The sequence below is a fragment of the Melitaea cinxia genome, chromosome 9 (genome assembly GCF_905220565.1).
Source record: "Melitaea cinxia chromosome 9, ilMelCinx1.1, whole genome shotgun sequence".
Taxonomy (NCBI): domain Eukaryota; kingdom Metazoa; phylum Arthropoda; class Insecta; order Lepidoptera; family Nymphalidae; genus Melitaea; species Melitaea cinxia.
Window position 1 is genome coordinate 8,733,508 of NC_059402.1, and position 243,793 is coordinate 8,977,300.

Sequence of the window (243,793 nt, forward strand, 5' to 3'; positions counted from 1 at the left end):
AAAGTCTTGTGCAGACTTGTGTGTGATATTGAAAATAAAATATTGTCATGAACGGTTTGAAGCCAATGAAAACGAAAATTACACATGTAAATAGAAATATTGTTTTTATATTTCTTCATTATTTTAATTATGTTATATTTGTTATTTAAAAAAAAATTAATGATCAGTAACAAAACAGAAAAAAAATCCAAAATATTGGTAATTTAACTAATTAATCCTTATAGTGAAAATAATTTATATTGATTTAAAATATGAATTGTAATAATACACATACATTAAAAGGTAGTCCTAGTATGAAAACGCCCTACAACTTGGATCGGTGGTTCAATGAAATTGAATGGATCCGAACTTACGACCCTCTACCAGTATAATATTTCAAGTAAAAAACGTGCTTCTAATATTTAATTAATATTCCGACTTCGTAGTTTTAAACTGGCGAAAAAGTTTTATAACTTTTTTTATCAAAGTAGACGACGGTTTCACTTGCTTTGACATTTACTGTTATTTATATTTTAAGCTTAGAAGATAAAACGAAAAGATTCTGCACGATATACTTGAAACAAAACTGTAACAGGTGGAGTTATACACATTGAAAATATTACATTTTTTTTTAAATTTTGGTGAATACTCCATAATCGATACTGAAGCTAAATACGTATTTTTTTCATTACATGATAAATCAACAAATATAATAAAATTGTGATAATTTAAAAATACAAAATCAAATTGCGTGTCACCGCTGTCATGTAGCTTAACCACACCTTTGACCAATTAAATCGTAGTAAATTAGTATACCGTGTTTGAAATGCCCAATTAAAGGAAGTCATGGAGATTTATTTTATTAAAATTAAATGAAAGTACCATACAAGTTTTCTATCTTAATTAAATAAAAGTATCAATATTAAAAACTTTTATACCAGATATCTATCTCATATTCTAGTTTTATTCAGTTCGATATGCAAAAATGTTCTATACAACAATAGTACCCGTCGAGCGACATCTAACTATTAAAAATGTTTTAAAGGTTCAATAGAAGAACGCGAGCGTAATTCTATTGAAGATTTAACTTCAGTTTGAAGTTCTTAGTTCTTGAATCCTTCTCATAGTATCATGGCGGCATTGTCCCGTACACAATGGGACTTGTATGTGTAAAACTGAGTGAAATACTAGAATGGTCGGCTATTGCATCTAGGATATTTGTCATGTTGCCTAGTGCATGCCTCTTATAGCGCAAACCTGGCCTAGTGTGAGTAAAGGGATCTCGGAAAACATTCCCTGAGCATTCTTTCTTTTGAATTGGTACAACTTAAATTAGTTGCATTTTCTTCTTGGCGGGGCATGTTATAAACTTTTGTTCGCGGATCACGGAAGCAGCCGTATATTAAAATTACTTTTCTGCTTGTTATTTGGAAATTTTTAGTCATTTTAATTACATTATTTTGTTACATTACTTAGCATAACGTCTGTTTTTCGATCTTCCTTTATTTTTTACGATATTTGTTTATTTATTTGTGACAACAGCAAAAACTATTACAAAATTACAAGTTATAAATCTTGCGATAAAAGAACTTAGAACATAACTATTCTTCACGATATCATTAATGTTTCGTTTGTGTAAAATAACTTCATAGATTATTATTATCTCGCATTAATACCTAAACGTAAAATAACAAAACAGCTAGTTAACAAAGGTATTTTAAATATGTTTTTAGTGGATACACGGTACGTCCTAAGATAAACCAGGCTGATAAATTCACTCTTTACAGGCCCTTGAGCGAGTAAGATAAGGCCCGAAGGAATGCAACTAGTTCAATAAATAGCTTATAAATCAGGGAACAGAACAGTTACAAGTTGTGGTAATTAATAACTATTGGTTACACGTAATTACTGCTTAAGCGAAACAATTTAATTCTCAAAGTAATACTAAGACATTGACTTTAGTTGTTGAGATCATTAAGTACTATTGCAAAGATCTCTTTCGATTTTAATCATATGAAGTACAAACCCTTTTATTTTTAATTTTCTAGTGAATGTTTTCTAGTTGGATCGCGGTTCAGTCTAGATATAATTTAGATGAGCGTAGAGATACTACCTAGGTTGTGCGAGGGGTCTATTAAGAACCCTTCAGTGTAGCACCCTGCACCAAAGAGCCATACTTCACAGCTTTGTAATCGCTTTCTAAAAATATCTCAGAAAAAAATCCATTGTTTTTAAATATCTACAAATATATAACTGTTCGAGGAATTATACGTGACTCAGAGTTAGTTTTTTTTTGTTGTTGATTACTTATCATTAATATATTAACGAATTTTATTACAACTTTTGTCGAAGGTTTATCTCATTGCTTAATGACAAGTAAGTGAAGCGACAAAATTCTAGAGATAAGAAAGTGATTGTTGTCTCATTAGTGAAGCGAGTCGACGGAAAGGACGATGAGTAGTTGTATGATTTATCTTATCGATACCAGTTAGTTTACTGAAGATAAACATTGAAAACATGCTTACTGAGTGTCTTCTGATTATTCGCGTGCAGGGATATTCCGGTATGGGTTATTTACCTTTATAAAACGGTACTTATCGAATCAAAATAACGGTAAGAGAATCATTCGGTAACCGAATCATATCGGTAATACAGTATCGAAATAAACCGGTAGTAGGCATAACGTTCGCGTCGTAAGTTTAAGCGGGCAATTCCCGTTCTTGTAGTTGCGCTGCGCTAGCTCGGATTGCGGTCCGAACGTACACCATATCTCTATCTCATTCGCTCCCGTGTGTTGCTTGATTTTACTTAAAACTTATTTATTTGTGATAGACGACAGGCCCCGGGCGTGGCGCGAGCAAGTTTTCATCTCTTTTTCGCGTTAATGTTTACATTGCATATAACGAATAATCCAAAACAAAAAACTTAATTACTTTCATAGTTAAAGAAGCCAGTCTTATGAAAAACCAAGCATTATCAATAAAAGCAAAGAAACATTACAGATTCTTCATTTCAAACGATGGCTCACAGATTTTGTCTCCCTCTGTTACTTCTCCGAATCATTTAAAACCGAAATACATAACGTTATATTTCGGTATTACAGTTTAATCGGTAATCGTTTTATTACGGTTTTGGAACCGAAATAAAACGGTAACCTTTTCAATCGGTAACCGATTCATACGGTAACCGTTTCAAACGGTTACCTTTATGAATCGGTTTGGCGAACCCTGTTCGCGTGAATGTTTTTCAAAATATGTAGACACTTTGCCTACATACCATGCGTCTATCTTAATATTGAAAGTATATAATATGTTATATACATTTGTTTTTAGACATTGAGGACACCATAGACACACTTATACGTCTAATTATGTAAAATAGATTTAAATTATGCCAAAATATGACAACGTATTCAATACGATTGTAAAGTGCCCAATTTGTTTTGACCTCGCATGATCATCATATATGATATATTTTTGCATCGTCATATTTGTTTGGCTTTCCAGTATTAAAAATAAAACAAAATTTCTCAATTTTTTTCATTATTAATGTTTTTATCGTGTAATGTGGATTGGTTTTGTTATAGTTAACAAAAAATAAGAAAATAAGGTGATTTAAAAATATGACAATAAAAAATGTTATAATACATATTTAGTTTTATCGAGTTATACAAAACTTTTACTGCTTGTAAAGTAATTATTCCTTAATCGCCATTGTAACTAGTTTCCATCCAAGAGTAAGGTTAATACTTCGATTACTACGCTTTGGAGATATGAGAAAATAATTAAATAAGATGGTGTTTGTATGCGAATGTAATTTTAACGAGCAAAATTTAAAATGCAATTTAAAGTTTTCCCTTCAAACAAGTTGCTTGCATTCCCTTGAAGGCGGAATCTTTTGCTGTACTTCTGTGGTTAGTCTGTTCAGACTTTTCTTCTTTGTTAGCTTTCGTAAAACTCTCAGAACTAATTGGCTTCGAATGCTTAAGAATACGTAAATAAGGGTGAAAAATAAAATTCCTTTAGGAAATCTCCTTTATCAGTAACTTGCAAAAGTGAATTGCTAAGTGCCCGTTAATAATGTATTTGTAGTAAAGTGTTCCTTGTAAAGAATGTTAACCTCAAAAACATTTTATAATTTAAAATGAGCAAAATTACAGTACTTTTCGTTTAAATTATTACGATATCCATAACAATTTTAATTTTGTATTACGCAATTTAAAACACGTTTATGAGTATAACATCACGATAATTTCCATTCGATAAACACGATTGCCTTACATTCCAGTAAATCACAAATCGTAAACGTAAAGGCGCATGGAATGTAGTAGGAGATGAAGCAAAAAGGTAGTTTTAACGGTTCTTATCAAGTATTCAATAGTCGCTCAACGATTATGACGTAGTTAATATTAATTGTTATGATATAGCTTAGTAATTACATATTGTATTAATTTCTTAAATCAATAATTATTATTCTTATTTATAATTATATTCGTTTAACATTATAAATGTAAGTTAATCAATAATTAGCTTTGATTTGACACATCGATAAAATTGTATAAAAAGGGTAGATAATCATTTTAAGCATTCATTATTATTCGACTTGTTAACAACGTTACGCTGTTCAAAAATATAGACAGATTGTGGTAATCGCCTTGGCTATTTTAATTTAGAAACCCACCAGTGTTTTACATCTCAGAAGTGGGATTGTGCCCAAAAATGTCTGGACCTTACTTAGATGGTTTGGGCCAGCGCAAACGAAAAAATAATGAATCAAGCAGCTCGGAAGATGAAAACAGTGATTTTTTTTTCTCTGACGGTGATTGTAAAAAGAAACTGTACAAAAAACGACACGTTGCTCCCAGTGATGCGGAAGTGATCCCTAAATTTCGACCGGAGGACACTAATAGCAATATTATAGGTTGGCTGCACAAAATAGATCAATTGGGCGACGTTTATGGCTGGGATCACACCGATCGAACATTTATTATGCAATTACGACTACGTGGCTCCGCCCGAGAATGGTACGACGATCTCGATAATTATGACCTGACATGGGATGAATGGAAGGAGATGCTGCAGACTGCCTTTCCACGATCGACTGATTACGTGGACAAATTAGAACGGATGTTGGCGAGGACAAAAGAAGACAAAGAGACTATGACGAAGTATTATCATGAGAAATTGTCTTTAGTTAAGAGATGTAACATCACCGGCGAAGATGCTATCTCGTGTATAATTCGTGGACTACCTTATGAACTGAGAGCCAACGCTAAAGCATATACTTGTAATACTCCTGAACAATTATATTATGGCTATTTATCATCATTAGAAAATTTCAAACGAATGGAAACACAAACTGTGCGGAAATCGACGTGGAAAAGAGGAACCAATAATGGTGCGCTAGGTTCAACATCAAGCCATCAGCTCCAGCCGAAGATATGCTACATGTGTCGGCGGCCGGGTCACGAAGCACGAGACTGTAGACAACAACAGCACTGCGAAAAATGTCGCCGTAACGGACATACTACTGCAGCCTGTTGGTTTGGTGCTGGGACATCGCGACCGCAATTAAATCAGGTTAGTCAGGTGTTTCATATTACTTACGATATTTATGCTGATATTTACAAACGAATAGTGATAGTAAATGGGCGACAGTTAAGAGCATTCATAGACACTGGCAGTAAAATTAATTTGCTTTGTATGTCACAAGCTAAGAACTTACAAATTAAAATTAATCCAAGCACCACTGTTATGAAAGGTTTCGGAGGAGCCTGCGTAAACTCACTCGGTTCGTGTTACTTAAGTATTTTAATAGATAATGTCCAATTGAATGGAATTGTTGAATTAACTAATTATATAACATCGGATATTGATTTATTAATTGGACAAACAATGATTAATAGTAAAAACGTTAGTTTAGTCACTTCTGATTCATCTATATGTTTCGTTCAAAGTAACTTTGTGCAGGATCTGTTTACGAACATTAATCTACAGGCATCTGATTTTGTTGTGAAGTTTCCAGTTTATTTGAAAGATAAAGTTGTAATACCAAAATATAATCAATTATATGTAGAAGTTTACGTTGACTGCTTTAAGAATATTGGAAAAGAGCACACATTTTTAACAAATACAGTATGGATGCAGTTAGGAAATGTTTCTTATATGATATCATCAGCTGTTATTAAACAATTTAGTTCTCATTTGAAAGTTGTCAATTTAGGAAATACAGATATAGTATGGGAGGCTCATAGACTGATAGCTAGAGCGGAGTTGGTAACGATACCAATTTGCGATGAGGGATCTAGAATACTGGCTATAGAAAGTTCAGAAACTACCGACATGCGAATTAACTTATCTGACATTAAGAAAGGTCAGCTTAGTGATTTGGAAAATAAACAATTATTATCACTTTTAAATAGGTATAGTCACTCATTTGCTAGAAGTACAAAAGATTTAGGTTGCACCGATCTTATTAAGATGCACATCCATACAATTAGTAACCAACCTGTTTGTCGTAAGCCCTATAGATTATCGCATAAAGAAAACGAAATTGTTAACGGAAAAATCAAGGATTTATTAGAGGCAGGTATCATAAGGGAGTCAATTTCAGATTATGCTAGCCCCGTAGTCCTGGTTAAGAAGAAGGGTGGGGATTATAGACTTTGTGTTGACTATAGAGCGTTAAATGCTAATACTATTAAAGATCGATATCCCTTACCACATATCGACGATCAGGTCAATAAGCTGTCGGGTAAATTGTTTTTCACAACCCTTGACCTTGCTCAAGGGTATTACCAAATCAGCCTACACGAAGAGTCTATACCGAAGACTGCATTTGTCACTTCATCGGGTCAGTATGAATTTTTGAAGATGCCCTTCGGTTTAGCCAATGCCCCAGCTGTATTCTCTCGATTAATACAAATGACACTAGGCAGAGTGGATCAAAATATAGCTCTTTATCTTGATGACGTGATGTTGCCAACAAGTACTGTACAGGAAGGCTTAGTACTATTAGAAAAGGTTCTTCAATTATTAACACAGGCAAATTTAAAATTAAATCTTGGTAAATGTTCTTTTCTAAAGCGTACAGCAACGTACTTAGGTCACGAAATCTCAGCCGGAACTATACAGCCAGGGCAAGCTAAAATAAAATGTGTAGCAGATTATAACAGGCCACGTAACGTACATGAGATTAGACAGTTTGTGGGTTTAACGTCATATTTTAGGAAATTCGTTCAAAATTTTGCCCAAATTGCTCGCCCTCTTACTTTACTCACAAAAAAGGATGTTAAATGGTATTGGGGTCCAGACCAAGAAAATGCATTTCAAACTCTTAAGCAACGGTTGATTGAAAAGCCAGTTCTAGCTATTTATAACTCTGATGCAAAGACAGAATTACATACCGACGCTAGCAAAGTAGGTTTAGGCGGGATTTTAATGCAGTATCAAACTGATAATAGTTTAAAACCAATAGCTTATTTTAGTAGGGTAACAAGTAACGAAGAGAAACTCTATCATAGCTATGAACTCGAAACACTCGCTGTTGTTGAATCTCTTAAACGGTTTCGAATTTATTTAACAGGTATTAAAGTTAAAGTTGTAACAGATTGCTCAGCTTTGAGAACGACTCTTGTAAAACGTGATTTGATTCCACGAATAGCTCGTTGGTGGCTTACGATACAAGAATTTGATCTTGAAATTGAATATAGGCCAGGCGAGCGCATGAGGCACGTGGATGCGCTGAGTAGAAATCCCGTGACTTATACGATATGTATGATTGATAACTCCGACTGGTTGATGACTTTACAATTGCAAGATGATAATATTAAAAGCATTATTTCTAGACTTCATGATAATTCTGATACAAAGTTATCCGCAAATTACATTGTTAAAGACGATATACTATATAGAAAAACTGTTGCAGGTGAGCGATTTGTGATCCCTAAACTAGCCAAATACGGTCTGCTACAAAAACTTCACGATCAAATAGGTCATCCCGGTTTCGAAAAATGTGAAAGTGCCATTAAAGCTCAGTTTTGGTTTGAAGGTATGACAAGATTTATAAGAAAATATGTAAACTCTTGTTTACAATGCGCGTTTAATAAGGGTAACTACGGTAGATTAGAAGGTGAATTACACCCAATTAACAAGCCAGCCATACCTATGCATACGTTGCATGCGGATCACTTAGGTCCTTTTGCTAAAACTCGTAAGGGTAACACTTATATTCTAGTAGTTATCGACGCTTTTACTAAATTTGTATTCGCCCGACCTGCCAAAAATTGTAGTTCAGTAGAGACGATTAGGTTATTAAAAGATATCATTATGCAGTTTGGTTATCCAGTTCGAATAATTACAGATAGGGGCAAAGCTTTTACGAGTAGATATTTTAAGCAATTCTCCGAAGAAAATCAATTTAGACACGTTTTAAATGCGATTGCCAGTCCTCGCTCAAATGGACAAGTTGAACGAGTTAATCGCACATTGCTTAATGGTCTCAATACTATGTCAGAAAGCGAATGCACATGGGACAATAAGTTAAACGATATTGTCTGGGGAATAAATAATACACCAAATGCGACAACTAATTTTTCGCCATTCAATCTTATGTTTGGTCACAAAAACTCTAGATATCCATCCTTTCCTTCAAATGCACCCACAAACTCTGAAACCCAACAAAATGAACTTCAGGCTAATAGAGAAACTGCTAAGCTTCGTATCGACAGAAACATGACTACTATGAAAAGACAATTCGATAAAAATCATAAGAAGTGTCTCAAATATACCGTAGGCCAATTAGTTCTCTGGAAAGGTGGTGTAACTAGGGATGTAGCTACTGGCGTTACTAAAAAGTTAAACGGGCTTTACACAGGCCCCTATAAAGTATATAAAGCGGAGAGCTCATTAGACCGATATACGATTTCGAGTATTAAGGGCATGAAAGGTTACAAAAAATTCAGTGCTGTTGTTCGTGGAGATACCTTAAGACCATACAAACCAACCATGTCCGAAGATGATAGTTCAGGCAGTGACCGAGAAGTAGATAGAGACGATTTGATTGATCTTCTTGAAAGTTAATTAAGATTTAGAATAATATAATTTTCTTTCTACTATATTAGATTAGTTACAGGTTGTTACAAGTGTGTGACTCTTCATTAGTTGTACTATAATTACAGTAAAAAATATATACATGTGTTTAGCGTTACGGTTTATTAGTTGATTAAGTTGCAAGAGTATGTACAGTATATAATTGTTTTCATATATTATTTACTACTCAATATACATATTTACAAATGATGAGACTTCTTTTTCAAACCAATTACCTTATGATGATTGCTATTTGACGAGTCCATATACGATTTAGTAAAGACTGCTGTGTGATCAAGTCTAAATAAATAGAGACGGCTATGTGATCAAGTCTATATGTATGTTATATATACTGACAGCTTTGTGATCAAGTCAATATAAGTTTATAGTACTGTGTGATCAAGATTAAATAAACTGAGACGGCTATGTGATCAAGTCTATATGTATATTATATATACTGACAGCTTTGTGATCAAGTCAATATAAGTTTATAGTACTGTGTGATCAAGATTAAATAAACTGAGACGGCTATGTGATCAAGTCTATATGTATATTATATATACTGACAGCTTTGTGATCAAGTCAATATAAGTATATACTAATGTGTGATTAAGATTAAATAAACAGAGACGGCTATGTGATCAAGTCTACATATACTCGTATAACAACAGCATTGTGATCAATTCAAAAAGTACTGTGTGATCAAGATTAAATAAACAGAGACGGTTATGTGATCAAGTCTATATGTATATTATATATAATGACAGCTTTGTGATCAAGTCAATATAAATAATATATACTAATGTGTGATCAGTTCTACATTAATAATGACGGGTATATGATCGATATCAATCCATATAGTATAGTAGATACTATAATAGAGATAACTTATACGAGTATAATCAAGTCTAATTAAGGAAAATATGTTATCTTAACATATATAAACCAACTACTAGCTGTGTGACGCAATAATTTATTAGATAATACATTCAAAAATAAATACGTTTAAAACTGTGGTTATTACAAACGACATATTACTGCCGTACAATATTTTCGTTCCAGAATTTGGGGATCAGCACTGGAGAACAGCAAAACAAGGACCGTGGGACACGGCCTACACAGGATGGCCGAGTCTTATCAAGTATTCAATAGTCGCTCAACGATTATGACGTAGTTAATATTAATTGTTATGATATAGCTTAGTAATTACATATTGTATTAATTTCTTAAATCAATAATTATTATTCTTATTTATAATTATATTCGTTTAACATTATAAATGTAAGTTAATCAATAATTAGCTTTGATTTGACACATCGATAAAATTGTATAAAAAGGGTAGATAATCATTTTAAGCATTCATTATTATTCGACTTGTTAACAACGTTACGCTGTTCAAAAATATAGACAGATTGTGGTAATCGCCTTGGCTATTTTAATTTAGAAACCCACCAGTGTTTTACACGGTACTAAATCATATCTTGGATTGAAGTCTGGGCTAGGTAATGCAAGTCTCGCATGTGTTCTAATTGTGGCATGCGGCCACTGACGTAACGGGTTAGAAGACGGTTGAGTGACCGCAGAGTACGTACTAATCGCAATCCCGGAAAGTAATCAGTTGTACGACACAGACAGTAGTACAAAGTTGTACGTTATATGACTAGCCCGTCGGCGCAGTTTATACTTTGTACTGCTTTATGCTGCACGGGTTGCGAGTTCGATTCCCGCCTGAGTCTGAGTGTTATATTTGTATTTTTTATTATTATTATATATGTATTATTTCTATGTATATTTATCAAAAAAAAAATAGCTATAATAGTCGGCTGTTACCTTATACTAAGCATTAAGTTGCTTACCATAGGAACGATCGTATGTGGTCGTCTGATATTATAAGATATTGTACATAACTCAATATTTTCTTACTTCTTTAAAACATATTTCCATTATTTCTTGTCTAACCAACTTTTAATTTTGTTGTTTTACAACTTTGTTTATTTCAATAACGTCAAAATTTTTTTTACTGAATACGATTATATAATGATTTTTTTAAAGTTGTCATTGAGCGCCTGAAGTTAATATTTTTTACGTAAGATTGTTTTATAAACTTTAACAAAGCGATTAAAACGTTTAACTTCGAATTGTGTTCGAATTTGTTAATTGCGAAAAAAAAAAGTTGCTAAATATCATTGAAATGAACTAATATGATATATTTATTATATGTCTGTTTAGTGACCATCTGTTACAAACGGTCTCATTGTCATATATCTGTCTCGGGAAATGTTTGGAGCTAAATCCGTTAAATTTGTTGTCGGTGGATAATTTCCCTTATTCGTTATCAGATAATTATAACAACAACCAGTACGTGCTCTCCTAGTCATGGTGGAGAAATCAACAAGGATAAATGTCCAGAGCAAATCGAATCTTTGTTTAAAGCAAAATATCTTATCCGAACAGGAATCGAAGTGGAGTTACCAACTGTTGCCTAAATACTTTTTATAAAACGATTTATCAAAGTGACTACTTGAATAAACCCGCAATAAACGCCTACTTATGAGTAGAATATTAAAGCTTTTTATTTCATAATTCAAAATTTCACCGTTATTAATTTACTGTAAATAATACTAGCAATTAAATTCTTATCAAAAATTTAATAAACCCAAACGTCATAGTAGTCATTCAAATTTTTTACTGAAATAAACACACTGACAAACTAAAAATGATATCTATACAAATAAAAAAAATTGGAGTGTCTGTTTGTAATATTAAAATGACAGCTTTTTACTAAATGCATATGGATATATACACGGTAAATATACCAATACAACATTTTTTTAAATTTTTGTCTGTCTGTCTGTCTGTTTGTTCAGACTTATCTTTGAAACGGCTGGGTCGATTTGGACGAGACTTTCACTGGCAGATAGCTGATGTAATAAGGAGTAACTTAGGCTACTTTTATCTTAGAAATTTATTTATTTTATGACTCTGCGAACTGAGCAATAACTTTTTTATTAAATTCCACGCGGATGAAGTCGCGAGCACAGCCAGTAATAAAATAATCCACATTAGCTTCAATGCAAAGTATTAACATTCGAACAACGCAAAAAGAGTCGTTAAAAATTCGTGTAGGTGGATTCGTTAAGCAAATCTCGACTCGTAATCGGTTTTTCATCATGAATATGGTGTAAGGCTGATTAAATTTCGTTTTCGTTCTCTGTGCACAGTTAATCTTAATGAGCTTACGGCGAATGCATTCTGTGATATAATTTAGCCTCTGTGAACATAGATATGCAGGTGATTTTATTAGTAAAAACTAGCTGCTGCCCGCGACGTCGTCTGCGTGAACGCTATAAAGCACCAAAAATACCTACGATTATACCTTTTAAAATAACATTCATTTACCCGTTTCTTCTTTACATTTCATATCTACAGAACATGCAGTCATAAAAGGAGACTGTATTTTGTAAAATTAATCTTCAAAAAGTGCTTATTTTCAGCCTGCTTTGAATAAATGACTTAATCCTAAAAACTACAAATTTTGGCTTCGATATAGATTGTAGATCACACCCCAAGTAAAACTCTTAAAAAACTATTCAATGTACAGTTTTGACTTTCCTACCATTTTATTATATGTATAGATGTTAATTATTTTTGGTTCGTAATCTTTTACATTTTTTACATACTAAATTGACCAATTACGGTAAAAAATAGAATAGTGGTAGTTTTTCGTTACTAGGTATATTTCATATCGTATCTAATACAATATTATAATTGAAACTCTGTTTCGAACATTTTTCGCATGCATGTGCGATAAATAGGTACTTTTAAGAAGAGTGCATTAAGGGCGTTATGAACAAAATGTCGAAGTATAATCAACTAATTACTATTGATACAAATCGATAATTTCACTAGTAAATATTGTAGGAGACCCTCTCCTGCTCGCCCTGTAGTTTGGTATAATAATATTTTTTCAGTGCATTTTCACAACTTTTCTGGCAAGCACATTAACGTGACATCAGATTGTCGGCTATAACGATGCTATTAAGATTAAAAAAAAATAAAAATTAATTGTGCTACATTCCTTTTACTTTCACACTTTTTATGGACAATTTTTTGTCTGAAATAAATGATTATTATTATTATTATTATTTCACGTTAAAATAACTCAGTACATTTAATAAAATTGTGATAGTGCGATTTGAATCCGTGTTGCAAAAGACGAGTTCGTAGTCATAACCGCAGGGCCAGATAAAACATTAACTGCTTTATTGAAACTGTGGTTACGTACATATATGCAGCAATTGTAATTTTATCATAGAAACAAAGTGAAAATACCTAAAAATATGTATCGAATCATTTATATTAACTATTTATATTTCAAAATAGCTGTGCCTGCGACTTCGTTCGCGTGGAATTTAACAAAAAGTTATGGTTCTATTCGCGGAGTTATAAATTAAATAAATTTCTAAAACATAATTGTATTTGCTCGCAAACGAAAAAAAACCGACTTCAATTACATCGACAAGTAATACAACGTAGATCGACGAAAAAATAGTCAAGTAACTACGCGTTATCAAAGACTACTCAAAAAGTAGTTATCAGATCTCGATAGAATTTAAATGTGACCACATGATAAACACCAGCTTTCGATTAAATTAAAAATTATCAAAATCGATACATCCAGTAAAAATTATGCGGATTTTCGAGAGTTTCCCTCGATTTCTTCATGGTACCAAACTAGGGATATCTCCTTTCCAACAAAAAATAATTAGCAAAATCGGTATATCTAGTAAAAAGTAATGTGGTATAATACAACGTAGGTCGACGAAAAAGCGTCAAGTAAAACCGCATTATTAGATATAGCTCGAAAAGTAGTAGTTAGATCTCAAATAAATTTAAATGGGACCAAATGATACACACTACCTTTTGATTTAATTTTTTTTAATCAAAATCGGTCCACCTAGTCAAAAGTTCTGAAGTCACATACATAAAAAAATACAGTCGAATTGAGAACCTCCTCCTTTTTTGGAAGTCGGTTAAAAAGTAGCCTAAGTTACTCCTTACTATATCAGTTATAAATGACCAGCTCTCTGCCACTTCAACTTGCTAATTCTGTGTGCTATGTCGGTTACTTTCGTTCTCTCGCGGATAGTCTCATTTCTAATCCTATTTTTGAGAAAAACCCCAAGCATAGCCCATTCTATTGCACGTTGAGCGACTTTAAGCTTGTGGACCAGTCCCTTCGTCAGTGTCCAAGTCTCAGCTCCGTATGTTAACACAGGCAGGACGCATTGCTCGAAGACTTTTGTCTTCAAGCATTGCGGAATCTTCGAAGTGAAGACTCGACGAAGCCTGCCAAACGCCACCCAGCCCAACCGAATCCTCCTATCGACCTCCTTCTCGAAGTTGTTGCGGCCTAGTTTGATAGTATGGCCTAGGTAAATATAATCCTGAACAACTTCGAGAAGAGTACTATACACCGATACTGGTCTCGGTATGACTTGGTTGTTAAACATAACTTTCGTTTTGTCCAAGTTCATACGGAGACCGACACGTTGGGAAGCCTCGCTTAGGCCGATAGTTTGGCAGTGGGCTGGTCATTTGTGTCGCAGAACCGATGGCCGTTGGAGCAGACGGGCCCTGGAGTGGAGACCGCGTCTTGGCCACGCGGACATGATTTATACCAAAACTATCTGTAATACAAACTCAAAAATTATGAAACTAATTCTAAAAACTATTTTACTAGGAGAATGCTACGTAATCACTGTTTTTTATAGGCTAATTTTTAACAGACCTTCATTTTTACCTTTGAAAACACTATTTTTTTAAATTCAATTATACAATAGATGTAAACTTTAGGAAAAATTAATAAAAAAATGATAAAGAGTGTTATAATACAAATCAAAAATGTAATGATGGAACGCGGTAGATTTGCTACAGAACAATGTCCATCGCACAATCAGTGGATAAAAGGAAATATTGTCTTGCAAGTGAAACATCATTTTTCGATAAAATTCAAATTAATAAGAAGTACCTACCTACATACAGCATGGGCACATATTAATATTTTTATAAATTGAAACTATAATATTTGCACATAAGCACATAAGAAGTAATCTCGCTCATAATAAAGACGAGGACAAGACAAGACATTTTTGTTATAACTTTTGCCAAAAGTAAAAAGCTGAAAACCTTAAAAAAAACACACACACACACACACGTTTAAAAAGAAACGATTTTCTTTTAATCCAATATAACAGACTACTCCGTGGGGACAGATAACGCGTGTTTTTGTTTCAAGTGATACATTGTAGTCTGACATGGGTAACATTATGCTAAACTTTTTTATTGAGAGACACTCATAAACCAGGTTGGCGTTTTATTCAGACCGCCACAGAGTAAACGAATTACTACAGAAAATTAAATTTTCCGACAGCAATATGTCACATCTTTGTGTACATTTGTGAAACTACAATGCACATGCACTTCCACCCAGATCGCGAAAGCGTTTAGACGTGCTTTCTGTGCTCCTCAGTTTTATTTATATAACATTCACTTCGTTCACCGTCGATTTCGACTTCGATGTCGACCGCGGCAACGATCACGTCAACTACGAACTTACACAAACTTATACGGTAATCTACAAAAAATGCAGCGTCAAACAAGAAGCTCATTTACTAGCAACAATTTGAAGCATACATATTTTGATACAGATGTCTCTAAGCTAGAATAACAGTCATGCTCGCCGCAGCCATTTACCAGTCAACGGACTAAGAGACGAAGAGACACTTGTGAAGAACATAATTATAGATATTTTTAAAGAGGAAATGCGAGAGATGTTTTCTTGTGTAACCAAAACTTAGTATTGAATAAATTTATCCAACAAACTAATACAGAGATTGAGAAATCTATAAAGCTTTTATCTGCTCAATATGGTGATAACATTAGTAAGAGAATTTTTAGAAAGGGAACGCAAGCATAATTTACTACAAATTACAATACTTTAAACAAAACGAAAGGATCACGAAAAAATCTAAAATCCACTGCTGTTGAAATCAGGAACATACCGATGAATAACAGTAAAGACTCCAAGTCCGATGAAGAAAATTGTGACAGATTGAACAGAAGTTGACATTAACAAATTGGGAAATTATAAATGACTATATGTTGTGTCAATTTTTAATGAAGATCCCATTCTATTAATTATGTTAGCTACGTTTACCAGATTTGTATTATTTATAATGTGCAAATTGTCTTCTTTTTAAAATTATTGATAATTTTGGCATAGGTACTACGTATCATGTTCATAAACTCATCACAATCACTGTCTAAAATGGCGGACCTAAAGGAGGAAGCACCTCTTTACCAAGAGGTCGTAGAGGTGGAGGAGAGCGGCTAGTGAAGTCTGGAGGATCCAGAGGTGAGCGAGGAGCTCGAGGCGGCAATTCGGGTCTTTCTACGAAGCTGAGTTGAAAGAAGAGACGGTACGGTTACGTTCCGCTCGGCACATTTTTGATCGGGCACGGCTATCCGCTATCTGTGCCGAGTGCAGGGGCGGGATCGGACGTCGGAGTATCATCACTCCGACGGATCGGACGTCGTTGCCGAGGACATGGCAGAGCACACGCGCGCGATCTGTCCAGCGTGGAACAAGGAACGCGTTGCCTTGATGACTGTCATCGGGCAGGATATCTCACTGCCGGCTTTGAGTGTCATCAGCAATGAGGAGAATTGGAACGCTGTTTTCACCTTCTGCAGTGACGTTATGCGGCGGAAGGAAGTGGCAAAACGGAATTGAGAACAAAATCCGAACTTGCTATCTATTCGTCTTGGATGGTGCGGTCAGCGACGCAGGGCTTACCTGGCCAATCTGCCATCGTAATGATGGATGGGACCTTAATGTTCGAGGAGACCTCTCCGAAGTTGCTTATTACGACGGGCTCTAGTATGGACGAACGCCGGCGAAACGACTAGAAGAAGGATCATCCCAGGGGTATTAGTCGATGCAAGTCCGACATGCCTGAGCTGGAAGCTTCCATAACTGATTTCCTCTGGATCAACAAAAAAAAGGAAGTCGTTTTTCCAGTTAATAAAAAAGACAAAATTTAACAAAACCGGAATTATACTGGCAGATAAATTCAAATTGTATACACAATTGATAAAGGCCTAATGATCGGAATAATTTTATTTTTAATCAGTAAAGATAATACGTCTTATCAAAAAGTAATAAGCAATGCATAGACGCAACACAGATGCATCAGAAGTGGCATTCCGTTCCGGTACCGCTACGGCGACCGCGTACAACTAGGCTTCCGAGAAATCCTACTTCATTTACCTCGCCTCTTTTCACCTCGGTATGCGACTTGAAATTACAGTTTGATTGTTGTACGCAGCTTAGTATCTCTTGATAATAGCGGGTTATTACCTATTGAACAAAAACACGCAGTTTCGTGTAATCACAGTGAATTCATTTTTTTAACTAGATAACGTAAGGTGCAATACGTAAGAGAAAATATTTTTTATAATTTATGTAGATTTTTTTTATTTACTTAATCTGCAGAGAGTTATATAGACTTTATATTTCTACTAGCCCGAAGAAAAGCAGTGTTTCAATACCTTGTCGTTCATAAAAAAGTCATACAAGAATGATTCATAGAAGAATAGGATAGATTTTGAAAGACAAATATTTATATTCATACAACTTTCAGACAAATCTTTCGTGTGCGTTAGAGTATAAACAGAAACATAGGCGTAGCGTGCATTTCATATAGACAGAAAGGCACTGCCTACCTTGTCATGTTACTAAAAATGATATATAAAACATGAACATTATATATTTTTGAAAAAGACATAAACCATAATCCGCTTCAATTGAAAAACCCGCCATCATATAGGTATGCGATATCAGTGCTTCGCGCGAATCGAGGACGGGCCTTTTATGAATCTTTTGCCTACAATCGCTAACAAAATGTTAGCAATGACAGTAGGACATTATATAATCCTACAATTTTATAATGTCGCGCATCATATGGAATACGAACAAAGTATTGTGTTTTTAACATTGGTCGGTTTAACAATGACAGTAGGCACAGCCTAAGAATAACCTGTCAAATCAAATTGTCTTGAATTCGAAATATGACAAGGTAAAACATAAAGAATTCGATACGGTTTTTACCAATAATTATGATTTTTGACACGGTCGCATAATCGTATCCGCCATCCGAATTATTTCACAGAGTAATATTATGACAATTCATGAATTCACTTTGAATTTTTCGTTTGTGCGTTCTTGTTTTTAGCGACAATATTAATATATTAGTGATGAATAAGTGTACTTGTGAAATATGTAACGGAGATGTATGTTTGATGAAAGTAAATAGTGCATCCAAATTCAACACGTTCGATTTTACGGATAAATTAAAAATTGTTCAGGCCTATCGATATAAATAATACTGACGATATAATTTTTCATTTATTAATAAATAAACAAGTACTTTCATTAAGCATACAATTTCGTAACTAATTAATAGTGTTCAATCAATGATTTCCTATGTTTGACACAAATGAAAACATCAGAGTGCCGGTCTTATGAGGTCACAGTCTATCCTGTAACTGATTTGTTTGATAAGTATCTGTTGGTTGCTGTACGTGTATTTGTATGCCTGCATTATTATAAGTATAAATGCACTTTACGTTTCCAATAATTTACTTGTCTGTTCTTAAAATTATCTAAAAGTCTCTATTCCCAACGAAATTGAAATAAATTAAGAAAAAATAAGTAAAGTAGGTGCAGTGTGGCTGATCATATTTTTTTGACTGCCTACCCTGTCTAAAAACTTTATGCATGCCATTGAACATATGTATATATTTACATGAAATATTTGGTCTTATCTACATATATAATATATAAAAATGAATATTTTCCTATATGTCCTTTATAGAATCATAAACTATGCATTTGATCATGTCCCCGAGTAGAAATTTTTTCGTCTTCCTTAGAAGGACTGGACCGGGCATGTCTGATCTGGACGGGATAAGGTATATAACGCAGAAGATATGTCTCGACCTGATCAGGATAAGATGAGATTTCCTGATCGGGTCCAGATCAGAAAATCTCATCTCATCCTGATCGGCCAGTTCGGTCCGGTCCTTTTAAAAAACACGAATGTATATTTTTGAAAAAATTGTTTAATAAAAAAAAAAGCGAATTGATATTATAAATATGTTACTTAACATTATTTGTGTCCGTTTATTTTTGCCAAAGCATTATTTGTTTATGTTTTTACTTTAAATATCAATTACTTTTATTTATTTTTATATTATTAATTAACTATTGTTTTTAATTAAATTTTATTTATTAATTACTAATTAACTACTTCTTACTACTTACGACTGCTCCACTGTGTCGAAATGGACTCCCTGCTACTGTCATGATAACTGTATATGTACTAAGTGCGCTTAAAAACATTGATAGGGCGATTCAGTCTCAGTTCGCGTAATTTATTTCAGGCTATCCTGATCTGGACAGGACCGGGTACTGATCCAGTATGCCTTACCATACTTGATAATATTTTACATCAGGCTACCCTGATCTGGACCGGACCGGGTCCTGATCCAGTATGCCTTACCATACTTGATAATATTTTACATCAGGCTGTCCTTATCTGGACCGGACCGGGTCCTGATAGAGCTTGCCGGATCTGGCATGCCTCATTCTATCCTAATCCGGTCCAGATACATGATCTAGTTGAGCCTGACCTTTTTTCTAGTCGGGTCATGATCTTCAGCATAGTGTTTTGTGCAAAGGTTACAAATGTCAGAGGAGGTTTGGCAGGAGGTTTAGAGGATGTCAGAGAAAAAAAAAACTAAAAAAAACGTAGCAACGCGCGCAATGGACAGCTAGTTGTTTATATATGGGATTCAAATTACAAAGTACCAAATATATAGTTTAAAAAAGGCTTGTAATATTTTTTCATTTCGTTTCGTCACAGTCATCTGGTGGCTTTACTCGAAACATTTATACAAATGTAGAAGAACCTCATTTTTCCAACCTTTTATGGCATTAAGGCCCTAAGCGATTTACTGCTTCACTTTATTCGGATAATATCCTTAATAAAATTCGTACATATCAACAACGAGCTGCTGTGCCGGCGGCTTCAAACGCGTGAACATTAAATGTTTAAAGTTTCTGACTACCTACTACTTTATGATTTTATGATTAAATAAATATTACATGATTGTATATATTCCATTTAAAAATTCGGTTAGGATGTGACCTATACACAAAAAGAATGGTTAAGTAAAACTCGAGAGCTGTTGACTTTTGGAAATTAAAAAATTGATATTTTATAGTAACAAATGTATTTAGATTTAGAAAAGTTACAGAAAATAATTGATCAAGTTTAATTTCAAATCGCAGTCGCAGATGATGGCCCCTATACAGCTAATATATCTGATTTTACATATACTTTAGGCTGTTAGGCAGTTTGTATATAACATTGTTACATAAAAAATTCTAATTTTAAGATTCAAGCATTATGTTCTGAGAGACATTCTTAGAAAAACTAATAATATGTAAATTGAAAGGTAGTATTAATTAAGATTAGCACCTAATCATTATATCACAATATTTCAGTTCAAAATATCTCTGAAACTTAATCATTTTCATATATTTATAAGAAATAGAAATAAGATATGTATTGTCATAAATATAAAGTATAATATTTTTACTATAAACCAAAGTCAAAATATATTAAATTCAAGTAGGTTGTGCGTCCTCTATACGTGCGCTCGCAAACCGTGCGCAATCTCCAACCGATTTGCCACTCGACGGTGCGTCGAGCTTTACACTTTAAGTACTTAGCGCGGTAGGTGCGAGTAGTGACAGGTTCTTGACCTACTTATTTGTTTTGAAAATATCATTTTAACACCAACCCTTATGACGTTCTATATCGTTGTTTCAATTATACCGCGTTTTTTTTTTCAAAATTATGAAATAATAAAAGGAAATTAAGGAAATTGATTTAAACAAAAGTCTCATTAATTCATTTGTAGACGTAACTTTAAAGTATAATATATAACAATTATACTACTTTTTTACTTTAGGGCTTCGTCATAATTATTTTGAATTAAGATTCTTGGCTTTCCCTAGATCTTAGATAGTACAGAGATTTTCGCCAATGTCCGATAATAACTTAGAGCAAAATTAAACTACCGGCTGTTTGCTGTTCAAATTCCTAAGTTTTTGTAAGCTCGGAGATGTCGAAGCATCATATTGTCACGTTAAGACAAAGATACTGTTCAACATGTAGCAAAAGACGTTACATGTAGTAATTTTTTCATTAACATTTACCTGCGGTAGGTATTTCTTCGTGTCATTGTATAGCATGTGTGTGTTTTTGTCTTAATCCTCTTATTGAAACTGGTATAATTGTAGTAATAACAATGCGAAATTTGAAAAGAACACAAACAAAACTACATAAAAGTAACAAAAAAGTTTTTTGCGATAGCGAAAACGATTTTTTGCAGCTTCAGAACAAATAAATTTTATCCCTAGAACAACAGATGACAGAACAATGCAGTTAAATACCACGTTTAATGGTAAATTCGAACTCCAAAAGTAGGTAAGTCCATAAATAGAATACCGGAAGAATAACCAATGTGATAATCAAAACTTTGATTTTTTTACTAAATTTGACTTTTATAAAAAGGAGAAATAATAATTTTTATATTTTTAAATATTATTTAATCCCCAAATAACTTCAAAAATAATAATACTTTTAAATTCTATAAAATATAATTGAAAACCTCACAACAAGCCTTGTCGATAAATTTGACAGTTATATAATATGATAGCTTGTAACTGATGTAAAGACAATAAAGTATAAGTTTTGGCGAGAAATCTTAAATAGGCTTAAAGGCATATACAAAAACACACAATAGCAGTTACTTCTATTGAAATCATATTGTGACTATTTTGTACTCATACTATGCAGAGAGTACATATAGATATATACCAAAAATATTATTTATTTGGCTCGTGATGTCGTCTACTTAGTAAGGACCCGTTTTACGTTGTTTTAATGATAACCATGTTCTCTTAGAGCGTCGGTGATCATTAATAATTAATAATTTACTAAAATAGTTTGTATTTAATAGAAACTTATTATTACTTTAGGAAATCGTTACACTATAATTGTGTTTTCTCGCAAATGATAAAAAACCGACTTCAATTACGCTGATCAGTAATACAACGTAGATAGACGAAAAATTATGTGGTGTCATGGGACACCAGGTAGGAACGAAGTTCCTTCGGATAGTATAGAAGCAACACAATTTGAAAAAAAAAATGTTGAATTTTATATATATTTTCTAGTTCTTGATTTTTTTTTTTTTAATTTTGTTGATTGGTTTTTAATTAAGTACATAAAAGTATTTAGGAAATTTAGTATTTTAGAAAATAACAAATATCGTAAAATAAAATAAATCAAACAAAATAATAATAATAATAATTCAAACTATTAAGTGAAATAAAAAAAGATGTGTTTTTATTTCTTTTTGTCGACAGTATAAAATTACATATTTAAAAAAAGTTTACTAGTAATATTTTAGTTTTACAAACGTCATATTATACAGTCGTGTGACTGATATTTGACTTCCGTTATATATTTTTCTTACGGTTTTAGTATCACATTTTTTTCAGTTCGGTCGCCCAGCCAAATGTCAAGCCTGCCGTAAGGAACTTCGTTCCAAATAGTCAAGTAAAAACGCATTATTAGGTATAACTCGAAAAGTACTTGTCAGATCATTTTTTCAGATTAAATCTAATTGGGACCACATGACAAGCACCATCTTTCAATTAAAAAAATAATCAGAATCAATCCAAACTTGAACTATCGAAATCGGTCCACTCACGATTCGATGATTGAAGTTCTGAGTTAACATGCATTAAAAATACAATCAATTGAGAATCTCCTTCTTTTTTGGAAGTCGGTTAAAAAGTAACATTTTATTAAAATTTTACTCGAGGGGTAGTATACTAAGAAAAGATCGGATGTGCTTATAAAACTTATATCATAACAGTCTAACTTTATTTCTACAATTTAATCATCTTAGTTATGTCAACAGCGAAGTCTATAAACTCTCTCTCTATAATCTCGAGATTGTTGTTAGGGTGACAGCGTACTGAGTAGACAACATTTACGTAGTTGTGAATCTAGTCTGCTAAGTTTGCTGAATTTAAAGACAATTAAAAGATGGAAATATTATTTCTATTATTAATTTTTATTTAAGAAAGAGTGTATAATATATATTTCATATAAAAGTGTGTGTGTTCAATTCAAACACGGCAGACTGCAGAAGTGAAACTTCTGAAAAGTAAGCCTACGAGATATTTTTTCACCGAGAATGTAAAATACTCTGCAATGTACTCTTATCTTATTCTAATCGAGTTTCAAATTATAACTATTCTAAAAAAAAAAACCCTAAAAAAAGGTAAAAAACCAATTTAGTGTTAATGTTAGAAACACTCAAAAAGATTTTAGACAAACTTATAACCTATTGGTCGTTACATTTAAAGGCTTACAACACTGCGAAACAACCGCTATGACTAACAACTGGATACAAGAAATAACTGAATACGCTTGGCTTATTTAATTATGATAAAGGTATTTTTTATTTAGACAAACAATTTACCAACATACCATAAAAGTTATTTGTTGAAAACGCTCCATTTCAAAAAATGTCACATATTTCTGCTATTTATGTACAAAATAAAGCTTTTAGAGCGTTTCAAAGTTTGATACCCTCAAGGTTTTGGCTGTAAAAGTGCTGTAAAATAGATAAGCAATTTACAATCGCACCTTTGCAACATACTCGTATAGGCTATCTTTATTACGCTGCCAACTATTTTGAGGTGTTTATGTAACACTTGATAGTTAGTTATTACTTTTATTCCACTTATCTACTCGTACCTGCTTACCATAAAGCAAAATAAGCGCCGCTAAACAGACCCATTAACATATTTCTAACCCTCCTACGCCTGTTTATTATAAGTAACGTACATATGTATATATGTGTATATATCATGTATTTTAATGAACAGTTTGGCATTGTTATTAAGCCTTTATGACAGCAAGTCGATACTTTTATCGAGGGGCTAATATTATACTGTTTCATTTTGTTTTCTGTGCCATAGATTATTACTTTAGTAGCGTGTAATCACGATAATACGCTGTATCGAAAAGTCGACGAACTTGTCAGTTAACGATAAAATGGTATCATAATTATCTATTTTAATCATCTAAATTACTGGGATTACAAATGCTTCTTAGAAAAACAGCTTTGATGGTACACGCTTCGCTTTTTAACTCTGGTATTGTATAGTTAATTGTGAAGGGCCATTATGAGAGTTTGATAAAAAAATATTACTACTATTTGCGTCATTAAATAAAGTTTTTATAGTATTTAGTTACTCGCTACTTTACTCTTTTTTATTTAACATTAAAATTAATGACTTAAGTTTTATTACTGTCCTGTTGAATTTAAACATATTTCATTTGCATGTTTGTGTAAAAACGTAACATAAAAAGTACATAAATCATTTTTACTACAAAACCTTACCCAATAATTATTCATGGCAGAATACATAATCATGGTTTTTACTATGACATCCGACAAATGGTTTCAGATTTGGCGAAACGATTTCAATGATTCAAAACGTCATACGAACCATCCAACCCCCTCAGTTTTATAAAGATTTACGAGAAGTCTGAAAAGCACATTTTTAGAGTGGCACTTCGCTTAGTGGATATGTGTGTTCGTGAAACAGGTCGGTAAATAGTCTGCTGATTTAACGTGGCCAGGGAACGTTACGCAAATCAGGAGATAGGAGTTGAGGAACAGTATCAATAACGAAGTACCTAAATGAATTTCTCTGACATATTCTAATATACAATATTGCTTATCTTATAAGTAAGCTTTGATTTTGACTTATGACATGATAAAAGTTAAATTTCCCAAAAGGAAACGAGAAATGTTTTATTATTCGACTAAAGCCGCTTGCTAAATATTGACTGAAGACGTAATTTATTTATGTCGACTTACTCTAAATTCCTTGAGTATTCCTTTTATTCCAATAAAAATCATTCTTTTGAATATTTTGTTTTGATACCTTTTATGACAAGAGCGAAGATTGCCTATTTAAAGGAAAATATACACATAATATATATTCCTAAGAAACCCCTTTAACGCTATTTAATAAGGTATACATTTTAATACACATACAAATATGCATATTTATATCATAAAATATGACTAAAGAGAAAAAAATCTACGCCTAACTTTATCTTTGCTTAAGATCAAATATACGTAGACATATTGCTACATAGACGGTTTAGTTTGAAGTAAAAAATTAATTTATTTATTTTGTAATTAAAATTTAGAGGAATAACAAATTATGAAAAACCATCTAAATAATAAATATTGTAGCTACAAACTTGGTTTAAAAATTGTTTGCTTCAAAATGTTAATTTAATTACGACAAAAACTGAAATAAAAACAAAGCTGCAGCTCAAAAAAAAATTAAAAAAACGTAAAACTACATTTGTTTAAACGGGTCAATATTATTTTAAATACACGCTTCAGTGCTATTTTTCGGGCATTGGGTGTGACATGCGGTGGTTGTATGGGAATGAAGGCAAAAACCACGGAGATCTAAACCGGACCGCCTGTCACTACCAACTGCAGATAATATCGCAGAATCCAATTTCGTGGTTTTGTTATCACCGTTAACGCAAATTTAAATCATTTTTCTTTTTTGTAAGCCTTCCATTATACTTAGTTATAAAATTTTATATCTATATAATCAATCTATTATTTCAAAGTCTATTTTGTATTTTTATATGATCCTGTAATATACAATTTTACAAGTAACAGTAAATATATATTAACGAATACAAGAATTTTTTGTATTTATAGGGCTTTTGTTTACTATATATAAACAGGCTTAATTATAATCCATATGCGATTTAACGGGCATATACTCGCTACCACTGCCAAGTAGTGCTATCATTTGATAATACAGTAACTTGGTAATAAGATTTGAGAAATGAGCGGCGTGTCAGCGACACGCTATGGAGCTTGATGAATGATTCCGTAATGCAACAGATCCTTATCTTATAATGAAAAACGTTTAACGTGCCGCGTTTAAACAATATAATCGCAATTATCTACATTGTTTCAAGCCCATTTATAGAGCTCAATTGAAGTTTTCTTACTTTATAACTAGTGGTTTTATCGTAGGTACAAAGGTAATTTACTAGTGCGATTTGTATTACGATTAATTTTACTATAAATACCTCTAAAACATGGACCTTTTCAATATTTTATTCTTAAAAAGTATTTAGTGACTTGGTATAACAATAATAAAAATAAACAGTTTGCATTTAAAATTTAGAGTGAGCGATATGTGTAATGTCCGTAACGGTAAAAATAGATGATTCAATAAAATATATTATATTATACTCATTATGATGGTAATCATGAGTCAGAACGAGAGCTTAATTAACTAGAGTCTGCGAAACTATCACGGAACACCGCGGTCATCTTAATGAATTTCATTTTGATTAAAATCTCTCGACTTACATAGTTACTGTAAAATGCGGGTAGAATATAATTTCAGTTTTATACGTTTCAACACTTACTGAAACAAATTCGATTAATATTCATTGATAAGTATAAAAAAGTCTCTAATACTTACTTAGAATTAGATGTCAATCAATTTATAATAACCTTATTTATTTGTTAAAAAAAAACTACAGCTACTTGTATTACACATGTTAAGACAATTATTCCCAGTTGGATATAAATTACGAATCTCTGGACTAAAATGAATCAGACTACTCGCTGGTAAATATCATGGAGCTAAATTGTTTAAAAAGTTTTAGGGCTACTTTCTTGGTCTTGGTTAGTTCAAAAATATTTTGACAAGATATAATTTAGGACGTGTGACGAGTAAAACGTAAATTAGGATATATCTAGTTACGCTGATGTTAACTTTTGCGCAACCATTTGCGCTTGATACTGTCTCTGATATGTAGGCTGCATGGCAGACCATAACCTTTACTCCAGGAACAAGAGAGTTAATTTATCAGATATTACACATACGTCAAACTATCGATAGAAAACTATTGAAACTATATTTAATATTATTAAACATATATAAAAGATTTTACAATATAATTAATACATACAGTGTTCCAAAATTAATTCGTGTAGACTGCAATTTCATTTAGCAATTTAGGGCTAAATTTCCCATGCAATATCGCACATAACCGCCGCTCATGAAACATTATGTGGGCATACAAAGGCATTAGATATTTAACCTCGCCGTGCTTGGCTACAAAGCGCCATTCTTGTCCGGATTATAATGAGTTACATTGTCGCTACCCGCTACCCGCTACCCGCTACCTGCATACTGCGGCAATTGATGTCCTTTGTAACAAGCGCTGATTTACGTAGCTTTAGCGTATTCAGTCTTAAGATATTTGTTTATTAATTATATTTTTCTTTTACAAATGAATAATAGTAGCTGAGTAAAATTATGAATTAAAAAAGCATTTGTATGATGTATTGTGACGTTACATGAAAAAAGTTTTTTATTATTGTTACTCATAATACGTGAAGTGTTAAATTATAACTAATTTTTTCTTGTATATAGGTATAATAATAATTATTTTTTTCCTGCGTTGAATTTATATATTTACTTACTAATTAAATACTTTGTAACAAAATACAATAAACGATAATTACATTGAAAAACGTTTAATGCTAACAATATTTACCAACCAAAATTGGTGACTTAAGAGAAGGTTTATCTAGAATTTTTTAAATGTTAGTATTTTTAATTTTTCGTCACCATTACGATTTTTATGAAATAATTATGTTTGCTCGCATACTAAAAAAAACAACTTCAATTATATCGACAGCTAACATAACGCAACTAGACGAAAAAATAGTCAAGTAAATACACGTTATCAAAGATTACTCAAAAACTACCAAATTTAAGGCGACCAAAATGTATAACACAACCTAACGTGAACATGTACATACGTAAATACGCACGTAACTAAAAGTCGACGATCGTCGACGAAAAAAATTCAATTAAACGCATAATAAATTCAAATTAACGCATTATTAGATATAACTCGCAGAGTACTTGTCAGATCTCAATTAAATTTAAATTGGACCACATGACACGCAACACCTTTCGATAAAAAAAAAACATCGAATTCGGTTCACCCAGTCAAAGTTCTGAAGTAATTTACGTAAAAAAATACAATCGAATGGAGAATCTCCTCTTTTTTTGGAAGTCGGTTAATAAATTACAATGGATAGAGTACAAGGATTAACAAATACATATGTCGCCAGAACCAGAAGAGTCTGGACAAAATTCTGACTATGAGACATATATCTGTCTATTTATAGGAGCCGGAATTGGCAAAATAAGCTTTCCTCATAACCCGATCCTTTTTCTTAATAGAAAACGAGAGTTTTAGGATTCAAAGACCCATTAATCGGATATTTATTCGGATTTAATACAATATAAAATGTAGGGAAAAACGGTTTTAAACGTAAAAAGTAAACTATTTAACTACTGTCTTTCGATTGGGATTCCATAATTTTTTAACTTTACCTTAATACATATATTATATTTATATACATATTTATTAGTATATTAGTATATGCACAGCGATCGTAAGAGAAATTATACTAATCACTTGTTATGGCCTTTTTTATTATTATATATGATCCGATTCGACATCCGATGTTTTTACAATAAAACTTATTAATCATAAATAAATCTGTAATAAAGTAGAAACAAAAAAGATACTATTTTAACTCAATGCCAAAATAATATATTTCTAGGTCGAGGCTTTGAGTATTTTACTAGGGAGAAAAACTAAATTATTGATAACAATTTTAATATTTAAAACACATGTGATTAAAAATTGACTAAAGATTAAATATCATACATAAGATTAAATAAATGCCCCACGAGAAAAAAACATGAAACGAAAATGAAATATTTAAAATCCGACACTTCTGTTAAATAAGTGTAATAAACTAATAATATATGAAACAAAATTCTTTGAATCGATTATCTTCTTTTTTTAACGTCGGTTAAAATGAATTACGTTTTACAAGTGAAGGTCAAATGTTGTACAGAATCCTTAAGAAATTAAAGTGCGAAATGTCTTCGGCGTTGAACGACGTCATATAGTTTTTATGGATGCCTCTTTATGTTACAATGTTCAGGTTTGAATGACATTTAACATTAAGGTTTCAAAGAAACTCACATTAATATGTCAAAAGAAGACATTGTTTTAGTATAATTAGCGAGGTTCACACTATTTGTTTCGTAAAATTTGCTTTAGGAAAGTAGTCTAGTCAACAAATTAAAAAACGAGTTAAATGTTGACAAAGTTACTAAAAATTTGATCCATAGCTCATTCATCATCGTTAAAAATTAAGTTACAAAATAATTGTGTTTGCAGGCAAACGAAAAAAAACCGACTTCAATTATATCGACAACTAATACAACGTAGGTAGACGAATAAATAGTCAAGTAAATACGCATTATCAAAGATCATTCCAAAAGTTGTAATCAGATCTCGATGAAATTTAAATGTGACCACATGATATAAACATCGGCTTTCGATTAAATTAAAAATCATCAAAAAAAATTTTATCATCAAAAGTTTTTAATTTGACTTATTTCGCTTTTGACGATATTCCTAATAATTTCGGAACACCTGTAAAAAAGTAGGCAATTATCTAAATACCGATGTTTACTTTATTAATTTTGTATTTGTTGTTGTACTTCTTGTTGGTGTTGACTTATGAATAAATAAATAAACAAAATAAATAAATCGGTACACCCAGTAAAAAGTTATGCGGATTTTCGAGAGTTTCCCTCGATTTCGCTGGGATCCCATCATGACATCCTGGTTTCCTTAACATGGTACTACACCAGGGATATCTCCTTTCCAACAAAAAAAGAATGATCAAAATCGGTTCATAAACGACGAAGTTATCCCCGAACATACATAAAATATCTCTAATATATAAAATTCTCGTGTCGCGGTGTTTGTAGTTGAACTCCTCCGAAAGGGCTTTACCGATTCTTATGAAATTTTGTGCATATCGGGTAGGTCTGAGAATCGAACAACATCTATTTTTCATATCTCTTAGTTGTAGGGGGGGGGGAGATTAGGGGGTTTAATAAGATATATGGCAAAACAACGTTTGCGGGAACAGCTAGTATATATATATATCCTTAAAGAGGGGGACAATTCCAATTTTCATAAACGTGTTAAATAGTTGTATTATTCCTTAATTAAACCAGATTTTAATAGCATAAATTTTTGTATTTGTAAATTTCATTTAATAAAATAATTTATTCGTCATTTTTCATCAAAAGATTTATTTTATAAAATCACAAATATTTACTTGAAATTATTTTAATTATAGTGATATAATATGTTAACTCTATAGCATCGTCAATGAATCACTCGACATTCGTAGCTGTGTTACATCGCTATATAGTAAGTGATACTTGAGATAGAATTATTTTGCGGTAAATCGTTTCACTATTAAAGCGATGGAAGGACCAATATCACGGCGTTTTGCAAAAGGATAAAAAGGGAAATAAAGTAACTTGTGTGGCGGGTTGGTTGCAAGATGCAGAAATCTGTGCGAGGCATGGGCGTGGGTGAACCGGTCTAGACGAGATGAACTTTAAGGATCGGACAAAATAAAATAAACCTCGATGCTTCGCGACAGCGACCCGGGACGCTGTTCTTAATATCCAATTCTTTGCAAAGGTTTGCGTGGAAAACCATAAATCTTCGTGCATTATATATTAGCCTATTATTAAGGCAGATAGGTCGTATAATCATCAATTGTTATAATGCAATTATTTATGAAATCACCCCAGCACGACAAAAAAGATGTAAAATTTCGAAGAATTGATGTTATTTCATTATGATAGCGCGGTTCCTTAGTAATTTTAATTCTGGTTTGTTTTTGTTTATACATGTAGGTACTACACTACAATCTAAAGACCTATTATTAAAATGTAATTAAACAGATGTTTACGTTAGCGATTGTTTCATTAAAATCATTATTGTATTAATATTACCCAAATTTTACAATAGGGACATTATAAATTTTATTTTTAGTCCAAATTTAGATTAGAACTTGAAATATACAATATAATTATGTTAATTTTAATATGCATTGTTTTTATCACATACTTCTAACAGATGTCACGTATCGGGGTAGTTATTTTATAACTAATTTATAATCGTTAATAGCGCTACAAATTCTTAGTCTTCTTTAAACTCCCGAGAGAAAACCTTTAATTTACCTTGAGTGGACACAATTGGAAGAAAACACAAGAGAGGGCGTCGCGCCGGATTAGATTAGCGCAGATAAGATTAGTGGCGTCGCAAGCGCGCCGCAGCAGCCGCCGCGCGCCGTCTGCCATGTGAACCTGCTAATTGCAAGTACCTACCCGAGCACTCGGAATTACCCGCATAGCGGCCAAATGCGACATTTCTCTATGTGTGTTCCTCTAGATCGCAATCGCTACGAAATGAGTACCGCGGGTCTGCGACCGTGCGACGACGTAGATCGACCATACCTTGGCCCTCGATGAATATTTACGAAGGCGATGCTCGAGCCGAGTTTTGCGGGCCGGACTCGGGCGGGGCTGCACCCTAATGCAATGATTCATATTATTCGGTTTGCGGGCGAGTTGAACGTCTTCCATTATTGTCATTCATCGGAGGAAGTGGGCGGCGAGGGGCGGCGCGGGTGCCGGCGGCGGCCCCCGCGCGCTACGCCGGCACTCAGTCGCTCGCCGACACTCTCGCTATTAGTACGCGAGAGCCGCGATGCACGTAGTCTACGCTTGACGCATTCGGTCCGTGTGTGTGTGCCCTCTCGTGATCCGAGGCCGGAGCCCGATCGAGCCACGTGCAGTGCACCCGGATCCGCATCCAGTGCCACTCGGCAGCTTACAAGCTGCTTCAGGAGCAGTAAACGTTCACGGTGCGGTGCAAGTGAACTCAGCAACTCGTACGCCGCAGGCGACGGCTCAGCTGACCGGCGCGCCTACTGCCTGCGAACGCACGGTGAGTGCGATCGATCACTGCATGCACGCGCCCAGAACCACTTTTTGTGTCTATTTCGAGTAGCTCGAGTTAATTTACTACTCGATAAAACTACAAATTTTATAGATTGAGATTACCTACCACAGCCATTTAAAAAAAAAATGACGACTACTTTTTTTGCGATAATGTGAACTAAATCCTCGTTGTTAATCATCCTAAAGTGTGGAAAAACATCTTTTTACGACAATGAGTGTGTACTGCTGAAAGAAAAACATTTTTTATTTGGTTTAAAATATGCAGTGAAGTGGTTACTTAACGTCAATTTACTGCTCCCCTCCCATAACGTTTTCATTCGTAGTAGGTGTCAGCTGATTTCCTGTCGGTTACCGGCTCGAACTCTTGCGCAAAAAGTATGCTACGTACGCCACTGCCGATGGCTCTACCTCCGATTCTATGGTGATCTATTACAACTGAAGCACAAATATAATTTTAAGTAATTAAAATTTTGTATTAGTGCAAAATTTAAGGAAGTTTTAAAAGAAAATCCTTTAAGAAAACCCAACAGAAGCCAAAAGTATATTTTTCCTGATCTCGATAAGTGGCGATCTGAGTCTGTTGTTATCTCTTATCATTATGCTCTTGCGAAGGTCGCGCTGATAAAAGGCATTGGTAGTCACGGATTCGAATGAAAGCTTTCTCAAAAGTAAAATTAGACTTTTTAATAAAATAGAAAATGTTCATTACTACGTATAAATAAAAAAAAACTTAAAAAATTAAATTTTATTAAGTTAAAATATTACTAAATAAATACTACTTCTTATTTGTATTTCTTTTAATAAAAAAAAATTGATGAAAAATGTTAATGTTGTAAAAGTTTTCTATATTGTCACCAATTCAAAACAAATCCACGTCACAAATTCTTCCACACAAGATCACAAGTTGGATATCTCGCAGACATCTGACTGATTCCTATTTTACATACCCTATTCCTATTTATTTATCTTTACTCAAAATTTATAATCTAAAATATAGAATTCTCAACAGAAGTGCTAATTTCGTTTTTGTCTACTTTTGTTTTACACTTTGACTCGTTAACTTAAAAATATTAAAACTACCCACTTTTTTATTGAATAGACTTTAAAATCGTAGAAATGCTAACGTATACGGAAGTACTCTCTTACTCTCTTCCGGTACATTCACGCGATCGAAGTATATACCTAGTACGTGGTAAGATCTTACGCGTTTTGTTTTAAAACTTTTCTGATATGTTTTCATATAGATATCATAAATGTGTGTATTTTTGTTTACCGTGTAATTTGAAGCTTAACATAGGCCATATTTCTTTTGGCGAATTGCTAAAACTGCATCTCTAAAAATAGTTCCATTTCAAGCTTTTATCTCTATTCTGTTTTACTTACGAGTATATCATACACAATTAGTAATGACACATATCAGTAAGTGCGTCAGACAAACAGAGTTAAATGACAGAGGACAAAAGTCATATTTACTAAAGTTTATTAAAATTACAATTGATGTAATTAATGACATTTTACTAACATCAATAACGCTGATATTATACTTAAAGCGTCTTTATGTAATAAATATTTTTACGTGTTTTAAATATTCAAATTAATATTATATAAACAGACAACATAAAAAATTACATGATGAATTTGTAATTAATTACACAGTAAGTAATTTTAAAATTATTTGTAAAGAATCCAAGCATTCTCTGAGTTTTGTTACTCAAATCATTATTTATGAATTAGACACAAAAAAGTATAGTTATTTCTTTTATACTCCGAGATACAATTCCACGTCCTGATATAAGTAGCTAATGGGTCAAGCCATTGTCGGAGGTTATTCAGCGCCGAAGAATGCGTCCGGCGCATTAGAGCAAATAGACTACCATATCTTGGATACAAAAGAGTATTGACACTGTCAGATAAGCATATCTCAGTGTACACTGTTCACTAATGTTGTAGGTATCGGGCTGGTTTACACTCATTGTTCCGTTATCGTATACGGTTAGCGCATTTATAGGACCGATAAGCAAATAAATGCACTCTTGCTGGCCGTGTCTCGCTGTCAGACAGTATTAGCTATTTAAGTTTTATTTATGTATGTCGTATACATATATTAGCGAAAACATGCGATATTTCGTTAGTAGAATTTTATTCTGAAATACTACATGTCGACGTTCAGTATACAGCATTATAACTGCGTGTAAAATAAATGACCGTTACAGACATTATTCGCGAGCATTTTATCACGACTAACTCGTGGAATACGAAATAAAGTAATTTCATTATACTTATTCAAGCTTGAATAATTTTTAAAGCCATTACTAACAAGCAAGTACTAACAAGCAAGTACTAACAAGCAAGTACTAACATTCAAGTACTAATATTGAAATCTGGCGCACGATTTTTTGCGACTTACCCAGATAAAACGTCGCGACTTGGCAGTGTGTTTCTTTGTGTCTATAAATATTTGAGAGCACATTTACACCGTCTGTAAAGCGCATTGTCAAAGTGCATGCGATTTTATCCGTCGTTCGACGGTCAGTTCGTTCACTCAGGCGTCCAGTCTATATTTAGTGGGCGTCGGTGCCGCGAGCCGGCGGAATGCAGGCGCGCGCCCGAACGCTGACCTACCACAACTTAGCTCTGATACAGTTTCGGCGCACGCACAGCCTTCAATACAGGATCAACCTGCTCCAAATTGTCTTTACGTACATGAATGCCAATGATCTCACTTTACTTCTCACGTTATGGACGTGCCAGCTTTATTGTACTTTTTTGTTATACAAAATGCGGAACTTGAATAAAAAAATTTCATCGGATTAACAAACACTGTTTATAATAAAATATAATTTAATGTATCATAAACATAATTCTTCTTCGTTTGAATCTTTACACAGGGCATCTACCTTTTTCAGTGCAAAATAAAACTAGCTAGTTACGTTACGCTATACGAGTGTAAATGATGTCTAGATTCAATAAAAACTTGTTTTTAATAACACAATTGATATTTTTGTTACATTTGACTGTGACTAATTAAATACTAAATGACAAGGAAAAGGTTTTAATTTGTAGAGATTGTTAAATTAAATATTTATTATATGTGTGTTAAAGCGGAAAATCAGTAATTTTATAATTATGTGTGAGATAATATATGGTATGTGGTATAATTATAAGTAAACTATTTTGCAGTTTATTTAATAAATTATTACTAACCGACTTCGAAAAAGGCTCTGACGAGTAGTTTTTGAGTTATTTCTAATGATGCGTACTTAATTGATTTCGTTAACGGTTCTGATTTTATTTCTCGTCGATGTAAATTGAAGTGGTTCTTTTTTTTTAAACAATCACAATTATTTTTTTAAGTATTATCATTGTTTAGTACGAAATAGGTAAATAACTTAAAAACAGTTAAGGCGTAATCTCCGTTAGTATTTTTTTATTTATTTAGAAGCTTTCCCAGGACATGAATTGATTCTGAAAAGGCAATTGTGACATTGATGAGTAAAAAGACAAAAGTCTTATTGTCAGCAAAAAAGAAAACATTAGTAAATACTTAATGTAAATAGTCAGTTCAGTCAGTTCAGCCTATTGCAGTCCACTACTGGACATAGACCTTACCAAGTTCGCGCCAGACATCCCGGTTTTCGCAATCCACATCCAGCCCACACCGGCAATCTTACGTAGATCGTCTATCAACGGGCCGGAGGACGCCCCACACTGCGTTTGCCAAGACGCGGTCTCCACTCTAGGACCCGTCTACTCCAACGGCCATCGGTCTTGCGACACAGATGACCAGCCCACTGCCACTTCAACTTGCTAATTCTGTGGCCTATGTCGGTTATTTTCATTCTCTCGCGGATAGTCTCATTTCTCTCTTCTCATCTTTGAGAGAGACCCCAAGCATAGCACGTTCCATTGCACGTTGAGCGACTTAAAACTTGTGGACCAGTCCCTTCGTCAGTGTCCAAGTCTCAGCTCCGTGTTAACACTGGCAGGACACATTGCTCGAAGACTATTGTCTTGTGTGTAATGTTACAAGATTTTTATTAATTTTATTATTTTTATACTAGCGACCCGGCCCGGCTTCGCACTGGTGCAAGGCTGATACCAAATATACTACAGAATGTCTTTATTTATAGTGTGAAGCTAGCTTATAACATGTTTATTAACATAATAACAACAACATTCAAATATGCGTCGTTAGATTACACGTTGTTACAGAATGCTTTGAAGAAATAAAGGTTCACTGCTCGTTCCCCGTAGGTGATTGCGTGATAATATGTAGCCTATATGTTGACGCGACTTCTTAATAATATTGGTGCCAAATTTGAAGTAAATCCATGCAGTACTTTTTGAATTTATCCCGGACATACATACAAACAAACAGACAAAAATTCTAAAAACTATATTTTTGGCTTCGGTATCGATTGTAGATCACACCCCAAGTATTCTTTAAAAAAAATATTCAATGTACAGTTTTGACTTTCCTACCATTTTATTATATGTATAATAGATGTTATAGTATTCACTTATATTTGTTGAAAACTTTTCGTATAAAACAGAGCATAAGTTTTAGCACTAACTTAAAGATATTCTAGGAAAAAATGACATCGGTATAGATTTTTCATTATTTTTTTCATATATTTTTTAACACAACAAAGTAAACATTAATAAAGACCTCACATTTGGTAACATTCATGAACTCGTAGTAATCGCTGTTACAAATTACAATAAAAAAAAAAAAAAATTAAGAAAAATAAAATAAAATTGATATTTATCCAAATAAATTGCATATTATTTCATAATTAAGATTTTCTGCTTTTGCTTCACAATTCAACTAGATGTCACTTACGGTTCCACTCGCTTTTAGTTTAAGAAATCATAAAGTATTAGCCTAAAGCTTTTCACCATTATTAATAGAAATTATAATATCTGACATATTTAAGCCAAAACAATTTAAGTATAAATCTTTAAAATAAGCAACTTTATGGTAAAGGTTATTATAAATAGTATGCATACCATTTATTACAGAGATGTACGTCAAAAATTTGTACAAAAAACCTGCCATGTCTGACCTTTATGACTAAGAGTGAGCATTTATGTTGATAATTTTATGAAGGTATGTAAATAAGAATTTATCGTACGACATTCGTAGTCGTGTCGTAGCGATTCTGTCGCGACGTGTAAATACCACTGACAGCACTCTGATACCGTGATATGTGTTCGCCGTTTCTAATACGTTATGGCGTATACGTTACGTTATGGCCTTTAAGCGTTTTCCTATTCCCTTTGAGTTATCATTTTCTTACTCCACTTAGTTTTATTCTATTAAACCAGTAGTTCATACTAAAAGCTAATATATTTTATTTATCAGATCATTTATGATCTTAATGCTCCTCTGTATGTGGGTAGGCGTATAATGTGGTTTATTGATTTGATATTTTATTTTATTTTATATCTTTGAATATCCTAACCTTAGGTTCTGTTTTTCTGTTGATTTCACCCACATACTATGAGGCTTTATTTCTTCGATGAACCAGCATTCTTACGCAAAAGGGATTAGTAAAATCGGATCAAGTTGACCAAGAGACTAGAAAATTCAACCGCGTGAACAAATTCGTTCCCGTTATTATTTACCGTTGTTAATTTTCGAAATTAAATTACTATTATATGATAAATTAAAATAAAAGAAAATATTCCAAAAAAGTAAATTAATACAAATGTCAAATTTCTAAGTAACTTAATTTTTATCTATCGTAATAATAAATAAAAATGTATGTGTAAACACATAAAAACGACTAAGTTTACTTAGCTGGTAATTAGTAATTTTCAACTCATAACAATGAAAAGGTTTCAACAACATGATTAAAAACCAAGCGGATACGAAACATAATTTTTAAGATCCAGACCTAAATAAACCACTAGTGTCTATGTATGGCTGAAACAAGGTGCGTTGGTCGCAGTGGCGCCGGCTCGGTCAGACATTGCTATTAGATCTCAGATTGATCGATGCTTCGTCGCCTGCCGTATCGAATAGACGTCTTATTTTATTGGCACTAACTGCGTATAGTGACGTAATGGCCACGTCATGTACTAAGGTTTTTATATATAAGGTTTCCCGTCTGCTAAGCATAATTAAAGTCGTGTCTGTCTCTTATTTGATATGGACGCCCGGCAACCCTGGCCTACATGTTGAAGAGGCAGCTCGCGAAAGATTTTCAATCAACTGACTTCCGAAAGATTAATATTCCGATCTCATAGCCAAATAATTATTTTATATGTGTATATTCAGTATTGTATTACTTTGTAACAGTTTCGATAAATATAATCGAATATCGTATTGTTTTCACTTTCATTTATTGAAGAATCTACCTTGACGTCACGATTAGAAAACGTAAGTAATTCTTTATCACCGTTTATCGGAGTTATTTGCTTTTTTACGATAAAATAAGAGGTACTCCACGAACCGAACTGATAATACTTTTGTATTGGTAACTAAGGTGTTTTAAATAATTCTACGTGATAGAAGACATATTTATGATAGGAACGGATCCTATTATTTCCATTGTCTAACCAAAAGTGAACATTATTCGATCGAAAAATATGTTTAGTATTAAGAAAGTGATTCATTATCGTCTTTATATAAGAAATTACAACCATAATTGTTAATTACTCACATAACAAATTAATAGTCAGCGATAAAGCTACTATCACTATCATAAATGTGTTTAATTTGCCTTGTTTGAGGGCAGCCCGATAAGAGTGTGTATTGGCGTCGTGACATTAAGAATTTTTAAGCAAGTAAAAATCAAAAAATTAAAAATTAATTAAAATAATAACTTTTCTGTAAACTAATCCATTGAAAAACTAAGATATTTGCAAAACGGTTCTAAGTTTTTAAGACAGCAGACATATCATTAATCTTCCAATCAATTGTGACTAGAACGAAACATCCGATGAAACAATGGCATAATAATAAAGCATACTCGTATAGAACCTACGCAATTTGCAATTACTTGAAATTACAGAATCTCTTTCCCTCATTTCATTTTATTTGGACTCGTGCTTTGATGTTGATTCGCATTGCTAGTGACTTTATAGGTGAAGCGCGGTCGTGTGCACGCCACTTTACGACCAGTAAAATGCACTTTAATGTTCTTAGCGAGAATCGACTCTCGGTTCCTTTGCATTCAAATCTAGTACAATAGCACTAAACAGTTATATAACCTTGTAATGTAGACGTACATTATCTACTAAATTTATTTAAATGTATAAAGCCTTTAGACATTTTTTAAATGTTGAATGTCTTACTTTCGAAGCGCATTTTCATCGCTGCAGTTTTTTTTTCCATATAATAGCGGGATAGATTTTTATGAGAAGTAGTTTTATTTCTTCCTTTAATAAAAGCTTTGAATCTTTATCACGAACCTCAGAGATGTATTAAATGTTTACAGAAGTTTCTTTAAGTTTTCTGTACAATCTTTTCTTGTGAAAATATACTTAAATCTTATCGGAAGACTGTACTTATATTCAAAGAGATAAAAATTAATATTATGTATGTATAATCATTGCGAATGTTCTATGGTTATTTTGTGTATTAACTAAACTACCCTCGCGGTGTCAACCACATTTTTTAACTATATCTCAGCTCCAATGGCTTTTTTAAATGTATATAGTTTTATAGCCTTTACTTTTCTTCATAAACAAATTTTTAACAGCTAGATGTTTGTTTGTAATTGGTTCGTAAGATCCTTGAATGCATTCATTTAATTAATAGAAATAATTTTGCATTAATTAAATCAGTATATAGTAAATCAGTAATAGTATAATCAGTGTCATATAAAATATAACATAGGATCGATAAATTAAAAATAAAATAAAATTGACAAGTCGACGCACACAAATAAAAATCATTTAGATAATTGTTTAATCTTGTATGAAGACCACGTGTCGCTAGTGTTTGATTACAAATATTTATACATTAATATAAATTAAAATTAACACAGCCGGCACCGAAAAATGTACATTGATTTCATTTTTATTACTACATATATCTTACTAAATTGTTTAGTACTTTTGTTTAAATTTATTAAAAAAAATTATTGCTTAAATATAAACCATTTTTCGAACTGGTATAATCTCTTAACACTTACATTTAGGTTACGTTAGTTTTTATAGGAAACTTATGTACTTGTGATGCAAACTATAAATAATGTAGAAGACACATATGTCGTAGAATATATAATAAAATTAAGCAAAACATGTATTTCAACAAACATAATAAATAATTAATTTTAAAACTATTACGTGCTATTATCGTCGAAGGTATTTTGAAAACATAAGCGAAGGTATGAATATTCATTATGAATATTTATTATTTACGTAAACACGCTAAAGTTCAAATATCTGACGTTCAAAATAAATTTGATAAGACAATATGTGTACCTACTTTACTTAAAAGTATTTAACTTTCATCAATAATATATTGAAATATTTAATACATTTTCTATTTCAATAAATATTAATAATAATAATAAATATTCTTTAATGTACACCAAAGAAAAATACAATATATTAAGATTAGTCTTAGCTTTGTACAACAGGCGACCTTATCGAATAAAAAGCGATCTCTACCAGGGAACCGTGTTGCGGAGGATATTATGACCAGTGAACACAGACAGAAATAGGTGTACTTATAACATAGAATAATATATAACATAAATATTCTACAACGAATGTCTGTATGCTCACTCAAATATGGCGATTTTTGTAAATAAAAATTTTCATTAGAGATGTAATCTTAAACTAGTTATATCATTACATTACTTATCAACAGTTGTAATTTATCGAGTTATTATAATTATTGATTAAATTATTTTTGATAGCCAGATACACCATATAAAAATGTACGTGTATAATAAAACAAAACTAATATATCAGATCTTTATTTGAATAGATCTGATGCATTAAGAAGTTATTATGTAATGTTGCTACATCAAAAATAATATTTTAATAGATAAAATCTACGCTCGTTAATCGTCGCTCTACAGAATAGCCCATCTAATGAATATGTACATGTGTTATCACTTCATAGTAAAAAAAATATGTATATTATTTAACAAGACATATGTATATGTGTAAGTACGTGAACCAATATGTGTATTTAACTGTGTACAATATCCGGTACTTCATTAGCTATTTAATAATAGTGGTAAAAGTAAATACTCTTACCATAGGTTGTGAAATTAATTATTTGCACTTTTCACTCGCTAAAGATCGTTGACACCAAATCAGTAAGTGATCGGAGATAAATATTATCATATTTGTTCAAATCTTAGACATACGTACGTGGTTAATCACATACCTATATGTATTTACCAGGGATTAATGGGTTTTATTCATTATTTGTATAACCCCAATGTACTAAATAGCTAACTCCTACGTATTATGTACTTACTATAAAACTGTCGAGAGAAGTTCAATTCAATGTTAATGCTTGTCTTGTTTTCTATTAACTTTGAAAATCTAGGACTAAAACGAATAATATTAGTTGCAACAGTTATATAAAGCCTAAATTTCATAAACTTTGCATAATGTTGCAGCCTGTAATATCCCACTGCTGGGCATAGGCCTCTTTCTCTATGTAGGAGAAGGATCAGAATTTAATCTATCACGCTGCTTCAATGCGACCGCACCCGCAACAGCCACGTACCAGTGCTGTGACCATTGCACCGACGCTTCGTCATACTTTGCATAATAACACATTATTTTCATATGATATATTTAAATAGAATCGTATTTTTTTTTCTAAAAGTAAATTAAATGCAGAAGATACATATTTTTCTTTCATGTAGTTATTAGTATTAAAATTATGTAAGGATTTATTATCTGTATAGCGTAGGCAGGCACCCGTCACGCAGCGCGTGTATGTACTGATAACGGCCTCAGTTCGATGTCATTGTTTTGTTAACAAACCTCTTCTATACAAGGCTTTTGCTATTATTCTATATTGAAATTAGAGAAAAATATTATTAGTCCATACCTTACAATCTATACACTCATAGGTACGTTTGATATTTTCTAACAATCTGGTCCAATAACCTGTCTTTATTTTGTTTACTATAAATAGAGTTTTCAGTCTTTCTAGTGAAGAAAATTATAGCTAGTTACTTTTAAATCGCCCTCTATGTCGTCTAAGTCCAGTTTTTGTCAGAAAAATAGAACTCAATACATATATAGGTAGAAAAAGAAAATAGGTTCTAATAAAAATGATAACATCATCATTGACCTTAGTTCCTCTATTGCATAAGATTTAGACAGTGTCAGACAGACACTGTGTCGCCTAGGACACTCTTCAGGAAAACGCAGAGTTGCCTAAGCTTTGCTCCACCCTCTCGATCTCACTGGCTAGGCCCACAAAAAAATAATCAAAAATAGCTTTATTCAAATAGCCTTCAAAAACACCTTCGAATCATGTAGAATCATCATCAGTTGTAACTTTTCTAACTGCGAATGCTACGGAGCTAAGTCTACCATTCAAAGATGACAATGGGATGGGAACTCCACTGAAATTCTGAATCCAAATTTATCCCTAAGAAAACTGAAGTATCATTGACAATAAGCCTTAGCGTTATTTGTTTCTACATTACAATTCGGATACTTAACATTGGGCAACGCAAACAGAACACACTTGATTTTCTTGGCGTTCAAAACTAAGTTGTTTATTTTAAACCATCTTGAATTTGCGATAAAGAATTGTTGACCTCGTCATAATTAAATACAGAACCTTTTTACTGTATACTTTAAAATTAAGTGATGATTTATCAGCAAATAACAGTATATCACAAATATCCTTAACATAAAATGGCAGACCATTTTTATATATATTAAAAAAAGAAAAGGACCTAGAATCGATCCCTGTGGAACGCTCATTTTTAGCGCAAATCTAGAAGATTTCGTCCCATTAATTTATACACATTGAATTTCATTAGTTATATACGAAGCTATGAGAGAGAGTTTTACCATTAACACCCTGATACTCAAGTTTACTTAATAAAATCCCGTGGTTCACGCAATCAAACGCTTTTGATAAATCACAATATACTCCAATAGCATTTTGTGACCTCTCCCAACCGTCTCATATATGCTTGAGAAGTGCCACATTAAAAGTTTTAATTAAGGGAGGCATTATCCCATTCTCCCTTTTTAAAAAGTGATAAGTAAAACTTTGCTATATTTTAACAAATCTGGAAAAGATCCCACTTTAATAGAATTGTTAAGATATAGATCATGTGTTGTTTTAACGTTAAGACTCAAATGATTTTATATCTTAAGAATCAACCTGCGAGAATGAAAATCAACATTAAATTTGCTAACGCTATTTTTAAGATGTTGATTAGAATTCGTTGAAGATGAATTCAGTAGAGGAGTTAAATTAATGGGTATTTAATCGAAAAAAAAAAGTTCTAGAACTATCTTTTATAATCCTTTAAACGTCAAACGAATCCGTGACTCACGACACGTGCAATAAGTTCTGTGCAGACTTGATGACCTTCTACGCTAAGTCGTTTTATTTTTTTTATCAGTTTCGTTTATTTTGTCATGTTATGGTTTTAACATTCTTAAACCCTGTTTTTTCGGGTAGTGTAAAAAGGGATTAAAGTCTAGTCTATTTTATTATTTACTAACAAATGAATATCTTATTGCGAACCCAATTTAGAATAATACGTTTTCTAATAATAGCAAATTTAAAACACAATGCGTTCGTATTGTCTCTCGATCAGGTACATGGCTAGCCTTAAACAAACTGTTTGCATCCACAACGAAGGCCTTACAGAAACATTTGTTCACAGTATACACAAGCCTTGCGAGTTAAGAATAAAACAATTGATAAACGTGACTTTAACAAGTTCCAGTTAACATCATCGGATATGCGCTCTATCAATTTTGTTTTCTTTGTTGAAAATCTCAAAGGAAAAAATTAAGAAAAAATTTACTTACAATGCAAAGCTTAACAAATATTTATTTCCATATAATTATGGTATTAGGACGGACGACTTATTTTTTGTCAAGACTGGAAATTTACATTTTAAATTGTCAGTAATGTTGACAACAATACCCCATGGCTTTGCTGTCGGCATTCTTGCCAACGCTTCCCAGTAATAAGATTTACCTCATAATTTGTAAAAAATATCTATAAATATAGGTTACCTACCTTAGAACAAACGACGATTTTGCATTAAAAGTTTGTTTTATTTTACATGTATAGTGGAATATAACATTAACAGATAATATTTGCGACGAGTATCGATCGCTCCATTATAAGCGTAGATAAGAACAATTCTTTTATATATGATTAAATAGCTATGTTGATTCTCGTGTTGCTAACTCAATAGTGACCTTCGACTAAAGCTTTATATAATATACGTGCAACGATAAATTAATATAAAAGTTTTTATTTTAGTCAAAAAAGAACAAACGATGCGAACATTTAAATTAATACTTTTCGCTATATTTTAATTTTATAGCTTGAAGTGTCACATATTCAGTAGAGTCAGAAGCACGTTGCTTTTTGTATTCTCCTGTTATATTGTCAACAATGTTTACATAATATTTTAATAAGATATTATTACAATAATGATATCATCGAGATAACTCAGCTTCTTATCAACGCTATAAATCAAGTCGTCACAACAGTCATATGTATCGTACTTGGTTACAAAGAAAATTGATATGAAAAATTTCGATACTTTTTTTACAAAACGTTACTTGCATTCTTACCCGTACTGGGCTTTGATTAGAAATGCCACGAATTATAGCCGAATAAACGTGGTACATCTATTTTCGTAATTGTCAGAATGGGTAGCGTTAATAATTATAATACTGAGGACAAATTTAGTATAAAAGTAAAGTTAGTTCCATTATCACAGACATCGGAGCTTCGTTTTATAAATCTGACATCTGTATATGTACGTGTATGTAGTATCGTAGTTTCTCAAAAGATAAAGAAATTTTCATTTGCTTTTTATTAGAACTAGATGTGCCCCGCGGTTTCACCCACGTTAATTTAAGAAAAAAAAGAGGCACTAAAATATTATATACCCTATAGCCTTTTTCAATAAATAGGCTATCTAACACTGAAAGAATTTTTCAAATCGGACCAGTAGTTCCTGAGATTAGCGCGTTCTAGCAAACAAACGAAAAAACAAACACTCTTATATTTATAATATTAGTATAGATAATAATAAAATACTATACCTACGTATATTATTTTATTTATATATTATCTAAATGTTTGATAAATAATCATCGGTATTCATTTATTAAAGTAAACAGAAACAGAAACAGACAGGTTTGAATAATTCTAGATTTGGTATTCTGTTTTATGAATGATTTTGTAATAGTCTAATGTCCTTGATCTAAACATTAATATCAATTGAATGCAAAAACAAAAATTATATTAGTTACACAAAAGTAATTAGAAAATGAAAATTCATTGTCTAATTATTAACTTTAAGTAGTAAGCTTACATTTATTAATCAGTTTCTTGCTAAATAGGATCATGTATGTAAATACAATTAATCGATTGCGTTATTCATTGTCAAGTTCATTTTGGTCTAATTATTTTATTTATTAATTTTATACTTTATTGTTCACCACAAATATATTACAAACAAAGCAAAAAGATAGTTACAAACAGTGAAGTACAATGGGCGGACTTATGCCTAATTAGCCATTTCTTCCAGACAACCCAGGTTCATCATTCTGGTCTAAAGTGTAAGTGTTCTTTATTGCATTTAAAAATGTTGTACTGTTATTCATATACAAATTTAGTTAGCAACGGTAAACGGCATATAATAAATAGTTAGATTATATGAAACAAATTACTGTTATCGTTGTTCAAAGTAGGAGAAAAATAGAGTTTTAACAACTTTGTAAGACATTTTACTACAGTGATGTATTGCGTGCTATATAATACGTGTCATCTGTTTATAAGAGGTATAGGTACCCTATAGGAAAACACAATTGACATGTTTTTATTCGAGATTCATTCAAAAAACATACAATAAAGAATATTAAAGGATTTCTGTGTACTCCAAACTACAAGACACAATGATTAACAGACAAAAACGTAGTATTAAGTAAAGGAAATTAAAACATAAACAAACAACAACAAATGCATTTTATACGGTAAATAACAAACATTTGAGCGATCCAAGCGTAATGCGTATATGCATAATTGTGTTTCCTCGCAAACGGAAAAAAACCGACTTTAATTACATCAACAAGTAACAACGTAGACGGTAGACGAAAAATAGTTAAGTAAATACGCGTTATCAAAGATTACTCGAAAAGTAGTTATTAGATCTCGATCAATTTAAATGGTTGGTTCCGCAATACAAGCATCAGCATCGATTAAAACAAGAACCATCAAAATCGGTACACCTAGTGAGAAGTTATAAGGTACAATACAACGTGAGTCGACGAACAGTCAAGTAAATACGCATTTATGATATAACTCGAACAGTACTTGTTAGATCACAATTTATTATAAATGGGACTACATGACACGCACCACCTTTCGACTGTTACAAAAATCATCGAAATCGGTCCACCCAGTCAAATGTTCTGAGGTAATATTCATTTTAAAAAATACAGTCGAATTGAGAACCTCCTCCTTTTTTGGAAGTCGGTTAAAAATACGGGAAGTTGCCTTTATCCCGCTCGATCAACACGTTCACAAACAAATCTTTGATGTATACAGTAAATTTACTTCCGCATATTAATTAGAATAATAATTATGTGGTGAGCAAAATATAACTTTTTTTTATTAGTTACACGTACTCCTATAAAACCTGCAGTACTTTAATAAAATTCAGATTTGTTTATGTTATTTTTTTTTAATTTAACATAATTAATAGAAAAATAAAATCATTTAATTTTAGAACAAGACAAGAGAAACCATTAGTAATAATAATTACGTTTGTTTAAACTTATTAATGTTTTGGGTATAATATTGTTTTAATTTGTATTTGACCGTTACTTAACATGTTTCGAAAATTTACTGGCAGTTTATTATAAATTTTTGGTATCAAGTAATTACATGTTGATGCCGTAAAAATTCGTAGTTTTAGCTTTTGTGACCATATTTTTCTGATAGGTCTACCTAGTGCCAATTTTAGCATCTAAAGGTATAAGAAACTGAAAATTGTACTTGACTTTAACAAGCTTGCAAGCACTGTAAGCTGAAAAATTTAGGATTATGGTATTGTAAGATAATAGATATGGTAGATATCCGGTAATAAAATGAAAAATAAAAATTAATTACTTTGAAAGCATAAAAAAATATATTAAGCTGCTTACTGAATATTCGTAAAATAAAAGGATTTCAATAAATAGGTAGATGTTGTTCTTTCTATAACAAATATATTCATAACAATGCAACAAGCTTGGTACCTTCAAGTTAGATTAGCTAGTCTGTCGGTCCTTTATTGTTTTTTTTTTTTTAAATGCCTGGCTTGAATTGGGATTTTAAATCTTTAAAGAATACAACAATAGTTAAGGAAGTTCCATTTTTTTGTCTAATGAAGATTTTTACTGTCTAATGATTTGGCGTTAGGGTATTCATTTTAACTAAAGACACCTTGCGTCGTAGCCAATTTCAAAAGGCTTTGTGAGTCTTTTGAAAGGTGACGTGCACCTCGAGAGGCGGGGAGCTAATGGTCCAATCCGCGGCGTCGATAATTGAGTCCATTAGACATCGCCTGCAGGTGCCTCCAGTGTTAACTTATATACCATCGCACGCTTCGTTATAATAATACCCACACGCTTACAACACATAAGTACTTCCTGACTTCCTCAAGTCTGTCAATGTTACAGCATCCGCAATATTCATAAATTACAGCTTCATTAGCGACACATTAATATATAGGTAAATATTAAAATATATAAAATTATTCATTTTACATAGTAAAATCATCATTAACTATAAGTAGCCGAATAATAATTAAACATATAAATTGGCACAAAACATTTTTCCCACGACCAGAAGGTTAAATGAAAAGCTGAGTTTAAAATTCACCTCATCATTGGTAAGGAAGAACAACTAGAAATAACCTGCATGTGTCGTGATTCTTAATACACTATCTTTTACATTAAAAATGAATTGTTTATTAAGAATTCATGATTCCAAAATAGAATTTTTCGACAGTTTATTTTTTAAACTTTGTAAACTAAATAAACCATCTAATGTCATACATACAGCAGCTCCATATTACGTATTTAAATTAAGCGATAGCGTTACAGAACTATGTAGGTGGCAATGTTTTACTGTAATTAAACGTAATTTTGTTATGTTTCCAGGTACGTACTAGACTTCTCCATATTCCCGAGCTACATAATACGTTATTTTGTAAGTAATAATTGTTTAAAACACAGACACACAACATTGTTGTCTAAAAATAACAAATCAGCGACTTTGTTTGTTCAGATAAAATGTTTAGTGTCAATATAACTATTATAAATGTAGTTGTTACAAAATGTATTATGGAAATCGATACCTTCGTAATATTGTTTTAAGATTTATGTTGTTACAACATTGCGAAAGTATCGATTATAAGTATTAAAATATAATTAATCGAGTGCTCGTAAAGAAACACTGACAATGCAATACGATGGTGTCAGTATAAAGTAGACGTCGATAGTGGAATCTTCAATTAAATCAGAGGGTTCATAACGTTGGCGGCTCCCGCCCGCATTATCATGACAGAAAGCCAATCACGGACCAGCTTAGGACGACCGATGTACTAACATAAATGGTTTTAGGTGCTCACCCACACACATAAGAATTAATTTGATGAACTCATAGTTGGGTACAAGTGCAAACTATTGAGTATTAATTCCATTATTGTTCACGAAACGCCGATACCCAATTTGATCACTCACTTCAGCCTATCGCAGTCCACTGCTGGACATAGGCCTCCCCAAGTTCGCGCCACACATCCCGGTCTTCCGCAATCCTCATCCAGCCTACACCGGCAATCTTACGTAGATCGTCGGTCCAACGGGCCGGAGGACGTCCCACACTGCGTTTGCCAAGACGCGGTCTCCACTCTAGGACCCGTCTACTCCAACGGCCATCGGTCCTGCGACACAGATGACCAGCCCACTGCCACTTCAACTTGCTAATTCTGTGGGCTATGTCGGTTACTTTCGTTCTCTCGCGGATAGTCTCATTTCTAATCCTGTCTTTGAGAGAGACCCCAAGCATAGCCCGTTCCATTGCACGTTGAGCGACTTTAAACTTGTGGACCAGTCCCTTGGTCAGTGTCCACGTCTCGGCTCCGTATGTTAACACAGGCAGGACGCATTGCTCGAAAACTTTTGTCTTCAAGCATTGCGGAATCTTCGAAGTGAAGACTCGACGGAGTCTGCCAAACGCCGCCCAGCCCAACCGAATCCTCCTATCGGCCTCCTTCTCGAAGTTGTTGCGGCCTAGTTGGATAGTATGGCCTAGGTAAATATAATCCTGAACAACTTCGAGAAGGGTACCATCGACCGATACCGGTATCGGTATGACTTGGTTGTTAAACATAACTTTCGTCTTATCCAAGTTCATACAGAGACCGACACGTCGGGAGGACTCGTTTAGGCCGGCAGGCATTTGGCCTAACTCATCCAGCGTCTCCGCAAAGATGACAATATCGTCGGCGAAACGAAGGTGAGAGATGAATTCACCGTTGACGTTGATGCCCCGTTCCCCCCAATCCAAGGTCTTAAAAACATCCTCTAGCGCAGTGGTAAACAGTTTCGGTGATATTACATCCCCCTGTCTTACCCCGCGCCGGAGGGAAATAGGTCTTGTTCTTTGGTCATTGACATGAACGGTCATCGTCGCCGCGTCGTACATAGATTTTAGTACCTCGATATATCGCCAGTCGATATGACATCTCTGCAGAGAGTCCAGGACAGCCCAGGTCTCGACGGAGTCGAAGGCTTTCTCGTAGTCCACAAATGCCATACACAGCGGTTGATTATATTCTTCCGTCTTTTGGATAATCTGCCGAACAGTATGGATGTGGTCCACGGTGCTGTAGCCATTTCGAAACCCAGCCTGCTCTGGTGGTTGGAATTCGTCGAGTCTTCTGGCGAGACGATTCGTAACAACCCTCGAAAACAGCTTATAGACGTGGCTCAGAAGTGAGATCGGTCTGTAATTCTTTAACAGAGCCTTATCGCCTCTCTTAAAGAACAGCACCACCACACTCCTGGACCACGCCTCCGGCGTGGTACCTCGGTGGATGACGGCGTTAAATAGTCTTGCCAAGGCTTTCAGGACAGGTCGCCCTGCGGCTTTAAGGAGTTCAGTGGTAACTCCGTCATCCCCCGGGGCCCTTCCGTTTTTAAGCTGCCCGAGCGCTGCACCAATCTCATCCTCTTCGAAGTCCGAGATACACTCCGAATAATGGCGCAACAATGGTGCCCGTGGATCTTCGGTGTCCCAAGTCGCAGGCTTGCGTGCGCTCGACGAGTACAGCTGTCCATAAAAATTCTCAACCTCTTCTCGGACCTGAGGGCGAGAGCAGACGGTTCTGCCATCTGCTGTTTTAAGCTTCGCAAGAAGGCTTCTCCCCAATGGTCTTTGGAAAACTTTGGACCCCCTATTCTGCTCAATCAGAGTAGCAATCTCTCTCGTATTTGAGCAGCGGAGGTCTCGGCGAATAATTTTCCGTACCCTCTTGGAAAGAGCCCTCTGTTCTGGCGAAGCAGCCGGCAACTCGCGCCTCTGCCGCATCAGATCCAAGGCTTCGGGAGAAAGTTTGGACTGCTTCGTTGGCTTTGTTGGTGGAAAGTGCCTGCGACCCAGTGTACACACCGTCTTCACCACGTTGTCGGTTATCTCGTCCACGTCGCTAGTAGTTTCCAGCGAATCGAATCGGTTTTGGAGTTCCAACTGAAACTGCTCGGAGCCACATAGTATTTGGGGCAGCGTAGGTCGGAGAGTAGATTTCATCAAGCGGGTCCGCTCCTTTCGGAGACATATATTCAGAGTGCCCCGTACTAGCCGGTGGTCGCTGCCGGTGTTAAACCTGTTAACCACTGAGACATCTCTGAATATATGCCTTTTATCCGCTATGATGAAATCTATCTCGTTCCTCGTCACAGTATCGGGGCTTTGCCATGTCCACCTCCTTTGGGGCTTCTTCTCAAAAAATGAGTTCATCAAGAAGAGCCCCTCCGATTCGAGGAAGTTGACAAGCGTCTGCCCCCTGTGATTCCTGTGCCCCAATCCGTGTGGTCCGATGCTCGATCCGTCGCGGCCTTGTACTCCCACTTTAGCGTTGAAATCTCCCATAACAACGCTGTAGAAGGTCGAAGTAGTGCCATGTATGGCCCTTGTAATATCTTCATACAAGGCTTCGACTTCATCGTCAGAGTGTGCCGAGGTCGGCGCATATACCTGTATCACTTTCAGGGAGTGGTGTACCTGTCGGTGAGCTTAAGTACAAGGTACGCTACCCGGGTCGACACACTACTGACTTCCACAACGTTGTTAGTGAGAGTCTTGTGAACCAGAAAACCGACGCCACCTTGGGAAAGCCCATCACCTTCACGGAAGTAGACCAAGTGCCCGGAGTCCAGGATCATCGTGTCCTCTCCCTCTCTTCGGACTTCAGACAACCCCAGTATGCTCCACTTAATGTGACTAAGTTCTACCTCAAGTTCGGTGAGGTGATGGTCCAACCGTAGCGTGCGTCCATTATACGTAGCCAGGAATATTTTTCTATGGCAGCCTCCCGTACCCCGGTGATTCTTGGCACCCTCTACCCCACCGTTACCACGGCCGCTGCCGTAGCCGGGAATAGTGGGGCTGCCGGGAACTGAGGGCCTTATTTTTAAGTTCGAACTCATGGGGGTTTTTGCCCATAGTCACCACGCTGGGCAGGCGGGTTGGTGACCGCAGGGCTGACTTTGTCGCACCGAAGACGCTGCTGCCCGTCCTCGGTCTGTGCATTTAAAAAGCCAGCAGTTGGATGGCTATCCCGCCATCGGTCGGCCTTTTAAGTTCCAAGGTGGTAGTGGAACTGTGCTATCCCTTAGTCGCCTCTTACGACACCCACGGGAAGAGATGGGGTGGCTAAATTCTTTAGTGCCGTAACCACACAGCACAATTGATACCAATTGCACCCAATTTGATAACATCGCAAATATATCTACTGATTTTGTACTTTTTGAACTTAACAAGTAATCAAAGGTTCAAACTATCAATTTTTCACATCATTTCACATTTTGACATCTGACAAGAACTTTATCTAATACTATTAAACGAGCAATTCTTGTATACATATATATAATCTAAATCTTGGAAACGGCTTCAACGATTTTCATGAAATTTAGTATGCAGGGAATTTCGGGAGTAATAAATCGATATAGCTAGGATTCATTTTTAGAAAATGTCGTTTTATCCCTGTTTTTTAAGCAATGAAAAAATGGCTTCAATATCGTTAGAATACGAAAGTAAATTTCGCAATCGTCAATAAAATTGTAATAGCTCAGGTGGGAAATCGGCCGGCCGGGAGCGACCGAGAAGACCATAGTTCAAATACCTATGTCTCCAGTTCGATTTTTTTTTCCTTTTTGCAAAATTGCACTCATGATTGTTTATTTAAATAACCAGTTCATATTTTTTATTATTATGTCGGTAAAGTCGGAAAATATTATTCATATTTTATTAATATGTAATTCGTATTTAAATATGATTTCCAAAATAACAAGATTTACTAAAAATACCGAGCTAAGCTCGGTCACTCAGGTACTGTTAATTGTACGCAGTCGAATGAAGTTTCAGTCGGCATTTGGATCCCTGAGCTCTCGTTTTTGCAGAGTGATTGCAGAATTGTATCGATCTACAAGAATGAATACTATTGTTTAAACATATGAATAATTTTGTACACAATGTGAATCAACATAATCGATAACGATAAAAGCGATATTATTGTATAAATAATATTTGCTAGTTAAGTAACTTCGATATGAGTCACACCATTATTTCTCCGTAAGAGAAATTCCCATCGCGATAAACATAAAGGTTTTGTTAATGTTCATCCAATATAAGTACACACTAATGTGTAATACAGTAGGTAGTAGACTTACTGGCATGATGTGTATATTTGACTGCAGCTCACTTAATCTCCACTCGATCTTATGGTGTAAATATTGCCAGGCAACTGAGAGCTATGTAATGTCTTAAACGACAACACATGATACATCATATTAATGAAGACCTTAATCGTATTAGCTACTGGGCTGAGTGTTTTGGTCTTGTCGTCAACCCCGAAAAATCACAGGCACTGATTGTTGGTAGCCGTTATATGCACTCTTGCCTATCCACTTATAATGTTCCTACTGTGACGTACAATGGCGTACCTATTAATTATGTCGATACGGCGAAAAATCTAGGTCTTCATTTTAGTCGCGACTTGTCTTGGTCCAAACATATCAGTGAAATATCTAAAAAAGTACATTATTCATTTCATTCACTAAAAAATCTCCAATACTTTCTTCCCATTAAAACTAAAACTATTCTTGTTCAATCACTTTTACTTCCTCTCCTTGACTATGCTGATGCTTGTTATCTAGATGCTACTGAAGAACAACTCAATAAACTAGAGAGACTACAGAACTCATGCATTCGTTTTATTTTTGGACTTCGTAAGTTTGACCACGTCTCTAAGTTTCGAAGTGAGCTCAAATGGCTTCCCATTAGGCTTCGCAGGAATACTCATATTCTTTGTCTCCTTTATAACATTTTATTTAATCCCTTGTCACCTAATTACCTTCGCGAGCGTTTTGAATTTTTACATCCTCCTGGTTCCTCGTGCCGATCCAACGTACAACTACTGTTGCGTATTCCTTCACACTCTTCTGGTTTCTATACTAATTCCTATACTGTCCACGCAGCTAGGCTGTGGAATTCATTGCCGTCATCAATTCGCACTTGCACGTCTATATATACATTTAAGAAAAAATTAAAAGAGCATTATCTTTCCTTATCATAATTTTAACTATGTGGGTATAATATATTTATATTTGAATATTATTATTTTGTGTGTCAGCTATATGTATTTTTTGTATGAGTATATATGTATATGGACTGTGTGAGTATATGTTTGCGCGTGTGCATGTCCATATGTGTCTGTATGTGTGTGTGTGTATGTGTGTATATATATGTATGTGTGTGTGTGCGCGCGTATATGTGTGTATATATATATCAATTATTTAATATTTTCTTTTGTACGTCTGTCTACCTACTTTAATTTCTGTCTGTAATCGTTCCTTTTTGGGTGTGCTGGAAGAAATCTCTCACAGGGATAAGCACACCCATTATACGTGAGTCTCCATGACAAAATATTGTGTATAATCTTGTACGTATAAAAAATTGTTAAATAAATAAATACATATACACATTAAGGTTAATGTGCAGCGGTTCAGCAAACACATTGGATGGTCGAATATAAGCCAATAATCATGTTCAGACACGTTTTGTGAAAAATAACATAATCTTATCATGTTATACACGTTTTATAAATGATACCGATTAAATTATGTGAATGTTAAGAACGTGTCGTACATTTATCTGCCGCGTTTCTTTATAGAAAAAAGTAATTGCAATTTTTTATACATTAAAATTACCTGTTTGTTTTCCCCTAATGTAATTTAAATTTTATGTTTGTGTAATGCTCTTTTTATTTAAAAATAAAAATCAAAGGCTTGCACCTAGTCTAACGCGTGTATCCTTTATTAAATAATATCAAATGTGCTTTTTATTTTAACACAGCACGTAATAGTACATTGCAAAAGAATATTGTTTTTACAAAAGTGCACTGTCACCAGTCGCGTGTGGTCTTCGCTCGAGCCGCACGTAGCGCACCCCTACAAAACTCTCCACTAATTAAGAACTTTGCCGCCGATGTAAATTAAAATGTCAGCGGATAAATTCTTGTCGTTGAATTGCAAGACCCATTTGTAATGATAATTTTCGAGCACGATTGCAGTTATTTATTTCCTTATAAATCTTCATGTAGACAGTCGATTCCGTTTTATCGTTTTTAGTTTAACGATTTAAGTTTTCACGTTAGACCTATTGTTATTTGAAGATTTTATGTAATTCATTATAAATAACTATCGAATAATAAAACATGCTTGAATAAGATTTTAGTAATGCTTGAATAACTTAGTCGACCAGTATTAATTGATAAAGATTCGTTTCAAAGATTAACGTGAAATAATTGAAATCAAGATAATATCTCTATTGTTTTCTTCAGCTAATGTTTATTAATCTACAAAAGTGTTTAATGAATCAGCAAGAGGAACGGTAATGAAACTGTTCGTGATAGGTTCCAATACGGGCTATCGTCCACATGATTAATTAGGCGGAACATCTGTATTATTTCCAATGCGGTTTGCTGCTTAAGAATTCGTTGTACCTAAACATATATCTTATTTTCCTCGATGCGATAGTCATTTATAGCACTGTATAGTGATAGAAGCACAGACTTAGAATTTATGCATTCGAAAGTTGTGAATGCGTGCCGATTAGTAGAAAACCGAAACACCTCAACCTTCAAAACTTCGTTCCTTGCTTTGAATGATTAATAAATTAGTAGTTTTATTTATTGTGAAAACTAAGTTTACTTAAGTGTAACATTAAAACTTCTACTAATGCTGACTTTGCATGTGACAAACAACTCTTACAATTATGAGAACTGTCGAGGTGTACATTAAGTTTAGTATACTTTTATGCATATATATACAAATTTCACGCGTTTACGCCTCTTAAGACTTAATGGCTTAAGACTTACTATAACACCTGCAAAAACCAAAATTTGACAGAAACTCTTCTGTCAAAACTGGCCTAGCCCTACCAGATATTTACTTGAAGAAATAGAAAGTTAGTGAAGTTAAACACTGCTTTTAATTTACAAAGGAGAGACGCTCAATTGTGTACATAAATGTGGTTTATCAAAATCGCTCCACCCAGTAAAAAGTTACGAGGTATAAAATACAACTAAGGTCGACGAAAAAATCGTCAACCAAATACGCATTATTAGCGATAACTCAAAAAATACTCATCAGATCTCGATCAAATTTAAATGGGACCACACGACAATCCCCAGTTTTAGACTTAAAAAAAGAATCATCGAAATCGGTACACATAGTAAAAAGTTATGAGGTATATAACTATAACACATAAATAATACAGTCGAATTGAAAACCCCTTCCTTTTTTAACGTCGGTTAAGAATAAGGTAAAAAACACAAATCAAATTATTGTTAAAGTAAGCTTTATCATCTTCTGCTACTAGAGTCGTATTTATATGCAGGTAATTGTTTGGAAAATTGAGGTCATAGCCGCGGGGATACAACAAAAAACTTCAAACCCATGTTGCAATTAGGCGTAAATTACACGTCCATAGAATATTGCAGGATCAGTTATTAGCATAGCGTTTGTAAATTTATGGCGATGTGGCATTTCCTATTACCTATGCGGTTGGGAGGAATGCTCGGCGCCGGTGAATCATCGAGGGCGGCTGAGGTCACGTCGTTCCGAGATGCCGTCATTACGATCGGGCGTGAAAATGTACTTTGGTTTTAGTGCGTAATTGTTGCATTGCACCGTCCAAAGTGCAAGCTGCTCGTTACAGGCATACATTTACATTATGAATTGTACTCGTATTAGTAGTTCCGCATACACAATGTAGCCCATAGCAAAATATTTATTATTTTAATAAACACAAAATATTTTTCCTTTGGAATAATTATGTAAGTAAGACGTCATAGAATAGCCTTAATATAATCGAAATTTCACGTTCTGGAAAAAATGAAAAAACGGTAAAAGAAAACAAAATTGCTTCTTTATTCCATGCAAAATGCTATGGCGAAATACTAGTGAAATGGCTTTTGTGTTTAAAACTTCAAAAAGTAAAAGATAAAACTATATACCATACTGCAAAGACTACAAATTAACTGTTTACAACGAACTCGTAACGAAACCTTTTCCGAAAGTAAAAAAAAAATTTCAAACGATAGTTCTATATTATAATTTTGCATTACATTATTACGCCGATTATGTTTTTTTTAACAATTTGTTCAATCAAAATTACTATAAAGAGAAAAATACCAACACTAACCATATATGTATGTAAAAAATTCGTTTTAGCATTTATACATGCCAAACTAAAATATTAATTATACAACTCGCGCTGAAGTAATATTTGTCCAGTCGTAATTTGTAGAATATTTAACGCAAGCAATTTTGTTCTTTACGAGTTTAATCATAAAAGTATTAATAGGACAGTCCTATAAAGTCGATATGTCGGGGGCGTTTATTGGCTAGAATTAGGCGCATCCCGGCTGTTGAACGAAATAACTATTCGTCCTACGCGATTGAGACACAAAAAATATGGCTATTAGTTTTACAGATCAAGGATACTATACTGTCTAAGTATCAGTTAATTCTGCGGGAATTGGCCGTATTGTAGAATCCGATCCATCAAAAAGATTAAGATAATTATCTTGTACTATAAATGCTCGTCCGATCTGATAAATAACTACACCAATAATAAGGATTTCCTTATTACGGGCGCAGTTTTTCATAGCTAGTATACCTACTTTATCGCACGAGCAATTCCAATTTGCAATCCTTTGTTGCACATATTAATTATAATTAAACGTAATTATTAAAACCAACGTTTTCAGACTTAAATTAAAAGAAAAAGTAACAATCAAACATCTTTAGTTTTTCTTACAATTTGTAACGCTCAAGTACAAGTTTCCAAACAGCTGTCATAAAATTTATGTTTTCAATTGCATCTTGATAAAGCTCAGCGCATTATTTTTGTGAGTATCCGACAGTGGTCTGTTAACGATTCATTCATCGCTGGCCATCTGGTCATGTGAACACACTTGTTCGTTCGTGCCCTTAAAAGCGTAGAAAGAACCGTCTGCAACTGCACTAAGGGAATAAATAAGAAATTCAAATTACTTAGTCCGTATATCTTTTCTCAGAGATTGGCTTTGATTTATGTACGTAGTTTATACCATGTGATGTGCTTTAGAGCCTAAATATCAATATCATCCCCATACATTAAACACGCTGAATCATTGACATAATCATGTAGTATATATAAAGTATATTACTGGTGAACTAACCGCAGATTTTTCTTGATAATTGTTTTATTTACTGTCTTATGTAATACAATGAGCAATTTCGAATACTAAGCTGATGTTTGGTGTCACGTATTACATATTATTTATGTTCGCGTGGATCGAGTGCACGTCAGCGTTGCCTGTTATTTGCCGGCCTCAATTGCTACTTTGTGCTGCCGCCGCATGTCATCTCGTCACTTCCTTGCTCATTGAAACATCTATAAATAGCTTCGCTGTAAATCTAAATGGTTCGATTCCTTTATACAAAACTGCTATCTTAAATTTAATGTAACGTTATCCTTGTTCGAAACTAAGTTTAGTTCAAAACAACGGTATTTCAAAACTTGATTTCAACTTTTCACGTTACGGTAGCGTACTGTAACTTTCCTTACCTGAATATTTATATTTTATGCCGAATTATAATAGGAACAAATCAGAGTTTAAACTTATAAGAATTATAACGATATTATTTTATGTAAGTGTAAGCAAATGTATGTACATATAGTTTATATTACAATGTTTATTGCATATATGCATAAATTGGAGTATTTTGTATCAAGATGCAAAAGCCGAGTTAGTTTTAAAGCATACATTTTTCATGTCCATCGTCGTTCAAATTCCACGGCGTAATCCTTTCTTCGAAGCGATAGAGTAAATCGGATCGGCAGAATCGATACCTGCTAGTGCTCGCTGATACACAATATGTAAATGTTTATCTCATGTACCGACCGCTTCCCAGATTAATTCAATCGGATGCGCTTGGCGGATATATCGACCCCAGCTCGGACCTTTTGGGAAATGGTGTGATCATTGGTTCCCGTTCGGATAGCGATTACTAACCACTTGATTTATGAGTTTTGTTTTCTTTTTGTTCTTTTCGCGAACGATGCGTATGGGAAATTGAAAATTTGGTTATTGTCAGGTTTACTATTGTTGTTTTTTTTTTGGAGAATATTTCATTTAAGTAGTACTATAAATATATTATTTAATTTAGTACCTATATTGTTTTCTTTTGAATTATAAGTCGGTATAAGCTATTACTTTTATTTTACTTAATCTTCAATTACGTGTCTTACTATTTCAAATCAGTAAATAACATATAAAGGAAATTAATTTTCTCTAAAAGATTGTTCTGTAAACGTAACCGCAAATAAACGGATTTCATTTCGCCACTTCAATGGGGAGATTTGCGTCAACAAATTTCTTGTAATACACTTATATAGATAAATCAGAGCCATCGTTTTTAAAGTCTCTCAGAGCGAGAAGATTTACTCGGCGTTATGATTCGGAGGAACAATTTCCCGACGGGACAGAGAGCCTCATTTCCTGAGTTCACGAGCCGGGCCACTGCGATGCTCCAAAATATTATTTTAAGCTTCCGCGAACATCTCTCAACGCACGACACCCGTTCGAGCTTTGTACATATTCAAATTTTCATCTCGCTTTGTGTTCTCTAATAAAATACTTACTTACTCTTACAATACTGTGAACTGTAGATTCGATAGATTTCTTTTGTATTTTAACGAAGTTTCATTTTGCGATGCGTCTTTGTTTCATGTTAACTAGATATTTAAATGTTTAAATTTATGTTTATGAATAACATTTGTCTATCTTGCCGACATTGTAATAAAAAAATGTGAACTCTTTTTTAAATATACTTGGATACGAATTAGATGCGTTGATAAAGGGCTCCTTATAATAGTTTTTTTTTTCACAAAAGAAGGTACTAGAAAAAAAAAAGAGGAAAAAAAAATGGACCCGAACTGTGATCTCATTTCCAGTTGTCTTCAAGAAGATGCGGTCACATTTTAATTTAAGTATTTTTGTTATCAGAATATATATTTATATATCAAATTGCTAAAAATAGTTTTATGAAAATCGTAAATTATTAAACAAAATGACATAGATTTTTCATTACAAATTATAAAATGCAAAACAGAAATTACTCGGCATTGACATTTCGACATACCTTAAAAAAATAAATCGACGTACTGCGTATTTGACCTTAAATTTGTAGACAGTATTCAATCAGATATAATTCAGTTTTCCTTGCATTGCATAGTTCTAATTTGCTTTGAAATGTGGGTAAAACTACGTGAATATTATATATATATATACTTTTCATCATCATCATCATCATCTTCCTGCCCTTATCCCACTTATGTAGGGTCGGCACAACATGTTTTCCTCTTCCATTCCTCTCTATTATTCGTCACTTCAGTGCTTACTCCTTTCTTTCTCATATCCTCACTCACACAATCCATCCATCGCTTTTTCGGTCTGCCGATCGCTCTTCGTCCTTCGACATTCATCCCTAACATTCTTTTACCGACATAGCGGTCATCCCTCCTCATTACATGCCCATACCACGCTAACCTATTGCTCCTTATTTTCTCTGTCACAGGTGCTACTTTCAAACTTCCCCTTCAAACAAATATATATATACTTTTACAAAAATAATATTTAATTTTTTTTAAGTTTTAATTTGTAAAATGACGATTCGAAAGTGCTCTTGGAGCCTATTTGAATAAAGTTATTTTTGATTTTAACATTTTAAACTAGAGACAGTCTCTATTGACAAAACCATTAGATGTATTAAGTACTACAAAATAAAAGTAATAACTTAAACATCGTTTTTGTTTAAAAACTAGACAATAGAATATATTCTTTTCATTAAAAGACACCCTACTTTTAATGAACAACGTAACGTTCAAACCTTTTTTATGATATTTAATGGAAAGATGAGAAGATTTTATGCAATCAAACGACACGTTGGCGCAACGGTCACAGCACTGGTTTGTGGCTGTTGCGTTGGAGGTTGCGGCCTCGATCATGACAAACATTTGTATTAGCCATACAGATGTTTACCGTGGTCTGGGTGCTTGTGCAGTCCTTGTGGGTCTCCCCACCGTGCCTCGGAGAGCATGTTAAGCCGCTGGTTCCGGTTGTTATCGTGTACACCTGATAGCGATTGTTACTCAGGGAACATATCCCCCAACCCGCATTGGAGCAGCGTGGTGGATTAAGCTCTGATCCTTCTGCTACATGGCTTACATAGAGAAAGAGGCCTATGCCCAGCTGTGGGATATTACAGGCTGTTGATTTATGCAATTAAAAGTAAATTTGTAGAATCTGTAGAACTAGATAGAAAACAATAGTCTACGTAAATAAAATTACTCTTCGAAAGTCAAAAATCTTAGTTCTGTTTTCGTGAATGTGTGAAATTATATACGTATATGGATTAGTCGGAGTAAAAAGGATACCTCTTTGTGGAACCTTTCCATAAAGAGTATTTATGTAGCTACGAGATACGGAAGCAGTTCAATTAAGGTTGGTATTTAAGGTTGCCATCGGCGAGCTCTGATTGCACTGCTCTACCCCCACCGTGCCCCACCTCTCCGGAGACTGCCTCCTTTTAATTTTCAAATACAACAAATACTTTCGCTTCCCGAAGACGCCTTTACTTTCATTACGAAATGTAAAGGTGTGCTGTGAACGACGTTTTTATTAATGACGCTAATTTCTTACGTAGTTGTTCCGTTTGGTGATGAATACCGTCTGTTTTTTTTTTAAATTACAAATCCCAACATGACTTATGAAACAAAACGGAGTGAACTACTACTGAGAATACGTAATTTGTGTCTGATTTTGAGATTAGGAAAATTATACGAGTTTATGTTTAGTTATTCTATGGAAATAATAGAAGAAAATATATTTTTGTGTGATATATTTTTCTAAGGTCGATTTTATTAAAGATTGGTATTCAATAAAGAATCTTCTTATTAATTTAAAGTAGTACAGAATTAAACATCCACACACGTATAAAGTGTATGTGATATTGTCAGTCTATACTACATTACCATGTACAGTTATACACGTGTTTCGTTTCGTTTAACGCATAAACCCTATTCGAATGTATTTCAATAGCCGCTTACATTGGTTACCATCACAATATCCTATGACGTTAGTCATAAAAGTTTGTTTCGATATAAAACGAAGATTACAATAGCCGAGTCCTATTTAAGACCTGTTCGAATTTAAAATTAGAGTATTTTTTTCGCTTTGTTTGTACAAACCTCTTTACAAAACTTTTAATGCATAAAACTAAATAATTTTAAGACCGGCATTATCATTTTAACTAAATAAACATAAACGTACTTCACTAAAGCCGTTGAGAATTTTTGCATCTGCAACTGATTTTTTTTTACCAGAAATGTTTTTATGCAAAATAATGACAATGGTTACACTCGCATTATGACGACCATTATTTTCGCGGGAATAGTTGTCAGTAATGACAAAATGGCGGGCGCTGTGGCGAAATATTATGATATTCGAAACTCATAATGTTAAGAATGGTTGGGAATGTAAATCTAAATTATCTGTAACAGAAAACTTATCCGACCTTTTTAAACTGTAACTGGCTATATTGGTACTTCGCAAAGTTTTGCCAGCTGGAGAAAAACATCCTATAAAGGAGAAGGGTAGGAATCTTTAAAATCTTTTCGGCCATGCTGTTACACCGCGGGTAATCCAATTTAATTATTTGTTTTAGAATTGTTGCCGAAACTTGAAGATTTTTACAATAATATATTTCACTGTAGACCACCAAAAAACGAGATATTTTTAAAGACAAATTTATTTCACATTTTAGCAGCATTCGGATTAGAATCTGTCACCGTTGGGTATTCAAAAATTAAAAAAGGTTTTTATTTGGAACCAATAGCAATAAATAGATTATTAAGTTCTACTAGCTATATCCGTGTGAATAATTCGCACTAAATAATTATAATAATTTTCACTTTACAAAATTACAAATAATTGTTGCAAACGATGAAAAACCGACTTCAATTATATTGACAAGTAATACAACGTAGGTAGACGAAAAAATAGTCAAGCAAATACGCATTATCAAAGATTACTCCAAAAGTTGTAATCAGATCTCAATGAAATTTAAATGTGATCACATGATAAACATCGGCTTCCGATTAAATTAAAAATCATTAAAATCGGCACACCCAGTAAAAATTTATGCGGATTTTCAAGAGTTTCTCTCGATTTCTCTGGGATCCCATCATCAGATCCTGGTTTCCGTATCATGGTACCAAAAAAGGGATATCTCCTTTCCAACAAAAAAAAAGAATTATCAAAATCGGTTCATAAATGACGGAGTTATCCCCGAACATACATAAAAAATATATATTATATCGGTCGAATTGAGTAACCTCCTCTTTTTTTGAAGTCGGTTAAAAAAGTATACACCCGTGAGTTGAAATTGTAACAAAAATTTACTGACCGTCAATCATGGCGACATTGTTACAAATTAAAGCCATCATATATATAATTTTAATATTTAAATGATTTACAAAAAAATCAATAATATTTTTTTTTTGTGGATGCCGGTAGAACATGCAATTATCTATAAAATGATATATAATTGATGTGGAGTAATTGTGAGGTTTTTTCTAAAAAGGGAGGCAAACATCTAAACCTTACATATTAATTATATGATACTCTGGGTTGCTTCGGCTCTTAAGAGGATAATACACATATAGAACTAGATCGGCAAACAAGCGTACAGCTCACCTCATAGTAAGCGATATTACCGCAGCTTATAGACGTCTGCAACAACAGAAGCATCGCAAGCGCGTTGCCGAATCTATATCTCTAATATCCCCAATCCCCTCAGGAGCTGTGACCTTACTCGTCAACAGAAACACAACACTACTTGAAAACAGTGTTATTTAGCTGTGATCTTCTGTAAGGTTGAGGTACTACCCCGGTCGGGCTGCTCCATATTTTGAGTAGGAAATTTTCTGCTGTGCTCTACCTCAGTTACATACATTAGAATAATTTGTTAACTATTTTCAAACCATTTCTCTTTCATACCGATGCATATAATAAAAAACATTTTAAAATATAATAAAATATATATATAATAAATAATATATATATAATAAATAAAATATATTTATGCGGTATAGTTTTATTAGTGTTGTAACTGAGTTATTAATTTTGTCTATATATTTACATTACATAAGAAAAACGAAAACAGTGACTGTTATTGTAGCATGTTTGCGGAGAAAACTGAAAAAACTCAGGCCGGATTATATAAAAATACACACAACTTTTATGAATGTGATTTATGTAATGGATTTTCATACGCTTTCAGTGTAACAACCCACTGCTGGGCATAGGCCTCTTTCTTCATGCAGAATAAAGATTGGAGCATAATCCACACTCCACTCCACTCCACACTATAATAATATTAGTACAAATATAGATAGAAGCCTGCACACAAGTCTCATCTCCGGTTGTTTTACTCGACGATATTCAGCGGACACTCTTCAATACTTCTCGGAGCTCCCACAAGGAAGCCGGTAACTGGAAACGGCATTTGTATTTACGTCTTCCGAGGACATCGACGCTGATTAAATTACTTCCAACTCTGAAATAAAATGCAAATACAAAAATAATGTTAAGTTATTTCAGATCTCAAATTATTTATAAGTAAGGTAAAAAAAGTATAAAAAGTTTAAAAATAATAATAATTAATTAAGCTATAAAAAGTTAGACAACTATTTTTGAATTTAAGTTCAGTTATAAAATTATATGAAAAATGTTTCCATTTGAAAATATAACAATTACAGCATTGAAAATGAGCTACAATTATACACCTAACTATAAATGTATATATGCAAGGTATATTTTAAGATTAATAACACATACTATTATTAACCTTAAAGATATTGTTAAAAAGTTTTAATTAAGATTATTTCGAATGCCTATTCGAGTCACTATGCACATAGCATCATACGTGTATGTTTACTTTAACCTCTCAAAAAGTATGTTTTTACGTTTCAATACCACGAAGGCAAATATTAAAAAGTTCGGAAATTTATACAGTCGCTATATTGAATAAAAAAATTATACCTCAAGAAAATAACATAAAATTCTTTCTCGATTATAGGTATCTTTTTATTTAGATTTTTACGATTATTCTATTTTAGTTTAGAATTAAAATTAAACCTGAAGCAGACCAAAAAATTATAATATTAATCTGTATTAAATAACCACTAGGCGCCGTTTGCGGTTTCACAGGCGAAGTTTGTGCTCACTATTCAAGCGCTCTCTGACTCTTATTTTTAACTTGTATAAATGTGATAAAATTGGTTTAGAATGTTCGAATTTAATCTATTAAAAAAATACAATAACATTTTTTATTTTTGTGTCCAATAAGATATTACTTTAGTAGAAACAGCTAAGTTCATCATATCGAATTGTTCATCACCAGAAATGCACATACAACATTAACCCCGTTGTCAAAACCTTCGCAGCTCGTGATCGCGCTATTTCACATGATTCTCGCCTTCAGTAATTCGCTGGTATGTTATTACATGCTCGACAGTTCATTTGCGCTGTTAGGAGATAAGGCTCCTGTTTCTTGAAATTTATTGCGTTGTAAATCCGCTCGACGCGACGGCACCGATGACTTGCATTTCGTCCCTAGCTTTCAAACGTTTCCAGTGCTTTCAGAGGGGGACATTAATTAATTTTGCCATGTTCGTACGTTCGATTTGAGTGACTCTGTTCTTTAGCCCTTTTTGTTCGGTCTTTGAGGCATGGTGTTAGCGGTCTTTTTGCATTTACTCTTTTAGGCAAATTGAATTTGGAATATGAATCTTAATTTTTTAATTTGAAACTATTTTTTAAATAAACAAATGTACTAATTTAAGGCCTCCTCTCGTGTATAAACGATATTCGGCTTACAAACGATATTTCATTCGAAAATATATATATAACTTTCATTTTAAATTAATTTTATCGAATACAAATTACAATTCATCAAATTTATAGCAAAATTTAAATTGTAACTCGTTTACCATCACTAATTTCTATATTATGCTTACTCATATTATGATGGAGCTTATTCGTCTAATGTACCCTTCCCTTGTCTTTTGTGCTGAAATCTGAGTGGTGCGATTATCCGTGACTTGCACTTCACTTTAGTAAGTTAATTGTGTCCGTCCACAACCCACGAACATAAATACTTGTTCTACAAAACTTAAATTAAGCATCCAAACAAGTTTGTAGTCTACAAAATTACATATAATTTGTCTCTCGGATTCATATTATTACTAATAATTCATCATTCCATATCTTAAACTATCTACTTACAAAATTTTGATATTTCAAGGCCCGTTATTATTATCCAGGTCGCAATCTGGGACACAATAACACATTGAACAGCGAAACTTAAGTAGGTACGCAAATATAAAACATGATTATTTTTACGTATGTGACGCTAATAGTTAAACCTTCTGCTTATAATTAAAAACCAGTAAGCACTTTAAAGATAGTAAAAAACAATAAGTTAATTTGCAAGGTAAATCTGTTTTATTAATTCTTCGTACACATAGTGGCGGCGGAATGAAGCCGACCGCCATTTTTCTGCGGACGAGATTTAAATATGGAATTCCGGTGTGCGAGCGGGAGAGACGCGTGCCATTGACCTTGCGCCAGGGCCGCGCACGCGCCGCCCGCCTGCGCCCGCGCCCTGCGCCTCTACGCTGCACTAAGCACAACGACGTATTGTCTTCATTATCATATTCTTTCATATTTTTATTTTGCAATGTATATGCATAAATATTATATTTTACGCATTATTGCAAAAAATACAGAATGTATAATACATTAAAATCTCAAAGCAGCTGTAATTGCAAACAGTCAAGCGACAGGCATCATATCAACACGTGAAACACGCGTCTCACGTCAGTAAAAGGCTCTTGAGCAAAGAGACCGCAAGATACGAATAAACTCATCTGAAGGACACTACACATTTCACCGTTGTGAGCTACGTGCGCGTGACGTTAGCGGTTCGCGGCGAAAGCTCGCTCATTAGACTTGTTCACATCACAAGCAACCAAACGACTGCGCAACACTGGCTGGGAGCTTAATTAGGGAAAATGTTTACATCTGTACGCACGAAACCTGCCTAAACGCCGCTGTTTAATGAAGTATAATAATTAAAACAATTAATCCATTCACGCACCACTAATGCTAAATGTCCCTGAAACATTTTATAATAGGTATTTAGTAATATTTCAGAACGTATAACAGATAAAAATTCCGCTTACTCAGTAACAAAGAAGCGAAGAACGTATTTAATTGCAGCGCACGTGATTTAAGTAAAAAGGACGTTCAAAGACTTCTAAGTTTCTTTGCAGTTAAGTTATACCTAATATTTCACCTATCACGTCTAGACGGTATAAATTGTGCTTTAAAAGAGGGAACTAACAATCCGACTAATCGTACTTGTAAGTCTACTGGCAAAACGTTTTTAGAAAATAAATCATTGGTAGCGTTGAATTAAGTCTATTCTGTTCCCCTCGCTGCGATGCTGATTAGATAAAAAATATCATTATTTATTATTTGTTTTTTTATATCTTATTAATCACTACCCTTTTAATTGTAATCATAAGTATTCCAGCGGCTGAAAATACTTTTTGTGAAAAAATTGTGCGTATTTATAATAATATATACGAACAAACCACACTACATTAAGCAATTGAAATTGATATCATTTGAAACCCAAGCACATCTAAAAAAGTCAACGAGAGACCACTTAGCGTGTAACCATAATAAATATAACTATTGTTATTTGTTTCTATTAATTGGTAAACACGCAATATTGATTGTTTATCATCCAAATATACACTATCAAATTACAAATAAATTAATAAGAGGCTAAATGCTCCATAAATAATAACAATAACTTTCTAAGAAGCGGATCGCCATAAAGAAAAGTATATTTGGTTATCTTATCCTTATATTATATTGTTACTTGAGATGGCGTCTGATCGGCGTCTTGTTGTTAATACTTCTAAGTATGATCGATAACTCAATTTTTTGTTGTATTATAAAATTAAGTAAAACACTTAGATGTACATCCCACGTAGTTTTACCTACGTTACTAATTATTTTCCATTTTTATGCACTTTTTTGAAATATCAATATCATTTCCCTAGCAATAAGAAGAAAAAAATAAAAATAATTTTAGCAGTCGACCATCAGGGATTTTTAACTTCCGAATATGTCATACAATTAAAAAAAAAACATATATTAAAGTAACATTACGATATACCTTTAATACAACGATGAATCAATAATTTAATACCACCTATAAAAGTTACCAATAAATGTTTATGAATAACAGAGTGGTGTTTCCAATCGACATTCCATGTATTATTACCACCAATTATGGCCACTTACGATTAATCAAGACTTTTGTTCAATAATCGTCAATGGACAACGATTTTCTTGAAGGGAACTAAAGAGTGAAGATCATAAATACATTGCCAAGATTCACTACTATCTTAAATGTTTTTTATTAACGCTTTTTTATACACAGACCCTCTTCCCCATATACGGGTGAGAAGAATAATGCAGGAAATACGAGTATAACAATTATTAACACTGATTGAACACTCCATTGTCGGTTTATTCCGTCAATTACTGTTACAAACCTTAAAATATTAAATATGATTATGGTATTAAGTAGCCGTTTTGTTATGAATAACAATAGAACATTTTGTCTGTTTTGTTATCGACTTCCTCGCGCCTCAGTTTTCAGTCACATTGTTATTCTAAATAAGATGTGATAATTTATTGTTTTTGTTATTGTATTTCAGATATCGTAATTTTTGTCCTTGATTTTTTTTTTCGCTATGCTGTCTCGTATCAATCGAAAATAATTACGGCATGTTTAATGTTTTAAATCTTATCTTGTAGTGCTTTCAATATAGGTATACATTTTGTTAAAGGCATATCTGTATTATGCTAGCTGTATCGTGATTTCTTTTGTCTTTGAATGTTAACAGTGAGTGTGAATTGCAATTGGAGATTTTTAGAATAATTAAAAGCTTTAAAGACATAAAATTATCACTTGAGCTTCTATATATATTTTATCGTTTTAAGTTTGCAAAGTAAGTATTTTACTATCCAAGATATCCAAGATATTTTTGTTGTTTTTTTGTGTATGTGTCTGTGTGTTTGTGTGTGTTTTTTATCTATTTGTATCAATGTAGTAATCTCTCAATAGTCCTGTATTAATTTAAAATATTTCAAAAAAAATTCAAAGACGCTACAAATTATGTAATAGGGAAAGTATCCATTATTGCTAAAACGTCAACTTGGTTGAAACTGAACGGAGCGACAATAATTTTAATAAAACAGTTGATCGCAATGGTTCAAATAATTTCCGCACGTATTTCGTCTAATGTCACTGTTTTTAAAAAATACGGTTTTCTATGTTCCGTATTTCAAAATCATTAATATGCAGACCGGCACACTGCACAAAACGTGGATCAGGCTAGTGTGTTTCAGCTTTTGTATGAGTCATCTAAAAAAAAGACAAAATTGTGAGGTGAATATTGTATTCTAGTTAGAAGTTTTCAAATATGCATAAAATACTTTTTTAAATTCTTCCGTATTAAGACTTCTTTTATATGATTTAAATACATAATATGAATACGCTAGTTTTACCTTGCACAATGTTAAAAAATGTTAATCTATGTATTGGACAGTCGTTGACGACCTATGCCAAACATTTTGTCAGTTGATGACACACTTATTCTTAATGCTAAAAGAGCAATGACATTTGAAATGTCAAATTGAATTAGTACATACCGTCATTTTAAGTAACGTAAAAATAGTTTATTTCATTACAAGTGTGGAAAGGCTGAAATTGCAAAGAGTCCCGACAAATGTCTACACGAGCCGAGGCGCAGCCGAAGGCGAGGATTGACAGTCGGAACAAGTTGCAATGACGGTTCCGCACGTGTACTGAACGACTATTTTTAATACAGTTGCGAAAAAATGAAGCAATTTGATAAAATAATAAAAAGAAAATTTCTGAAAAATGGCGCCAACCGTAGAATATAAGCAGTTTTTTTTTTCTTCACCCATTCTGGCAGGCAAAGGGAACTATGCCCATACAGCCAAGTCTTCAGTAGAAGTTTTTTATTGATATGAAATGAAAATGAAATTTAATGAGATGAAATGAAATGAAACCTAACCAAACTCATTCAATCAAATCATTAAATCTGATATTGAAACAAATTAGTAGCTTCTTTTTAGAAATATACGTATTTGCATGAATCATAAAAACTTCTATGAATTTTTTTAGTAAAAACTTCATGGTTGGTTTTTCTTTTTAATAGACATTATTTTGACAGTTGGGAAAGAGAACGCACGAATTCGGGAAAGGTAAAAAAAAGCACGAGTATGTAATAGCCCACATCCCGAACGCTATACGTCCCTGCAATACGCCACTTTTGAGCAACTGTATTAAAATAATTATTTTTACAGAATTAACATATAAAAGTTATAATAAATAATATATATAAATAAGTTAATGTACATTTCGAATTTATTAAGTAAAATTGTTAGTATAATTATTTTTCACGAAAAAATAAACAACTCAACCTAACCTAATACTAGGGCAACTTTAAGTGCTATTATTAAGGGATGCTGTTGTGAACTTTTGTAATATTAGAGCTCTCCACATCACAGAGTATTTAAAAAAAAAATCGGTTCCTATATTTTTTGTAAAATTAAAACATTTATGATCTTTTAATATCGTAAGATGCCTATACGAAACAAACTATAACTATAACTATGTATGTACGTTGAAAACAAAATATGTAAGTACTTTAAAACAGTTGTATAACTTGTTGTATAGATAGACATAATATAAAACTTTATATTTGTCACTTCCGCTATAAGGATTTGATAAAGCGTCGTACATTAAAAGTCAACCATTACGATGTAATTTTATCCGGCCGGATAATACGAGTCAGGATCGGAGCGACGTCAAAACAGCAATATTACGTTACCATATTGGGGGTAAATGCGCCTAATGTGGCCTGGCTCGAGTTACGCGACACGCGCGGCGACGTGCGGACATGTGCCGTATACAACAGTTCCGGTGTACCGCCTCGGGCAACCCGTTCCGAGACTGATGACCGCAAGATAACGGAACGCACCACGAGCCCTTCCTGCACACACCTCAGGAACCACCGTTCATATCAGCAATCTCTCGCATTAACATTGTCGCCGTAGGGCCCTTGAATATATGAAATTGCTACTCATTACTTCAATCAATCGTAAAATATGTTTATTTCCATATAAGTACGCAGAACACTGATTTATTTATTAATTTTTGACGTTAGTAAAAAATGGATGTTGGCAAAACTTGTATTTTTTGTTTACGCCCCATGGGTTTTCTTTGTATCCGTCGCTGGTACCTGTTTCCGTCAAGGCCACGTCTGATTCCACAAATCATGAGATCACTGAATTCGCATATTATTATCGGTTTTTATGCTCAAAGAGGATGTTGTGAAAAAGTGCAAAACAAGCAACGGATTCGAGGTACGGTGGAAGACTATTCAGAAAAAATTAACTGTCGGTTCGAAGCTCGTACGACAAGACACCTGCGCGCCAGACGGACAAAAAAAATCCAAACAATCTGGTAGCACTAGCAAATTGCATTTCAAAGAGAAAAAAATTGCAAACTTTCATTATATCAACTGTGAATCGAGTGTAATACTATACAATCAAGTTTCACGACTCGCGACTTGAAGGTTAACTCAGTAATGACATTATAGTATCATTTTTTTTTTCTTTGTCTGCAAACAAGTTTATAGAACTGATAAAAATAGCTTCGATTGCTCTTGACTTAGTGAGATCACATCGAGTAGGTCGATTATTGTGATAACTTTTAAAACATCGTCGTTTCTACGTAAAATATTTTCTTTTACGAGAAATATTTCAGAATTAATTCGCCACAGTTTTGTTATTAAAAATGTGCAATCCGAACGGGTACGCCACATATGGTTACAGCCCGCGGCGTATGCGAGGTACGTCGGCGCGGTCGACATTCATGCACCAAAGTGTAAGACTATTCACGAGTAAATTGAAAACGCCTGGTGGAATTCGAATTTAGTTTCTTTTGTACGACAGTAAGGGTGATGAATTAAACATTATCATTTCAAAGACCATACACAGTGCAACTGCGATGCAACTCCGTGTGTAACATTGATATGTCGAAAGTTGTATAATTTTAAGTTTTTCAATCGTTTAAGATGTAATCGATCATGACCAAACATAGCTATCTGATTATTTTATTGAGTCGAATTGTTTACCGTTCGCGACTCGATCTATAAATAATATTAAGTTTTAACAAACTACTTATCTATCATGACATGTTTTGACGAAGTAATATATGACACAAGTTAGGTTGGCACTCTTGAGTTCGACACCCGAAGACGAATGACGTAGGAGCAATTTACTGATACGAGTTATATCTTAAAATTTTATTTTTATAGATGATTTATAATAATATAATTAAAAATGTGGATGTACAAGCGTAGAAAAAGTGTTCATGGAGTGAAATGATAATTTTTCGCAGCCGGACACTGTGTTACTTTCAACTAGCAGGAATGCGGCCACTGACCAGCTTCTCATGCGCTCGCGCCGCACCCGTCTGCCTCGTGTCTGTTCCCCCACTAGTCACAGATTAAACAATACATTAGCACATTAAATATACTACAACGGCATATTATTTCTAGCTGAACACGATGTAGGTGATTTGATCTGTGTTTGTATTTTGGACTTTTAAACCTGGCACATAACCAGGTTTTACAACAACCTGGTGTTTATATTAAAACATTTTTTTACTTTAAATAGTACATATAATATGAAATTTCTAGAAACTGCTTATAAACAATTCAAATTCAATAAATAGACGTCACAATAGTATAGGGAATACGCACACTAACTATACAATTAAGTATAATGAGATGACACATCGAACAAATGATTCAAATGTACCGCAGGACAGGAATATTTACATATTGTGCTTTCGTATTCGCCAATCGTGTCTAGCAGCGAATACTTGACGAAATTCGCAATTCCAATTATACAATTGCCGGACACATCTTGTACTTGCATACCTTTTATCTGTTAAGCTTGAGAATAAAACGCACAAACAACTCTATTTCCTAGTCTGGAATTCCTACATACAACTAACATTAATTTAATGTACACAATACTTGATCAAACAGTATAATTGAGCGTGCCTCTTTAATTCACGTAAACGTATATGAAAATAACTATATGTTGACGTAGTTTATGAAGCTACATTCGCGTGTCGGATCACGTTATATGTAGGCTACGACGTCGTATGGATAACTTTCGACAGTCATTGAATGAAGAGTTCAATGACCGGCCAACGAAACGTTCGAATTTGCATGTGTCAATGACACAATGCAGCGACGTTACGCCGCTCGCCGCGACTTATACTTTTCCTTTCAGCTGACGTTCCCGAGGAACACTTTTCGCGGTGACCTCGTGACACAGCCTAACCAACTCGATACGATGTTTTTTACGCTCGAGAAATCGTGTAGCCTTCTACTACTAATAACAAAATAACGTTTTTTATATTAATATTTTGAATAATTTATTTTATCTTAAACTCGATATTACTTAAGCACAATAATTTAGCCAATAATTATAGCCTTTTTAGTCAATTATTATAATTAGTACCTGGGTGTCCGAGCTTAGCTTGGTTTTTTTAGTAAATCGTTTGTTTTGGAAATCATTTTTAAATACGAATTACATATTAATAAAATATGAATAATATTTTTCGATTTTACGGACATATTAATAAAAATTATGAACGGGCTATTTAATATATAATAAAAAATAACGATATAAGTTATTTTATATTTATTTCCAAAATCGCTCTTTAACTATAAAAAGAGTAATACATATTAAAAAGGCGAATTTGAAATAAATTAGATATTCCGAAAATCGTCTAAAAGTTGGACCGGTAAAGTATTAATAGCAAGCAAAGAGTTAGGCAAGAATCTTCCGGCCATCAGACACGTCGCCTCGGAACGTGCGAAATTCAATAAGTAAAGAACTTGCAGCACCTGTAAGTTATTACATTCTTCTGGCGATGCCTGCCATTTCCTCTTAAATTTGTCTTAACTTTCTATACCAAAGATTTTTCAATTCAACTTTTACGATTCCTTTAATTATAATGGAGAAGTAAAAGTTTTGCAAGGAAACATTTTCAAAAATAACAATTGTATTTAAATTTCGGTAGACTTAGCTACGTTTTCATCTCCATAGTTAAATTTAAATTTATTCCATATCATCTTTAATTTTATTATTTGACTTAAATTATAAATAATGCTAACATTGAAAATAATAAAAGATATTTTATAATATCTCAAATTAAATTATATTTGTTTTGAAGAAGCAACAGGATATAATCAAATACATATAACCGCGTGCACACGTGTTCTTAACGCGAACATCAAAGGTACATGTAATGTAACAAATGTTCGACTAGAAAATTTAAAGATACTACCAAAGAACACCGACGAAAATTTACAGATGATTGCCGTACATTTTTGTCACTGTATAAGTAAAGTCCAATATAAGAATGATTTAAGTTTACAAGAATACGAAGAGCTGCCTGCACCCCGTTATAGCTCAATGATATTTGTCAGGAAAAATTGGACACTGAGATTAAAAGATTTATTTTTCTGCAAATTCACTGTGAAGTGAATGTCAAGCAATTAGAAATAATATCGTGCAGTTGAAAAATTCAATCCTCGATATTATTTCTAATTTGCTCGTACTTATTCGTATGCTTACATAGAAACAATTAGTGTCGGAACTTACAAACCTTTACCTACTTTACAGTTTATACGTATTTTTTAAAGCGCAGTACATAATAAAGAATTTATTATAATTGTTATCACATTCTGTAAGATACGCACAAGTACCGTATCCGGCGATTTTCGTACCGCCATATATTATTTGAGTACATTATTATATTGATTTTTTTTATACAAACCTTTTTTACGAACCTTGTTCAGACGATACTGAACACAAAGAAAAATAAGAACTATCCAATTTATCCTACTAATATTATTATTTAGATATATAATTGATTTTTTGATATTTATTTGAATAAAGCTGATTTTGATTTTGATTTTATAGATAGAATAAAATGAAGACAAATATTATTGCAATTACAATTGGTAAGCTGTAACCGTATTAAATCAACAGTTCCATGCGAGTACATCACGAGCCTTGCACGAATGAGACAACAGAGTCCCTGGTGGGCGTTTGATTTTAATTGCAAATGTTGGATTATCATATTATATGCTTAATGTGCTTAGAGATGCGAACCAAAGCTAAGAGTCCTTACTGCAATGATGAGAAAATTATTAAATAATATAAACAGGTATAATTCTGATAGCCGTATTGTCTAATGACAAAATAAATGAATATTTGCAAATAATATTCGTGAGATATATATTATACGCAACATAAGACACATCGTTGTTTTATTATAAAAAGCTCATTTATAAGTAAATTAAAATATACTAATATAATTGCAAGCGTTATTTTAATAATACTACATTAATATTATAGTAGAAATAAAATTAATATTTATTAGAATTTTCAATTTTGGAGCTTGTTTGTTGTGTGTTTGATATGTGCTCTTTATAGGTATAGCATTACTGCATATAAATAAATTCCAAGGGCTAAAAATCATGATTGAATAAAACACATATCGCACTGCATATACTCTACCCTTTTTGTCAAGTTGCTATAAATATAAAAAAAAACTGTAACACGATCTATTTTATACATTAAAAAAATTCTTAAAAGTTTCATTATTATTGACTACTACACTTATACTATTTATATATATTTAACTTTAATTTTAATAACTTTACCTTAAGCCAGACTGTCACCATGAATATAACAGCGATTTTCAATTGCTAACTAAATATTCTACAAGAGACAGACTTTACTTTGTACTCTATTATGAAGGATGTGTAGGCCTTTAAATCGTACAAAGGACATGACAACTTAGATACCATGATGGACTTTGAAAGGCAAATAGACACAGGGAACGCTCTTCATAATACCCGATGTGCACTGAAGCAGAAATTACTATTTCCATTAGTATTATTTTTCAGCCAATCAGTAATTCTGAAATATAGTATAGTAATAATTGTGTTTGCTCGCAAACGAAAAAAAAATAGTCAAGCAACTACGCGTTATCAAAGATTACTCAAAAAGTAGTTATCAGATCTCGATAAAATTTATATGTGACCACATGATAAACATCAGCTTTCGATTAAATTAAAAATTATCAAAATCGGTACACCCAGTAAAAAGTTATTACGGATTTTCGAGAGTTTCCCTCAATTTCTCGGGGATCCCATCATCAGATCCTGGTTTCCTTATCACGGTACCAAACTAGAGATATCCCCTTTCCAACAAAAAAAGAATTATCAAAATCGGTACATCCAGTAGAAAGTTATGCGGTATAATACAACGTAGGTCGACGAAAAAAGCGTCAAGTAAAAACGCATTATTAGATATAACTCGAAAAGTAGTTGTTAGATCTCAAATAAATTTAAATGGGACCAATTGGCACATACCACCTTTCGATTAAAACAAAATTTGTCGAAATCGGTCTACCCGGTCAAAAGTTCTGATGTAACATACATAAAAAAAAAACAGTCGAATTGAGAACCTCCTCCTTTTTTGGAAGTCGGTTAAAAATACAATTAATGTACTGATTTGGTGGGATGGATAATATATGGGAATACTTTAGAGAAAATAACAATATTTTAGCTTCAAAAAGGGAAAAGACGGTCTTATGACTAATAGTGATCAGTCATACAGACAACCTCGCTAATATATAGGAGTAGGTATGTACATGTATTCAAATGTTCACACATTTATGACAATTTAGTGCTGTTTTTAAATTTACTCTGTTCCGTTGACGTTTTGTATCGGTGGTTTTAATTATGTGTACGTAATTGTAAAGTAAATATTGTGTTTGCTACTTTAATATGTAATTAGGTTGCGAGGCGGTTTTTCAAAAACAAATACAATTAAACCGTTACATGCGTGGGTAAAATACAAATTGAGTAATGATTTGAAAGTGTCATTCGCAGGCTTCGTTTTAATGATTGCACACATGTTTATTCTGATCGTTAACTAAACTGCCTTTTGTCCACAGCTTCACCGGTTATTTATTGAAAAACAAATTTAGCCATACCATTAAAGTATATTTGTTTATTATAATTGCATTTTTGTTATAAAAGAGAAAGATGACAGTCATTCTTAGTTTAGTAATAATGTCCTAAAAATTCTAAATATAAAACTTTTTTCTATTTTATTTTACTATATTTTAAAAAAACAACACTAATTAAAATTGTTGTTTATGTAGAAAAATAATTAAGATAAAACTTACGGTTACTTGCCGTTCTTTTTGTAACAATTCACTGGTTTTTATCTTGTTTTTACACAAATTAATGAAGATATGTACAATATAACTAACTGACTATATATAAACACAATCATGACAACATTACGTTTTCATACATTGTGTACATATTCGTTAGCAATACGATTATGGCGCCGCACCGTTTTACAGGATTATTTATGAAGTGAAATATTAGTGATAAAGATTTAATTTATATCGAGAGACCGAACTCCAATCTGTAATATATTAAAATATAATTAAAAAACGAATTCAATTTTAATTGCAATTAAAAGATAAGATATTTTTTTTCATTAACTTCTTACGGTACGAATTACCAGCTGACCGTATCGTAACGGGTTTTATCATCTGCCGAATTTTTTAATGACTAATTACAACAAATTCACTTAAATATCTGATCCTTTATCGCAGTCCAATTAGTATGCATTTAATTCATAACTTTAAACATTTAAATACGCTTCTTAAGTTTATCATAACGACCGGAAGAGAGATAAGAAGTTTGCACTTAAGTTTTATCTTACTGTCGATGCCAATATCCGAGTAGGTACATTCATATTAAACATATTATTCACACTGAGAAAATGATTTATTCACAGTTTAGTCGTAAAAAATAAATAATATAATATAAAAATAAGTGGTATCTGGGGCTTGTATACTTTTGATATTTCTATAACAAAAATATTTGTTAAAATGTTTGTTATTATTATTATAATTATTATTATTATAGGAAGCTGCATTTTTCAGAAGAAAAGTGTAATACAAAATATCACATTATTAGTGCAAGTAGCTAAACAGTTTTATAAAATTACCATTTTGTAGGATATAACTTTAAAAAATTAAAGCTCGACGATGCCCCCAACTCGACGCGACCTAATTACAAAAAGTCGTGATATTAAAAATATTTTCCGAGCAGCGAAGACTTTGACTCTTTGATTATTCGCCGCAGTTACTCCGCGAGGATTACCTGAGACTCTCGGGTTTTCATAAGAGATTCTTTATGTACCAGCCAACACTTTTTAATATTTTTTAAACTAGTTTTGCGTACTACTTTGTTTAAAATTTTATAAGTCAATACTAATGAAATTATATTCATATACTATCTTGTTTTGTAATTTCATTGTATTATTTTACTAATAAATGTAAAATAATTAGATTATTTGAATTGTAATGAGTATGTAGATATGTCATTTTATGAGTATAATATAGATGAAGAAATCAAATAATAAAAAATGTACATTATTCATTTATATTATATTTTATTTTTTATTTTGATCAACTATGTATACATTTGGAACATAGCAAAAAATAGATATATTTTTATAAAAAACTATTTAATACTCATAAATGTGTGGAACGGTGCATTCTAAATAAAAAAAGATGTGTCTTTAGCCACACCATCGTAAAGTTTAAATTAATTTTTCCGGTTGATATTTTAATGTATAAATAGACTAGACATAGATTTGCCATTTTAGTATACGCTGAACGAAGTATTAAAAAAAATACATGATGAATTCTGTGTATTTTTATTTGCATACATTTACTACCATTCACCATTCAGTTCATTTCTAACATTAGTTTTTAATTTTTTTTAACAGAAAAAATAACAATAGTTTACTAAACATACATATTTTGTTTTTAAATTAAAATACAGCTATTTTTGCTGCTGAATTTTTTGAGCTGATTTTTTTCTCGGCTCAAATAAAAAAATACTTCTACACTAGACCTCATATGAATCAAGATTCAAAAACGTTTTGTTGAACGAGTTCTGAAAATGTCACGAAGATGAAAATAGTTGTGTGTTCTGAAACTTAGCACCGACAAAGAATATCCATTAAATGGTTTAAACTTTCTTGCTTTCAGAAGTTCTATTTTAAACAAAAGTTCAGTTTTAGAATAAAGATTTTGAACAAAAAAATTGTTTTAGCAATTTCATACCCGCAATTTTAAAAAGTTATTCTGTAGCCGTTTTTAAATGTGATTAATAAATAGTAATATATTTAATTTTTTTTATTTATTTATAGTTTAGTTTAACTTTTTACTTTGTGCATGTTATGTGGTTAGAAACATTTTTGTATTTACTATTTAATCGTTTAATTTTTTCATTTATTGTTTCAGGTAAGCTACACAATAATAATATCAAAAACTTCATGAGGTAAACGCCTAACTTCAGATAACAGGTAATAATAAGATAATAGCAGCCTGTCCAAAGTGATATTTTTATACAAATGGGTTTAGTTTGGACAAACGATGAAATATATGTTTAATAATGTGCAATAAAGGATGAAAGGATGAAATAGTATCGAGAATCTCCCTCTTATTGAAGCTATATTAAATGTTTCACTTACTTTTTAAAAAATAAATGAAATAACATGTTTGCTGAAAATTTCTCTTCATAATTCCTTGTTTTTAAAAAGGTCAGTCTCTGGAAATCGAAACTCTTGTATGAACGAATAAATTAAAAACATCTTACTAGACGAAGTAGTATTTAAAATTGAGTTTTATGGCTAGTTTATCTATGATTGTTTGATATTCTCGTACACCACTGCAATTATTATTAAGGGCTATCCAGGCTTCACTGCTGATTTCGACATCTACATTACAGATACAAGCATTTTCTTTCAGTACCTATAAGGTTTCGTAATAAGTTTCGTTTTCCAGGATTTCCGCAGAAATCAAAACAATGTAGTAACACTGTGATATTGCTTAAAATTTAACAAAGAGGTGGTTTATAGTTAGTAGACGTCCGCTAAGAAAAGATTTTTCGATAAGGCCGGATTAAATAGGTCTAAGGGCTCGAGCAAGTTTATATGTCAGTCCTTCATTTTTTGTGCTACAAGCTTGAAATTAGGTGGCAAGATTTTTTTAACGTAAGTAAATATCTTCTAAGAATGGATTTTGTGACAGGGTCAACTTAAGATAGTCTAAAAGCTCGATCAATTTTGTATGAAAGTCTTTCATTTTTTTTGTGCTACAGGCTTGAAATTTAACAGGGAGATAGTTAATAGTTAGTGGAAGTTCACTGAAAATGGGTTTATCTATAGGGCCGGATTAAAGAGAAAAAAAAAAAACAAAAAGAACAAATTTTTACAAAAGTCCTATATTTATGTGCTGTGAATTAAAAATTTGACAGAGAGGTAGTTAATTGTTAGTAGAAGTCTACCAAAAAAAAAATTGATGACAGACAGGGCCGCACTAAAGAGGTCCGAGAGGTTCCGAAAGATGTTTGTAATATACAATTTTTTTTTGCGAGTAGCTTAAAATTTAACAGAGATAATAACTTAGCAGACTTCCACTAAGAACGAATTTTGCGATAGGATAGGATGAAGGCGGTCTAAAGGCTCTCGCAATTTTGTATGAAAGTCCTGCAGTTTTTGTGCTAGAGACATGAAATTTAGCGAAGAGATAGTTAATAGTTAGTAGACGTCTACTAAGAAGGAATTTTGCGATAGAATCGCATTAAGAAAATCTAGGAGCTCTCCAAAAAAATTTTAAATGTCCTAAAATTTTGTCCTGTAAACTCAATAAATTAACACAAGTACTTAATAATAGGTAAACGTCCGTTACTTTGTGCTAGGACTGGAATAACTTAGTTTAAGGACTTTCACAAGTTTGTATGACAGTTCTTCATTTTATTGTGGTACAAACATTACAAGTTATGTCCACTAAGAACACATTTTGAAAAATTATACTTGCTCTGCGAGCCTGGAAGTTAAAACCAAAAGCTTAAGTTTAGTTTAGTTTGAAATCCTTAGGAATTTTCTCTTATGTAGTTATATTATACTATTTACATATAATATTATACTATTTATAATTAACTAGCTGGGCTCCACGGTTTCACCCACGTTGATTTAAGGAAAAAAATGGCCTTCCTTCTTCTTAAAGCATACCTAACCTTTTTAAATTTTTTGTTTTGGATGCCGGTAGCGCAAGCAATTAAATGATAATATGTAATTTATGTGGAGTAATTGTGAAGTTCTTTCAAAAAAGAGAGGCAAACATTGTAATCTTAGCATATTAATATATGATTTAATGTTATAGAACGCAGCATTGTAAAAACCTTTTATAAAATAATTTTAATGTCACTTAATTGGAAAAATTTATGGTTTAGTTATTGCAACGTTAAACAGAACGCCAGCATAACGTTAGCATTATTTAAACCAGAAAAGTAATTATAGAGTACACGTATAGAGTGAATCCCAAACGCGCCTAATCTGAAAACATTTCAATTTTAAATTATGCTCACGAATCGTGTGAACAGCGTTGTCTTATTCGGGAAAATAGCAGTTCTATTCGTAGTTATTCTTGTGAGCATATATAAATGGTCAAAGATAATTACCGCTAAGAGAATTTGTAAGAGAGCGGAAAATAATTACTTAAGTAATTTAGAGTACCGTCAACGTTAAGAGAATATTCTCAATAAAATGTGCTTTTAGAAATGTTTAACATTATTCATTTTAACTTTTAATATTTCATAGCGTAAAATCATCTATGAAAAATATTTAGTAATGAAAAAAAAAACTTCCGAATTAGTTAGTTACCGATGTTACTTTTTCTTAGGTGATATAAATTTAAACCATATGTTTTAAAATGTATTGCTTTCATGCAACTATTACATAAGTAATAATTTCTGCATTCCTAGTAAGTTATATACACACACATATCGCGCTGTGTTTCTTCCGCGATTTTCTTAGATTTATGCTCTTGTAGTCAAGAAGTTTAATTAAAAGCACCAGTGCGTGCCCTCTTTATTTATACTCGTCAAATTAATTATTACTTTAATGAAAGGTAAACTAAGCGCACATAAAGAAATGCGTGACGGGCGTGATTTCTCATTATGATTTAATATAAAAAACTGAATATTTTTAAAATAAAGTGATTTATTCACTGAAACCTGCAATATGTAGCTTGAAGTAAATATTTCGTAACTGAAAAGGGGTGCTCGGCGGATCCGGATATATTAATTGCGTTAGATGATGATTGTACACGCATCCGCGCGGAAATTAGAATCATTCGACTATAATACTCGCAACACGCTCCACTCCGATCCGACCGCCTACTCCGGACGTTTCTTCGTATACAGTTGAAGGTACTAAAGATTTTATTACAAAACAAGTCTCGTCTGACACAAAATATTACTTTTAAATCCTAAAGAAAAACAACAGGATTTAGAATTATTGTAACATTTAATGGCACCGTTGTTAACAGACATAAAATTTAGAGGCTTTAACGTCTCCGAGACCCGCAATAAACTGTTCGTCCGCTGTGCGATGTTTTAAAATTTTTCTCTCGGCGGTATTTTGAATTCGGCAGTACCCGCGGCGGACGCATCATTTCGCAATTAGGACTAGATGCGGTGTCGTCGGCGGGAGCGGGCAACGTGCGCTCCATCAAATATTAAACTCGGTCTGTAACAGAACGCGAACAAATTCAGCGGCACATTTAATATTTTACCCAACACGGGTTTCTGAAGACGGAGTGTTCTCTTGTTTTGTGGGATTTAAGTTTTCTTTTACTGCTACTAAGGGAAGCTTCGATTTAAACTGATCCACGAGATAAAGATTTAATGTTTGTTCTTCTTACTGAGATTTTACTTATAACATGGTTAAAGTGCAAAACGTATTGGCATTTTAATATTCAATTCTAATAAGTTGATTACGACTTGTTAATACACGGTGTATCGTTTATTAATGTATATATGTATTATTGTCGCGACAATAAAGGAGGTTATATATGCCACGCTCTAAATTATGTAGATGGCGCCCCCTTAAAATTAATTTAAGTGTTCTCACAAAGGAACCATTCTAAACAACGACGAAATGCAAAATGTGACGCGAAGCTTTCGCTAATGTGTGCGACTGAAATGAAATTGCAAAACCGTGCGCTTGTGTTCGGCAGAGGCTTACCAAAAATTATTTTAATACATATGATTAAAAAAAAAATTTTTTTACAGCAAGCAAGTATCTTTCTGTCTGATCGTAATTTATGTTTAGGAGATAATCTTTGTAATCTTTGTGTAAATTTTTTGTTTGTAAATTCGTTAAATAGTAAAAAACGTAATAATAGCATCTTGAAATATTTATGAATTATTTGCCAATTTCAAATATTAACACTGTTAATACAATTTTTTAATTTTACAAACATACTATTATGCTCAATTACCTACAGGAAATACGGATTCAAGTAAACGATATTGTGTTCTACATGTGAAAAGAAACGAAACGCGTTATTATTTTTGTATCATCGTTTTTAATTACCTTATATTTTAAGCATTATAGAAAGCTAAAAATTGTCAGAAATTGTATAAAGATGTATAATATGGTGTCGCAATTTTATTCTTGCACATAAATTTCTACTTAGGTATATGCCGAATACATTTAATAAAATTGATTCATGGTTTAAAACTAAATGCAATTTAAAAAAAAAACATTAAATAATTTTATCATTATAATTGAAAGTGCCAGTATATATTGTTTATTTATTAATTTCTATATATAACTATCGCTCTATTTACCTAATAAAAATTCAAAAAAATGCCTGCAAATAATTTTGCTATTTATTATATGCTATTTATTATATTCATATAGAAGTCTACTCAACAAGTAATATTTTTGACAAACTCACAGGCATACTTACTAGAATTCACTCAATGCGAATAAACATTTTTCTTAATTAGTAGTTTTATAAAGATTGAGTGACAAGGTACTTAATTATAGGGCTTCTGCAATAATAACGCAACATGCATTTAAACAGTGTAGTACTCTCATGTTGATAGTCTCTATAATTTATACGTCGTAGCTACCGTTTTGTATCTTTCCCTTTTATTATTTACGAAGTATGAAATGTTTACCACGTAAAGCCATTAACATCATGAAGATGGTTACAATGAAGCGAAATATGTACCGTTGATGTATTTGAATCTGGTTTTTTTTCTTAACAGTAAACCAACATGATTTTCCAGTTTTATTTAAGTTTAAATAAAATGACTTCTTGGAAACCAAGTGATTGCATATACATAAATAGAATCATCATTTAGCAAGCTAAGTCATTGTCAAACTTTATTTTTATACTTCTAATAAATTTTCCCTCTTTTGACGTCAAATACGTACACGCCTGCAAGGCTCCATATCGTTTAGCAACTTATACTGAAATTGAATTTTCGCACAATTCTCGTCAAAGACTGAAATTTCATAGCAGGCAAACGACGCGAGTTGTTTTCCTTTACGCCCGGACTGTTTTGAATTCCTGTGTCAATTAAACGGCTGTTTGTAAACACAGATGACAACGATCGATTTCACAGAAACCGCCTTCCTCGACCTCTGACTGTGAGCTTCTTTGAAATAGACTCTTTTATACGTATATGGACAAACGCTTACACTACATCTAATAAATACCGAGTGTTATATGACTTAAAACATAAATGTAATGTTTTTTTTTTATTTAGCAATAATAATACCGTTTACATTTCATTACTATATAAATAAAATATAATTCAGTGAGTCGGTTTAATGTATAATATCATTTAGTTTTAACCAATAATATTTAATCTTATTTTTAATAACATATATCAAATCCTTCAAGTTATTGTAATTTGTTTCTTTTATTATTTGTTAGTTGTAAGTTTCTGTTTATCCATTTTTAAACTACGAAAAAGAGAAAATGCATAATTTTAGTGATGAAAATAGACTTAAAATTTAGACGTAATTTTAATGTAATAATTAAGTATTAAAAAGTAAAAAATGAAAGATATAGGCATCAGATTTAACACGATGACTAATATTTTTGGGGTACATAACTTTTATGTGTTCAATTACTTAGTCATAACGAGCCGATAATAGAACCAACTAACTGGATTCATTTACAAATATTAATGTTCCTAACGGAAAGTTTTTATTAAAAATTAAGTAAAGATTTTATCGAACATTTAAGACATGAAGTCGACAACACTCAAATAAATATCATTTGTTGTTTTTTTACAGTCAAATTATAATCTGTATATTATTATTAATAATATTTTAATACGATTTTTCCTCAAATCAATGCGCGTGAAACCGCTGGGCTCAGCTATTCTAGACATATGATGTAAATGTAAATACTTAATATGTGCTGGTAAAAACCAACGTGTATATTTACAGATACTCACCGTTGTGGTACTTGTGGTTACATATAAGAACACGCTAGTCTGATTGAATTATTTCCGTATTTATATTTCACGAAGAAATAGTATATTACTTATCGTTTTGTTAGATATTTAATATCTAAACATCACTGACATATATTCTCCTACGCATTCTATTAAACTGTTAACATTACGTTGTTACGATAAGATATAAACGTGTATTCGTTAAAATTTTGTACGAGATAATATATTTTTTTTATTTCGTTGAGTAAGTTCCCTTTTATTATTTTGTATCATCTATTGTTTAAATTCATTATTGGCGGACAAAGGACGGCGGACGTCTACGTCAACTCGTTTAGCTATCAGCTACGTGGCGATCAGGGAAAGCCGGCATCCGCCAACAGAACCCATAGCACTGATTAACCACAGATGCTCGAGTAATTTGTGCCCGTCTCTCGTTAATTGCGGGAAATAGGCAGATTAATTGTTTTCCTTTCGCCTGCTGACTTTTCCCGTTATAAGCTAATTTAGCTCAACCTTATCTTTTTATAATGGGCACATCCTTTACCGCATAAGTATATAAAATAATCATAACAATGATTTATTTAGTATTCAATATTTAAAACAATATTGCTACAACATTATATTCAGACGCATAACTGATGTTCTCATTTGTAAATATGTCTGTGTCTCAGTGTTAATCATGAGTTGAATATATTCACATTTCACAGTCATCGATTGCGACGTGTGAGGAATAAGATAACATCTTCTACAAATACTTAATTAACGTCCACGCATTAATTAACTCAAACGCATCATTAAAAGTTTTATCTCAATTACTAGAGGTTCCTGTGCATCTTTAATATTAGTGGTTGATATAAAACTTTTGATATGTTCGTGAAGTACATCGTGTGTACTTGTTTCCACGAAACAATTGTGTGTTCTTATTCTTCTTGTATTAAAATCGTTTCAGCTTGCAAATAAGTTTACAAAACTTATATACTGTTCTATAGGGGAGGTTGGTGCAGTGATAAATATAACTGCAAGTCATAGCTTTAAAAATATATGTTGCAGAGCGCATTTGTCTTGTCGATTTATTTATAGGGGCGAGGGCCGAGGGCGCGGGCGACGACCGGCGCCGGAGCAAGGCCGCGTGCCCGTCTGCCGTTGGCCGCCCAAACTTTTTTTTTTACATTTTACAGCGTTAATTTATGCGTATTGAATAGATAACAAAAATAGCGTTTTCCAGACAAAAGAGTAAAAAAAAACTTGATAACACGGTTGTTCGCACCTTGTTTTTTGTTTTTTATGTAAAATAAAATGTTTAAATGTCATTTTTATCTTTTTGCTTTATTGAAAGCAAATTTATTGATAAGGTTGCTTTAAAAAGTACTCAAAAAGACTCACTAAAAAAGCATAACTCTTGGGGTCTTAATATGGAATACGTAAATTTTTCCAATGTTCAGAGATAAGCTTAATTTTAACCGTGAGAAATAAATTGATCCACTTATGTTACAATCAACAATTGCTAGTACTTTTTTATTTAAATTTTTTAAAACATTGAAGAAAAAATCGCATTAATGTCCCTCTTATCACGTACTAAATCAACTTTAGAATTTACGAAGCGATTTCATAATGTATTTTATACGACTTTAAAATTTAATTACCTTTTATTTATGTCTTTGATAAACTTTATTGATTAATGTTTATTTGGGTTTTTCAACAGAATTGAGTTTCTATTCTATTCTATTATTTGACACTATTCTTCCTTCGTTGTAATCCATAGTTTTTTTTTTTTTGGTATCGCAGGGGAACCCATTTACGAGTGATATCCAGGACGCCCGGGTAGGCACTGAGACCGTATGTCAGCCTCAGCCATTGGGGATGCAATACCGACAAATCCATAGTGTGGTAATCTAGTCTGTCTTATTTGAAGATATTATAAACTTAGTGTTGAAGGAATTATAAAATATTTGCAATTTTTTTGAATTTTGTCGTTAATAACACCAATTCAATCGTTATTACAATATCGAAATAAACAGAGATAACAAAAATTGTGCATTAACAGATATATTGCAGAAGTACCTATTGTAGAAAAATAAAATCTCATTTGAAATTTACTATGAAACATTGTATACCCAAAGTTTTATGAGCAGTATGTATACTTGATAAATATATAATACTAATAATAATAAAAATGGCGGAACGCTATTTTTTGTTGATCTAATTAATCGATTATTTCGGACAGTTTGATAATTATTATAAATAATGGTCATTATGGAAATTTTCCTTCACATAATATTAATTTTAATATAATATTGTCTTCGCATTTATACACTACACATTCGGAACATGTGTTCTGTTTAACCTCACATTCTGCGCTCGATGTTCGATCAGAGTGGACGTATCGTTGATTTTTGTTCCATGTTAGTCATTCAAAAATAAGTCATATTCCGTGTGCATTGTGGTGTATTATTATAAACTGACTAATTCACGACCTATATCAAAGAATAAACAAGGCCCAGAGGTGTTAAAGGTCTTAAAATGCTTCGCTCACCGAACAAGCAATACTGCTCTGACCCAGACATCAGTAGCTTATCCGAACCACACAATATAACAGTTCGGAAGCGTAAGCACGATGACGATTATTCGGAGGAACTGAAGCATCTAACATCGAATATAGCAAATAAATTGGATACTTGGAAAGCTGAAATCCAGAATAACATCTCACAAATCAAAAAGGATTTAGAATCAGTACTAAAGACTGATTTTGATAAACTCAACACATCTTTCTCTGAAGTGAAATCGGAAATAAGTTGTGTTCGTCTAGAATACCAGGAGATTAAAAAGTCAATGCAATCTCTTAAGTTGAAACAAGAAGAAACGATTGAAAAGGTTGAAGATCTGGAAAAATCGGTGCAGTTCCATAGTGACCAATACGATGACCTAAATAAAAAAGTGGAGTTACTAGAAAATAATAAAATTAATATAGAATCCCTCGAATCTAGAATCAAATTTTTGGAGAATGAGCACAAGCTATTAAAAATAGAGCTGAACTCCAACTACCAAAGAGATCGTCTTCTGAATCTGGAGGTCTTCGGTGTCGTTGAGACAAGAAATGAGAATTTACCAGACTTAATTCTGTCAATTGCAAAGCATGCCTGCGTGAAAATCGACTCTGATGACATTCTAGAAGTAAACCGTATTACCCCCAAAAACAAAGTTCAGGGACGCCCCAGAAATATTATAGTTAAGATGAAATCTCGTCTCCTAAAAGAAAATATAATTTCTGGTATTCGTAAAAAACATATAATGAATCAGGATCTTGGTATAGTCGGTAATACCAGCAGGGTTTACGTTAATGAGCACCTTACTCAGTTCAATAAGATTTTATTTAAGAAATGCAGAGAGGCGGCTAATCACAAGAGCTACCAGTACGTTTGGACAAAAAACGGAAGAATATTTGTGAGACGAAACGACACCTCGCCTGTTGTACAAATAAAGCAAGAAGAAGATATTGCAAGAATTGTTTAATGTTTAGTAAGACTACTTATTATGTTAACCTTTTATATATTCAATTTTTTATACTATTACTAAAAATATTCTTAATTGTTATAATTTTTTGTCGCAATCAGTTACTACAAAGTTGCCTCTCTATTGATACATATTCTTTGATATTTTATAAACTTAAGTCTTTGACTGGAATGACTTGCATTTTGTATACATTGGTGATGCGACTAATGCAGGTGCGACGTTTTGCTCGCAAAATTCAAAATCGCAACTTTAACTACGCGTACATAATTGCACTGTTTGACTTATATTTAATATTTACTATATGCTTATATGTAATTTATTTTAACTCTAACATAATAATTAAACGTAATATAAAAATCATATGTACTTACCTCATTAATATACATTATCGAAATATTTTATTTATCTATATTAAAACTATATTGAAATACATCAAAACAATATTTATATACATCCAAACTAGATCTTATTATTTTTATTTTATTATACACCTACATTACATTGATTACGGAATAATGAAATTACAACAACTTACTAATATCGCAACCTCTTTTGCTGAACGTATCATGATAGTCCGGCTTGTTATATGTTTTGCACACTACCCTACAAGTTTCTTTATCGTGTTTCTGGCTTTTGTTCACAGTCGTCGACGAATTACTTTGTTTTTACATATTTCTTATGCGTTTGAATACCTCTGTGATAGCTGCGACATCCGTCATTTCAAAGTGTTTGGTCAATGTAATCTATTCAATATATTTTTACTGTTTAATATAAAATTATGGAACAACGCTGTATTAATTGAATTAAGCAATTGTTTTGAGATATATATCGGGTGTGTTAACGATTCTGATTATTTTATATGTCTTGTACTTCTATATTTAGTTTTTCTGTTATAAATGGCTACTAAAAATTTGAATATCTATTACCAGAATGTTCGAGGTCTTAGAACTAAGTGTAATGAACTGCGACTAAGTGTTCTGAATAATAATTATGACGTAATAATACTGACGGAATCTTGGCTGCATGGCGGCATTTTTGACACCGAATTATGTGATGATAGATATGATGTTTTTAGGGCGGACCGAGACCTAAAGGCCAGTGGTAAGTGTACCGGCGGAGGAGTAGTAATATTAATACGGCGTTCACTCTGTGCTAAAGCTCACAACCTCGACGTGTCGCTTGCAAATGCAGAAATATTATGGGTTACTGTGCCGTCCCGTACTTGCGCCTCTAAATTTGACTTACATTTTTGCGCTGTTTACGTTCCCCCTGATTTGCGTGAAATCTCATTAAATTTAAAAATATTTACAAATATATTTAGAACATCAATTGAGCGTTGTCCTAATGATAATTATATACTAGCAGGCGATTTTAATTTGCCTTGCCTGTCGTGGAATGCTAATAGTTATTCATTATTAAAAAAGGGTGCAACTGAAGTCCAGGAGGCGGGCTTAGAACTAGTGCAAAACTTAAGCTATTATGGATTTAAACAATATAACTTTCTTAAAAATCACGCTGGGAATACATTAGATCTCGTTTTTTCAAATTTACCCGTAATTGTTAAACCAGAATCTATGCCACTCCTTAAAGAGGACTGTGCACACCCTTCATTTAGTTTTACCGTTTTAGACGTAAATATTATTCCTTTACGAGAAGCTCCTACGTTAATACGTAACTTTAAAAAAGCGAATTATGAAGATATTAATAAATACTTGCTACAACATGACTGGCACGCTCTCTTAAGTACAGGTACTATTGATGAAGCGACTGAAGACATGTACAAAATTATTAATAGGTCTGTGGATTTGTATGTACCATATAGTCGTAAGTCTGGTAATCGCTGCTATCCCAAATGGTATTCGCCTGCATTAATACGTATAATTAAAGACAAGACAAAAGCTCATTCACGGTGGAAAAAATATGGAAATAGGTTGGATTACGATGAATTTTCTTTATTAAGATCAAGAGAACGGCGCGTACAAAAAGATTGCTTTAAGAACTTTACGTCGAATTGCGAAATTAACATTAAAAGTAATCCTAAAACGTTTTGGACTTTTGTAAAAGCTACGAGGGGTGGTTCAACTTATCCTAAGAATTTTAATTTGGAAGGTGTAGAATATACGGCTGGTCAGGACATATGTAACGCATTTAGTAGGTTTTTTCAGAATGTATTTGGTAAGCCTTCTAAAAGCTATCTACTCCCATCTGAGAACCCCTTATGTATTAATAACATTGTCTCTCGTGCTCAAACATCATTAATTACTACTAAAAAAATGCTAAAATCCTTAAACATAAGTAAGGGAGCTGGCAGTGATGGCTTGCCTGCGGTATTTTGGTCACGATGTGCTAAATCACTAGCTCTCCCATTAACTATACTTTTTAATCGTTCTCTTCGTGAGGGTATTGTCCCAAACGTATGGAAATGCGCTCATATAGTACCTGTACATAAAAAGGGATCGCGTATGGATATTAAAAACTACAGAGGAATTTCGATTCTGAATACTGCAGCAAAATTACTCGAAAAAATCGTGTATAATTCTATCTATGGTACGCTGTCTCAATCGATTCCCTTAGAGCAGCATGGTTTTATGGTAGGACGTTCCACTACTACTAATTTAGCATGTTTTTCAAGCTTTGTTTTAGAAAAAATGGACAAGGGGGGACAGGTTGACGTGATCTACACTGATTTTGAGAAGGCTTTTGATCGTGTGGATCACGTGATCCTGTTACATAAATTACAAATTCTGGGTATCCACGGGGACTTACTTCGGTGGGTAAAGTCATATTTGACTAATCGTTCTCAGGCGGTAGTCATGGCTGGATATCGCTCAAATTACGTCAACATTCCAACAGGTGTTCCGCAGGGCTCACATTTAGGACCACTATTCTACAATGCATATTTGTTTGATATTGGTTCAAGTTTGAAGCATTGTAACTATCTTATGTACGCTGATGACAAAAAGATTTTTTATGTAATTAATACCATACAGGATTGTTTATCGTTGCAATGCGACCTTAATAATTTATATAACTTTTATACAGATAATAATATAACAGTCAATGCTGGCAAGTGTGAATGCATCTCATTTACGCGGAAACAAAAGCCTATTCTATATAGCTATCATTTTAATGGCGAACAAATTAACAGGAAACAAAGTTTGAGAGATTTGGGGGTCTACTTTGATCAAAAAATGATACTATCAGATCATATAGAAAATATAGTAATGAAAGCATATAAAAACCTGGGATTTGTTCTTCGCGTGTGTAAACCGTTTACAAATATATCAGCTATTAAGTGTGTTTATTTTGCTTATGTACGAAGCATTTTAGAGTATGCTAGCCCTATATGGTCACCTCAATACCGCATTTATCTTAACCGCCTAGAACATATACAAAAAAAATTCATAAAACATTTAAACTTTCGGTGTCGTAAATTTTGTGAGAGTTATGAAGATGGTTGCGCGGAACATGAAATGCTTTCGTTGGAGCAGAGACGTATTCTTTTGGATATGGGTCTGCTCTATGACATAATAAATAGTAAGCTTGATTGCCCACACCTAGTATCTAAAATAGGTTTCCGAGTTCCTAAATATCGTACCCGTAATACATCTATGTTAGAAGTTCCTCAACATTCTTCGAATTATTTAAAAAACTCGCTGTTACTGAGACTCCCTCATACGTATAACACATTATTTAAAAACGTCGACATCTTCACAAAGTCTAAAAGGATATTTAAAACCAATATAATAAAAATACTATCTGAGTCACCGTAACAATGTATAAACTATAAGTATATATTATGTATCTGTATATGTATGATGTGTAGCTCTCTTTGTATATGCCTCTTTTACTATGTATTTATATATGTATATTGTTAAGTGTAAGTTAACTGCATCTCTTATAAGCATTTTTTGTGTATCAGAATGTACTGATTGTGACTGTTGTTTTCTTTTTTGTCAACGATATCTCCACAATTTGTTAACTTTAGGGAAACCTGTTATTGGCTTGATTTTTTGTAATATGCTTTATGATATGAATAGTGTATAAGAAGCTGTTGGTTTTCTGAATAAATAAATAAATAAATAAATAAATAAACCAAAGAGATTACTGTGCACACCTCGCAACCAACGAGGGATGTAACAGGATTACATGTAATACAGTATCTCTCACATATGTATGTGCTGAAATTGTTATAATTCTAATATATATATCGACATTTTAACCGTGATTTAATAAAACTTCTAAACACCCCTTTAAATTAATATCATTTCGTAGCTAGCATGTTACTGTTTTTTAATAAAAGTATTCTAGGTGTTTAACTTCATTAACGCCTTTACTGATCCCAACTATATGATCTTGACTCGATCAAAGGTTTTCCTGTGATATATATTTTGTCGTGTTAAATTACTTGAATTTATTTGAGATTCATTATCAAAACTATTTACCAAATGAAAACTCTATTTATAAATTTGTGCTGAATAAAAATGAGAGACATAATTTATTGTGCAAGCGTTTGTGTTATTACAATCTCTAATTGTACGCGTCAGACACAGCAATAACTATACATAAGCCGGAGCTCAGTCTGTTAACTTTATTGAATTACTGGGACAGTTGAGAGAAACGGTCTGATCATCTTAAATATGAAAAGCGACGCGTCGAAATGCCGTGATATAAACGTGATTCGTATGTCTAAATGTTAAGTTTCATTTAAACAAATAACCAGAATAATTTAAAGATTAACAAAAATTATTCTTACTAAAACTTTAAAACCTATTTATTAACTAGCTCTGTGTGGCTACGGTACTAAAGAATTTAGCCACCCCCTCTCTTCCCGTGGGTGTCGTAAGAGGCGACTAAGGGATAACACAGTTCCACTACCACATTGGAACTTAAAAAGCCGACCGGTGGCGGGATAACCATCCAACTGCTAGCTTTGAAATACACAGGCCGAAGACGGGCAGCAGCGTCTTCGGTGCGACAAAGCCAGCACTGCGGTCACCAACCCGCCTGCCCAGCGTGGTGACTATGGGCAAAACACATGAGTTCACGCTATTTTTGGCGTAAACTTATGGAGGCCTATGTCCAGCAGTGGACTGTGATAGGCTGTAATGATGATGATGATGAACTAGCTCTGCCCGCGACTTCGTCCGCGTGGAATTTGACAAAAAAGTTATTGTTCAGTTCGCAGAGTTATAAAATATATTTTTTTAATAAAAGTAACCTAAGTTACTCCTTATTACATCAGCTATCTGCCAGTGAAATTACCGTCAAAATCCGTCCAGCTGTTTCAGAGATTATCTGGAACAAACAGACAGACGACAGACAGACAGAGAAAACTTGCAAAAATGTTATTTTAGTATATGTACCGTGTATACATCCATATGCATTTGGTAAAAAGCCGTTATTTTAATATTACAAAAAGACACTTCAATTTTTATTTAACTAATAACTCTAAGCTACACAAAAGAAACATTATAGTCTAGTGTTGTACGTATTTTTTATAGAACAATAGTTTATAAAACATTTTCAATCCAACACATAAACATACTAAAGCCAATTTTGAATAGGATAAGAAGATGGTTGAAATGTAAATTGAAAAAGTCTTTTCAATATAAAGTATTAACAACATCACATGCTCTGAATATCGAGAATGCACGAGATCCGCTTAATTTTGATTTAAAACTCGTCTGGAGGTTAAACGTACCGCGTAAAACGATTAAGAGACTTCCATTTCGTACTCGATTTTTACTTTATTTACCTTCGGTTGGATTTCCTCCGTAGTCGCTTGGTAAACGAACTCCAAAATTCTGAATCAGACTTGATTGAATCGCAGCCGTGCCCGCGGGATCCGAGTTATTTTCCAACCTATTTCATGCCACGTCTACAAGCGACACATCGTAGTCCTCGTGTTTGTACCCTCTCGAGAAATTCTTTCCACTTCATTTATTTGTTTGGATACCCGCTACTTTTCCTTTTCGAGTCATTATTATATTTGTTTTGTTTTTTATTGCTCTTTCGATTCAGCCTGTAATATCCCACTGCTAGGGCATAGGCCTCTTTCTCCATCAAGGAAAAGGATGGTAGCTTAATCCACCACGCTGCTTCATGCTTGTTTTGAGATAGTTTATGTATTAAAGTTTATGCTGCCACATGAGATTTCATTTAATAAAATCAAACCAGCAATATGTGTATTGAATAATGCGTAGTACTAGTACTGATGATATGAACTTTCCGACATCAAGGAAATCTAATCTACGACCAATCTAGGAAATGTTGATCCAGGAATCCCTCGCGAGATAATCATCATAATAAAAGCGGCCGTTCTGTCCGTGCAGTTGTTTCGTTGCTCGGACAATGGCGAACGGCGAGCGTACGTTCAATGCGCCCCCTCGTCATCAATCAAACTGTCTGCCCACCCCCACGCACCCTTACCTCGAGCCCTAAAGGTATAAACTAGTGTTAGAACACGCATTCAGTATTTGCATTGTAAATAATACAAATGCGTATAGTAGGAATTGCAAAAAATAAAATGTTTTTGATGTGCTTACAATATTGCTATGGAAGTAAAATAACTTTAAATATTTTGTGATAGACTTCTTTAAAATATCATGTAGATAAAAAAACATATTTTCTCTAGAGGAAAAACGCATTTATTACAACAGGTAAATATCGGGCAAGTCGTTCAGAAGAATAACATTTAAGTAAAAAATAATAAACTACAAGCCGACTACGGAGAAAAAGTATTAGACAAGCCATTATTTCACTCATTGAATTGTATTTAATGCCGTATGTGGTCCTTCGTTCTAAGAAGTAAGAAGTATTAGTTGGTTTTCAAAGAAGGTTCCAATGTTATATGAAAGGTTTATTATTTTAAAAAACGTTAATAGTAAGTATTAAAATACAGTTACAATTATCGGACAGGATTTAGATTAGAATTGATCTCGTGCTCGACGTAACGACACAAATTCTGAACATACAAATATTTACAATAGACCAGCGTTGCGGATTCACAACGTACAAATCCCATTGATTTAAACCATTGAAATATTTATTCTCTTTCTATACGTCACTATTTTAGTCGCGTTTTGTTTTTGTACCTGTTTGATTGATTGACGTTTATGTTTAGTGCTTTGCTTCTGTTACGATTAACGTGATACTTAGTCGCTTTCTAGATAAAGGGTTAACTAATAATACCTACTATTTCTATGGTCTTTAAAATGTTATTAAGCTAGTAACCTCAACTGCACCAATCAATCTCCTTTAGATCTTCTCTATTCTATGTGACATTTACAAAATCAACTTAAATAAATATATATTTGTGTGCTGTGTGGCTACGGCACTAAAGAATTTAGCCACCCCCTCTCTTCCCGTGGGTGTCGTAAGAGGCGACTAAGGGATAACAAGGTTCCACAACCACCTTGGAACTTAAGAAGCCGACCGATGGCGGGATAACCATCCAACTGCTGGCTTTAAAATACACAGGCCGAAGACAGGCAGCAGCGTCTTCGGTGCGACAAAGCCAGTACTGCGGTCACCAACCCGCCTGCCCAGCGTGGTGACTATGTGCAAAACACATGAGTTCACGTTATTTTTGGCGTAAACTTGTGGAGGCCTATGTCCAGCAGTGGACTGTATAGGCTATAATGATGATATTTGTAAAAGAATTACTATTATTTTAAAATGGTATAGTATGTATTGTATATAAATTAAAACTATATGTTTTTAAAATTAATATGTTAAAATATATCTTTTATTTATGCCATTAGTTAAGATTACCTTTAATTCTATCAGGTACCTAAACCACACACGCGATGCATATTTTGTATTAAGGCCATTTCCAAGATATAATAATTCCAATTGCTCGCCTCGCTCTAATCGCTTCCGAGAATGATCTCAGACCTGAGACTAGGTAAATAAATAACTTAAAACTTTTTAGGGATTAGATTCAAACAACATTCAAGACTCTATACGAAAAGATAACAATAGTTTATTAAACATTTAACAACAAATATCAATCCTTACAAAACTGCGTCTTCTTACATATAAAATACTCGTGTCACAGTGTTAGTTAAATTTTTATTTTTATTTATACAAAATATTATACATATTTACAATCACAACTTAAGAACTAAATATTTACAGATAGTTTTGGTATAAATCATGTCCGCGTGGAATTGTGCCAAGTATGCTGGCAGCATTTCCCCGTTGAATCGCTATGTCGATTCTCTGGGCATAAAATGCACCTGCCCTCTTGTCACCAGTGGAGGCAATAAGGCGAGGAATTATCTCATTTAAAAAATTTTTAGCACTGCTACTCCAAGGTCCAAGTGTCTCGACTGCAAACGGCACAAAGATGATTTGGAATTAGTGACGAATATTTGTGCCGTTTATTCGTTTCAGCTTTTTCCGCAGCGGCTCCCGCTTTTAAGGCTGTTTCCCTGACATGAGACGGAGCAAGTGTGTTAACGCAGGTTGCGTCCCACAAAAGCGCCTGTCCCCTTTCCCAGGGAACCAACGTCAATCCATCAGGCTTCTTGTCATCATTGCGACTAATTCCAGTAGGCTCGATAAGAGCAGGAACGTCGATGGTAGCAAGAACTCTTTTTATGGTATCATTTAGGGAACCGTGGCGGAAAAACCTACTTGAAGTCTTGTTACAGGAAAGGCCGTGCAGTCCGAAAGAATCGACCTCTTTTCCGCACAGACAAAGCACAGTGGAGCTCCTAACCGGAGACCGAGAGCAATTCTAAAAAAAAGTGTCCCAAGATTTTTTGACGGCATTGCGTGTAACCTGACTCTTTATTTGACACAGCTAAAAGCCTGGCACGGTTTTTGTCACTTGTAAGATTTTGCGTCAAACTTATATAAGTATTGTGAACTATTGGCATATCCCAAAGTTTTTGTTTTGTAACGTCCTTCGGGATATCGCCATTAGGACACATTAACTTCCACTTTTCTATTGCATCTGTAGCATCTGTAATTTGGACTGAATTATATTTTAAGATGTCAGAACATAAACCCTTGATACTATGCACAGATGCAAGAAACGCATGAAGAGCGACACTAGAAATTTTTCTCACGCCGATGCCACCATCTCTAATTGGTAAAGTAGCTTGGGTCCACGAATTTTCATCAAAAGATAAATTTAGAATTTTTTCTAATAAATTTTTAAAATGACATCAAGTTTTCGGTCATTCCAGGAAATTTCCAAATTGGGCTTGCGCGTAAAATATACATTAATTTGGGACAAATAGACAATATTTTAATATAGTGTAGGCAATATGAGAATTTAGAGTGCCCAATTTGTTTGTGTTTTCAACGAATATTTTAATTTTACTATCCAAAATTGGATGTATGCCTTCATCAAAAAATGGTGCACCTAGAAGACAAAGTGTACTTCTTTGAAGTATTTTTAAATTAGGAGCAATTTTATTAAATAATTCTGTTCCCAAATTAATTTTGGAAAGTGGTGGGAGATCTGTGAAAAAAAATTCACATTTTGAAAAATTTAATTTGAGACTATACTTATATGTTGTAAGTAAAAATTTACAAAATTTTAGTTATATTAATTATAATATATTTATACCATTTATTTCAACAATTTTCGTTTTGTGATTTCTCAAGAAAGACCACCACATATAGTTTTGACAGTCCTCTCTTAATGTTAAATTTACATTACCTAAAGAAAGAAGTGGGTAGTCTGGAAGAGATCACTATCTAGTGATAAGACCGCCCGTTGCATGCAACGTAATTTTTTTTTCCCTTTAAGCTTTATTCTTATGTAATTGTTATATGTTACTGTATGCAATAAAGTTATTTATTATTATTATTATTAGAATCCTGAAGAGACCGAAACAGATGGAAATCTGGGGGTGCAATATCGGGGTAAATGGTGGATGCATTAAGCTTTCCAGTCATACTCTCTCAATTTTTGTTGAGTAGCTAATACGTAAAATACGTTAATACGCTAAATACGTATGTGGTCGGGTGTTGTCATGATGAAAGATCACACCTTTTCTGTTGATCGATTCTGGGAGCATATTCTCAATTTCTTGCTTAAGTCTCATCAACTGCTGAAAGTAGAAATCCGAATCATTGGTTTTTCCCAGAGGTATAAGCTCAATGAATGATGCCCTTCCAATCCCACCATACACTTAACATCATCTTAATGCGTGTCAACCCGGGTTTAAACCTTTGACTACGATCCTTTTCGTACGTTCTTATCGTAGATGATCTACTTTTCGTCTCTACTGTCCAACCCCTCAAAAAATATTTCGATATTATTACGTCTTAAGAGAGACTTGCAAGCGAGTATACGGTCCGTAAGATTTCTTTCAGTCAGTTCATGTGACACCCATATATGGAGCTTTTTTGTTTATCCAGCCCTTTTCAAATGAATCAAAATTGTTTCATGGTTAATCCACAGATCTTTATCTCGTAACTACTCAAATGTCGATCTAGATCAACTTTTTCAAAAATGTCCTCACGTTTATCCGTAACTAGACGATCGGAGCGAAATACATATTTAACGTCAAAATTTCCCTTAATTTTAGCTTAAAAACGTCACAATTTCTTTTCGCAGTTTGAGTCGCATTTTTCCCTGTTTTAAAGTAAAACCTAAAAATATACCGAATTTCTTCACTAGATTCACCCATTTTGGTGGACAGAAAAACAAATGAAAAGTGGCGGGAAACTGTTTTTAACTTTTTAATTTCATTTTTAAAATGTCACCTTTTTATGGTATTAAATTACAGCCAGCCAGTTACAAACAATACAACCATAATTATTTATTATATCAACATATTTAACAAAAAATTTGAAGAATTTATAAAATATTTTCGCTACACTATGTAGTCACTGACTTGTGATAAAACCTTCATGAATTAAATAATCGCTTTACTTAACCATCCACTAAGCCTCATGTAATGAAATTATCGTCAGTAGAAAAAAATAAACAAAGGCCGCCATTGCAAATTTATTACAAATCTTGAAAAATTATGTATTTCTATAATGTGTGGTTTAAATATTAAAAAATAAATAACTACAGACCAATTAAAAACCAAATACAAATTTCATACATTAAATATGTAATATTATAAAGCTAACAAAATTGTTATTCTCATTTTGCTTGATTTTTTTTGCTCTAATTTTTAAATTGTTTTAGTCTTATATAATATTATATATTAAAATAGTAGAGTCAAAATTTGTCGACTTAAAACAACATAACTAGCCGGTAGAATCGTCGTAGCAATCAAAATGTCAACTAATGTAACAAGTATTAAAATTCAAAGTGGTTGAAACGGCAGGGAAAGTCTATATTTTAAACGTAGACTAGAACTTTTGTTTTCAAACAGAGCGCCGCGTCGCCTGACACGTCGAGTCTGACAGGACGTCACCCCCTATATAATCTGACTCGAACAATACATAAATACTATAACGTATATACATTTATTCATTACATTCATATTGATATTTCTTTTCACTCAGCTGATTCTAATTTTAAATAACAGTAAACAAAAAAAACTTGATTTCGTAGAACAATATTGAATTTAATAAATACCGTTTAACAGCTAAGATAAGAGGAAAAAAACAAATATCAATTTTATGCTTGCGAATTAAAATTCGTATATATCATTGTTATTTTACAGTCACGAACATTCAGAGATCTCAACCTAAGGGAATATAAAGGACAGGAAGCTTTAAAGTAAAAACAGAATTTTATTTCTTCCATGAAAATATGCTAATGATCGTAAAAATTCTTGTGCTTTATGCCAAACGGAAAATCCAGTGGGATATTTGCCCTTGTACAAATTGCACAATTCACATCAATACAAGAAAAAACTATTCCAATAAAAATCATAAAAGTCTCCGTCCTGAAACATTAGATATAAACCGGAAACAATAAAAATAGACAGTTCAAAACTTGTTTCTATTATCAAATATGTAGTTTCATTTAAAATAAGTTGGCTTTACTCGTGAGGATTCTATGTGTGCGCAATGGCGGGTCGAACTAATCGACAGTTGACAGCGACGACTGATTGTGGATGGGGGCGGAACCAGCCAACTGATATGACTAGAGGCATTCATAGTAATAGATTCATAATATTAATATTTTTTTATTTAAACTAGTTTTGTATAGAAAGGTGTGTGTACGTTTGATTAAACTCATTGATATAACTGAAACATTCAATTTAAATATATACAATTTTAGTTTGTTTCGACATATCCTTATTTTATAAATTTATATATATAATCATAAAATATTGTATATATAAACAGTTGGCATAGACAAATTGTCGTAGACGATATTTTATAACAATAAATAACTGAGATTTATGTTCGGTCTATTAATAATATAACATAAAAGAAGTTTCGTAGTTAATAACTGTATGAAAAGTAATTTTACTGAAGCTATCCATTTCCTACATGCAATAAAGACGTCGGCTGCAACCGCAGCCAAAAATGTTTTCGCTCGGCAAATGTCTGCAGTGTACTTAGCCGAATAAAATGGCATATTATCATTCTTTATTGCCTTCACTAAATTAATATAGATAGCTCTATATGGCCGTCAAAATATTTTGCCAAATTGATATTCACATTTTTAAAGCGAGTAAAAAACGGTTGGCTTGAAATTAAGCTTTACAATCTTATGTTATGTACATTGTACGTACATAATTTTGAGTAATAAATTTTATTTCTCGCAACTTTCATAAACTTAATATGCCTACTTCAACAAGTTTCAGGATGAAAATATATGTACAATGGAAAATAATATGAGACGTGTGTCGATAGTAATTGGTATGTAATATGACACCACAATAGTCGGACGCGACTCGATGCGGGGGCGTACGATTAGAAATCGATAAAGTATGCGTCATTTCACTATGTTATTGTTACTCCATCCATTGTGATATGACCCTAGTTATCTTTTGTAACCTTAAGTTCGTCGCTAATCCCAAACGAAGGGGATTACAACATTTCCCAGCAGACTTTTTCAACAGATGTAAAAGTAACAATAGCGATAGAGAGTACACGAACATATTATAAACAGATATATATTTTTAAATAATTGCGTGCTTGCAATATTTCAAAATTAGTAATTAATACACACAAATTAAATTAAAGTGTCTGTTTGTGATTTCAAAATAACTGTTTTTTTTTCATGTGCATATATGTAGATATTTACACGATACTATATCAAAATAAGGTCAAATGGCAACATATACTTTTTATCCCATAATTCTCACCGGATCAAGATCACGCTGTAAAAAAAAAGTAATGAGTGCTTAAATCTGCCACGCGAACGAAATCGCGGGTACAGCTAGTATTTAAAATACTTGAAGCGAATTTAATATATTATTGTTACAAAAAAGTTTTATGATGTTAAACAATGATTGTTAGAATTTTTGTCTGTTTGTCTGTGCGTTTGTGCACACTAATCGGAGAGACGTCTTAACCGACTTAGGTGTGGTTTTCTCTAATATATTGTGGTAAGCTTCACTTAACATTTAGCGTTTATTTCATGTCAATCGGTTCATAAATAAAAATTTTATACCAATTTAAAGAATCACGATTAACATATAAATATACAAACGACGATGTTTACAATCCAAAAAATAAATAAACCAAAAGATATATCCAAAAAATGCTGTCCAAAGTCACCATTCCACGCGGACGAAGTCGTGGGAACAGCTAGTTATAAATAAACTTTTTATTACACCAAACTTAATTATTAAAAAGTAGAAGAAAACTGATAAAATATTAAGACCAAGGTATCACAAGCCAAAGCTTTATACGAGAAGAAAACATAGAAGAAATGCTAATACCAATTGTTTACATTCATGTTTCATTGAAGTATTATTGCCAGGCAATCTTTTCTATTCCCATGTTCACAATAAGGAAAGGGTACCGAATTTGACTACAAAGGGTCCTGCCGTACTCCAATAATCTGGCGTCTAGACTTTAGACTGCACTCGACGCTACCGCTTACAATATTCATCGATTTAAAAGTCGTTGCAAGATAGAGACTACCTACGTTATTGTTTGTTTGAAAAGTTAAAAATATTTCTTCGCAATATTTATCTTGAATAATAGTAGAAGTACAGTATTCTGATACTATCGTTTATGAATACACAGTATGAACGAAAGTCTCATGAGAACATCTTAATAACTGTCTGAGAATACTAATCTCAAGATTACAAAACGACTATAATGGAGCTGGAGCTCTCATCATTAGTGTAACTTTCAAGTAAAATAAAGTCACATTAAAAATTAATTTGTACTAAATACAAATTGTAATAGATGATAAAACGGATATAAAGTATAAACTCATATTGTATTACATTTGTTTTGCCAGAACGATGAACTTTATTTAGCGTTAAATATCACCATCCGTTTTAGTACAGCTAGGTATTATAGTCTATATTTCTTTGAAATCAGTATCATAATAAATTACGAGTGCGTCGTTGTCCTCGTTATATTCACCTGTGGAGCTAACAGCCTCAACAGACGTTTATCGATCATAAAGAATTTCACAAACAATCTGACTAATGTATGATTCACGATGCACGTTCCTATATTTGTATAAACAGGTAATTATAATCGTTATCTCATGTTTCTTGTTATTGAATGATTAGGAATATAAAGCTAAGTTCTTGCACGCGATAGAAACCTTTTCCAGTTATTTAGATTATAAAAAAGATTAAATAAATTAAAAAAGTTATTCGCTTTTCTAAATGTAATTCAAATTTCAATACTGATAAGTAAATTCTTATTTTAGTAAGACATTGTCGTCTGCAGCGCGTCTGCCGTGTGCCACTGTTAACCGCATTACCGACGTCCTAATAGTTCGCATGATGCGGTAATGACCTCAATAGCGAGGTAGAGCATGAAATATGCGACGCCGTCATACAATGTACAATGCTTGCTATATTGTTCATATAATGTATCATCCGTTGCCAGCCTGCCATCAGTTATAAAAAAAAAAGTTATTGGCGCACAATGTGCCCATTGTGTTGCAAAAACGGGATTGATGCCAGAAAAGAAGTTAAAAATTAAGAATCGCCAAAATGTCGAAATTGATACGTCATAAACAATCATGGAATTAAAATGCTACGGTAATTCCTTCACTACTAAAGTGATCAAACTTTGGAATTCCCTGCCCAAAATAAGATCCGTCAAGCAGAGTCTATAAATATTTTTAAGAATCGTTTGAACAAATACTACTCAACTCTTACATAGTTTTAAATATATGTATTCTATTGGTATATTGTTTTTATTTGTATGTTTGTATAAATATATTTTGTCTGTATTTACATATGTATGTATATGTTTATGTAGGTATATACCGTTTAAATGTATGAATATGTTATATATGTATGTTTAGTATTATAAATTGATTTAATTATGTGTGACGGTCACGGCCATGGATTGTACCTGTTGCGCTGGCGGTTGCAGGTTCGATCCCCGCACATGACAAACATTTGTTTTGGCCATACAGGTGTTTGCCGTGGTCTGGGTGTTTGTGCAGTACTTGTGGGTCTCACCGCCACCATGCCTCGGAGAGCTTATTAAGCCGTAGGTCTCGGTTGTTATCATGTACACCTGATAGCGATCGTTATTCATAGTAGGGAATATATCCGCCAACCCGCATTGGAACAGCGTGGTGGATTAAGCTCTGATCCTTCTCCTACGTGGGGAAAGAGACCTACGCCCAGTAGTGGGATATTACAGGCTGAAGCAGAAGCAGATGTAAGATAAACTTGCGTTGTTGATTGCGCACATTTACCGACATATTTTTCCTATACTACTTCTATTACAGGTTGCCTGGAAGAGATCCTATAAGCGATAAGGCCGCCTTTGCATACATTATTTGTTTTTGTATCACATTGTTCTAAAATGTATCTTCTTTTTTTTGTGTGCAATAAAGCTTAATAAATAAAAGTAATTAAAATAAATAAACAAATGGAATTAAAAATTAATGTAAATGTCATTTACTTATTTACATTACATTATTATTTTTTTGCATTATTGCAATAGATTCTGTACATTTCTGTCTTTGGTTAAATATTACTAGGTACGAGTGTGTCACATTTGCCCTTTACTATTTGTAAAAGCTTTACATATGTTCTAAACGAGTTATGTGTTACAGTTTAATATGATCATTTTACGTACATAACTCAACAATAAAGCTCTGACGAAGAGTTTTTATTGTCCTTTGTAAAAGCCGTTTTTTATAGTTTACTCAGACATTGCAGCATTACTTTCACGAGCGACCAATAAATTTGTAACTAAACCCGCAATGTATTTAGTATGTAAAGTTGATTCGTTGCTCTCTCCGGAAAATCGGGACTAGGTATTGACATTTCTGTGTACATGTGTGTTTGAGACTGCAAAGTTTGCTGACCTTTACTCGGACGTCTAATAAAACATTGGATTTCTATTTTTTTTTCAGATTTTAAACTACATTAAAATTTTAAAAATTCATTTAACAAGTCTACATATTTTAAACGACATTTGTGGAAATTTCAAGGACAAATGGTCATATGTTTTATTTTTAACCGACTTCCAAAAAAGGAGGAGGTTCTCAATCCGACTGTATTTTTTTTTTTTTTTTTTATGTATGTTACACCAGAACTTTTGACTGGGTAGACCGATTTCGACAAATTTTGTTTTAATCGAAAGGTGGTGTGTGCCAATTGGTCCCATTTAAATTTATTTGAGATCTAACAACTACTTTTCGAGTTATATCTAATAATGCGTTTTTACTTGACGCTTTTTTCGTCGACCTACGTTGTATTATACAGCATAACTTTCTACTGGATGTACCGATTTTGATAATTCTTTTTTTGTTGGAAAGGGGATATCCCTAGTTTGGTACCGTGATAAGGAAACCAGGATCTGATGATGGGATCCCAGAGAAATCGAGGGAAACTCTCGAAAATCCGTAATAACTTTTTACTGGGTGTACCGATTTTGATAATTTTTAATTTAATCGAAAGCTGATGTTTATCATGTGGTCACATATAAATTTTATCGAGATCTGATAACTACTTTTTGAGTAATCTTTGATAACGCGTAGTTGCTTGACTATTTTGTCGTCTATCTACGTTGTATTACTTGTCGATGTAATTGAAGTCGGTTTTTTTTTCGTTTGCGAGCAAACACAATTATTTATTTTTTTAATTCAAAATTAACCTCCAAAGACTCTAAAATGCCCATGCCTTTTATTAAATCATCATCATGCATTTTAATATCGATGATTTATTGCTCAAACTACAAAACAATAGTCCTGTGACTACCTAGTAAAGCTAGGAGCTAGCTAGCTCCACGCTAACGGTTTTTTTTAATTATTATGTATACATACACTAACACTCATACATGCACACAGACATACAAACATACTTAATATACATTTATAGATGCATAGAATTAATTATCATTTCTACATATATACATACCTCTACCTACAATTTTGTGTAATTTCTATGTACGAATACATCACATACTCCACTGGTGTCTGGTGTCCATTTCATAGGCTTGGACCCCACGCATACCCTTAGCATCTTGAACAAATCCCTTGCCAGCGACACATCGCGCTTGTAGGTGTTTTTTTTTTAGGTTGTGGCCCAGTATGGTCTTTGTCGAGGCACCCACTGCTTGGCTAATGAACATCCTGATTGCGTCGTTAACGTCGTCAGTGTAGTAGACACAGGTGTTAGTGGATCTTGTCACAGCTACTACCGCATGACCATACCGCACTGTCGTGGATATTTCGCCTCTCGGTCTTTGTCTGGACGATGACGACGTCGCGGCAGCCCTCGTGCTTTATGAATGGTCAAATGCAAGGCCAAATGGTCATATAGGTATTTCAAAAGTAAAGGTAATATTAATTTTCTGTAGTTCCCCTTTGTTTACAAAACACAGCGTAAAAACAATACAGCCAACGGGATATGTGCGTATAAAATATAGAGTAACTGATCAAACCAACCAAAGCTATAAAGTCAAAGTTTGATGTCTATATGATAAATTGGGAAGCTATAAAACGTCTGTCTGCGTCTGGTCGGATAGGAATCGTTTGCTTGTGTGCAAATGAACCGGCGCGGCGTATGCCGAAGGACGCGGCCGCATTCCGCACCCACCACTACACTCGAGATGACACACATACCGACACGGGTCACTTTGAATGTGTGAGTGTGCACTCTGTGGCGACGCATTCACTCTAAAGTACATAAGGCATTTTTGCATTATGCCTGAGTTTGGACGTTAGCGTACCACTGTTATGAAATTCCTTATTACCGAGCAACACATAGTTAGCTACTTTGGACCAGTTATGTGGTCAGAAGCATGTTACGATTTTACCGTTAGCTGTCTCTGTGTGTGTTTCAATTTAAAATTTAATCTAGCTATAATAAAGCCTAATATGTACGACGAGCGAATATTTCAACAGACGACGGTACGTTATAACTCAAAAGCAGCAATTGTTTAATTACGCAGCGGGTAGGTACTGGCAGGCGCTAATCTCGCGGGCAGCCACCGACGAAGCGATTCGCATACAAATGTGCCGCCCGCTCGAGCAAAAACTGCTGAATAATAACCCCTCTCTGTTCTAGCTCTCACACGAGCTTTATACCGCACAAATGATACAGTCATGGTATGCACATTTCGCAAGCAAATCGAGCGACAGCACCGCTTTCGTTTAATTTTGTTTCATACTTTTACAGAAAAATTTAATATATGCGTTCTCTAGCCATTTACGTTGTGTACAAGTGCAATACACCGCTCATGTAGTTGGCATGTGCCAACTGCGTCACTGCTGCTATCGGTTGACATCATGTCACAGCACCATATTCAAAGATAATACGTATTCAATAATTCCAATTTTAACATTATAAAAGACACTACACCACACACGTATAAATTTTGAAAATGTAGAATCGCATTTATTTGTTACGTAAGCGTAATACTCGAGAAAAGCGCCGTTATTCACGATGTACTTTCAAGTCGTTGTAGCGTGAAGAAAATGTCTATTAAACAGTGCGCACTTGAATGCAATAATTGCCTCACGTATTCGCAAGTATGAAAGTCGCGGGCCTCGGTTCATACCAATCGCTAATTGTGCACGCATGTTGTTATTCATTACGAGTATTCACATGAGAAAAACATCCTTATACAAATGTTAAATTAGTCATTTATATCGATATCGATTTTTTATCTTACTTTTTCATTAAAATGAAATACTTTAGTTTAAAAAAATTTTGACGTTTAATTGTTTAATTGCCTTATGTATTTGACAAAAAGGAGAAGGAAAAAATGAAAATTGTTAATTATATAAGTCAGTATTAATGAGCAATAAGTAAATAAATAGTGGCAAGATTGTTCATGATCAAAATCATTTTCTTGGGCGCCACATGATTTCCGGCTATGACAAGCGCAACATAGCAAATTTAATAACGATACCTGTTCAACGTCAGAGATTAAACGTTACAAATTACTTACATTGTTGACAGACTAACAATTTGTGGGCGGTATTTGGAATTCGGGGAAGACAACTGAGCTCGTCATCACGGCTTTGTTTGCAGCTATGAACTGACAATCAGGGGGGTGGGGAGAGGAGGTGACAGTGTAGTTCAAATGTCTAAAGGCGCCTTCTAATTTGCTGAGTGGCACGAATTGATCTCATCTACGGTAATCGCCGTGCCAATTTCGTTTTCTTAGCGTAGCTTGTTAATATCTATACAAATATTATAAAGAAAATTGTCTAAGAAAGTTAAAGCCCATAAAAGGTTTTACTTATTACCTATCCTGTTTTATATAAAGCGAAAAACTAGCCAATCATGATACTTATACATTTAAAATTTTTAAATTTCTTAACGTGTTATTAAGACTAAGCTATTTTTAACAAGTAATTGTGAACCAAAATCAGCTAATTCATAACAATTTACTTTTTTGTGTAGAATTAGTATACCTATATAGTATAAAAATATATACTGGTTGGTATATAGAAATTAAAATATATACTGGTTTTTTTTTATACAACTAGGTTGGAAAAGAAGCGTACGGCTCACCTGATGGTAAGCGATTACTGTAGCTTATAGACGCCTGCAACACCAGAAGCATCGCAAGCGTGTTGCCGACCCTACCCCAATCCCCCCGGAGCTCTGGTCACCTTACTCACCAACAGGAACACAACACAAAACAGTAGTTTTGATCTTCTGTGCCCTAGCTCGGTTAAGTTTTACTTTTATTTCGTTTTAATCGATCAATTCATTGATTAAACATTAAAACATGTTTTATGTTTGCATGTTGCATACACTCCTGACGTTTTTTTCCACTACTAAAAGTTGGCTGGAAGAAATTACTGCGCTGACAATGAGACAGCCTCTCGTAATATTTCTCTATTAAACATGTTACTCTGAACTGGTTTTTTGATGTGCAATAAAGATTTATTGTTGTTGTTACTTACAACATAAAATATATTATTTAAAATAGGTTGAAACTAAAAAAACGTTAAACTAATATTTCAAAGTCTGACGTGATAAAACTTTTGGATATTAAATTGTAGATAAAATTAACAAATGCCGTATTCAATAAAACGCAAACGAGTCTTTAGGTAATAGAAAAAAAAATGTTTAATATACCAGACATGGGCGGCAACAAAACAATGTGAATATTATTATTAATTCAAACACAATAGCGTTGAAAATTATCCGTTTAAGCAGCACAGTACATACATATTTCATGTGTACAAAACTGATATTTTATACCTACCTATCTAAAGATTGTTATCAGTTAGAACTAATAAATGTGCACAAAAACAAGTTGAATTATTTTAATAATTACAGAAGATACAAAATTTTGTTATCTATATTTATATTTTTCTAGTTATAGTACAATATGTATAATAAGATAAACAGTATGCTTTACACATACATACATTTACGTACACTACATATGTTTAAATATTTCAAAGTGATATGGTAATTTTAAATATTTCAAACCGAGCCTGATGTCGATGGCGAAGTTTATCCAATCGACGATCTCCCCAAAACGAGGCAAAAAACCGCCCCACTTGTCCCCCAATCAGGTCGATACAAGAGAGCGGCAAATTAAGGCGTTGGAAAGGTTCACCAAGGACGAAAGTTCGAAGCACCCGGAGGCGCCACCAACTGTTCGAACAAGGGCCGATATGGGGCAAGTAACACCACCAAAACTTCGACCAGCGTCCACACCATCTGAACACGCGCAAAATGCCCTTACCGAGTTCCTGGCCATAACAAAGGCAAACCGAGAGGTGAACCTGGCCACATGCAATAAGATCATGCAGACCTACCAGTACAACAACCTAAAGTTACTGGAGGTGGAACTCGAAGAAGCCGAAGCAGCCATTTACAACAACGACACTCGACAGATACTCAAAGGAAATATGTCGGGGAGGTATATGGCTGCATATAACATCACAGCAGGCTTCGTGAGCGCGGTCGAGTCTGAGGGGCAGGAACAAGAGCCTCAGATCTTCAATACACCACCAGGGGACCCGGTGGTGGTAGTGGCCAGATGCACGAGAGTAATGCTGGATGATCGGATACTCCGGATGGCTCAAACCATCACGGGGGACCGTGACGCCGATGATTCTTCCGTGGTCTGGGGGCTACCTTCACTGGAATGGATAAATGGGGTTCCAGGATGTGGCAAGACAACTCGCATAGTCGGGGAATTCGATGAGGACGAGGAAGTCGTCATTACGACCACAGTCGAGGCTGCCAAAGAACTTAAGGAGAAGCTGGCACACCGCTATGGCGTTAAAGCCAAATCTAAGGTGCGCACTATGGCCTCCGTACTGGTCAATGGTTTTCGAGGGGGCGCAAAAATCAGCCGTCTTACGGTAGATGAAGCCCTCATGAACCACTTCGGGGCCATAGTGATGGCAGCCCGACTATCAGGGGCCAAGAAGGTGGTCCTCATCGGAGATATTAACCAGCTGCCGTACATCGACAGGGAAAACCTGTTCAAGATGCGGTACAGCAGACCAACCCTGATAACAGGCATATCGTGGGAGCTGTCTTGTACGCACCGAAACCCCAAGGATGTCGCCTTCGCCATCAGCGAGCTCTACAAAGATATTTATAGCTCAAGCCCAATAATCCGTTCCCTGCGCGTGGAAAGCTTCACGGGCGCGCAAATCTCTGCAAGACAGAACTGGACCCTATACCTGGTCTTCACGCAGGAAGAGAAGGAGTTGCTGGTTGCTGGTTGCTGGACCGGGGATACGGGAAAGGGGAGGGGTCGCGTGTCTTGACTATCCACGAGGCGCAGGGCCAGACGAGTGAGAGTGTCATCGTCATCCAGACGAGGAGTGGGAGGCTGCGAATACATGACAGCGTTTCGCACGCGATAGTCGCGGTGACTAGACACACCAAGGCCTGTGTCTACTACACCGACTACAGAGATGACGCGATCTGTCGTTTCGTCGGGAGGGCGGCGGAGGCTACGGAAAAAGACATCCTCGAGCATAGTCTCAAGATGGCGATTCATAATAGAGACACCGCCGTCGTTGAGAGTATTCTCGAGATGTCAAAATAAAATTGGAATAGGTTGCTTGGCTTGGGAGTACTCCTCGTTGGTAGTAATATAGATAATATTAAAAATATATATATATTTAAGAAAACTATTATCACGCATGTAAATAATGTTTAGCTAGATATAAGTATAGTATTATAAGGAAATAATAAAAAAAAAAAAAAAAAAAAAAAAAAAAAAATGTACCATAGATTAGATTAAGAACCGGTCGGTGGACTCACGTCTCTTTTGGAGACATTAAAAACAAACATAGTCTGACTTGAACAGCGATGTTATTGACTAACGCCTACCTTGAAATAGAGAAAAAAAATAAAAATAAAAATTTGCATGTATTAGAGTAAAAAAGGACATGGGTTCATAAGCCCGTGGATGTATGACTTGTTAAAAAAAAAAAAAAAAAAAAAAAATATTTCAAAGTATGAAACCATTGAAAAGTTTTTATATAAATAGATTATATGATAAGTATATTAGAATTGGTTTTGTTTAAGTATGTTTGGTTTTCCCCTCGTTACAGGAAAGACCCAAATTCATCTCACTATTGTTTCCCCTTTAAATAAAACGCGAGCTCATCGAGATGTTTATAGTTTTTTTACATCAGTAAAGGTCGTGAAAGTGAATAAACGGTCATACAAGATACTTTTACCAGACATATAAGTAAAAGGGACCCTTAATTATGTCTTAAATGTCATTTTTTTAAACATTTCAAGGTACCGCGTTATGTGATGACACACATCATTTTTACGTGCCATCAATTTGGCGTATTAGTAAAATTGTATGCATTTAAGCAATGTTGTATATTCACAACACTTAATTTAGTGTGTGTAAAAGCGTTGTCGGGATTCTCATTAAAATGGCAAGATTTTAACTCGTAGATTAAATAATGCCATAAAGATCTCGAGTCTCTTAAATTTTATTTACTTATTAATACATATAAATTAATATTAACTTGAACATGTTAATAACAATCTTTATGACATACATATTATTAATTGTGCATATAACCAAATTTTTTTATACGTATAACATTACTGATATCAAAGATGTATACGTGTATCGTGAAAAGCCTGCATAGAATTTGCAAAATTACAAATTGCATTTAATGTTCTCACGGGTGCTTTAGGCTTTTAAGACTGACATTGTACGACCATTCAACTGATCAGATGTAAAAAGTGTGACAAAAATCGGCCAGACCAAGGAAGTTCAATTCTCATTTCACAAATTATAATTATACTATCACTTCAGCCTATCGCAATCCACTGCTGGACATAGGCCTCCACAATTTCGTGCCAAAAATGGCGTGAATTCATGTGCGTTTCCCATAGTCACCACGCTGGGCAGGCGGGTTGGTGACCGATAAAATATACTAACCTTTGATAAATTAATAATGCCAAATTCGAAACTACTATGTACCGGTTTGTATTTTTTTGATGCTGCTGAGAAGAATCAGAACTTAATGAGTCCAGATACCTTCAAAAAACCTTACTATATTGTATGTGTCGTTATGCAGACACGTGGATACTCCACGTGCTATACACATTTGTCAATGGTTCACGTCGTGAGACGTGTCGTGGTTTTTTTGGGCTTTTTTATTGCATCGTATTATCTAGCCGTTAAAGTGTCGACGTTAAGTGCTCTTCCGTATCCGTCCTTATAAAAATATTAACTCATAAATTATATGAAAAATATATTCATTTAAATTTATTTATTTTTTCTTTTTTGAAGTATAAATAACTAGCGACCCGCACCGGCTTCGCGTGGTTCCAAAAACTATAAGTGTTCCTCAGCTATATTACGCACGTCTTATACATATAAATCTTCCTCTGGAATCACTCTATTTGCTAAAGAAAACCGCATCAAAATCCGTTGCATTGTTTTAAAGATCTAAGGATACAGACAGCGGGTAGTGACTTTGTTTTATACTATGTAATGATAACAAATTATTTTACATTATCGCTAACATATACACACATAGTGCGGTACAAAAAACATTAATAAAATAGGTATATTTTAACGACGCGTTAGCACAACGCTCACAGCCCTGGCTTACGGCCTTTGCACAGGCGGTTGAGGGTTCGACCCCGTCCATGTATGTCACAGATTTGGACACTGGAGTAGAAATTTCAGGACGTTCGACTCCTAACTTCGTTCCTTCAAATGGGAAGTTCTGTAACAGATCACATTCCGCGTGAAAAAAAAATCCCACCCCATTTGACTGTATAAATAGACGAGCTACTTTGATAGACTCGTACCGCATGATGCCTTTCTTAAGCGCGTAAGCACGGCTATACTTAATTTACAATAAAAACACTACGCGAAAAACGATTCGTTTCCATATGAATATTTCCATATTCTTTAATTGTAGTACTGTTGGTATTAGCATTTCACTTTATCAACGTTTTCTACGGCTAAGAAAACTTGTATCGGACGTTTATGCAGAAGTACGTTGCCAAAGTTTATGTTGAGTGTCGGGCGTTATTTATCAATTTATTACATTTTCTCCTGTAACTAGTAATAGTTGGCATCAGAGCTATTTTCGAAGGTACTGCCGACAGTGAAATTTCTACTCCAGTGTCCTAATCTGTGACAGACTTGAAGAGAACTAGTCGATAGCGTGGTAAAACTTTATTTGTCCTAATTTTTTTTTACAAGGATAAATTTAGAACACACATTACACTACTACACTTGGGTAATTTATACGTTAACAATTTTATTTGTAATAAATAAAGCGGTTCGGTATAAGTGGTGTAACTTTATCATACTTAGAAGAAAAACTAAATTACCTTAAATGATTAAGCGATTCAGCCAGTAATATTCCACTGCTAACCATAGGCCGCTTTCTCCATATAGGAGAAGGACCGGAGCTTAATCCGCCACGCTACTTCACTGCTTGTTAGCGGATAAATTAGCTCACATTTTTTTAAATTTATTTATTTGGAAATTCATCTTCTAAATTTTTTATATTAATATAGACAACAGCAAATAAAACAAGTTTATGATAAATCTAATAATAGGTTATGAAGTTCTTCATTTCGTAATATTTATAATGCAACGTTTAATGTAGCCGCTCCCGTCTCTACTTAATTTGATAGCTGTATTTTTTCCGAGAACCTCGAATCGATCTTAGACATGTGTTAACCTAACCATAATCTGTTGTATTTCTCCTCCAAAAGATCTAATTACACATTCAATTGATCAGGAGGACATGAGACTACGCTTTTTAACATTCTTTAAATACAATCTATTAGTTACAACATTTATGAAATGAAATCGTAAAAAGTTTTAATGTAATATGTTGTTGTAGCATATATTTTAAGACGTATTGTTATAATACTTACTCTATAGTTAATTTACATTTTTTGTAATTAATATGATAAAGTTACTAAATAAAACATCTTTTTTACATGCTACACTTTAAACTCTCCACACTACTCGACCCTGTTTGGTGCGTAAATCTATCACATATAATTAAAAATAACACCTTATTTTTATCACGCTGCAATGAATTATCGGTGAAATATAATTATCCATATTTGGTACTGATTCCACCAGATGTTTTCGTACTAAGTACTTTTTTATAAAGTCGTAAGGTAATTACGAGATTACTCTGATCTTTAAACCGTAAATGAATTGTATAAATATCATACCATATACACGTCATCGAACTTAAAGTATCATTGGCTCGGATAGGCGGAGCATGTCGTGACTTAGCTGGTTATATAAAATATGTAGTTGGCATGAATCATTCCAATTTAAACGACACTGGCCTATTTTATACATCCCAAGCCAGTGCTAAGGCCGCGTCGCTTGATGCAAAAGTGCCTCTGGGCAAAACTATACGAGTGGAAACCATATGCTTATTATATTTTACAATAATATAAATAATAACACAATTCACATGCATGTACATGTGTATATTTACTTATATCGAAAGTGTTCCCATTTTGGCATTAAACCTAACAAAGAAACCTGATTAGTTTGATCACTTATCGAATGTAACGGTTATTTGTAACAAAAATTACTGATGATCATTAGAATTTCTAGAGGTTTAGATCTAAACCTATCTAGCTCAGACCTATCGTCCTTGAGATACAAAACGGAGCGTCTTAAGGCGCGTCGCCGAGACTTTGTCGCGACCTATCGTCGCCACTCTTCCCACTAGACATAAAACTAAATTTCCTTCGAGAAAATGTTGTATTCCGTACCAATAGATGACGAGTGACTTCGAAATCTAACTTTCTGGTATATTTTTTTCTTTAACCTAAATAACATTACGTAAAAGATAGTCCTGTTTTCAAGTAATCACTTCAATCATTAGAATATCGCAACGATCGCGAATTATTCAGTCGATATTTACGATATTTTACTCATATTTGAAAACGTTTAACTAATTTTCATAAATTTAATATACTTATTTAAACAAACGAAAGATAGTTTAAAATAATGTTATAAGGTAAGGATTAATACAAAATACAATGTTACAAGCCAAGAAAATGTACAATCGTTGAGGTTATAAGTACAATTAGATATAATTGGCTTAATCATAGCGGCCGCCTTAACGCTCTTGGAGCGTACGTTCACTTTTAAGAAAGTACTAAAAGAAAATTTTAAGGAAAACTACTGACTAACTTAGCATTAAGTATATTAGATTGCTTTTATTAGTAATTTCAAGTTTTTACCTCATTTTAGTATTAAATGATCACGTTTTAACATTTCAAATGATTACCTGAAATCAACATGAGTGGAAGCCTCAAGGAAACTTCGCTGCAGCAATCATTAGGAATCTATATTTTACCCTAAGTCCTTGGACCGCACGCCCACGCCCGCTAAGCGGATTGTCGACTTATCGTTCGACAGCTTTACTCACCTATTTTTTACATTAGCAAAAAATAGAAAAAATAAGGAAGCTATTTATGTGGAAAAAATAAAAACACCGGCGTTGATCCCTCAGGTTTCCCGGACGGTTCTTGGAATTCCGTGACTCAAATAATTAAATTCGAAGCTGGGGTCGTCGGGTGAAATTATACATTGTTAATACCACTATAAATCTCATTTTCGGTGGACGCACTCGCCGGGAATAATAAATATTAAATAAACTAAACGTTGTAATTCATATCGCTCGACTGTTAAGTGAGTTGAAAGATTTAAAAGTTATTTACTTGACTTGTTGTATTCAAGAAATGATTGTACACATTGCTGTAAGTTCATAGTTCCATTAATAAAATATTTCCAAGTCACTGGTTATTAAAGACTTGGATTTATTAAAGTCTTATCAGATCCTTTCGTGAAAGTTATGACCTTATAATGCAGCGGTTGTGTTTAATAGGAAATTACTGCACTAAAGATGAAGCAAAGTCCATTTATGATGACGAGGTAGGCCAGACGATTGCGAAAATTTTCAAGACACGCTTCGTTACGGCTGTCGGAGTTCTAGATGCCTAGATGCCAATCTCTCATAGTCATATGTCTACGTCAGAGTGAACGTGACGCAACATATTAAAGGCCGTGGAAATCGAACATCTTTTTAAGGCCTCATTCCCATTTCTGTATTATAAGAGAAGGATCGTTTGCTTCAACTTTTTCGATGTTTTTTGTAAGATATAACCGATTGTGTAGGAAAAAAAAGTAATTTTTTGTTTCATATAGTGTATAAATCCTAAAGCTGATTATACTGATGGAAAGGGCCACACAATCGTTCCATTTATTAAATGTTACAGTGCTTTTCTTAGTATCACGGCATCTTAAGACACCTTTTAAACGAAGTACACGTTAAAGCTTTCCTGTAGTCTATTTTTAACCTTTTAAACAGTCGCGATTGTATACCAACTCTTAAGAGTTTATAAGCTATTCACGCACGTCCTACTAAAGTTTTTAAGTAGATAAATACTTAAAACATGGTTTTTAGGTTTTATCTTTAAAATAATTTAAGATCGTACAATTTAAATGTTTTGCAGTATTAGGTATTTTATTCATGTATTCATTAGAAAAAGTATTCCAACTAAAAATATGTAGATTCAAAGAGACGTGGGTATTCACTTAGATCACCTACCTAAATCCCTTTTGGTTAATTTAGGCGTAACGTATCTATGACGCACGCCTGAATCTCTGACTAGACGTCCCTTGCGATTTTACCTGTGTTAAAGTTCGACGTCAACCAGGTCGTTTGAAAACTTCGCAGTTGCTTACATACGTACAATATGATCGAACTGCTAAAAACAGGCTTTTGAGAGTGATTTATTTCCATTTTTTTTTCTAAATCTCAAAATCGATCCTAAGAAACAAACTCTTTTACCTAATAAAATTATATTGGTCTCTCGGAATCGGACGAGGACAGTACCTGTTCATATCCTTTATAAGTATATTTTTAAGAAAAGTTTTTTTTATGTACATATACACGAATAAATGATGGTAGGATAATATTTCTTAGAATTTAAATTGTTTTTACCACGTTTAAGATTAAGTTATGCGGTTTTTCTACTTAAAACTTTTTATATGGTTGAAAATAGTTTCATATAAATAATTAGGTACTATATGCATTTTTTTTAACTCATTTAGTTTTTTTTTTCGCCTATAGGTGAATATCCACTGTCATAAATATACATCACAAGATGTATATTTATAACACCTAGTACCTTATAAACCTATTTTCTATTGTAGCTTTATTCCATTCCTTTGTTCATTTTGTTGCACCTTGTCGGCTAATAAAATACATACTTACATTCTTATTTTATTAGACGCAATATTCAAACTTTGTTACCAAATGTTTTCAAAGAAAGTTAAATTACAAATAATCCTTCCGTATACAAACTTTTTTTATCAACTTTATCTATTGAATTATACTTAATATACTCGTATGATAGTAATTTATATTAAAATTTTATTTGAGCAACAATCGAATATAGTTCTAATTTAGAGAATACATTTCGTATTTCAGAGTAGCGTCGGTTGTCGTTCGGCAAGCGGCGCGGGCGGCGCGGTGACGGTCGCGGGCGCGAGCGCGTGCGCGGCGCGCATGGCGAGCGCGGGCGCGCAGTTCCGCGGCGGCACGCAGCAGTGGTCGGCGGCCTACACGCCGCAGCCCTGCCGCTACCCGCCGCCGCAGCCGCAGCCCTACGCGGCGGCGCCGAGCCCCTACGCGCAACACCAGGTACACATTTTTAAAAACGTCTATAGTAACCGTACACAAGTCTGCGTTACAATATTAAGTAGCAATATATCAGGATTAAAATATATCAGCCGTAAAATGCTTTATTTTTAGAATATGTATAGTAGCCGTACCAACTTTGCCTTACAAATATATTAGCAATAAGATGCTTTAAGCAACTTCACTCAGATGCTTTCTATACAGTTTAGTTATGCTTTCAGGAAGTAAATTAATCAAAGTTGTATTTCATAGTAAGTTAAAGAGTTAATAAACTTATTGTTAAGAGTTTTAGGATTCATTTTCCTCAATTCATAAGCTATTAACAAAATATGACTTTTTATACATATGTACCTAAAATAACCACTTACTAGTGCATACCTACATTCTATGTAAACTTTGTTACTACAATTGCTGATATTTCAAGCAGCTATCAGCTCAAATTTTCTTTGTTTTAATATTAATAAATGACTTATACGGTTAATAATATAAAAAACTAGACTGATTCATCTTTTGTTACAGATATAAAGTTAAATTTTAGATATATAAGCCTTATAATTTTGATTTTGACAACATAAACGGCCTTAATAAAAATTATGTCATTGAATTATTATGTGTAGTAGTAAATTACATTGCTTATTACATTTTAATGACGGATCTGTAAATTAATATATTTTTGATGTCTATAACAACTAAGTGACATTCATTGACGACGCGTTGGCGCAGTGGTTACAACACCTGGCTATTGCTATAGCATTCTTAACATTCGCAGATTCCATCTCCGCACATTAAATATTTTTATACATGCTATGTTTGTTGTGATTTGGAAACTAATAATTATATCTATATATGCTTCTGGACCCTCGACACAGGATTCACATCCTACTTGAAGCCGTCGAGTGTGAAGCGTTTATTAATTATAGACGACAACGTGTTAATAAGAATCGATAAGATCTCCCTCACATCTAAATTTTAAATTATCTCAAGAATTTAACACAATGAGTCGCATTTTATGCATACTTGCATTCAATCACAGTGTTTGCATTCTACACAAACACCTTTTTAGTCACTCGTGTTACTCATTAATTTGTGAAATGTATGCTCGACAGGAAAGCTTCTCTGTGGTTTCGCTTAGCGTCCTATCAATCTCTATATTCCCACGATACATAGTGGAAAGTGGGAGCTTAACTAATAAACTATGCGAATAGCTATAAGTTAATTTATAGCCAACCACAATTAATGTCAAACTCGGCGTGAACTCCACTGTCCGGTATTATTATGCAATATATCAAAACGTTAACAAATACATTTATCCTGGGACTAGGATTTGACTATTTATTCATTAGAGTAACGATAGAGACTATCTTGATAAACGGTAGTCTATTGCAGTATAAAACATTTCGAAAATATGCTTGATTTGTGTAAATCGGATGATAAGTAAGCAAATATAAAAAAAAAAATCTTCAAATAAAATTAAAACTTAGTAGACGAATATCTGTTTCGCTCGAGTTGGTGTTTATGGTTACCGCAGAGGAGTCTTTTAATCGTTGCGTGATATCCTGCCTACATACCTTCTTGAATATTTAAAGTGCCTATTTGGGCATTCTAAAACAAAAAATCATATTAAATAATGACCCGAATAGATCCTCATATATATATAAAAAAAAGAAACAAACGAACTCTATAACTTTTCGGTATTCATAGTTTCATACAGATAATCCACTAGGTTTGAGGATGTGTACTAAGACAGGCTAAATGATTTATTCATTTATACTTATAAACAATTTACTGCAAGGCGTTGTATCTTGAAGTGAAATTCGAAATTACTTTAATTTAGTCAGACTTGGAGCAAGTAATTAAGAGGGAAGTTCTCTCCATCAATTCGGCTAACCGCGTCTGCTGAACCCTCATACAAAACATAAACATTAACAATATAACGTGATTAATGTTCGTCGGAGCACTTAATGTCTGTATCATGATTTGCATAAAACTAGTTAATGCACAAGTTAGACTTAATAATAAAGTCCACACAGCAACACTAAGTGTCACCGGAACTCATTCGATGGAAGCGTGAGACTTCGAATATTGAGAACGTACCATCGTTACTTACATTTCAATATAGTCTAAAAAGGTTTAATAAAAACAGAGTAAAAGTATGTTTAATAAAATATATTAAGTGATTAAAAAATAACACTTTATTAAAAATATTATACTTTTTAAATTATTATTATTTTGTTTTTCAAACGAATATGTTAATTTGTTCTCCTAAGATCTTTTCAAAGCACGCGTAATTAAACTATAGTTTTTTAATTTTAATCCAGCTATCTTTAATCCCAATGTTAGAGTTTATAAGATCTTAAGAACGGATTTTTACACCTATTACGATTTTTTTTGTATAAAAAATATTCTACCCATTTATAGAGCTTTTTTATACAGCTAGCTTTTTTCAAATGGGTCAAAACTGTTTTATGGTCAATTCACTGATCTTCAGCTATATCGTAACTAAATGTCGATCTAGCTCCACTTTTTCCAAAAATATCGTCACGTTTATTCCCAAATGGGCGACCATAGCAAAATGCATATTTGACATCAAAATTTCCTGACTGAAAACGTGTAAATCAATTTTGTGCTACTCTTAGTGACACTGCTTTAGGCCCATAAACGTCACAAATATTTTTCGCGGCTTGAGTCACATTTTTCCCTTTATTTAAGTAAAACTTTAAAATGTACCGAATTTCTTCGTTGCATTCACCCATTTTGGCGGTACTGAAATAAATGAAAAGTGGCGGTAAACTGTTTTTTACTTTTTCATTTAATTTTTAAAATGTCACCTTTTCATGGTATCAAAACCAGGCAATTACAAACAATATAACCAAAAAGATTTTATTGCAACTTTTTACTCGAAAATACGAAAAGACTCCAACCTATTTACATATTATATTTGAAGCTCAGATTTGAAGTATGTAATTATTATTACAAATGGATTTTTGACACTCGCATCTTTGTAATGCATTGAAATATGTTGGTTGATGCACATCTACGAATCTCATTATTTCGCTTAGAATTTATAAACTTCTCTTAAATTTAAAAGTTAAATATTAATTTCTACGTAACTTTATAGTACATTGTGCGTAAAATCATTTGGTAACATGAAAATATTGTAGTAAAAAAGACAACAGTTCAACGTGTTCTAGAACATAAAAACATTCACGTTTATAAAATTTAAGTAAAAAATAAATATATAACAGAAATAAAAAATATCAAATTTTCATATCTCATAAGAGTAACACGCTGAAGCTCCTTATTTACACAACCCCATTCGGGTTAAGTGGAAATGAGAAGGCAACAAGCGTTATTACTGGCTACTTCAGTACACGGTTCTGATGGGCAATCCCCTATAAACGGTAATGCTAGGCTACGGACCGTGAATGCTTTTACAGAGTGTGAATAAAATACGAAAAAATCAGAATTATACTGATACGGGAATCTAATTTAATTTTTAAAACGTCATTTCAACCATTATTTTTCAGTATGGAAAATATAAAATCTAAAGATTTTTTTTAATTCGAAAATTTAAGACTTTTCTAAGGAAATGAAAAGGCTTCTGTAAATGTAGTAACGTTCATGTTCGTCTAGAAAGAAGTCCAACAACAAATTGACTTTTACTTTGTTTATGTATTTGTTTGGACACAACTGATATAGCACCAAAATATTAAAAATAAAACCTTGACACGTGTTCATATTTCAACTGAGAGACGAATAAATAAAGTATAAAGAGATAAATAACGAGACGTAAAGGTCGAACAGAAGGGGAACCGTACATCACTAGTGATTAAAATACTCGGGTTTCGAGCTTTCGTTAACGTATATCTGTGGTGAGTAATTACAGTACATTGATCATTGTCACAGTGCATCGAACGATTTGAGCGGCGAGACAGACCTGACAGGCGCTCCGCCCTCGCCGAGTTTACGAACCAACGCCGACATAAACCAGATGTCGCACACGAACAGTATTCCACTGCACCCCTTCCTCCCCTTCGCAAGAATCTCGTAAAAGGAATTTCTCGCATCCTTATCGCTTTCTGAAATAAAATGTAGCGCCCCGCATCGTACGTGTTTTATTACGAACCGTCTCCTTCAGGATTTATCTCTTGGCCGAGCGTCGCTGAACTCTTTTTAGCGTTCCGCGCTATAGTGCTTAATCCGGAAGTAACACTGCGTTTTATTATAGTGCACGAAAGACCTCTATGACTTTTATTAGAACTTATTCAAGGATTAGTTTATTTGTATTTATATACCTATATGTCGCTATTAGGGAAAAAACACCAATACAATAAATTAAAAGTATGCGGTACATAAAAAAGTTTATTTTTTGTAATACTGTGTTTTGTACAAATCATATAAACCTTTTCACTTTACTGTACTGTTTAATTAAAACTTTAATTAAAAACAAAGAATTTTTGCGAAAAAAAAAAACAACTGTTAGTCATTAAATATTACAAAAATTATGCTAAGCTAAAAGAATTATAATACGATTATGCTTTAAATATGTAGAGTACATATTTTTTCAACTTATATTAAAGTCTTATCATGTATAAATAGAATTTACTTCGAATAACACCGTCGCCCCCGCAATTCTTCATTAACAATGTTATCACGATATAATACATAGGCTCAGGAAACATCTTTCAAAGTTTTTTTTATCATTTTCCGTCTCTCACGTAGCAGCCTTAGCAAACTTATTCAATACTCTCCATTTATTGCCGTAAACTTTTGATGAAAGAATCATATATAAGTAACAAATAAGCGATAACTTATAACTGCTATCTATTAAACAGGAACACCAACTAAAACTATTTTATAGTAAGTCGTGAAATTTGTTCCGGCGATAGCATGATTGTATTACAGCGATAAAATTTGTCTTACAATAATCTTAAATCTTCCTCAATACTCGTATAGTTACAATGCTCCTCCGAAACGGCTGGACCGATTTTTATGAAATTTTGTGTGCATATCGGATAGGTCTGAAAATCGGCCAACATCTATTTTTCATATCCCTAAGTTATAAGGGATTAGGGGGATTAAGAGCATATATGGCAAAACAACGTTTGTGGGGTCAGCTAGTAACTATATATAACAGTAATTCCCTCGGAAGGTTTTAAATCCATCAATTTAAAATGTTTGTTTCTTTTGGTTTTTGTGTCGGTCTGTTCATCGGCTCTATGCTACAACTTCAGTATACAGTAAACACTCGCTTTTTAACCGTTTAAACGCTTGAGATAGTTTATTTATAGTATACCGACTTAGAGCTGAGTTAATTTTACAACCAGGACGATTTCAAACTACTTTTAAAGTAATGTTTTTGTATTAAGAATGACAATACTCAGGATTGATTTTATAACTTAGATTGTGAGATGTGACTCTTAATAATTATTAACAGTATCTGGAAAAAAAAGTGAAACCCATATTATATTCATATATTAACTCCATAACCTGCATTAGTAGCATATATTTTTTACAATTTATTAATTACAATACCAGCAATGAGTAACTACTAAACAAATAAGAATATTACTCGCGTTCTTAAATAAATGGACTGAATTATTTTAAAGCAATTGCCCAACTAGGAATTTGATTAGGCCGGATAGTTTTAATAGTGGTTAAGTATCTGTGACCACCTGAGTAATAGCTACTATATGTCAACCGTCAGAACTGTTACAACGTGCAGCTTGTTAGATTCATCGTGCCCTCTCCCGAACGTGACTACCTCAAATGGATAATACGTTTTTGGTAAAAGGGATCAAAGTTTTTTTTTTCATAAAATGATGAGACGTGTTCACAATGACATACCTAATCCGTATTAAAGAAACGAAAAAAATCTTTAGCAGATAACGTATCGGTATTTTTTGAGAGATCGACAGTTAAATAATGCATTAGCTGTTCGCGTCACATTTATCGAATCATTTATTCCATATATATCGAATTATATAGATATCGAATCATTGTCCGTCATTTGTTGGTATTATATATCCAACCACACAGTCAGCGTTCCGCAGGGATTTATTTCTATTTACGAAAAAATTTTGTAGTTATACGAGTATGAATGAAATTATAAAAAAAATCGACGATTTGACGATCGAATGAATTCTAATTTTTTTTATCATCTCATAAATTTTATTTTTAACCGGCTTCCAAAAATGAGGAGATTCTCAATTCAATTGCTTTTTTTATGTATGTTACCTCAGACCTTTTGACTGGGTGGACCGATTTCGATGATTTTTTTTTAATCGAAAGGTGTTGCTTGTCATGACTGGCCCCATTTAAATTTGAAATTTGACGAGAACATTTCTAGCTATCTAATAATGCGTATTTACTTGACTATTTTTTCGTCAACCTACATTGTATTATACCGCACAACTTTTCACTGGGTTTACCGATTTTGAGGATTCTTTCTTTAAACGAAAGCTAATGCTTGTCATGTCTCATTTAGATCTGATTACTACTTATCTTAATTGTCGATGTAATTGAAGTCTGTTTTTTTTTTTTTGTTTAAGACAACTCAATTATTGCGTTGTATAATTTAAATCTATTTTTATATTTTATTGAGTAATCCCGTAACAAGCTCTTACGAGTTTGTTGACTGGTAAATTACAGTTTATTTTAGTACAATGAGGCGGGGTTTTATGCCATATGTGCAACCCTCCGAACTATGAGTGAAAATATAAATAGGCAAGGCTTTCTGATATCTGTCATTCAAAGAATTAGATTGATTTCTGCCATGACGAATGCTAAAGTCCATTCTCCCTCTTAAGGTGACCCTCGTCCCTCGAGTGCGGTAATTTTTTCTCATTTGTAGTTTTTCAAGATAGTTTCTAGATAATTCAATGTGACAATTTGCTAATGTGTTTAAAATATATATTTATTCATTGAACGTTATAATTTTACGTAAGGCTAATATTCTTCAAAATATGTTTCATATTCTAGATTAGGGTTGGATCCGATTTTACCAAAATGGTTTTTGTGGGATAAAGAGTTGATTCTCTTAAATTATCATAATATCCGAAGGATCCTCGCCAGCTGTCGATATTTATATTCTTACGTCGAGTAACTTATGCATGTTTCGCGTTCAAAATTTTGTTATTTCCTTTTTGTGTTCATTGTGGTAAGGTAGGTATTATTATAATATGATGCGTTATTTATTTATATATTTGATTCATAAATACCTACATTAATTAATTTATCTATATACCTTTTTATTTACTATTAGAACCGTACCGCTTTTAGGAGGATCGTGTTAGGCTTTATGTCAATGATAAACAAATCTTGCGTTCCATGCATTGTTCTTATGGGCGTTTTTTTTACATTAGCTAGAGACCACTTAGAAATTGTTTTCCAAGTGCCACATAGATTATGCCAGTAACAACTCCCGTTATAAATAATTTTTATTAATGTCTTAGTACATATAAGTTACTCCATAAGTGAATTAAACATTTTTGTAAGTAAATAAAGAGTTCTATGTAAAGAAGTCAGAAATAAAACGTATAAGATTCAAATATTAGAAACATTTATAATGACAAATAAAGTGCATTGTATAGACACACAAATAGCTTCGTACAAGGCTCGTAATAGTCAACGCAGAATAGATTTACCGATACTCCGATTGATTCAACGATAAAACAAATGGAGCGCTCAATTTAAATAGATTGAATGGGATTTATGTTTCACTTCGTCAAGCTTCCTGTAAATAGCGGGCCGTTCCTGTCTGTGTTTATTCAACAAAATTTCATGGAACTCGTTAAAAACGGCTGTTTCGCACTGATTCCGTTTTCCTAATTAAATTGGAACGAAATGGTCAATTTTGAGCACAGATATGAACGACGGATTTAATGCAGCGTGGTCGCGTGACGGCCATGTGACGTCGCGCACCACACGCACGCGCTGCGCTATCGAGCCAGGCCAACTGTTGAGTCCGGTCTCCCCATCCTCCCCGACTCGCGTGACGTCATCGCCTCCGCTTTCAATGTGTTCATAATAAATGTTGTAAAGTGCATAATTGGAATCCTGATAAAAATATCCCGTTGAAACTATTATTAAATATTAAGTTCAATATGGAAATAAAATATACGCAAGACTGAACGACTTCACAGTTAATAAAATTATATCTACCTATATAATTTGTATTTATAGATCTTAATTTTGTAATACCGTTTCCGAATATATCTTACGATTCCACTAATTATTTACAACAATAAAATATATTAACTATAATTTTATTTACATCAAACCTTAAGTGATTATCAGTTAGCCGTACTGCTTATATGTAGGTATACGTGCTAGAATGGTATCAGTGTATCTCGTTGTTTAAAGGCGGATTTATATTGTGTATATTGTGTCACATCAGAACAGAATCGGTATCATACATTTTATATGACAATATTTACATTTATGTGTTGTGTCATGTCGTGATGGCATCTGATGTGTCGCATCAGAACCGATCCCGATTCACGTCAGATAAGCGGGTTGCGGGGGTTGCTAAAACGGCGCCATCACGACACGTCAGATTAATGTGAACAGTGATGTGTTATGAAGCATCAGCGTCGCTTGTTTATTTACGTGATTTGTAAATATAGTTTATTAATAATAGTTTATTTGGCACTTAAAAATGGATGACTTAATTGAAATTGTACGACAATATAATGTTATTTATAATATAAAATATAAGCAATATAATATATTTATATACTTATAATATTTGTCTATTGATTGGATGAATCCAAAATCTCCTTCACTTTCTTCATTTTTTTCAAAGAGTTGCAAGCATTAAAAATTGAATGTCTTTTTCAAAATCTGAATCAGAATCCGATGACTCATAGAAGAACATTTCAAACGTTTGACCTTTTCTAGAGCTGCGGCTGTATTGATTCAAAATATCGTTCTGATGCGTCAGAACACGACATAATAATGTAAACACTAGCCATCACGTCATGACACGACACGACACGACAGTCAAATATAAATCCACCTTAAGGGTACCTCTGTCTAATTGAACCTTGCATACTACATTAGTACATTAGACACGGAGACAATCATAACAATTAATGATCATAAGATTATACTGAGTTTCTTGCAAGTATCTCTTTCTAAGTAACTTGGCATCATAACATTTAAACAATACAGTTAAGATAAAATATTAAATTCGTTTTTTTTTCACAAATCAACTTATACATCATTAGCAGACATTTGATATTCTGTATTGTAACATGTATGTACAATGTCCTACTAATAATATGTACAATAAAAGACTCCTATGAACCACAAGGGCTGATCCGTCACGCGACTTTACTGTGAATAGACAGACATACAAGTCTCCTTACAATATTGACACTGAGCAAGAGCTGAAATTTAAAGGAAATTATGCACTTGAAAACTAGGTGATGATAGCCTGTATTTTAACTTGAAGCTGTGTGTGTTCCATTCACGTGCTCTTTCCACTGGTTCATCTCGGCCCATTTGATATTTTCCGTGAAATTTCTTCACTATTACCGTAATATTCGTAAAAAAAATCGTCAATCGCTTATGGTCTATTCCTAATAACGAGATTAGCGATTTTGCCTACAATAGATAGAATTTCGACGAAAGGTACTATTCCTTTTGACGACCAATTATAGAAGCAGGTTGTAATCTATTATGTCTAGCTTTTCTCATTCTATTAATTGAGAGCATCACCATTTTGTTTTACTGGACAGTGAACTATAATTATAATTGTACAATTTTTAGCACACTAGGTTTCATGGAATAATGATACACACGCGCGTACATGTAATACCTATAGTTTTAAAAAGATCCATTCATTTCACCCAGTATCTTAATTCCATACGCAAATTCACTTAAACTCGTGAATTAGTCTTCATTTCCCAACATTCTCCCTAAGTAAACGGTGATAAAACCCTTCAAGAGAGCCAAGAGCTCTTCTACGAGCCTTGTTGCAAGCCCTAGCTATATCCTAGCACCCCACACTTAAAAATACACTACAGACTCCTGACTACAATGGCTCTCAAATTTTAACTTCTTTTTTTTTAATAGCTCGTAAACAGGCTTAAAGTAAAATGAGCTAAAGGTGAGAAAGTCTAACACAAATTGTTACTGCAGACGGTTTAGTAACGTAACAAATGCACAAAATACAACCTAATAGGCTATTGTATTTTTAATCTTCAACTTGATCAGTGACAATCAAAAATGAAACTATCACAATTCTTTTGAACGATATTTAAATTCAAATATTCAATTTCCAATCGTATTTCGAGGTAGACGAGCAGAGATTTTTATTTCCATTTAACTTACTATTGTGCTCTTGACATCTATTTGAATTATATGTAACCGCATATTAATGACGAATAAAAGATATAAAACATTTGTATATATATACCTAAGTACAATTAAAATTATTTTTACATCTCCTATTTTTCTTTAAAAAGCAAATAATAATTTTGTACTGTTTTGTATCCATACTCTTCCCGGTACTTTTTCCTAAATTAATGTTGTTTAAAGTTGCCTGGCAGAGATCGCTACAAGCGATAAAGCAGCTTTTGCATATTTATACGTAATATATATTTGTATTTATTTTTAAATTCTATATTTTATTTGTGTAATAAAGTTATAAGAAATATATTTACGTATCTTATAACACGTATAGGTAATATTGAAATAAGATAAGGATTTTGCTTGCCAATAAATTAATATAAGTTATTTGAGTTTACACTGCAAGACCACGGTACGAGGGAATTCTCGTTAAATACTTTTCAAAGATTTATCCTTATAAGCCGCGGCGTAATATATTAAGGATTTCTGAGAAGACGCGCTTACCAATATTTTTTGAATGTGTCCCATCAAAACTTTGCGAAGTAATGATTGGTTGTGTCGTCGTCACTCCTTTCGTCTGCACATTAATGGCACACGAAAAGCAAATGACTATTATGCAGATTATAGTATAGTAGATATTAAAATGATCTAGTCGAAAATTACTCATAAATAAACACCAACACTGAGTTGACCAAGTGTGTGGCATGATTCATCTAAAACATAAAACCTTTAAGCACTTAATACAGTCAAATTGTCACAATTACAGGTGAATAAATAACGTGAGAATTATCTATACAAATAAATAAAATTACAGTGTCTGTTTTTAATATTGAAAAAAACACACGGTACACGGTACATATCCAAAATAACATTTTTTACAATTTTTGTCTGTCTGTCTCTGTCGGGGGCACAGATAGTATATTATATATGATTATGTATCAGATATACTATGTGTAGTCAAAAAAGCTACTTGATATTATTATATAACTAGCTGACCTGGCAAACTTCGTATCGCCTTATTTTTTTCTTAAATATAACAATTACATATATCAAAACAAAATATACCCTATCTTTCAAGTTGGATCAAACTGCACACGGTGTGCAAATTTGATTAAAATCGGTTAAGTAGTTTAAGAGTTCATCGCGGACAAACATTGTGACACGAGATTTATATATATTATATATAACAAATGAAATACATAAGTTGATTCATATTAAATAATTATAAATACGGAAATCAGTGTTTTCAAATATTTTTCTGGTACACAAGGAACATATCGAAGTCACGAACAATACATCGTGTATCTACTACAAATTCGCTTACATGGGTTATCGCTCCGTGTCTCTTCGTATAAACGACACCACATTTTATGGGTTTAATATGTTAACTTAATGCAAATATCTACAACATGTAGAAATGTACCTCCATAGATACTAATGGTGCGAATAAATTTTCTGTTACAATGTACGTTTCACAGTTAACCCGTTTAGCTGCGATCGATCGTGACTTCTGGAGGAAACTCATGCGAGATATTTAAATTATAGTGCATGTTTTCTTTACATTTACTTTCTAGTATTTTATACAACGCTTTAGTGCAAATTTATTTCGCCTTATCTTCGATTCGATTTTTTTTATAATTTCCTTTTGTTGTTTTAATAGCATAAATGTTTTGTTAGCATCAATTATATATTAAAATTTATTAGTAAAACAAGTAGATGCACAGTTAATTTGAGTACCGCAGTATTTCCTGCACTGTGGTTAGAATGCCGACTAGTTAACCTCATGTAACTGTTTCCCCGTAAATGAGTGTGGCTCGACCACGTGCAATCCATACCGTAATCCGTTGACTTCTCCTGACTTGGTCTGTCCGACGTACGAGTCGATTAAGGACGCGTGCTTGGAATCGACATGCGTTCATTACCCGTCCCTATTCATTACCAGCGAACTAAATAACTAACGACTTGATCCTCTACACGTTTCTAACGAAGCAATCATTTGCGATAAAAATCGACAATACTCTTTGTATTCTTTATTAAAAAAAAGTCGGTACTATTGGTAAAGTCATCATCATTCGTTTTAAACATTATACGTCATATTTATAATTTCAAAAATAAGTCAATAAATATCACATTCTGGGACACACGACGTAAAACGTAATGTAGACTTTATTTTTGCAGTTCACGAGTACAACCATGACGGGCGGCTGCGGAGCAACGGGCTCTCGGGTGCCTACAGCGGCGTCGCCGGCTAACACGGCGTCGAGTTCCTCGTCCAATTCGGCTGGCGGGACCCGCTCCACTAGCCTTAGCACGGCGCCCCCGCCTCCCGCCTCGTCCGCATCCACGACTGGTGCTTCCGGCGAGCAACTCAGCCGCACCAACCTGTACATTCGCGGTCTCAGCCAAAACACCACCGATAAGGACCTCGTTCAAATGTGCCAAATGTAAGTCAAAATTTAAATTTTAAGTACTCGCTAAGAGTAAAATTAAGTAAAATTTTTAAATTATCCTATTTTAATTGTTAAATCCTTCAATTTCAGGTATGGCAACATTATTTCAACAAAAGCAATATTGGATAAAAATACGAATAAATGTAAAGGTAATCAACATTCATATGCATTCCTTCTTCTTACACTATCATAGATATCCTTCTATACCACGACATTACTTCTGATATTTAACTGAGCATAGCTTTCACGTATGTATTGTTTTATCTTAGAATTATGTATTTATCTATTGAGATATTCGTACATATTCCATAGGGAGTAATAATTTTGTAACTGAATTTATATTAATATTTTCTAGAATACCATATACCTTCATTAAACTAATTCATCTATGGTGAGAATTTTTCCAATTTATGCACGAACACTAGTTTCAGTCTAAGCATTACTTATGATATATTCTTGTTTAAGATTACTTATTTATCATGTATCGATGTATTTAGTTCATCATTATTAAACAACATCACCATATCGCACTTCGGCACGGACGAGATTAAATTCTGATGTTTTTTTTTTTTGTTTTTATAAGAAACGCACGTACCTATTTCACAGTGTTGTTCTTTTCTCACCTCTCATTGCTCAAATTCAAAGTAAGCTAAATTCATTAGAATAACATTAAATTTTTTCCTCTAACTAGTTGTTGTAAATTGTAATTGTTTCAATTAGACATCCTTTTATATGAAGCATGAATCACCGGTTTCATGGACGTATTTCATTTTACCCATTTCCACCTATACTATACACGCATATTATTTTTATTTTCGCAGGTTACGGTTTTGTAGATTTTGAAACAATCGCATCAGCGGAGGCTGCTGTTAAAGGATTACAAGCCAAAGGTGTTCAGGCCCAGATGGCTAAAGTGGGTATCTGGTTCCTGCGTAGACTGAACCGTGTACGTTGTGCATGCAAGTAATACTATTATGACTAACCGCCTGCTCCCTATCCGCTCATCCAATATCACGACACTTGTCGAAAATTGTCGATTAATTATCAACCATACAGAGTAATTAAAATTTGTACCAAATAACCTATATATTTTTTATACGGCTTCCCATTTTATTCATATCAATAACAAAAGACATATTTAATACGAACTCACATAAATATTAAAAATAAGATAATAAAGAAAATAAAGAACTTATTTTACATCTGTTTAAAAATAAATTGGGCTTAGAAGAAAAAACTCATAAAATAAGAAAGTTTTTATTATGATTTCAATTTTAATGATATCCTTCGTCGGTAATGGATTATCGTGTCCCAAAGAACCTCTCAAGTCCAGTCCTTTAATCCGCCTACCCTTACTTATAGCTTTAGTATTTACCCCATTTACTATTAAACAAATGCTATAATATCTAAATATTTTAAAGCCGTGTTGTTTTATAAATATACTGTAATTGTTTTGCTAGATTTGAATTACCTTTGCATATAGTAGCAACAATGTCCTGTTTCGTATTTGGAAATCAATATATTTAGATACCGTGTAAGTCACATATTGACTCTAGATGTTTGGATCCTGTTTAGCTTGACGTAGGACCAGAGTTCAGATCATTGACATTAAACGGGCGTTAATAATATCACAGGAGTTGATTTAAAAAGTATATAATCATTCATTTATCAGTTTAATTTGGGGATCATCACGTGATAATATGGTATCGACATATTCTCAAAGAGAACCGTGTGACATTAACGTGTTGTAAGTATTTACAAACCCTTTAAATGGTACGCAGATTCAGCGCAAATATAACGCTTACTTACTTCAAACATTGTTTCATCCTGTTAATTCTATACTATTATCGTTTGCTTCAGCGTTATAACAATGTATTTCGCTACTGGGCTCTGGGTATTTCTATGCTTTCAATATTAAATTAGTGTGTATGCGACTATAACAAGCTTCATAAACTCTATGCTGATGTATATGCCCATGTCGTTGATAACACCTACATAATAATAATAATATAGCATATTAGATCCAATCCGCTGATTTACGTCACAGCTGGCTTAAGTGTCTAGATAATCTACGCTAGCTTCAAGCTAATATCAATTTACTCTGAAGTAACCTTGGATTTCTGAGGATTTACTAACTAAACGTGAAAGAATATTAGATTCATAGTATTTTCTAGAAAAATTACTCTTTTAAAATTTTATTACGTACAACTTTTTAAAAGATTTTTTTCCATTATATTCATATTTAAATGATTTTATATAGATTATAAATTGACATTAAATTAAAAGTAGCAGCTGTATAAAACTAATAATTAAAAAAAAAAGATTCTTAATCCAAGAATAGGTAATCACGGTGCCAGTCATTTGGAACATTTGCTTGAATATGTTTCGTGCGTTTTACAGCAACAGGAACAAGACCCCACCAACCTCTACATGGCTAACTTGCCACCGCACTTTAAGGAAAACGATGTGGACCAACTTTTGGCTAAGTTTGGTCAAGTGGTGTCTACGCGGATTCTTAGAGATACCCATGGTCATAGCAAAGGAGTTGGCTTTGCAAGAATGGAGTCTAGAGAAAAATGCGAGCAGATTATCCAAGTGAGACATACATATGTAGATGTTTTAATAAAATAAAAACTTACAACACCAATACTTATACCGTAACGTTTACAAGATATTTTTATATAGTTAAAAATGTTTTTCTTTTACAGATGTTTAATGGAAACCCAATACCAGGCGCTAAAGAGCCTTTGCTAGTAAAGTTTGCTGATGGTGGCAATAAGAAAAAGGCTTTATACAATAAGCAAAATGATAATGGCGGCCGAGCATGGCGAGACAATAACGAATCAATCACTCAGGTATAAAAATAGAATTTTATTTCCCATTTATTGTATTGTTTTTCACCACAGATAGCTTTCGACAAATTATTATCTACATTTAAGCTAATGATTTCGAAACTAAAAAAAAGTACCAAATTTTGAATCCGAGAATAGGTCAATCTTGTAACCGGTAAACAGTCACACACTCGCAATCTTGAAATTTCATTGAGGTAATAGGACACTACAGAAAAATCCTGCTTAAAATTTAGAGTAGCCCGACTAGGGACATACTCTTAATCTTACAGAAGATCAGAGCTAAATAACACTGCTCTCAAGGAGTGTTGTGTTCCTGTGGTGAGTAAAGTAGCCAGTGCTCCTGGGGATGGTCGTGGGTAGGGTCGGCAACGCATTTGTACTGCTTCTGATGTTGCAAAAACCTTTAAGCCATGGTAATCGCCTATAGTGTTGATAGATGGATGAATGGAATTGCTTATCACCAGGTAAGCCGTACGCTTGTTAGCTGATCTAGTTTTATAAGAAAATAAATCTTTAAGAGTCGACCATTAATCATCTCATCCTTGTGATATTTCGTGATTGTTAGGGGCTGTGATGAGAAATCATGTGTATTTAACAACCACATATCCTTGACGTCTGTCTTGAATTTGTATCACAATGCTTAATTATCCAAAATTTTATCAGAATGTATCTGTATTGAGAGATAATATTCTGAAAATTTCAATATACTTTGCACAAAAAAACAGACGTGATTTGTGGATATTGAAGGGGGGATAGTCTACAACCATACCACAAACGTACAAAAAAAGTAAGTTAATAGACGACTACTAAGCTACTGTTAAAAGTAGCTTGACTAGCTTTCGACAAATTTTACTTGCCTTCTTAATATCGGACGTATTCATGGACTATGAGAAAGCCTGTCGAGACCTGGGCTGTCCTGGGTTCTCTGGAACTTGGACAAACGAAAATTATGTTTAACAACCAAGTCATATCGATCCCGATATCGGGCGATGATACCCTTCTCGAAGTTGTTCGGGATTATGTTTACCTAGGCCATACCATCCAACTAGGCAGCAATAACTTGAGAAGAAGGTCGATAGGAGAATTTGGTTGAACTGGGTGGCGTCTGGAAGGCTTCGTCGAGTCTTCACTTCGAAGATTCCGCAATGCTTAAAAACAAAAGCCTTCGAGCAATGCGCCTGAAACGAGCATTTCCTGCCTGTTTTAATATACGGAGCCGAGACGTGGACACTGACGAAGGGACTGGCCCAAAAGTTTAAAGTCGCTTAATGTGCAATGGAACGGGCTATGCTTGGGATCTCTATCAAAGATAGGATCAGCAATAAGACTATCCGCGAGAGAACGAAAGTAACCGACATAACCCTTAGAATTAGCAAGTTAAAGTGGCAGTGGGCTGGTCACCTGTGTCGCTGGCCGCTGGAGCAGATGTGTCCTGAAGTGAAGACCGCATGTTGGCAAACGCAGTGTGGGATGCCCTCCAGCCCGCTGGACTGACGATCAACGTAAGATTGCCTGAGGCGCCTTGGTGAGGATTGCGGAAAACTGAGATGTCTGGCGTGAACATGGAATGCCTATGTCCAGCAGGGGACTACGATAGGCTGAACTGACTGTTTGCTGACACGAGCTTGGGGAAGTGTATACCTATGTTATACTCGAAATCTTTAAACGTCGATCTTGTTGCAGGCGATGAGCGTAACCGGTGTGTACGCAAGCGGAGCTGGCGCGGGCGGGGAATGTGCGAGCGTGTACCGCGGCGGCGTGTACGGTGTGGCGGCCTTCCACCCGCAGCTGCACCACCACCACGCCGCGCACCCGGCCGCCTGGCTGGCGCCCTACGCCGCGCTCATCCCGCCCGCGCACCCCGCGCACCACGCGCCGCACGCGCCGCACGCGCCGCACCCCGCGCACATACCCATCGACACTGTGCCTAGCCAATACGTTAGTTGCCTATCTTATATGCATATATTCTATCAAATATACATAATTATATTGACGGCGAGCCGTGACGTTGACGTGTAAATTAAATTATTATTCTATATTATTTATAAAAAAATTGACTTCTCTGAATAAAACCATCTTGTGGAAGTAGCGTCAATCAGCCTTACCGGTTTTGAAATTAGCCGGATAAACTGAGTGTCAATAGAGAAACTAAAAAAAAGACTGACTGACTGAAGTATTATATTATGAAATCAGTCAGTCAAAATGATATAATTATTAGGCATTTCAATTTTCTTTACATGTACAAATATAATAAACACAAATATACAAATATTTAATATAGCGAATGAACCAATAAATAATATAATATTCCGGCCGCATTACATGAACAAATGAAAATCAGTCAGCACAAACAAAAAAACAAACGACTGAAGGTTTTCTCTGTTTTCCAGGTAAACTGGGACAGCTTAAGGCCGGAAAATGAGTTATACGTGAGTGTTAAAACACACCAATAAGATCGCGCAAACCGCTTAACGCAATTTAAACTGAGCTGTTCAATCGCTTGTTTCGTACTATATGGATTGAAATGAAGACGAACGTTTTGTTTTTCAGTACTTCACATCGCACCCGTACCAGTACTTCACGGGGCCGACTCCACCCATCATCCAGATGCCGATGGAGAGCGAGCACGCGTCGACCGCGGCGTCACCCGACGAGGCCTACCAGCCGTACCCGCCCCCAAAGTAGACCATAAGCCATGCTTCAACAATTCATACTGTACACGAGCCAAAAAATCAAAGCAACTGTGACTTTTACAATGTTAATTTGTTTTAGTTTTAATTTGCGGCCGTTATAGACTTCATCGAAAGCTACGCTATTTTTGACACGACGTCTCGTGTCGTAAGCGCTCGTAGTTGATAAGCCCAATTTTTCTTGGCACTATTGCCTCGATTATTTATGTTTTCTGGTAGGCTTCTTTAAGACCCCCTTGGCTTTACGCAGGACATGCGATTCGCTGTGATGTTTTGATGAGGTCTTTTGACGGTTCGAGGAGAGGAATTTGATATATAGATATAGCTTCAATTTTAAATGTGTTTTTACATTATAATTTTATTATTGTTTTATGAAAATTTTAATGTAAGATTTTAGGGGCAGGCTTTCAACATGTTGACACGATTATTTAAGATAGTTAGGTATTTATTTTAGCATAGTTTAATTTGATTGAATTTTAAAAAATTTAAACTTATTCTCGAAAAGAAAATTTTATTATTTTTTTAACATAAAAGTAATATATAATCTTGCAGAATAATTTAAAATGATATTGAACAAACTATGTGCAATCCGGATTATTAATACCTATATTATACAATGAGTAGATTTTATAATTTCTTTGTAACGAAATCATGATTTTCCTGGTTTATAATGGTAGTAGGAGGAAAGCATTATCTGCGCGGTTTAGCGTAAGGAAGAGAACAGAAAAGGTCATATCATATGGAAAAAAATTTATATTCTACCAAATTGTAAAGTATGAAGGAACGACTTATATGTTATGATAAAAAAAGGTTTATCGTTTAGACGTCGTGCAAATGATTATTCCGAAGATTAAAAATCTTTCGAGAAATTTGTATTTTTAAAATACAAAAAAGATATCGCGATATAACAAGAAAGAGGCCGTAACAGCTATTATGTATATTAACTTCTTGCTAAGACATTAAATAGATGGCATAGGTATTTTTGACCACCACGTGGGACGAAGGTCGTGATTATTATATGTATTTGTTTAAAATGTGTTTGGCATGGTGCTTTAGTCGTTTTATTTGGAAATGATACTATACATATAAACTATACAGTATTATCTACATTATTCATTCATACTGGTGCAGTCTTCCAAGAATCGCAAGTACCTATTTTTAAAGCATTTTTTAACAATCTATCGGTTCATAATTTCGTTTAAATATTGTAACAAATTCGAGCGTCGGTATATCTATGCCACACATGGCGCTTTTAAGGTTATAGCATACATCAAATATAAATCATCTCATTTCACTCATCCTGAGATAACCACTGCTCGCTGCTCACCATTGTTGTACGCGTTTCTGTCGCAAATGTCACTTCCGTTTAAAAAAGGAATTTAGAAATGTATTTTCGTAATGAAGATTTTTATTTTTATCTCAATTCATAATAAATAGAAACGTCGTTGCCAAACCCAACTACAGACTGAATTTATGTATACCGTAACCTCCAGATAGTTATTTCTTGATCCATGTTTTGATTCATACTCAAATAGTGTCCTGGGGAACGAACGCAATAGTGGTGTTAACCGTACGAGTGCGATAGCCGAGCAGTCGGCGGCGGCGCGGCGCTGATGATATGATACTATGGCAACATTAGCAATAAGCAGTTGTATGTAAAGTCTATTTATACATTTTACGAGTCTATACAAATTTTTGTACGTTAAAACTCATGTTTGAAATACGTGAATAATGAAGTGATCCTTTTTTGAGAATCATGTACTGAATCAACTGTAGTTGTTATTTTTAGGCGGTCGGCACATTCCACTAGAAAACATCAAATAAAAATTCCACGATTGATTTCCACATTATAAATTGTGACGGATTCGAAATCCAACGTATAAACGCCGTTTTGGCGTAAACGAGCACACATTTTGTACCATCACGTAGGTTTTGGGTACACTTTATGACTTTATATAAAATTTGATATTTTTATATTGAATATATATAAATTATACATGAATATGTATACATGTATATACATTGTTGATGGGTACGAGTAAAAGCCTACTATATCGCAACTGTTTAATTCTATTTTGGCACGTCAAGAATTTCATCAGAACCAAAGTATACAAATCATTAAAATCGAGTAAGAAGTAGGGAAATATTTATACAACCCAGGGACTGAAGACTAGTTAAATGTTTGATATATTAACTGTATTTTAACTGACGATTAAGCGATATCTTCTTTATTCAAAACCTGTGAACAGACTTATATTAAAACAATACAGGAACTGAATTAGATGGCGAGACAGGTTTTGAATGAACGACGTAGACTTTGAACGAATTAGTAGATTTGTTATTTGTTTCAATAATTTTCAGGAATAGACTGAGATCAAATAGTCGTCGAAAAAAAATTATAAAGTAGTTTTTGAAAATTAGTAACAACACAATAGATTTTTTAATTCTTACCATTAGTATACCTACGATCTACCTACGTGTCTAATTTTTCATAGAACACAATTCAACAAAATCGTCTTTGTCTTGGAAAAGGGGATCTATAAAGTAATTATTACTATAATATATTAACGGACATTTCATCCTTTCAAAAAGTAGATTGGAACAAAGTAAATACCTAATACAGAATAAAATTTTCTTATGGGAGTTAATCTAACTAAAATTACTGTAACTTAACAATGGACAGAGCATGTAGGAACTCCACAGATCAGATTTATACTCGTATAATTTCTGGTCAAGCCAAATATTTTGAACTGACTAATACCGCCTTAATTCTTGTAATTCTTGAAAAATATGACTACTGAAGTGCGATGTAGGTAAATGTTACAGATGTCGCAGGTGTGGTACTTAGATAAGTAAATCGGTCGTTTAGTGTTCGTGTACACTGTGGCTTCCTGTAAAAGCAGTCTTCCGATAGATATTTCCGCTTTGCATTTATAAACAGATTCGACGTATAAATTATTTTACTACTTTCGAACCCGACCCTTACTTTTAAAGTTACATTTGGTTAAGTCGTAAACGACTGTAAAATGTTCCCATCCACTCCAGTATCCATTTATAAAGACTATTATTTCATTCCAGAAAACAGATTAATATTCCCCAGATATAATAATGTTAAGATAATACAAATCACAGAGTATAGGTGACTAGTAGTGTATAGTGTGTATAGTTTAACACCGTCAAAAGCAAAAATTCGAGTGAATTATTTTTCTAATGCTTCCTTCAATATAAGCAATAATCTTCATTTGATAGTAGTGCCTTCAGCTTCGTATAAAATAATGCACAGAAAACGATACAATATGGCAGTTTGCATGTGCTTTACATGATATTTTTACAGGTAATAAGAGGACTTACCGTATTCATAAACGTAGTAATAATGTTAAACTGGTTAAAATATTTTGTATGACGACTCAAAGGAAATAATGTGGCTGTCTAATCGTTGCATTTTTTCACACATGATGTAAAGATTAAATTCTGAAGATAAAATCGTAGATGTTCCTAGTTAGATTCACTTCAACATACTTGACATGTGTGATCAACGTTACAATGAGATTATCGATGAGGATTTGTTATTTTATATCGTGAGAGCTACTCAAACTGAAGCACAAAATGCATATTGAGGAACCCATTCCTAAATAACAAAACTGCGATACAACTGAAGTAAATCATGTCGATGAACAGAAGTGTTAAGTAAATGTTTTTAAAAATAAGTCATTTAGTTTTAAGCGAATGTTGAAATGTTATGAAACCGTGAATAGACAAGCTAAGGGAGTGAAGATGATTTGAAGGATAGCTTAGGGTTTAGGCTTAACTATAGATAGGTTACTTTAGCAAAAAAAAATGTTTTGACGCTAAGATAGATATAATAGAGACCTAGCATACTTCAGGGAGCGAGGCGCGCTGGCGCCCTAAGCCGACTCTAGGGTAGTTTCCTTTGTTAGTTTATTAAATAATTTAATTTGAATGGACTGAGGTCGGTGTCGACGCGGACGCGCCCCGCTCCCGTAGCGTAAGAGAACTAAGAACATTAGGAACATAAAATTCAGATAAGTTTCAGTTGAACAAGTTTGCTTTCACCTCTTTTGTTATGTAGTTGACTAAGTGTAAAGAAAGAAAATTAAAAAAATCTGTGGAAAGTGTCGATACGAATGTATTTGTCCAATGTGTATTAATATAGTGTGGTGTTCTACCCAGCAGACTAGTCTAGATAGTAGAATAGTTTAGATAAAAATTTAGTTAGGTAGCCTAGGAATACGAAATGCAAAAAATAAAAATTCATAAAATGTAAAAAAAAGATGAAATTGTTGGTAAGAAAGAATATTTTTAAGGGACATGTTGCTTCGTTGTGTTATGGTGTGAGATTTGGCATAACTATGATAATAGTGTAAAGCATTTCTCTCAGAGAAAACACATAGAAGAAAGTTATGTATCTATTTTGTTACAAAGTGTTTGCAAGTTTCTATATTGTGCTATGAGCATTTTATGTGACCCGCATTATTTATAGTTATGCTGAATGGAGACTAAAATAATATATAAATAACAAAAAAAAAATACAAAATGGTACTAAGAAGCGTGTTTTATTGTGACGAGTCATGTTCCTTTGCATTGAACATATTTTGTAAGAGCAAATGATTGAAATAAAACAAGCAAAACCAAATTTCGTACATCATTTTATTTTTTTATCCTTTTCAATAACTTCAGACAAAATCACCTTAACATCCCTATTAGTTATTTCCGGTTAGGCTTAATTCATAATTATAATATATGTATATTTCCCACAACTTCTATCTATTATAATTATCACTCAGCCTGGTGGTCAATTTTATACAAAATATAATCTATGCATATCTAATTAACTATTCAATACTTGCTGCGGTTTAATTGTTTTATATTTCATCTATTAATATATCTTGTCTTTGTTGGTAATCAATTAGGTATTCGTATTATTTATGGAATTTAATTGAATTAAAGATATATGTATTTTGTCACAATGGAGAAAGCATTGATATTTTTAGAGGTATTATAATATAATCAATGAATAAAACAAGATTAAAATAAAAATAGCTTTATTAAAAGTCATACAATGAAACGCTCAATATTCCTCTCATACTGACAAATGTAAGACAAATCTGCAAAATGTTACAAATTTGATGACTATCCAACTAATGTTGGAAATTCAATATAATATGTCAAACAACATTATAGAATTACAGACTACAGGTGAAATTTTTCTACTGAGTATCATAAAAATACAATTCGCTATCCACAAAACTAAAAATGTGTTATGTGTGAATTAATTGATTGCATTTTGGACGAACATTTGTCTAAGTTTAGAATGAATGTGGAAAGTTGTAAAATAAATAATATTACATCATGCATTTCCTGTAGCATGCTTGGATTTAAATATTCTTAGAGTATTGTCACATGAGCCAGTCACAAGGAACGTAGGGTTTGACCAATCACAACACAGAACTTTATCTTCGTGTCCGCTTAAATCATACAAAGGTGTTTTTGGACTGAAAAAAAAAATTAATTGTTAGCTCTTAAGTTCACTTTTTCACTTGCTTGTCAAAAAAATATATGAAATGTTATATACAACAATTTCCCTACATCTATTATCAAATAAAGTACCTAGGTGACCGAGCTCGGTATTTTTAGTAAAAAAATATGAACTGTTTATTTAAAAAAAATCATGAGTGTAATTTAAAAAAAAAAAAGGAAAAATAATCGATCTGGAGACATGAGATTTTGAACCGTGGTCTTCTCGGTCGATCCTGACCGGCTAACTTCCCACCTAAGCTATAACAACTATATTGACAATTGCGAAATTTACCTTCGCATTCTAAAGATATTGTAGCCATTTTTTCATCGCCTAAAAACAGGGATAAAACGACATTTTCTAAAAACGAATCTTAGCTATATCGATTTATCGCCCCTGAAATCCCCTGCATACTAAATTTCATGAAAATCGTTGGAGCCGTTTCCGACATTCAGATTTGATATATATATACAAGAATTGCTCGTTTAATAGTATTAGATATGTATGTGTATTCAAATAAACAGTTCATGAGTTTAACATAGACACATATTTATGTGTTTAAACAAAGATTAATCTCTAAAAAAAACTTTATAATATGGCTAAAAAATGACAGTGTTTTCTTTCTCAAGTTTCTTATGTCAGCTAGTTATCATTTATTTTTGTGAGACATACCTCCTTGTCTCCCATAGTTTGACCAATCCGTCATAACCAGCAGAAAGGAATAGTGTGTCTCGAGTCTTAGACCACCTCACTGATTGAACCCATCCCGTGTGTGACGTGAATGTCGTCTTTACAATACTATCTGTAAAAAATAAACTTCATTATTTGAATTTCTCTTTACAAATCGATGTTTATTTTTATCAATGAAAAATTAATCCCTAAATGTGTTGCTAAACGCAAAACTCGATTACAGCCAATTTTTTTCTTAGTTTTCTTATACTTTTTCGGTCAGTTTTTATGGAATGAACAATAAGAAAATTTTCTGCAAATAGGAAAATATTTGAAAAAAAATCAATGAATAATTTAATTTTATATGTTTGACAATTTGCAGGAACGGACAACATCTGTCGGATCAGCAAGTAATAAATGATGAAAATTCTGTGTTGGGGGTCCAGTCCCAAACAAATACACAAGCACAAACGTCCACTAACAGCAAACACTTGAACAGCATATACAAACATTTGCCAAGCTCAGGGATTGAACCCACAACAGCCTTTTTTGTTTCACATACATACTACATGTACATTAGGTAGTAAAACAAAAACAATAAATAAATTACCTGTGGACCTAGGGTCGTAAAGACGAATATGTCTGTCTGCTGATGCTGTTATGAGGCTACTGGTCAATGGAGACCAATCAACATCGAAGAATGCTTTATTGCCTACAAAAAATATTTAAAATACTGAAGATTAATTGTTTATAAATATACAGTCTATAATTTCATGACATGACATGACAACACAATTTAAGGTGTATTGTTAAAGATAATAATGATGAATGAAAGATGCAGATTATAATTAAACATCCTTGAGCAATCACTACTTTAGTAATCAATTGATAAATTGATGATGATGATGACGAGTGATGATAAATAATCACTAAATTCTATCAAACTGCAAATCACGATTTACTTAAATATTATTTCTTTTCTTTTAATTTATACGATAGTTTTATTTAAAAAAAAACACATTTTCATTCTTTTTGAAGTCTAGAATCACAAATATAAATGAATAACAGTAATAACTTTAAAAAAAAACTTAGGGAATGGTGGTCTAGAAATTTCGATTTTTTTTTTTTTTTTTTCTTATTTCGAAAGTATAGAATTTCAAAAGTATACAGTTAAAATTTGGTAACGATATTTTCAGTCTTTCATATTGTAAAATCTATTTAAAAGGTCAGCGCCAAAGCAATTGGTCGGTGGTTCGGTTTCTTTACCTGAGCTGTAGTAAAGGGAAATATTTCAGTTTTGAGAGTTGACAAAACTGAAGAAATTGAAGACTCCGAAAGGACTGAGGATATACTATATGGTACTGGAATATCTGATTAATCGTAAGTATACGTTCAAATCTCATTTTCTTGAGAATTTCCGTGAATAAAATTTTAAATGCGTTTATCTCAAAACAAAAAACTACTCAGTCGATTCGTTTCAAATTTTAATATGTCATTTAATACATTAACAGCTATCGCAGGACGAAAAATAAAATCTGCGTTGAATATTTTTGTGTTTTTACATGCAAAACGTGATTAAATAATTGTGTTTGCTCGCAAACGAAAAAAAAACCGACTTCAATTACATCGACGAGTAATACAACGTAGATCGACGAAAAAATAGTCAAGTAACTACGCGTTATCAAAGATTACTCAAAAAGTAGTTATCAGATTACTATATAATTTATATGTGACCACATGACAAACATCAGCTTTCGATTAAATTAAAAATTATTAAAATCGGTACACCCAGTAAAAAGTTATTGCGGATTTTCAAGAGTTTCCCTCGATTTCTCTGGGATCCCATCATCAGATCCTGGTTTCCTTATCATGGTACTAAACTAGGGATATCTCCTTTCCAACAAAAAAAGAATTATCAAAATCGGTACATCCAGTAAAAAGTTATGCGGTATAATACAACGTAGGTCGACGAAAAAAGCGTCAAGTAAAAACGCATTATTAGATATAGCTCGAAAAGTAGTTGTTAGATTTCAAATAAATTTAAATGGGACCAATAGGCACACACCACCTTTCGATTAAAAGAAAATTTGTCGAAATCGCTCCACCCAGTCAAAAGTTCTGATGTAACATACATAAAAAAAAAAAAAAAAAAAAAAAAAAAAAAAAAATACAGTCGAATTGAGAACCTCCTCCTTTTTTGGAAGTCGGTTAAAAATAGAAATTTACAAACTGAAAATTTCAACAACGCGCCATTCCTTAAAGAAAGTTTATTTTTCATTTTTCGTCCAGCTATAAGTTTATAATGATCAAAAATCCGTTTTTTTTTTTTTTATTTCATACTCATAGAAGAGCTAAATTTTCGCGCGCCGCCAGATTTTTTAATAAAATAGTCCCTTCAAAGTTTCAAAAGTTTTGTAAAAACTCATGTAATGCTGAGCTTCTAGACCACCGGGTCCCCTTTATTTCAGACGGTTGACCACCTCTATCATAGGTTATTATCATGAAAAAAAAATGCAAGTTATAAAACTTACCTGCTATTTCTTGCTTGATCCCTCCAAGTTCACAATCCCATATTTTAAGTAGGTGGTCCCACCCACTAGACACGACAGTGTTGAAATCCATCCATTGTACTCCTGATACTGCTTCTCTATGACCTTTTAGCACTGTTGATGGTTCCTAAAATAGAAAAAAAAATATAATTCAATTGTTAGCTGGTATCACTGTCAATAAAGAGTCATCATCATCACTTCAGCCTATCGCAGTCCACTGCTGGACATAGGCCTAAACAAGTTCGCGCCGAAAATGGCGTGAACTCATGTGTGCTGCCCATAGTCACCACGCTGGGCAGGCTGGTTGGTTTTCGAATGACTGGCTTTGTCGCACCAAAAACGCAATATAGTGTGTGTATCTAATGTCATGCCCATAGACACATTACATAATAAATTGTAGCATTTCGAATGATTGACATGTTGACGCAGTAATCACTGGCTATTTTGCTGACAATTGTGACGTTTTTGATTCCCGCTCATAAGAAACTAATTTATAAATACAAGGACCATGTCATCTTGTGTTTCTAGACCTTCAAAACATAATTATTATCTACTAAGGCCAGATATTGAGTGTGTCATCTAGTAATATTTGACTATGTTGTAGGCCTCTTTGTCCGTGCAGATCTGTGCCTGATTGTTGAATATTAAGCATTTATTACTTATTGACAAATAATTTTTGCAAAAATTCCCGAAAAACAACTTTTTTTTTATTACAAGACAATAATAATAATACGATTTATTTTACTTTTAAAATATTGGTATTTCACATAGCACCAACTTACTCTTGTATTTCCTTGTTCTGGCTTTTGCTTTTTTTTTGCTGGCACATTATCTTCATCAGAAAGACCTTAAAAAAAATCCGATTTTAAAAATATTCATCAGCAGTAAACTTTCTTATTAAACTTATAATATTTAATGTGTATGTACATCATTCGGCTATTAAACATAAGCATTAAGTTGCCTATCTTACCAGACACGATATGTTAAACATTAAAAAAAATCTAATGATAAAGACACTTAGTTTAAACAAATCACTTTGGGAAGTTCTAAAGAAAAATTTAGATGAACTTGTAAGAATTTACTCTCTTTGATAACTTTGAGAAACACAGAAAACTTAGAGAAAACTGCATACATGACAGTATAATAACAAAAATATTAATATAAAAATAAAACCACATACTTGTACTCCAAAGGCAGATATTGTTGTCCCAACTGCCCGTAGCGAAACATTTCGAATCTGCAGATACTGCCAAACATTCAACACCCTTGTCGTGCCCACGACAAGTAACCACACATTCCACTGAGTTACTGGATACATTCCATACCCACAACATTGCTGACTGGTCATGGGAACCACTAAAAGAATTAAATTACACATGCATATATATATATCCACATTCATTTAATTTTTAATAAAATTGATTTAAATCTTCAACTACTGAATTAATTCGAACTTTTCTTCAGACTATGTAATTAGTGCTGTTACTTCAGACAAATGTATTGTCAGCCTAATTTGAAAACTTATTAATATTATGAAATTTACCTTGCAAATACTGCCTGATTTCCATTAAAAGATACCCAAGAAATTGCTTTTACTGGTGATGTGTGGCCTGGTATAGCAAGTTTGTGTTGTCCTTTTGTGTTCCAAATATGAATGCTGTTATCATAGCTCCCAGATAATATCCTAAAATAATATTTAATATTACATACTGCTTTAAATAACACATGCTGTTTCATATAATAACATTCCTATAAATAACAATATAATAGCATTATTATACAATATAATAACATTATGTAATGTATTGTTGCGTGAAATATGAACATTGCTGAGTGGTCACGGCATTAAGAATATAGCCACCCCCTCTCTTCACGTGGATGTCCTAAGAGGCGACTAAGGGGTAACACAGTTCCACTAGCACCTTGGAACTTAAAAAGCCAACCAATGGCGGGATAACCATCCAACTACTGGCTTTGAAATACACAGGCCGAAGACGGGCAGCAGCATCTTCGGTGCAACAAAGCCAGGTCTGCAGTCACCAACCCGCCTGCCCAGCGTGGTGACTATGGGCAAAACACATGAGTTCACTCCATTTTTGGCGTGAACTCGTGGACGCCTACGTTCGGCAGTGGACTGTATTAGGCTGAAGTGATGAAATATGAACAATTTATTATTCATAGAGTGTAACTTTATAAAGTTCATATATAACATTGTGATATACGTTTTTAAAGAATAAACTTACCAGTTACCATGTGTATGAACTGCTGACACCCAATCATCATGCATTAAACAATCCTGAGGACTCGGAGCGGGAAAGCGTTCTAGATACTCTATTTCTAGAGTGTCTTCTGTTGAAAGGCCCTTGTCTTGCAGACACTCTGAGATTGACGTAACTAATAACTCGCCACATATTAGAAAATCGAATTCTACTTTATTTTCTATTGATGGTTTGCTTTCTTTTAAAAGTCCATTGAGAAGCTTGTTTAATTCTAAAGGTTGTACATTACTTTGTATGGCATATGGACTGTCTGATACTGCATATCTGTAATTAATAGAACGCATGAATTGGTTATAGTACTAACACCGGTAACTCATGTTAATTTATAAATTAATAAAAGTACTCACTGTTCCTGTTTAGTTATAAATCGTACTTGCAGCTGTGCTTCACCTGTATCACCTGCCATGATAATAAATAGTTTATACACTACAATAACAATAGCTTTATATTTAAAATAGGTGTTGTAATATTAAATTTGTGAAATTATTCGTAACACATGTGTTAACCAGACAACCACAATACAAACGAAAGTGACATTTATCTGACAAATGATTAACATTGACTCAGTGCTGCCAAAAGAACGAAAAACTAAAGAAAAATACATGATAGATCAATACAATTCACCGGTTTATAATTTATACACTAAAAAAAGATAAAGATCTTTCTGATTCTTAAATTATTCAACATAGTAACTAGAGCAAAACAAATAAAGCTAGAATCGCAAAAGTGGGTAAAAAAGGTGAAAAATATTTTACAACAAACTTTTAAATACGTATTTAAGGCAGGGCTTAGAAAGTTGGAATACCGTTAAAAATTCGGTAACGTTAATTTTTCTCGACAGACATAACACCATTTATGAAATAACGATATATCTATTATACTGGTATATTTTTTACCGGTATTAGCTCATATAATGATATAACATTGTATTTAACATTATATATTAATACCTAATGCTGTGTGGTTACGGCAGTAAAGAATATAGCCACCCCCCCCCCTCTTCCTGTGGGTGCTGTAAAAGGCGACTACGGGATAACACAATTCCACTACGACCTTGGAAATTAAAAATCCGACCGATGGCGGAAGTACCATCCAACTGCTGGCTTTCAAATACACAGGCCGAAGATGGCTAGCAGCGTCTTCGGTGCAATAAAACCAGCCCTGAGGTCACCAACCCGCCTACGCAGCGTGGTGACTATGAGCAAAACACATGAGTTCGTGCCATTTTTGGCGTGAACTTGAGGAGGCTTTTTTGCGGACTATTTGGCGCCCCTTTGTGATAGCGCCCGGGGTATGATGACCCACCCATCACTACGCCAGTGGTCTGTACTGGTTTTCAAATTAATACTGCACGGGCCTTTAGTATGCACTTTTGACTTTTATTTTGCAAAACAATGATAAGATAGAATATATATAAAGGAATATATTCCTTTGAGTTTGTATATTTGTATAGTACCTTTTTTTATAGCAGTAGTAATATGTATTGTTTTATAAAGAGATTTTTGACACTTCTTAATAGTCACATATAAAAGAAATATTTAATTTTAATTTTATGTATAGGAATTGGTAAATAGCTTTAAATGTCGTTTCTTTGTTTTTTCAAGTAGGTTAAGGGTTTTTATGATTAATTTTGTATCATAATGTATACAGTAAAATTGTATAGTAAAATCTTTGTTTTTTCAGAGCAACACATTGTATAATTTTCCAATTCCAATTTTAAGTAATCAACTAAAGTCTTGTATATATATACGAAATAAGCTACTGTTCGTTGTGTATTATTTGTATCGAAACAAGCTTTATTTACCAGTATTTTATAATGGTAATTGGTAAAGTTCCGGGCATGGCTTGGAAGCCTTATTACCAAAGTATCAATGGTTAATGCCCAAAACGCCATCGACCACGTCCGCTGAAATTGCCGTTCTACTAATGTAATAAACACCGTCTGCGTCGTAGCCCGTAGGCGAATTTTATAGATAGAACGCATATTTAGGAGTGGGCGCGATGTGGTCGCGAGTAGTGACGTCATCTATGACGTCGAGTGACGACCACGGGCTTTAGGTAACGATAACGATACAGAGGATGTTGTGATCGTTGCGGACGTTCTGTGGAACGCATCCAATTGCCTGCATTCTGTCAAGAATTTGTCAAGTGTTAAATTATTATTTTGATTGAGTGAATTTGAGGTTATGTCATGTGTACAGTATTTACAATTTTGTAAAATATTAATACGTTTGTGGTTTTTAAATTAATAAATAATATTTAAAATGGTTAATATTAAAAATCGGATTAATAGGAAAGGTCGGAGTATCATTGAAAAGCGACCTGTGTTTTCACCGGATGGAGAGTATGTATAGTTGTATACCATAAAATTTAAGATCAAATTAAAATATAAGCTACATTGTATTTATACCTCAAAATTTTTTAATCTATTATATGTACGCTTTTTTCAGATCTGTTGTAATAATCGTAGAAAACTTAGTTCGAGTATACAATGTTCAAACAGGTGATTGTGTTCGTACACTTGAAACCGACGTATCTATTAATGCAATAGTAACTGTCGAGTTTCCAGAAGATGAGGATTACAATTTGTATGGATGCTCTGACAACGGACATATCACTACATGGACTTGGAAACAGGGTGTGGTTCTTCGGGAGACAGTGAGTTGAACAACAAGCTTATAAAAGCTTCAAAAACTGACAATTATAACCTATTGTAAATCAGAAAACTTCTTTTGAGCTTTTTTTCTGATTTTTTTTTTTTTTTTTTTTTTTACCTTCAGTTACCGACCCTCATTTTTATATTACTACACTATTTGAAGTGTCGTTTTTAATAAAATCTATATTAAAAATTTGTTAAAAGTATATATAACCTTAATTATAAATTGATAAACATGAAATCTAAAGAGGACAAAAATACATTTTATAAACTTTAAATAGCAAAAATATAAAAATTGCACAAACTAGGAACATAGTTTAGAGTCTTTGAAAAAACTTAGTAAGTCCTCCGAAACGGCTTGACAGGTTCTCATGAAATTTTGTGTGCATATTGGGTAGATCTGAGAATCCAACAACATCTATTTTTCATCCCCCTAAATGTTAAGGGTAGTCCACCCCTAATTTTTTTTTTAATTTTAGATAAATTATTTATTTTTTATTTTATTATGATTTGGCATTAAAAAATACATGCAACCCTAAATTCCCCCTAAATCTTAAGGTTAGCCCACCCCTAATTTTTTTTTAATTTTAGATAAATTATTATTTTTTTATTTTATTATGATTTGGCGTTGAAAAATACATACAACCCTAAATTTTCACCCTTGTACCACCAACCCCTATTTTCAAATAGCGTTTAGCGGCAAGACAACGTTTGCCGAGTCAGCTAGTATATATATATATATATTTTTTTTTTTTTTTTTTGATATCGCAGGGTAACCCATTTACGGGTGATATCCAGGATGCCCGGGTAGGCATTCCTAGACCGTATGTCGGCTTAGCACTTGGGGGTGCACTACCGACCAAAACCCCTGCGGGAGCCTTCAGCCGCTTTAATTGGAGGGTCCCGGAACTGCAGGCAACAGGATCCCTCCAGCGACAGGCTGGCCTCGGCGAAAAGACCAGACTTCTCCTCCATGGGACTGTCCGGCTCACCTCTGTACAATCCCGACGACGCCATGTCTAGCAGGACCGGGTTCCCATCCCGGCCCGACATGGGCACAGGGGCGTTACTGGAGACGCATTAAGTAGCGCCTCCTACGCACCCCCGTTCGTCGCCTGCGGACGGAGGCCTCGTCGGCGGCCCCCTCTCTCATCCGCTCGTCGTTCTCCTTCTGGGACATTACTGTCTCGCAGAAGGAGACCATCGCCTTCCAGGACTCGTCGTCACCGAGCATCGCGGTGATAACGCTCGGTAGTGACAAGTCCCCTCCGAGGACTGTCGTCAGATCGCGACGTAGCGCCGCCCATCTCGGGCACACCTCGAGGGTGTGCTGGGCAGAGTCCACCGCCGCGCCACAATCGTGACATTCAGTCGTCGGCTCCCTTTGGGCCGTCCGACACAAGTATTCACCAAAGCAGCCGTGCCCGGTGAGAACCTGCGTCAGACGGAAGGTGAGGGGTTTGCGCTTACGGCGCATCCACCGCTCAAGGACCGGGCGCAAGGCAGCCGTTACGCGAGTGCCATACGGCTGCTCCAACAGGTCCTCCCCCCACCTCCGCATTAATGCTTCTTGCCCCATCCGGCGCACCCGTAGGATCCCGTCCAACGTGAGGTTCTCACCGAGAGCCCTCCTACCCGAGACGTATGAGTAGGTCTCGGCAAGGACCTCCGCCACGAGCTCCCACGGGGGGTCGCCAGCTAGAGCAGTAGCTGCAGCCCACGATACCGTACGATACCCCCGAATCACCCTCACCGCGATGATCTTCTGCGCCGACCGCAGTGCGGCCTTATTCTTCGCAGTGAGGCGATCCGCCCAAACCGGGGCACCGTACGTCGCCATACTCCGGCAGACTCCGGAATATAGCTGCCTGCAGGCAGCGCTGGGTCCTCCGAGGTTCGGGAGGAGTCTGCCCAGTGCACTCGCCACCTTCACGACCTTCGGTCCCACCATAGCGAAGTGTGGACCGAAGGTCCACCCTCCGTCAAGGATGAGCCCCAAATATTTCATTTGGGAGCTCATCCGGACTCTCCCCTCTCCGATCTGCAGGGTAGCCCCCGGTGGGGGTCCCTTGCGTCCGGTCCCGCGAAAGAGGAGGGCTTCGGTCTTTTCAATTCTGACACGAAGCCCCAAACTCTTTATGCGGCTGATCACGAGGTCGAGTCCGACCTCAGCCAGCCGCGCCACCTCCTTATAGTCTCGTCCCCGGGAGTAAACGAGAGTGTCATCCGCGTAGCAAATGACACCCATCCCGGGGAGGAGACGGCCTCGCAGGACCCAGTCGTATCCGATGTCCCACAGGATCGGGCCCAGCACCGATCCCTGTGGGACACCACAGCCGACCCGCCGCCACTCCACGGACCCCGACCGATGTTCGAGGCCTACTTTGCGATCGGAGAGGTACGCCTCCAGCAGCCTCCCTAGATACGGGGGTACTCCGAAGAATTTGAGTGCCTCCCGAATCACTGCATGCGGGAGGCTGTTGAAGGCGTTCGCGATGTCCAACGACACCGCGAGCACCACCTCCCTCTTGTGTTCCGCTTCACCCGTCACCGCCCGTAGGCGTTTGAGGGCGTCGATGGTCGACCGGCGCGCTCGAAACCCGAATTGGGATTCCGAGAGTCCGGGTCCCGAGCCCTCCTCCAGGTGCTGAACGAGCCGGGAAGCCACTATTCTCTCCAAGAGTTTCCCAGCTTCGTTCAGCAACACCACCGGTCGCACCGACGAAGCCGAGTCCGGGGTCCGCCCTGCCTTAGGAAGTAGGCAAAGCCGACCCTCCTTCCAGGCCCCCGGGAACTGGCCAGACCGCAGGCAGCGGTCAAACAGTTCCCGGAGGCTATCGCCGAGGTGCCCGAGAGCGATCCCAAGTACTCTCCCGTGCACCCCGTCTGGACCCGGCGCCCTCTTCTTACTCTGAAGGCGGGACAGAGCTGCCTCCATTTCAGCCTCTGTGACGGGTGGCGGAACACTCTCCTCCTCGTCCGGCGTCTGCCGAGCCATCCTGGGGGGCATGAAACCCTCGGGTTCGTCGGGAAAGAGTTCCCCGACGATCCTTCCCAGATATATATATATATATTTTATATATGTTCAGGAATAACTTCATCGTTTCTGAACCGTTTTTGATAATTCTTTTTTTGTTGGAAAGGAGATATCCCTGGTGTCGTACCATGATAAGGAAACCAGGATCAGATGATGGGATCCCAGAGGAAACGTGGGAAAACATCAAAAATCCGCATAACTTTTTACTGGGGTTAACGATTTTAATGATTTTTAATTTAATCGAAAGCCAATGTTTATTATGTGGTCACATTTAAATTTCATCAAGATCTGATTACAACATTTGCAATAATATTTGATAATGCATATTTACTTGACTATTTTTTTGTCTACCTACGTTGTATTACTTGTTGATGTAATTGAAGTCAGTTTTTTTGTTTGCCTGCAAACACATTTATTCTTTTACAACCAATTCCTGATGTACTGACATGTGCCATCAAAAAAGAAGAAACAAAATAAGCATTTCACAAAAAACATAAATTCTTCTTCTTCTTCTTTTTTTTATATGTACCACACGGTACATATAAAAAAAGAAGAATACATCCATATTCATTTATTATTATTATTATTCTTGAAATGGCTCCCTTGCGGATTTGCCAATATCAGAGTATTTAAACTTTGCTTTATTTGGAGTTATAGTGGGAGTACAAGTTCGGTTCCAATTCCCGCACAAGTTTACCTGAAAGAAAAGTTAACTTGCCTAAGACAAAAACACACAAAGATATATAAAAATACAATAGTAAATATATACTTGGAATAGTTAACTTTTGTTAGATATCTCCATCCCGTTATAGTTTTATATTGTTAGTTTCAATGAAAGTGCATAAAGAAGTAATAAACGGGGAGAAAACACACATTAATAAGGATTTTAGGTCAGTAGGACGTGGAATCTCAGGGGGAAGAGCATCATACAAAGAGAATCGTAATTTAGGACAAGAAAAAAATATATGTTCTGGGGTGCCTTCGTCTAAACCACATTCACAAATAGAGGAGTCTTTGATTCGTATTTTGGCCAGGAATACAGGTGTACACGAGTGGCCCAACCTTAGACGACATATAGTTGAGGTAACGGCTTTGCTTGCATCGCGATATTTAAAGAACCACGGCTTGACTAATATTGATTCCTGGATGCTAGCATAGTACTTCCCTTTAATGAGGCTACTACGGGACCAATATTCACCCCAGTCTGAGAGCATGCGGGTTTTGGAAAGGGTCATGAGATCATAACAGTAAACCCTATATTGACACAATATTCCATATGTAGTGGCTTCCTTCGCATAGTAATCTGCATCTTCATTCCCTTTAATACCTGAGTGACCAGGAATCCATACCAGTTTGACATGGATCCCCTTTAAGTGACACTTAAAGAGCAAATGCTTTATCTTTAGGACTAAATAGAATTTGACTTTCGATTTAAATTGATTAGAAAGGATGGCTTGAAGTGAGCATTGGGAATCCGAGAGTATAACAGATTTATCTAAATGGTGCGACTCTATGTAGGATACTGCTTCAAAAATAGCCAAAAGTTCACCAGTAAAAACAGAAGAATGTGGAGGCAATTTAAAATTTAGCACCACAATAAATTTCGGAATCCACACTGCTGACCCAATACATCCCTCCTGGGTTAATTTTGAGGCATCTGTAAATACATGTATCCAGTCCTTACAAATTTCATTAATTTTATAATTAAACTGGAAGTTAGCGAGGGAGGAACCTTTTTCTATACCAAGATTTAATACAACTTCGGGGACGCTAGTGATGGCTTCATATGGGATCTTATATAAGGGATTAAGCTTACACTGATAAATTGGACAGGGAAGACTGGTCAATTTAAGGAAAGATTTGATTAAACATGGCAGCTCCTTGTGTCTCCAGTAATTAGAAGAAGAAGTAAGTTCAGATAGGATAGATAATTTTGGAATAAGAGGATGAGAAGAATACTGATATGCTTTGAAAAGAAAACGGTCAGAAAGGTATTGTCTCCGAAACTGAAGAGGAGGCTCCCCACATTCAATCTGAAGAGCGTTGATTGGTGAGGATCTCATGGCACCAATAATTATTCGTAGCGACTTTGACTGAATCTTATCAAATAATTTTAAGCTAGTTTTATTACTGTTTTGAAGTAAAAACGATCCATAGTCCAAGTGGCTGCGAACCAGGGCGTTGTACACCAGTTTTTGGGTGTATGGATGTGAACCCCACCAGACACCAGAGAGCGAACGCATAATATTAATGTTTTTTTCACATTTTTTTACCTTCAAATTAATGCGAGTTGATCCTGACATTTTCGAATCTAGTACAACTCCCAAAAATTTTACACAATCCTTAACCGGGAAAGCTTGTCCGTTAAAAGTGACACTTATATTTGGAGTAGTTCTACAACGAGAAAACACCACAACACTACTTTTCTCAATAGAAATTGACATGCCATGGTTATCAAGCCAATCTGTTAAGTAAAATACAGCTCTGTTTATTCGTTCAACAGAGTCCGAGAGACTCTCAGAGGAAATATATAAAGCCAGATCATCCGCGTACTGAAGAATATTACAGAAACTAAGAACAGAGAGATCTAAATCGTGTGTGTATATACTATACAGAAGAGGACTGAGAACGGAGCCTTGAGGGAGTCCTCTCCATATCAATCTAGGAGATAGATCCAGATTACGCGTAGAAATAAGGAGGGAGCGACAAGAGAGATAATTGAAAATGAAATTTACTATCCTCACTGGGATACTCAGATTGAGCATTTTTTGCCTGAGTACCGGAAGTAGTACATTATCGTATGCGGAAGAAATGTCCAAGAATAATCCTATGAGGGTCTCACGTCTGGAGAAGGCGATCTGGATATCAGTAACTAAGGTCGTGAGACTATCCATTGTTCCCAGGCCTTTGCGAAATCCAAACTGACTTTTTGAAAGAATGCCTCTGCTTTCCATTAGCCATTCTAGTCTATTTTTAATGAGGTGTTCTAATATCTTGGCAAGCGTACATGAAAGAGCGATAGGGCGGTATCCACAGGGATCGGTAGAGAGTTTTCCCGGCTTAAGAATTGGCAAAATTACTTGAATTTTCCATTCCTCGGGAGGAGTTCCAGTCAAATAAATGGCATTAATAACATCCAAGACAATTTTTTTAGTTGATGGACCACTTTTAACAAAAAAGGAATATGGTATGCCATCAACCCCAGGGGAGGAGTCTTCAAGGGACCCTAGTACCAACTGAAATTCCTCCCAAGAAAATGGGGAATCAAAACTTTCTGAAGTAGAAAGGGGAATAGAGGAAAAAGATTCAGATTCTTCTAAGGAAGGAACATAAGGAGGAGCCAGTCTTTGTGCAAAGGAGTTTAGCCACAGTGATGGATCATTTGATATAGGGACATTGGATGAGAATGATCCACAGAATTTTCTTATATTTTTCCATACTAAAGAAGGAGAGGATGATGGAGATAGAATTTCACAAAAGTGTCTCCAACTAAGTTTTTTCTTTTGTAAAAATAATCTGGTTGTTGCGGCAGCTACATTTTTATATTTCATAAAGTTTTCTAGAGTCATAGAAGCTGAATATATCCGTTCTGCCTCTTTTCTACTCTTGCATGCTTTTGAACACTCACTATCCCACCAGGGTGGGGAGGAAATCCTTGTACTCCCTACATTTTGAGGTATACACAAGTTGGCACTCCTGAGCAGACAATTTTTAAAATTATTATAAAGAGAGTGAACATTATAAATATTTATGGGGGGAAAGTTTTGGGTTTCAGCATCAGTAGTTGAGTAAAAAAGTGACCAATCTGCCTTAGATAATTTGTATTTCAATCTGGGAGAGTTGGGTAAAGAAACAGGTAATGATGACAATGAAATGGAAATAACAATCGGGAAGTGATCACTTCCAAATGTATTTTGGAGGATGTTCCAAGTAAGATGAGAAGACAGGGATGGAGTGCATATGGATAAATCTACTGCACTCTTTGGATTTTGAGCGGGGGAAACTCTACGAGTAGGAGATCCATCATTAAGAATCACCAAATTTAAATTATCTATAAAATCAAGAAAGGAGGAAGAAAGTTGGTCACAGTAATAGGAACCCCAGCTAGTATGGTGAACATTAAAATCACCTAAATAAAAATGGGAGGAGGAACAGAGGAAATAATAGTTTCAAGCTCAAACAGAACAGTCACATTTGGATCAGAAATGTACACAGAAAGAAAAGATATATTCATAGCGCGGACAGCAACTATGTTTAGTCCTACACTATGGGAAGGAAGAGAGATATAAGAATAAGTGGTATTACCGGAAACCAAAATGGCAACACCACCTTTACCATCATCTCTATCGTCCCTGAAACATGAGTATCCCCGGACCCCAAAATGAGACCCAGGTCTTAACCATGTCTCCTGAACGGCAAAGACAAGTGGTTTATAATAATTAGCAAAATAAATGAGATCTTGTTTTTTATTTCTAATGCTACGACTGTTCCACTGAATCACATTGTGCGCCATTGCTTTGTGACAAGGAAATTAAGTTGGATAATGTGGTCATGAGGTTGTTCGGTAGACCGGTGTCACTAAACCGGGAGACTAAGTTAATGACTATAGAGAGTAATTGTTCAATGAGATTATCGTTTGATGAAATATTGTTGGGATTTGATGTATTACTGTCAGGGTATGCTAAACCGTTTTGGGTATTAGTTTGGGGGGTATGAATTATATCATAGTGTGCCTGTCTGTCATAACCTGGGAGTGGAGGAGGAATTGGGCGACGAGGAGAAAATGTAGTTTTGCGATAAGAAGTAGTAGTGGGAGTGGGTCTAATTTGTCTGTCAGGAGTTGAAGGAGGTGAAGAAATAGATGAGAGTCTAGTTACATCAGCAAATGATTTTTTAACTTGTGGAAATCTGGCAGATGCTTCCAAATAGGAAATGGATTCTTGGGACATCACTACTTTAATTGATTTCTGCCTTAAGTGTTCTGGACATAAAGGGTCATTTGCTGGATGATTTCCTGAGCAAAATAAACATGTTGGGGTTTGAGTGCAACTTTCTCCATCATGCATTTGACCACATTTGAAACATCTAGGTTTGGATCGACACTGGGATTTGATATGACCAAACCGGCAACAATAATTGCACTGTATAGTGGGAAGTACATAGGTTTCCACAGGAAGGGAGTTGAAGAAAAGATAAACATGTTTAGGAAGCCTTTGTCCAGAGAATGTTATGACAACAGATTGGGTAGGTATCCAAACAGGAGTGTTATCATTAAATGTTTTTCTACTTAGTCTCCGGGCTCGAATAACCTTACCATATCCATCAGGGACAACCAACTGTGACACAACATCTTCCATTGACCACTCAGTAGGAATGGTGCGAACTACTCCCATACGTGAGACACTATACATGGGGATAGAAGTTACATATCCTCCTGATGATAATACTGACAGTTCAAGGAAAGAGTTTGCATCTGAAGCAGTTTTGAATTGAACTGATAATCTGTTCCTTCCTACACGTTTAATACCATCCAGCATAATGTTTTGAATATTATTTTTAAATAAAAAATGTCCAAATTGTATTGGTCTTAGTATTGTACCAGAATTGGGTTCTTGCTCTATTTTAGAAATATGCACTACAAAGGGTCCAATATCCTCTGTAGAATATTTATTTTTCTCCTTGTCAAATTCAGGATTTGTGAAACTAAGTTGGACGGAAGGTGTGACATTATGAGGGTTTATTACAGTTTTTTTTGGATTTTGTGATGCTAAGGTGTCAGAATTTGGACGTTTGCGCCTATTTTCTGTATCCACCTCCATGTTGGATGTAGATGTTATAGGTGGAACATAACCTCCACCAGGATCTGGAGGTTCGTCATCCATTATTATAAATAAAACTACAAAATACTTACGTTAAAACAACACACACAAAACCTTCACCAGGACAACAACACAAATAGGCAATTTAACCGATAACAAGATAACTAAAATTGAAAAGAAAACGCAACTGAGTTAAAGCACTTGTATACAACACTCAACCCAAAAGCAAAGTCCCCCATATTCATTTAGTAAAAAGTGGGTATTTTAATATTACAAACAGACACTTAAATTTTATTTATTTGTATACATGTTTTATTTCTGAACTATCAAATGCCTTTTTTTTTCAGAAACTACAAATACCTGAAAATACACAAGTCATTACATTCAACTTGATAGATAGCAATGAATGTTTTGTGATAGCTATTGATGATCATCGCCACTTACACCTTGGTACATACTCCGTTAAACACGGAGGCCTACTTTATAAATACACTGAACTAAAGATTAAATATCATGATATTTTAAGTGTGGCCCTCGGCTGGTGTAATGGTGACAAATTTGCTGCTATCACTAATGGAACTATGATGCTTTTTGTCCAAAACCTAAATCAACCACATTTAAAATTACAGTAAGGCCAATTTTATATTTAAACTACCAGTGCCCGCGACTTCGTCCACGTGGAATTTAACAAAAAAATTATTGTTAAGTTTGCAGAATTATAAAAAAAAATTAATTTCTAAAATAAAAGTAGCTTAAGTAACGCCTTATTATATCAGCTATCTGCTAGCGGAAGTTCCGTTAAAATCGGTGTAGCCGTTTCAGAGATTAGCCGTAACAAACAGACAGATAGACAAACAAAAATTATAAAAAATGCTATTTTGGTATATGTACCATGTATTTTAATATTACAAACAGACACTCCAATTTTATTTTTTTGTATAAATATTATTATTACATTTAAAAACATTATAGTATTCTACTTCTCTAATGTTAATAATAATTATATTGACTAGCTTGTTGGCGCAGTTTGTAGTTGGTCTACTTTCTGTTCCGTGTGGGTTGTGGGTGCGATTCCCGCCTGAGTCTAGGTGTAATATTTGTATTTATATAATTATATATGTAAAATATAATATAATATAAGTATTTAGCTATATCAGCCGGCTGTTACCTACAATACAAGCATTAAGTTGCTTACCATAGGAACAGACGACCGTGTGTGTATGTTATAAGATATTTATAAGAATTATATTGAATTTTTTTAATATAAATTTTATTAATAAATATAAATTTTAATTTTTAAAATGACATGATTCAAAAATTCTTTTAAAGTAAACGTAAATTTTAAACACTTGTAATATTGATATTATAAAAGACTATTTATTTGTACAGGTTGATGAATCATAACAAATTTAGAATATTGTCTGTAGCCGCTCATCATAGAGAAAGTACAATTGCCATAACAGATACAATTGGCAGAGTAACTGTTATCAGAGGAAATTTGTATGATCACAAAAGTATTGCCAGGGAAGTCTTACATTGGCACTTTTTGCCACCTATGGCTGTTTGCTTTTCTGTTCAAGGTATGGTATAATAATCAGTAAACACATACTATTCTAAAATCTATTATAGGGTGTATGATAAAGATATATATCTGCTAATGTCAAGATAAAAAGTAGCCTCTCTGTTATTCTGATTTTCCACTTTTCTACCTAGTAGTTACCTTATAGTTTCATTACAATCAGTTAAGGAGATTTTCTATGAAAGCTTAACAAATGTCTATTAATCTATTATATCATCTCACAAACTATCGTATTTTTATTATTACTGTGTTGTAATATAAATAAAATCTAAAATATATGCCTCATGTTAACTTTTTCATTTATGTATTGTATACTTTCTGTATTGTATACTTTCTGTATTGTAGTTTTTTTTTTTCTTATATCTGTTTATTATAAATTTTCTTTAATTTTTAGGAAATTACGTTATTTCCGGAGGCATGGAGAAAGTATTAGTAAAATGGACATTAGGGCACTTGGCAAACAAAACGAATGAGAAAGCCTTTATTCCTCGGTTGCCAGGCATGATAAGATTTATTACAGCAAACAGTTCTCACATTGCTATTACACTTTCAAACAACTGTAAGTATACTAATAGTAAAAGAATTTTACGGAGGTCTATTTTAAAGAAAGTACAGAATCTAAAATAAAATTGACGTTCTTACCTATTTAAGAAAATTTGATTTTTGACTAATATCATAAAATTAACTTTATTATTACCTTTCTTTTACCAAAACTACCTTCATCTCTCAACTTCTTTTGCTGAAAATTTAATCGGCACAGGCATTAAGTTACCTTATTTAAATACAGACAGTTGTGTGTTTATATTAAAAAATGTATATATGTATATACTAGATGATCCAGCCACGCGTCGCTGTAGCTCATTAGTTATAATAGATTAAATATCAAACAAACATTATAATTCAGATGAATAATATGTGAAGTCAAACTGTTCGTGATATGATTTGTCAAATATATAATAAACATGAAAATATTATATAAATTCTATATTCAAAGGCGCCATCCATAATCTAGAAATAAAAATACGGCGCCATCTACCGGATATAATCTGTGCAACTTATATGCAAAACCGCCATCTTATAGAGAAATAGAAATACGGTGCCATCTACCGGATATCTGTGCAACTTAGATGCCAAACCGCCATCTATTAGAATTTTGTAGAAGTAACTGATAAATACACACTAAAGTCGTATAATAAACATTTAATTTGCAATAACAATTATTAAGATCAATAATTGAGATAAACACTACCCTATCTCCCAATTTAGACCAAATTACAGATGCTTAGAAAATGTTATAAAAATTGATTCAGTAGTTTCGGAGTTTATCACGAACATATATCGTGACACGAAATTTTTATATATATATTTATATATATATAAGATTTATGGTATTAACTAAACATTGAATATAATATTTTAGCTGTGGTGATTGCAACTGCACAAATGCGTGTAATAACAACGATACTCGAATGCGGAGGTTTGTCTCCAATAACAAAGGCACTTGGAGGCGCCCTCGTTTACCACAGACCACTATCAGCATTATTGATGCCTGGTAGAACAGGTCATTTACAACTTTACTCTACTTCAACTGATAAAGTATTTTATAATGTAAGTATATTTATCTATACTAATTGTATTAAATTTTAGCTAAATGGTTTATTTACTTATTTAAAAAAATAAAAACAAAATGTGCTAGGCTAATGAAAAATTGCTAATTTAACTTCCATCTTATTAAGTAAAATTAAGCAATGAAATATAGAAGTGGAGAAGCAAACATAAAATGTAACAGGAATAAAATCTCTATTCTCATATATAACTTAAAGTAGTATTTTACTAATATATAAATAATTTTCTTACAGATTGATATCACACAAATGAATAATATACCACCGGAAAGACAAAACTTATTACCATTAGAAACTGAAGTCACGTGTGCAGCCATAAGCGCAGATGGTTCATGGCTTGTGACGTCAGAGTATAGGAATGATGGTGTAAATTATCCAGAAGAAAAATTAAAGTTTTGGGCCGCACAAACAAACGACACATCACCCTTCAAATTAAACACTTGCGTTAATCTCTCACATGGTGGTTGCAATGTTGTGGCGTTAGCTCTAAACAATAAAGGTGAATTTTGCGTATCATCGGGCACTGATCAGAAATTCAGAATATGGAAACGCGATAGTACTTCACAGAAACATAGAAAAAAAGTAGTTTGGGGCTGCCTCACTGCCTGCTACTACTCATCCGGACTTGCTCACTTTCTTTCTAATCCTGTCCTCAATAATTTCAAGACCAGTGAAATGTTGACGCCCGGAAAAGTTGAAGATTTACCTTATATGAAAGGGTCTGGCAGTAAAAACGATATTATAAAGAAAATTATGAATATACATAAAGAAACAAAACTTGTCAATCCAAATGTAATAGACAGACATTTCGTTAAGGATGACGAGTTTGCCATGGGTGGTGTAGCTATATCTCAAGACGGTTCACTAATAGCTGCTTGGTTTGGCAGTAAACTTACTTTATGGGATACGCATTTGTGTAACTTGCGAACAACACTATCGCATCCTGCTTTACGTCCTAGGGGTATTCATGTTCAGTTTGGAAATAATGACGCTGCACATTACGTAAGTTGATTGAAATCTTGTACTTAATAAAATGAAATTAAAATTAAGTAATTATAAGGAAACCTTGATTCTGTGCAGATACAAAAATACTCTCATTCACTCTCTTCTCATACTCTTTAAGCTTGGTACAGACTATGAACAACAAAGAAATATATTTCTTGGATTTAAGAAATACTCACATACCCACAATTGCAAACAATATTGCGTAACGCATCTCAGAAATGGAAAATAAATAGTCAAATAAAATTATACTTAAAAGAGATCCAAAATTTTGTTTTATAAGTTGTTCAGAAATATATTTATTTTCAGTTGGTATGCACAACTGCTAATTGTGTAGCTGTATGGAGCCTTCTGTCCTTAACTATAAAATGGATGGTACAGATAAAAACAACGTGCTTAGTGTCGGATCCATTCTCAAATAAAATGGCGATGGTCACTAGACACAATGATGGTGAGTTTATTTGTATTTTTGAACTCAAAGTATATATCAAAAATAACTAAACCGTTATAAAATAATAAATAAAAATAAATAAATAAAAATTACTTATCGCATTTGATATTAAATTTACTGATGAAAGTTATGAACAGAATGTGAGTGACGTCGCATTTTTTTTTTTTTTTATGTCACTAGGTCGGCAAACAAGCGTACGGCTCACCTGATGGTAAGCGATTACCGTAGCTTATAGACAACTGCGACACCAGAAGCATCGCAAGCGCGTTGCCGACCCAATCCCCAATCCCCCCCTGGAGCTCTGGTCACCTTACTCACCAACAGGAACACAATACTGCTTGAAAACAGTATTATTTTGCTGTGATCTTCTGTAAGGTCGAGGTACTACCCCAGTCGGGCTGCTCCATATTTTGAGCAGGAAATTCCTGCTGTGCCCTACCTCAGTTACACATTGGCATTGGCACAACAGTCATAGCTCTAGTTTGTGGCTGCTGCGCTGGCGGTTGTGGGTTCAAACTAGTGATGTGATAGATCGTCAAAGATTTAGTGTTATTATCCCCGGATACGGACGGATAGGGATATGGATCTTTATTTACTCACTCAATCGATGTCGGCGCGTGACTTTGAAACGATAGTTGATGTCATGCCCGCCGCAACTACAGGCAGGACAGGTTTCGACTTGCATTGCGCGCATATTACTTTTGTTTAGCAATCAGGTCCAGGAAACGTCGCGCATCTCACCGTATACGTATCCGTACGGATACGTATGGATACGGATATGAACTTCGTTTCTCCCGCGGATATCCGCGAATACCATAATATATCACCAATTCAATTCCCGCACATGGCAAACATTTTTATTGGCCATACAGTTGTTTGCCGTGGTCTGAGCGTTTGTGCTTGTGTATAGTGTGTGTATTTTCGAACCCCCGACGCAGGAGATAATCCTAGTGGGGGCCGTTGAGTGTGAGGCGCTTAGAATATAATAATATAATCTTGACAATGTGTCGGCTATGATCATAGCATTCAGCTATTGCACTAGCGGTCGGTGCTGCGATGTTATAAGCAAATGGCAATTATTTGTATAGACCATACAGACGTATGCCATGACCAGGCTCATAATGATGTGGATATTAATCTATAAATTGATAAAATTTAAAAATAGTTTTTTTTTTTTTTTAATATGTACGATTTTTATTTTTGTGCTACCCACACATTAGGAATTCTAAACAGTTTTGAATATCATATCAAAAATTGACCGCTCCAGCGGGGTTCGAACCCGCGTCTCCGACTGACCGTGTCGGCGCTCTAGCCAATTAAGCTATGGAACGATGTACCCGCTAGAGCGAAATTTTTGATATGATGATTTTTATTTTCGGTTTAAGCGAACCGTGGCGCCCGTCGCTCTAGCGGGTACATCGTTCCATAGCTTAATTGGCTAGAGCGCCGACACGGTCAGTCGGAGACGCGGGTTCGAACCCCGCTGGAGCGGTCAATTTTTGATATGATATTCAAAACTGTTCAAAAATAGTTGTTTTTTGCAGTATATGTATTTACGCCACAGTCTTCGAAGCCACTGTTAGTTCAGAAGAATTTAATAAATCCTAAAACAGGAGTCTTTAAGCAGTGTACATTTGGTTCATCAACTGGAGAAGATGTTAGACTTTACGTCATGAGAAATGATTCGGTAAGTTAGATTTATATTGGGTATAATTTTAAAATTTTATATTGCTCCTAACATATAATTAATACATTGCATTAATATACATTATAACAACATTATATTAATAGTAATATAAATTAAAATAGTAATAATAATAATACTTATAATAATTAATGTGTATAGTGTAGATAAAACTTGACTTAAAACAAGAAATTAAAATACTCGACATATATTTTCATGTATCTAACATCTATACATATAATAAAATGGTAGGAAAGTCAAAACTGTACATTGAATATTTTTTTAAAAGAATACATGGGGTGTGATCTACAATCGATACTGAAGCCAAAAATACAGTTTTTAGAATTTTTGTCTGTTTGTCTGTATGTATGTCTGGGATAAACTCAAAAAGTAATGCATGGATTTACTTCAAATTTGGCACGAATATAACAAATTATCACGCTATCACCTACGGGGAACGAGCAGTGAACCTTTATTTCTTCAACGCATTCTGTAACAACGTGTAAATCTAACGACGCATATTTGAATGTTGTTATTATGTTAATAACCATGTCATAACCTAGCTTCACACTATAAATAAAGACATTCTGTAGTATATTTTGTATCAGCATTGCACCCGTGCGAAGCCGGGGCGGGTCGCTAGTATTGAATATCTCTTGACTTTTACATACACTTAACGTTTCTATGTCTACCCAAGCTGAGGGCTCAATACTACTTGACTCACTTTTAACAATATTTACCCTTCTCTAGATGACCTGTATTATTTTTTTAATCCTACTGATGGGTTAACGTAGGTTTCATGTAGTAATTTAGAACTTTGTTAACTATCAGTATTTAATCAGCTGATTAACATCTCGGCATATGTGCCTCAGTGTTGTCACCTGTAAGTTTAAAAAACGCTTAACTATGTGAGCTATATTTGAATATCGCTCGAATAATTGTGTTTGCTCGCAAACGAAAAAAAAAACCGACTTCAATTACATCGACAAGTAATACAACGTAGATCGACGAAAAAATTGTCAAGCAACTACGCGTTATCAAAGATTACTCAAAAAGCAGTTATCAGATCTCGATAAAATTTATATGTGACCACATGATAAACACCAGCTTTCGATTAAATTAAAAATTATCAAAATCGGTACACCCAGTAAAAAGTTATTACGGATTTTCGAGAGTTTCCCTCGATTCCTCTGGGATCCCATCATCAGATCCTGCTTTCCTTATCACGGTACCAAACTAGAGATATCCCCTTTCCAAAAAAAAAGAATTATCAAAATCGGTACATCCAGTAGAAAGTTATGCGGTATAATACAACGTAGGTCGACGAAAAAAGCGTCAAGTAAAAACGCATTATTAGATATAACTCGAAAAGTAGTTGTCAGATCTCAAATAAATTTAAATGGGACCAATTGGCACACACCACCTTTCGATTAAAACAAAATTTGACGAAATCGGTCTACCCGGTCAAAAGTTCTGATGTAACATACATAAATAAAAAAAAAAAAAAAAAAAAATACAGTCGAATTGAGAACCTCCTCCTTTTTTGGAAGTCGGTTAAAAAGCGTGAGATTTTTCTTGAGGATATTGACTAAGCGAAGTAAACATAAGACCACGACCCTCTCCCCTCGCCCCAGTGACCAAGCGTGGTACTTTGGACCTCCCCTCACTGAACGGATCAAGTGGAATTTTTCAGGAGCATTTTCCACTAACATATTTTTTTTTTTTAACTTAGATAGGTTGACAAACAAGTGTACGACTCAACTGATGGTAAGCGATTACCGTAACTTTTAGACGCCTGCAAAACCAGAAATATTGCAAGCGCGTTGCCGGCCCTATCCCCAATCCCCTCGGAGCTCTGGTCATCTTAATCACGAACAGGAACGCAATACTGCTTGAAAGTAGTACTATTTAGCTGTGGGTCGAAGTAAGGTCGAAGTACTACCCCAGTCGGGCTCCAGGTTTTGAGCAGGAATTTTCCTGATGTGCCCGACCTCAGTTGAAATTCAATCAATCAATCATTACAGTCTATATAGTCCACTGCTGGACATAGGCCTCCACAAGTTTACGCCATAAATAACGTGAACTCACGTGTTTTGCCCATAGTCACCACGCTGGGCAGGCGGGTTTGTGACCGCAGTACTGGCTTTGTCGCACCGAAGACGCTGCTGCCCGTCTTCGGCCCGTGTATTTCAAAGCCAGCAGTTGGATGGTTATCCCGCCACCGGTCGGCTATTTAAGTTCCAAGGTGGTTGGGGAACCTTGTTATCCCTTAGTCGCCTCTTACGACACCCACGGGACGAGAGGGGGTGGCTAAATTCGTTAGTGCCGTAGCCACACAGCAGCTGAAATTGATTAAGCTTAAAAAAAACATTTTTTCTATCACCAGGAAATCTACTGCCTCGAACCGGAGAAGTCGGAGGAGGGCAGCCTCGAGGCGATATCTCGCCGCAGCGCGCCCGCGTCTAAATTCGGCGCGCTGCTGGCGGAGCGGCGCGCGGAGGGCGTGCGCGAGGACCGCGGCGCCGAGCGCTCGACCGCCGGCCGCGGCGAAGGCGGGGCGCGCGCCGTCGCTCAGGTACAGCTCTGTTTGTATACGGCAATGCTTCAAGATTCTTTAAAGTGTTTTAAGGAGAGCACCCCAAGATCAAGGCGAACACCCCAAGATTAAGACGAACACCCCAAGGGCAATGAGACCCTGGCCCAAATAGGGCCAAAATAATGTGATCCTGGAGGTGAACCTCCGGAGAAGAAAGCCCGAGTAAAGAGGGCAACCTCGAGGCCCGTACCCAGACAGACCCTCGGGCCTGTCAGGAAGACCCACACACACAATCTTTAAAGTGATAACTTCTTATGGGTGTCGTAAGAGGCGACTGAGGGATAACACAGTTCCGCTACCACCTTGGAACTTAAATAGCCGACCGGTGGCTGGATAACCATCCAATTGCTGGCTTTGAAATACATAGGCCGATGACGGGCAGCAGCGTCTTCGGTGCGACAAAGCCAGTACTGCGGTCACCAACCCGCCTGCCCAGCGTGGTGACTATGGGCAAAACACATGAGTTCACGTTATTTGTGGCGTAAACTTGTGGAGGCCTATGTCCAGCAGTGGACTGTATAGGCTGTAATAATGATGAACTTCTTATGGGAAGGTAAACCGCTTCGTTACGTCACGCGTTGCGGCGCCAGTCTGTCTGGCTTCCCTTTCTTTCATGCATACGGCAGAGGTAGGCCGGCTCCTCCTCTCTCACTTTAACCCACAGCATCAACCGTTTTCGGACATACCCTTCCCCCTCTCTCTACTCAGTGTTTAATGTGAGATAGCCATTACTCTTGACAGTGAGTATATAACGTTAAATTATATCTTAAATTAGTTTAAGTTATCACTTCTGTCGAGCGTCCCGAGACGCACATGTGTCTTTGTCACACTTGGTCACATTTATGAGACCCCCCCCCCTCTACCTAGTGTGATGTCACATATTTTGCAAATTCTACGTATCAGTTTCGAAATTAATTTTCTAATGTTATTATCTTCTAATATATAAAATTCTCGTGTCGCGGTGTTTGTAGTTAAACTCCTCCGAAACGGCTTGACCAATTCTCATGAAATTTTCTGTGCATATCGGGTAGGTCTGAGATTCGAACAACATCTATTTTTCATACCCGTAAATGTTAAGGGTAGTCCACCCCTATTTTTTCTTTAATTTTTAGATAAATTATTCATTATTTATTTTTTTATTATACAACACTAGCTGACCTGGCAAACTTCGTATCGCCTTATTTTTTTTTCTTAAATATAATAATTACATATATCAAAATAAAATATACCCTATAGTTCAAGTTGGATCAAACTGCACACGGTGTGCAAATTTGATTAAAATCCGTTAAGTAGTTTTAGAGTTCATCGCGGACAAACATTGTGACACGAGATTTATATATATTAAGATTAAAAAATACATACATCCCTAAATTTTCAACCCTCTACGATCAACCCCTATATTTTATTTGTTAATTATAAACTTTAATTTCGTCATGACTTAGAATAAAAAAAATTATATATACTCTTAATTTTCCACCTCTCTACGATCAACCCCTATTTTTCCATCGCAATTTTTATTATTTATTATTTTTAATAATTTCCTTTAATTTTGATTTTTTCTCTCAATTCAATTTGATCTCCTGCCTTCGCCGGTCGATAACTGATCAACTATCGATCGATTAGTTATCCCCGCTAGATGTCTACCGTTGTCACCTCTCATCCAGCAAATATTACGGAGTAGGGCTGAGAATGATACTTTCATTGTCTACAACGCTTTCGATTATGAGTAAATCCCCGCACACTTACAGTATATAGTTTATTGGCAAAACAACGTTTGCCGGGTCAGCTAGTTCTTCAATAAACTCAACATCAATCAAACAGGTATGGAATTTTATAAATCACTAGCGACCCGTCCCGAATTTGCACGGCTGAAATAATGCTAATACTTAAATATACTTACTACAGAATGTCTTCGTTGTATACAACGTTCACAGCTTTTTTCGTATTAGACTATACAAACATGTTTTTTTTAGAGATTACTCTTGAATTGATATATTATGGTTTTAGTCTAATCCTATTCAACTTAATTGTACTTACTATTAATGCGGCTTAACAATTAACCTTAATACCGACTAAAGTACGAACATAAAATTTCGAAAAAATTGTCGCGCCGCGCCGTCGGGCGCCTCCGCCGGTACTTCTGCAACCGCTATGTCCCTGTATTTCAAATCGGTAATATCTTCGAATATTCATTTAAATTACATGCTGTTAAGCCCATATTGATCTATATTAAACGCACAATGCATTTATAGTACTTAATTGGATAAGGATTATTGCTGTATTGCTTAAAATCGCTTAGTAAATATGCCGTTATTTCTCGTAAAATTTTAAGGTTAAAAAATTGTTATTATGGGTTATCCCTAAGAGATACCATACCATCGCGGACTATTTTGTAGACCTTTTTAAAATGCACAATACTGTAGTACATTATTTCGATCTATCTAGTAGGGTTCAGCCAGCGTTTGCAATGTAAGCGTAATAAATGTGTTTATTTACGACATCACATTAGAATTCTCTACGATTATCAGTATTTCTCTACTATATTATGCATTTATTATACATATAAACTTCCTTTTGCATCACTCTATCATCACATCTATTAAAAAAACCTGCATCACAACCCGTTGCGTAGTTTTAGTTCTAAGCATACATAGGGACAGACAGACATCAGGAAACGACTTTGTTTTATACTATGTAGTGATTATCGAAATAAAAGATCGGCTCTTAACATAATTATACAGTGTTAATAAGCGCAGCGGTCACAGCACTGGCTGTCGCACTGGCAGTCGCGGGTTCGATCCCCGCTCACGACAGACATTTGTATTCGCCATATAGACGTTTGTTGTGGTTTGGGCGTTTATTCTTGTGTATTGTGTGTGTTTCCGGACATGACATAATGTATCTTGTATCAAGCATTATAATACTATATACTAATCAACAACCCAAAACAAACAAACAAACTGAAAACAAACGAAAAAGGAACTGAGTCCGTGAATATCTTTAAAATAATACGGCTTGAATGAGCCAGTTTTAATCAGACAACTGAGGTAGTACTGGATCAAATATCGTAAATAAGGTGAAATCAAGACAAGCATTCGCTGTAATCACGTGCTCCCATTCTGACAACACCAGTATCTTGTATCGCGGACAACACTGTTATATAATGACCTCGTTACTTGTATGAACGAGGATTTGCTTATATCATCAATGGAATATTTATTTTAACTATATATGTGTATCACTTTAAGCAACTTCATTGTTTGAGTGTATAATAAATTATTATCTTTGTTAAATTAGTTAAAAATCAAAATATAAACTAAATTATATTATTCTTGAATCATCGTTTTAAAACAATATGTTGTAATTTTGTTTTCTATGAAATTCCATTAAAGTTTTATCCATTAGAGCAAAAAATTATAATCAACGGTAATTACTAGTAATATTGCTTTTAGTTATCTTCTAAATGTTCTTAAAGTAATATCAGAATAATCGTTTGTTCAACCTGTCTACTGACCGATGATCATCATACTCGTAGGTCCGCCAATACCCGCACAAAAGCATGCAAAAATCCTGTAATCATTAAGATTTATCAATTGCCAACTTTTTAATTTGAAACGTAACGTGTAACCCATGATATTCTAAGAAAGCGGTCTCCAATTAAAACTCAACCGCACTTCATCTTTGCTTTTCATTAAACAAGATTGTAGTCAAGTACAAGCATATTACGCATAAAAAATCAACTACTTTAAACGGAGTCATATTTGTATAATTGAAAATCCACTAAACTAGAAAGATTTCACTGTGATAAATATTGTTAAGTTTAAAATTTAGCCCAAAAGTCATTTAACAATTCTAAAAATGAAAGAAAATTTTAAAAACCAGTATTATTGTTACAGTTCTTATCAGCGGCTCCACACATGATCCCGCCAGTGAGTCTTCTATGCCCCTTGTTCCTCCAACAAATATCCGGCTACGAAGAAATTGAGGAAACTGAGGAAGGCGATAATATCATGGAAGTCGATCCTCAAAGCACCGACGAAGAAGACGAGGAAATCAAATCAAATCAAACACCAAAATCTGTGCAACTTTGGGCGCCGAATTATGATGAAATTAAGGAGAAACGATTGAAAAAAATCCTCAAAGAACCCTTACTAGATTTAAATTCATCGTCATCGGTGTTTGGTGTTTAATTTTGTAAATAAAAAAATTAAGTAATACTATTAAGTCTTTTATTTAACACAAAACCATTTAGGTAAAAAATTATAAAGTACGCAATAAACATACGGAAATAAAAAATTTTAAAATATATATATTTAATTTAATGCCGAAAATGCCTCACATAATTTTAGAATAGAGCTAATTAACTTCAATCTGCTAGGACGATTTTTACCAAACACCAACAACAAGAAACCTCTACACCTAAAAAGAACCTCAACGAAATCAGTCCATCCGTTCATCAGCTATGATGGCACGACAGACGTGATATGTTTGACGCCAATCGTCAAACTAATAACACAAAGCATGGACTAACCAAAAGTGAGCCGTGATTTTTCTGTTGTGTGCCTACTAAACAGGTACCTAAGTACCTATATGTATTTCAAGCGCTGCTAAGCGCTTTGATGTGAATTGTTTAAATCTGCTTCATGGCGTATGCTGTATCAATCAAAAATGCTTCATGGCGTATGCTGTACTCCTAAATAAATATTTTTTAGATATAGGTACATATGTCAAATCACTATAGTCGGAATCAAGCTCCTCCCGAAACTCCTTGCTAGTGCAGGTGACGACTCACATCCTATCGACCTTAAAGACGAATGTTAAAACGCCATATTTGCCATAGGTATTTGGTAACTAATTGGCTCAAATACAAAAACAAGCTAATAAACACAATGCAAATAAACATAACACGCACACAAAAGAAAGTGTTTTTGCTAGGAATCAAGGATCAAAAACCTCTATTATTATTATTCTTTAAAAGATAATGTGAAAACATTGCGGCTTTATATTTTATACAGATAGAGACAACAAAAGATAGTACAAGTAACTGTTGATCATTCTTGTATAAATATACTTGTAGTGAACTAGTCTCGACGTACAATGGAATTTTTCAATGCAAATGATATAGCACTGGAATTTGGAAAGTAAATAATTTAAGTTGGACGGTCAAGGACTACTCTGATAAACTAGTTGGCTACCTCGGAGAACACTTAACTTTAACAGTTTATTTTGAAACCGAAAATAATCCGAGAGATATGAAATTTTTCATCAAATGCATCCCAAGGTTTGACAAGTGGAAAGCTAATGATTTAAGAGAAGCAACGTTTTTTAATAAGGATAATGTCATGTTAAGTAGTTTGTTCAAAAATTTTCAAGATGCTGTTGGTAAGTCATCACATCTTCATCATCATCACTTCTGCCTATCGCAGTCCGCTGCTGGACATAGGCCATGCTGGAAAATGACGTGAGCTTACGTGTGTTGCCCATAGTCACCACGCTAAGCTGGTGGGTGGGTGACCGCAAGGCTGGCTTTGGCGCACCGAAGACGCTGCTGCCCGTCTTCGGCTTAGCAACATTCATTTTTATTTATATAGATAGATTAAACATTAAAATTGCTATTATAGAGTAAGTAAGTAGGTAGTAAGTAACAAAATCCCATTTGCCATAACAATCATTTGTACATTTTAGGTCATAAAAAGTGGCGTCCTAAGCTTTTACATATTAAAGAAGAGCTTTTTGTGTTTGAAGATGTAACGCAAATTGGTTACACTATGCCAAATAATGTTAATACTTTATGTTACGACGAAACTATCGCAACTGTGACCGCATTAGCGCAATTCCATGCTCAATCGTTTATTTATGAAGAAAAAAAAGCATGGAATTAAAAAGACCATACAGAATTTAGGGGGGACTATAGGGAGTACTTATGTGAACCAAAGAAAGGTCAATCATGGCGCGATACAGGAATGAAGGCTGTCATAGATTTTCTTAAAGTTTTCTCACGATTCAAATTACAACCAGATTTTATAAAACTAATCGAAGAAATAGTACCCAATCTTTTTACCACTGCAGAAGAACAAATGAAACCCAACCCAAAGGCTCGAAATGTAGTTATCCATCGAGATATATGGTCAAATAATATTTTTTTTAAAAGCAAGAAAATGAAAAGATTCACGCACTTCTAATTGATTACCAAACTGTCCTTTACAGTGCACCAATGCTAGATTTGTCGTCACTGCTTTATTTCAATACCACTAAATCATTTAGAAATCAATATACTAAAAGAATTATAGAATATTACTATAATGTTCTTAGTACAGAATGAAAATTGGTAAATATAGAAATACAGTTTATTATAGATAAAAATAGTATTATGAAATCCTACGAAGAAAGTCTTGTTTTTGCATTAACACAAGCGGCTTTAATAGTGCCAATAACAGCTATCACAAATGAAAAAAGAAAACAATATTTCAATAATCCTGAAACAGCTTATAAAATTAATTGTATATCTCGTAGTCAGGAATTTATAGAACTAGCTCGAGAAAACGTTGTGTACAAGAAAAGAGTTATAGAGCTCTTGGACGAGATTGTAGAAAGATTTTTTACATTTTCAATAAAATATTGTACGTATTTTATCTTATCGTCTTACATTTTATTTAGTTCGTTTATTACTCTTATTTTTTTTTTCGTTTACATTTTGATAAAAACCACCAAAATACACATTAAACGACTGCAACAGTGGCTCTCAACCAGCTTAGGTTTTCGCGTAATGTGTGAAATTAATATTATCTGTTTTGTGATTAAAAATATTTTTATATTACTAGTGTGGACAATTAACCATTCTAAACGAAAACTTCATATCTTTTATAGATTCATATTATTTTGTGATATTTTCTTGTTTCTCTGGCTGTCGTAATCACAGAACTATTTTAGAAGGTAAAAAAAAATTAACATCATATACACGGCTTCCCAGAATAGTTGGATAATCCTGCACATGCGTGTGCGGGGGGGGGGGAGGTTGGTTACAACACCAAAAAAATCTATCTCAAGCAGTTTGCGGTCTATGCCATTTTTTGTAAAATTTAGAAAAATCCCAGTTTTTAGCACATTTATGGGCATTACGTCCCGTCTATTTGAGCCGTATATAGTTTTTATTTTCTTTAACGTCGTTTAAGTCGCTGAACATAAATTTTATTTTTGAAGTTTACTTAACTGCTAAGTTTGACCACCTGTGGTGTAAAAAAATATATCGGAGTTGTGTTAGCTAACCACTTAAAAATAGCCTACTTCATATGGATTCTAAAACAGTACCACCGTATATATATATCATATTTTATTAATTATATACATATTATTTGCAGGTATTTTTTTGAGTTTTTATTAGATAAATAGAGCTGTCGACCCTAAGAATTAGACTTTACCATCTGCTCGACTTATTCAGATAAATTCTAAACTGTGTGAGGGAAACAAACAGTGCTTAGAAATAATGCGAGTAAAAGGAACGAAAAATTTCCTTTGTATGTTATTGGATTCGTGTTTGGTTATTGTTCTATCTCCGTAGGTAGTTAGAAAATTTTGAAAATTCGAATTGGAAAATTCCTCTGAGTTGAATAGCTTATTTAAAAAGGAAGGTTAGGTATGCTTTAAGAAGAAAGGCAATTTTTTCCTCAAAATAACGCGGGTGAAACCGCGAGGCCTAGATAGTAATATATATTTAACACATAAAACTTTGAGAACTACTGATCTAAGACATTAATGCAGTAAACTATATAACAAAAGTAATTACGGTTATCAAAGTCTCATATTTTAAACAATCTCTTGATGTTATTTATTCATTTTATTTAATGGTTGTCTATCATTGTTAACACATTAAAGATATCACTGGAGAAATTATTTAATATAATGGAAAATATTCAAATAAAGGATAACAGAGGTAAAAGTGATCCATGCTCATGTAGCTTTATAACGCAAGATGTGATAAAAAAACTTGTTGAACAGTGTGTAAAAAAGCATGCGAGTATAAAAAACTACATAATATTAACTGCAAGTGATAAAATGTTAGGTTTTTTATCGGATTATTTCAAGCTTCAAGTCCAAGTAAATACAGGTGATAATAAAAATACTTCGCTATACTTTTTCGTAAAAGCCGTATCAAAATCAAATGAAGCAAAAGCCGCAATGGTAAATGATATGAACTTGTTCGAAAAAGAAATCACTTTTTACACCGTGATAAAGAACAAATTAAAATCACCTGGTAAGGTTTATGTTAATTTCTCTTAACCATATTAACCTAAAATTTTATTTATTTCTAATTATTGTTTGAAAATTGCAGGTATCAATCCTTGGAGTCCAAATCTAGTTTTATCATTTAAAGAAGCAATGATATTTGAAGATTTATGTTTTCTTCAATATAAAACGCGAGACAAATTTAAAACTTTTGACAAAGAGCATACCTTGCTCGCTTTGGAAACATTAGCAAGGTTTCACGCTGCTTCAATAAATTACGAAGAGAAAAAAAGACATAGCCTAGGTAAGAGCTATTGCATAAACGATGAATATAAGGACAATCTAAATGAAGGTGGATACCGAGAATCAGACCCATGGTTTACACAGTGCATGAAAGGTGCGCTAGAAACCGTCAAATTATTTTCCAAATATGGCGCTGATAAGAAATACCTTAGTTTAATAGAAAACCGTTGGTGCGACATTTGGAAAAGGGCTCTCCATCTTGCTGATTTTTCGTTAAGTTACAGAAACGTAATATGTCATCGAGATTTATGGAATAACAATATTTTATTTAGATATAAAAAACATGGTACAGAATTAGTACCTGATGACTGTTTATTTGTTGATTTTCAAGCAGTCAGATGTCAGCCCCCAGCTGGTGATGTTATGTTACTCCTTTACTGTAATTTAAAACCTAAATTCCGCGAAGAAAATATGTCTATTTTTATAAATCATTACTACAATGTAATGAAAAATATTCTGGGTAGTAATGGTATATTAATCGAAAACATTTTAACAATCGAAGATTTTCGTAAATCTTGTGCTGAACAAAGATTATGGGGCCTTGTAGTGAGTGCGTGTCTCGTACCACAATTTTGGATCGACGATGAACTTAATACAAAAATATTCAGCGTCACATCTAACTTTCAAGAAATAATGACAAAAGACAAGACGTCATTTATTAAGAAGATGATGGAAGAAAGTACTGATTACAAAGACAAAGTTTTACCTATTCTAGAAGAAATTGTCGAACAATATTGTCTTTAGTGGACTATGAAGAGATAGATATACCAACATTAAAGTGTACGTAAATTGAGTTCATTTAAGTACTTTAGGTTGACATTCTAATTCACAACAAATATAGAATCAAACTTATACTTATCTCAGCATCGTAATTGATAAAAGATTTCACATAGACCTCACATAGACCTTGTCTGCTCAAAATTAAGATCTCTACTTAGTAGATTGTGTATGTATATTAAAACATAAGCTCCCATATACAATTTGTAGAATACTTTTTCTAGCCCTGGCTCAATCTGTTATCAGTAATGAACTAAGTAGCTACGGTAGGACCTATAAAACTCTTTTAAATAATATATTAATTGTGTGTAGTTACATCTATTAAAAACCATTATCCCAAAATTTAAATAAAAAGTAGCTTGAATTTAAATGATATTTTTTTTAAATATTGCAATGTTATTGATGCATTTACGTTGTTTAAATTCAATGTCCTAAATAAATTTAATGATCCTTCTTTATTAATCAAAAATTGTAGACACAATACTTTAAGAAAAATTCAACACTCAAAATTATTGTTATACCGAATGTTAAATACCATTATACCCGCATTCGTTAATGAACTTCCCGAAGATCTACAAGACTTATACCTGGACGAACGCAAATATAGAAGATCACTAAAAGAACATTTATTAAAAAATGTAAGCGTTTAATAGTCACAAAACTTGGGTCATTACATTAGTTATTGGTATAGATAATATGGTACGGTACGGTATAAATATATTATGATATGGTAGGGTAATGGCACCAGTGGTCAGCCTCATAACAACTTTTTGAAGTTTGGAAAGCTGGCATTTTTACAGGATTCGTCGGATAATGAAACATAGTACATGATTGGATTAATTGTTTATTATAGTTTTTAAACAACATATGTCAAAAACAACCTTTCTCTTTATAAAATATATATATAAATTCAAACAAAATATGGCACTTTTTGCCAGTGGTCAGCCTCTAAAATCCAGTAATCAGCCTTGATGAACCCAGTGTTCAGCCCTTATAACTATGAATAAGCATGAGATCAAAATGAGTATTATTTATATCAAAATCAACAATACTATTTATGTCTCTCTTATATCTTATAGCTAAATTATCAGTACAAAAAAAATCTCACCTGAACGAAATATTATTGCAAGTAAACAATCACAGTACTTATTTGTGTTCTTATTTTCTAGAACTTAATCATTAAAACATCAATATTTATTTCTAAAATAATCAACGACATTAGTATCTATGCATACTTATATACTATGTAAATATTTCTTTTAGGTTTAATACGCATAACACGAAAGAAAAAATGTCACTAGCAAATCTACTAATAGTACCTAGTAAAATCTATTTACAATCAAATAATCACAGCCAAAATCTTACTATTTTTATATGTCTCAACTGTCTTATATATCAACGAAGATATCTATCTTGTACTCATATCTATCTAATCATCTGAACTGTTACTTGTAATTAAGATATTCATTATTTCCCGGTACCCTACACACTCAGATTTTTTACCACACTTTTTTTTATTTTCTTTGGATAGGGTTTCGTCAGTAGGAACTGAATCACTATCTGATGAAATGAGGCAAAACAGACGAAATATCTATTTTCCTTTTCCTTGTTGACTTTTTATTTATTTTACTAGTGCTCACGCTTACTTTTTGACTTCGTTTGGCTGCTATTTTTTCTGCGTGTTCTTTTTTTATCATTTCCCGTTTTAACTTTCTTTCTAAGATAGAGCAATCACTTTTCCAGTTTTGGGGCAAATCATAAAACTTGTTTCATCACCATTAAATATTCTCATAGGATCATCCAATATATCCAGAGCATCGTCTTTTTTTAAGAACTCTGTCAAGTCTTGAAACCACTTTCTTATATATTCTTCTGTTATTACTACTCGTCCCTTAGAAATTTCTTCAGCTGTTCGTATAAATAAGGAAGGGTTTCTTCGAAAAAAGCATTTAAGCCATTTTTTTCCTAGTCTGTCATTTACGAAAGGATGGGGTCTTCCATCGGCCTTTACTATTGCTTGGACCGTATTTAATAAATTGTCAGTCTTTAAAGGAAACCCACATTTTGTTCATTTTGAACACAAATCTACCAGTGCAGCTTCTTCTGCTTTATTTAAAATGGAATCTGGACCCATTTTTCTTGGGCCTTCTGGGACACGTAGATGGAGCCGATCTTGCAGTGTGCCTCCAAGAATTCCAAACGTTCTACTAGCCTCCCTTATCGGCATTCCGTTTCGTATTGCTTCGATGGTGGAAGAGAGCTTCTCTGGAGGATAAATTTGTCTTGGCGGCATTTTGGGCGAAAAATATCTTCTCAATTACTGAAATACAAACTACCTAAATACATTTTATAACCATTTGAGATAAAACTAAAATGTAGTCTATCGGGGCTGAATACTGGATCAGCAACACCTAGTGGCCAGCCGCGTAAAAATAAAATGTTTAATGCGGCTGACCACTGGGTTTTTTGTGGAATATGAAAGAACATGCCTAACTAAATTTGAAAATTTTAATTTAACGGTTCTAATGACGCCTTTTCTCGCAATTTTAAAAATAATTCAAGAACCCAGTGAACAGCCCCGGGGGGCCGACCATTGGATCTTTTATAAAAAAGTAGTACCCAATGGTCAGCCCCTACAATATTTACGTAAATCAGCGATATTTTTATTCAAATTTAATATAATTCAATACGTGAAGTTATCCACAATATCAAATTGCATAAAAGACTATCACATTTAATAATAAAACATGTTTTTTTTTACCTTTTAAGAGAACACCACGCGAAGTAAAAAATATGGCGGACATGACACTACTGCTCTTTTCAACCGCCGTCACCTGTAAGAAGAAGTTTAATTCTCCCCCCTGATCCCCTAACGCACCTATCGTGTGACATATTATTCAATGAGGAATCAAAGTTTCTATTTAGGTACACGTGATTCGTTTATTCTAATTTTAGCAATATTTATGACCAATAAACGACGCAAAAGGCTGACCACTGGTTCCTGGCTGGCCACTGGTGCTGTTACCCTATGCGACGCGGCGGCTTTTTCAGATAAGCTCATGTGAGTTTTCGTGGCAGACTTATAAATAAGTATTAAGTTTTTTAACAAATAAATATATAGTTTATTAATAAATTATTTTTTTATGTACTTAAACATTTTATTTAATATATTAACAGCTCTTAACACATAACAAGTAAATTATGATTAAACAACGTTATCTATAACAATAGTTATGTGCACAAAGTAACTAACACCTATTTTACAAATAATCCAACCATTTATTTATTTTAATTGCTTTTTCATGTTATTCAAAGCAAAGTTAGAATTTAACTTAAATTTATTATCTTCAATGAGTCGGTTTCCATACTTTCTATGCCACTGATCCTCATTTCGTTGACTGTAGATGTCGCAGAATGGTCTCAGAAGTAAAATATAAATCAACTCTACAAAACTTAAAATACTTGCGCCAAGAAATAAACCGCCAGTTCCACCTGTTGACACTAGATAGTAAAATAAAAGATACGATTTAAAATTTGAAAACAAGTCTACTTTTAATAGTACAAGTAAATTTTACACTTGTTTTATTCACAGTTTTTTAAATTAATAAAAAAAACGAGTATGCTTTAGACCACCTGATTGAAGTACAACAGGCTTGCTTTGTGTTTTAGATATACAAAACGTAGGCTATGAAAAAAAGAGAGAAAGAAAATGTGTGCTCGCACCTCTCTCTTTTTTTTATGTATGTTACTTCAGAACTTTTGACTGGGTGGACCGATTTCGACAATTTTTTTTTAATCGAAAGGTGGTGTGTGTCCTTTAGTTCCACTTCAATTTATTTGAGATCTAACAACAATTTTTCGCGTTATATCTAATAATGCGTTTTTACTTGACTATTTTTTAGTCGACCTACGTTGTATTATACCGCATAACTTTTTACTGGGTGTACCGATTTTGATGATTTTTAATTTAAACGAAAGCTGATGTTTATTGTGTGGTTATATTTAGTAATATGTTATCTTTTTGAGTAATCTTTGATAACGCGTATTTACTTCACTATATTTTCGTCTCCCAACGTTGTATTACTTGTCGATGTAATCGAAGTCGGTTTTTTTCGGTTCGGTCGGATCTGAAAGAGTAAACTCCAGTCGTGCGTCGAACCTGACATACACATACACACACGAAAGAAATTTGTTTTCCTTAGGCTTTTGAATACTGTATGTATTTCAGCATTTTTAAATTACTTTCACCAAAATCTTTAACATTTTGTATGACGGTGCGTCTTATTTTTGCATAAGCCTTTCAGGACTGTTTTTAAAATTGTAACATTATTTTAAAATTTATTCTTAGACACGGTTAAGTATTCATTTTATATAATCCTACGTGTCTAAAATTTAATGTGCTCAACGATATTAGAAAAAAATATAAACTTGTGTCTGAATGTTTGAAATGTGGGTTTGAATGTTTTGAATTCAAGATGTAATTATACTAATTTAATTTGTATTTTAAGAGGAGATTCTTACCAACTAAATCAAGCACGCCTCTTACGACATTTCGTCTGTATCTTTCAGTAGGCAAAGATGACAGTTCTACTTGAACTGTAGAACGATTTCTACTATTAACTGTATTAAAATCCTTGACTATTGATATCTCAGCTTCAGTACAAGACGGCAAACAATCGCAATGTAACCCTGGCCGCGAAGACCAACGTGCTTTGAGAACCTGCGAAATAATTACATTTTTTATTTTTTAGGAATATTAATAATTAATAGAAAGCAAGGAGATGGCTGATTTGCGACAATAATTATGGACTATTAAAAATTATGCAAATTGACTTCAGATAAATGACGGGCCACGTTTATTATATTTATCGATGTGTACCTGCTATGTATACATATGATGCGCCCAATACCTACACAAAATTGCTATATTTATGAAAAATTCATAAATTCACTCTACATGCAATAAGAAAATATGTAAAAGCTTACTGATAGTTGTTGAACATATTCATTCAAACATAAAATTCCAGTGATGTTACATTTTTCTGATTCAGAAGTGTTAGGCATGAAGAAATTTGTACAGTTGCAAAGTCTCATTTGTGCATTCTTTCTACACTGTACCGTGCACGCCGTATATGAATAGTAGGGATATACATTTAGAATATTTTCGTTGATATATCTGCATTTCCTTTTCTCGGGAACAATCTTTCGTGCATCTACATCATTTTCGATGTTCTTAATCGTTATTTGACGTCTACAAAATAATTAAATAATTGAAAGATTATAATTATAATTTATTAAGAAACTGAAATTAGTAAAATAAATTTTTGGCTTAGAAATATCACAAAGGTTGTGATAAGCCAATTTAAAAAATATTTTTTAAGCTAACTAGCCATTTAACAAAATTTATATGACAACAATATTGAAGAAAAACATATAAGTGACTAGTAACTACCTACATAAGTTCTTTAGGCAAAAAATTGATTAATTCTCTTAAATAAAGGATAATAAAACACTGGCTACGTCTCGTAGTTTTACCCACATATCACTCGTTTCTGTGGAATTTTATTACTAAAAAGCAGATGTTCAAATCTAGGGTACTTACAAAAGTTTCAAACAACTTGTTATCGTCTGTCCCTACTATCAAACTTTCAAATAATCGTGAATATTATACCAAGTTGTAACACAACTGGTAATAAAACAAATTTTGGCATTTATAACATTAGGATCAAACCTGTAATTGAACTCTAATGTGACAGATATAAAGTCTGAACCAAGAGAGGTCAGCGATGGCACTTCTTCCTCATTCAATACAAACACCTTAACTGGCAGACTGACATCAAATTTTATCATTCCTGGCCCTGTGGTTCTGTTACTAATCATTTCTAGGTTCGGCGCCTTTCTTTTACTGAAATAAGTTTACTAATTATAAATATAATTGTAGGTAGGTACCTATATATGTATATATGCATGGCAATGCATATTATAAATATAAATATAATATATGCGAAGTTTACGCTTTTCAAAAGTTAATTAAAAGATTCATATTTAAAAAGATTTAAGTAAAATTGATCATATAATTAATTTTCTACATTATAGTAGTATAAAATATACCTTCCTTGTATAGAATTTATAACGTAGCATTTTCCGAATTCAGTTTCCATTGGTACAAAGTGTGTGCAACAATCGAATGTTTCGTCATTCCACGAACAATTCGACAATATTTCACGGCATCCACTACGAACCTTTAGAATTATTAGAAAAATAATTTTAATATAAATACCTATTTTTAATTACGACTTCGATAACTTTATTGGATAAAACATACCAAATTAGCATAATAATATAGATTGGATTCGAAACATTCTTCTAACGCATTGTCAGTTCCACAGAAATCGGATACGTAATATGTAACACCTTTAAAATATGCTATTTCTTTCAAAATTTCTTCTATTTCATATTCATGACCTTGTCCCCATAAGCTGAAATCAAACTTTACTTTGAGATATTCCAAAAGGAAACCAATATAGCCGTAGTGAATTTCCAGGTTCATTTTAATTCATCCACTAGTTACGTTGTGATATGGCCAACTGATGATATAAACACACTGGCGAAAAGGCCCAAAATTGAAAAACAAATTAGGTTCGGTAGGGATTATTAAGTGACCCCCAAAAACATTTTCAAATAAAATATCTCAGATTACCAATTAAAACAATTACAACAAAATATAATGCTTAATCAAAAAAGTGGATTTTGATGCATCGTTGTTGTAGAGTTCAAAAAAATTCACATATGTAGGTCATTAAAACAACAAAACTAAACTTAGTTTACGGTTAATGCCTATTTGCATAAAAGATAAGAGAAAAAGATTCTGGATATTTAAAACCAACAGAATAAAAAATTACTTACATATCAGAAACATTTTCGATTCTTCCAGAATTTTCGTTTTCACATACAGCAATTGACGGAAACTGAGTATTCCAGTCTTTATAAGTAGTTTCAACCACAAAAGATATTGGTTTATTTTGAAAGGCGTCGTACTGAGCAGCAATTAAGAGCATCGATCCGTACCAAGAAAGAATGACGAATATCAACCAAAATAATCTTAAAAAATATATTTTATATAAAACTATGTGAAAAGAAAAATACAAATTCGCTAGTAGTTATTATTACACAACATATCACAATGTAAAACTCTAGTTTTAAATGTACGTGTTTTTTTTACAAAAAGTTAATGGATATTCGAAAATTTCATAGAGAGAATTCATCTTTTTGTCAGTCAATTTTTGTATGTTTTTTTTTATTCGAAACAACTTTTAGAATAAAAGTTAAACTGACTTAAAAATGAACAATATGCTAGCAAAATAAAATACGAAATTCGAAAAAAAAAATACGCACAGAATTTTTTAAAACTATTTAATATAATATACTAAACCTTTCAATCCAATGTCTTTTAAAGTCTCCAATATATCGAAAACCGTGTATCGATGTAGTTTGGGGTAAACTTTTAATACCTTCCCACCAAATTTGTAAATATCTTTTGACGCGGTCTTCATCCATTATTATATAGGTAGATACCTACTAATAAACCGAGCTGTATAGACTCCTGACTTTACAATATTTTAGTATATTTTATTTTTTCAATGAACAGTATTGAAAACCTTTGCCCTTGTGCTCACAAACTTGCCTAGAACGCTTTTATATCTGACTTTATAACAAGATTTAACAAGCATTATTTTGAATTATAAATATCTAAAAAAAATCCGTACTTATACGCACTTTTTATAATAGAACGATTACTAGTCATTATAGTAATTTTAGGGGACCGTATCACCAACAATTTGAGCCAATATGAGCAGATATAAATCATGTTTGTCTATTTAAAATTTAGAAAGTCTAGACTAGATTATTATATGATTTCTCTTTTAAGAAATATATTTAACTTTTTATGCCATCAGCGTATAATTACTAAAGCTACTCTGCTTCACTAACGTAATGATACTTCACTAAATAATGATATAATATATTTCTTTATTATATTGATATTATATTGATATTATTTTGATATAATATATTTATTATAATTTCTAATGATATACCTATTTACAATACCTATAATATGTAGATAAATTACTTTTGTAGTTATTAATTTATTTTAAATATATGTAATATTAAATATTTCCATGTAAATATTAATAGCAGTTCGCCGTTTTAGACCTTTACACCTTATTTAAAAAATCAATATATTTTTTTAAAATAATAATTATTACAGTGATTACAGTCTAAAACAAATTAAACAAGATTACATGAAATGTGTTATTAGGTGCATATAAACTAGAATAGAAATTCTTACTATAATACTATGTCTGTATAATATATAATACTTGAAGGTTAAACTGAAATCTTTTGGCAAACATATGGTAAGTTCCTGTTGGTAAGTAATGTGACCAGAGCTCCTGGGGTGGATTGGGGATTGGGTCGGCAACGCGCTTGCGATGCTTCTGGTGCTGCAGGCGTCTATAAGCTACGGTGATCGCTTACCATCAGGTGAGCCGTACGCTTGTTTGCCGACCTAGTGACATAAAAAAAATGGTAAGTATATGATAATAAACAAATATTTGTTTACTCAGGTATTTCTAAAATGACAACAGCGTTGCTTTATAGCGTATAGAAGTATGTGACTTGGCATTGTTTCATAAAAATCGGTCCAGCCGTTTTGGAGGAGTATTGTAACTAACATTGTGACACAAGAATTTTTCTAATTTATTATTTGTATGTTCCTTAAGGCCCACGGAAGGTTTTAATACAAAAAAATTAATTTAATTTTTACTATTAAGTTTTGACAAAACGAAGTCTGTCTGGGCGAAAGAAGCTGAATATATTTAAATTAAGAAAAGTAGTAAGAGTTGTTTAAACTACAATACAATATAATTATATTAAACAATAATAGTGGGTACTTAAAGTACCTAGTTGTTACTGCATCTATTCTAATTTCAATTTATTATTAATAAAATAATAATAGTGTTGTTTTGAAATTATGTTGGATACACGTATCGGGCTTTCATAATTATAGATCAGGGAATATAATCAATATCGTGTTCTCCAATCTCTGAGCAATCAATATAAATATTTTGTTCAAAGAATAAAACAACTGTGATAACTGCGATTTATGTGAATATTTATTATTACAATAATTTAATATTCGCACAGAACCCTTGATTCACAAAAATTTATTTCGTATTTAGTATGCCCTTTTTGTAAACACAAAATAGTTTTCATATCAAACGGCCTATCGAAAATTATCTTCACACAAAAGCTTTTGTGCTACTAATTTGTCGATCCTATCAGAATTTATATTAAAAATGTATCAAGTAATTATGCGATTTATTATTTATAAGACAGTTTGCGTGCTATGTAAACATATATATGTACGTATAGTTATAGATTTTAACTTATACAAAAACTAATAATGGCGAACTGAATAAAGTTACAAAACCGTAAATATTGGGTTCAGTATACAAAATATTATGAAAACACGCTCGGTGTTAAGTAAATGACGAGGAAAAACCACACCTACTCTTTGATGAGTGGTAACTTAACCATCACATGCTCTTAGAACTTATTCAACTACAAAGAACGACTTCATTTAGTAAGGAGCTTCATGTCTCCACTGAGTTGAGCCAGCAATTTCATTCCAGTAAATAGGTCGATATCGACTAATAGGTTCAAAATTAGTTTGTTTGGTAGGTTCAAAGTGGGTTGTGGTAGACGATTCGCTGGCGATGCGTTTCCCTTGACGACGTCGACTCTCGATCTCACGAAATAATTTAACTGTATAAAAATAAATAAACTCTATCACCGATACGAAGCTAAATCCAGTTACAAATCCACAAGTTGACCCAATGTTGCCTGAAATTGGTAATATTGCTATTCTAAAACTTTTTTTAAGCACAACTAATGGTAAGATTATAGTCAAAAGATATTATTCTTAACTTTATACTTTGCTAAAATAATATAAATTAAAGGTATTAGGTATTTTTACATTTTTAAGAAAATATGAATTAAATGAGAACTATTTATAATGAAGTATAGCCACTCACTGATCAAGTCGAACCATTTCATTATAACATTCTGTCCATAGCAGTCAGCTATTTCCCTTGCGTACTTCACATGAACAATAGATGTTCCGGTGAAATTCGCGCCACGTCTGCAAACAATAAAAAAACAGATAATTCTCTGCTTTATTTCATTCATTTCCAGACCACAGGCATATAAAATAACTTTTTTATTGAAGAAGAATGCGTTTCCAAAACAACCGATAAACAACGTTATACATGTGTCAAAATGTCCTCGTAAATACCGATAACATCAATAAGTTACAACTTTGATGCAATACATTAGAGTCTATATATATGAACGAAATGGCATTTAATAAGAAAGCAGGCTTAACAACAGCAGATTTTGAAATATTTGGAAAAGTGCAAGGAGTTCATTTTCGCAAACATACCCAGAGAAAAGCGATCGATCTAGGCTTAAAAGGATGGGTAATGAACACTGCTCAAGGCACTGTGATTGGTCAATTGCAAGGCCCACAAGGTGCAATAGAAGACATGAAACTATGGCTTCAGAAAGTTGGCAGTCCTAAATCAAAAATAGAGAAAGCCGATTTCAGGAACGAGGGCCCGATTAACAGCTGTGCCTTCAGAACTTTTGAAATCAGGCGATAAATTAACGAAATTATTATTATATTTTAAACTTTGCATCTCATTATTTAATAAACTTATAAATTAAATAATTCTTTTATTTTTTAATTGTATTTTGTATATTTAAGCGTATTATTTGGTCCAAAGTATTACTAATAATTATATAAATGACAAAGATGTGTCGGTTTGATAACGTTTGCTTTCATTCAGGACATAATTATAAGTAATTTTGTACCGTTTACGAGTAAATATTGTACTTACTATTTTGTAAAAGTACTTGTTAATTTTCAGTAAGCTATATTTTGAATCGGTGGTAGCTCCATATTAACTATAATTTATTAAATGATATACCTCTTACTCTTACAACTCTTTAAAATTATGATTCAAATTTTTTTTTGAATCCAACTTTAATAAAAAAGTTTATGATATAAATTTCGTTTTATCTTATTAGTCTAAAATACATACTTACTTTAATTATGTATAATTAAAAACTTACAGCCAATCTAATCTATCAGAATCTGCAACTGTATTTAGGTGTTCTGGCCATATTTTTGTATTCATGAATTCGTAACTATAAGCAGTTTTAGAGCAACTAGGATAACACATAGGGCAATTTATTCCACCTCCAACCATGTCCAGCTCCAACTCTGGGAGGACGACGTCTACATCAGGTCTCACTGTTGTTGATTGAGCTTAAATATACACGATAATTAATGAATTATTATAATTTTTATTAGTTTCCCTAATTTTTTTTTTTTTTGTTTAATAGCAATTAGGTAGCTCTTAGGTGCGACAAAGCCAGCCCTGCGGTCACCAACCCGCCTGCCCAGCGTGGTGACTATGGGCAACACACATGAGTTCACGCATTTTTGGCGTGAACTTGTGGAGGCCTATGTCCAGCAGTGGACTGCAATAGGCTGGAATGATGATGGAATGATGAGCAATTATAATTTCAAAAATATCTCTCTAATGTCCTATTATTATGTACTAAATTAATAATTCATATTTTTACCATTAAATATTTTTAAACACGGTACATCTCTCATATCGCATGTTCGTTTATTGACCATTTTTGGCATATTGAATGGTGTACAATTGCATTTATCAAATAAAAATAGCATTCTGCATTTTAGCAAGCAATCGCTGTGTGTGTAAAAAGGCAAATACGAAGACTCGTCGTAAAACAAACACTGCCGTAGTTTTACTGACACATGTTGAATGTCTCGAGACGCCTCCGTGAAACTTGCTTTTACTGAAACCACCATCTAAAAAAACAATATAATTATAGTATAACAATTATACGCAATGTGTAATCTATTCGAAACATAAGAATCAAGAGCAAGACAAGACGATTAGGTATATATCGATATGAAGGTTATAATTGATAATTATCAATAAATGATTTAATAAGTCCAATGAAATTTAAATTCGCTATTTGTTATTACCTGTACATTTGGATTTATAAGTTGCATGGCAAAGCTACCACTCGGTGCATCAGGAAAATCATAAGCATCTGAGAACTGCAACTGAAAGTAAAAAAATAATAATAAAGAAAAGTCTATTCCATTTGTAATACATATAACACCAGTAACATTTTATCGTGTGATGTATTTTAATTTATAAAGAAAGGTCCTTTATAGGTATATTTATAGTTCTACATTGTCAACAACTTTTTTTTTTATTAGCTGGCATCCCCGCCCCCCCCCCCCCGGTGCTGTGTGGCTACGGCACTAAAGAATTTAGCCACCCCCTCTCTTCCCGTGGGTGTCGTAAGAGGCGACTAAGGGATAACAAGGTTCCACAACCACCTTGGAACTTAAGAAGCCGACCGATGGCGGGATAACCATCCAACTGCTGGCTTTGAAATACACAGGCCGAAGACGGGCAGCAGCGTCTTCGGTGCGACAAAGCCAGTACTGCGGTCACCAACCCGCCTGCCCAGCGTGGTGACTATGGGCAAAACACATGAGTTCACGTTATTTGTGGCGTAAACTTGTGGAGGCCTATGTCCAGCAGTGGACTGTATAGGCTGTAATGATTGATGATTGATTGGCATCCCCGGATTTGAATACCAGTAGCTCAATTACTCCTTTATCTCTATTTGTCAGTAAAAGTGCACTCTTAAACAGTTAGTTATTTTAGAAATGCACGACCGAAAAAATGTATAAAATACTAACTTTTATAATTATGCACTGATTAAAATTTATTTTGAGAATATAAACAGACAAGCTTATCTTATAAATTTATATAAATTAAAATGAATCACCGAAATGTATGTACACTCGTCTTCTGAATTCATGAACTCACTCAGCCTATGGCAGTCCACTGCTGGACATACCTAGGCCTCCCCAAGTTCGCGCCAGACATCCCGGTTTTCCGCAATCAAGCTTACACCGGCAATCTTACGTAGATCGTCGGTCCAACGGGCCGGAGGACGTCCCACACTGCGTTTGCCAAGACGCGGTGTGGGACACGACATCGGTCCTACGACACAGATGACTAGCCCACTGCCACTTCAACTTGCTAATTCTGTGGGCTATGTCGGTTACTTTCGTTCTCTCGCGGATAGTCTCATTTCTAATCCTATCTTTGAGAGAAACCCCAAGCATAGCCCGTTCCATAGCACGTTGAGCGACTTTAAACTTGTGGACCAGTCCCTTCGTCAATGTCCACGTCTCGGCTCCGTATGTTAACATAGGCAGGACGCATTGCTCAAAGACTTTTGTCTTCAAGCATTGCGAAATCTTCGAAGTGAAGAATTCATGAACGACTGCATAAAATTGTAAATTAAATAAATAAATAAATATTTATAACACAACATGCTCGTTTGTTCCTAATGTAGGCAACTTAATGCTTATTTTATAGGTAACTAACAGACGGCTTATATAGCTACATATTTTTTCTATTTTGATAAAGATAAATACAAATAATACATACATAAATAAATATAATATATCTTTACACTCGAGGTGGAAATCGAACATACAACCCCCGGAGCAGAAAGCAGGATCACTGCAAACTGCGCCAACGGGCTAGTCGAAGTTACTGTTTTTATTTATTTTCGTTGTCTTCAGAACAAGGTTTGTATAAAATAAAATTAAAGTATTTTTTTTGGGTATTCAGGACGAAAATATCAATACGAAGTTCTCCGGATCAGCTAGTAAGTAACACTAACCTGCGCTCCTTGTAGTGGCATGTTGTAGTAAAAATCATCGCTTGTATTGAGTTTCATTAAGATTTTCAATCCTTGCTCATCATCAAAATTTGACTTGTTCCCGTACTTATACATATCAATACTGCGGGTTACGCTATTCTTACTAAAAAGCGAAATTCCATTTAAATAAATACATCTAGAACAAACTTTCATTTTAATAATTAATCTCGATTTAAGACGTTAATTTATAAACTTACTCTTCAAACGTGATGTCTGACTGTCGCAAATAATTAAAAGTGCAACAATAGCCGTTCATAGTTAAACGAAAGTCAAAAAGATCGGAACAATTCATAGATTTTTCGTTCCAGGCACATCTGATCAGGATGTCTTCACATCTAGGTGTCAACTAATTAATAAGAAAAAATGTTATATGAAATTTACAACTCAATTAAATCATGTGTTTTGTAAAATACTTGAGTTAATATACTTGAATATAATATACACTAGTACTAAAGGTTATATTGTATTTATAACAAACACATAAACACATTAATAAGCAAAGAAAGCTCAAGATGTATCGGAGATAAGCTATTACTTACATGGCAGACGCTATTTACATAATAAATAGATACAGACAATCTAACAATATTTTAATTATCTAAAATAGTTTTTAAGTACACAATGTCAACTTTCCATAAGTAATCCCTTATCAGGTAAAAGTCATGCGAGGTAATAGGTACGTATATAAAGAGTACGGCTTTAGTTGAATTTAACGACCGATAATAAAATAACCTGTTGCTTAAGTCTCCAAAGGTTAATTTTTAACTATAACTTTAACTTGATCGTAACCAGCTGAATATGGTCAATTAATGACAAGGTTTCGAGGTAGACATATATGTGTCGGAGACAGTTATTGATATGGCACGAATAATTGTGTTTGCTTGCAAACGACAAAAAAAAACCGACTTCAATTACATCGACAAGTAATACAACGTAGATCGACGAAAAAATATTCAAGTAACTACGCGTTATCAAAGATTACTCAAAAGGTAGTTATCAGATCTCGATAAAATTTATATGTGACCACATGATAAACATCAGCTTTTGATTAAATTAAAAATTATCAAAATCGGTACACCCAGTAAAAAGTTATTGCGGATTTTCGAGAGTTTCCCTCGATTTCTCTGAGATCCCATCGTCAGTGCCTAGTTTCTTTATCATGGTATCAAACTACGAATATCCCCTTTCCAAAAAAAAAAGAATTATCAAAATCGGTACATCCAGTAGAAAGTTATTGCGGATTTTCGAGAGTTTCCCTCGATTTCTCTGGGATTCTATCATCAGATCCTAGTTTTGTTATCATGGTATCAAACTACGGATATCCCCTTTCCAACAAAAAAAGAATTATCAAAATCGGTACATCCAGTAGAAAGTTATTGCGGATTTTCGAGAGTTTCCCTCGATTTCTCTGGGATCCCATCATCAGATCCTAGTTTTGTTATCATGGTACCAAACTAGGGATATCCCCTTTCCAACAAAAAAAGAATTATCAAAATCGGTACATCCAGTAAAAAGTTATGCGGTATAATACAACGTAGGTCGACGAAAAAAGCGTCAAGTAAAAACGCATTATTAGATATAACTCGAAAAGTAGTTGTTAGATCTCAAATAAATTTAATTGAGACCAATTGGCATACACTACCTTTCGTTTAAATAAAAATTTGTCGAAATCGGTCCACACGGTCAAAAGTTCTGCAGTAACATACATAAAAAAAAAAATACAGTCGAATTGAGAACCTCCTCCTTTTTTGGAAGTCGGTTAAAAAGGAAGTTTGGCGCGATATGTTATATTCTTTTACTAGCGACCCGCTCCGGCTTCGCACGGGTATAAAATATAATTATAGCCTATGTCATTCACTGAAAAAATGATTAAAATCGATCCAATAGTTTTGATTTATTCATTACTGCCCGTGGCCCGCACGCGTTAATTTTAGAGTAAAAGCCAGCCGGAACCGCCGCAAACGCTACGTACCGCAATTTTAAATCTGTAATATCTTCGAAAATATTCATTTAAATCATATACTTTAAAGAGCCATATAGATCTATATTAAATCAACAATGTATTTAAGGTATTTAATGAGATAAGGATTAATGCTGTATTGGTTAAAATCGCTTTGAAAATTAGCCATTATTTGTCGTAAAAAGTAAATGACAAAAAAATGTTATTGTGGGATATCCATAAGAGATAAACATATACCATAGCGGAGTTTTCTGTAGACATTTCAATGTGTACAATACTTAGTACATTATTTTGATAAATATCGTAGGGTTCAGGGCTGCGTTTGCAATGTAAGCGGAAAAAATGTAATTATTTACGACATCACATTAGATACCTCAAAAATAACAGTATTTCTCCACTATTTAATGGATGTTATTATACATATAAACCTTACTCTTCAATCACTATATCTATTTAAAAAACCGCATCAAAATCCGTTGCGTAGCTTTAAAGATTTAAGCATACATAGGGACAGAGAAAGCGACTTTGTTTTATACTATGGGAAAGAAGCTGTGATAGGTCTTAAGGTCTGCTATACTTTTGTAAGTCACAGCGCTTGCTGTTAATTTCAATTTTTTCTTATCATGCGCTCGATCCTAGTACATCTTATTTATTACGAATTTAACCGAATTCAAAAAAAGGAGGAGGTTACTCAATTCGACCGTATATATATATATATATATATATATATATATATATATATATATATATATATATATATATATATATATACGGTCGATATATATATATATATATATATAATATATATAAAAGCGAAAGGTCATTCATCACGAAATCTCCGAAACTATAAAACCTAGAAACTTGAAATTTGGCAGGTAGGCTCCTTATAAGACGTTCACTGACTTACTCATTACGAGAACTCAAAAACTGCTCGATGGTCCATTCATTCAGGATGGACAAAGATGAAATTTAGCAGGGAGGTAGACTATAGTCAGTAGACGTCCGCTAAGAACGGATTTTACGAAACTCGACCCCTAAGGGGGTAAAACGGGGGTTGGAAGTTTGTATGAAAGTCCTATGTGTTTGAAGTAAGAGACTTGAAATTTCAAATGTAAGCTCTATAGATGGTGAAAAGGTGTCCAAATAATATATCCTTAGAAATCAACCCCTTTTTGGGGTTAAAACAGGGGATCGTAGGTTGACTCACTGATCACGAAATCTCCGAAACTAAAACACCTACAAACTTGAAATTTAGCAAGTAGGCTCTTTATAAGGCTTAAATGTCTGGCGCGAACTCGGGGAGGCCTATGTCCAGCAGTGGACTGCAATAGGCTGAACTGACTGACTGACCCCAAAAGTGTTTGTGATCGATTCCCTCAAAATCTACTGAATGGATTTTCATGTGGTTTCACCAATGGAGGAAGAGGAAGGACACGCTGATTTCAACGCGGGCGAAGCCGCGGGCACAGCTAGTATATATATATTTTATGTGTGTTGGGGATAACTCCGTCGATTGTGAACCGATTTTAATAATTCTTTTTTTTTTGTTGGAAAGGAGATATCCCTAGTTTACCACCATGATACCATGATAAGGAAACCATCTGATGATGGGATCCCAGAGAAATCGAGGGAAACTCTTAAAAATCCGCATAACTTTTTACTGGGTGTACCGATTTTAATGATTTTTAATTTAATCGAAGGCCGATGTTTATCATGTTCACATTGAAATAACATCGAGATCTGATTACAATTTTCGGAGTAATCTTTGATAATGCGTATTTACTTGACTATTTTATAGACTACCTACGTTGTATTACTTGTCGATATAATTGAAGTCGGTTTTTCTTCGTTTGCCTGCAAACACAATTATTGAAAGTAAAGTTTGTTCACCAAAACACAACCGTAAAACTATTACTAACAAGTATGTATGTATGTACGTAGATGTGTGTAGAATAACTGGAATATGAAGCTTATTCGTGAATAACTTATTTTTTACCGCCATTTCGTCATTTTCATTTTCATATGTCGAAGATAGCGTTATTCTAACTATTGTCAAACATCATATGTGTGAACAGTGGGATAATCGAGCCAAGAAACTACGTTGTAAATGTCATAAACTTCATTTTTTAATGATTTTTACAAATTTCTTTTTAATCGTGATCGTGAATCGTGATGCGTTGACGTCTTGACCAAATTGCGCGTCAGTGCTGCCAGTCTCAAGAGGCCGATATACCTACGCTAAAATATAATACATAAATTAGACTAAATATGGCGTACTATGGTGATATTTCAGAAGTTTAGCGATAGGTCCTTATGAAGAAATCATAACGCGAAATGTGTAGTTTAATTTTGTCACAAGCTTACAATACTCGTATATAGGTACAGGTTACCATAATAATTACGATATTACCCATTACTGCTTTTTAAATTTTACACTTAACTCAATACTATTTGCGTCTATTTGTGCATGCGACCGGTTTTCGTTTCAATGCACGTATGATGGTAATTATAATAAAAATAGAAAATTATACGATAGAAAATATCGCCTAATAGCAATTTAGCACACAAAGTTGATAACAATCTATTAAATTTTATATAAAGCGAATGTACGAACATAAAATGCTAATGCAAATTTATCGGACTAACGCCGAGTTGCACGAAAAGAAATTGAAATTTAAGTAGTGATTAAACTAATTTAATCGCAAGAATTGTATGAAATTCATGTAATTAAATTAGTTTAATCTCTACTTAAATTTCAATTTTGTTTCGTGCAACTCGGCGTTAGTGTGATACATTTTTGTTCGATGTGTACATTAATATTACCTTTTTAAAAAATAACCTGTAATTAATATGTACTTAATAACCAAGTAAAGAATTATCTAATTATAACACACCAGGGGTGTCTCTAGCCTTTGTAGCATCCAGGTTCAACTACCTTTTTCAGTCCACCATGGTCCAGTGTACTCGCGACGACTCTAAAAGACAAAAATGGAAGCACGTCGCCAGGAGAGCTACCCTCGGAAATGTTATCGACGCACCGAACACCCCATCATATGCCTCGTCAGCGCAACTACGACCACTCTGATAAGAGTGTACGACTAAGAAGAGAAGAGGATACAACTACCTAACCGTGGTATCCTGTTGACGAAGATGAAAAAAATGGCAGCCAAAATAGACCAGGGCTGAAGCCTTTGAAAATGGTAAAAAGTGAAAAAAAGTTATAGTAGAATGAAACCCATTGGAAAAGAAGAGAATACAACGATGATGAAAGGAAAAATAAATTACGGGCGGTCTGAGGTCGGGAAGTGGTAGGGAGCTGGGGTTTAAGGGTAAAAAACGGTTTATCTCGATTTCCGGCTAAACTACAAATCCTATGGAAAAAACATTTAACAGCAAAGTTGTAGGTAATAAAAAAATCTACAACTTTTGCATTTTCACATAACCTCAAAGTTCATGTGAAAATTTCATAAAACCAAGTTTTTATTTTATTTTTCTCTTACAAAAAAATGTTTGTTACTAATTTTAGTAAAGAACTTAGCTTTTTATGTCCCAAACACTGTGATTTTTTTTATTTAAAATATTTATTTTTTCACCTTATTTTGATCTCAATATCGAAAAAGCACCCTAATATACAAATCAGCTTTATTAAAAAAGTCAGTTAGCTTTTTGTTCGTCGAAATCTCTACTTTCTGATTATATATATATATATATATATATATATATATATATATATATATTACTATGGTAAATGTTTTCAGAAAATGCAAATAAGTAACAGGTAGTAAGGCCTAGCCCCTTCCCCACTTCTCTATGAAAGTACATTTGATGGGCTAAAAATTTTTAAATGGGTCCTACCATAATTTTTTGGCGTTAAAAAATTATCGGCACTGGTCTAAAACTAACGCTTAAAATTAAAAAATGTATGTATCAATACTTTGCGCCCTAGAATAAGATAGACCCGCACCTAAATATAATGATAAGTCATGATGAATCTAGGAATAAAATTATTGTCTGAAATAAAAAGCTTGCATTGCTCCATATATTCAAGAAGGAAATCCCAGAGGCAACAGGTCTCATATTAATTACTTGAACAAATTGAATGCTCACATTACGCATCAGTTCGTTGACATCATAGTCGCCTAAAGCGCGATGAAGTTTCATCGGCTCCACCAGCTTTTCATTCATTGGTTGTTGATTATATAATAAACCGAGACCAACAAGTAAAGAAAGCATTTGTTTTTCTGTGTAGTTCTTATTTCTTTCCTCTTGCAATCTGTAAGATAAGTACAATATTAGATCAGTCTGATTTAAAACACTTTAAAATAATTATAATATAGAAAGTTAACAAAAACTTCAAGTTCTTGTTCAAAGTGAATATTAAGTGACAAAAGTATTAAAAAAAAGCTTGATAAATCTTACAGTTTTCGAGCTAATTCTTTAACAGCATTCTTGCTAATTCTGTTATTGGTACAAATACCAACAGCGGGAAATATAATTTTACTGACAGATACTCCTTCCGGCATTTGTGTGGTTACCAGGGGAGCGCGATAATAACGAATAAATGTGATCCATACTAGTGAAATAGAACAAATTAAGCCACTTATCATCGTTATTATCCAAATAACTCTGTCAAGAAAATAATTGCTTATTAGTAAACACATATAATGATACTACATAAACAATAATCTGATCTCGAAAAAATATAAAATACATAACATGCATCTAGTATTACTCAAAACAAGCATCTCTTACTTTAGTGACGTAACATTGGCCATTCTTATGTAATGTATCTTTAAGCCTACTCTGAAAGCAGCGCTAATTGCACCGAACACGGTAAACAAGTTCACCTGCTAAAATACTTTCACATACGTACCGTTCAAAACAAGAAACATTGTCGTCAACTATATGCTTGAGACCAGATATAGATGATTCAGTACAATATTCTTTGCTAATTTTCTTAACACTCTGTTTTAATGTGGCAGTTTTTGTCGGTTTTGGAACTGTTTTTGGTAGACGACGTCGGTATCCTAAAATATAGGGTGAATTATACAAACTATATTCCATTTCTTTTTCGAGCACCAAAAAACCGTGTTCACGATGATATATTGACCAAGAGTGTAATTTTCACGTTGACTTTTTAAATAAACAGTCATCGGACACAAAAATGTCATTGTTAAATATTCTATTAAATGATAAAATCTAGCCTTGACGTCAGGTTAAATACTGTGATTGATCGACGCTTCGTAGCTATTGATTTAAAAAAATAAACAAGGCTTTTTTAATGATAGCTAGTAATTCTACATAGAGGAGCGTAAAGCTAAAATATAATCGGTAAAATTTTTGTAGGTTCATTACGATCAAATAATGTTATAAAATAAAACGAGAACATTAAACGAGTTTAGCAATTATGTAAATTATATTAAAGACGCAATGTATCGGCGTTATACAAATTCTACAAAAAGAATCGTTAAAACAAATCACATGATCGAAAAGCCAACAAAATCGTTACAAAATAAATTGCGAAACAAACTCAGTCTTAGCTGTCTTCTAATAACTTGATGTCTTTTAGATACGTTAAAAAATTACTATCCGTTAAAAAAATTCCATTACGTTAAGTTAACTTTTTATTAACTACTACTATCAGTGCACATTAACAGTCTACTGTGGTCAAGGTCATTTGTACGAATATAATTTACACACAATGTTTAATAAATAAATACTTTTTTTTATAATTTTACTCAAAGTGCACTCAAATATTCGATATGTTTTGATAGTACTAACTCAATAAATATACATTTGATAAATGCACATAATTTAGTTCCGCATAGCATAACTAGCACTATCAAGTCTATATTAGCTCAGATGCCAAGATAATCTCGTCCACGTCCTTTCTCCGGTCTACAGGCGCCTGTCACGTGTTTTTATGCAATATCATCTGCATTTTTAATCGATTATATTATTTCACATTAGACGAATAGGTGGTATTTTTCCATTACAACATTTTCAACAAACCTCTTGGTAAACTATAAACAAATAACACGATATAAATAAACCATTTGTTGCGATTTTGTCTTAACAATTGTTCAACTTACATAATAGTCGACAATGCTATTTGGGTATAATTATGTTTGTTTAAATTTATATACAGTTTGTATTTTATGAAATATGCATTTATGATATTATCAAATTATGTACTTTTGTGTTTAATACGATTAACAATTAAGATACTAGTTAATATCATACACACAACTAAAGTAAACATAGAGTAGAAAGACGGCAAAGTTTTTTTCGCCGTTTGATTTCGTTATATCTACATGTAACATGAAGCCAATATATTCTTTTTGATTTAATAATCAACAATTACGTAAGTTTTGTATCATCAATTTAGGCCAGTTGAGTCTGGTTATCTAAGAATTATATTAATTTTTCCCTGCAGCAAAATTGTAACTTGTATTTGAATTTTAAGATTTCCCGTAAGTAATAAGCATACCTGCAAAACCCTGTTAGTATGACGCCGCTGCCTGTCTATACGTCTATCATTGTAAAACATATATTTAACTATATCTTTTAAATCATTACATAGTATAAAACAAAGTCGCTTCCCGCTGTCTGTATGCTTAGATCTTTAAAACTACGCAACGGATTTTGATGTGGTTTTCTTTAGTTAATAGAGTGATTCTAGAGGAAGGTTTATATGTATAATACATGCATAATTGTACTAACAAGAACACTGATAGTTTTAGAGGTTTCTAATGTGATGTCATTTTTTTGCGCTTACATTGCAAATATTTATTTTATATTTAGTCACGTTTCTACGATCAGACTCTTTTCCAAAGGTCTAGATATCATTCACACCTATTGGATGCTTGATTTGCAACCAATCGGTGTGCTTCTCGCTCAATTTATCCGCGTCCGTACAAACTGTGTGAATGACGTTCCCCTGAGGTTTTACATGAGACATAATTTCCTTAAATTCAAACGACTCACTCGCACATCCTCTGAATTTTCTGATATCTATGGGCAACGGTAAACATTTAACATCTGATGGTGCTCGCTACCCTTCATTATAAAAAAATGGGTCTTGGCTCGAATATGTTTGATTCAAACATGACCTATACAAAATTTTATACTTTCTAAGCGGAATTTATTTGACAAGTCAACATTCGCATTCGCGAATTTGATAAATCCAAAATTCGGTACATGTCTAGTCCATACCTAAACAATGAAATACGGATTTTAAATGCCTCCCTATAGGATGAAAAACCTGTGTAGAAAAAAACATCATAAGAACCTACACCAATATTTACTATACATGGGATACGAGTCCGCAACCGCAAGTCCAACAGCCTTTTGTTATGACCGCTAACCCGTCGTCAAATCACATATATTTGCGACACTGACCTCGACACTTAAGTGAGAAAATGTGAATGTAAATGTATGTGTATGAATACATCTGCCACAAGATGAAACCTTAACATATTGCGACTGCAAATATTTTTATCATATATTAGGCTTATTTGTTTGTTAAAAAAAATATTATTTGAAAAAAAGGCTCTGGTGTAGTGGTCGTGTACCATGTATGCGCCAGACACTTACCGTTTGCGGGTTCGATACCCAGTCGGAATGGATATTTATATTTGTACAAATATTTTTTTCCGGTTTGGATGTCTGTCCTTGTGGGGCTTTCCACCCTGCCTCGAAGAGCACGTTAAGTAATTGATCCTGGTTATTATCATTGACACCTGATATTGATTGTTAATCATTGTAGGAAATATATCCACCAAAGGGCAGTGGAGCAGCGCGGTGGATTAAGCTCCAATCCTTCTCCTAGATGGCTTAGAGGTCTATGGCTAGCAGTGGGATGTTACTGGCCGAATCGAATATCGTAACATTTACAACCATTATCTAAATATCTAAAATAAGTTTATAACTATGTAATTGCACCTAATAAGCACGGGGTTTTTGGAAGTCCTTACAAATCAATTTTGTAAAGTGTGTTTATTTAAAAGACATCATAATCAAATGAAATATTTATTTCTATTAGAAAAGGAAAAATTGTAGAGAAACAAGTACATACGCTATTTCTATAGGCTAGTTACTGTCAAATAAATTAAATTTTGTCTGTAGTGCTCATTAGGCACTAGGTCTATAAATAAAGTCCATAATTGAATTGCAAGATTTTAGGCGTTGTGTGTCAGAAAAATCTGATCTTTAAAAATCAATGGCGTTATACTATTACTTAGTTCGTGGTTTTCGAATATAAGGGAAATTCATACCAATTAGACTCGTCGAAAGTCTTAGGAAACGTAAATAACGTAGGTAACTAATTTATTTATTTGTTATAAATGAATCGTAAAATTACACATATTTTTATTAACTCTAGTAATAGACGACGCGTTGGCGCAACGGTCACAGCAGCGTTGCACTGGTAGCCAGAGGATGTCCACAAGGAGGGGTGCTTTCCCCACTACTGTGGAACCTAGTGGTAAACGACCTTATAACCAGACTGAACCAGCACAACTACTTCACGATCGGGTACGCTGATGATATCGCTATTCTAATCAGCGTCAGAGTCAGCAGTACCGTGTGCAATGTTACACAGCAGGCGCTACGAATTGTGGAGAGATGGTGCATAGATAACGAACTCACCGTCAATCCTGGAAAGACGGAACAGGTAATGTTCACTAACAAACGGCAATTGGGGAGCTACAAACCCCCTAGACTGTTCGGTACGGAGCTACAGTTCAGCTCGGAGGTAAAGTATCTAGGAATTATTCTAGATAGCAAACTGAACTGGAGCAAGCATCTCAACAGCAAAATTGACAAGGCTACAATAGCCTTCTGGCAGTGCCGCAGAATGATAGGTAAGAAATGGGGTCTATCCCCAAAAGTCACTCTGTGGCTGTACCAGTCCGTCATCAGGCCAATTATCAGCTACGGTGCTGTGGTTTGGTGGCCGAGAACCAGACTAATCACCGGTGAAGCAAAATTACAACGACTTCAAAGGCTAGCTTGCATGGCGACTACGGGCTGCATGAGGACTACTCCGACAGCCGCCCTGGAAGCCCTACTGAACCTGCCGCCGCTGCACCTGTTTATCCAACAGGAGGCGGGAGCGGCTGCGGTAAGACTCAGGAAGCTAAACCTTTGGAGGAACGTAAAGGTAGCACATACAGGAATACTTGGCGAACTGGCAAACAGGGAACCGCTCGTCGAAGCGGTTACCGACAGGATACCCAAACAGTACGTATTCGACAAAAAATACAGAATACAATTACACGAAGACCCAGGTGAAGGCCTCAACCCTAGAGAGTTAAGAATCTTCACAGACGGGTCGAAAACATCAACAGGTACAGGTTCTGGGGTCTACTCAGAAGACCTGAATATCCACATCTCATCGCCATTAGGAATCCACAACACCGTCTTCCAGGCGGAATGTATGGGAATCATAATGGCAGCAACAGCGATCAAGTCTAGAGAGGTACAGGGTTTTCCAATCCGTATACTTTCCGATAGCAGATCGGTCCTGCAAGCCCTACAGAGCGACATTATGACATCAGGGCTAATATACGAGTGCCATCGAGCTCTGACGAAGGTAAGTGAAACAAACACCATTACCCTTCAATGGATAAAGGGACACAGTGGATCGCGAGGCAATGACGCGGCCGACCGACTGGCGAGGAATGGATCGGAGATGAGGGTCCACGGACCCGAACCCATTCTGCCTCTGCCATTCGGATGGCTGCGCAGCCAGCTGCGACACAACACCAAGGTGCACCAAGAATATTGGACAAACCTAACTACCTGCAGGCAGACCAAGGAAACTCTTCCGACGATCAACCCAGGATTGTCCCGCAAACTTCGCGGTTATGGAAGAGCCCAGCTCCGACTACTGGTCGGGGCGCTTACGGGACATGCCTTGCTTAACAAGCACTTACACAATCTAGGTGTTACAGACAGCCCCCTGTGCAGAGCGTGCCTGGAGGCAGAGGAAACGGCCTCACATATCCTGCTGGAATGCGGTGGTGTGGCGAACTACAGGGCACTACACCTTGGGACACCGAGGTTGCTCCAGGAAGTCGTCGGCAACGTGAAGGGTCTGCTAGGCTTCCTCAAGGAGCTTGGCTGGCACGAATAGTGCCCACCAGCCGATCACGCAAAAAAGGCGCATCAAGACGTCGAGTTGCGGAAAATAGCCCGTGTACAACAAACAAACAACAACAAACGGTCACAGCATTGTTTTGTGGCTGTTGCGTTGGCGGTTCCGGGTTCAATCCCCTCACATGACAAACATTTGTTTGGCCATACAGATGCTTGCCGTGTTCTGGGCATTTGTGTAGTCTTGGTGGGTCTCCCCACCGTGCCTCGGAGAGCAAAATACAATAATAACGGTAACTTACCCTATCGATTCACTTTTTGATAGTACCTTATCATTACTATTGCCTAATTATTACAATCGGATCTTATTACAAAAGACTTAAAATTGTATCAGACTCAAAATTGTATAAATTGAGTCACGTTGACCCCTGAGGTTATTATATAGAAGGTCAGCGTGAAATTAATGAATGGTGGTGCATTTTGGTAATTGGTTACTAGGGAGAGAACACGATATCTGTTTTTATTTAAGTATTATGTGTGGGAAGTTTGAAGATTTTATTAGGAACAAGTCAATTTTAGGCGGAACCATCTTACAAGAGTTTTATATTTATATCAATATTTTAAAAAGTATTCTCAAAAAACTAATATTTAAAATATATTATTTTATGGTAGTATTTGCAACGAATTTATTGTGCAGATCAAGAATACTCTTAAGCGTGAGCTTGTGGAATATCGCAACTGTCTGTGGTGGGTATACCATTCACTCGACACACTTGTATTTCTGTGGGCACTTGCGTGTTGGGCTTCGATCGAAGTGTTTTGTTAGTTTCGTACATATAATTTTTATGCGGTTGTTTGTGTTGAATGTGATAAGTGAAACACTCGTGTGATCGGATTTTACTAGTTTTTGAGTACGTAACATTTTTATTATTTCCATATAATGTTGGATACAACTCACAAACTATTGCTCGTAAAGAAGAATAAAATGTAAATGAATAATAAAAAAAATATATGTTATTGAATAATATTCATTTAAGTCAAGGTACACCTAACTTTTTAACCGAAAAAAATAACGATTTTTTTGATTTGCAATTGTTACGGAATATTTTTTGTACAAAGTGATATAATTGTGGTAAAAAATTCGTGGATACCGATGGCTGTCAAACTGTACACCTTTATCAGTAATCAACACTACATTTCGTGATTTCGTGAAATATAATTATTTCAGTCTAAATTTTTTTTCTGTACACTTTCAAATACCAATCCCGAACGGGAATCGAACCCGCAAACCGTCGATGTTTAAGGCAACTACTCGCACCATTACATCAGAGCGTTTGTTAATAATAATAATTAATTACATTTTATTCATTTCATATGAAATATTTGCATTTTAATGTATACTACCATTTTTATTGTAATATAGTGGTAAAAACAAGATTTTTTGTTAATCGAAACATTGCCATAAGACTTTATTATTTTAGAACTATACTCATAACTGGCTGATAATGTTAGTCATAACTGTTTTAACATATATTTCTGATATTTCAATATTAAAATGATTCTCGAATATTTTAAGGCATTTGAAAGTACAGTTGATTAGGCCATCTCAACCTTGACGCATTGTTCGTCTTTCTTATACGTTCACACAAAAGTATAATCATAATTTAACGTATCTCTTATGGTATACGCAGCCATGGTTGACCAATTTAAACCATTATGCTCAATTTGGTCAACCATATATTAAAACAGTGTTTCTTAAATCTTTCAAAAATTTTAATCGTTTACTTCCAAATTAATTGGCTATAAATTAACTGAGTATATATATATGTACCGTGTATACATACATATGAATTTAGTAAAAAGCGGTTATTTTAATATTACAAACAGACACTCCAAATTTATTTATTTGTATAGATATTCTCTATTTCTTGAAATATTGATATTATTGGATATAAAAAGTTTTTTTTTTATACTAAAAGTGATAAAGTAAATATAAATCAAAACTGGACAAACGTAATTTTTCAACATCGGCCTAAGGATCGCCAGCAAACTGCATAATTTTTCAACATTTATGAATTTTATAAAATAAATAAATGAATGTTCAGTCTGTAAAACAAATGTACTTCAATTTGTTAATTACACATCAAAAAATAAAATGCAGCGAATGTTTATTGCATTTTCACTTAGAATGCATCACTGCAAATAATAACACAAATGTATCTCGAGCACAATGGATTTTTCCGTCGTGCGTTACAACTAACCGACAATCCATACCCTCGATATCTCAGACATCTGATTTGCTTATTGTCTTGAGAGGTAAATCATCCATTGTCAACGAAAACTTTGTGGTGACTCTCCGATAAGAATTAAAAGATATAATTATCGATACAGTAAGTCCAGATAAAAAAAAAATAGAATTCTTCTGGAATCTGTATGATACATTAAAGCAGGAATTAGGAACGAACAAAAAATTGCATTTCTAGTTTTAAAAAAGTAACAATGACTTAAGAGATATTATCCACAACCAGAGTAGCACAAAAAACGTAATGGTTAAGAAGAATAGAGCAAATAATGTCGAATTTATACCTAGTTTTATTAATGTAGAGTTTTGTCTAGTTTTTACCAATATTGCAAAGATTAGTATTCGAGACAGCTCAACGTATATTTGTTCTATTGATGAGTATTATCCACTGGATATCAATTTCGAAGTAAACGATGAATCAAAAACACTATTATTATCTAACGATGTAACTAAATTTGTAAAAAACTTAAGAAATAAATTGGGAAAAACTCTTATGAATAACTATAAAAATGTTGATCATATGGTAAAGGTTTTATATAGAATTACGAAAAATTATAGAAATACGAGTACACATTCCAAAAAGGTTGTTGAACGCCAAAATAATTACACAATATGTTATTCAGTTGCAATGTTTGTAGTTCACCATATTCTAATAATATAATTATATTATTGTCATTCACAGACTAGTGAAGTAATAATAACTAACAAAACAATTCATCTAAATTGAATTTTTTAAATATTAATTAAGGAGTAAGTCCTGATAATATACCGCCAATATTCGAGAAACAATGCGCTTCTAGTCTGCTTTTTGTTTTAAATATAGCAAATAAAAGTTAACTGTTCCAAGAGAAAATGCAAGGTTTGTAAATACAAGGATTGGTAAGGCTTTAGATTAAGAACCGTCGAATTATCTAAGCTCAAAATTTGACCGTTTTTCGCCATAATTTCCTTACAAAAAAAAATAACCCTAACCACCAAATTACTAACTACCAAATTAGACTGTTTATCGACATTATTTGGTTACAAAAAAACCCCCAACCTATCTAACTTCAAAATGGCCCAAGGATTTTTGAATGTTGATTTTGTCATCACTAATCATCATCATCATCATCATCATCATTATTGCAGCCTATCGCAGTCCACTGCTGGACATAGGCCTTCTCGAGTTCGCCCCAAAAATAGCGTGAACTCATGTGTGTTGCCCATAGTCACTACGCTGGGCAGGCGGGTTGGTGACTACAGGTTGATTTTCTAAAACATATTTAATTATCACCAATAGGGTCTTAAAAACGTATAATAATATTAATAAAGAGGCGTCTATTGGTCTATTTTGTGACAATATAACAACGTACAAAAATAAAAAAATATTATAAAAATTTGAATATATAGAATATTTAGTTTTCTTTTGGCTAATATTTATTTAATCTTAGTTTCAATTTTATTTTCTTTCATTATTTTATTTTTATTTCTGTATACAAGGATAATAGGAATAGTTTTCATATTTTTTCTTATCTAAGACGTAGCGTTTTTTTTTTCTTTCTCTTTGCAATACATATTTCCAAAAAAATGTGATTAACTAACCTTTAATTACAATGTATTATAAAAAAATATTAGAGTGTTAATTTGTTAGGAAAAAAAATGTAAAGTTATTAATGTGTTGACTTCCCGTATAATAAAATAAAATAAAAACAAAAAAAATATTTTCAAATATCAAAGAGCGCTTGATATAAATTCCATCTTCGCATCATCTCGTACAGCGTTGAATGGACGAGTAACATTATTGTTTAAAATTTTGACTAATTTAATTCATTTCCCAATCCACACAACTCTACTCTAAAAATTAGAACATAATGTTCAAATTGTTATTTCATGTTCCTGGCACAAAATCTATACAAATAAATAAAACTGGAGTGTCTGTTTGTAATATTAAAATAACCGCTTTTAACTAAATTAACATGTATATATAGCAAAATATCTTTTTTTACAATTTTGTCTACCTGTTTGTTGGTTTCGGCTAATCTCTGAAACAACTGGGCCGATTTTGAAGGGACTTTCACTGACGGATAGCTGATGTAATAAGGAGTAACTTTAGGCTACTTTTATTTTAGAAATTTATTTATTTTAGAAGTCTGCGAACTGAAAAAAATGCTGTACATTTTTTTTGCTAAGAACCACGCGGACGAAGTCGCGGGCACAGCTAGTGTATATATATAAGAACACTTATCTTTAGCGCTCGTTGGCGCAGTTTGTAGTGACCCTGCTTTCTGCTCCGCGGACTGCGGGTTCGATTCCCGCCTGAGTCTGGGAGTAATATAAAAAAAGGATTTACCTTTATCAGCCGGCTGTTACCTATAACACAAGCATTAAGTTGCTTATCATAGGAACAGACGACCGTGTGTGTATGTTATAGGATATTCATTTAATTATTATTTATTTAAATATTTTTAACAATAAGTTGGTTGGAATAGACATTAATATGTGTCTAATTAAACAAGTCAAACGCAAATTTTGAAACTTTTCCGTAAAGGAAGGAAAAAATATTTATAACTATATTTAAAAAATTTATGTAAAACTTAAATAACCAATATTTCAGAAAATATGGAGGCAAGGATATCAGTCCTCATTTTAGCTACCACAACGATAGTGAACTGCTTACCACCCCCTCATCCTGAAGTGGTGGCCGTCCGACAAGCAGAAGCACTCCTACCACCTCACTTAAAAAGTCCAGCCCTCCGCAATCCACACCTCTTACACACTTTGGAGTTAACTAGTCTTCTTCACAGTGGAGAAAAGCTGGTATGTTGAAAACAGTTAAATGCCAATTGTGATAGTTCTTAGGCAATTTATAATGTTGTATTGGAGAAGAAAGATTAATCCTATATTTAAAACCTATCCTTATCTAATCTATATTTCTCTAAATGTTTTCTGAGACAAGCAGGTTTTTTCTCGACGATCGACTTTACCACCAAGGACAAGATGAATTTTTAAACAATATTTACCACTTAAAAATTTTCGGTGTAAGACGAAATAAAATTATTTATAAAACCCAGTTTTTTTTAAGAGTTAATAGTGGAGATTCTGGCCGATTCTTCTCTGCAAAATCTACAATTAGATTAAGTAGTAGTAGTCTTTCTCTTCGCCAGGTCACATGGAGTTATAATTAACATAATAACATAAATAATACATAGTTATGTATAACAAAATAAGAATTACACTTTGCATTTTGCAAAAATTTATTTTAAGATTATGAGATTAGGATTAAATAAATACAAAAATATATTGTATAGATATATTGATACCAACTAACAGTCTGGCACGCCTAAGCCTAGCGATTTGAAAACAGAAAAAAAATTGAGAATGTAAACGTCAAAGAACCTATAAGTGTCATGAGTTGCAATATAAGAAGAAATTTTTTTTTTGTTGAATTTTAAAATCATACAATTATGAATTTCGAAAGTGTTTATAAACGGTCAAATTAGTCGTAACCTTGACCAAGTATTTTTGACAACATTCGCTAAGAACTTCATGCTAATTTTAAATATTGCAGAAAAATCTATTTTAAAATAAAATCAATATTAAAATCTATTTTTCTGCAATGTTGACTGTGATATTGGTTGTTCTTGCATAATTTGAATCCTTACATTTAAGGTATACGACCGGGAAGCTGATCACGTACCTCGAAGAGAGATCTACGACATCTTGACCCATGCCGGCTTTATCGGACGCAAGAAACATATCAACCAATCGCCACCTAAACACTTGAATCACGCTAAAACTTATCATCAAAGCTACGACTCGTCTTTTATATTCGATTCTGATATAGCTCAATATTTATAGTATGAAATTATATTACTATAAGTCACTATTGTAAATATTGCATGTAGTGTATAATAATGAATAGATAACAGTATTTAGGTATAACATACAGACACACCATACCATACCATATATACATACCATATATCACCATAAAAAAAAAAACTATTAAAAAAGTCAAAATATAGAAGTGTTTATCTGAATTTATTATTATATTTAAAATTTTAAATTATGATGGTATTAAATAAAACTTTTTTTACAGTGTTACAATTTATTTTCCCATAAAATCCATTTGTTATTATGCATTAGTAGGTATCTGTTTTAATATTTAGTTTAATTGGTTAGTTTCTTTCAATTGTAAATTATTTAAATCGACGCGTCCTTCAACATGAAATATTAATGGTTTTACTTCATAACGATACTGTTCAATGCCATAACTATTGCATCAAATATTAATTCTAGTTGCGCAATGTAGGTACAAGGATATAAATGCACAGTAGAAATTATATAGAATTCAGTCTGATGTAACAAGTTAATAAATGTACAACAATGTCTGCAGCATCTTGTAAATCACATATTAAAGATTACTGCTCACAATGTTCGTTTGCAGGTGTTCGCTTCATTGCCGATGATACAAAACATTGGATAGAAAGGTATCGAATTCTTCATTATCTGTTCTTAGGAAGTTATAATTAAGTCCTTCGGAATTTAAATTTATAGTTATATTTTTTACACTAAAATTAACAAGACAATTTTATACATCCTTCTGAAACCTTGTGATAAAATACTTAATGAGTAGGTATAACTGAGGTATTTTTATTTGACTGGTTTTGGAATGAAAATTGCAAAAAAGTATAGAAATATCTATGAAGTATGTATTTTTAGATTTATAAGATAAAATACCTAAACCGACATTTTCTTTACATTTCTATCTTGCCGTTCTATAAAATAATCAATGCATTCGTTACCTAATTTCAATATTAACTATAGATATTCTTTTTCATTGTCAAGATGGCTATGGGTAGTACTTGTAGCTCTTGCTTGGTACGGCTCAGCCCTAGTTATAATCGCGGCTTGGAACGCTTTCGTGACGAACCCTATAAGTTTCGTCGTGGAAACCACATACACTGATTGGGATACAAAGTTACCGACAGTAGCAATTTGTGAACTGTCAAATAATGCTAAAATTTTTAACGTTTCAGATACGTAAGTAAAATATATTACACACACATCCTTACTTCTATTTTAACTAGTTTTAAAATTTTTATACATAAATTATTATTGCAGGATATGGACACCTGATCATCTTTTGGATCTCGATGATGTCCTTAAAGATGTTGCATATTTTCGCGGTGTCGCCTATAGTCTGATGAACGTGTGTTACATGAATAAAAAGCGTGATCCTCATTGCCCAATCTCTAATTACAGCTATTATGCTCAATTGATACGAAGTTCTTGCCCTGAAATTTTGAAAAATTGTTCCTATAATAATGAAGTTTTCAATTGCTGCGAATATTTTCAGACAATTGAAACGGATGTTGGTATTTGCTACATTATTAACTCCATACAAACTAAGTAAATATATTTTCGCTCATATATATAGTAGCTTATTTAGATTTCATACAGTAGGTACATATTATGTATTTTATACATTTGGATAATAGACATTATAATATACTTATTTGAACCTAGTAGGGTTTTAGGATCGTATAATCATAACCCGTTTCCACCTTAGATTTATGTGAACTTGATTGACGTTTAATGTACCGAATTTTCTCTATCATATAAGATCTTACTTACAGAAAAAAAACGATGTAGATATTTATTGTTAAAAACAATAAGTACAATAGTTTTACAAAAATATTTCAGAAATTCGAAACCCTATCCAATGTTAAGTAACATGAAACAAAAGAGTGGTGTTCTTAAATTTCAAGTCTTGTTGACTTCGATGGTAAGTTTCATGTTAATATTGAGCTATTATTACTTAAATAGCTAAATGATAAACTAAAATAATATTTTTCTATTTTAAGATGTATACTTTGGGAGAAGATGAAATTCCAAGTGTAACAACATTATACTCATCGACTTTAAAACTGTCGCTTGGGAAAAAATATCGGTAGGTTAATTCTACATGCAACGAATTATTTTATTAAATGCATCATATGTGTAAAAAAAATTAAAACGCTTACAGACGACATGTAACAGTAAGAAATATTGAAAACGACCCACTGGTAGCTGAAACTACACCGCAACAACGGGCATGTCGCTTTCATGACGAAAATGAGGATGGCCTTTACCCCCATTATTCGTATAGCGCTTGTAACGTTCTTTGCCGCAAGCGAGCTCAAATGGAACTCTGTCAATGCATCGACCACTTTATGTTGGATACAAGTAACGTCACAAAACTTTCTTCAGGCTTAATGTGTTAACTATAACAAACTGTAACTTATTTACGCCTGTGTATATAATAATAATATCTCAACGAAAGATAAAATGATATATGAAGGTGTGATAGAGGCAATAGAAGCCAAAGATATTATTTATTTTGTCTGTTTGTCTTTATTTGTCTGTGCATCGCGAAAAATAATAATAATAATAATAAATAAGTTTATTGCACACAGTAATATAAAATTTACATAAGAATAAAGCTTAAAAGGAAAAAAAATTACATCGGATGCAACGGGCGGTCTTATCACTATATAGATAGTAGATAGTGATAGATTGAGTGATAGATTTTTAACTGAGGTAGGGCACAGCAGGAATTTCCTGCTCAAAATACGGAGCAGCCCGACTGGGGTAGTACCTCGACCTTACAGAAGATCACAGCAAAATAATACTGTTTTCAAGCAGTATTGTGTTCCTGTTGGTGAGTAAGGTGACCAGAGCTCCTGGGGGGATTGGGGATTGGGTCGGCAACGCGCTTGCGATGCTTCTGGTGTTGCAGGTGTCTATAGGCTACGGTAATCGCTTACCATCAGGTGAGCCGTAAGCTTGTTTGCCGACCTAGTGACATATAAAAAAAAAAAAAGATAGTGATCTCTTCTTCCAAATTTGATGTGGTATTCGCGGTCGTAATTATGGAAATCTTACTAAAAACTGGAGCGTTTTAACTTAGAACCAGTGATATATATACATGAAAAAAAATCTACTGTGTCTGATGTGTCTGTATTTCGGTGTACATTAAGAATAAATAAATAAATAAATCTACGTGACCGAAGTCGTGGGAACAACTATGTAGTTAAAAAAAATTAATTTATCACCATCTTCCCTCTTATCCCTTTTTTTAAAAAATAACGTTACCGAGAATGTTGTTGAGGATGAATAATTGATTTTTTGTCATACACTAATAGAGTAAGACCTATTTGCAAGGTCCTTTTATTCTAATGGTCGATATTATTACTTTAGTAATTATTAAAACTAGTTCAGCACCTCCAAAACTTTTTTGTTACCTGCAGCAGAATCAGAACGATGTAATATATCTGGCATGTGGTGTCTTCACTCACACTCAAAAGACTTGACAACACTAAAACCTCACTGGGCTAAACGTCCCGGCCTAAGTTGTAACTGCCTGCCTTCTTGTAATGAAACTGAAATCACTATTTTAAAGGATGTAATAACGACGTAAGTCTATATTTTTACAAGTGACTGTTAACATTACAGTCAGTTTCATCGACCGCTGATAAAGCTATTCGATATACTTATAGTGTTATTCAACAGATAAAGCTTATTAATCTATACTTTCTTTTTCATCATCAAAATCAACTTAACTTATCAGATGTTATATATGATATAAGCTCTAGGGATTTACTTTCCTTCTTGCTGATAAAACCTTATTACCTTTTACCTTCAGTAAATTATATGCGAAATGAACTTTATCAGTAAGCGGAGAAACAGGACCATAATAGATTTAAGTCATTCAAATTACTTAAAGACATTTTTAATTTTCACCTATTATAATAATATAGGTTTGGTGAAAGGGATGTCGCTTTTCTTTACTAATCTTCTGGTAAATGAAAATAATTCTAATAATCGTTTTTCAGGCTTAAACCAAAAAAATATATTACTTATGTAGAGATGGTGTTGGCGTATCTTCCGACTGAAAGGTTTAAAAGAAATGTTGTAAGAAGTCGTTTAGATTTAGTTGGTAAGTAAATTACGATCAAATAACTTTATTTTTGAACAAAAAACAGGTATTACAAATCAAAGTATATACAAACATTTAAGAGTTTATAGTACTCTTGTATTTTGTTAGTACTCATGTATTGGTATAGTAAATCCAAAGAAAATTAAAAACATAACAATTAGTGTTGTTGAAATAGCTTTGTTAATAGCATGTTCTTTATTCCAGTATCTGTGGGTGGAACTGCTGGCTTGTTTGTCGGTGCCAGTTTGCTAAGCTTTGTTGAATTAATTTTCTTTTTCACTGTTCGCTTTATCAGCAACGTTTTGATGGAAAAACGTAAACAATAAAATCATCGCCAAAACAAGGAATTAAAATTAATTAATACGTGAAGCAAAAACTTTGTACGCCTTTTTACTTACTACACTTATAGTTTATATAGAGAAGGAGTGCAGAATGCTAATTTTATTTTAAATATGCGTAAAAAATACATTAAATCAATAAAAAAACATTGCACATACTATCATGTATTTGACACACACGCATATATCACTCTTTTGTTTTTTATTATAGAAATATAATCTAAGACAACAGAACCAAACCAAAAGTTCAAACTTGTATAATAATTTAAATAAATTATGGTCGAATTTCGACTACTGGACGACCACTAGTTAAAATAATTCGTCTGTGCAAGAAGAAATATACATACATATATTTCGCATTTTTATATAATTAAAAATATAATACGCCTAAAACACTTTTAATCTATAATATATATAAACGCGAAAGGTCATTCATCACGAAATCTCCGAAACTATAACACCTACAAACTTGAAATTTGGCAGGTAGGCTCCTTATTGGACGTAGACATCCGCTAAGAACGGATTTTACGAAACTCAACCCCTATGGGGATAAAACGGAGGGTAGAAGTTTGTGTGAAAGCCCCATGTTTTTTAAAGTAAGAGACTTGAAATTTAAAATGTACGTTCTTTAGATGGTGAGAAGGTGTCGAAATAATGTATTTTTAGAAATCAACTCCTTTTTGGGGTTAAAACGGGGGTTCGTAGGTTGACTCACTGATCACGAAGTCTCCGAAACTATAACACCTAAAAACTTGAAATTTGGCAAGATGACTCCTTATAAGGCGTAGACATTCGCTAAGAACGGATTTTACGAAATTCGACCCCTAAGGGGGTAAAACGGGGGGTGGAAGTTTGTTTGAAAGCCCCATGTTTTTTAAAGTAAGAGACTTGAAATTTAAAATGTACGTTCTTTAGGAATGTGAGAAGGTGTCGAAATAATGTATTTTTAGAAATCAACTCCTTTTTGGGGTTAAAACGGGGAATGGTAGGTTGACTCCCTCATCACAAAATCTCCGAAACTATAACAGCTATAAACTTGAAATTTGGCAGGTAGGTTTCTTATAAGACGTAGGCATCCGCTAAGAACGGATTTTACTAAATTCGACCCCTAAGGAGATAAAACGGGGGGTGGAAATTTGTGTGAAAGCCCCATGTTTTTTAAAGTAAGAGACTTGAAATTTAAAATGTACGTTCTTTAGATGGTGAGAAGGTGTCGAAATAATGTATTTTTAGAAATCAACTCCTTTTTGGGGTTAAAACGGGGAATGGTAGGTTGACTCCCTCATCACAAAATCTCCGAAACTATAACAGCTATAAACTTGAAATTTGGCAGGTAGGTTTCTTATAGGGCTTAAACATCCGCTAAGAGCTGATTTTACGTAACTCGACCCTTAAGGGGATAAAACGGGGGGTGGAAGTTTGTGTGAAAGCCCCATGTTTTTTAAAGTAAGAGACTTGAAATTTAAAATGTACGTTCTTTAGATGGTGAGAAGGTGTCGAAATAATGTATTTTTAGAAATCAACTCCTTTTTGGGGTTAAAACGGAGGTTCGTAGGTTGACTCACTGATCACGAAGTCTCCGAAACTATAACAGCTAAAAACTTGAAATTTGGCAAGATGACTCCTTATAAGGCGTAGACATTCGCTAAGAACGGATTTTACGAAATTCGACCCCTAAGGGGGTAAAACGGGGGGTGGAAGTTTGTGTGAAAGCCCCATGTTTTTTAAAGTAAGAGACTTGAAATTTAAAATGTACGTTCTTTAGATGGTGAAAAGGTGTCGAAATAATGTATTTTTAGAAATCAACTCCTTTTTGGGGTTAAAACGGGGAATGGTAGGTTGACTCCCTCATCACAAAATCTCCGAAACTATAACAGCTATAAACTTGAAATTTGGCAGGTAGGTTTCTTATAGGGCTTAAACATCCGCTAAGAGCTGATTTTACGTAACTCGACCCTTAAGGGGATAAAACGGGGGTTGCAAGTTTGTATGAAAGTCCTATGTTTTTGAAGAACGAGACTTGAAATTTAAAATGTATGCTCTATATATGGTAGAAAGGTGACCAAATAATGTATTTTTAGAAATCAACTCTCTTTTGGAGTTAAAACGGGGGATGGTAGGTAGACTCACTCATCACGAAACCTCCGAAACTATAACATCTACAAACTTGAAATTTGTCAAGTAGGTTTCCTTATAGGACGTAGACATCCGCTAAGAACGAATTTTACGAAACTCGACCCCTAAGGGGGTAAAACGGGGGTTGCAAGTTTGTATGAAAGTCCTATGTTTTTGAAGTAAGAATCTTGAAATTTAAAATGTATGCTCTATAGATGGCGAAAAGGTATCCAAATAATGTATCTTTAGAAATCAACTCCCATTTGGGGTTAAAACGGGGGATGGTAGGTTGATTCACTCATCACGAAATTTCCGAAACTATAACAGCTATAAACTTGAAATTTGGCAGGTAAGTTCTTTATAGGGCGTAGATATCCGCTAAGAAAGAATTTTACGAAACTCGACCCTTAAGGGGATAAAACGGGGGTTGGAAGTTTGTATGAAAGTCCGATTTTTTTTAAAGTAAGAGACTTGAAATTTAAAATGTATGCTCTATTCATGGTGAGGACGTGTCCAAATAATGTATCTTTAGAAATCAACTCTCTTTTGGGGTTAAAACGGGGGATGGTTGGTTGACTCACTCATCACGAAATCTCCGAAACTATAACAGCCACAAACTTGAAGTTTGGCTGGTAGGTTCCTTAAAGGGCGTAAACATCTGCTAAGAATGGATTTTACGAAACTCGACCCCCAAGGGGATAAAACGGGGGTTGGAAGTTTGTATGAAACATATACAACAGCTATAAGTTCGCCTGCTAGGTTATTTATACTGCAGCCTGAAAATAAAACTAAAAATGTGGTGTATAGAGAGGTTTTATAAAAATAACTAATAAATTATACTAAATTGAGCCTTTTAAAAAATTACTCAACGTGATTAGCATTTTAGTACTGCGGTCACCAACCCGCCTGCCCAGCGTGGTGACTATGGGCAAAACACATGAGTTCACGTTATTTTTGGCGTAAACTTGTGGAGGCCTATGTCCAGCAGTGGACTGTAATGATGAATGATAATGATGATTAGCATTTCAAGTGACTGAAATAAAAAAATAATTTGCTTAAACATCTTGATAGTAATGCATATCTTCATAACCACGCGAACGTAGTCGCGGACAACAGTTAGTGTATTATAACAATAAGTGCCCAAAAGTGTATGTGATCGATTCCCTCAAAATTTACTGAACGGCTTTTCATGCGGTTTTACCAATGGATGCTTCAAGAGGAAGGTTTACGGAACGACTAAGCCGATTTTGATGAGATTTTGAGTTTCACTGGAAGTTTGCCGGGAAAACTTTGTGACTCACTGATTAAAACGCGGGCGAAGCCGCGGGCACAGCTAGTACCTACTAAGTCATGTAATATAAAAAATAGTTTGAAAGTGTGTATGAAATGTAGTTAGTATCTACCAATAGTTAATACGACTAGCGAATGACCCATTTAGCAAGTGAATCTCACAATGCAATCATCTCAGACCTGGTTTAACCATCATTACAATTATAAACATCATTCAACGACTTAATGAAGCGAGCTCGTCTAATTCGGATCCCATTTATCGCAGGATGCTCATAGTTATACTGATGCAAGAGCCAAAACAATGTCCTATATCTTACCGACAGCTAATGCTAAACACTCAAGAAGGGTCATGAGAATTAACGGAGTTGATGCATAGAAATATATCCGACGGCGGTTTATGATCCATCAGTTCATAAGCCTAATTAATTAGAGCATTTCAGTAAAATTTTCATATAAAACTACAATTATGAACCTTAATATTATGTAGCTGGCTTGTAGGATTCTACAAAAACACTTTAATTATAAATGACTGCGAATGATATAATTGTTTAATAAATTCTGGGTTCTCACTTCCTTATTTACATCAACTCAGGTCATAACAATTAGTCAGAACACATCGTAGCAAATTAGTCAGTAGTTTCCTGTTGTGAAACGATAATTTGTTTTTCTTAATAGTCAACTGCTCCAAATATTTTATCTAAATTTAACGATCCACCCTGAGTCCTTATTAACGGACTTCAAAAAAAGAGGAGGTTACTCAATTCGACTGACCGACATATATATTATGTTTGTTCGGGGATAACTTCGTCGTTTATGAACCGATTTTGATAATTCTTTTTTTGGAAAGGAGATATCCTAAGTATTGTACCATGATAACGAAGACAGAATCTGATGATAGAACCCCATAGAAATCGAGGGAAACCCTCGAAAATCTTAGTGACGACTAGTGCGTTTGTTAATTTTTTTGTCTACTTACGTTATATTACTTTTCGATGGTTTTGAAGCGGTTTTTTTTTTGTTTGCGAGCAAACACAATTATTTTTTAATATTTCTTTGTCGCCGTAATATAAAGCATTTATATATTTTTATAAGTCTTTTGTAATTAAGTAACTTTAAAATAATAATCAAAATATACCTTTTTTCTGCACGTCGATCAGTAAGAATAGATAATAGTTTCGACAACAACAATTAAAGTATAATAATAATAATAATAATAATAATATATTCTTTATTGTACACCAAAATATAAACAAACAGTAGTAATTACAAAATAAAAGATGTAAAAAGGCGATCTTATCGCTGAAGAGCGATTTCTTCCAGATAACCTTTGGGCACAGGACATGATATAGTAGTGACGGATAGGAAGTGTACAATATTCTTAAGAATGAATAAAAATAGTGTATGATAGATTCATTAATTCATACAAATACACATATAAGTACAAATATCCATACATAAATAATCAAAATAGTATTAATATACTTTTCTTTATTAATTTACTTTTCGATGGTTTTGAAGCGGTTTTTTTTTTGTTTGCGAGCAAACACAATTATTTTTTAATATTTCTTTGTCGCCGTAATATAAAGCATTTATATATTTTTATAAGTCTTTTGTAATTAAGTAACTTTAAAATAATAATCAAAATATACCTTTTTTCTGCACGTCGATCAGTAAGAATAGATAATAGTTTCGACAACAACAATTAAAGTATAATAATAATAATAATAATAATAATATATTCTTTATGGTACACCAAAATATAAACAAACAGTAGTAATTACAAAATAAAAGATGTACAAAGGCGATCTTATCGCTGAAGAGCGATTTCTTCCAGATAACCTTTGGGCACAGGACATGATATAGTAGTGACGGATAGGAAGTGTACAATATTCTTAAGAATGAATAAAAATAGTGTATGATAGATTCATTAATTCATACAAATACACATATAAGTACAAATATCCATACATAAATAATCAAAATAGTATTAATATACGTGTATAAATGTAAAATATATATTGATAATATAGAATATGCATGTTAAAATCTGAATATTATTATATGTTAAGGGATATAGAGTACTTCTTTAGACGTTGCTTAAAACAGTATCAAGTGTAAAAAAAAAGTGTAAAAAAAATATTATAGGTAAGTATGTTACCTATAATATTATATGTAAGTAACAACCTATAATATTTTTTTTACATACACACTTAATTTTTTTTTACATAATCACATTTTATTGCACTTTTATCGGATGTAAGTTTAATTATACATATTTTAAGTAGGCATAGGCAAATGTAGTTTTAAAAAAAATGGTCGATAATATTAAAATCATTTAGTGAATAACTGTAATACTTCAAAAGCAAAATAAAATATTTAAATGCAATAGAGTAACAAATTTTGGCAAGATCTGTTGGATTAATCTACTTTTGAGTATCCACCAAGATGCAATGCCGCAAAGGAACGAATAAAAAGAGTTTTTTCTATATATCTAAGAAGTTAAGATACTAATGCAGTAAATTTATATACCAATAAGTTTCTTTGTTTTAAAACTGAAGTATATAAAAATAATCCATTGATCTAAAATATTTAATTTAATACTCTCAAGAATAAAAATTATGTATCTTTTTAAAAAATCCTAAAAGAGCTAATAGGACAATATTTTGTGTAATAAAACTAAATAATATTGTATTATTAACTTTATTTATTTAAGCTTAAGAACATAATGCAACATTAATACTGATTTTTTAAATTTTTGATAAGTACATTTTCCTGTATTTTCTCTCATTTTTTGTAATAGTAAGAGCATAATATAATGAGTACCTACCTATATTAACGTAAATTAACAAGAATTAATGTAAATTTTAAAGAGTCGAATTAATGATTATGATGAGTCAATCATACGTCCAACGCCAATTACCTGAATGTACAGCTTTATAATTATTGTTGCTTTTATGACATTTACAATAATTCGATGCTTAGACAATAAAATATTTAAATGTCAATTAACATTTCCTACACAAAAATACATAAGAAAAAAAATGAAAAACTAATCACAACCCACGTTGTAATTACATCATTAATTAATGTATCGTATTAGTACACGCAGATAATACAAAATACATAGGTACCTAATTATCTTAAATAAAAAGTACATAGTATATTTTGGGCTAGTAACATGAAAACAACTGAAACTTCTCCTTAAGAAGAGTTTTGTCCTGTTAAGGCATTACATGAAATTAAATAAGTATAAATAAAGAATTAGGTACATTGCTTTTATCGAGAAGTAGTATTACCTACAGATATGAAATAAAGTAAACGGTGCAATGTACTCTACGTTATACTTCTTCTTACTACTACTTCTTACTACTTCTATGTTAGACTTCGAATATAAAATACAAAATTAATGCATGATTTATGTTATGTTCATGCAAACAGAAAACAACATATTATATATATACATATGGTTCATTTATTCGCCGAAATATATAAATGTCATAATATCTAGTAATAAATTTAGTTAATACGACAATGCTATCAATGTATCCCAATGATTTTTCTATGTTATCTTTTCTTTGACTGGTTTATTAGTCTTTTTTAATTTCGCTAAAAAAGACTTTTTTAAGCACGTCTTTTAAACTTGTATTCTGTATATATACCTACGAATAAAAATAGTTAACAATTCCTGTATCTTTTGTCTATAAAACAATCATATTCAATTCATATTAGGTATGTACCTTTTATTTTTGTTTGATATTTCAATGTTGCATCCGTCATCGTCATGAGATGACCACTATAAAACCGTAATAAGACCCGCAATATAAAATTATGAGTACCTAATACAAATCATGAAAATTCAAATAGACAGTTAAAATATTTCACTGATGTTAAATTACTAGAAAATAATAAGATAGGAAAATGTTAACGGTTTTTATTTTGTTTATAATTTTCGTTCCGAAATATGTGCAACCATGTAACGAATGTATATCTATATATTATGTCGCGTCTCATTTTTTCTCCGATTCTTTTATCCGACTATTATTCGGCAATCGTGCCTATTCATTCATAGTATAATGGCTTCGAATAACAAACGTGCAAAGTGAAACCATTTGATGTTTGTCAAGACTTGATATTTTTGAGAGCTTAATTTTATTTTCATTGTCTTCGCATCAACCACCAACGATTGCAAGGACTGTGAAGCGGGAATCGTCGGTATCTTAAGCAGTGCCATTGCGGTATCTGCTTCATACGACGCAAAGCCTCCAACTGTTTACAAATTAAATTATTTAAATTAAAACATATTTAAATAAAAATATACATTTTTATGATAGTATTTGTAAATCAATAGTTTTTAAGATTTAATAGAGATTAATTTAGATTTTAAAGAAATGAAAGAAAAAAATTAATGGTACCTATATCTAATAGTGTCACAGTTTTAATCAAAGAAATCTTATTGATAATTGTTTATGCAGACAAACGAAAAAAAACCGACTTCAATTATATCGACAAGTAATACAACGTAGGTAGACGAAAAATTAGTCAGGTAAATACGCATCATCAAAGATTACTCCAAAAATTGTAATCAGATCTCGATGAAATTTAAATATGAACGCATGATGGCTTTCGATTAAATTAAAAATTATCAAAATCCAATTCAAATCAATCAATTCAATCAAAAAATTATGCGGATTTTTGAGTTTTCCTCGATTTCTCTGAGATCTCATCATCAACTTTGTCGTTTATGAACCGATTTTGATAATTCTTTTTTTGTTGGAAAGGAGATATCCCAATGGTGGTACCATGGTAAGGAAACCAGGATCTGATGATGAAATCCCAGAGAAATCGTGTACTTACGGTGTATTACTTGTCAATCAATGTAATTGAAGTCAGTTTTTTTCATTTGCGAGCACACACAATATAACTTACACTAACTTACTTTTCTATTGACATGACACTTATTAAAAATTGTACCTACTTTTATTCTTTTACGAGTTTTAAGACATGATAAATAAGCCTTGCGGCGAAAAATAAAATATTTATATAACTAAACATAATTGATTTAAATATCACTTGTCAACTGTAATAAAAAATAATTTTAGAAAAGTTTTAAGAATGAAACAACTTTTTCGGATTTTAACGCGGTTTATTAGGTTTTTTGCATGCCCGACGTGCCGAAAAAGTTGTTTCATTATAATTGTTGTTTTAAAAAAGTTAAATTATGAAACCAATACATTCCTTAAACAAAAAAAAAAACATAATTTTAGAAATAAGGTGTTATTGTAAAATATATAAAGCACACTCACATAGTCAATATTACCACTTCTAAACGGGTATGCCTCTACTATTATCAAAACACATAAAATTACTAAAAGAAAGCACGTAAGAACCTTCATTATTAATTACACTTTTTTAGTAATTATTTGTCCCTTAAATACTAACACGTTAGTTTAGCACGAAGTTTTTATGACAAGTGCCTAGCCACTCTGTTGTTCCTGCTATTTATAAGGGAACGCGCCTACACACTTTCTTCCCGGTGCAATACTGCAAATACAAAGCTATAACGAAGCGTAAGCTGTTTTCTATACATTGTAAGACTTGTTGTAGTCTTTATATTACTGTCTATACATATAATAAAATGGTAGCAAAGTCAAAACTGTAATTATTGAATATTTTTTTAAAAGAATACTTGGAGTGTGATCTACAATCGATACCGAAGCCAAAAACATAGTTTTTAGAATTTTTGTCTGTTTGTCTGTATGTATGTCCGGGATAAACTCAAAAAGTACCGCATGGATTTACTTCAAATTTGGGTCGGGTCAACATATAGGCTACATAATTATTATCATGCTATCACCTACCGGGATCGAGCAGTGAACCTTTATTTCCTCAACGCATTCTGTAACAACGTGTAATCTAACGACGCATATTTGAATATTGTTGTTATTATGTTAATAACCATGCTATATAAGCTAGCTTCACACTATTAAAATCACGCAATATACTTAAGTAACTAAGCCGAGAAACATAATTATTTGAATACAAGTAGACAAGACAATTTTAAAGCAACACCATCTATGAGATTTTTCTGTAGATATGAAATGTAAAGAAGAAACGGGTAAATGAATGTTATTTTAAAAGGTATAATCGTTGGTATTTTTTGGTGCTGTATAGCGTTCACGCAGACGACGTCGCGGGCAGCAGCTAGTAAATAAATAATACTTTTAGTTCTTAATACTTATTAAGTTATAATAGTTTCAATAGCTATGAACATGAAAACTAATATTCTGAATGTTTAATATACATATAGATGACTGTTTTTACATATAAGTTAATACTTTAATTAGTTAAGGGCAGTAAGCACGTTGTACTCTACCTTTTTTCTAATGAATGGTTTGTTTTTCTGTAGGTACAAAAAAAGAACTAGTTTTAGCAATTGATAAAATTGGCTAAATTTGTCATGTGAGATTGTGACTGTATGAAGAACATAATATGTAATATATTATCCCACGAAAAAGATTTTCATGTAAAATGTTGCCAAGACGAGATCATATGGCTTGGCCGGCGGTAACAATACGTTAGGTAATAATACCTTAATAATTAATAGCAACACCATAAAAGTCTATTACTGACTCTGTTACAACCAAAGGAACGAAAAATGCATTGCTGGGTGAAATGAAGTAACTAAGATCTATTAGAAGGGATGTTACCTTCCAATTCTTTTACTTACTTGCAAAGTAAATACCGATGCTATAACATGTTTTTTTTTTGAAGTTAAGAACAACCCCGGTCTAGTTATATAACGTTAAGATTTTACGAGCTTCCACGCAGCTTCTTCTTCAGTTTCAGCTCTTTAAGAGGCAACTTTTTCAAACATCGCATCTCCGTCTACTAAACTGTTGTACTACGAGTAAGTACGATGTTTGTTTGTGTCTTTTATCAATTACTATTTATTTAGGATAATTGCTAGGAATAACAAAATTCATGTTAATCATTACATAGTGTGAAGTAGCAGTGGGCTGGCAATCTGTGTCGCAGGACCGATGGTCGTTGGAGTAGACGGGTCCTGGAGTGGAGACCGCGTCTTGGCAAACGCAGTGTGGGACGTCCTCCGGTCCGTTGGACTGACGATTTACGTAAGATTGCCGGTGTAGGCTGGATGAGGATTGCGGAAAACCGGGATGTTTGGCGCGAACTTGGGTAGGCCAATGTCCAGCAGTGAACTGCAATAGGCTAAGCTGGCTGAGCTGACTGACATTACATAGTATTAAAAAAAAAACAGTCGCTTCCCGCTGTCTATATGCTTAGATCATTAAAACTTCGCAACGGATTTTGATGCGGTTTTCTTTAGTAAATAGAGTGATTCCCGGCGAAGGTTTATGTATATAATACATGCATAATATAGTTGAGGAACACTTATAGTTTTAGGTTTTTAATGTGATGTCGTAAATAAACATATTTTCTTTCCGCATATATTATATTTATTTTATATTTAGTATCAGTATTGCACCCGTGCGAAGCCGGGGCGGGTCACTAGTTTCATTATAATTAAATGTGTAATTGGTGAAAGCTTTGCTAGATTTTATACTGTTTACATGTAATTAATACAAACGTTTTAATGTGCATATCTCTTAATGTCTCAAATATAAATTACATAAAAAAGTATAACAACTGAGTTGTGGAAAGTTTAAGTAAAAAATCTTATCTACTTTTGGGATATGATTGCTACTCAGATAATTATTCGGGTTGTTAGTTTAACAAGCGTTTCTTTTTCTGATACCCCTTATTTTTAACTGACTTCAAAAAAGGAAGAGTTTCATCTTTCTTATAACTTTTTACTGGGTGTACAGATTTCGATGATTAATTTTTTACTCGAAAGGTGGTGCTTGTCATGTGGTCCGAATAAAAATTTATGGAGATCTAACAAGTACTTTTTGAGTTATTTTTAATAAATTGTAGGTATACACTTAACTATTTTTCGTCAAGCTACGTTGTTTTATTTAATCGATGTAATTGAAGGCGTATTTTTTTGCGTTTGCGTGCAAACACAATTATACTGTTAAACTGTTTATGTTTCTCAACGACTATTTATATTTTTTATGTCAAATAAAATATAATTATTTCAAATATCAAATTTTTCTGATTTAAAATCGATCTATCTTCTCTACGTGACTTTCCCATAATAGTATCGTATCCTATTACACTGTCAGAATTAAAAATATTTCTAGATAGTTCTAATACATCATCTTCGCCAAAACTTCCTTAGCGAAAATAACAACCTTAAAAACAAGTGAAAAATATTGGATATTAATCATTTTGAACAAATTTACATACAACATAATAACCACTATATATATTTTTTTTTACTTACGGTAGATACTTCTTGATTTTTTGACAAGGTTAAATCATCATCATCATCAATCCATATAATTAAAATATAACGGGTCACTGTATTATTGGGATCTATATCATCGCAAATACTCGTAGCACCCAAAACAATGATGGTCAGAAACCTTGTCTCTTTGTCTATGTGTTTGTGTACGCTAATCTCGGAAACGGTTTATATAATATATTGTGGCAAGCTTATTTTAATATTTAGGGTCTGTTTTATGTCAATCGGTTCATAAATAAAAAAGTTATGCCAATTTAAAGTATCACGTTCAACATGTAAAGTCACAGCGTGCACAGCTAGCTATGAATAAAATTATCTTTTAAGTACGATGATAATGACTAGTTTCCTGAGATCTCCAGAATTTTTCCGCGTAAGATTCTTTGAGTCAATCGTTGAGTCAAAGGATAATTAGATTAGCGTTGTGCGAAGTCCTATTACGTATTCATACAATCATTTAGACTGCCTACTAAGATTCAGATTCTAGAATATTTTGGTTTGATCTTTATAAATAAGCAATGTAAAATACATTATACAGCTTTTTTTTACTTTACTACTATAGAAACACAGGCCTCGAACTGTAATTTTCAATTAGAAGCCGATAAAATAGCGCTTACGTTACATATTCAAGCTCTTAATATACGGATATATTAATAAAGTTATAAATGTACTCTGATTTTAAATTATTTAAGATTATAAGTAGTATATTACGTACAATAATATTTAGACAAAAAAACGTTGAAATGCATATACGTATAGGTTAGGTAGGTACTTGTATTGTGTGTTTCATTCTGATTATTTATATATAATTTCGCCTTAAAAGTAACGCATAATATAAAAAAATATTCGAAAATATTCCACACCCCAGGTCGCAAGTTGAACCAACGAAGTCCTAAGCTGTCTGCTACGGGAAATAATTAAAACTCTAGTCAAATCCAGTTGTGCCCGCGTGCAATATACGCAGTTAACCAAAGTCCTTGTAACTAAAAGCATTAACTGTTATCGGAACAAGATCTAGGTCTCCGAAATAAGTAGCGGATTTGATCCATTTTTGAGTTTGCCAATGAAGAGTAATCGCGTAAACGTTGCCTATTGTACAATAGTTACATCAGAATCCTAACAAAATTTTACCAAAACTGAACCAAATCTTAAAGAAATAGTTTAGTTACTAAAACAAGAAAAAAACTTTAAAGAAAATGACAATGTTATATCTTCTCCTTAAAATGGTCACCCCAGCGCTATCGGTATCGATTGGTGGCCAAACAAAAGAGATGTCGATATAACTTTGCTCTCTTCGTGTTTGTCGCATTTAAATGGAAAGGTGACTAAATACACCGTAGGCCGCTATTTTACGAATTTCTCTACTGATCTTGTCTCTATAAAAATATCTGGTGGTAGTGCAAAATGTAGGGTACAGACGCAAATTGTGAATTATTGTAATTCTGAAGAAAATAACAGCTATTATGGTGAGTCAAATTATAAAGCGACGTAAATATAACAATGATAATAATAAAGTACTAACTAAGCTTTTTAATTTAGAAATAGTCGTAATTGTCACTTAAGTAAATATTAGATAACAGAATATAATACTATCGAAATTATTTTTTAATAATTTTATTGCATAATAAATGAAGTGCATAACTATTAAAATAAATTTATTTGTAAATTGACCGAAGGTCAAAATTGTTCTTCAGTATCTACCTACTTATTTATAAGTCAATTAAAAGGAAACAAATCGAAGGTCAACCCAATCAATTTACGGAAGCCGTATATATTAATTGTTAATATATTGCAATTAATAGTAAATATTTTATATCAACAATGTTTAATATAGACATGAAACTTTCTGTTTGTGCACACATGTAATTTTTTTTTATTAGGGTCATTGCGCCTGTTCGCGTCCACCGCCCAATTCGCGTCCATTTTACGGATCTCACTTTCAAAAGTCTCGAAATTAAGTATACTAAGACACCAATAAGTCGAAAAGTAATTACCGGCAATACCTCAATGTATAAGAGGCACGCACGCATAGACAAAAGTTCTGTGCGTCCAAGCAATCCTGGGTAAAAAAAATAGTTAGTGAGGGCTGTTCAACAAGACAGCGCGAAGGCACGGAATAATGAGAAGAAAATAGTGGGCAGCGGTTCGTTTGAAGGTAAGTCTTTTATTATTTTATGTCTGTTTTGAACACATAGCTGTTTCTAGGCGTTGGTTATGATAAAAGGAATTATAATAATTATGATTTTGCTTATTTTTTTTAGAGTTAACAGGTAAAATAAGGTGGACGCGAACTACTACACCGAATTTATAAAACTTCCACTTTGCGTCCGCAATGGACGCAAACTATACCTAAAGGGATTAATAATAAAACTAAATCGCGTCCATTTCTTAAATTAATTCTATAAGTTTAATACATAAAACTAATAACTACAAGTTTAATACCTATTCTACTTTGAATGAAATAAGTAATTTCTTTCTTATTTTTTTTTCTGTTTAAGATGAGTTCTTTGCAGATAAGAAGAAGAAAAAAAGAACATACACAGAGGAAGATTTAAGGGAAGTTTTGCATGACATTCAAGAGAAGAGGAAATCGGTAAGACAAGCACCTATGCAAAAAATATGCTATTCCGATATTGGACAAAATCAGTGGGTGCAGACCAAGAGGGTACAAAACTTATCTACACAAATAAATAAAATTGGAGTGTCTGTTTGTAATATTAAAGTAACAGCTTTTTACTAAATGCATATTGATTTATACACGGTACATATACCAAAATAAGCAATCTCTTTACTGTATGATGCCCTAATAAGAAGTCAGCTTGAGTATAATGCGGTAGTATGGTCTCCACATGAAGTCAAATACAGTCTCATGTTGGAACGTATTCAAAATAAATTTACCAGGTTTCTTTACCTTAGGCTTAATGGCGTGTATCCCTTGTATCCCTTGATGTATCCAAAATTGTTTGTATTGGGCATGGTTGGATACAACAAGTTGGAGACTAGGAGAGAGCTGGCTCTGGCAACTTACATTTTAAAATTATTCCGCGGTGTTGTCAATAATCCAGGGTTACTGCAGTGGATAGATTTGAGCGTACCCGATAGGTATCTACAACGAAAGCGGCGACCGAGCTTATTTGCAGTACCCCACGGCAGAACCGAGCTAGCTAGTATCAAATAAAACCAAGTAACGAAGAAGAAAACATAACGTAACGTATTATTAATATTTCATGCGAATGGAGATATGTGTCCACCTCGTATTTTGTTTCCATAATTATTAATCAAGGCTGATCTTTGTGGTGCTGTCTGCTTACGGCATCAAAGAATATAGCCACCCCCTCTCTTCCCGTGGGTGTCGTAAGAGGCGACTAAGGGATAACATAGTTCCACTACCACCTTGGAACTCATAAAGCCGACCGATGGCGGGATAACCATCCAACTGCTGGCTTTGAAATAACAGGCCGAAGACGAGCAGCAGCATCTTCAGTACGACAATGCCAGCCCTGCGGTCACCAACCCGTCTGCCCAGCGTTGTGACTATGGGCAAAACACAGGAGTGAACTCGTCGAGGCCTATGTCCTATGTTGTTTTTTAATTTTAAGTTCTATCAATTTTTAGAAGAATAAATAGGTGTTTTATTTACTTTATAGTGATTTATTAATGTTAATATGTTGATTTTTAAATAACTATAATTCTTCAATAGATAAATTATTAAAATCCAACCTCTCTTTACATTATCATAAAAATATCACCTCTTTATTCCTTTTCTAAGCTGGTGGACGCGAAGTGGTCCAGCGAGTGGACGCAAATTGGATTTTATGGACGCAAACTGGGTAAATCGCCTAATTCTGAAGTTTGTATTTAAATAAAATAATAACAAGACGTTTCGAACAAAACTGAAAATTAATCTTTAAATAGACTATATAATGAACACAGTAAATAATTTTTTTATAGAAATTAGTGCGGGAACATTTTTATTTTCTTCTTCAAACTTGCCAACTGCACTAAGTGGACGCGAACAGGCGCAATAACCCTATATCACTATTTTGTAAAAAAAAGGTCCTATAAAATTCCTAATATCACAATAATAAACTTATCTTGCATTATTAAAAATATATCTCAATAAAGTAAACATTGTTATAGATGGTTAAAACTAAAAGGTAAATAAGACAAATCGGCGTAAAAATGAGCAAGCTAAGCGTGCTGGGAGGCGGTGAGGCATGTGGCGCAAGATGGACTCTAGGGGCACTACTCCTGGCCCCTCTTGCCGCTGCAAACTCGAGCTACTGTGCCGTACCCGCAGTCCTTCTATTAGGCAGTTTTACCATTTTAGCAAGTAAGCCGTTTTTTTTAACAAATAAAAACAAAAGTATAAGGACAACTTGATATAACTATGTATATATCTATTTTTAGCATTTACCTGTCGAGATCTAAATAAATTAGCAGAATTTTTACCGCCTTCAAAAACAGCAAGAGGTCGAAGAGAGAGAAATCTACGATCCTTTGGTGATTTTATGGCAAAGTGGATGTGTTTTCTCTCTCATCTGGTAGCAGTTGCTGTATGCGCTAGGATTCTTAGCGCAACAGCTGACCATGTTACTGGTGGGAGGACGAGACGGTGGTTGTTTGGATATGAAACTAGATCCCTGGGAGAACCGTGGCCTGATGTATTGGGAGTAACGGTTGTGATGGTCGTATGCGCTATGTTTATGTGTGGGCTAGAGGTAATGATCAGATATTTGTTTTATTATTGTTTCTACTGACAATTCTTCTCTCAAAATCAAAAATATATTTTTTCTTTTTCAGGAAAGTATGATGTTTACTTTCATGCTACTAATTGTTCTTTATATATTTAGTCAATGCTTTGCTATATTCGGATTAATAAATCTAGATATAACGAATATAAAAATACCAATTCCTATCACTATTTATGAGGTAAACACTCAAAAACTAAATTATTTAATTTAATTTTATGTAGGTAAATTGAAATACAAACTGTATCTTTTTTTAGCTGTTCGCTGCAGGTGCCCCGATATCGTATGCTTTTTGCGTTGTATCACCACCGAAAGAAAATGAGACAATGAAAAAAAAATTGATCGTCATGGTTATTTTACCAACGTTTGCGCTCAGCAGTTTATGTTTTCTTTACACAAATATGCTAAAAGGGTATCGTAGAGTAATTGCATTAATAATTATAAAATTATTATAAACAGACACTTAACATTTATTATGAAACTTATTTTAGGACAAGTATTGATGCTGCGTTACCCGTTACTACGTTATTGGAAGCAAGAGCGGCAGGTTGGATATGTCCTGTATTGGCTGCTATTACTGTGGCGGGAGTTTGTTTAGCATTGACTGAACTGTGTCCAATACTTTTCTCCGTGCTAGTTGCCTTAGCTTCACCAGAATGGAAGGTATTAACACGGTCAATGACCTATGAAAGCACCACTACTGGAAGCCCAGTATTAGCTGTTTTTACTGCAGGTTGTTGACGCTTTTTACGTCAAATGATAATCCGGTAACTGTATTTTCTGAAATAATAATTATTAGTGAACTATTTTCAGGGAGTCTATCAGCGATTCTTGCGTTTGCATGTCCTTTGTCGCATATGATAACACTTATGAACGCTAGTCATTTATTAAGCGTTACTATACAGGCGTTTCATTTTATCATCATGCAGTGTGTACCAACAGCTGAACAAATGGAGGCTGGAGGTAAATTAAAAACAATATAAATACGTTGTCATTAATATATAAAAATATATACCTATATACAATTATGTTATATATAATATATAACAATTATTTGTACACTTCCTAATCGCTTTTCTATGCACTGTCATATACCCAAAGATTGTCTGGAAGAAATCGCTCGTTTAACGATAAGACCGCCTTTGTACATCTTCCTCTAATTATACTACTTTTGTTTGTATCTTTTAATGGTGTGCAATAAAGAATATTATTATTATTATTACATTGTTATTTTCAGATGTAGAGTATAAAAGACTTGGTAACGAAAATCCGTCACGAGCTGCAAAATCGTCTGAAAGAAAAGCCAAGCGTGGCTTATGGTTTATACCATCTGCTATTCGTCATACAAAGACACTGGAAAGTATAAAATCAAAAGTAGCAAAAGGTATTTCTTAATTATCGCATGTATCATAATCAATATGAATCAAAAATGTTTTTTTCTTACTTTGTTCCAATAATTTTTTCTTATTTCAGACACCGAAGATCGGGAATGTTTACTTCTTGATGAATATTCAGGTTGCCCGACAGATGATATTGATCAAGGTATAAGTGGAAGTAGCGGCACAAGAGGTCTAACATTGGCTGAAGAAGAAGATATTCCTTCGGATTTAGAAGCAAGTGATGGGGAAATATCTTCGGGTGATGATTCTACCGATATTGATGCGGTAGTTAAGGAATATAGAGATAGAATACAGGTACGTCAATAATAAATAATGACTTTTATTTATAATTGTTAATTATTGTAACCTAATTTAAATTTAATTGAATTACATAGGTGGTAACAGCTATACCTGAAGCTAACTTGCCCATCCCACCGTCTATGCGAGGAGCTCGCTGGTCAGCAGTCGGAGCCCTGATACAAATTCTAGCAGATGCGTTCATTGCTGTTGCTTTCTGTGACGAAGCTGTTAGAGTACCAATGATTATTACGGGGATATTATGTCAGTATCCTATAAATAATAATAAGTTTGAGTAATGCTATTTAAAACATAAATCATTGATAGTATGATATCATTAAGATATAAAATAACGTTCTCTTTTGTGAAAGTAGATGTATCTGTTATTTTGCTTTATTCTTCTAAACTTTTATTAGACAGAGCTCTGATTTTTTTCTCTTCCTGTTTTTGTATCCCTACTTATGTTTTGGTATACCTCGTAAAAAATAGTTAGATAGAGTTCTATTCAACGCCGCCGCGTTGGCGCAAGGTCACAGCCATGGATTGTACCTGTTGCGCTGGCGGTTGCGGGTTCGATCCCCGCACATGACAAACTTTTGTATTGGCCATATAGATGTTTGCCGTGGTCTGGGTGTTTGTGAAGTCCTAGTGAGTCTCCCCACCGTGCCTCGAAGAGCACGTTAAGCCGTCGGTTCCGGTTGTTATCATGTACACCTGGTAGCGATCGATACTCATAGTAGAGAATATATCCACCAACCCGCATTGGAGCAGCGTGGTGGATTAAGCTCTGATCCTTCTCCTACATGGAGAAAGAGGCATATGCCCAGTAGTGGGATATTACAGGCTGAAGCGTTACTATTCAAGAAGTTATTTCTGTCTTTACTTTTGTTTTTGTTTTTAAAGAAAGGATCCTTTAATTTTTTTCTTCGTTTAAATAATGGAAAAATGTTTTTTATTTTTTATTTCAGTGTGGCTAAGCGGCACTCTTATATGTACGTGGCAACCTAGTCATAGTATTGGTGTAAAACGACTTCAAAAATTGCAAGGACCAGTCACCATGATGTTATCACTACTTTTCCTCACCCCATTACTTATTAGTTCTTGGCCTGCAATAATTCTCTTCGCTGGAGCTGGTTAGTATAATATAATATTAAAATAAAGATGTCTAACTTGCTATACTACTAAAACTAGTTAAAAAACTAGTTACTTATTTTTTTTTTTTTTTATTTGTTACGTTTAAAGGTACATTTATCCCAATAAGAACTACTTCAAGTTAAATTAAAAAACTTTAACTAAAGAAACATACAAATATAGTTATGATAAACATATTCATTCATTTAAAAATAATTCTTTTTTTATATTTCTAGGAGTTGTAATTTACGCTCGTTGTGAACGGTGGTGTGGGGATCTCGCAGTGCAACAAGCCAGGAATACTCTCGAAAGACGCAAAATACGACGTGTTCCATCTGCCGTGCCTCTAACTGGCACCCGTGTCACCCATATCGATACTGTATATATTGCTAGGTATGTATTATTTACTTACGTATTATTCCAGCAAATAAGAAAAGCGGTAGGTAATATAACACTAAAAAAGAATGTTTAAAATAGTAGCTAATTACAAAAAAAAACAGACAAAGATTATATAATACACAATATATAAATATTATGGACACATTAACTTTTACAGGAGTTAATCCTAATGAGGGCTGTTGAGTTTGAGCCAGTTTATATACCTATTTATATATTAACTTATACACAAATATAGATACGGTAATGAAATGTCTAGGAAGGTGTAGGTTAAACTTTACCTTACTTTACGTCCATTTCGTCATTAGTGCTGACGAGTAAAACTGTAATAGAACTTCACTTAATTACGTTGCGTTTAATTCGCTTGTTATTATTTTTTTACAGATTTATTGATTTTTGTGACTTGACATAAATCTATTTTACAGATGACAAGAAGATGACTCAGACACGAGTCTGGATAATCTGATAGATGATGAAGTGGACCCGGATGCTGACGCCGAATGACATGCACAGAAAACGATAATTATCGTTACCGAATAGAAAGTTTTTGTTAAGACGCTGTTGTGTAGAAGAAATAAATTATAGCTACCATTAACCAATCCTAAAAAAGTGTAATAGCCACCGTCAATAATGTTTATTAAGCATTGTCAATTACAATAGTGGGTATTTAATTATATATAATTTAGGAGAAATTGATTGTAACATTCACAGGCCAGGAGAAGTATATCCCAGTGAACACATGACGTAAATTTACATAAATGTGATATAAATGTGACATAAAAGACAAATTTTATTTCATTTTGATATCACATTTACGTAAATTGATGTCATGTTTTCATTGGGATACGTGTTATTAAACTGGCGTCTTTCCGTTTAGGACCATATAGAGAGACATGAAGGTCTTCCATAGCCGAAATCATAAGTAAAAAAAAATGAAGTAGTAGTAAGTACAGCTCGCTACGCTACGCTACAGCCTGTAATATCTCACTACAGGGCATAGGCCTCTCAAGTACAGCTCATTATTACGTAATTTTAAAATCGACACATTTGCAAAAATGTTGAGTTTATAAATAACTTAACTATTAAACTCCCTGTGGGAAAACTCCGATATAAAATGTTAAGTTCTATTAGGGATCCTGATAGACCTATCTGGATCTAAAAATGGCCAGATAAAAATTGTATTTTAACGTATCAAATTTGAATAAATCATTTGCAATCCCTGTTTCAAACACACAATAGTTTACAATAACTTCTTATCAAACATCGTTTTTTTCGACGCCAGTTTTATAACACGCAGTATATTTTTATAAACATTCATCTCATTTATGGTAAATGTCTGTTAAAACTAATGGATCTACTAAATAAAATTTAGTTAATTCATCCGTCCATAAAGCTTCGTTATTGTAAAATATTTTAACATGACTTCGCGTAATGTTGCAAGCGTTGTAGCTTTTTCCGTGCAATAATTTATATAAATATTAATATAAACGCCTAAAACAGATATATTACAGTCAATATTAAAGATATTGATCCCATTCTAGAGTTTTTTAAAAGAAAACATTATAATTTTCTTAAAACCATCTCTAAAAGTCTCTAAGTCAGCCTCTAATCTCAACACATCATCACATCAGCCTATCGCAGTCCACTGCTGGACGTAAGCCTCCCCAAGTTTGCGCCAAATATCTTCGTTTTCCGCAATCCTCAATCGATCGTCAATCCAGCGGGCCAAAGGACGTCCCACACTGCGTTTGCCAACACGCGATCTCCACTCCAGGACACGTCTGCTCCAACGGCCATCAATCCTGCGACACAGATGACAAGTCCATTGCCACTTCAACTTGTTGTTTCTGTAAACTATGTCGGTACTTTCGTTCTCTTACGGATAATCTCATTTCTAATTCTACCTTTGAGAGAATCTCCAAATATAACCCGTTCCATTGCATGTTTAGCGACTTTAAAGTTGTTGACTAGTCCCTAGTACGTCAGGTTAAAACAGGCTCGAAGACTTTTGTCTTCAGGCGTTGCGGAATCTTCGAAGTAGAAAAGAACGCCCAGAGAAACACCGCCCAGCCGCCGGCCACAAATGCCATGCACGGCACCTGATTATACTCTTCAGTCATTTAAACTGCCGGAAACTGAGGGCTAATATTTTTAGCGTGTACTCATGCGTTTTGCCTGCAGTCACCATGCTGGGCAGCCAGGTTACGACTGTCGTGCTGGCTTTATCACACCAAAGACGATGTAGCTCGTCTTCGGTCTGTATATTTAAAAGACAGCAGTTTGATTGTTATCCCGTCATCGGTCGGCTTCGACGGCTCCAAGTTGGTAGTGAAACTTTGTTATCCCTAGTCGCATCTTGCGACACCCACAGGGATGATGACAGATGATGGCTATATTCTATACTGCCGCAGCCATACAGCAAAAAAGTAAAAGTAGAAATCTGGAATAATAAAATTAAATCCCAAATTTTTTCAGTACGTGATCGTAAAATCCAAAAAAATATGGAGAGGACGATAGTTTTTTTTTATAACTTGTACATTATAATTGCTCTTCTTTAAATATATTTGTACTACGTATAGTATTGATGTAAAAATTGTATTTGTATAGAATACAAACTTTAAGAAAGTGTATTAATTATTAGATAATTATATAAAATGCCACGAAAAACCCAACAAAATGATTTTAGAAAAAGTATACAATAGTCTCTATGATAGTAAATATTTGGCTTATTAATTATAAGTATTAAAAATGCATGTAAGCTGTAAATGAGCTACACTTTGCTAAATATTACCTCATACAAAAAGAAGTAATTGTGTACATAAGACTTTATTTTTGCACTTATTAGTCAAAAGCAAAATTGCTTTAAAACTAAAATAAAGCGTGCCTTTAGTGAAAAAAAAAAAAACTTCAATAGTTTTCTTTTAAAAAAAACCAACAGTGGCTAAATGACTAAATGATAACAAATTTTGTTACATTCGTCTAGGAAGACGATCACATTTCATCAAAATTATAAGTTTCAATCACTGGTGGATGTTATCTGACGACTGGTACCCATGGGAGTGTGTAGGTTGACGTTGTTTGTCGTATCTACAAGCTTCTGAGCTTTAGATATCCTAAAGCAGCGGTTCACTCCTTATGTGTTAGAACGAATTTCAACACATTTTTTTCTTTAAATTTCAACAAAACTTTCAACCCATTCATTCGTTCCGACACGTGTGAAGTGAATCGATGTCTTGGGAAGTTCTTTTAGTGTTACTTTGAATTCATATATTAAATATATTTAAATATCTTTTAAGTTAATGATTTTCGATTAATTTGTAAAATACACACACATCTAGAAAATTTTGATACGAGACACGTTCTTTGGACTACGCCACTGAATTTACCCTATATTTTTTGTCATATGGGTGCAATTTAAGTAGTTTTATATTGTAAAGAAGAATGTTTTAATTTCTAAAAACTTTCCATCTTTTTTATTTTTTGTAATCGATTTTTTTTTTTTTTTTTTTATAGTTGCCATTTTTCATGTGATATGTTTATCATCAAGCACTGCTAGTTTATTCTATTTCTATAATATTCAACAGCTGTCGGCCTAATTAGAAATAATAACTTCGTAAATGTACTATGGATATTATGCCATTTGTCAATTTTGTTTGCAATAAAAAAAATGCTAAATAAATATCACAAGTTTTATTTGAGTTCAAATTTTTTCTTAAATGTTAAATCTTCATTTCTCTAACAAGTACATTCTATACATATTTTCAGCTTCCTTGTCGTCAAAAGATGGATTAAATTTTACTTGAATAATTTCTTGAAAACCTTCACTAACAGTTGGTTCAACAAATTTACTTCTGAAAATTAAAAATAAAACTTTTTAAGATATACACCATACAAAACGATCACGAATTAAAATGCAGATTAGTGCAAAAAAAATATCCTGAAGTAAACTATAATTATCTCTGGGTAAGAAATTCCTAGCATTATTTATATTCTGCTAAATATAAGTCCGGAGTCGGTTTACGGGCGATAGTTTTACATGATAACGTCATAAAGAAACACTGATGAAAAATTTAATTCAATGAATTTATTTCGAACTGCTAGCTTTGACGAAGAGAAGTAAATGTGTCACAACTTCACAAGTCAAAACTTGGACCGATTCACGATCGTGCCTTTCTATCGCGTGTCCCGCGCTCTCGTTTGCACGCTCAGGCTCAGACGGAGTGACACTTTTTAACCGACTTCCAAAAAAGGAAGAGGTTCTCAATTCGACTGTATTTTTTTTTATGTATGTTACATCAGAAATTTTGACCGGGTGGACCGATTTCGACAATTTTTTTTTTAATCGAAAGGTGGTGTGATGGTCCCATTTAAATTTATTTGAGATCTAACAACTACTTATCGAGTTATCTAATAATGCGTTTTTACTTGACGCTTTTTTCGTCGACCTACGTTGTATTATACCACATAACTTTTTACTGGATGTACCGATTTTGATAATTCTTTTTTTATTGGAAAGGAGATATCTCTAGTTTTGTACCATGATAAGGAAACCAGGATTTGATGATGGGATCCCAGAGAAATCGAGGGAAACTCTCGAAAATCCGCATAACTTTTTACTGGGTGTACCGATTTTGATAATTTTTAATTTAATCAAAAGCTGATGTTTATCATATGATCACATTTAAATTTTATCGAGATCTGATAACGTTTACTTTTTTTTTTACTTTTTGAGTAATCTTTGATAACGCGTAGTTACTTGACTATTTTTTCGTCGATCTACGTTGTATTACTTGTCGATGTAATTGAAGTCGTTTTTTTTTTCGTTTGTCTGCAAACACAATTATTCGTGCGTACAGTCGGAATTCATCGATTCATAAGACGTTATCAGGTCAAAATATTACGCATAATTATCTCAAATGATAGTTTCGATGTTGCAATTTATGTATAAATAAAATTATATATTTTAATAATTTTATATTTTACTCTAATAACTAAAATTTTTCATTAATAATTATATGATAGTAAGGAAATAAATATACTTTGTCGACTGTTTCTTTTTAGAGAAAAATATTTTTTAAATAGGTATAAACTTGAAGCAACTGAGGTAGGGCACAGCAGGAATTTCTTGCTCAAAATATGGAGCAGCCCGACTGGGGTATTACCTTGACCTTACAGAAGATCACAGCTAAATAATACTGCTTTCAAGCAGTATTGTGTTCCTGTTGGTGAGTAAGGTGACCAGAGCTCCTGGGGGGGATTGGGAATTGGGTCGGCAACGCGCTTGCGATGCTTCTGGTGTTGCTGGCGTCTATAAGCTACGGTAATCTCTTACCGTCAGGTGAGCCGTACGCTTGTTTGCCGAACTAGTGATATATAAAAAAAAAAGCAAACCATTGTCCGGTTTTCGGAGTAAGATATAATGGATATAAAGTATATAATAGTACTAACTACTAACTTGTAAGTATTAAATATGATATCATTAACTAGTATGTGCTTCATTTTCATAATCTCACGGAATTTATTATTATGTAATGCATGAGCCTTAGTGGTCATCATCCTGGCGCAACGGCATTGCACGTTCATGTTCTTAGCGAGCGACGTCCAACGCGCCCGAGACTCTTTGTCGGGGTTGGTACTATCCACTACCACACTTTTACCTTGCTGAAAATTGTTAAATATCAACAAACACTATATAAATGAAATCTTAAAAGGCTGATGTCTCTATCTATATACATAAAATGAATAGTATTTAGTGTCAAGATCCGCGGATACGGATACGGATCTTTATTTACTAACTCAATCGGCGCGTGACCTTGAAGTGATAGTTGACGTCACGGCAGGTCAGGTTACGACTTGCGTTGCGCGCGTATTACTTTTGTTTAGCAAATAGGTCCAGGAAACGTCAGGCACCCAAAAATTTAATAAAGCGCGATAATATCCGAAAAAGTTGTTTCAGTAAGAAAGTTATTGGTTTTTCATTTTCTTATATTTATGAAAGTAATGTAATAACTTTTAATGTGTAATCGTGATCTCATAAGATAGATTAGGTAGGTATAGTTGATTTAGTATCTTTTGAGTTATATACCATTAGAATGGTAGCTTCTAGAATATATGTTTGCAATTAAAGGTGCCAAATATTTGATTTTAAGAAATAAAAAATATTCTAAATGGATTATTTTTAATTATACTATTTAATCACATAATCTAAGTTATTATGCAAAATTCTATCCTGTCAATTGAATTTGAAAATTAATAAAAGATCTGTAAAAGATCCGTGAGAAAAGTGACGGATACAGATATGGATACGAAAGTCATTTCTCCCATGTATATCCGTATCCGCAGGTCATCATCACTTAAAATGAGTTACATAAATATATGCCTTTTTGTGTTTGTTATCGTCAGAACAAAGTTTTTTTAAACCAAAATACTGACTGAAAAAAGTATATGTTGGTGCAAAATTTGGGTAAGTTAGTAAGATATATTTAGAAAGAACAAAATATTAGGGTCCTATGAGAACAACAGAAGCCAAAATAACTGTTTTTAGAACTTTTATCTTTTTGCTGTAATACAGATTAAGCAAATAATTTATTTCTTCGTGACTACCACGTGTCAAGCTGTGGTGGTTAAGCCTTAGCTTAGCTTTAGTAAGAAAATACTTCTGACCTGCAATAATTTAGACGCTTCAGATGCACATTTTTGCCAAGTACCCATTTCATCTCTGCAAACAATATTGTATTTGTTCCCAGATCTTTTCACTATTTCTTTAGCCAAAAAAGATTTGCCACTACCAGGAAAACCGACTAAAACAAGCAACTGAAAAAATAGTATGATATATGAAACTACGCATTAAATTACAGAATCATTGTTTGTATTTATAGTAGTTTAGACAACAAGTAACGACAGAGGAATTTAAGATTTTTAATTTTTTTTTAAGTCATAATAAAGGAAACAATAATCATTACCTCTTTTTCTTTACTGATTAAAGCTTCATTAAACGGCTCTGACTTTAGTTCTTTGGGATTAAACTCAGGCTTGCTCATTGGTACGTTAGCTATAGAATGTCCAAGGAAAAACTGTTCTGGAGTATAAAACTTAAGTCCAAGATTCTCTGCTAGTAAAATGTCGGCCATAGAATGATCTTTCTTCCTCCCGGGAGCCCAATTAGCTGTTCTTCCTGCAGCATCTCCACAATAAAAACTGGCATCCATATTTATAGGTAGATTATCATTTTTCTACAAGGAAATTCAAATGTTCTATAACTTCTAATATGCTGTGTGGTTACGGCAGTAAAGAATATAGCCATCCCATCTCTTCCCGTGGGTTTCATAAAAGGCGACTAAGGGTAACACCGTTCCACTACCACCTTGAAACTTATAATCCCAACCAATGGTGGAATAACCATCCTACTGCTGGCTTTCATATACACATACCGAAGACAGGCAGCACTGTCTTCGGTACGACAAAGCCAGCCCTGCGGTCACCAACCAGCCTACCCAGCGTGGTGACTATGGGCAAAATACATGCATTCGCGTCATAATGTTTAGCGCGAACTAGAGGAGGCCTATGGCCAGCAGTGGACTGCGATAGGCTAAAGTGACCAATTATTAATTATATAAATATTGACTATGTTTTCTTTTTTATTTCAAGTGAATATTAAATGCCAATCCAATAAAATCTAACCTGTTCTGCGAGTACTTTCCACATACCAGGAGCAGGCTTCCTGTAAAAGCCTTTCCCAGTTGCCAGATAAACTTGTATTGGAACATTTAATTTAGCTACAATACCCTCAATTTTTTTCTTGAAGTCTTCAATTTTAACCCTTCCATTTCCAATTGGGGATTGATTGCTTAATATTACAATTTTGTAACCATCATTGAATTTTTCAATTAACTTCTGTGAAGCTTGAGGAAAAGCTATTTGCCAGTCGTTTGTATCAACTGGATGCACTTTGCCAGACTTAGTCTTAATCAGTGTACCATCCATATCAAAAGCAGCAATTTTTTCACTAGACTTGACACCTTTAGCAGTGAATATATAAACTTCTCTTTTGTCCACATCTTCCCATACATTATTCATAGCTTCCTTTATATTTATGGACTGTTCAAGTTCAGACTGAGTTTTTGACTTTTTCCTTGGTGATGTTTCATGCTTTTCCTCCTCTAACTTTCTCTTATTGTTATTTTTTGATAACTCTTTGTCAGGAGGTGGGTCAAACTCAATAACGTGAATGTAGTTGTTCAAAAGAATTTCAATTCGGCTGCCATGTTTCACTTTATACACTCCATTTCTTTTTAAAGCAAATCCGTCCAACCCAGAAGGATTTATGCCTAATACTTTAATTTCAACCTGGCACTCTTCACAATCGGCTTTTAAGCTAACTAAATAATAAAAACATATATAATTTAAGTTTAAGCAAAAATAATAATATTAATTTGTGTTTTTGTTAACTTACTTTGCTGTCGTGAGCACGACTGATCTTTAATTTTGGTTACTTTGCTGCGACCAATAAAGACTTCTACATTATGAGGTAATTTTACTGGCGCATGCGAATCTAATAAACACCGTAATAAGCACTGACGACTCATAATAAATAATATAAATTACTTGAAAAGTATAATTTTACCGTCTAAATAATCCACAAGCTGTTATACAAATAATGAAATATGACAATATATAACAATTTATTCGGGATTTTGTTTTAAAATTTATAAAAATCAAAACATTTTTTTGTTTTGACATATCATGGACATATTACAAAGATTAAAAAATTTAAAAACAAAGATACTCTACGTTCTCGTTCTAAAACAAAAACAATGTCATTTAAGTCTCAATTATAAACTTTTTGACCAATATACCTCTAGTTTTGACCTCGTTATATAGGTAATATCGCTTCAGCCTGTAATATCCCACTGCTGGGCATAGGCCTCTTTCCCCATGTAGGAGAAGGATCAGAGCTTAATCCACCACGCTGCTGTAAAGCCGATTGGCTTATATATTCCCTACTATGAGTAATGATCGCTATCAAGTATACATGATAACAACCGGGACCGACAACTGCTCTCCGAGGCACGCTTGAGAGACCCACAAGGACCTGGACACAGGACCGCCAGTAACA

The 243,793-nt window shown here is 33.7% G+C and overlaps 14 protein-coding genes and 2 long non-coding RNA genes across 17 annotated transcripts; 10 read left to right on the top strand and 6 right to left on the bottom strand.

Annotated features, from left to right (window-relative positions):
• Positions 1-4,349: 4,349 nt before the first annotated feature.
• LOC123656629 lies at positions 4,350-10,220 on the top strand. The gene is made up of 2 exons (XM_045592295.1): positions 4,350-5,558; positions 10,131-10,220. Exons 1-2 carry the CDS (start codon positions 4,698-4,700, stop codon positions 10,218-10,220), a joined length of 951 nt encoding a protein of 316 aa, XP_045448251.1. The 5' UTR covers positions 4,350-4,697.
• A 21,901-nt stretch (positions 10,221-32,121) lies between these two features.
• Positions 32,122-64,945, top strand: LOC123656409. Its single transcript, XR_006743533.1, has 2 exons — positions 32,122-32,263; positions 64,645-64,945. It is a non-coding gene; the product is annotated as an uncharacterized LOC123656409 (long non-coding RNA).
• Positions 64,946-88,519: 23,574 nt separating this feature from the next.
• On the top strand, positions 88,520-89,509 carry LOC123656630. Its single transcript, XM_045592296.1, has 2 exons — positions 88,520-88,904; positions 88,968-89,509. The coding sequence occupies exons 1-2, from the start codon at positions 88,520-88,522 to the stop codon at positions 89,507-89,509; spliced, it is 927 nt and encodes a 308-aa protein (XP_045448252.1).
• A 29,687-nt stretch (positions 89,510-119,196) lies between these two features.
• Positions 119,197-138,080, top strand: LOC123656399 (protein alan shepard). The gene is made up of 9 exons (XM_045592089.1): positions 119,197-119,231; positions 131,748-132,028; positions 132,125-132,183; positions 132,856-132,980; positions 134,435-134,629; positions 134,743-134,889; positions 136,570-136,824; positions 137,277-137,315; positions 137,437-138,080. Exons 2-9 carry the CDS (start codon positions 131,778-131,780, stop codon positions 137,569-137,571), a joined length of 1,206 nt encoding a protein of 401 aa, XP_045448045.1. The 5' UTR covers positions 119,197-119,231; positions 131,748-131,777; the 3' UTR covers positions 137,572-138,080.
• A 4,542-nt stretch (positions 138,081-142,622) lies between these two features.
• On the bottom strand, positions 142,623-149,015 carry LOC123656407 (ribosome biogenesis protein WDR12 homolog). The gene is made up of 9 exons (XM_045592097.1): positions 148,957-149,015; positions 148,574-148,873; positions 147,874-148,014; positions 147,511-147,686; positions 147,113-147,177; positions 146,313-146,457; positions 144,392-144,493; positions 143,785-143,914; positions 142,623-143,089 (listed from the first exon to the last, which is right to left on the bottom strand). Exons 1-9 carry the CDS (start codon positions 149,013-149,015, stop codon positions 142,945-142,947), a joined length of 1,263 nt encoding a protein of 420 aa, XP_045448053.1. The 3' UTR covers positions 142,623-142,944.
• Positions 149,016-150,873: 1,858 nt separating this feature from the next.
• On the top strand, positions 150,874-176,624 carry LOC123656631 (WD repeat-containing protein 75-like). The gene is given in 15 exon segments (XM_045592297.1): positions 150,874-150,953; positions 151,060-151,267; positions 160,469-160,749; positions 161,511-161,701; positions 162,095-162,259; positions 163,121-163,308; positions 163,560-164,327; positions 164,637-164,778; positions 166,323-166,465; positions 168,849-169,037; positions 172,955-173,240; positions 174,201-174,440; positions 174,744-175,205; positions 175,208-175,678; positions 176,617-176,624. Coding segments are annotated over 15 exon segments (3,822 nt in total).
• A 333-nt stretch (positions 176,625-176,957) lies between these two features.
• Positions 176,958-178,358, top strand: LOC123656632. Its single transcript, XM_045592298.1, has 2 exons — positions 176,958-177,309; positions 177,388-178,358. Exons 1-2 carry the CDS (start codon positions 176,958-176,960, stop codon positions 178,326-178,328), a joined length of 1,293 nt encoding a protein of 430 aa, XP_045448254.1. The 3' UTR covers positions 178,329-178,358.
• A 3,139-nt stretch (positions 178,359-181,497) lies between these two features.
• Positions 181,498-185,918, bottom strand: LOC123656634 (sodium channel protein Nach-like). The gene is made up of 8 exons (XM_045592299.1): positions 185,794-185,918; positions 185,268-185,462; positions 184,687-184,840; positions 184,473-184,603; positions 184,093-184,266; positions 183,348-183,612; positions 182,883-183,081; positions 181,498-181,862 (listed from the first exon to the last, which is right to left on the bottom strand). The coding sequence occupies exons 1-8, from the start codon at positions 185,916-185,918 to the stop codon at positions 181,645-181,647; spliced, it is 1,461 nt and encodes a 486-aa protein (XP_045448255.1). The 3' UTR covers positions 181,498-181,644.
• Positions 185,919-188,004: 2,086 nt separating this feature from the next.
• LOC123656635 (pickpocket protein 11-like) lies at positions 188,005-190,326 on the bottom strand. The gene is made up of 4 exons (XM_045592300.1): positions 190,074-190,326; positions 189,558-189,753; positions 188,459-188,565; positions 188,005-188,267 (listed from the first exon to the last, which is right to left on the bottom strand). The coding sequence occupies exons 1-4, from the start codon at positions 190,324-190,326 to the stop codon at positions 188,005-188,007; spliced, it is 819 nt and encodes a 272-aa protein (XP_045448256.1).
• Positions 188,780-189,085, top strand: LOC123656514 (acylphosphatase-1-like). The gene has a single exon (XM_045592182.1). The coding sequence runs from the start codon at positions 188,780-188,782 to the stop codon at positions 189,083-189,085; it is 306 nt and encodes a 101-aa protein (XP_045448138.1).
• A 138-nt stretch (positions 190,327-190,464) lies between the features above and the next one.
• Positions 190,465-201,196, bottom strand: LOC123656636. The gene is made up of 7 exons (XM_045592301.1): positions 201,091-201,196; positions 199,109-199,262; positions 198,655-198,861; positions 198,343-198,508; positions 192,473-192,621; positions 192,237-192,357; positions 190,465-190,587 (listed from the first exon to the last, which is right to left on the bottom strand). The coding sequence occupies exons 1-7, from the start codon at positions 201,194-201,196 to the stop codon at positions 190,465-190,467; spliced, it is 1,026 nt and encodes a 341-aa protein (XP_045448257.1).
• An 8,037-nt stretch (positions 201,197-209,233) lies between these two features.
• LOC123656404 lies at positions 209,234-210,602 on the top strand. Its single transcript, XM_045592095.1, has 2 exons — positions 209,234-209,431; positions 210,284-210,602. Exons 1-2 carry the CDS (start codon positions 209,234-209,236, stop codon positions 210,470-210,472), a joined length of 387 nt encoding a protein of 128 aa, XP_045448051.1. The 3' UTR covers positions 210,473-210,602.
• Positions 210,603-211,701: 1,099 nt separating this feature from the next.
• On the top strand, positions 211,702-214,971 carry LOC123656401 (sodium channel protein Nach-like). Of its 2 annotated transcripts, none has more exons than XM_045592091.1 (7): positions 211,702-212,026; positions 212,321-212,402; positions 212,482-212,567; positions 212,643-212,842; positions 213,907-214,072; positions 214,492-214,595; positions 214,800-214,971. In XM_045592091.1, the coding sequence occupies exons 1-7, from the start codon at positions 211,821-211,823 to the stop codon at positions 214,919-214,921; spliced, it is 966 nt and encodes a 321-aa protein (XP_045448047.1). In that variant the 5' UTR covers positions 211,702-211,820; the 3' UTR covers positions 214,922-214,971. The 2 variants fall into 2 exon arrangements, with proteins under 2 accessions (XP_045448047.1, XP_045448048.1); XM_045592092.1 differs by having other exon boundaries at positions 213,910-214,072.
• A 7,480-nt stretch (positions 214,972-222,451) lies between these two features.
• On the bottom strand, positions 222,452-224,233 carry LOC123656408. Its single transcript, XR_006743532.1, has 2 exons — positions 224,197-224,233; positions 222,452-222,604 (listed from the first exon to the last, which is right to left on the bottom strand). It is a non-coding gene; the product is annotated as an uncharacterized LOC123656408 (long non-coding RNA).
• Positions 224,234-230,906: 6,673 nt separating this feature from the next.
• Positions 230,907-235,287, top strand: LOC123656637. The gene is made up of 12 exons (XM_045592303.1): positions 230,907-231,057; positions 231,135-231,445; positions 231,528-231,656; positions 231,733-231,887; positions 231,967-232,208; positions 232,289-232,438; positions 232,713-232,859; positions 232,949-233,169; positions 233,250-233,415; positions 234,120-234,284; positions 234,519-234,675; positions 235,104-235,287. The coding sequence occupies exons 1-12, from the start codon at positions 230,907-230,909 to the stop codon at positions 235,105-235,107; spliced, it is 1,998 nt and encodes a 665-aa protein (XP_045448259.1). The 3' UTR covers positions 235,108-235,287.
• A 3,066-nt stretch (positions 235,288-238,353) lies between these two features.
• Positions 238,354-243,322, bottom strand: LOC123656394 (uncharacterized protein F21D5.5). Its single transcript, XM_045592084.1, has 6 exons — positions 243,131-243,322; positions 242,359-243,056; positions 241,641-241,910; positions 241,342-241,491; positions 240,134-240,339; positions 238,354-238,529 (listed from the first exon to the last, which is right to left on the bottom strand). Exons 1-6 carry the CDS (start codon positions 243,261-243,263, stop codon positions 238,406-238,408), a joined length of 1,581 nt encoding a protein of 526 aa, XP_045448040.1. The 5' UTR covers positions 243,264-243,322; the 3' UTR covers positions 238,354-238,405.
• Positions 243,323-243,793: the final 471 nt, after the last annotated feature.

Coding starts and splice junctions, on each gene's coding strand:
- LOC123656635 (XM_045592300.1), bottom strand. CDS start 190,326: ATGGTGGTTTCAGTAAAAGCAAGTTTCACGGAGGCGTCTCGAGACATT. Junction 189,754..190,073: donor GTGTTTAAAAATATTTAATG/GTAAAAATATGA, acceptor TGTATATTTAAG/CTCAATCAACAACAGTGAGA. Junction 188,566..189,557: donor TCTGATAGATTAGATTGGCT/GTAAGTTTTTAA, acceptor TATTGTTTGCAG/ACGTGGCGCGAATTTCACCG.
- LOC123656637 (XM_045592303.1), top strand. CDS start 230,907: ATGAGCAAGCTAAGCGTGCTGGGAGGCGGTGAGGCATGTGGCGCAAGA. Junction 231,888..231,966: donor TACACAAATATGCTAAAAGG/GTATCGTAGAGT, acceptor AACTTATTTTAG/GACAAGTATTGATGCTGCGT. Junction 234,285..234,518: donor AATTCTCTTCGCTGGAGCTG/GTTAGTATAATA, acceptor TTATATTTCTAG/GAGTTGTAATTTACGCTCGT.
- LOC123656401 (XM_045592091.1), top strand. CDS start 211,821: ATGAACGTGTGTTACATGAATAAAAAGCGTGATCCTCATTGCCCAATC. Junction 212,403..212,481: donor AAGTCTTGTTGACTTCGATG/GTAAGTTTCATG, acceptor TTCTATTTTAAG/ATGTATACTTTGGGAGAAGA. Junction 212,843..213,906: donor CCACTTTATGTTGGATACAA/GTAACGTCACAA, acceptor TGTTACCTGCAG/CAGAATCAGAACGATGTAAT.
- LOC123656629 (XM_045592295.1), top strand. CDS start 4,698: ATGTCTGGACCTTACTTAGATGGTTTGGGCCAGCGCAAACGAAAAAAT. Junction 5,559..10,130: donor CGCGACCGCAATTAAATCAG/GTTAGTCAGGTG, acceptor TTTTCGTTCCAG/AATTTGGGGATCAGCACTGG.
- LOC123656407 (XM_045592097.1), bottom strand. CDS start 149,015: ATGGCAGGTGATACAGGTGAAGCACAGCTGCAAGTACGATTTATAACT. Junction 146,458..147,112: donor CAGAACAAGGAAATACAAGA/GTAAGTTGGTGC, acceptor TTTCTATTTTAG/GAACCATCAACAGTGCTAAA. Junction 143,090..143,784: donor AAACTATGGGAGACAAGGAG/GTATGTCTCACA, acceptor TTTTTTTTTCAG/TCCAAAAACACCTTTGTATG.
- LOC123656514 (XM_045592182.1), top strand. CDS start 188,780: ATGGCATTTAATAAGAAAGCAGGCTTAACAACAGCAGATTTTGAAATA.
- LOC123656636 (XM_045592301.1), bottom strand. CDS start 201,196: ATGTCTCATGTAAAACCTCAGGGGAACGTCATTCACACAGTTTGTACG. Junction 198,509..198,654: donor AAAGAATTAGCTCGAAAACT/GTAAGATTTATC, acceptor CTTATCTTACAG/ATTGCAAGAGGAAAGAAATA. Junction 190,588..192,236: donor TGCCACTACAAGGAGCGCAG/GTTAGTGTTACT, acceptor TTTTACTTTCAG/TTGCAGTTCTCAGATGCTTA.
- LOC123656632 (XM_045592298.1), top strand. CDS start 176,958: ATGGAAAATATTCAAATAAAGGATAACAGAGGTAAAAGTGATCCATGC. Junction 177,310..177,387: donor GAACAAATTAAAATCACCTG/GTAAGGTTTATG, acceptor TGAAAATTGCAG/GTATCAATCCTTGGAGTCCA.
- LOC123656634 (XM_045592299.1), bottom strand. CDS start 185,918: ATGGATGAAGACCGCGTCAAAAGATATTTACAAATTTGGTGGGAAGGT. Junction 184,841..185,267: donor ATCGAAAATGTTTCTGATAT/GTAAGTAATTTT, acceptor GTTTGATTTCAG/CTTATGGGGACAAGGTCATG. Junction 183,613..184,092: donor ACATTAGAGTTCAATTACAG/GTTTGATCCTAA, acceptor ATTATTTTGTAG/ACGTCAAATAACGATTAAGA.
- LOC123656404 (XM_045592095.1), top strand. CDS start 209,234: ATGGAGGCAAGGATATCAGTCCTCATTTTAGCTACCACAACGATAGTG. Junction 209,432..210,283: donor TTCACAGTGGAGAAAAGCTG/GTATGTTGAAAA, acceptor CTTACATTTAAG/GTATACGACCGGGAAGCTGA.
- LOC123656394 (XM_045592084.1), bottom strand. CDS start 243,263: ATGAGTCGTCAGTGCTTATTACGGTGTTTATTAGATTCGCATGCGCCA. Junction 240,340..241,341: donor AAGCGTCTAAATTATTGCAG/GTCAGAAGTATT, acceptor AACAATTTTCAG/CAAGGTAAAAGTGTGGTAGT. Junction 238,530..240,133: donor ATCATATTTAATACTTACAA/GTTAGTAGTTAG, acceptor TTTAATTTTCAG/AAGTAAATTTGTTGAACCAA.
- LOC123656630 (XM_045592296.1), top strand. CDS start 88,520: ATGCTTCGCTCACCGAACAAGCAATACTGCTCTGACCCAGACATCAGT. Junction 88,905..88,967: donor AAAATCGGTGCAGTTCCATA/GTGACCAATACG, acceptor AAATTAATATAG/AATCCCTCGAATCTAGAATC.
- LOC123656399 (XM_045592089.1), top strand. CDS start 131,778: ATGACGGGCGGCTGCGGAGCAACGGGCTCTCGGGTGCCTACAGCGGCG. Junction 132,029..132,124: donor CTCGTTCAAATGTGCCAAAT/GTAAGTCAAAAT, acceptor CTTCAATTTCAG/GTATGGCAACATTATTTCAA. Junction 134,630..134,742: donor AATGCGAGCAGATTATCCAA/GTGAGACATACA, acceptor TTTCTTTTACAG/ATGTTTAATGGAAACCCAAT.